This window comes from Mastigoproctus giganteus, chromosome 1 (assembly GCF_048544385.1).
Source record: "Mastigoproctus giganteus isolate SK-2022 chromosome 1, ASM4854438v1, whole genome shotgun sequence".
Taxonomy (NCBI): domain Eukaryota; kingdom Metazoa; phylum Arthropoda; class Arachnida; order Uropygi; family Thelyphonidae; genus Mastigoproctus; species Mastigoproctus giganteus.
This window is the reverse complement of record NC_143575.1, coordinates 170,453,642-170,703,800: the sequence shown is the minus strand read 5'-3', so window position 1 is coordinate 170,703,800 and position 250,159 is coordinate 170,453,642. Positions and strand designations below refer to the sequence as shown.

The 250,159-nt window shown below is 36.8% G+C and overlaps 3 protein-coding genes across 14 annotated transcripts in view; 1 reads left to right on the top strand and 2 right to left on the bottom strand.

Annotated features, from left to right (window-relative positions):
- Nucleotides 1-8,467: 8,467 nt before the first annotated feature.
- Nucleotides 8,468-50,242, bottom strand: LOC150091251 (BET1 homolog). 2 transcript variants are annotated; one of them, XM_090382991.1, is made up of 4 exons: nucleotides 49,954-50,242; nucleotides 38,271-38,362; nucleotides 17,103-17,159; nucleotides 8,468-8,623 (listed from the first exon to the last, which is right to left on the bottom strand). In XM_090382991.1, the coding sequence occupies exons 1-4, from the start codon at nucleotides 49,973-49,975 to the stop codon at nucleotides 8,468-8,470; spliced, it is 327 nt and encodes a 108-aa protein (XP_090239117.1). In that variant the 5' UTR covers nucleotides 49,976-50,242. The 2 variants fall into 2 exon arrangements, 1 of the variants encoding a protein (XP_090239117.1); XR_016547539.1 differs by lacking the exon at nucleotides 8,468-8,623 and adding an exon at nucleotides 40,132-40,198 and having other exon boundaries at nucleotides 17,143-17,159.
- Nucleotides 50,243-50,429: 187 nt separating this feature from the next.
- Nucleotides 50,430-131,538, top strand: LOC150091250 (pleckstrin homology domain-containing family J member 1-like). Its single transcript, XM_090382986.1, has 7 exons — nucleotides 50,430-50,692; nucleotides 63,381-63,466; nucleotides 84,701-84,779; nucleotides 100,275-100,365; nucleotides 104,368-104,431; nucleotides 115,764-115,857; nucleotides 131,473-131,538. Exons 1-7 carry the CDS (start codon nucleotides 50,557-50,559, stop codon nucleotides 131,529-131,531), a joined length of 609 nt encoding a protein of 202 aa, XP_090239112.1. The 5' UTR covers nucleotides 50,430-50,556; the 3' UTR covers nucleotides 131,532-131,538.
- Nucleotides 131,539-163,670: 32,132 nt separating this feature from the next.
- Nucleotides 163,671-250,159, bottom strand: part of LOC150091249 (tyrosine-protein phosphatase Lar-like) — a 1,641,114-nt gene continuing 1,554,625 nt past the window's right edge. For all 11 annotated transcript variants that reach the window (XM_090374921.1, XM_090374965.1, XM_090374991.1 and 8 more), the window contains 5 exons: nucleotides 222,572-222,706; nucleotides 209,640-209,765; nucleotides 193,671-193,825; nucleotides 178,712-178,847; nucleotides 163,671-164,787 (listed from right to left, as the gene is read on the bottom strand). In XM_090374921.1, coding sequence (XP_090231047.1) covers nucleotides 164,719-164,787; nucleotides 178,712-178,847; nucleotides 193,671-193,825; nucleotides 209,640-209,765; nucleotides 222,572-222,706 — 621 coding nt within the window. In that variant the 3' untranslated portion in view covers nucleotides 163,671-164,718. The remainder of the gene's footprint in view (nucleotides 164,788-178,711; nucleotides 178,848-193,670; nucleotides 193,826-209,639; nucleotides 209,766-222,571; nucleotides 222,707-250,159) is intronic.

Genomic DNA, 250,159 nt, shown 5'->3' with positions numbered 1-250,159 from the left:
TGTGAACCACTGTTGCCTTCAATTCTGTGGCATTTTTTGGGGTCACGTTATACATTACATAAAGTTAATCAAGAAATGCTTTAAATCTAGCAATACTTGCAATGGATTTCACAGTTCAAAAAAAAAAAAAAAAACAAAAATTTCAAATTATTATATTAGGGGCACTGTTAATTTCTTACATTTGTATACCCATTTATATTTTGTTTGTAAATTGCACGTTCTCTGGTCGATTTGCCTGTTTTGCTGGACGAAAAAAACCTTTCTATCTATACTTAAGACAGACTAACCACGGAGTTAAAAATGCCCATTACAGTTCCTCATGTCATCGACGGGATTTGAACCCGGGCCTTTCCCACCCGGTGACAATACCGCTGTGCTATTGCAGACTTATGGATCCAGGGGCTCACATCTGGTGATTATGCGCTTGACACACCCAGGGTCCTCAGCTGGATATCATCATTCTTCTTTTTCTTGGTGATTCCCTTTTACTTCTCTCTCGGGGTGGGGTAATTCAGAAAAAAATTTTTTTTTTTGGCTGGTGCAGCATAAGCCTCGGGCTTCCTTGCACCATATGGCTAATGATAATAATTTCATGGTATCAACAACTGATAGTTCTGATCAGTGATTAGTGCAATGCCATACTATTAAAGAAGGCTGTCAACAACTTTTGGATCTATCGTGCTGACACCTTTTTCATAGCAGGAACTTGTTACGTGATGGGCACGTTCAGATGAAATGCCCAAGATGCTGTCAGTGTAATGAACTGTCATTCGTAGATCACTCATCCCCAGATGCACACTATCAACAACTTCTGGAGTGATTGGCACTGCATATCTTCCACAGTTTAGATCTTTCTCCAGGTTCCCCTTCCCTCATTTCAATTCTGCTGCCCTCTTCTTAACCATGGAATGGGAAGGGACATCCCCCAAATGTTGTAAGCATATCCTCATTAATTGCTTTACTGAGATCCGTTAATCAGTGTTACTCTTGTTCTTCAAATGGGAAAGACAGCAGACTTAAGCGAGTTTGACAAAGGCCAAACTGTAACGGCCAGACTGGGTTGGAGCATATCCGAAACGACACAGCTGATCGGATGCTCACAGTCAGCACCTACTGAAAGTGCTGACTGTGAGCAGGTCCGAGGAGGGGGAATCCACGAACTGCCGGCAAGGTGTTGAACGACCACGGCTCATCGATGGTTGAGGTGAGTGAATGCTTTCCCGGATGGTACGTGGCAACAGAAGGGAGACTGTGGTGTAACTTGCTGGTAATTGGAATGCTGGTGGCGGGAGTAATGTCACAACACACAGTACATCGAACCCTGCTGAAAATGGGGCTGCTTAGGCGCAGGTCACTCCGAGTGCCCATGCTAACCATGGTTTACTGGCAATAGCGCCTACAATGGGCATGCAAGCATCGAAACTGGACCTTGATTGATTGGAAGGTTGTCTGGTCCGATGAATCACGTTTCCTGTTGCACGTGGACGGCCGGGTACGTGTGCATCGTTTACCTGGGGAAATAATGTCACCTGGATGCACCGTGGGGTGAAAACAAGCCGGTGTCATGCTTTGGGTGATGTTCTGCTGGGATACCCTGGGTCCAATCATCTATGTGCCAGGCACTCTGACATCTACCATGTACCTAAACATCATTGCTGACCAGGTACACCCATTTATGGCAAGTCTTCCCCTTTGGCAGTGCCATCTTTCAGCAGGATAATGCATCATGCCACACAGCCCATATTGTTTGAGACTGGTTCGAGGAACACTTCCAGGTATTGCCCTGGCCTCCAAATTCCCCAGACATCAATCCCATCAAGCATCTGTGGTTGGTGTTGGAACAGCAACTGTGATCTGCAGCATCTCAACCACAGACCTTACAAGAGTTAAAGGATCTGCTGGTTACATGTTGGTACCAGATGCCACAAAACACATTTAGAAATTTTGTAGCATCCATGCCTCGCTGGGTACGAGCTGTTTTGGCTGCACGTGGAGGATCAACATCATATTAGGTAGGTGGTCATAACGTTTTGGCTCATCGGTGTATGTGTGTGAATGTAGGAAATAAATCAGAGCTTCGTAGAGAAGTATCAAATTTCTTTGTCCATACAGAGGTGATGACGGCAATAACAGGAAAAAAAAAGTGGAATTAAAAAAAAAAATTGAGGAATGTTCCTTTTTGCGTAGGTAGGGGAGGATTTAATCTCCTTATTTAAAAATTGGATTAAATGTTAATGTGAAATAAATTTTAAATCGTAGCATTCCTCTGTCCCTCCCTCCCTCCCCTGGAATTCAAGAGAATGAAGGATGTTGCTCCAGAAGGCAGTGAATTGCACACAAAAGCTCATGTGGCCTGTTTCTCACTTGTGAATAGCACACACCAAGAAGACTAGGGAAGGGCTTCTTTCTTACTGATGAATTGTACACGACATAGATTAGTTTCTCTTTACCATTATCTCGAAGTATTAAGTAATTTGCAAGTAATCAATTATGTATTCTAGACGAGATGTAGTTTATGTGAGCTATATTATGGATGTTATGTGTGGCCTGCTAGTCAAAAAGGCTGTCCAGAGGCAAATAAATTGAAAGGAATAAATAAAACTAAAATATTATTTTGAAATTCAACTCTGCTAAGTGGTTAAGGCATTATTTTTTGTAATAATGCTCTCAACACTAATAAAGGGAAGGGAGGTTGATGTAGCATTTTTTCTTTCTTAAATATCTCTGGTCTTGACCATGGATATTTCTTTTATTTTTTTCCAGGTATGCAGTAGCACCAGTCAGCAATCTGTTTTCAGTTTAGTTTTGTTTTCTAATCACTTCTGGTTTATGTGTTTTCTGGTTTACAAGTGTTTTGTATCCCAATGATCGATTTTTAGCTCACCATGTAGGTAGTTCCAACTTTTTATTTTTTTTATTTTTTTAAGGATCAAGTGAGCACTAATAAAGCAAAGAATATGAAAATACATTGGAAGAGCTTGTCATTAGAAACTAAATTGAAAATTTGTAAGACTGAATTTGAGAGTACACCATTAGAATTTTAATAAAGAATATCGATAAAATCTTTAAAATCGATAAAAGTAGCAAATAAAAATTAAATCAATCTAAATATTCAATCATGATTCAGATGGAAATATTGTCAAATTTGTTCACAGAGCACAATGTGCAACATAGAATTTCCTTTAATTTTAGAGTAATGAAGAGAAGGCAAGTAGTTGTATATGAAGATTTAATAAAAATTTGTGTGAAGGATCCAATGCTGAACCTTTTAATGCTAGGTTTTGTAAGCTTTGTAATGCATAACATTGATATGCAAAAGGAGAGGGAGGAGTGTCCAGTGCTGATATGGAGTGGCAAAAAATTTAAGAAGGCACTTCTGGATATATTTCCCAGCAGGTGTTTAGGTGTGGCTTATTTGGAAGAAAATGCCAAAAAAAATTTATTTCCAGGGAAGAAAAATACATTCCAGAATTTGTCCAAAGATAAATTAGCTAGGTGGGAATACTGCTAGCAACATTGAAGCTCCTCTAAGTCTACCACTCAGAAAACTCAAAGGGTTCTTAAGGGATTTATTAAATCATCAGATTTAACTTAGGTGTTATTGAGTAAAAACACCTAAGTTTTTTTCATCTTGAACCATTTTTAGCTCTTTGTGTCCTAGATTATGTCACGCTAGGTTTACTGTTCCCCAAATGCACAACCTTATGTCTAGAAGCATTAAACATTAAACTTTAGTTGCATTTTTTGCACCATATATGCAAATGATCCATATCCTTTTGAAGTAACATGGCCTGACTTGGATTGTTAACCACCCTTCCCACCTTCAAATCATCAGCAAACTTTGACAAACCTTGGATGCCCTTGTCAACATCCTTTATGAAAATTAAAAATAGAGGTAAACCCAAAGCTGATCTGCAGTACCCTACTTGTTACACTGGTCACTCTGAAGACTGCCCATTTATGACAACCATTTGTCTCATCCTTCAGCCAGCCTGCAATCCAGTGTAGAAAGTTACCAGTAACTAACTTAATCCAGTTTATATAGCAGCCTTCCATGAGGGACTGTATTGCAAGCTTTACCAAAGTCTAGATAGTTCCAGTTAAAATGCCAATAACAATGGCTATCTGAATATTAAGCTGCAACTTTCGAAATACAAAAATAACCTATGTGACTATGGCAATTCAAACTATTTATTATCTCCAATTTATAAAGTTAAGTAAAAATCTCAAAATTATTTCAAAAACTAATTTGCTATGAACAGCTTCTGAAATTGGCCTTGCCTAGGTTTTATGTAATTACCATATGAAGATGAGGAAACTCCCTAGAAGGGAGTTTATATGGTTAGGGAAGGACCATTTAAATTATTATAATATATCTAAATTACCACTCTTATACCATGTGGAGTTGTAATATATTTTATTTAGGTGTTACCTAAACTAATATACACTGAGTAAAGTTTCAGGTATCTTGCCGATATCAATCATCAGACCTTGCTGTCGGGAGACAAAAATAACTTATATTTTACATTGAGTAGATCTCAGCTTTACAAAAATTCTTTGAAGCTCTCAACTCACCACCAAAAAATCAACTTCAAAATGGAAATTGAGAAAAACGGCCAAATTCCGTTCCTGGACATCATTTTTTCAAGAAAGGTCAAAAAACTACATATGGAAGTTTTCAGAAAACCCACAGATACCGGCATCATACTAAACTATAAATACTGACAAACTTTCTGTACAAAAATAGGCATTCTAAAGTCTTTCATCTGGAGTGCCTACAGAACTTGCATTGAAGATAATATACAACAGGAACTAAATACAATAATCAGGTTGTCTTAAAGGATGGATATACGATTCATGTCATCAATAAAGCCATCACAGACATCTCCAAGTCCATTACACAACCACAACCTAGCATCGATAGAAGAAGCACCTCCATATGTATACTGTACATGCCTTCAATCAGCTCTAAAATAGACAAAGTCAAGAAATTTGGGGTCTTCACCTTTTACAAAAGTTCAGCCTCCATCAAACAGATCAGAAAGCTACAGTCCAACTACGCAGATAATCCCAGAAGTCCTATATATAAGATTATATATAAGATATAAGTGCAGATATGGTAGTGTACATATATATATAGGGGGCCGACCTGGCTAGTCGGGTGGGTAAAGTGCCTACCCGGCAACCCAAAGGTCGCGGATTCGAATCCCGCCTCAGGCTTGGATCAAAGTACTGCAAAAACCTTGGGAGGTGCATTATGGCCACAGAAGCCGATGCGCCAACAACTACCAAAAAAAAAAAAAAAAAAATATATATATATAGGGGAATCATACAGATGCTTACAGTGAAGAATAAAAGAGCACAAAAAAGATGTAGAATATGGCAGAATTCAACAATCTGATACAGCTCTCCATCCCTACCAGTATGGTGACACCTGGAATTTCCGTAACATAACATCCTTTCCACAGATAGACAGTATAACAGAAGAAATTTTAAAGCCTTTCTTATCAAATTATGTGGATTCTCAGCAATCAATAGAAAACAGGGCATTGATTTTAACCCACAGTTTATTCATCTCTTTAAAGAAAAAATAAGTGAAGAAATAAGGTTCCAGGAAATAAAAAGAAACGAATCAACCAGAGGAGCAGATAGCATACACCCTCTTCCAGACCACAGAAACAGCCTACACGCCTGATGAGCAAAGGTCAACTCAGGTGTCCTCTACACTGCAACCTGGAACCAAAGCAAGAGAACAAAGGTCGTCACACAAGCACCCTGAATTCAGGATAGGCAAATGGCACTATTCTTCTTGGCTAACTATATGAATACCTTACCTATAAATGTATTGCTGACTGAGCCTCTTGCTTATATAGGTCTGAGCGTCCGGCAGGAGGTTTCGGTCAGCAGGTAAGAAGTTTATTTACTTAATTAAAAATAGGTTAACCGTAATGCAACTGAAAATAGCTCATTGTAACCTAACTGTAACATAGAATTGTTCCTTTAGATCATAATCATAACTTAGATATGCTAGCTAATTTGTTATCATAACCTAGAACTTTTCATCTATTTTCTGTAAATTAGAATTGATCATATGCAAATACATTTTAGTTGATTGTTATTTAGATCTGCTCAATGTAAAATATAAATTATTTTTGTCTCCCAACAGCAAGGTCTGATGATGGGTATCTGCAAGGTACTTGAAATGTTAATTAATGTATACACCGATGAGCCAAAACATTATGACCACTTACCTAATATGATGTTGGTCCTCCTCGTGCAGCCAAAACAGCTGCGAGGCACGGATGCTACAAGATTTCTAAATGTGTCTTGTGGTATCTGGTACCAACACATAACAAGCAGATCCTTTAACTCCTGTGGTTGAGAAGCCGCAGATCGGAGTTGCTGTTCCAACACAACCCACAGATGCTCAATGGGATTAGTGTCTGGGGAATTTTGAGCCCACGGCAATACCTAGAAGTCTTCATGTTCCTCGAACCAGTCTCGAACAATATGGGCAGCGTGGCATGGTGCATTTTCCTGCTGAAAGACGACACTGCCAGAGGGCAAGACTTGCCATGAAAGGGTGTGCCTGGTCAGCAATGTTTAGGTAGGTGGTAGATGTCAGAGTGCCCGGTACATGGATGACTGGACCCAGGGTATCCCAGCAGAACATCGCCCAAAGCATGACACCACTGCCACTGGTGTGTTTTTGTCCCACGGTGCATCCAGGCACCATCACTTCCCCAGGTAAACGATGCACACGTACCCGGCCATCCACATGGTGCAACAGAAAACATGATTCATTGGACCAGATGACCTTCTTCCAACCACCGAAGGTCCAGTTTCGATGTTCGCATGCCCATTGTAGGCGTTGTCGCCGGTGAACCTTGGTTAGCATGGGCACTCGGAGTGGCCTGTGGCTAAGCAGGCCCATTTTCACCAGGGTTCGATGTACTCTGTGTTGTGACACTTTACTCCTTCCAGCAGCATTCCAATTACCGGCGAGTTGCACCACAGTCACCCTTCTGTCGCCACGTACCACCCGGGAGAGCCTTCGCTCACCTCGAGCATCGATGAACCGTGGTCGTTGAACACCTTGCCGGCGGTTCGTGGGTTCCCCCTCCTCGGACCACTTTTGGTAGGTACTAACCATGGCTGACCGTGAGCACCCCACCAGCCATGTCATTTCGGATATGCTCTGACGTAGTTGTCTGGGCATTACAATTTGGCATTTGTCAAACTCGCTTAAGTCCGCTGCTTTTCCCATCTGAAGAACAAGAGTAACACTGATTAATGGAGCTCAGTATGAGGTGTTTTTTATACCGTGTCCTGACCCGCGGCATAGTTCACCTGCAGTTGCTTCGATTTGCATAACGACTCGCTGGTCATAATGTTTTGGGTCATCGGTAACAAAAAAGATACAAATTTTCATGCTGGGAATTAAAACTCCATGTGATATAAGAATGGTAATTTAGATATATTATAATTTAAATCCCTAGCAGGAAGTTACCAATATGGAAATTTGTATCTTTTGGTTATGCAGATTTTGTTTGCCGTGTGATGTGAGTGCAGTAGAAGGTTGGAGGACTGTATTAATGAGCACGAGGTTATTTGCACTGCCAGCTTTGCTCATTGTGCCCTTACTAAGCATTATTGGAATGAACAACTTGATAAACTGAACCCCCAGAATAATGTTAAAGTAACTGATTGGTCATACATCTTGTTTTCACCCATGGCTCGAAGTTCTCCATATTCAAACATTATCCCCCCCACCTTTGGCATCATCGTGTTCTGATTTCTCTGTTATAATGATAGCTTACTATTTATACTCAATCTAATCACTACCAACCTGATTGAGATGCTTTGCCTTAAAATCTTCATACAGCTTTCAAGACAAAGCATCTCTTTGCTTATTGCTCTTAGTATTGTTATAATCTATTCAGTCTGTTTTTATTTGCAACATACGTACATACATTTATTTTAATAAATGTTTAGTCAGCTGATGCAAGTAATTTTACTGATACAATTCCTGGTGCACAAGGCCTTTTCTCCAGCTTTCCATATTAAGCATTTAATAAACTGTCTTTTAAAATATGAAGTAATGCACCTAATTATAAAAAGAAAAAATACTGACAAAATGACAGCAATATTTAACTATTCCCTTATTTAAATGAATCATCTTATTAAATTAATAGATGTATCTTATATGTATGTGATGATAAATGCACAGAGTTTTGAGAAATTTATAATGATAAAGTCAATATTACTCCCCCAACTCCACAAAGTTTTATAAATTTGAGGTAATACAAATGCAAGTGTAGAAAATAGATTTCCCCAAAATGTAGCATCTATCACAGTTTTATTTTTTTTTTGAACACAGCCATCAGATTTTATAAATTAGTTCATCAGTATTTATGTTTTATTTCTATTGAAGAAGAGGATTCAAAGTAAAAAAAAAAATAAATATTTATTTGAATTTTAATATAAGATAAATAACAAAGAATACAAATAAGGAAAACAGTAAAAGATAAAATATATATCGGTTATGGCCAGCTTTTGACATTTTCCTCAATCTTCCCATTGTAGAGGAAAGAAAACCTCCTGATGCATCAAAGTCATCATCCTAGAATAGATGCAATGAAAAGAAAAATTAGCATTATTTTCCAATTGTTTTGGTTTAATGCATTTACAAAAACAAATATCTCATCCATTTCAAATCCATGTCAATAATTCAAAGATATGAATTACTGATACAAAGATGGATATGTGTTCCCTGTCTAGGCAAGTATGAAGGTAGTACCATCACAATCTACCAATGTGCCTTTGTGATGTTGGCATCTCTGCACAGCCACTTGTCTGTTGTATCGGTTCTGTATTTAATGTATTGTGCATATGTCCTCTTAGTAGTGTTTCTGCACGACTGGCTCCCATACCTAGCACTAAGGGCCATACTGTATAGTGTCCTACTATACAGCATGGCCCTAGCATTTGGTACTTTTTATATCGCCTCCTGTTTGTTTGTGTTTAAGGATTTTATGATGCATCAGTGTCTGAGGCTATAATGTGCCAAGTCAATCCCCTCCTGTAAAGAATTTCTCATGTATGAATGTACATGCAAAATATTCAATTTTTCTGCAACCTGAGCAGGGTCATCTGCAGTTAACCCATAGACATCAAGTGGCAATATATGATTCAACCTCTTCCTTCTACTGTTAATATAAGAATAGAAGACTTTGCTGCTTTTCTTGGCATTCACCAGACTTCTCATAACAATTTATAACTACGAGGGGGCATTCAAAAAATAAGTTACACCTGCTGCCATCTCTTGGTATAATTGTGCAACAAATATGGTGCCTGCACGGAAAGGAGTCATATTGTGCCCCATTGGTGGTCACAGGCTCGAACCCCAGTATAATCAAGAAGCGTGTGCTATGCACTGCTGCTCCTGCCCACCTGGCTATGGAGGCGCCACCGATGATATTAAGAGCAGATCTATGGACTTATTTAACAAGTAATTAAATGTAACAATGTAGTAATTAAATTAAATGATCAATATTGAAAAAAAGTTGCAAGTTAGGGTTAAATTTTAAAGGGTTTGCAATTCTGCCCAGACACGATAGGAGGGATAATATAATGAGAGCCTTTACAACCAATTCAGCCTGGACTGATTGTGAAAGGATCATTGGGTACAATTTTTCTCAGCGTGGTCTGTACTTGTTAACAGGAGAGACTGCTTCTACAGGGATGTGATACACTTAAATAGAAAAGGTGCAAGAATATTTGCTGATGCTATTGAGGCAGTGTTAGGTGTGTCAGAAAACTGCCAGCTTGGGAGGGATTCACAGACTAATAGATTAAAAGTATCTGCAGGCAGAGGTGAAAGTGGTTCTTGTACTGCTTCTATTGGAATGAGCAGAGGCCTGGAAAGAAAGGTGCTGAGGATTTCAAGGACTGCTGGGAGTCATCATGGAACAAGTAAATACATGGGCTAAGAGTAAGAACAGGTGCATATATACTTGCATGTACACCAATGCTAGGAGTTTAGTAAATAATTAAATGAATTTGAAGTGCTGGTCAAGACATCAAAGGTATATATTGTTGGGATATCACAGATATGGTATCACACAGATATTAGAAATGCAGAATAGGAATTTGGTGAGTACAATGAGTACAGAAAGTATAGACAGGATAGGAAGGGAGCAGGGGTTATGCTGTTAGTTATGAAACAAAATCTAATGAAGTGCATCCAGTTGATATGGGTAGACAGTGCAATGATGAGGCAGTTTAGTGTGACATAAGCACTGGAAAAGCAAAAATAAGAGTTAGAAGTAAGTGTTATAGGCATAATGATTCTGATGAGTACAATAAACAACTGTACAGAGAAATAGTGTGCGAGTAAATCAGAATGCCTTATAATGGAGGATTTTAACTTCCCAGATATTGCCTGGAACTTGTGGGTTAGTCACTCACACACTAGCAAGACTTCTGTGGATTTATTGGATGATTGTTTTCTACAGCAGCATGTTCAATAGGCAACCAGAGGGAATAATACTCTTTATCTGATTATTAGCAGTGATTATTCATGCATTAAGAATCTGCAGATAAAGGATCCACTAGGTGACAGTGATCATAGTGTACTGATGTGGGATTTACTCAAAGATGCAACTACCATCAAGGGCAAAGGAAAGGGTTTTTGCTTTCGTAAATGTGACTACAGTGGTCTCGCACCGTTTTTAAATTCAATACAGTTGGACCAAATGATGTTAACAACTGCAAATTCTAAATGGGAAGCATTAAAGAAATTAATCTTGGAAGCTACTAGACTTCTCATACCAACTAAGAAATACTGTTCAAGGTTTAGGCCTAAATGGATGTCAAATGAACTGAGACTCGTGTCAAAGAAGAAAAATGCATGGGATGCATATAAATTATCAAGTGACACAAAAGCCTATGATAGATATAAGCTAGTCTGTAATCAAGTCACAAAGGAAGTTACGCAAGCTAAGGCAGATTAAGAAGAAATCTTTATTGCAATAATAATAATAATAATAATATAATTCGATAGATTGCAATGTTGCCCTTCACGGCCACCAGGCCAGGGGTTAATATACAATATAACTAGGAAGCATTGATATATAAAACATAGGAAATGCATATGTGGAAGTACAACTCAAAACTCCAAGTATCATACAGTTATTTACAATACAATATATAAAGAAGATATCGGCGGAAACAAATAATTTTATATACATATAGTAGTATAAACAGGTAACGTTCTTTGCACTGAACAGAAGTAGTTAGTCCATCATTACTAACTGTCATACTGAAAAGTTAGTATGTCGTCTTCACATCAGGTGGTATTGACGGCTTTCAGCATTAAGATGAGCTTCGAGGAGAAGGATCAGGGACAGGGAAGTACAATTCAAGGATGCGACGTCTGTATTCCCTGTCAGAAGCAAACTTATTAAGGTCAGCATCCAAGGACTGGGCACACGAAAGTAGCTGAAAAGACAAGAACCTATCGGATAGGTGGAGACGGCTGAGATGTGGGCATAGAGTTGGAGTCGCTCTGAGGGACTCTCCACGAGCACAGGTGCCAGAATGATGGTGCCAAAATCTCGCCAACCATCATTTTGATAGTCGTGGTAAGACATTTCATCCTAATCAGCGTTGGGAGCCTGTGAATTTGAATCAAGCTGGCCATTTCAGTTGTCCTTAGCTGTGGAGGAAGTTTATGTTTGTTTATGGCCCATTTTAAGAGCCAAAACTCAGCAGAAAAAAGTGGCCTGATTGTGCTAGTGGCAGCTGATGCCCATACCTCTGCAGCATATAAAAGCGGAGAGTATACAGTGGTTTTTATATATTTTCTAGTAGTTGTGACTTCATTGATATAATGTAGATGCTGTTTGGCAATCCATTGGAGTCGAGCTACCAGGGTGAGGAGCTTATCTATGTGGTAACTGAAGCAGAGCTTAGGATCAAACACAATCCCAAGATCAGTATGCTTATTGACGATGGGAATTGGAGAATTACACAGAATGGGCTGAATATAAGAAGGCTTTTTTTTCTTTAAAGAGAATATCATAAATTCGGATTTTTCTGGGTTTATTTTTAATCCGAACTGGTTGATTACAAGAAATATATACAAGAAATTATTTAGTCTGTAATCAAGTCACAAAGGAGGTTAGGGAAGCGAAGGCAGATTATGAGAAATCTTTGTTAAAGGATGCAAAGAAAAACAGCAAAGACTTATTTAATTATATAAACTCTAAAAGGAAGGGAATGAATCAGATTGGTCCACTTAACATAGATAGTTCGACTATTGATGATCCTGCTCAAGTAGCTGATAAACTGAATGAGTAATTTGCATCTAAATTCACACATGAAGAATTCTGTAGAGAAGTGGAGAACAGAAGCTTATCAAACTCTAACAGGGAGTTAAATGATTTTCTAATAACTGAGGACAAAGTGGAGGAGAAATTTGTTAAAGTTAAACATAAGAAAGGCAACCCGAGGTGGATGGCATCTATCCAGTTATATTAAAGGAGGCAGCAAAGGAAGTAACCAAACCCTTAGCCATAATTATTAGAGAATCCTTGGACTCAGGGGATCAAAGGGTGACATGAGTAATTACAGGCCTGTTAGTTTAACTTTTGTTCCAAGGAAAATAATGGAGTCACTAGTTAAAGAAGCATTGCAGGATCATCTAGACAAGATTGGAGTAATAATTCAGACACAGCATGGGTTTGTTAAGTTTGTTAAGGGGAAGTCTTGTCTGACCAATTTGACTGGATACTATGATATGGTCACAAAGGAACTGGATGCAAAAAAATAATTTTCATATCATATACAGTATAATGTCGGTTATCCAGAAGTCAGTTATTTGGAATAATTAGAAAGGCTATCGTTCTTCTTTTTTTTTTATTAACGGTAAGCTCTGGTTATAGTGATCACGTTTGCAAATTGAATTTTGATTATAATAAGTGAAAGATCGAGTTTACTACCTGTTTATAACATATTGTACAAACAAAACACCCAATAAACCGAAAACTGCAAATTGTTTTTATTGCTTTATGATTGTGACCTCTAGAATTCTATGTGACCTTCAGAAATATGATTTAGAAAAATATCGCAGACAATACTGGGTTTTCTTGGAAACCACAAGCGAATTTCAGATTAGTTTAGCTCCAGATTCGGTATGAATAATATTGGCCCGAAATTGTTCGATTTATTATTTTTCTCAAAATTTGTTACGGTAAAATGTGGGGACTTCAACAATTTATGACATCAAGAAACATTCCAATGCTATAACAGAATTTGGGTCAATTACAGATAGTGAAGGAGGATCTAGCAGGAAAAAGATGAAGTCGAAACCTGAAAATGCCACTTTAGAGAGTGCACTCACTTGATATTTTTGTTTTCTTCAGAGCGAAGTCTTGGTGAACCAGTGTCTGGCCCAATGTTGTGTGAAAAAACATTGGATTTTAATCAAAAATTAATAGGTAATGAAGATTTAAAAAATTTTTCTAATTTTCCTGTTTTGTACAAAAATCACAAAAATGCCTGGATGGATGTTTCTGTTTTCCGAGATTGGTTTGCAATTTTTTTATTTAATTAATCTTATTTATTATTTATTAATTTATTCACCAGAAAAATTATCTGGAAAATTTGGCTATCCGGAAGAGGTCTGGCACCAATTATTCCGGATAACTGATGCTCTACTGTACTTGGATTTCAGGAAAACTTTTGATACTGTTGCACATGGAAGACTTGTACAAATTGGAGCAGTGTGGCATTAAGGGCAAGTTTCTGGTATGGATAAAGGGATGGTTGAGTGGGAGAAGACAGAGTGGTAATCAATGGACACTGCTCTTTGTGGACAAATATTATTAGTGGAGTGCCCCAGGGTTCAGTGTTGGGTCCATTGTTGTTTTCTGTATTTATTAATGATATTGATGAAGGTATGTTAGGCTTAATGTCTAAGTTTGCAGATGATACGAAGGTTGGCAGGGTTGTTAATCACACTAATGATATTACGCTACTGCAACAGGATGTAGAAAAATTGAGCAGATGGGCTCAGAGGCAGCAACTTAAGTTTAACATTGACAAATGTAAAGTACAGGCAACCCCCATATAACACGGTACTTCAACATGGTTTCGCTCTAACAAGATTGATAAATTGTAACATGGTTTCACTCTAACATGGTTGGAGAATTTTGGAAAACCTCGCATAACAGAGTATTCTTGAGTTTTTGTGTGGAGGAAACCCTGCTATTAACTTGGATGTAATTTTTCAACATTTCCACTCTTTTTTAAATCCTCACTGTTGACTCGCTAGTAAAAAAAAAAAAAAAAAAAAAACACATTGAGAAATCCCTGTATTTCATTTTGTTAGGAAATCCCAGTGTTATGTTCTGTGCTATTGAACTTGTGGAAAAATCTAGATTTCAGAGTTTTATTACTATTGAATAGCACACCAGGCCATCCAAAAGAGTTAAGTCATCCAAACGTTGAAGTTATGTTTCTAGCACCACAGTTGTACTAGGTTAAACTTCTTTCATTCAACCATTCGATCAAGGCATTGTATCTACCTTTAAATCTCATTACATCAGAAAATCGTTACAATGGATTTTGGAAAAAAAATTGATTCCGAATCTATTGAAGTATTAGAGGCATGGAACCATTTCTCAATTGTGGACTATATCAGACTCATAGCTTTATTGCTCAAAGAAGTAAAATTGTCAACATTAAATGCGTGTGGAAAAATGTATGGCCAGGTCAGTTCATTAAGGAAATATGGTCGAAACGGCAGAAAATGGAATCGGTGCGATAGTAGAACTTCCTACATCAGTAGGAGGGGAAGGTTTTGATGATACGACTATTGAAGCTGTCGTGGGTGGCACAGTTGATAGAATTGCCCTCCTCCCCGCACCAGGTGGAAAAGACCTGAGTTCAAATCCTGTCGATAATGGGAGGAATTTTTATGGGTCTTTATCCCAATTTGGCTGAGTTAGTCAGGCTCAGGTAAGGGTAGCATGGCTTTTCCTCCCAGAAACTTGGGTTTTTCGTTCATTAAAACAGAAAATTTACCTTAGAACACACAATTTATAGACAATATAAGGAGAGCAACATGGCCTTAGTCACCTATGCTCCTAAAAAAATAAAAAAGATATGATTATTGAAGACGTTCAAGAATTACTGGTAGAAAAAGAGGTTGGTGAAGCGGATTTGGTGGAAATGGCATTGGAGGTAAATCAAATCAATTCAGAGGATGATAGTGCAGATGAAAATTCTAAACTTTCAAATTTTACTCTAAAGAAGCATACGGGGAGGCATAAAGTTAGCCGAGCAATTAGAATCTTACTTTTCGAATGCAGATTTTTGAATGAAATATGCCCAAAGTTCAAACGGGAGCTTCAAAAATGCTTAGTTCCATACGATGCAATTCACAAAGATTTATCAAGCAAAAGCAAATTACTGATTTTTTTAAAGAGAGTAGAATATACATAAAATCTAGAATGGTGTATTTTTGTTAGCTTTTGGAACATAATCCCCCTTTTTGAACTTTTTCTTAACTGGTTTTGCACAACATGATATTTTATAGGAACCTAACTACCGTTTTATACAAGGTTGCATAACCTTGTATAAAAGGTACCCTGTACTGCATGTGGGTAGCAGTAATCCCAGAGAAATGTACCAGCTGTGTGGTGTTATACTCAAGGTAGTGGAGAATGAAAGAGACCTGGAGGAAATTGTGCAGTCAGATATGAAGTTTTTCTGAGCAATGCAGATGGTCTGCAAGAATAGCTCATGGTGTCTTGTCAATGATATACAGCAATTTTTCTAGCAGGGATAAGGAGGTGATTATCACCTTGTATAGCAATGGTTAGACCACACCTTGAGTACTATATACAGGTCTGGAGGCCTCATTTTAGGAACGATGTAGAGCTGTTTGAACGAGTACAGAGAAGGGCAACAAGATTAGTGAATGGAACAAAGGTTGCTCTTACAAAGAAAGGTTTAAGTTATGCAAATTAGTGTTTGGAGACTAGGCACCTGCGAGGTGATCTGATTGAGGTGTATAACATCTTGAATGGTTTGAGCAAGCTCAATGCTAATGGGATGCTTCCTCTTGCCCAGGTTAATTGTCTGAGGAGACAAATTCAAATTGAGGAAAGACAGTTGTAGAATAGATGTGTGGAAATTTGCCTTTAGCCAGTGGGTAGTTGATTGCTGGAACAAACTTCTGTCTGTCGTTGTAGGAGTTGACAGCTTAAATAAATTCAAGGCAGAACCAGATAAACATTTGGAGCAAATAGATGGGTAGAATGGGAAGGTTTTTTTTTTTTTTTTTTTTGGCTGGTGCTGTATAAGCTTGCTTTCTTGTATCATATGCTTCTACTAATGCCAAATAAGTTTTCATTACATAAAAAATCTGTCACAACTTGTATAGTCTTACTGTAAAAACCATAAATGTGAAAACAGTTTTTGTGTAATTGATTGTTAATTTATGCCAAACTAGGGAATTAGCTTTAGCATTAGTACAGGCATATGATGCAAGAAAGCAAGCTTATACAGCATCAGCAGAAAAAATAATAATAATAACAAGATAATAAAAAACCTACCCATTTCACCCATCCATTCGCTCCAAATGTTGTCTTGTTCTGCCTTGAATTTATTTAAGCTGTCCGCTTCTAGAATGACAGATTGAAGTTTGTTCTAGAAATCAATTTATGTCCCCTCAGGAGATTAATCTGGGCAAGAGGAAGAATCCCATCAGCATTGAGCTTGCTCAAACCATTCAAGGACTTATACACCTCAATCAGATCACCTTGCAGGTGCCTAATCTCCAGACACTAATTTGTAAAATTTAAGCCTTTCTTCGTGAGAGCAACCCTTTGTTCCATTCATTAATCTTGTTGCCCTTCTCTGTACTCGTTCCAGCAACTGTACATCCTTCCTAAAATTCTCTATATTTATCTAAATTCTAAATATAGGTGAGCTAACATCTTTAAAGTAATAAATATTGGAAAAAACCAGTCTCACAAATTAAGTCTATTTAATATCGGCATACAAAATAATATTTATATTCAATTTCTTACCATTTCTTTGAGCATTTTGTTCTGGTTTCGAACTTCATGACCAATATCAATTGTTAACTGAAAAAAAATATTAAAAAAAAATAATAAAAAAATATATTTATAATTCTGTAAAAACAGTTTTGCTTTTAAGAATTAAGAAAGTTTAAAGAACAAGAAGAAATTCTAAATTACTTGCCAAGTCTCTCAATTAAGAAACCAGACAATTTTTTATTCATGGGGATATGCAAACATTTATAATCTTAGAATACACAAAACATGCAAAGACATTTTGTATAGATATCTATTGTAATAGGAATCATTGGGTAACTATAGTTTCTTCCAGTGTTGATGGCTATATATCTCTATATATCTGTGCAATACACGCAGTTTCAGAGAACTGAAAAACTTAGAAAGATTTCTTCTGGACTTGTGCAAGGTATCTAAGGTTTCCTTGATTCTAATTACACAATACACCACAAAAAGATTACTTTATTGATCACATGCAGAAATTCTCAACTGGTACAAAAGATAAACTGAACAGTAACTGTAGCTTGTATGCAGGGTGATTCATGACTTATATCTTACCTTCAGAAACTTATTTCTGAAGTCATTTCCAGTGAAAAATGTCATAAAACACAAGTCAAATTCTCAGCAGTGATGGAAATACCATTACCTGAATATTAAAAAGAAGAATAAGCAAACAAGTAGGAAATAAATGTTAAAAATGACCACCAGCTTGAATACATATTCCAATCATTTGTGAATTCCACTGATTATGAGGCTATGGGTACCTGAAGTTCAAGGATGATCTGAATAATAAGTTATAATAAGTCACTGGCATGTGCATTTGTGACTGAGCAAAACCTATCAGAACTGGCAGTTAGTAAACCAGAAGGTTGTAAGTGCACAGCTCATGTTTTGCACATTAAGTATGTCTTTTACATTTTCAAATGCTGAATATGCAGTTATAGTGTACATTTATGGTTCTGTAATGGGAATACATATGTGCTGAATATCAACAATGATCTCCAAATCAAAGAATTCCTGATTGACAAGCAATTAGCAACATCTTCAAGAGACTATAAGAGAACATTGCATTTCCTTGTCATAAATGCACATGACAGCATGTGTTGTTGAGTGTCCATTACAACAAAATGTGGCTGAAGAACAATAAATCATTCAAATGGTATGGGGATCATACCCAGTGGCTGGAATTCAGTAATTTGCACAGTGCTGATCAACGACTGCATTGATACATTTTATTTGGTGATCAGGGCCAATTTACCTGACAGAGGCTTGGTCAGCAACACTTGCAACTTACATTTGTGGAAGAATGTTGAATCTATGTAAATATAGTGTGCCATTCTTGATAACCAGAAAATTGGCCTTATCTTCAAAGTCATCTCACAAGTGATTCTGTTTTACAATTTCTGTAGAACAAACTGATGGATCTGTCAGAAGAGATACTTCTGGAAACATGATTATGTACTTCTAGTAGGATAGAGTTCCCTCCTTGTTTTATCTATGAAGTGAAAATTTATCTTGATCATTGCTTTCCTGGTCGATTGATTTGTTATGATGGTTCACAAAATCAGCCACTCAGATCTGTAAACCTCACACCCTCCAGACTTTTAGCTGGGGCAGGTGAATGAAAGATCTAGTATATTAGCAAAAAAGTTGAAACTGTACATTGGTTCTTTGTATTTTGGGTGCTGCAAGCTTTATGAAGGACAATCATCATGAAGTGATGCAAACTACATGCTTGATTCACAAATAAGCCAGGATGTATAATAATGAGGCTAAGGAGTCATTTTTAACATTTATTTATTGTAAATTATTAACAGTTATCAACAATACTGTAAATTCAACAATAAAAATTAAATGTAAGCACTTGTTTCCTTATTCATATTTTTAGCATTCAAGTAATAACGACTCCATAACCATTCAAAATTAGATGTAAAACATATAAACTGATCTAATCAGCAGAAGAGCCAACAGGTATAAAAGAATTGATATAACTAATTTTTGCCAAATAGATTATAAACAGCCACCAACTGACTACAAGTGATAAACTACAGTATTTTTTGGTATTTCACCTCAGGGGCTCACATCTGGTGAGTATGGGCTTGGCATACCCAGGGCCCTGAGCTGGATATCATCATTCTTCTCCTTCTTGATCATCCTTCCCCTTCTATTTCTGACCTTTGCTCTCTCTCTCTCTCAGGGTAACTCAAATTTTTTTTGGCTGGTGCAGCAAAAGCTTGAGGCTTCCTTGTATCATATGGCTAATAATAATACTGTTGCTACACTGTTATGTTAGACTGATGAGAGGATTCAAAAATGAATGTAATTTATGAATTCAAAAACAAATCCAGTGGGAAGGAGCAACAGTGCGTAGCACACGCACTGTAAACATTTCTCTGAATTCCACAATACAACATTTTTGGATTGTATACAATTCCCTGTCTCCCACGAGTTCCTAACAACTGCCAGATTCAAGGTTCAATTGACATGTCAATGTTAAGAGTAATTAAAAATAATGATATGACAAAGTAATAAAAACTTTAAAAATAAGAATTTTAATCATTTTGGAGGAAAGAGTGATGAACCTTTGATAGTTTATCACCCTTTTGATGGTTACCCTTCCGATTGAGTTAATGTAAGAAACAAGTGCCTCAAGAAATGGGTCACTTTTCAACTAAGTAATCAAACGAGGCTGACTCTTGGTATAAATATTCTTCATTCATGTTGAACACTTCTATTTGTTTATCAGCTTAGCAAGACACACATATCTTCATCTAAACTGCATGTCTTAGGAGGCTCAGGAATTGGCATGCCATCAGAATGAACTACTGGCTGCAATGCAGAAGGCAGTACAAAATCTTCTTAATCTTACACAAAAAAAAACTAACAGACTCGGTTAAGGATAAGTAGCAGTTCATAAAATCATCTTTTTGTTCCTGCTATATCATTGGTACTTCAAATGGCACAAATTTAATTTTTCCATTCAAACATCCTCAAAGTGTCAGAGCACAACATGTACAACAAATATGTGGAGCTCAGGGTTTATCTTGATCATAGAAGAAACTGTTCTGTGCTGTTAAATTACATACTCACCAAAAACATAACAAATAATCTGATCATTCAAAATATTTGTACAGCCAGTCTGATTCAACCTGGTTGATATTTCAAACAGGGGACCCACTTTATAATAGTTACAATATCCCTAAAACTTTAGTGATTTATCATAAGCTTGCACGACACCTTGTAAGCAGTCTGGATGAAATGCCTTATCACTTCTTCTGTGAACCCATGTCTGGCATCGTCTGAGTACAGTAAAAAGTTCATTCATCAGACCACATCATTGCTCTCTAATCAATCAAATTTTTATTTCTATTACTCCACATTAGCAGGTCTTTTTTATGCATAGCTGTTAACGTTCGTCTATTTTTTTATAGATATCTGGGGACCCTACTCCAACTATCTATGTTATGCAATGCAGACTGCCTCCACAAAATTCAAAGTTCAGACAATACACTAACAGGAAGTGCTTGCAAAGCAGACAACTTCTACTCATGCACATCACACAGAATGAAACATTGAACAGCAAGGCTATACAATGTTTTATACAATTCTTCACTTCAATGCACCTTCTGCCACTGTTCCAGAGTCCATAAATGTTGGGAGGAATGCCATTTCACTAAAGACTATGCAGCATCCCAAGGATGGCTGATGTATTAATAATGTTCTTATTGATTCTTTGACTTGTACAATGATGTTTTTCACAGATGATATTTACTCACTGAACATTTTTCATGAATTCATAAAGCTGTCCAGACCTCCCCCCAAATTGTGGTCTCATCAACAGTCTTCCAAATTTGAAGAATACCTGACAGTGAATTTTGGGAAGTTCAGATGTCACAGCAATTGCAAGAAATTAATGATATGGCATCCAACCACTATCTCACATTCAATGTCCATAAGTTCCAATGCATAACCCAACTGGTTTATAATATCCAGCTACCATGTATTGCTTTGGGCACATTCCATGAATATTATGTATTGTGCCAGAACTCACCTGTCTAATACATTTGGTCATTGTTGTTCACGCTATTCAGTTAATAGAGCCCAATTAGTACTTCAATCTGCTACAGTTGCTCCTGAAATTGAAGGCCATCATACTTTCCTTTGATCATGAAATTTCTTTGCACATTACCCATTTTATGATGGTCAGTTGCTACCTGTTGTATTATTATTATTAGTAGTAATACTGGCAAATGATGCAAGGAATCAAACTTTTACAGCTTCATCAACAAAACAACAACACTACTCACCTCATCTGTCCATGCCATCTAATAATGTCTAATTCTTCCTTAAATTTATTCAAACTACCCACATCCACAACAACAGATGTTAGCTTGTTCCAACAATTATTCTCTGTTAAAAGCAAATTTTTTCATATCTATTATGCAGCCATCCTTTTTCAATTTCAGTTTATGTCCCCTTTAGTTTACTCAATCCATTTGAAGCCACAAAAAAATCAATCACCTCTCCTTACAAGGGCCTAGGTTCCACGAGATGCAATTTGCAGAACCAAGGACAAAAGTGGTAAGGTTCCCCCCCCTTTTGTGTTCTTGACTAATTTTGCTACTATTCTCTGCACCCATTCCAAGAGATTATCTTTCTTTAAATTCCAGACCTGTATGTAGTACTCAAGATGTTGCCTAACCATCATATTATACAACAGAATAATCACCTCTGTCCCTACATACAAAGTTCCTGCATATCATAGGCAGAACCACATGAGCTTTTCTGATGGCCTGTCAGCAATGACCAGAGAATTTAATGTTGGACTGTACAATTAACCCTAGGCCTCTTTCATGCTCCACCACCTAATTGGTTTGTTATTCTGGGATTACCGTTGCCCATATGCAACACCTTTCATTTACCCATGTTAAATCCCAGTTGCTTCTCAGCCAATCAACCTAATTAACGCAGATCTTGTTGCAGTAGTAACACCTTGATTCCTCTCATTAGCTAACCTATCAAACTTTGTATCATCTGCAATCTTAGACAATAAGCTTGATATGTCTTCATCAATAATGCTAATAAATACTGCAAACAGTAAGGGAACTCAGCACTGAACTGTGAGGGATTTCACTAATAATATTAGTCCAAGAACAGCAGTGCCCATTTATAACCACCCACTTTCTTCTGCCACGGAACCATCCCTTTATCCATAGCAGTAACTTGACCTGAATGCTCCATATGCAGTACAGTAGTGTTTCGTGTGGACTGTGACAGAAGCTTCATTGAAATCTAAATATATGATGTCAAAATCATTATTTGTATCCAGTTCCTTGCATCCTCTTACTGGATCATATTAGCTAATCAACAGGGTTGGCTTGAAGTGAGTGCGACCGCACTTGGCTTGGAAAAGTTCCAAGTGCGGGGCCTTTTCCTTAAAAAAATACCGTGATGCACGTCTGCACAATAAGTGCCTTCGGCTAATTCTACACTTTTTTTTACAATGTTTTTTTTTTATCATTAATATATATTTTTAAATTCTTTACCATGTATGTATGTGTATTAAGAATACTAAATAAATATCAATATTTTTATTTAAAATTATACTGAGGAAACATCATGACAAGCTGAAAGTGAGATCGAAACAGAAAATATTTTAAATGAAATGAAAAAATAAAAAGAAAATTGCATAAAGAGCAGACTGCAAGATAACAATAAGATGCTCTTTTTAAATATATAAAAAGTGATATCAATCCTACTGGCCCCCCTTCAAATTCGAATAAAACAAAGTTACCAGAGAAGGAAGATGAAGAAGTTTTCTGTGAATGCAATAAAAGCAATGAGTATTCCAATGGAAAAAACATTGTGGAAATGAATGAAGAGCAGGAGGATTATGAAAATTTATTAATTTATCCACCGATTGAGAGAGCATCTGCTGCAGATGGAAAAGGAACCTCTTCAGCCTTGAAGCAAATCAACAAAAGTGCTGATTTCAATATTGAGGATCCAGCTACCTGGCCGTAATATTTAAATGTTAAGATGAGAACATTAATAGTTGAGTATGGTCCAGTACAAGTGAACACCGATCACTTTCCTACTGATCAGAAGAAAAGGTCCTTGTCAACACAATATTATGTCAGGAAAATGGTAAATGGAGATAAACAAATTAGAAGATGGCTGAAAATTCATGAAGTTCCAATAACATCTGGTGTTTTCCTTGCAAATTATTTTAAATTCTGACATTCTCTGAGGTATCCAATCCACGTGTTGGACAAGATTTTGCAGCTACAGCAAATGCTAAGTTTTTAATTATATTTAGCTGTTTTATTGACTTCATTGTTATATTAAATTATTTTCAATAAGTAGCTTATAGACCTAGTCAAGCTTCTTGGTTTATTTTGAACTTAGTTATTTTTAAAGTTAATTAATACTTAGTGTCCGCAGATTTACCATCCATAACTTGCCACCATTGTTATACAATACAACGTAATGCCGAACTAGATAGCAAAACACACAGTACTGTAATAGAAATCTGTTAGCTTAGTATAGTATAGTATAGTATTATCAATTAATCAGCAAAATTTATTAATCTTATTAAATTTCATTGTCAATTAAATTGCACTTTTTTAAATAAATACATACGACCTAGATTTTACAAATGTAACATTATAAATTAATACATATAACTTGAAAGGAGAGACAAAATTCATATAATGTAACTCGGAGATAATACTCGATACTGAAATATATATATACAGTGGGGCCTCATATGGCAAACGCCCCATACAACGAACTTTTCGTGTCAAAAAAATACTAATTTTTTAAATAACGATTTTTATTGCTTTTATGCCGTGTAATACAGTGCTTGATTATGGAACAAATTGAAGTATTCAATGTTGTATATTCCTAGAATTATTATCCCGATCAGAACTGCAATATTCTTCAGTCATTATCCACAATTAATTCTTGAAAACGAAACAGACAACCTCGTGCAGCAAAATGCTCAGAAAAGAACACCAGGCGACAACAATATGCAAGGTATCAGCAGGCATCATCTGACGCTTGTCTCAGATAAAAATATTCCAAGAAATGCGCCCACTGGTGAATGGCCACAAGAGTCATATTCCGATGAATGCACTACTTTACCACGTGCCGATGGCTTCGCTCGGGTGACCCTTCACTGCTTCTGATGGCTTCACTCGGGTAAGTATTGAAAGAACACAAATTCGTACACGACCACGAGATATCTCGGGATAATCAGGGAAGTGGTTAATACAAACACAACACACATTCTGTTTTATTCACCATGTCTTTCTTTTGTTTTAGGAAAGTTCGAAATTTGTTTTTTGAAAGTTTCTTTTGAAAAGAGTTTAAAAAAGATTTTGAAAAGATTCAAAAAATGAGTCCTAAGAAAAGTGTCAGTGTAAGTCAGTCCAAGGAAACACCTCAAGAAAATCACTATTGAAACCAAGAAAGACATCATTGCCAAGCATGAAAAAGGAGCTAGGGTAGTTTATCTGGCAATTGAATATGGAGTCAAATCCACGATTGGAACTATCTTGAAGAACAAGGAGACCATCAAGAATGTTGAGGTTGCAAAGGGAGTGACCAGATTAAGTACCCTAAGAAACCCCATCATTGAAGAAATGGAGAACTTGCTGCTATTGTGGATCCACCAAAGGCAAATGGCAGGAGATACCATCAGCAAAGAGTCATCTGTCTGAAAGCCAAGCACATCTATGCTGACCTGAAGGAAAAAACTCCAGGGCAAAGCTCTGAATAATCTGAATTTAAAGCAATCAAGGGGTGGTTTGAGAAGTTTAAGGGGAGGACTGGCATTCACAGTGTCATAAGGCATGAGGAGGCAGCAAGTGCTGATAAAGAAGACACTGATAAATTTGCCAAGAAATTTCAGAAGCTCATGAAAGAGATCTACCACAACAGGTCTTCAATGTGATCAAACTGGGCTTTTCTGGAAAAAAATGCCCAGTAAAAACACAAGGGAAGAACAATCTCTGCCAGGCCACAAGCCTATGAAGGACAGGCTGGCTCTCCTCTTTGCTGCCAATGCTAGTGGAGACCTGAAGGTCAAGCCTCTCTTGGTGTATCATTCTGAAACACCAAGAGCATTTAAGAAGCACTCAATTGTCAAAGGTAAACTTGGAGTCTATTGGAAATCTAACCCAAAAGCTTGGGTTACTAAGCTTATTTCCAAGGACTGGGTGCTTGAAGTCTTTGCACCTACAGTGAAGAAATACCTGGAGGAAAAGAACTTGCCACTAAAGGCTGTCCTCACCATGGATAATGCACCTGGCCACCCACTTGATTTAGAAGATGCCCTGGAATTGGAGTTCAGCTTCCTGAAGATTGTTTTCTTACCTCCCAACACTACACCTCTAATTCAGCCAATGGACCAGAATGTCATAGCAAACTTCAAGAAGCTCTACACCAAAGCACTTTTCACCAGGTGCTTTGAAGTTTGCCATGCTTACAGCTTCATGACATTGAGGAAATTTTGGAAGGAAGAATTTCACATTGTGCACGCCATTAGACTCATAGAAAAAGCTTAGCGTGAAGTGTCAGTCAGGAACATGAACTCTGCCAAGAGAAACCTGTGGCCAGCCTGTGTTCAAGGAGAAGAACCTGACAATGGAGCCCAAGTCATGAAGGACATTGTGGCAGCAGCTAAGGACCTGGACTTGGAAGTGGAAGAAGATGTGGAGGAGTTAATAGAGGAGCATGAAGTGCAGCTGACCACGGAAGAACTGAAGGAGCTGCATAAACATCAGGTTGGGGAAAGGGAAAAAAATGTTTCCTCAGAGGAGGAGAACATCACCAAAGGTCCAATGCCTTCAGCTACTATCAAGGAGATTCTTCAGGACTGGAAGAAGCTTCACAACAGAAGCTTCAGCTGTGTTGGAGTGCCACTTCAACACAGCTGAAGTGAACAGAGTGGGGAACCTCTACAATGACAAAGCACTTCACTACTTCAGGAACCTCCTTAAAAAGAGAGAAAAGCAATCAGCACTCAATAGATTCTTCAATGCTAAAAAGCAGAAAGAGGCAGAAGAACTTGAAGAAACTGAAGCTTCTGAACATGAAGAACCTGTAAGCATGAACCTGAAACCACAAAGAAGAATAAATAGTGTATATAGTATACACTATTTATTCAAAAAAAAAAAAAAAGGCCACCATGTAAATGGTGGCCTTTTTTTTGTGGAGGGTCTGGTACCAATTAATTTATTTCCTATAGGATACTATGGGATATCATGTTTTGTACCACAAATTTTTCATACCATGAACCAGTTCGTGGAACGAATTAAGTTGGTGGTACGAGGCCCACTCTATATATATATATATATACAGTAGATTCTCGATTTTCTGGGATAGATGGTAAAAAAATATTCCCAGATAATCGATTTCCCGGTTAATCCAAAATACAGTAAGTCCTCGACATACGTAAAAGGACTTCTTACATAAGTCGAGTTTCACTTAACTCGGGAATGACTAATAAAATATTGCTGCTATATCATCAGAAGAATGAAGAAAAAATAGTTATATATTTTTAATTAGTTCAATTTAAAACTTTATCTGGGGACAGTGGTGAAGTAGCACAAGTGGCACATAAGAAAAGAAAACACAAAAGGAAGAAAAAACGCATGTTATTGTACTGTAAAAACTGGTATGTATTTCGTAGCCTTGATTATTATAGTTGACCTTCATTGGTGCCGACCGCTTCTCGTATTCTGTCTTTCTCCTTTATTGTGTTCACTGTTGCCACTCTTAGTGTATCAAGAGCGCGGAATTCAGATTTATCAAGATAAATCTGAATTCCGCGTGACACTTGTAAAGTAGTGTAAAGTAAGATACTTGTAAAGTGTGGTAAAGTAGTGCATTCATCACAATATGGCTCTTGTGGCCATTCGTCAGTGGGCGCATTTCTTGGAATATTTTTATCTGAGACAAGCGTCGGATGATGCCTGCTGATACCTTGCATATTGTTGTCGATTGATGTTTGCCCATTTTCGTACATCGTTATTATTTTAATTTTCTGATCCAACTCGATCGCTTTCCTTTTCTTGGTAGATTTACTAGTAGCGCTGTCACTTATGCTCTTAGTCGGCACTATGATAATAGTCAAAATTAAGTTTTCTGAAAAGAACTTCACAAGGTTAAGGCGAAAACTCACTATTATCACTCCACCCTAGCTCACATTTTACTAAAGCACATTTCTGGAGGTCACTGCCATAAAACAATAAAAACAATTTGCACTTTCCGGTTTATTGGACTTTTTTGTTAGTGCAATTAATTATAAATCGGTAGTAAACTCGATCATATTGCATTTGCGATAATACCGATAGCTGGAATTCTGTGAAGGATTCCATTTTCATTTTTTCCATTATGGTGAAATGTGTGTCCCCTTCACTTGAAATCTTCAGTCATAAAAAAAAATATAAATAATGTAACGTAAGTCGGGACTTACTGTATTGAAAAATGTTCAGCAACCTACGTGAACAGTACGGCGATAGATAAAAAACAAAAAACTCACCACACACTACTCGCATGTCCAATACGATGCGTCTGTTTATTTTTTACGATGTCAATTTTAAATCTAATAACTTCCCTTTATTTTTTTCAATGTCACGTACAGTCTGGTCACCAACATTATAATGGTTCATTAGGGATTTAATGGATGCATCATTTTCAAACTTTTGAATAACTTCAAGTTTTTGTTTAATTGAAAACACAACTCTTGTGTTTGGCCATCATTTTCGCAATTTCTAAACAAAAAAAAAATCCAACATTCCTGACATAAATAATGAAACAAAATTTGTCCTTTTGTGATGTGACAGGACACATCAATCAATGCGACGCACTAAATCAAACTAAACATTTGGTCTCACTTTATTTATTTTTTTTGATTGATGGGGATTGCAAGATAATAGGTATACTAATCTCCCAATGACGACTTATAATGCTGCTTCTTGTCACTTATTTATGACTTGCAAAACATTTGTTTATACCTATTCTAGTTATTACTTGAATTTTATGATTTCTGGTTCATTTTTTTTTTTTTTTAAATTTGGAATCTTGAAGTGTCCCGGTTAATCCAATCCCGGTAAATAGTGTATATTATATATATATATATATATACACACACACACATAGGCCGCCGTAGCCTAGTGGTCAGGTGCGGGGGTGCATAAGTACACGTGCCTTGAGTGACCGGAGTTCAAGCCCGTGACTACTGAATACGGTGCTGTTTCTTGTAATCTATCTATCTTGTGAACTCCTCTGACCGTTTGGTCGTCCCGGAGTATAAACAGAAAATTTATTTATTTTTTTTTTATATGTTAGTAGTCATGAAAGGCAATGTGCTAATGTTATAGTACTAGTATCGCTAAGTATGGAAAACAAAGGGTGAATGAAACAGAAACTGCTATCATGGAGAACAAAGAAGGGTGCTAAGATAAAGGAGAAGTAATATATACCGTATTTCCCCATGTATAAGACGCACCTTAATTTTGGGGCCCGAAATTTGAAAAAAAAAAAATGTATTACATAAAGTTATTGAACTCAAGTTTTATTCATCATAAAATTCATACAACTCCTCATAACTTTAATTCAGCACTGTACGAAAATCTTTTCTGAGTCATTTCTGGGAAGAACGTGGCAAAACGTAACTTAATATACCGGTAACAAGTGCAAAAACAATGAGCGAAAAGACAACAAGCGCGAAAAAGCAGGAAATGCAAGTAAAAAAATCTACAACCACTGTATAATACGCACCCAGTTTTTTGACCCCAAATGGTGTGTATATATATATATTATTCTTTTGTAATATGATAATTCATGTTGTATTTTTATTTTTAATATGCTTTTATAGTAGTTTTACTTAATTTATTTCTATCTCTAGCTTTTACTGTTGTCCCAGTAGCTGTTTTAGCAATGCATGGGTACGAACAGAGTACATATTGTTATTTCTTTTTGTATTATCATTCTATTGTGGTTTATTCCGTCTTTGTTCATTTTCTTAATTACAGGTATTTTCTACACATAGGTATTATAGTTAATACATTACAGGTCTTTAAGCTAGCCTAATCTCGGTTATCTTAATTTCCCATGGCCTATACATTCAGGATTTTTCAACTTGTTACGCATTGCTAAAAGTTATATCAATTATTGATGAAAAACTGTAGCAATACTATTTTAAAACAATATTATATAATATTAAACATATTTATACATTTTTGTATTACATCTTTATACATTTTTGTATTACATCACATGGACGTCAATCCCCTACTTCATCGGGGGCTTTGAGCGGATTGACGGTCCATTCGATGTAATGTATTTCTTACTTACCCGTTTCTGTTTGCATCTATCACAGCTTTGCTATTTTTTTCAAATTACTAAATTCTAAGTTTCTATTTAAAATTTTTTGGTCCCAGGTTTATCTTAATTGTTATTAGTTAAATATATATATATAGATATATATAATGTTATAACTCCATTGGGATATAAGTTTAAGGTTATATTTTTGTATTTAAATTGAAATTTTATTTAAATTTGAATCGAATAATGACTCAGACCACAGCAGCAAAGCAAAAGGCTCAAGCTAATGAGAGTGCTGTAGTTCAGGGGAGAACTGAGAAGAGCAGTTGTCCTCTGAATCACAGCCTTTTCGAAATGCACTGCTTGTTTGATGTTTGTAGAGCAATCAAGAACAACAGGACATGATGTTGCCAAGGGGAAGGTCTTTGTGTGTGCACGATGTAAGGAGTGTGAGGAAATCAGGCATCAACTCAGTGTTGTTAGGAACCTATACGAGAGCTTGAAGAACAGGGTGGATGCCCTCAAAGAATTTAAATTGAGGGGACCCATCAAGCTCTCCGCTGCCCACATCAATGCCAGAGCTTGCACTTGAACATCACACAATACAGCGGCAACACCCGAGGCAGAATGCACTAGTCCCAAAGGAACTAGTTGTCAGTGGCTCTATTGTCAGGAAAACAGGGAACATATTGTGCAAAAAGGATAGGAGCAAGAGGACTAGAGTATGTCTGCCAGGGGTAAAGGTTAATGACGTTGAAACTGCGCTATGCGAGGTATTCCCGTACTTCTTTAAACTGCCAACCCCATTAGTTTCCCTAGAATAGAAGTCAAGTTTATAAGTCTATGATTGTTTATGTCACTCTAGTTTCTCCTTTGTGAAAAGGGGACACACACTGGACACTTACAATCTATTAGAACCTTCCGTAAATTCAAATATGCTCTCATAATTATGGCCAAAAGTTTGCTTACCTTTTGTTGCTTCTCTTAGTATAGCTGAATAGATCCTGTCAGTCCCAGGTGCCTTAATTACTTTTAGCTTTAGCAATTTCTCTTCCAGTTTATTCTCAGTTTTAACAAAATCATTTGGCTCTCAATTTTAACTTGGTGTATTTCTGGTGTTTCCATCCCTAAAACCTTCTTCATGCATGAATATAGATGCAAACTATTTAGTTTGTCAGCAACCCGAACAGAATCATTTATAGTTATGCCATTCATATCTTGTGGGCCAATATAACTTCCTTCCTTTTCCTCCAATCCTTTTAGTGTTTACATAAGTAAAGAAATCTTAGCATTAGTAGAGGCACATGATGCAAGAAAACAAGCTTATACAGCATCAGTCAAAAAAAAAAAAAAAAAAAAAGGAAAAAAAAAAAAAACCCTTCACATTTCACTAATCCATTCATTCCAAATGTTTGTCTAGTTCTGCCTTGAATTTATTTAAGCTATCATCTTCCACAATAACAGATGGAACTTTGTTCCAGCTAACTACCCGCTGACTAAAGACAAACTTCCGCACATCTATTCTACAAATGTCTTTCCTCGTTTTGAATCTATGCCCCCTCAGGTTTGAAATCTGAGCAAGAAGAAGAATCCCATCAGCATTGAGCCTGCTCAACCCATTCAAGGCTTTATAGACCTCAATCAGATCACATCGCAGGTGCCTAGTCTACAGAAGCTGCAATGTGCAGAACTTCACAAAGCCTTTCTTCATAAGAGCACCCCTTTGTTCCCTTCACCAGTCTTGTTGCCCTTCTCTGTACTCACTCTAGCAATAGAATGAGCCTACATCCTTCCTAAAACAAGGTTTCCAGACCTGTACGCAGTACTCAAGGTGTGACCTGACCATTGTCTTATATAAGGGGATAATCACCTCCTTATCCATGTTCACAAAATTCCTGTATATTAATGACAAGACCTCATGACCTACTCTGGCAGCCTGTCTGCACTGCTCAGAAAACTTCATATCTGACTGCACAATTACCCCCAGATCTCTTTCATTCTCCACTACCCTGAGTGTAACACTACCCAGTTGGTACATTTCTATGGCATTACTGCTACCCATATGCAGTATTTTGCATTTGTCAATGTTAAACTTCAGTTGCCACTTCTCAGCTCATCTGCCCGGCCTTTTCAGATCCTGTTGTAGAAGCATACTGTCATTAATGTCATTAACAACTATGCCGACCTGCATATCGTCTGCAAACTTAGACATTAAGCTTGATATATTATCATCAATATCATTAATAAATACAGAAAACAACAATGGACCCAACACTGAACCCTGGGGGACTCCACTAATAACATTACTCCACGAAGAGCAATGTCCATTGATTACCACTCTCTGTCTTCTCCCACTCAACCATCCCTTTATCCATAGCGCAATTTGACCTCCAATGCAACGCTGCTCCAATTTGTGCAACATTATCAAAAGCCTTCCTAAGATCGAAATATATGATACCAAAATTATTCTTTGTGACCACATCATGGTTATATGTTATTATTTGGTTTTTATGAGCATTAGCAATTAAGGCCATATTGCTCTGGGGATATGCGGTGGTCATTCCCTGACCTTTCCGCATCCTCCGTATTTGGTGCTCACGGGCTTGAACCTCGATCTAATCAAGAAGCATGTGCTACGCATTGTTGCTCCTGCCCACCTGGCTACCGAGGCGCCCCACATCATGGTATCCAATCAAACTGGTCAGACAAGACTTCCCCTTAACAAACCCATGCAGGGTCTGGGCTATAACTGAAATTTTGTCTAGATGATCCTGCAATGCTTCTTTAATCAGTGCCTCCATTACCCTTTCCTGGAACAGAAGTTAAACAAATAGGTCTGCAATTACTTGTGTTGCCTTTGATCCTCCTTTGTGAATTGGGGTCACATTTGCACATCTCCAGTCAATGGGTACCTCCCCTGAGTCCAAGGAAGCTCTCATAATTATGGCTAAGGGTTTGTTTACTTCCTTTGCTGCCACCATCAATATAACTGGATAGATCCCATCCACCCCAGGTGCTTTTTTTACATTTATCTTCAACAATTTCTCCTCCACCTTGCTCTCAGTTATTACAAAATCATCTAGCTCATTGCCAGAGTTTAATTCTCCTCTGGCATTCCCCTCCCTGAATAACTCCTCATGTGTGAATGTAGAAGCAAAATACTCATTTAGTTTTTTAGCTACCTGAGCAGGATCAACAGTTGAACCATCGATATCAAGTGGACCAATCTGATTCATCCCCTTCCTTCTAGGGATTACATAAGTAAAGAACTCTTTGCTGTTTTTCGTTCCATCCTTTGCCAAAGATTTTTCGTAATCTGCATTTGCCTGCCTAACCTCCTTTGTGACTTGGTTACAGACCAGCTTATATCTATCTTAGGCTTCCGTGTCACCTGTTAATTTATATGTATCCCATGCATTTTTCTTTTCTGTCACATGTCTCATTAGTTCATCTGACATCCATTTAGGACTAAATCTTGAACAATATTTCTTAGTTGGTATGAAAAGCCTTGTAGTTTCCAAGATTAATTCTTTGGATGCTTCCCATTTTGAATTTGTTGTTGGTAGCATCATCAGTTGGTCCCAATGTATAGAATTTAAATACCGTCTCAGACTATTGTAGTCACCTTTATGAAAGCAAAAATCCTTCCCTTTACCCCTGATGGTAGTTCCTCTTTGAGTAAATCCCACTTCAGCACACTGTGACCACTGCCACTTAGTGGTTCCTTTATCTGCAGATTCTTAATGCATGAAGAATCACTACTGATAATCAGATCAAGAGTATTACTCCCTCTAGTTGCCTCCCAAACATGCTGCTATAGAAAACAATCATCCAATAAATCCACAAAAGCCTTGCTAGTGTGTGAGTGACCAACCCACAAATTCCAGTCAATATCTTGGAAATCAAAATCCTCCATTATAAGACACTGATTTACTGGCCCACTCCATTTCTCTGTACAGTTGTTTTTTTATACTCATCAGAGTCATTAGGCCTATAACACACTCCTACTCTCAAGTTTGCTTTCTCAGTGCTTATGTTACACGAAACAACTCAACACTGCACTGTCCAGCCATGTCGGCTGGCTGTACTTCCTTGGATTTTATGTGTTTTTAAATAATAGCATAACCCCTGCTCCCTTCTTATCCTGTCTATCCTTCCTGTATACATTGTGCTCCCCAATTACAGTTCTGCATTCCTTTTATCTGTGTGACACCACGTCTCTGATATCCCAATGATATCTGCCTTCTATGTTTGACCAACACTTCAAATTCATCAAATTTATTTACCGAACTCCTAGAATGGGTGTACATGCAAGTATACATGCAATGGTTAGCTAAGAATAGTTCCTATTCTTAGCTAACCTAACACAGCCCATGTATTTACTTGTTCTGCAATGACTCCCATCAGTGTCTGAAATCCTCTGCACCTTGCTTTCTTGGCTGCTGTTCATTCCAATAGATGCAGTGCAAGAACCACTTTCACCTCTACCAGTGGCTACTGTTAATCTAATAGTCCATGTATCTCCCCCCCCAAGCTAGCAGTTTTCCGACCCACCTAACGCTGCCTCGATAGCATCAGCAAATATTCTTGCACCCTTTCTATTTAAGTGTATCCCATCCCTTTAGAAGGAGTCTCTCCTGTTAACAAGCACAGATCAGGCTGAGAAAGATTCCACCCCTTGAGCCTTGCACAATCTCTTCAGGGCTGAACTGATCGACAAGTCTCTCATCATATACTCACTCCTCTCACATTTGCGCAAAATTGCAGACAGACACTTTGAAATTCAACCCTAACTCACAGCTTTTTTTCAACATTGACCTGTACTTGTTAAGTAATTCCACCAGTCTTCTACTCTTAATATCATTAGTGCCAACATGTACAACAATATCACTTTTTGTGCCCTTAAAAGATGATATCTGCTCTACAATGTCATCACCCTTTGCCAATGGCAGACATACACTAGTCCTGTTCCATCTATCCTTTATGCACAATATGTTCCCCGTTTCCCTGACAATAGAGTCACCGACAACTACTAGTTCCTTTGGGACTAGTGCATTCTGCCTTGGGGGTTGCCGCAGTGTTGCGTGATGTTCAAGGGCAAGCTCTGGCATTGATGTGGGCAGTTGAGAGCTTGATGGGCTCATCAGTTTAAATACTTCGAGGGCATTCACCCTGTCTTTCAAGCTCTCATATAGGCTCAAAACAATGCTGAGTTGGCATCTGATTTTGTCACACTCCTTATATCGTGCACACACAAAGAATTTCCCTTAGTAATATCATGTCCCGTTCCTGATTGCTCCACAAACATCAAACAAGCAGTACATTTCAAAAGTCTGTGATTCCGAGGACAACTGCTCCTCTCAGTTTTCCCCTGAGCCACAGCACTCCCATTAGCTTGAGCCTTTTGCTTTGCTGCTCTCGTCTGAGTCACGATTTTGATTCAATGTCAAATAAAATTTCAATTTTAATACAAAAATATAACCATAAACTTATATCCCAATGCAGTTATAACACTATATATATATATTTCAGTATCGAGTATTATCTCCGAGTTATGTTATATGACTTTCGTGTCTCCTATCAAGTTATATGTATTAATTTATAATGTTACGTTTGTAAAATCTAGGTCATTATATGTACTTAGTTAAAAAAGTACAATTTAATTGAGCCGACCGGGCTAGCCGAGTGGGTAAAGTACCTGCCCGGCAACCCAAAGGTCGCGGGTTCGATTCCCGCCTCGGGCTTGGATCAAAGTACTGCAAAAACCTTGGGAGGTGCAATATGGCCACTGAAGCCGATGCGCCAACAACTACCAAATCAAAAAAAAAAAAAAAAAAAAAAAAAAAAATCAAAAAAAAAAACAATTTAATTGACAATGAAATTCAATAAGATTAATAAATTTTACTGTTTAATTGATAATACTATACTAAACTAACAGATTTGTAATACAGTGCTATATGTTCCGCTATCTAGTTTTACGTTAAACCTTACACTATCTAGTTCGGGATATACGTTGCATTGTATAACAATGGCGGCAAGTTATGAACGGTAAATCTACAGACACTAAGTATTAATTAACTTTCAAATTGCTATCTAAATTCAAAATAAACCAAGGAGCTTGACTAGGTCTATAAGCTACTTATAGAAAACCAAGTAGCTTGGTTAGGTCTATAAGCTACTTATAAAAAATAATTTAATATAACAATTAAATCAATAAAACGGCTAAATATAATTAAAAACTTAACGTTCGCTGGAGCTGCAAAATCTTGTCCAACACGTGGATTGGATACCCTTACCAATAATCTATTAGTCTGTGAATCTGATCCACCTAACATTGCCTCGATAGTATCAGCAAATATTCTTGCACCCTTTCTATTTAAGTGTATTCCATCCCTGTAGAAACAATCTTTCCTTTTAACATCTTGATGTTTTTCTCTGCATTCTTAGCCAAAGACTCTTCAAAATCTACCTTAGGTTACTTAAACTCCTTAATGACTTGATTGCACACTCGATTATGTTTGTTGTAGGTTTCTGTCCTCAAAATTTGAATCATCTCAGAAAGAACAGTGCAGCACTCATTTAAAAATGTTGCATCACCAATGCTCTTGATGGCTCAGAAGATGATATATCATGGGATAATGAAGATAACAACAGCTCAGAAGAATCAGATATTGATTCAGATGCAGATATTGACGGCTCAGAAGGAAGTGATGAATAACATACCTACTGATAAATAATATTGTTAGTAAATTGAATTGTATTATAATAAAAATATCTGGTAGATTTATTTTAGCTTTTTATTTATATATATATATATTTTTTTTTTTTCTTAGAATCAAAGCTTTTTTTCTGTTGGTGGTACTGAAATTAATGTGCGTCTTGCAATTGATGGCGTCTTAGAATCGAAGAAATACGGTACTATATAGAGGTTGAATAATGCATTTCATGGACTTTATATTACCATGATATATCCGTTGTAGCTATCTGTGTAGCTACATTTTACTACCACAAAGAAGAAGATCCTTGCTGCCATCTGCCACTCAAGACAGGAATTAATTGGGGTCCATAATTATTATTATTAGCCATATGGTGCAAGGAAGCTGGTGCAGCCATATGTGCTGCACTAGGCAAAAAAAAAAAAAAAAAAAATTCCCACATTTACCCTAAGAGAGAGAGAGAGAGAGAGAGAGAGAGAGAGAGAGAGAGAGAGAGAGAGAGAGAGAGTAGGAGGGAATCACCAAGAAAGCAAGAAATAGAAGAATGATGATATCCAGCTCAGGACCCTAGGTTTGCCAAGCCCATACTCACCAGATGTGAGCCCCTGGGGTGATGCTCAACTGGTGAAAGAATATATTGTTAGGTGCATTGCTCCAGTTGCCTCATATGCTTCGCTCATCAGCTTCAGAAACATATGTTAAAACTAAGCATTGAATATTGGCTTCTTTGGATGTTAAACCGGATCTTCCAATTTTCCTTCACTGTATCAAGAGGCATTCTATATGCAAATATGAAGTGGACACCCTGGATGTTTATTGTTATCAGGACAAATATACATATCCTGGTGAAGTTATTGGCAGGTAGATATAACATGCCAGTCCTATCCAGTATCATCTCGTACCCACAAAGTCTGAGGCAATCATGCAGTCTCCAAAACAAGCCATTTTGCTCCAAACTAATCTCCATGAAAAGTATAAACAGAATATTCCCACTTAATACAACAGAAATTCTGAACCAGTTTCAAGCAAACTGTGAAAAATTATGCTTCAGTAAGATCTACAGAACAACTATCTTTCAACAAACAACTGAATCACATCAGTACTAACTGGAACATGATGTGGAGACACCCAGCACAATGGATTTTTTTTTTTACTAAACTGTCAATATTTATGTAAATTTATTCTGTGTTGTAAATTTTTTTTATCCCCTCTGGCTTGCGTGCTGTACAAGGGGAGACTGTAACTAGCAACACAGAAAAGAATGCTTTTGGGTGTTAAGGGTAGGATAACATTGGCTAATGTCACTAACCTTACCTATCTGCACCATAATTTGCAGTTTTCTTTAACTAATTTAAGGCCTCCTCTGTGATGCTATCAGTTAACCAACTGAAAGGCACATAAGAGTTAATTTCAAGTTTTAATGACAAGTGCTTAAATTTTTAACAGAAAAGTTAAAGAAAAACTCCTCTTAAAAGATACTGTGACTTGAAAGGTAACATACAGGTTTTTAGGAAGCAAAAAAGTTGGGAGGGTGGAGTGACCCTCATTTGTCTACCAGCAGACAAACTTTGAAGCTTTTCTTTATTCTTTTTCAAATGACAATCATTTGAAGTTACAAGAATAAGTGACACTGGACAATATATATAATTCACAGTTGGTACTGTTATTTTTATCATGTTTTACCTATTTTTGTTTTTGGCATGATTTTCTCCTTAACTCTGTTCTTTGCTTTAGAAGCTGATTTCTATTTCCATTATTGTTTTCAAGCTGCTTATCTCTCTCCTATATCAGCTTTTGTGCAAATTGACCTTCTGCCAGCCTTCACTTGCATGTGTTAAAATTATCCTCTCTTCCCAAGTTTGTCCACTAACCTGGAAAAAATCAACTTGCCTGGAAATTCCAGCATATAGGATATAGGATATAGGATATTATGACACACACACACACACACACACACACACACACACACACACACACACACACACACACACACACACACACACACACACACACACACACACACAAGTGTAAACAAAATCAAATATAAAACATCTTTAGTCAGGAAAATTTATAACAAAAGTATCTGTTAATTTCTGATCCAGATACTTACATATTTTAGAGTAGAAATTTTATTTTGAAGACCATCCACGAGGTGCTCGCTATCATCCTCAACTGCTTCTCTAGAACCAGTATGGGTCCCATCTAAAGTTTGTTTCATTACAATTAAAAATTATATATCAGCAATATATTTAAATCAAAATAAATTATTGGAAAAGACGAAAGCTAAAATTAAAATCAAACTCAGGCTCATTATGACATTAACATTTCATTGAGAAGTAAAATTTGGATGAAGCTATTTAATATTTGTAAAATAATAAGAGGAGTTTACCTCAATATTTAATGGAATTTTTGAATTCCATAAACTGAAAAAAAAAAAAAAAATAATAAAATAAATAAATAATAAAATAAAAAAAAAAATAAATAAAACAATGTTCTAACTTTTTAAAACCCTCTAGGGAGGAGTTGTAACATTCTCATACACATGTAACATTCTTCAGTGGGATGATAAGATAATGTATACTACTAAAATTACACATGTAAAAACATCTGAAAATTGGTTTCCAGACAAGTCATTTTTTGGTTAATAAATTTAAAAAAAGCATGACATGTCAAACAAAATGTCAAAATCTGAGTACAGTAGAGCATTGAAAATCTGAACATCAATAATCCAAACGAGCCAGCATTTATTTATTTTTTATTCTGGTGTCATAAAATAATTATAGTAAGTGGCAGTTATTGTGATGATGTTTGCAAATTTAATTTTGATTCTATTAAATGGCCATTCTAATAAGCAAAAATTGGAGGAATATCATCCACAGGCTATAAAAATGAAGATATAAAGCTCAAACTTATACATTTATTACTTACACATTGATAGGAGTAAGCGGCGGTTATTGTGATGATGTTTGCAAATTTAATTTTGATTCTATTAAATGGCAATTCTAATAACAAAAATTGGAGGAATATTATCCACAGTCTACAAAAATGAAGATATAAAGCACAAACTTATACATTTATTACTTACACATTGATAGGATTCTTCCTCTTCTCAGATTATGCATCTGAGGGGGCATCAATTCAAACTGAAGAAAGATAGTTATAGAATAGATGTGCAGAAATTTGCCTTTAGCCAGCAGATGGTTGATTGCTGGAACAAACTTCCATCCATCAGTCTTTCTGGAACTTGATAGCTTAAAAAAATTCAACGAAGAACTAGACAAACTTTTGGGGCGAATGGATAGATAAAATGGGAAATTTTTTTTTTTTTTTTTTTTTGGTTGATGCTGTATTAGATTGCTTTCTTACATCATATGCCTCTGCTAATGCTTTCCAAAATATGGCACAATAGCTGAGACATAACCTGTTTCTGAGTCAGCTAAATCATATACATGAAGATCTCACTTTTTTTAGCTTCAAGAATATTGTTGATTATCAAGATAATCAACAATATTCTTCACTTTTGATCTGCGACTTTGAATTTCTTTCGTTTTCCCTTTTGCTGGTAGGCAAAGATGTAGCAACCCAAATATCTGCAAAATCTCTTCCTCCTAAAAACATTTTTAAAAAACAGGATTTTACCTGTTTATCCTTCAGACCAGTATTCCTTTATAGAAGTTTTTTAATTTAGTCCTATGTTAATAATCACACACAAAAAAAATAAATAAATAAAAAGCTTTAGCTCATTTATTGAAACCAACCCAGTTGCACCATATGGAATAATCAAGAAGTAATGTAGTGAAAGAGTTTCATTGGAATAATTATTTTTTCATTGAAAATTTTTTCAAACAAAGAATCAGTAAAAAAACAAAGCCGAAAATATTGAAGTTCAGTTTTTGGAATACTTGAATTACTCAAACAATATCACAATTTGAAACAGAAAAGGGAAAATGTTTGAATGAAACATCGTTTACCTTTCTTGGTCTCCAATTTTCCACACCAGCACTGGTTGACAAGTCGTCATCAATTTATTCATCACTGCTGCAAGATATATCATCCTCTCTATTAGACAATAGTAAATCAAATTCTGAATCAGAAAGTACTAATAATTTCTCAATTTCTTCATCACAAATGCCTTTATGAGATATTGATGCCATGACTAAACATTTTGTTTTTGTCAGAGAGTAAATACACAGTGAACACTAAAAATTAAGAAAAACTATAGCCACAAGCTGCTAACAATTGAATGCAAAAAAATTCAAGTAATTTGTCATATTGTTTACATGAAGCACAAATAGAAGGCAGTTCAATAATTACACCAAAAGAGGGGGAAAACAAGCTATATAAGTGACAAAACAGAACAGTGTGTCTGACATGACATTGAACCGAAAGGGTTAAGGGACCCAGCACTGAAACTCTAAGGTCTACACTAATAACATTAATTCAAGAGGAGCAGTATCCATTTAAAATTACTCTAAGCTTTTCTGAAATCTAAATATAGTATGTAAATTAATGCACGATTTGCAATAAACAAATTGTGTCAGTCATATTCATGATAACTTTAGAATGATACATTTCGTTACCCACCAGTGGGTAACAAAATCTCCATCTAATTAAGTTATGTTATGGATTAAATTAAGTTATTTTCCTTCTGCACTTCTTGCATAAACTACAGCTTGTCTGTAAGGTGGGAAATGTGATTAAAAAATTTTTTTTTCTGACACCAGTAAAGAAGGTAAAAGAAAAGGAATACATTGTAGCACTTGTCACTCCACTGGTGAGTCGCACAGTCTGCAGAATTAGACATTTGACAATCCACTGGTGGGTTGCCTCAGAGTGAATTTGTTAATGAGCATAAACATTGCTGGAATAAGCAGAGGTGGAAATGATTCTTGCATTGATTCTATTGAGACATTTTCAATATCCGGTTAGTCACCCATTTGATCAATGCGGTAGCCACTAAAAGTGGGGTAAGCCAGTAATTTGTCTGAAAACACTGTTGGGGGGGGGGGTTGAGATGGGAGAAGCAATAAAATGGGCTTTGTTAGTATTATTAAAAACAAACAGCATATCACACACTAATTCTGATAGTATAGTAAATAAATTTAATGTATTGGTTAAGTCAGCAAATGCTGATATTACAGATATAATAGATGTGTCATTCTGATATTGGAGAATTTGAATATAGTAATTATAATGTGTATAGAAAGGATATACCAAAGAGGGAGGATAGTTATATGCTTCTGGTTTAGAAGCACATAGATTCTAAAACAGTTCAATTACTAGACACAGGATTATTGAGTCAGTCTAGTATGACTTAAACACTGGGAAAGTAAAAATGGGATTGGAGAATGTTATAGGTCAAATGACTGTGTGAGTATAATTAACTATAGCAATATATAGAGCAGACCAGAAATCAGAATGTCTTATAGGTGATTTCAACTTTTCATATGCCTAGTGGAACACATGCATTGGCAGCTCACCCAGTAGCAAAACATTTCTGGATCTGCTAGGTCACTGCTTCAACACCAACGTGTTAGAGGGGTAACAGGACAATGCATAAATTCTTTATCTGATTAAACTTCAGAGATTTTGATGTTTCTAAAAATCTAAACTGTTTTTACCTATCGCATACAGCTTTTTTACAAACAGTAAGAACTGTTCTCCTTGTATATGCAATATGTGTACTATGTCCCTTATGACTAACAGGCATAGATGTGCCCAGATGTGTTTAAACATGTAAAAACCTGCAAGTCAGGTAGCTATATAAACTTGCAAAGTGTCTCTTCCACATTCAGTTTTGCTTTCTGGTGCAATCATGCTAACTAGTATGGTTCTAATATTATTTTCATATTCTGTCTCTGACGATGGCAACTCTTAGTTGTGTGAACAATCCAAATATATTTTGTTATATTTTCCGTCACTACATCATGATGAAACAAAGGCAGGATATAACTTCATTTGCAAAAAAAGAATATGCCACATATTTTAGAATTAAATTAAGTAACCATGATAAAATTTGTGCCTACCACAAAGTGTGCCATACAAAGTTTAGAGGGCTTACAATTATGAAAATGTAGTAAAAAGAAAGCCATGATATTTGCCATGATAAGAAGAATAAAGCGACTTTATCAGAGACTTGGGCTTACCCAAAGAGAAGGCTGGATTACTCGGATCCAGACTACAACAGTGGAACTTACTTGCCAAAGTACAAACATTACAATATACCGTAAGCGAAATGAAGAGTTTTCAAGTTATTTGGCAATGGAAAACAACATGTGTCTGCAAAGACATCATTGGTCTTATGCATGAACTGAACATTGATCACAATACCTCTGAATGGCGTTTGTTCATTGATGCGTGAAAGCTAAGTTTGAAAGCAGTATTGCTTCATAATGGAAATACTTTACCATCAATTCCTCTTGTTCATGCTGTTGGCCTGAAAAAAACTTACGATAGCATATCCCAGATTCTTGCTGCTATACGTTACAATGACTATGGTTGGAATATTTGTGGTGATCTCAAAGTGACTGGACTGCTTGTTGGGTTGCAAGGTAACTAAATACTGTTATTTCCTGTGTTTGTGGGATAGTCGTGCAACAGCCAAACACTACGTCATAAAACACTGGGACAAGAGAGATGAATATATTAACGGCAAAAGCAATGTAAAGTATGTTCCACTGGTTGATCCACAAAAGGTTTTTCTTCCCCCTTTACACATCAAGCTTGGACTAATTAAGAATTTCACTAAAGCACTGGATAAAGAAAGCAGAGGAAATGCATTTTATTGCATTAAAAAATATTCATTTTTTTTTTTTTTTGTATTTTTTTTTTTTTTATGTAAACCCCAAACATGAGAGGTATTAGAACCTATAGTACTTAGCACTGTACCGTGCTTGGGTCGGAGGCTGAGAAGATGAAAGAAAATATTTGTTGATATTGGACATGAACTTCTGTAGACTGTAATTTTCAGAAAATACGTACGAAGAAAGGTTGTTCCAGAAAATGGCAGTTGAATGAATAAACGAGGAAGATGAAAAGTTGGTTCTGTGAGTTTGAAGTTGGACAGTAAATGGATGTTGGCTGGGGGCTGCACGTGTTCGGACTGTGTTGAAAGAGAGAGCAGGAATTATAGAAGCCAATTCAGAAGAAACAGTACTTCTATGAGACAGTGAGTGGAGAGAGACTGTTAGAGATGAATCATTAATTAACCTAACTGCCCTTTTCTGAATGGAATCAAGAAACCTGAGAGAGATTTTGGGGGCACCACCCCAGATGTGAGAACAATATTCCATGGTAGGGCAGATTTGCAATTTGTACAGAGTGAACAGCTGTTTGGAAGAAAAGTAACGGCGAGAGCGAAAGAGAAAACAAAGTTTTTTAGATGCAGAGGAAGCAATATTTGTAATGTGCTTGTGCAAAGAGAGATTAGAAGTCAGGGTAATCCCCAAAAGAGATATATAATTTTGCCTAGAAATTGGAGTGTCAACAAAGATAAGCATAGGAGAAAAAGAATCCTTTTTGCGAGATATAAGACAAGACTGAGTTTTAGAAGGATTGAAATCAACTAAGTTGTCTTTGCCCCACTGGAGAATTACCTGAAGATCTACATTTAAGGAATTGGTAGCAGATTTTCGAGAAGTTCAACTTATTGAGCAAGGCAAGTTTTCTCAAAATGGAAAGTGGAATGCAATATGCTATCATCAGCAAAACTATGGATAGGATTTCCAGTCAATGGAAGAAGGTCATTAATATACAAAAGGAAAAGAGTGGGGGAAAGAACTGAACCTTGGGGGACACTGACTTTAGTGGAGAAGTTAGAAGACAGAGAGCCATCTACCATCACCCTCAGTGAGCGATCAGAGAGAAAACTGGATAACCAATTACAAAAAACAGATGGCAAACCATAAGATGAAAGTTTGTTTAGAAGACCTTTATGCCAAACACGATCGAAAGTCTTTGAGATATCAAGAGCAACTACTTGTGTTTCACCGAACCTTTCCATTGAATTAGTCCATAAATGGGTAACATAAGCCAGAATGTCACCAGTGGATCGAAACTGAAGGAATCGATACTGGTGATCGCTGATCAGACGATCAGACTAAAGGTTTCTAGGTAGTTTAAGAGTTGGCAGTTAATGGATTTCTCCATTACTTTAGAAAGAGTAGAAGTAATTGCAATGGGACGATAATTGGATGGGAGGGATTTGTCACCCTTTTTAGGAACTGGTTGGATATGAGCAAATTTCCAAGCAGAAAAAGAAAGACACCTTTGGAATAAGAAAGTGAAAAAAGCGGCAAAGAATAGGAGTAAGTTCAGGAGCACAGGTTTTGAGAACAAGTGGAGAAATACCATTGGGACCTGGAGCTTTCTGAGCATCAAGTTTAGTCAAACATCCTTTTGACAGAAGACCACAGGAGGCATTGAATGGAGTGTGTTGGGAATGGAGGGAGGTGTTTTAGCAAGATCATTAATACATGAGTTAGAAGAAAAATGGGATGCTAGCAGGTCAGCTTTATCCTTGGCTGAAGTGACAACAGAACCATCTGGTTTGGACAGAGGTGGGAGCAGAGATGGGCAAAAGTTGCGGCAATAGCTTTGGCAAGAGACCAGAATGCTCGGCTACCATTAGGGCAAGAAGCAAGTTTTCTACTCTTAGCTTGTTCAAACTCTAGTTTGGACTGATTAATAACTGCTTTACAATTGTTGCGAGCTTTGGTGTAGGCAAAAAATGAAGCTGAAGAATTAGAAACAAGCCAATTACGATATACAACATTCTTCTCTTGAACAGCCTTAGCACATTTATTGGAAAACCAAGATTTAGATAAAGGACGATATTTTAAAGAGGAGTGTGGGATAAAGGATTCCATTCCTGCAAGAATAATTTCACTGACACGATCTGAGCAAACGTTGACATCAGAAGTTTTGAAACAGTAATCTGACCAAGGAAAAGAAGAAAAGAAATCTTGCAGGTCATCCCATTTTGCATTCTTGTATTGCCAAACAACACGAGGTTGGGAATAGCCATGAGATAAAGGCTCCATTGGAGAAGAGACAATCACTAAGTTATGATCTGAAGTGCCTAAAGGACCTCTCACTTCAACTATGTACTTAGAAGGGTTGTTTGTGAGAAAAAGATCAAGCGTGTTGGCTGTATGATTAGGATTGTCCAGTATTCTTGTAGGTAAATGAACAATCTGTGCAAGGTCATTAGTAATTGCAAAAGCCTCAGCATCTCAACCAGCTGGGTCGGTGTGACTAGAAAACGGAAGCCAGCTGGAGTTATGAACATTAAAATCACCAAGGAAAATTACCTCACTGTTAGGAAAGTTGGACTGGAGAGAGTCAAGTTGCAAAGAGAGGAAGTCAAAGAGCTCCAAGTGATTAGTGGAGTTGGGAGAACAATAAAGTCAACAGATGAATTTGACACAATGAGGTAGAGAGATTTTAAGCCGGAGAAGATTGAAGAGAGGAGATTCCAAATTACCAAGTCTCTGACAGGAAACATCAGAAAGGACATATGCACAAGTACCACCTTTGAGGCGAAAGGAATCATACAGCGAATAATTTGGGCATCTGAGATGAGCAATAGTTGAATCAACCGATAACTGAGATTCTGTCAGAAAAAGTACATGCGGTTTGGCAGACTGCAAGTGGAAATGGACATCGTTGAGATTAGAATTGAGACCACGTATATTTGTGAAATGAATTAGCAAGTGTTTGGAAGGTTTAGATCTTTTTGCAGATAAGCTTGCTCTATTAGTTTGACAATTCATGGTGTATTCAATAGTAAGAAAAAGTGGGTGGGACAAGCTGTATGAAGTAATGAAATTTTTGGATATGATGTAGACATGGTAAAAATATACCCAGATCCTTGACATAACGTGGTCTCGACAATTGGCCCCCCCCCGCACAAACACTACTTGGATTCCCTCCAGTCACTATCTGGCAGAGTAGAGGAAGCAAGATTATACACTAGCTGATCCGGAAGCCAGCTAGAGAGTTACCAATAGGTTCGGCCCGGTGTACTAACTAGCGGCCGGCCTGCGAACACCGTTTTAGAGCTGTACCCTCAAAATGTAAGGAATAATGGATCTCGCCACGATGTTCATCATAACCTGAAAAGTCATCAATCACACCGCATGATGGAAGAGATGGGGAAGGGTTAACCGGAACTTAGCTCTAGAGACTAAACATGGGTTCTACCACTTCAAGCCTCCAATAAGCAAAGTGGTGGTATTGCACTGGTTGATGAGTCATCTACCACCTAGTACTGTCTGGTAACACAGAGGGGTGGCATTCCTCCATGTGGTGTGGGTGCCACACCTCGACCCCTGCTTACATTGGTTCACACCTGAGTGGTCACCCACCATGTACTTGTGCATGGAGGTTATACCCAGGATTACTAACAGTCCCACCATCGTGAAGGTGCAAGCAGGGGATTTGGCTGTCACAGACCGTCCTGACTTCGCTGAAATTGGGTCCACTTGACTTGAGTGTCACCCGAATATCAGTTCCACAAGCGTTTTAGACTCCCAGGTAGCAAGGACAGCTTGTCTGGCATATCTGAGAGAATGTCTGTGACAACCTCAAGGACCATTTGTTCATCCCTTCCAATAATTATTGGAAGGGATGAATAAATGAATATATTTTTTGGTTGAAGCTATGTGAGCTTTGTTTCCTTGCATCATATTGTCAATATTAATATTAAATTTCAGTAAAACCTTTGATTCTATATCACATGAATAATTAATGTATAAATTGGAATAATGTGGGATTAGGAGCAGGTTACTGCTATGGATAAAGGGATGGTTAAGTGGTAGAAGGCACAGCTCTTAATAGACTAATGTGATGATTGGAATACTACAGCAGTTGGTATAGGCACCCTTACTGTTTTTAATATGCATTAATAGTATTGATGTCTTTAATTCAAATTTAATGTCCAAGTCTGGTGCTAATACAAAGGTGGGCAAAGTGGAAAATGACAGTAATCAGTTTATGCTACTTCAAGATTTAGATAAACTAGGCAGATAAGCTGAAAAATAACAAGTGAAGTTTAACAATGATAAATGCATGATGCTTCACCTAGATGGCATAAAATTCAAAGTGGTCAATAAGAAAAATGATCTGGGGAGGGGTCAAACATTGATGGACCTGATCCCAAATTTATGGTGGTGGAAACTCATGTTCTGTATCACATCTGAAGTTTATTAAGTTTATTTCTAAGGGTTTATTGGGGCTTGTCAATCTTCCCCTCCCCTACAGTCTCTGGAAATTATCCTATTTTTCTTTATTATAGTTGGAACCTTGTCTTGATATATATTATCGGCTATATGCAGTCACAAAAGAACTGGATGCAGGGAATAACTTTGATATTATATACTTGGATCTTAGAAAGGCTTTTGATACTGTTGCACATGGAAGACTGCTACACAAATTGGAGCAGTGTGACATTGGAGGCAAATTGCTGCTATGGATAAAGGGGTGGTTGAGGGGGAGAAGACAGAGAGTGGTAATCAATGGACACTGCTCATCGTGGACTGATGTTATTAGTGGAGTCCCTCAGGGCTCAGTGTTGGGTCCATTATTGTTTTCTGTATTTATAAATAATATTGATGATGGTATATCGGGCTTAATGTCCAAGTTTGCAGACGATACAAAGGTTGGCAGGGTTGTCAAGGACACTACTGACACTATGCTGCTGCAACAGGATCTGGAAAGGTTGAGCAGATGGGCTGAGAGGTGGCAAATGAAGTTTAACATTGACAAATGTAAAGTACTACACATGGGAAACAGCAACCCCAGAGCAACGTATCAACTCTGTGGTACTACACTGACAGTGGTAGAGAATGAAAGGGACTTGGGGGTGGTTGTGCAGGCAGATATGAAGTTCTCTGAGCAGTGCAGACGGGCTGCAAGAGTAGCTCATGGAGTATTGTCAATGATATACAGGAATTTTTCCAGCAGGGATAAGGAGGTGATTATTCCATTGTATAAGGCGATGGTCATGCCACACCTAGAGTAGTGTATACAGGTCTGGAGGCCTCATTTCAAGAAGGATGTAGAGCTGCTGGAACGAGTACAGAGAAGGGCAACAAGATTAGTGAATGGAACAAAGGGGTGCTCTTACAAAGAAAGGCTTAAGTTTTGCAAATTACAGTGTCTGGAGACTAGGCACCAGCGAGGTGATCTGATAGAGGTGTATAAAGCCTTGAATGGTTTAAGCATGCTCAATGCTGATGGGATTCTTCCTCTAGCTCAGAAAAATCACCCGAGAGGGCATAAATTCAAATTGAGGAAAGACAGATGTAGGATAGACGTGCGGAAATTTGCCTTTAGCCAGCGGGTGGTTGGTTGATGGAACAGACTTCCATCCCTTGTGGTGGAGGTTGATAGCCTAAATAAGTTTAAGACTCAGCTGGACAGGTATTTTGAACGAACAGGGGGGTGAAGTGGAAGTGGTTTTTTTTTTTTTTTTTTTTTTGGCTGATGCTGCATAAGCTTGCTTTCTTGCATCAAATGCCTCTACTAATGCTAATGCTAATATACAGCATCAGCTCAAGATAAAATGGAGCCCCATGTAAATAAATAGATAGATAAATAAATAAATAAATAGGATGCTTATTGTAAGGTTCACTGGTACACGCAGGTACCACAACTTTACAATACCCTTCACGGCACCATGCCAGGGGTTAACGAGCAACAGAGATAACCCCGCCGGAAGTATAAACATTAAATTATAGGCAGATTATATAGATATATATAAAAAACATTCTTATAGCAGATAATATGAACTTGGTTATTGTTGTTATTTGGTTTTTAGGAGCATTAGCAACTAAGGCCATATTGCTCCGGGGATATGCGGTGGTCCTTCCCTGACCCTTCCGCATCCTCCGTATTTGGTGGTCACGGGCTTGAACCCCGGTCTAATCAAGGAGCGTGTGCTACTCACTGCTGCTCCTGCCCACCTGGCTACGGAGGTGCCGTACAATATGAACTTGGAAGGAAAACTAGTACAAAAAATAAATAACTAAAATAATAAAAATTGTGATAACAAAACGTAGTTTCCTTGGGTTCGGTTTTCTGTGAGATTCTTGCCCAGCCGTAATGATCTGAAATCAGTTGATAGTTGTAGAAACAGCATGCACATCTAGGATGAGCTGTCTGTACTTTTTATCATCTATGATTTTAAACAAGTCAGCATCCAGGGATTGAACTAGATGGAGCTTCTGATAAGGGAGGAACTGATCTTTAAAATATAGCCTCAAAAGGAAGAGCAAGATGCTTGGGAGTGGAGTGGAGAGCTGGTTGGGGGATTCGCCAGCAGGCGGTGTCCCAAATTCTGGGTGCTGAGACTATCCCAGTAATCATTTTTATGGTGAAGATGAGTCTTCTCTCATGCATTAATACTGAAAACCCGGTTAACTTTATCACTTTGGCCATCGGTGTTATGTGCTGCTGTTGTGGGAGATGACATTTCCAGGTTGCCCACCTGAAGTGGGCAACCTGGAAGTGTCATTTTGTATTAACTTGTACTAAACATAAGGTTTTTTTTTAAATAATGAAGCTTTGAAATACATTACAAGCAGATCTTTTAAAGCTTTAAAACAACTTTTGATACCCGAAGCTAGTGTTTAAAGATTTAAACACTCGCTTCGGGTATAATAATTAGGGGGGGGGGATAAGCAGCAGCTTATGCATAAATCCAACAATGGCAATGAAGCAAGTGAACATTTTTTGTTCTACAGATGAACAGAAAATGTTCTCATATAATATGTAATATAAAAAATGCATACTTATGTGATAAGTTCGTCTCATATTCCTTGACGTCAACAAAACAGAAAATAGAAAGAATTAATATAGATTCAGTCGAGAATTTACAGAACCCTCGAACTTCGGAATGTTTGATAACTGAATTACGACACGGTGTTTGCAATACTTCTGGAGAATCAAAAAACACTCAGTGGACGTAACAACACAGAAAACCGTAGGCTGTCTTCTGAAAGTGCTAAATCATTAAGGAGTAATAACTAATTATACCATTTGGAGATCACATATGTTGACATCACGAGCTTACAACTTACTACTCTGTGAACAGAACAAACATGATTCATCATTACTAAAGCGACCTCTTTATTGATTTAACATTTCGCTACTAGATGTCGTCCTTTATAAAGCATAACTTTTGGTTTTCGTAAAGTCGAGTTCAGTTCTGACATTTTTTGGTAGCGGGTGTTTTAATATTATGTAACTCCATTTAGGTGCTAAATTTGTATGTATAGTCCAATATTCCATAATGGGAATGGATTACGTATGTTTTTACAGTAGGTGTACCCAAAGGATGTGTCTAATATGTCTAGAAGTTACGCTTATCAGAAGGCTTTTTAAAATCAATATGCATGTTTTGGCTGCCTAGTTGTAAAGAAACAGTCGAGAGAGAAATGAGATTTAATGATAAAGAACTACTTCCTTTGGCTCTTAGCAAAGCAGATAAAGAAGGCAGAATGAATCATAAAACACCCGGCTTTAGAGAAGGTATATGTTTTTATATACACTCAAAATAAGATATTTGCGAAATAAATGCAAGAGTTTTTAACAAACTAAAAAGAGCTGCTATTGCATGCTCTATCAACTCCAAAATCAAGAACAATGTAACCCATAACCAGTTGTGCAAAGAATTGTTGCTCTTTTTTTTGGGGGGGGGGGTTAATTGACCTTGTACGTGAAATTTTAAAAATTGTTCACTTTTTAAGGCCGCCTTAATTTTATTTCATAGCAGATATTTGTAAATATTTCCGTAGCCAGGTGGGAAGGAGCAGCAGTGCGTAGCACACGCTTCTTGATTAGACCCGGGTTCGAGCCCATCACCACCAAATACGGAGGATGCGGAAAGGTCAAGGAATGACCACCGCATATCCCGGAGCAATATGGCCCTAGTTGCTAATGCTCCTAAAAACCAAACAACTGAAATAACTACAAATATATTTTATAATTATTTCACAACTGCGAAATTATTTTATGATCATAATAATAATTATCTAATTATTATTATGATCTAATATCATATCTAATTATGAAATATCTCATAATGAGATATTTTATAATTAGATCATAAACTAATTATGAAATAACACTGAGAACACCATTTTTTAAATATTAAAAATGTATTTTTAATTATTTTTTGAAAATAATGCATTAAAGTGCCTGGCTGGTGTCCAATATTTCAACCATTCGACACTAGCCAGACACTTCAGTGTCACAAAGCCAGAGAGCATAAGTATCGGAGGTGCTGCGATCTATTGTAAAACCAAGAAAGCCAACCGTGCTTTATTAATTGCACATGAGATGCCCTTCAACCCATGAATATTGTTAGGCTTAAGTTGATCCTTCATTTTTACTGTTTGCACAATAACTTACAAAGATTTATTTAATTTTAAATGGAGAAATCAAGAAAACACTTTTTTTTGACAGCTATTGGAAGTTTCAGTTGTGTGGCCTGAGCAGATGAACACGCTGTTGCCGAAATTATGTTGTATCAACCTGGATGTGACTCCACACAGCCAGCTTAGTGTTAAGAATCTATCATAAGTCTCAAAACTCACATCTGTTAAAGTTGAACTTTGAAAACTGGCTTGCATGTTTAACTCAGGAGTAGGGACACTGTTTTGACCAATGTTAATGATGGTGTGGGAGAGAAAGTGGCCTACACATTATTTTATATCGAAGCACAAATGATGAAAAAATGGTAAAACAATTATTGTGAGATAAAAGAATATGCTGGGGCATGTTACAGACATTCTTTTGTGTTTGAAAAGATAGGGCTTGTTACCTGGGAGTCTAAAATGATTGAACTGATATTCAGATGATACTCACTGGTCAAGTGGATCAAATTTCAGTGAAGTCTGGTTATTGTCAGAAACAAATTCTCTACTTGCTACTTCATGATGGTGGCAATGCTAATTACCCTAGATGTATCCTGCATGTGTAATTCCTGAGAAAATGCACCTAGTATGCTGAAGGTGACTGCCCAGATGCGATCCAATGTAAGCTGGGGTTGAGGTGTGTTCTCCACACCAGAGAAATGTACTAACTGTTGTTACTACACTTAGGATGGTAGAAAATGTAAAAGATTTGGGAGTAATTTTTTTTTTATTTATTTATTTTTTTTTTTATGTGAACCCCAAACACAAGAGGTATTAGAACCCTATAGTACTTAGTACCGTGCTTGGGTTGGAGGTTGAGAAGACGAAAGAAGATATTTGTTGACATTGGACTTGAACTTCTGCAGATTGTAATTTTCAGGAAATACATATGAAGGAAGGTTGTTCCAGAAAACGGCAGTTGAATGAATAAATGAGGAAGATGGAAAGTTGGTTCTGTGGGTTTGAAGTTGGACAGTAAATGGATGTTGGTGTCACTTGTTCCGACTGTTTTGAAAGAGAGAGCAAGAATTATAGAAGCCAATTCAGAAGAACAGTGCCCATGGAAGTATCTGTAGAAGAAGCATGCAGCAGAAACAGTACAACTATGAGAAAGCGAGTGGAGAGACTGTTAGAGATGAATCATTAATTAACCTAACTGCCCTCTTCTGAATGGAATCAAGAAGCCTGAGAGAGGTTTTGGGGGCACCACCCCAGATGTGGGAACAATATTCCTTGGTAGGGTGGATTTGTGATTTATACAGAGTGAGCAGCTGTTTGGAAGAAAAGTAACACCGAGAGCAAAAGAGAAAACCAAGTTTTTTAGATGCAGAGGAAGCAATATTTGTAATGTGCTTGTGCCAAGAGAGATTAGAAGTCAGGGTAATCCCCAAAAGAGATATATCATTTTGCCTAGAAATCGGAGTGTCACTAAAGATAAGCATAGGAGCAGAAGAATCCTTTTTGCGAGATATAAGACAAGACTGAGTTTTAGAAGGGTTGAAATCAACTAAGTTGTCTTTGCCCCACTGGAGAATTACCTGAAGATCGGCATTTAAGGAATTGGTAGCAGATTTTCGAGAAGTTGAAGCTGATTGAGCAGGGCAAGGTTTCTCAAAATGGAAAGTGGAATGCAATGTGCTATCATCGGCAAAACTATGGATAGGATTTCCAGTCAATGGAAGAAGGTCATTAATATACAAGAGGAAAAGAGTGGGGGACACCATCATTAGTGGAGAAGTTAGAAGACAGAGAGCCATCTACCATCACCCTCAGTGAGTGATCAGAGAGAAAACTGGATAACCAATTACTAAAAACAGTTGGCAAACCATAAGATGGAAGCTTGTTTAGAAGACCTTTATGCCAAACATGATCAAAAGCCTTTGAGATGTCAAGAGCAACTACTTGTGTTTCACCGAACCTTTCTACTTGTGTTTCACCGAACCTTTCCATTGAATTAGTCCATAAATGGGTAACATAAGCCAGAATATCACCAGTGGATCGACACAGACAGAATCCATACCAGCGATCATTGATCAGACGGAAGGTTTCTAGGTAGTTTAAGAGTTGGTGATTAATTGATTTCTCCATTACTTTGGAAAGAGTAGAAGTAATTGCAATGGGACGATAATTGGATGGGAGGGATTTGTCACCCTTTTTTTCAAATGTGGAGGGATTTGTCACCACATTTGTCACACTGGCTGGATATGAGCGAATTTCCAAGCAGAAGGAAAAACACCTTTGGAATAAGAAAGTGAAAAAAGGCGGCAAAGAATAGGATTAAGTTCAGGAGCACAGGTTTTGAGAACAAGTGGAGAAATACCATCAGGACCTCGAACTTTCTTAGCATCAAGATTCATCGAAATCCTTCTGATATCCTTTTGACGGAAGACCATAAGCGGGATTGAATGAAGCGTGTTGGGAATGGTGGGAGGTGTTTTACCAAGATCATTAATACATGAGCTGGAAGAAAAATGGGATGTTAGCAGGTCAGCATTATCCTTGGCTGAAGTAACAACAGAACCATCTGGTTTGGACAGAGGTGGGAGCAGAGATGGGCAAAAGTTGCGGCTAATAGCCAATAGCTTGGCTACCATTAGGGCAAGAAGCAAGTTTTCTACTCTTAGCCTGTTCAAACTTTAGTTTGGACTGATTAATAACTGCTTTACAATTGTTGCGAGCTTTGGTGTAGGCAGAAAATGAAACTGAAGAATTAGAAACAAGCCAATTACAATATGCAACATTCTTCTCTTGAACAGCCTTAGCACATTTAGTGGAAAGCCAAGGTTTAGATAAAGGACGAGATTTTGAAGTGGAGTGTGGGATAAAGGATTCCATTCCTGCAAGAATAATTTCACTGACACGATCTGAGCAAACATTGACATCAGAAGTTTTTAAACAGTAATCTGACCAAGGAAAAGAAGTCTCGCAGGTCATCCCATTTTGCATTCTTGTAATGCCAAACAACACGAGGTTGGGAATAGCCATGAGATAAAGGTTCCATTGGAGAAGAGACAATCACCAAGTTGTGATCTGAAGTACCTAAAGGACCTCTCACTTCGACCGTGTACTTAGAAGGGTTGTTTGTGAGAAAAAGATCAAGCGTATTGGCTGTACGATTAGGATTGTCCGGTATTCTTGTAGGTAAATCAACAATCTGTGCTAGGTCATTAGTAATTGCAAAAGCCTCAGCATCTCAACCTGCTGGGTCGGTGTGACTAGAAAACGGAAGCCAGCTGGAGTTGTGAACATTAAAATCACCAAGGAAAATTACCTCACTGTTAGGAAAGTTGGACTGGAGAAAGTCAAGTTGCAAAGAGAGGAAGTCAAAGAGCTCCAAGTGATTAGTGGAGTTGGGAGAATGGTAGAGACAACAGATGAATTTGACACAATGAGGTAGAGAGATTTTAAGCCAGAGAAGATGAAAGAGAGGAGATTCCAAATTTCCAAGTCTCTGACAGGGAATATCAGAAAGGACATATGCACAAGTACCACCTTTGAGGCAAAAGGAATCATACAGCGAATAATTTGGACAACTGAGATGAGCAGTAGTTGAATCAACTGATAACTGAGATTCTGTCAGAAAAAGTACATGGGGTTTGGCAGACTGCAAGTTTAAATGGACATTGTTGAGATTAGAATTGAGACCATGTATATTTGTGAAATGAATTAGTAAGTGCTGGGGAGGTTTAGATCTTTTCGCAGATAAGCTTGCTCTATTAGTTTGACAATTCATAGTGTATTCAATAGTAAGAAAAAGTGGGTGGGACATGCTGTATGAAGTAATGAAATTTTTGGATATGGCGAGATCTGGGTAAGAATATACCCAGATCCTTGACATAACGTGGCCTCGACAATGCTCCCCGCGTACACACTACTCGGATTCCCTCCATTCACTATCTGGCAGAGTAGAGGTATCAAGATTATACACTAGCTGATCAGGAAGCCTCCTAGAGAGTTACCAATAGGTTCGGTTCAGTGTACTAACTAGCGGCCGGCCTGCGAACACCGTTTTAGAGCTGTACCCTCGAAATGTAAGGAATATTGGATCTCGCCACGACGTTCATCATAACCTCAAAAGTCATCAATCATACTGCATGATGGAAGAGATAGGGAAGGGTTAACCGGAACTTAGCTCTAGAGACTAAACATGGGTTCCACCACTGCAAGCCTCCAATAAGCAAAGTGGTGGTATTTCACCGGTTGATGAGAGTCATCTACCACCTAGTACTGCTTGGTAATATAGAGGGGCGGCATTCCTCCATGTGGTGTGGGCGCCACACCTCAACCCCTGCTTACGTTGGTTCACACCTGGGTGGTCACCCACCATGTACTTGTGCATGGAGGTTATACCCAGGATTACTAACAGTCCCACCATTGTGAAGGTGCAAGCAGAGGATTTGGCTGTCACAGACCGTTCGGACTTTGCCAAAATTGGGTCCACTTGACTTGAGTGTCACCTGAATATCAGTTCCATCAGCGTTTTAGACTCCCAGGTAGCAAGTACAGCTTGTCTGGGCATATCCGAGAGAATGTCTATGACAACCTCGAGGATCATTGTGTAGTCAGATATGAAGTTTCTGAGCAATGCAGACAAGCTGCCAGAGCAGGTCGTGGAGTATTTCAATGATAAACAGGGAAAAGGAGGGATAAATGAGTAGGGAAAAGGAGGTGATTATCCCTTTGTATAAGGCAATGGTCAGGCTATGCCTTGGGTACTGCATACAGGTCTGGCTGCCTCATTTTAGGAAGGATGTAGAGTTACTTGAGCATGTACAGAGAACAGCAACAAGATTAATGAGGGGAACGAAGGGGTCCTCTTACCAAGAAGGGCTTAAGTTCTGCAAATTGCAGCTGTTGGAGACTAGGCACCTGCGAGGTGATCTGATTGAGGTGTATAAGGCCTTGAATGGGTTGAGCATGCTGAATTCTGATGGGATTCTTCCGCTTGCTCCGATTCGAACCTGAGGGGGCATAAATTCGAATTGAGGAAAGACGGTTGTAGAATAGATGTGTGGAAATTTGCCTTTAGCCAGTGGGTGGTTAATTTCTGGAACAAACATCCATCTGTCATTGTGGAAGTCGATAGCTTAAATAAATTCAAGGAGGAGCTGGATAAACCTTTAAAGGGAATGAATGTGTGAAATTAATTTTTTTTTTTTGCTGATGCTACATAAGCTCGTATGCTTGCTTTCTTGCATCATATGCCTCCATTACTACTATCACCATGCAGGTAGCTAGTCTCCAGACATGCAACTTGCAGAACTTGCCTTCTTGGTAAGACCACCCTTTTACCCCCCTCACCAAGCTTGTTGCTCTTCTCTGCACCAGTTCCAGCAGATCTACATCATGACTAAGATTCTAACATCCTAAAGTTATTTAGCTCCTTGTTAGATTTGATTAAATTCTGATATCCCTTTCCCTAAAGAATTAGTTGTGTCAATGTAGATGCAAATTACTTATTTAGTTTGTTGGCAAGAGCAGATCATCAACAGGTAAACCATCGACATCAAGTGGACCAACATGATTCAGCTAATTCCTTCTACTCTTAATATAAGTAAAGAAGTCTTTGCTGCTTTACTCTGCATTCTTTGCCAAAGACATCTCGTAACATAGCTGCCAAACCTTCATTACCCACTTTGTAACTTGATTACATACTATGGATAGTTTACATCCATTGTAGGCTTTTGTATCACCTGGTAATTTATTTGCATCCCATGCATTTTATTTTCTTTGCCACAAGTCTCATCAGTTCATCTGATATCCATTTAGGTCTGAGCCTTGAACATCAATTCTTAGTTGGTATGTAAAGTTTTAGTAGCTTCTACGGTTGGTTCTCATTTAGATCTTTCTGTAGGAAAGATTATTGGTTGGTTCCACTGTATAGAATTTAAAAACTGTCTGAGATTATTATTGTCACCATTATGAAAGCAGAAGCCCTTCCCTTTGCCCTTCATAATAGTTACATCTTGAAGTAAATCCCACATCAGTATATATCACTGCCACCTGGTGGTTCCTTTATGCAGATTATATTAGCCATATTATTATTATTAGCCATATAGTACAAGGAAGCCTAAGGCTTATGCTATACCAGGTGAGAGAGAGAGAGAAAGAGAGATGGTGCAAAGAAGTCCGAGGCTTTTTCTGCACCAACCAAAAAAAATTTCTAAGTTACCCTGTAAGAGAGAGACATAGAAGAGAATTGCCAAGGAAGAGAATAATGATGATATCCAGCTCAGGACCCTGGGTGTGCCAAGCCCACCCAGGGTCCTGAGCTCACCAGATGTGAGCCCCTGGGGTTGATTCTTAATGGATGAAGAATATTGCTTTCTCTTGTTGCCTCTCTAATATGCTGCTGTAGAAAACAGTCATCCAGTAAATGCTCATAAGTCTTGCTAGTGTGTTAATGATCAACCCAGAAAGTTCCATTCAGTATCTATAAAAGTAAAATCCCCCATTATAAGACATTCTGATTTACTGTCCCACTCCATTTCCCTGTATATTTGTAATACTCATCAGAGTCACTAGTCCTATAACACATGCCTACGTTCATTTTCATTAAGATTATTACTACATATATTTAATACCACTCATATACCACATGAAATTAATAATATAGTTCATTAAGCTGTTCACCTAAACTACTCTTCATTAAGGTGACGTATCTCAGGTGTGATGTGCATACCACATCACACCTGAGGTAATAATCTTAATGGAAAGCAACCACGTAATGTTCTTCCCCAAATATACTCCAATTTTTCATTTTTCCAGTACTTGTGTCACTGGAAAAATAGAAAATAAACCAGACTGACTCAGAGAATGGAACTATTTTCCAAGTGGTAACAGCTCTAATTTTCTTGTTGTTGATTTCATAATTGACTAATTTGCACATAATTGTTGATTATTAATCATTTGATTGTGCCCATCAGCACTTCACATCACAATCTAGTGATGGTCTCTAATGGCCATTCACATTCTTGTCATTTGTCATTTTAAGAATGCAGAATAGGACAATCTGCATGATTTCTGTTAATTTTTTCCTGGTTGGATTATTATTTTAAATTCTAATCTTTGCTCAGATCAAGTCAGTAAAATTATTCTTCTAGGGATGAACTCCTTTACTTTTCATTTCATCCTAAAGCCTTGTCTTTAATCTAAACCTTGTTTCAATAAATATTATTATTATTAGGCATATGGTGCAAGGAAGCCTGAGGCTTATGCTGCACCAGCCAAAAAAAAAAAAAAAAAAAATCCAAGTTACTCAGAGAGAGAGAGTAAATAGGAATCATTGAGCTCACCAGATGTGAGCAACTGCGGTCAAATATGCCAAGGCTGTTCAAGATTAGAACGTTACATGTCTCAATTGGCATTATAGAAATTGATGGCAATTTAATGATTTACTTTTGAACTCCTTATCTGACTTTCTATGTACATGAACTTTTATAGAACTGAAAAATTTGTTACCTTTAGAAAATATAAATCTTTGTTGAAACCATTACTGTCTAAAATGTATCATTGCTATTTATCTTCTTACGATACTGTTTATTTAATTCACAGTCATTCTTGTGTTTTAGTCTTAATTTTATTCCATTTATGTTTAAGCATAGTTTTTGCAGACAGTTTATTTCACATGTATAAAATTGTGATACACATGCAGTCATGTGGTATCACAATTTTAGTATCGAAAGGGAATGTTTGAATTGCTCAGTATATCTGCAGAAGATATGTTCACTTTTGATATGAATAGATTCTAGGATCATTGAGTAAGTATTGTTTTAAAAAAAAAAAAAAAAAAAAAAACATCCTTTTTAAACATAAATTTCATTCTCTTTCATACCAAGCAAAATAAAAATGGAACACATCAGAAGCTCATTACTGTCATAAATTCAGTATCTTAGGTAAGAGAGAATAAAATCTTCTCCTGATCTGAAAGAAACTGTCAATACTTGGAAATTCCTTCTGAACCAATGATAAAATATTATGGCCTATGAAGGAACTATATAAATAAATACCATTATATTAACTGTGTTTCCAAATGTAAACAAAGAAAAATGGTTTAAATGAGTTTCAACTGTTTGTAAAAAAAAAAGTTTATGAGCTTAGCACTTGACTTGGTGGCCACCAATTGACTACAGAAATTTAGTTTCTTTTAGAAGTTATAATGTCTGTATACTTTGCATGTGATGTTTTCAAAATCTTATCTTGTAATTATTATGCACAGAAATGTATCTTCAAATTTTGCAAAGATTCAATTTATGAGTACAAGAAAACACAGCACAGAAGTTTATTTAGCATAATCCTTTTCAGAGGAAAATCATATTCCCTGAGTTGTGCAGTAATTGAGGGAATCCAAACTTGGTGATACTTGACAATTTTCTAGTTTTTTTATTTTTAAAATACTCTTTCTTTAATATAAGGTTAAAGGGGATGCAGATGTGGGGGGAGTGAAAATTGTCAAACCTTGGATAAACAACTCTCCTATTTTTTTTGGTTCCTCATTTAGTGTTTGCTCAGGAATATTTTAAGTTTGTGCAAGTTGAAAACCAGTAGAGTCTACAACAGTTATTAATCAGTCCAACATCTTGAACAGGCTAAGAATAGAAAACTTGCTTCTTGTCTAGACAGTAAATAAGCATTCTGGGCTCCTGGCAAAGCTATTTGCTGAAACTTATGTCTATCTATACTCCTACCTCTATTACAATTTTATGGTGCTCTTGGATTTTCAGCTCAACATAAAGCTGACTTAACTGGCATCCCACTTTTCTTTTAACCCGTATATTAATGAACTTGGTAAGCCACTACTTACCATACACAATGCACTTCACTCAATGCCATCTCTGAATTTTTGACAGAAAGATGTTAGAAGAATTCTGAACAATCTTGATGCCAAGGAAGTTCCAGGTCCTGATGGTATTCCTCCACTTGTTCTCAAAATGTGTGCTCCTGACCTTGTTCTTGTCTCATTTTTTACACTTTATTTCACTGGTGCTTGAAAATTTGTTTATATTCAGACTTTATTTGTTTTTTTTTTATTTCCTTCTGCTTGGAAATTTGCTTATATTCAGACTGATCCTAAAAAAGGTGACAGATCCCTTCCATCCAAATATTGTCCCATTGTTCTTACCTATACTCTTTCCAAAGTAATGGAGGAATCCATTAACAGCCAACTCCTAAACTAAACTGTCTTGACACCTTCTACCTGATCGATGATCGCAAATATAGATTCTGTCAATATTGATCCACTGGTGATATATTGGCTTATGTTACTCATCTATGGATAGATTCAGTGGAAAAGGTTGGTCAAACTCAAGCAGTTGCTCTTGACATTTCTAAGGTTTTGTATGTTTGTCATAAAAGTCTTCTAAACTAGCTTCCATCTTATGGATTGCCAAACTGTTTTTCGCATTTGGATATCCAGTTTTCTGTCTGACCTCTTGCTGCAGATAATGGTAGAGGGTACTTTGCCACTGATGCCGATGACCCTAAAGTTTAGTTCTTTCTCCCACTCTTTTCCTCTTGTTTATTAATGACCTTCCACTGACTGGAAATCCTATTCATAGTTTTGCTGATGATAGCACATTGCATTCCACCTTCCAGTTTAAGAAACCTTTCCTTGCACAAACAGTTTCAACTTCTCAAATATCCATTACTGATTCGTTAAATGGTAATCTCCATGTACTTTTCCAATGGGGCAAAGATATCTTAGTTAATTTCAATCCCTCTGAAACTTGGTCCTCTCCTATATCTTGCAAAGTAGACTGTGCTCTTCTTCGACGACACTCAGATTTCTAGACCAGATCATATAACTGTATTTGGAATTACCCTGACTTAATCTCTCCTGGAATATACATGTTACAAGTATTGCTTCCTCTGCATTAAAAAAAAGCTAGTTTTTTTTTTTTTCTTCTTTTTTTTTTTTCACTATCTGCATTACTTTACTTATAAATAACTACTCACCCTGTACAAATCTCAAACCTGTTTGGTTTGAGATTTGTACAGGGTGAGTAGTTATAAGTAAATTATAAATTATTTATAAGTAGTTATTTATACAGGGTGAGTAGTTATTTATAAGTAAAGTAATGCAGTAAATTTAAGTTATTTATAAGTAAAGTAAAACTAGCATGAAATATTGTTCCCAGGTCTGGGGTGGTGCACCCAAAACCTCTCCTAGGCTTCTAGACTTCACTCAGAAGAGGGCAGTCAGGTTAATTAGTGACCCATTTCTTACAAAGTCTCTCCACTTTCTGTGTCATAGATGTTCCGTTTCTGCTGTGCTGCATGATTTTCTATGGATACTTCCATGAGCATTGTCCTTCTGAATTGGCATCTGTGTTTCACCCATTTTCTTCCAAACTATGGCACAAGCAATCAGGCAGGCAGCTATGGCACAAGCAGTCAGCATCCATTTTTTGTACAACTCAACTCACAAAATCAACTTTTCTCTTCCTCTTTTGTCCCTTCTACTTTTGTTTTGGATTAACCTTCCTTCATATGTATTTCCCAAAAATTGCAATCTATAGAAATTGAAGTGTAACATTGAGAAGTATCTTCTGTCTTTTCAGCCTCCAACTCATGGATAGTGCTATGCAGTATAGGTTCTAATACTTTTTGTGTTTTTAGTTTTCATTAAAAAATATCCTGTAATTGTGGACTAAGTTTGGCACTTCTATTCATCTGTTCTGTCGGGAATTGCCAAGGCCAGAGCATGTTTAGTTCTTTCAGTTGAAAGTCTGCTGGTTATACACAGAATTCAGAATAATAAGTTGCCAGCTAAGTTTTTGGAAGTGTGAAGTTAAATATTATTTACCAAAGTTAACCATGTTTGGTTTGCTGTCAGGGCTACAGAAGGGAGTTTGAAACTGTGAATACACAATTAAAACATTGTTTGGTTTACTGTCACAGCTGCGGAAGGGAGCCATGTTTGGTTTGCTGTTGCAGCTGCAGAAGGGAGTTTGCAATGTAACAAATTATCCCAACTCATGCTCTGCAGTATAGCAATTTCTAATAGTAATGCTGATTATGAGAGAATATTTGGTGAACAAATTGATTTCAAGTCTTCTCTTAATGGCAAGGTTTTAGAAATGCTTTTGACAGCCAAGTCTAAACCACTGTGCTATCGTTATATACAAAACTTTGAATGAACATTTATAAAGAGGGCAAATTCTGCGAAAGTGTCTTTTTTGTATCAATCATGACCAGTTGATGTTTAACACACAATCCAAACAGAAATCAGCAGACAGAAAATTCCTAGGCAAACTAATGTTCAATGTTTACTGCATAAGTAAACAGCCATATGACTGTTTTTTTTTTTTTTTTATATTATAGAATGCATATGTTATCAGTTTAGATTAATATCCAGTAGTATGTGGACTTTTAAAAAATTCCTGCTCTTTCCAAAAAATCTCCTGTGTTTCTATTGCTTATGCAACTTCCAGATTTTTGATATTCAAAAGTTGGCAGCTATGCTATTAGTGCTTATTGTCACAGAAAGAACCAAAGCGATGATATGATAATCAATACTGTGATTGGTTGTTTTTGCGACATAATTGCAAAATTTGACAGATTTCAGTAGCATGTGCATGGAACTTGTAATTTGTATACAAATAATCCGTTTCAAGTCATATCACAGAGATGCCACTCTGACCTGCAGCCTTTCCAGTGGAGTGTATATCCATTGCTCACCATTAGGTCCAGAGTGTTTACAGAAATTATTTATTACATGGTTTTTCTCTTATTATTGCAGTTACTTGAATACATGAAGGGTGTGCATTTTTTTACATAAAGCTTTAATTTTTTATTTTTAGTTTACAAGCAAAGATGGTTTAAACTTAAAGGAAACCTTTTGTTTTATTTTCGCTTGAATGAATATGGAGCTGTATATGAAAATGAAGTAAGTAATTTGCATTTTTAATTACCATAACATATTTGTTTCATATTCAATATTATCCAAATAATTCAGTAAACTGCAAAAATTAGAAAATTTTAATTATATACTGTTTTGTGATTGGCCTTTAAAAAATTATGAAAAATGCTGTGTCTAAAAATCTTGTAAAGATTTTTAGACATAGCACTTTTCTGTGTAAAAGGATGACTGTTTTTATATCTGCATATTTGAATTAACTGTAATCCATGTATAAGGGAAGATGAACTTAAAGAACAAGCTACAAAAAAACTATCTGTAAGTACCAGAACTGTATCAGCAATCTGCTTTCCATTAACTGCTGATTGATCTGAATCATTACATCAGTCAGTCAGTTAAACATATGATGCTATGGTCTGTTATGCCAACGTTCTAATCAGTATATTGTCTTTACTCATTCTATTAGAATTAGCAGCAGCATGGAAAGCACAGCAATGGAGATTTCCAGGACTGTTGGGAGTCATAGTGGAACAAATAAATACATGGGCTGTGTTAGGGTAACTAAGGGTAGAAACAGGTGCATGTACAGCAATGCTCGGAGTATAGTTAATAAATTTGATGAGCTTGAAGTGCTACTCATGACATCAAAGGCAGATATTGTTGGGATATCAGAGACGTGGTGTCACACAGATATAAGCAGTGCAGAATTGGAATTTGGGGAGGTACAATATGTACAGAAAGTATAGACAGGACAGGAAGGGAGGAGGAGTTATTTATTTATTTATTTATTTATTTATTACTCCAAAACAGCTGAAGCCTTACAGAGGAGGAATTTTACAGTAGCAATACAGTAATCATTCTATTTACAATCTGTATACAATTTCAAATATACAAGGTCAATTTACAACATATACAATGCATATCATACGTTACAAGCGATTTGCATTTGAGCAAAGCTGTGGTAACAGAGAAATTTGTATTTCTAAGCGTTTTGTTGTTTTCTTTTCTTGATAGTTCACATTAAGTAGTTGCATTGATTGATTTGTGTTATGATAATCTTATTGTTATCCCTATTTTTTTTTTTTTTTCCCCCCTAATTGTTATTTCTTATCTTTGTTCATTGGGAAAAAAAAAAAAATTTTTTTTGTTAAAGCTAAGTATACCTATCTTTATAGTATTATTATTATTGTTATTATTAAATTAGTCATTTATTTTCATTCTCTATTAGTTTGATTGTAAAACCTTTGTAGCTATTTTTTGATATTAATGTTTTCATTTAGGATATCAATGTTGGATTCATTCAGCAATTTTGTAGTTCTGTTGAAGTAATGGAATCTGAGTTGATCAGTTCTGAATGGCTCTTGTGCCAGCATATTTTGTCTTCTCAAGACTCTTGGAGGACAGCTGAAGTTGATGAGGTAGAGCAGCTCGGGGCCATCCAACTTTCCAGCCATGAGATGCATTAGGAATTTGCAGTCTGCCGCAGCTCTTCTTTGGTAGAGTGGTACAATCCCAAAGTGAATGCACCATTCATTGTAGGATTTTGTGTTCAATTCCAACCTAGATTTGTACACCAGGAATCTGACTATGGATTTCTGAATACGCTCCAGTTGTTTTATAAGAATTTTGGTGTGAGGATTCCAGATTTGTGAGGCATATTCTAGAATTGGGTTGATTATCATTATGCAAGCTGTTTTTATGAGCTGTACGTTGGTGAAATCGAAGCAGATTCTTTTAACCAGTCCAAGGGATTTGGAGGCCTTAGCTGTAGTTTTATTTACATGTTTGTTGAAGTTTCCCTTCTCAGAAAACCATACTCCCAAATCTGAAACCTCATGTATTCTCAATAGCTCATGATTATTAGCTTTATAGAGTTATGCTGTTAGTTAAGAAACACATCAAATCTAAGGAAGTGCATCCAATTGATGTTAGTGAACAATGCAATGTTGAGTCTGTTTGGTGTGACATAAGCACTAGGAAAGGAAAAATGAGAGTAGGTGTGTGTTATAGGCCTAATGAATCTGATGAGTATAATGAGCAATTGTGCAGAGAAATAGTGGACCAGTAAATCAGAATGTCTTATAATGGGGGACGTTAACTTTCTAGATATTGATTGGAACTTGTGGTTGGTCACTCGCACACTAGCAAGACTTTTTTGGATTTATTGGATGACTGTTTTCTACAGCAGCATGTTCGAGAGGCAACCATAGGGAGTAATACTCTTGATCTAATTATCAGCAGTGATTATTCATGCATTAAGAATTTTCAATTAAAGGAACCACTGGGTGACAGAGATTGCAATGTGCTGATATGAGAATTACTTAAAGATGGAACTAACATCAAGGCTAAAGGGAAGGGAATGGGTTTTGCTTTCGTAAAGGTGACTACAGGGGTCTCAGATAGTTTTTAAATTCTGTACTGTGAGATCAATTGATGATGTTACCAACATTGAATTCTAAATGGGAAGCCTTCAGGGACTTAATCTTGGAGGCTACTAGGCTTTTCATTCCAACTAAGAAATACTGTTCGAGGTTCAGGCCTAAATGGATGTCAGATGAATTAATGAGAGTCGTGACAGAGAATAAAAATGTATGGGATGCATATAAATTATCAGGTGACACAGAAGCCTATAGCAGATATAAGTTTGCCTGTAATCAAGTCACAAAGGAGGTTAGACAGGTGAAGGCAGATTACGAGAAATCTTTGGCAAAGGATGCAAAGAAAAACAGCAAAGAGTTCTTTACTTATAAACTCTAGAAGGAAAGGGATCAGTCAGATTGGACCACTTAACATAGATGGGTTTACTATTGTTGGTCATGCTCGGGTAGCTGATAAACTGAATGAGTATTTTGCATCTACATTCACGTATGAGGAGTTATTCAATGAGGGGAATGCCAGAAGTTTATGAAATTGTAACAGGGAGCTAAGTGATTTTGTAATAACTGAGAGCAAAGTAGAGGAGAAATTGTTTAAGTTAAATGTAAGGAAGGCACCTGGGGTGGATGGGATCTATCCAGTTATATTAAAGGAGGCAGAAAAGGAAGTAAGCAAACCCTTAGCCATAATTATGAGAGCTTCCTTGGACTCAGAGGAGGTCACTATGGACGGGAGGTGTGCAAATGTATCACCAATTTGCAAAGGGGATTCAAAAGGTGACACAAGTAAATATAGACCTGTTAGTTTAATTTGTATTCCAGAGAAAATAATGGTGTTGCTGGTTAAAGAAGCATTGCAGGACCATCTAGACAAGACTGCAGTAATAGTTGAGACGTAGAATGGGTTGATTAAAGGGAGCTCTTGTCTGACCAATTTGATTGGATACTATGATGTGGTCAGAAAGGAACTGAATGTAAAAAAAGACTGCTGTACAAATTGGAGAGGTATGGCATTAAGGGTAAGTGGCTACAATGGATAAAGGGATGATTGAGTGGGAAACGACAGAGTGGTAATTAATGGACACTGTTCTTCGTAGACAAATATTATTAGTGGAGTTCCCCAGGGTTTGGTGCTGGGCCCATTGTTGTTTTATGTATTCATCAATGATATTGATGAAGGTATATCAGGATTAATGTCCAAGTTTGCAGATGATGCAAAGGTTGGCAGAGTTGTTAATGACAGTAAAGACAGTATGCTACTCCAACTGGATCTAGATAAGTTGGGCAAATGGGCTAAGAAGTGGCAACTGAAGTTTGACATTGACAAATGCAAAGTACTGCATATGGGTAGCTGTAACCCAAGAGAAACATACCAACTCTGTGGTACTACACTCAGGGAGGTGGAGAATGAAAAAAGACTTGTGCAGTCAGATATGAAGTTCTCTGAGCAGTGCAGACTGGCTACCAGAGCAGGTCATGGAGTTTTGTCAATGATATATAGGAATTTTGCTAGCAGGGCAGGGAGGTGATTATCCCCTACAATGCAATGGTCAGGCCACACCTAGAGTACTGTATACAGGTCTGGATGCTTCATTTTAGGAAGGATGTAGAGTTGCTAGAATGAGTACAAAGAAGGGCAACAAGATTGGTGTGGGGAACAAATTGGTGTTCTTACCAAAAAGGCTTAAGTTCTGCAAATTGCAGCACCTGGAGAGTAGGCACCTGGAGAGTAGGCAAGGTGATCTGATTGAAGTGTACAAGGCCTTGAATGAGTTGAGCAAGCTGAATGCTGATGGGATTCTTCCTCTTGCTCATATTAAGAACCTGATGGGGTATAGATTCAAATTGAAGAAAGACAGTTGTAGAATAGATTTGCGGAAATTTTCCTTTAGCCAGCGGGTGGTTGATTGGCGGAACAGGCTTCCATCTTTTGTTGTGGAAGTTGATAGCTATAAACTATTTAGGGGAAAGGCCGCATGCTACAAGGTAGAATGACTAATATGTAGGTTAGTGCAAGTGCATCATTTTAACATAGCTATCTACCAAAGTAGTTAAATTAATTAATTAATTTGGCATTGTTTTGGTTATATCTCATATTGTGACTGCCTTCACAACGAGTTGCCATGGTATTGTACTACCTCAAATAAATAACACTTCACCCACCAGTGGCAACTCGTGTAGGCAGTCACAATATGAGATATAACCAAAACGATGCCAATTTAATTAATTAATTTAACTACTTTGGTAGATAGCTATGTTAAAATGATGGAAGTTGATAGCCTAAATAAATTTAAGGCTGAGCTGGACAGGCATTTGGAATGAATGGAGGGGTGAAATGGGAGGGTTTTTTTTTGGCTGATAAGAGCTTCAGCTCTCAACAGCCAAAAAGCTTGCTGCATAAGCTTGCTTTCTTGTATTGTATGCCTCTACTAATTCTAATGTCTCTTGTTTAGCATTAGCATTAGTAGAGACATATGATGCAAGAAAGCAAGCTTATTCAGCATAAGCCAAAAAAACTGCTCCCATTTCATCCCTCCGTTCGTTTTAAAATACCTGTCCAGCTCAGCCTTAAATTTATTTAGGCTATCAACTTCCACAACAGATGCAAGTCTGTTCCACCAACCAACTACCCCTGGCTAAAGGCAAATTTCTGCACATCTATCCTACAACTGTCTTTTCTCAATTTGAATTTATACCCTCTCAGGTGATTATTCTGAGCAAGAGGAAGATTTTCGTCAGCATTGAGCATGCTCAAACCATTCAAGGCTTTACACACCTCAATCAGATCACCTCGCAGGTGCCTAGTCTCCAAACACTGTAATCTGCAAAGCTTAAGCCTTTCTTCATAAGAGCAACCCATTGTTCCATTCACTAATCTTGTTGCCCTTCTCTGTACTCTTTTCAACAGCTCCACAACCTTCTTGAAATGAGGCCGCCAGACCTGTATACAGTACTCAAGGTGTGGCCTGACCATTGCTTTATACAAGGGGATAATCACCCCCTTATCCCTAGAAAAATTCCTGTATATCATTAACAAGACACCATGAGCTACTCTTGGAAACCATCTGCACTGCTCAGAAAACTTCATATCTGCCTGCACAATTACCCCCAGGTCCTTTTCTTTCTCTACAATGGTCAGTGTAGTACCACAGAGTTGATATGTTACTCTGGAGTTACTGCTTCCCATATGTAGTACTTTACATTTGTCAATGTTAAACTTCATTTGCCACCTCTCAGCCCATCTGCTCAACTTTTAAAGATTCTGTTGCAGCAGCATACTGTCATTAGTGTCATTAACAACTCTGCCAACCTTCGTATCGTCTGCAAACTTGGACATTAAGCCTGATATGCCATCATCAATATCATTTATAAATAGAGCATTAGCATTATTAGGGCATATGCTGCAAGAAGCAAGCTTATGCAGCATCAGCCAAAAAAAAACCAAAAAAAACCCACTCCCATTTCACCCCTCCGTTCGTTCGAAATACCTGTCCAGCTGAGCCATAAATTTATTTAGGCTATCAACTTCCACAACAAGGGATGGAAGTCTGTTCCACCAACCAACTACCCGCTGGCTGAAGGCAAATTTCGCACATCTATCCTACATCTGTCTTTCCTCAATTTGAATTTATGCCCTCTCAGGTGATTATTCTGAGCAAGAGGAAGAATCCCATCAGCATTGAGCATGCTCGAACCATTCAAGGCTTTATACACCTCTATCAGATCACCTCGCTGGTGCCTAGTCCCCAGACACTGTAATTTGCAAAACTTAAGCCTTTCTTCGTAAGAGCAACCCATTGTTCCATTCACTAATCTTGTTGCCCTTCTCTGTACTCGTTCCAGCAGCTCTACATCCTTCTTGAAACAAGGCCTCTAGACCTGTATACAGTACTCAAGGTGTGGCCTGACCATTGCCGTATACAAGGGAATAATCACCTCCTTATCCCTGCTTTGTGAATTGGGGTCACATTTGCACAACTCCAGTCTATGGGTACTTCCCCTGAGTCCAAGGAAGCTCTCATAATTATGGTTAAGGTTTTGCTTACTTCCTTTGCTGCCTCCTTTAATATAACTGGATAGATCCCATCCACCCCAGGTGCCTTTCTTGTGTTTATATTCAACAATTTCTCCTCCACTTAACTCTCAGTTATTACAAGATTACCTAGCTTACTACCAGAGTTGAATACACCTCTGGCATTCCCTCTCGCTGAATAACTCCTCATGTGTGAATGTCGATGCAAAATATTCATTTAGTTTGTTAGCTACCTGAGCAGGATCATCAACAGTTGAACCATCGATATCAAGTGGACCAATCTGATTCATCCCCTTCCTTCTAGAGTTTACATAAGTAAAGAACTCTTTGCTGATTTTCTTTGCATCCTTTGCCAAAGATTTCTCGTAATCTGCTTTCGCCTGCCTAACCTCCTTTGTAACTTGGTTACAGATCAACTTATATCTATCATAGGCTTCTGTGTTACATGTTAATTTATATGTATCCCAAGCATTTTGCTTCTCTGCCATTGTTTCATTAGTTCATCTGACATCCATTTAGGCCTAAACCTTGAACAATATTTCTTAGTTGGTATGTAAAGCCTAGTAGCTTCCAAGATAAGTTCTTTGAATGCTTCCCATTTTGAATTTGCTGTTGGTAACATCATCAGTTGGTTCCACTGTATAGAATTTAAATACTGTCTCAGACCATCGTAGTCGCCTTTACGAAAGCAATAACCGTTCCCTTTACCCCTGATGGTAGTTACCTCATTGAGTAAATCTCACTTCAGCACACTGTGATCACTGCCACCTAGTGGTTCCTCTATCTGCAGATTCTTAATAAATGAAGAATCAGTACTGATAATCAAATCAAGAGTATTACTCCCTCTAGTTGCCTCCCAAACATGCTGATGTAGAAAACAATCATACAATAAATCCACAAAAGCCTTGCTAGTGTGTGAGTGACCAACCCACAAATTCCAGTCAATATCTGGGAAATTAAAATCTCCCATTATAAGACTCTCTGATGTACTGGCCCACTCTATTTCCCTGTACAGTTTCTTATTATACTCATCAGAGTCATTAGACCTATAGCACACTCCTACTCAATTTTGATCTCCCAGTGCTTATGTCAAACCAAACTGACTCGACACTGCACTGTCCAGCGATGTCGACTGGCTTCACTTCCTTGTATTTTGTGTGTTTCTTAACTAATAGCATAACCCCTCCTCCCTTCCTATCTTGTCTATCCTTTCTGTAGATGTACTCCCCAAATTCCAGTTCTGCATTCCTTATATCTGTGTGACACCACATCTCTGATATCCCAACAATATCCGCCTTTGATGCTTTGAGCAATACCTCAAATTCATCAATTTATTTACCAAACTCCTAGCATTGGTGTACACGCAAGTATACATGCACCTGTTCTTTTTCTTAGCTACCCTAACACAACCCATGTGTTTACTTGTACCGCAATGACTCCCAGCAGTCTCTGAAATATCCTGCATCTTGTTTTCCAGGTTTCTGCTCATTCCAATAGAAGCAGTGCAAGAATCACTTTCACCTCTGCCAGTGGCTGCTGTTAATCTATTAGTCCTTGTATCCCCCCAAGCTAGCAGTTTTCCGACCCACCTAACACTGCCTTGATAGCATCGGCAAATATTCTTGCACCCTTTCTATTTAAGTGTATCCCATCCCTGTAGAAGCAGTCCCTTCTTTTAACAAGTACAGACCAGGCTGAAAAAAATTCTATGCCTTGAGCCTTGCACAATATTTCCACGGCCGAATTGATCAACAAGGCTCTCATCATATACTCCCTCCTATCGTGTCTGGGCAGAATTGCAGACACTTTCAAATTCAACCCTAATTCACTGCTTTTTTTCAACAGTGACCTGTGCTTGTTAAGTAATTCTGCCGGTCTCCTACTCTTAATATCATTAGTGCCAATGTGTACAACTATATCACCTTTTGTGCCCTTAAAAGATGATATCCGCTCTACGACGTCATCAACCTTTGCCCCTGGCAGACATACCCTGGTTCTGTTTCATCTATCCTTTTTACAAAGCATGTTCCCCGTTTCCCTGACAATAGAGTCACCAACAACTACTAGTTCCTGTGGGACCAGCGCGTTCTGCCTTGGGTTGTTGCCGCTGTGTTGCGTGATGACCAAGTGCAAGCTCTGGCGTTTATGTGGGCAGCTGAGATCTTGATGGGTCCCTCACTTTAAATCCTTCGAGGGCATCCACCCTGTTCTTCAAGCTCTCATATAGGCCCATAACAACACTGAGTTGTCACCTGATTTCGTTACACTCCTTGCGTCGCTCACATACAAAGACATCCCCCATGGCAATATCATGTCCCATTCTCGATTGCTCCACAAACATAATGCATGCAGTGCATTTTAAAAGGTTGTGATTCAGAGGGCAACTGCCCCCCCTGAGTTCTCCTCTGAGCCACAGCACTCCCATTAGCTTGAGCCTTTTGCTTTGCTGCTCTGGTTTGAGTCATGATTTCAATTTAATTTCAATAAAATTTCAATTTCTGTACAAAATTATAACCCTAAACTTGTATCCCAACACAGTTATAATGCTATATAATTTTTCAGTATCAAATATTATCTACGAGTTCTGTTTATATAACTTCCGTATCAAGTTATGTATTAATTAATTGTTTCGTTTGTAATCTAAGTCGTTATATGTATTTAGTTAAAAGTACAATTTAATTGACAACGAAGTTTAACAGAATTAGTAGATTTTGCTGATTAATTGACTATATTATATACTATACTAATGCTATCTAGTTCGGGATATAACGTATCGTATAACAATGGGGCAAGTTACGAACGGTAAATCTACGGACACTTAAGTATTAATTAACTTCCAAATCTCGCTGTCTCAATTCAGAATAAACTAATGATGCTGACTAGGCCTATAAGCTACTTATAGAAAATAATTTTATGTATCAATTGGTCAATAAAGCGGCTAAATATGGCTAAAAAACTTCTCGTTCAGCGGAGTGCAACTCGTAACACGTGGATATGATACCCTTACCGATACTTTTATGCAATTACAAGGCCGAGTAAAGAATAAATACACCAAATTAATCAGAAAGACACAAAATAATGCTATACTACTAAATTTAAATCAAAAGTTTTAGAAAAACAATAATTTCAAATCAATAAATAAGAAAATCCACTTAGCAGCTTTGAACACATCTGGCTCCCACTAGCCTCATCAGCAGACCAAAATATTTCACACTATTAAATTCAAAAACAGGATATTTTTGCGAATGATCTTGCAGATTTGCAAAATGATTGAATTTTTTTTCTTTGAGATCCTTAGCCATTGCCAAAAATTGATATTTATATGCAGAAATACTACTAATCATGTCACCCACATTTTTATTTTTTCCTTGTAATTCCAAATTCATATCACTTAATTTACTGGTAAAACCTGCCAAAATATCCAGATCACACAACCACGCCGTATCTTGTAGCTGCTGATAATCATCTCCCCTTTGATCAACAAAGTTTTTTATTTCATTCAGCAAATTTCGAAATCTCTGTAGAAACTTACTCCGACTCAGCCACTTCACATCTCTGTGTAAAATCAGATCTGGTTCATTTTCATCGAGTTGCATTTTGAAAAGTGTCCTTTGAACAGATTGTCTTCTGATGGGATTCACGATTTTAAAAGCTATGTCAATAACACTTTTAGTATTTAATCTTTTTTTGCTGGCTAACACTTCTTGGTGAATGATACAGTGGTAACTCAAAAAATCTGGGAATTCATCATCCTTTTGGCACAATGCGATGAATCCATTAAGATGCCCCGTCATTGCTTTGGCTCCATCTGTTGTTATTGATACGAGCTTAAATAATTTTTTTTGAATGCATTAAAAATATGAAGGCCTCCTTTCTTTTAACGAAACCATACCCAGCATTTCTCTAGTGGTAGAAAAATCGAAATCCATACGAATAAAAATGAGCAATTGAGCTGTATCACTGACGCCTGTGGATTCATCCAGTTGTAAAGAAAAGGGGACACAATTAGCAACAAGCATGCAATTGTTCACTCACATTTTTACGTTGCATTGCAGTATTTTGAGATAATTGCAGATCTTGAAGAGCACTTTTAATTTCATTTGTGTTTTTAAAATTTTCAAAAAGAGAATCTGTTATTTCTAAAAATGTGTCTTTGATGAATTGGCCATCAGAAAACGGTTTGCATGTTTTTTTTGCAAGATGATTCAATTTAAATGATGCTACAGTTTCTGCTATGGATTGTAGGTGTCACGAAGAAATTTTGTTGTGCAAATAATCTGGATTTAAATTCTTTTAATTTATTTTTTCTAAGGTCACTATTAGGTGGAAAATCCAATTGGTATTTACCATGGAGTGCATTGAAGTGCCTTTCTAAATTTCCTTTTTTGGGTATAGCGATGAAAACGTTGCAGATCAAACAACATTTTTCTTTTATCATTACAAAAAAAGTATTCAAGTTTCCACTCTTGACGAAAATGACACATTTTGCTCTTTTTTTGTAGTATTCATTTTAAATCGAAGGGTATTAAATTAACATATAAGTACTGTCCAGTTATTAATATAAAGTAAGCTAAATAAGAGTTTGACACACACTATGCTCTCCACAACGTAATTACTTGAATTTTCACATGATTCAACAGATTTGTAATAATAATATTTGTATTATTATGCAACAGTAACATTTAGATTTTAACTAATCTATTTTTTATATAAATTTAAAATTTGTTGTGATTGACAGAAATTAAAGCCACAATAGACTTATTGGCCACCCCTGATGTATATAATAGGTTTTCTTTTTAATTTTTAGCAGAATTAATATTTTGTTTTTTTTAAATAAAAGGTGTGAAAAAGAGCATTTTTTAAAATATTTATTTTATTTATTGAAAACAAAAGTACAATAAGTACTACAGTCCATTAAAAAAAGACAAAACTGTAAGCAGAATTTAAAAAAAAAAAAAAAAAAAAATGAACCTTTTCCAGAAATTAAAGGAAGTTTACACCTGACAGTTGTTGCATCATCATTTTTGTAACATTTAGGGACACCACAACTGCAGGCTGAAGGAATTGGTGCTGGATATTTGAGAAGTTGAAGCAGGACAGCATTTGTGTCCTGCCCTACCTTAAAAATGGATATTGCTTGAGTTTTACCAGAAATGAGTAACATTAGCCAAAATTTCACCAGTGAATCAACACTGTTGAATCCATACTGTGATCATTAATCTGATCTAAGGTGTCAAAATAGTTTTAGAGTTGACAGTTGGATTTCTCCATTACTTTGGAAAGAGTAGAGGTAAGTGCAATTGGGTAATAACTGGAAGAAAAGGATTTATCACTCTTTATAGGGACTGGCTAGATATGACAAATTTATAAGCAGCAGGAAAAATCCAGTCGAATAAGAAAGTGTAAAAAGGCAACAGAGAAAAGAAACCAAGCTTAGGAACGTAGGAGTTGAGAACAAGTGGAGAAATACTATCAAGATTGTTCACAATTCTTCTAACATACTTTTGTCGGAAGACCACTGGAGGCATTGAGTGGAGTTAATCAGTATTACAGTAGATGGTTTACCAAGATCATTGATACATGAGTTGAAGAGAAATGGGATGCTCATAAGTTAGCTTTGTCCTTTAGAGGAGGCGCCTCCGTAGCCAGGTGGGAAGGAGCAGCAGTGCGTAGCACACGCTTCTTGATTAGACCGGGGTTCGAGCCCGTCACCACTAAATACGGAGGATGCGGAAAGGTCAAGGAATGACCACCGCATATCCCCAATATGGCCTTAGTTGCTAATGCTCCTAAACTAACTAACATCCTTTAGAGGAGGGTGCAATAGAACTGTAACATAGATGGGAGTATTGATGGACAGAAGTTGTGGCCAATAGTTTTGTCAACAGGCCAGCATGCTAGGCTATCATTTGGAAAAGAAACAAGTTTTCTGTTCTTAGCTTGTTCAAAATTAAGTCTGGATTGATTAATAAGTGTTTTGCAATTGTTGCAAGCTTTATTGTAGGCTGGAAATGAGGCATATATTTGGATGCAAGCCAATTGCGATATGCTATGCTCTTACCTTGAATACTATTAGCACATTTATTGGAAAACTACATGGGATTTTAGGGCAGAATAAAGGAATTTCATCCCTACCAGAATAATTTCTGTGACACTACCTTAGCATATATTGAGATTGGATTTGTGATCTGAAATTCTTAGTGGACTGTTAATGTTGGGCATGTAATTTGCTGAATTATTGCAGTGAAAAAGATCAAGGGTGTTGGTGCATCATCATCTTGACCTGCTGGATCCATGTAAATATAAAATTGAAGCCAACTGAAATTGTGAACATTAAAATCAAGGAAAATTGTGATGCATTTCTCCAGCCTAACTTTCCTAATAATTCTGTTAGGAAAGTTACGCTGGAGAAAGCTGGTTTTCAAAGAAAGGAAGCCAGTACTCCAAATGATCAGTTGAGTTGGGCAGATAATAAAGGAAACAGATGAATTCGACAGAATGGGATAGAGAGATTTTATGCCAGAGGAGATCAAAGAGAAGAGATTCCCAATTAGGTCTTTGACAAGGTTGTTGTTGTTGTTGTTGTGATGGGGGTTTAATGGCACACGAGCTGCTGGGGTTATAGTGCACCTATTCATAGGAAAATAATAAAAATCAAATTTCAGATAGAATCAATTTATGGTTTAATAGAGTGAAGTTTTAAAATTTATGATACAATCCAATTTTTTTCAAAAAAGAGAAGAATTCGTTGATGTTTGCGTCGTCACCTATAATATTTTTTAATGTCTTCGGTTCCGAAAGATTTTTTAGGGAAAGGAGAATGGATATTCTGTCCTGATCATAGTGAGGGCAGTCAACAAGAATATGTTTGACTGATAAGTGCGAGGAACAGTGTGGACAATGAGGAGGATCCTCTCCTGTAAGTAGGTGAAGGTGAGTCAGATATGTATGTCCTATCCGTGCTTGTGCAAGCACTACTTCTTCTCTTCGTACTGTTTTGGTGCTAGAGCGCCAAAGCTGTGGATCCTGTTTCAACTGATAAAGTTTATTATTGCTTTGGGTGTGCCATAACTCTTTCCACATCGCAAGACATGTTGTTTGTATGATATGATTATAGTCATAGATTGGAATAGGAGCAAAGGTTAAATCATAAGTTGTTGGATTTTTGTCAGTTTTGTCAGCGAGTTCATTCCCTTTTATCCCCGCATGGGCTGGGATCCAGCAAAAGGTCACTGATTGATGACGTTCCTCAATTTTTAATAATAGGCTTCTGATTTGGTTTAATATAGGATGAACCTTATAAGAAAAGTTTTGTATTGCTGTAATTGAGCTTAGAGAGTCAGTGTATACAATGTATTTTAGAGATGGGTAGAGATTCAGGTTTTCTAAAGCTAACTTTATTGCATGAAGTTCTGCAGAGAAGCTGCTATACTCAGGTGGAAGGGAAGCAGAAATGATTGTAGAGGGAAATACTGCTGCTGCTCCAACAGCTGAGTGTGATTTGGAGCCATCAGTATATATTGGCAATAAACTAGCATATTTCTGAATATGGCTTGCATGGAGTTGTTGCATGGTGAGTGACGGTAGATTCTTTCCCCATTTTTTAAGATAAGTATCACAAGTTAATTGTGGTTGGTTGGTTGGTTGGTTGAGTTTTATTGGCGCATCAGCAACTATGGCTATAATGCGCCAAGTTAATTGTGGACGAGGTGTCCAAGGTGGGTGAAGGTATTTCACTACGTCTAGCCTGTTGACATTAGGAATATTCCAACTCTGTGTTATTTCAATTAGGCGTAAGCCTGCCGGTCTTATTTTACTGGGTTTGTTTCTATAAAGGTTTTGCAGTGGTGGATTAAAGAGATATGGCCCAATAGGATGCTGGCAGCAGTTTTGTATTCGGGCTGCATACTTAAGAAGTAGTGTTTTCCTGCGGAGATAAAGAGGGGGCTCATGTGCTTCAATATATAAACTTTGGGTAGGGGATGTCCTGAATGCGCCAAGGGCAATCCGCAGTGCACTGTGCTGTATAGGGTCTAACCAGCGTAGTGTACTCTTTCGGGCAGGATCGTAGATTGGAGCACCATAATCCAAACGGGATCTGATCAATGCTCTATATAGCAGAAGCAAAGATGTACGGTCTGCTCCCCAAGACATTGCAGATAAAGCTCTCAGTATGTTCAGTTTTTTAAGGCAGGAAGTACGTAGCGATTTAATGTGCTCAAAGAAATTTAATTTTCTGTCAAGGATTAATCCCAAGAATCTGATATTGTTGGTCACTGGAATGGTAAAATTTGACATCTGAAGTTCAGGATCTGTATGCATTTTTCGTTGATTACAAAAGTGGACTGCAACAGTTTTCTGCTGAGATAGACGATAGCCATTGAGTCCTGCCCACCTTTGCACCTTATTCAAGGATAACTGCAGTTGCCGTTCAATGGATTTCATATTCTGAGAATGGCAAGAAATGGATAGATCATCCGCATAAAGATAGGTCTCAACTGTATTTGGGAGTTCTTTTGTTATAGAATCAATTCTAAGAGCGAAGAGGGTTGCACTCAATACAGAACCTTGTGGCACTCCTTCTTCCTGTAAAAATGTCATAGAAAGCGAGTTGTGGTATCGAACTTGGAACGAACGATTCTGGAGAAAGTTTCTGATAAATATAGGAAGGTTGCCTCGTAGACCAAGGGCATGGAGGTCGCTGAGTATGCCATGACGCCAGGTAGTGTCAAATGCCTTCTCTATGTCAATGGAAACCAAAACGAGATGTTCATTTTTTAAGAAGGCATTGCGAATTGCAGACTCTGCCTTAATCATGAGATCTAAGGAGGACCTGTTCTTACGAAAGCCATGCTGATTATTACTCATTAGGTGTTGTGTTTCGATGGTCCAAACAAGTCGATTATGAATAATTTTTTCAAGTAATTTACCGAGGCAACTGGAGAGGGAAATTGGTCGGTAATTGTATGGCCTTGTAGGGTCTTTTCCAGGTTTCAAAAAGGCAAGAACTGTGGCATGATGCCAAGAGATGGGATAAATGTTTTTCATAAATATTCTGTTATAGTAGACCAGTAGTATTTGTAAATTTTTGTCTCCAAGGTTTTGTAACATGATATAAGATATTCCATCTGGCCCAGCAGCACCGTTGTGGGTCGTTTTCATGGCATGTAGAAGTTCGTGATATTGAAGAGGCTGGTTATACGGAAGGAAAACTGAGGTTCGATAGTTTATGGCTCGTTCTTCGGTCTTGGTCTTTATTTTCTGAAAATCCGCAGAATAATTTGAGGCCGCTGAAACTTTAGCAAACATTTTGCCCAAAGCATTTGCTATGTCCTCAGGAGCAGAGAGTTCCTGCCCATTCCATGAAAGAATTGGTGAAGGGGTTGTTGGGAATTTTCCAGAAATCTGTCTGATTTTCTTCCATATTAACCTGGAGTTAGTGTTTCTGTTTATGGTAGATGCAAAATGAATCCAAGAATTCTTCTTGGCTTGCCTTTGAATGAGACGTGCTTTCGCTCTTAGCTTCTTGTAATTGATTAGATTAGTCGTGGTTGGTGATCTGCGAAATAGATTCCATGCTTTATTTTTTAACTTCTTTGCTTTAGTGCAGTCTTCATTCCACCAATAGTTATGGTGCCGTTGGGAATGAGGATTCGACAATGGAATTGAACACTTAGCTGCAGATAGTATGTGTGAAGTGATACAATCTGTGGCTTCATCTATCGACTGTGTACGTATATATTGCTCATCCAGGGTGACAAAAGATTGAAATTTGACCCAGTTGGCTTGAGAGAACTTCCATTTCCTGCAGGGATTGACTAATGGTGGTTGTGCAGTGAGCAGATCACAAATAATGGGAAAATGATCACTGCCCAATGGGTCATCTAAAACAGACCATTCTATGATTGGAAACAGAATCGGGGAACATACTGATAGATCGATTGCAGAAGTTTGTCCAGTTGTAATTGTATGTGAGTGGGTGCACCAGTATTAAGAACAGTAAGGTTTTGTTTGTCTAGAAAAGTTTCAATTAGTCGGCCATGTGTATCTACTTTTGTTGATCCCCATAAGGGATGGTGGCTATTGAAATCACCCAACATACAGACCAGGGGTGGCAATTGCATTAGCAGGTTTTCAAGATCTTGGTAAGAGAAAGTATGACTTGGTGGGAGATAGACTGATGCTAGTGTTAACGCAATCTGGGTTATCAAACGTACAGCAACAACTTCAATATCAGTTTGCAAAACAATTTGTTTGGTCGGGATCTTTGAGCTGATGAAGATGGCCACACCTCCACGGGCAGAATTTGAAATATTACGATCTTGTCGATAGATGACATAGTTCTTTATGTTGGTGGAAATTTGTGGAGTTAGGTAGGTTTCCTGTAGACAGAAACCAACTGGAGAATAGCGGTGAATTAGGACTTGAATATCATTAAGGTTGCTACGATATCCTCTGCAATTCCATTGTAGAATATAAGGCATTATTGGTGTTTAGTAGAAGGAGCTGTATCTGACTGCTTTTTTAATGTGGTTGGCTTGTGACGTTCAGGCTTTGGTTTGTCTTTTTTGGAGAAGAATGGTCTACCGGTGTCCATTTCTTCTTCCGCATGTAATTCTAGTATAGTTTCTTGTCTAGATGGGTCGAATGTATCCATAGATGTTTCTTGGATATTCTTTTTTAAATGTGAGCTCCGATTATTTGATGTAGAAGTAATCACTGTGGGAGGAGAAGGAGATGTTGCTGGTACTGTAATTGCAGTATTATTTGCCTGGTTCATCTGCTTAGGTGTATTGGACTGTTGCTGGGAGAGAACAGCCTGAGCCCAGTCAGAGATTGAAGTGTTTGTAGGTACTGTAACATCGGTTTGGGTGCCCACTGATTGATACTTTTGTGCAATTCTGGCGTATGTACGCTTAGTCATACTGGGAGCAATTACTTTCCTTGCTTCTTGAAAACTTATTTTATTTTCAATCTTATATGTCACAATTTTCTTTTCAGTTTTCCATTTCTCGCATGACCTGGAATAAGCAGGATGGTTGCCTTTACAGTTGGGGCAGGCCATTTCTTTTGCTGAGCAATCACTTTGAGTGTGTTCGGAGGACCCACAATTGGGGCAAACTTGATTTCCTCTGCATGCCATTTGAGAGTGGCCATACTTTTGGCACTTAAAACATCTCAAAGGATAAGATGTAGGGCCTAATGCGACAATGTAGATAGCCTGCTTTTATCGATGTTGGTAGATTTGGCGTATTGAAAGTGAGGATAATGTTCCTTGTAGGTGCAAGTATATTGTCTTTTTTAGTCATAATCCTTTTGACTGCAATGACATTTTGGTCTTGAAGTTCTTGCATTATCTCCTCCTCCGTGACATTCAAAAGATCCCAGCTGGATATAATCCCTTTGGATGTATTTAAGGTAGCATGGGGAGAAACCTTTACTGGAATTCCAGCAAAGTTGGCAAGGTTTAGTAGTTTCTGCGAATGTCCATGGTTTATTGTCTCCACTAGTAGGTCGCCTGATTGCAGTCTCTTGACTGTCTTAGGCGATCCTGCCAGACTTTCCAGGTGTTTTTGGATAACAAACGGAGAGAGCTTACTGAGAGGCTGATTTCCAAGAGAGTGCATTATTAGAAATGCAGGACAATTTGTCGCTGAGGAAGTGGTTTTCATCCTCTTGGGTTGCGACGTGTTATGCTCGTTGTCTAACTCTGGCCGAGAGCTTGTCGGCTCGAGAGGCGGAAAGGCATGTTGATCCATGTTTGCTCCTTTTAGCCCTTGGCAGATTAGCTTTTCTGCCAAGACTTCCGGCCCTGCCACGGGGAGGCAGGAGCAGTGCCCGGTGTGACCAAGCTTAGGGTATTAAGTGTTAGTAAAAGAAGTATGAAAAATAAAGAAAGGTGGCTTTTCTTTCTTGCTCTGTACAAGTAGCTGATATAAAAAATAAATTTCTTAAGGACAGTAACTTAATATAACTTTAAATCGCTTTTTGATAATCACTTTTTAAGCACAGAGAAAACGCTCGATCACATTCGTTTGGCACCCGGAGCCTCTTTGACAAGGAATATCAGAACAGACATATGTACAAGTACCACCTTATAGCAAATGGTTAAGGTAACTAAGATGACTAGTGGTAGAAGCAACTGATAATTTGAGGTCCTATCAGAAAAAGTGAGATTTGGTAGATTATAGGTGGAATTGGACAATGAGGCCATGTATATTTGAGAAATGAACAAGAAAGTTTTTTTGGAGGTTTACATCTTTTCTGAGAGAAGTAAATCCCTTTGACCCAGTGGTTATGCTGGAGTGCTTTTTTTTTTTTTTTTTTATGAAAACTCCAGCATGAGAGGTATTAGAACCTATAGTACTTAGTACTGTGCATAGGTTGAAGGTTGAGAAGATACTTATTGACATTAGACTTGAATTTCTGTAGATTATAATTTTCAGGAAATACATAGGAAGGAAGGTTGTACCAGAGAATGGAAGTTGAATGAATAAATGAGGAAGAAGAAAAGTTGGTTCTGCGAGTTTGAGGTTGGACAGTAAAAGGAAGTTGACTGGTGGCAAGTGCTGACTTCTTTGGAAGAGAGAGTGGAAATTATAGAAGCCAATTCAGAAGAACAGTACCCATGGAAGTATCTACAGAAAAGGCATGCAGCAGAAACAATGCCATTGAGACAGAGAGTGGGGGACTCTGTTAGAGATAACTGCCCTCTTTTAAATAGAATCTAGCAGCCTGAGAGAGGTTTTGGGGACACCACCTCAGATGTGGGAACAATATTCCACGTTAGAGTGGATTTGCAATTTGTACAGAGTGAACAGCTGTTTGGAAGAAAAGTAACACTGAGAGCAAAAGAGAAAACAAAATTTGTGATGTGCTTATGCCAAGAGAGATTGAAGTCAGGGAAATAATTGATTAACGGAGCTTAGTATTGTTTGTTTGTTATTTGGTTTTTAGACGCATTAGCAACTAAGGCCATATTGCTCCCGGATATGCGGTGGTCATTCCATGACCTTTCTGCATCCTCCATATTTGGTGGTCACGGGCTCGAATCCCAGTCTAATCAAGAAGCGTGTACTATGCACTGCTGCTCCTGCCCACCCGGCTACGGAGGCACTGCTCAGTATCGGGTGTTTTTTATACCATGGCCCAACCTGCAGTTGCTTCGATTTGCATAACGACTCGCTGATCATAATGTTTTGACTCATCGGTGTATATGCTAATGCCAAAAAAAAAACTTTTTGATTCCATAAAGATCAAATAGTCATTAAATATAATGTCAAGAATAATAATTAAAGTATATTATTGTGGTTGTGCTTATATTGAATGTTTTTGGCAGAGCTGCAATTTTTATATTGAATATTACACACACTGGCCAAAAAAAAATAAGAACCATTATATTATGACAGTCACAGACAGGAGAAATGCAAATAGATGCAAAGAAGCCTGACTTCAGGTGATGTGTTACCTTGTTGAGTATAAAGACTACAGGCTGTTCGACTACAGTAATCTGAACCCAGAATGGGAAAATGCACGATCTATCAAACTTCAAAAGAGATTCCTATTGTGGCTGCACATTTAGCAGCAGCCACAATTCAAGAAACAAAAAGACATAACTGGTTTCTCAAAAGAAACCATCTCAAAAGAATCCATCTCAAGCATCCATTATGTGTGGTTTGTGTCAGTGTAGTATGGAGTTATGCTGTTCTGGCCATTTAGACACGGGGCCTCCTTGGGACTCCACTTTGCACTACATGGAGGTAGGCCAGACTTCCTGATTGGACAAGTGTTAGTTGTCAAAGGGGCCCCAGGGGTTTCCTATCTCTGCTTCCTGATTGGACAGTGGAACAATGAAAGAAAGTCATGTGATCAGATGAATCATGGTACACTTTGTTTTGCTTGGTGGTAGGCAGAGGGTGTGACGATAACCTAACGAACTGATGAATCAACCCAAGCATCTGGAGGTGGTATCATGGTATGGGAAATGTTTTGTTGAATGAACTGGGTCCATCGATACCGGTGGAAGGTCAAATGTCATCCACGGAGTACCTGAATTTTGTATCAGATTTAGTGTACCCTGCAATGTTACACTTTTGTCCCGAAGTTGAAGGCCACTTTTTGGACGACAATGCAACATCACATGTCAGAATCGTGCAAGAATGGGTCAGAGAACATGTCACAGATTTACACCATCTTCCTCGGCCCCTTCATTCACCTGATCCAAGTCTTATTGAGATGTGTGGGATATGCTGGAGAGAGCTATTTGGCAACGAAGTCCTCTTTCCTGAACTTTGTTGCAGCTGGAAGAATTGTTACAATTATACCAAAACACACTAAAATATTTTATAGAAATCATTCTGTGCTTTATTTGGAACAAAGATGGTCCAATTTGATACTAAATAAAGCTTTCGTATTTTTTAGTATGTGTATAATGAACCATTCTTCATTTTTATGAATTAAATGAAAAGTGAATTCAATGCTTTTGAGGGCAGACTGCTTTATATGTCTCATTTTTAAAAGAATGTAGTTAGTGTTGTAATTAATTGATTTACTTTTTTTACAACAAAGTTAATTTATGTTATTTTATTTGTTCTTCATTTAGAGTAGTATTGTTTTTTTTTTTTTTGTTTTTTTTTTCATGCACAATTTCATTGAGACTAACTTTGGCGCCCCATCAAAGTTATTGTTATTTCACTTTTAATAACTTGCCATATTTGTTATTTGTTGAAGGAAAGAGAAAGTTGTGTGGAGTTTTACAAGAACTCTGTAGATTCTTAACACAGATGTAAAAAGCAAATATAAATAGAATTATTTTTATTTTACTACCTTTAACAATGTTTTTTTATTTTATTTTAGCCTGTAGGACTAATTGTCATTGAACAATGTAGAATTCAGCAGGAAAATTACACAGAACTGCCTTTTGCATTCTCTATCAGTAAGTTTGCTTTTTAAAAAAATTCTGTATATTTTAACAATTGTTAGATAATCTTTTGGGAAGTTAGAGGGTAAAATGTATGCCGACAAGAATTCCAACATGTGATGTTGGAATTGTCCAGCTGTCTGTATTTAGGAGTACAGTCAGTCCTCGTATAACACGTGTTTACACTACATGAATTCAATCATACATAATTTATAAATAGGGGAACGATATCGTATATAACACGAACTGAATTCGCTTATGCACGATTCGCCTTTGTGTTTACAAGAAATGGCAGTCGAATGCGGAATCACCCCAACTGAATGCAACACAATAAGAATGAAGAGAAGATTCTGAAAATGTATTTTTGTTTTTTTATATCAGTGAAGGGGAAACACATTTCACCATAATAACGTAAAAACCCACACAATTCCAGCTATCGGTATTATCGCAAATGCAATTAGATTGACTTTATTACCAGTTTATAACAGATTCCACTTACAGGAATGCAACTGGAAATTGTTTTTATTGTTTTATGGTAGTAAACCCCCAGAAATGTGCTTTAGTAAAATGCGAGCTAGCGAGGTAGAGTTGTCTTTGCCTTTACGGTGTTGTTTATTCAGTTGCTACATGCATGCAGCTTTGTTTATGTGTGTCAAGCATGCCTCCTCATTTTGTAATTGTGCTTTATTCCCAAAAAATGAGTAAAATACTTAGTGTGAAAAGGAAGCGTCCTGGTGAAGACACTACAGATTCAGAGAGAAAAAGAAAAGCAATATCAATAGACTGAGGTGGACTGGATCAAAAATTCTTACCCAGGAAAATTTGTAGCGGCCTCATACTAGCATTTATGGCCAAAATCACATCAGCCTCCATCGTTTTCTGGCTTCCGGCCCACCAGGGTTTCCCCAGTAAGGCTTATGGCCAGTCCACCTGTGTCTATAGAGAAAAAATATGAAATTGTGAAACACTTTGAGCAAAACGAAAGACCATGTGATATTGCACGTGCTACAGGCCTGTTTGAGGCAACGCCGAGAATTAGAAAGAATGCTGAGAAAATAAAAACTTTCATAGCAGGAACAACTCAGTGTAACAAAATCCATTAGATCAAGACACAGAATTGGAAGAGATGGAACGGCTGTCATCTGTTTGGATAGAAGATCAAACAAAGAACAAGTTTGCTTACGATAGAAGCAAAAGCATTAGCAATATTTTATTATGCAATCACAATAAAATACGCAAGTATTTTTTTATTACGATTATTTATTGTGTTTGATAATGTTTTGGTTACAAATGTCTGTTCAACCTTGGATGGTCAGCACCTAACCCTATTTTTCCCATAGGGCCTGTTATTTATATTGCATGATTTTGCATTGAACGAGAGTTTCTAGGAACACAACTATCATGCTATACGAGGACTGACTATAATATTTCATTTAACTTGCCATTGTCAGTGTGGGAATGAAAACTATCTCCTACCCCAGAGCAAAAAAAAAGTATGTTAAACTGCTCATTATTGAAATTACCCTATCTAAACAGAGGGCATACTATGAGTTCAAAATAAGTGAAGTAATAGATTGATGTAGAAAAGAAACAAAATTTTTAGTAATTCAGTGGTATTTTCTCAGTGCTTTTTTTGTAAAAAAATAGGTGCCGGTACTCATTCTTTGCTATCGGGAAAAATTGAAAATTAAAAGGATATGAAATGTACTCTAACCCCCCCCCCCCCCGATATTGTTACTTTAGTAGTAATTTTTTTTTTTTTGTTTTTTACAATAAGAACAAGAAATTGAGTATATTAACATAATTTATTAAGCATAAATTTATTATTCAAGTATATAAAAAAAAATGAGTAAAATAAGTAAAAATAATTTCATAATAAAGTTTTTGTAGAATATTCCAAATTTTTATTAAGTTCTCATCCGACACCCTATGCTGACTTCTTTTCCTGATTTTTGTATCGGTTGCTGAATGACGTTTCCGAAGCAGCCACGAATTGACATATTTTGCTGGATCGCAGCAGGTCAGCGGATGGCCCACAATTTTAAGAAACAGTAGTGAAGAAACTGTTTTTGTCATCAACGAAGTGCTGGTTGGCGATCAGATTTATTTCTGAAAATCCTTGTTCACATTCACTCGGTGAAATTGATATCGTACTCAGAGCGTTCATCAAATGCTTCAATTGTTCGGAAACCTTCTTATCAATTAGGTATCCACGAATTGCATTTAACTCTAATTGACAATTTTCTAACTTCATTTGCACCAAATTCCAACAGTTCATGTTTTGAAGGTTTAATACCTTCATTGTCCTCATTTTCCTTCTCTCATCATCGGTATTGTCACTAGTTCTTAAATTAAAATTTTTTTTTCTGTCCAAAATATCGGTATCATTTGGATATTCAGGTAAAGTGTAAACAGAGATAGGGAAAATTTTCGGAAAAATGTGGATAACGCACTTCCGCGAAATAACAGATGATTATTTATGGGGTAAAAGAAAATCACTTTTCTAATTCTCGAATGAGGCGCTTACAGTTGATTCACAGAGTTGTCCAACCTATGACCCACAAGGAAAGTGAACTGAAACAGCATTTTAAATTTATTATCAAAAAATTTTTCTCATTAAATGTTTTGTTCAGTAAATGTAATTGTGTATTGTACTTAATTAAATTTTTTAATATTTTCAATTTTACTTTTACATGCAACAAGATATCGAAAATGTAACACACTAAAGAAACTTTGAATTTTTTTTAATATGGCCCCAGTACTGGAAAAGGTTGAACACCACTGCAGTAGAAGGTGGGCCAGAGCCCATTGGGAATACCCCTTGATCTGCTCACCGTTGACCAGCGCGACTTCTCCGTATGTGGGACAGGTGGTCGGATAGGTTTTACCAGGTACTGCTAAGATTATACAATACTAATCACTTTAGCTCTCGTAATTCGCGCAGCAGCACTAATTGCCTGAAGGCCAGAAATGCAAACAGGCCGTACCAAGTTAATTCTCTCCTAATCTGTTCGCTATATGAAAATTTTCTTCCCTCAACCGAAACTATTTTAAATGTAACTTCCGAGGGGAATTCAAAATAATTAAACAGAGGTCCGACTGAGTAATTTAGAATTATAAAAATGGTTATACAGTTTTATATAGAAAATATCTTAACAATAGACAGTAAAAAATGCAAAGTTAGCTTAAATCATTTTAAGCTTATTTGAATAGTAGGTAAACATGTGAAAAAATTTACGGAATATTATAAATTTTGAAGTGCATTGCATCCAAATGTCACACGTCACTGTTCATAAAGGTGCCGGTACACCGTATCGTTGCGTATCGTCACAAAAAAAGCACTGTATTTTCTTATAAAATTGCTATCCCCATCAGTACGAAATATGGCCTCCAGGAACAGCTAAAATTTGCAGATGATATCATGATTGGGAGAGTAGTTAATTAGTGTCAAATGGCACATTCTTCAAGACAACTCAGACTTCAGTGATGATTACAGAAGTGGAAGCTAAAAAACGGGGCTAATATAGCAAAATGCAAGGTCTTGCTCTTGGGGAATAGCAAGTCAGTTAACTAATATAATCAATGAAATTGAATTAAAATAGTACATAAAGAGAGGGATTAAGCGGTTATAATAGAGCAGACATAAAGTTCTTTGTGCAGGGCAGACAGGTGGCAAGGAAGGCCTTGGTGTGTTATTTATGTTTTATTAAGCATTTATAGACAGGGAGGTCATACTTCCGCTGTACAATACAATTGTAATATTGCACTTAGAATACTATGGACTACATAGTATTCTAAGACTACACTTAAGAAAAGCCATCATATTGCATGACTGGCCAGAAATAGGCAATACACTTTGATATTGGCAAAAGGGGGCCTCAATGTGAGAAAAGATTTCAAATATGCTACAGACTTGGTAACTAGACATCTTAGACAGGATATGGTACTGAAGGCTCTTAAAGGAGCAAGATAAAATGAATGAATGCAAGATTTTTTTCTGTTTTAAATAATTCCAGAGCTATTGGCCATAAATTCAAATTACAATGGAAGAGGTTTAGAATGGATTGTAGGAAGTTTTCTTTCACCCAGCGAGTTTCCAATTACTGGAATAAGTTGCCTCCAAGTGTGGTTGAGGCTTGCAGTTTGGGCAAATTCAGAGGTCATCTTAATTGGTACCTATGTGGAAAATGAATCACACAGACCCCAATGAACGTGGGAAGAAGGCGAGGACAAAGAAGAAGAAGATTATTTTTTCAGTTAGTGCACCATATGACTAATGCTATTGATTTCAAGTGGTTGAACTATAAGAACTAATTCTCTGCTACTTGTAGGTAACAAACAAGTGGGTTCTCAAAATGGCTAAATTGGAAAGTTTGTCAAGAGGGAGGAGGCCGACCGGGCTAGCCGAGTGGGTAAAGTACCTGCCCGGCAACCCAAAGGTCGCGGGTTCGATTCCCGCCTCGGGCTTGGATCAAAGTACTGCAAGAACCTTGGGAGGTGCAATATGGCCACAGAAGCCGATGCGCCAACAACTACCAAATCAAAAAAAAAAAAAAAAAAAAGAGGGAGGAGGCACTGATATTTTAAAATATTAACTCTAATGTATTTCTGTGGTAAATACTATGTTATCAGTGGCAGGAACAACTCAAATGGCAGTCTGAGTGATAATCATCATCATCATCAGCTATTTTCAATCCACTGCAGGATGAAGGCCTCTCCAGCAACTTTCCAGTTCCTTCTGTTTTGTGCAATGGCCATCCATTTACTACCCACAAACTCTTGAATTTCATCTGTCCATCTCCCCGTTGTTGTCATCCAGGTTTTCTTCTAGCTCCTCTTGGTACCATTCTGTTATCTTCTTAGTCCATCTGTCATCATGCCTTCGAGCTGTGTGTCCTGCCCAAGACCATTTTAGTTCTTTAGTTTTGATAAGAATGTTCTTTACTTGAGTTTGCTGCCTAATCAACGTGTTTCTCTTCGTATCTAACAGTCTGATTCCCAATATAATTAGTTCCATTCTTCTCTGTGTAGTTCTCAGTTTCTCTTCCATTCTTTTGGTGAGCGCCTAAGTTTCACTTCCATAAGTCATGGTGGGGAGTATACATTAGTTCATTATTTTACATTTTAGACAAATTGGGATATTGTTCCTCAGTATGTGACTATATTTCCTGAATGCTATCCATCCAAAATTTATTCTCTTGACTTCCAGCCATTTATCATTATTACAGCTAATTACTTGTCCCAGATAAATATATGACTCCACTGTTTGAATTACTGCTCCTTCAATCATTATTTCCCTTTCTGTGGCATACTTGTTCATCATTAATTTTGTTTTAGCCATATTCATCTTTAGTCCAAAATCCTTACTAACTCTGCATAACTGATTTAAGATTTTCCTCTAATTTTTTGGGATTGTGGCTTATGACCACAATGTCATCTGCAAATTGTAAATGGTTTAGGTACTCTCCATTCACATTGACTCTTTTCTTCTAATCTTCTGAAAGCTTCCTCAAGGGCAGCAGTAAACAACTTGGGAGATATTGTCTCCTTGTCGAACTCCTTTCTCAATTTTAAATTTACTACTGTCTTTGTCTAGTCTAATAAAGGAGGTAGCATTCTCATATATTTTCTTCAAAATCATAATATGTGGAGTATCATGCCTTGTCTTTCCAGTGCCCGAAACATTGCCTTATGCTGTATGGAGTCAAATGCCTTTTCATAATCCACAAATGCCAGGCATAATGGTGTTTTATATTCATTTGCTTTCTCCATTAGCTGTGACATTACATGAAGGTGATCCATAGTTGAGAATCCTGTCCTAAAACCAGCTTGCTCTTTCGGTTGATTCTCATCAAGTAATCTTTCTAATCTGTTAGTAATGACCCTTGTGAACAACTTGTAGATGTGGGATAACAAGCTAATTGGGCTATAATTTTGAATTTCTGATTTATCTCCTTTCTTATACAGCAAAACTATGATTGCATTATTCCACTCCTTAGTCTTCACACCTTTTCTAATGCATTTTGTGAAGAGTCTTGCCAGCTTTTGTGTCATGTCTTTCCTCCCAATTTTAACAACTCTACAGTAACTTCATTTTCCCCGGGGTTTTCTGATTCTTCATTTTCTTCAACGCATGTTCTACCTCATCAGGAAGGATATCGGGTATGTTGTATGTGTAACTAATTTGCGATCCATCTTCCCCACTTCTGGCATCATTCCCTCGCTCCTTGTATAATTCTCTATAGTAGTCTTCTGCTATTTGAATTATGCCTTCTCTGCTGTTTATAAGTACACCATCGCTATTCTTCAGTTTCAGTATCATTTGTCTTTCTGTATTACTGCTCATGGCTGCTAATTTAAATCCTTTGTTTTCCCTTAATGCTTGTTCTACTTTTCTTCTGTTAAATTTTCTTATTTCCTCTTTGAGTCTCTTTCTAATAGCTTTGCATAACTCAGTATACTCACTTTTCTACTTGTCAGTGTTTTTCTTGCTCTTCATTTGTCGTCTTCAATTCATCATGACAAGTGTTTCTTGACTAATTTTTTCTTCTTTAGATTTCTTTTTACGTATAGGTTTCTTGGGCTTTATCATTTTCAGAAAGTTGTAATATTCCTCGTCGATATCTTGGTCATGAGCAGGCTGCAGAAGTTCAAACTTGTTCTTAAGTTCCAGTACATACTGCTTTTTCTCCTCTTTTGTTATCTCAAAGACCTTTGAATTATTTACTCGAGTCAGTTTTTTCCTTTCTTTTCTTACATCTATATCAGGCGTGCATCTTACCATTCTGTGATCACTTCCAACATTTACCTTGTTCAGGACAGTAACATCTTTCACAATATATCTTCTGTTAGTGAGAATGAAGTTGATTTCATTAGTTGTTAATCCATTTGGGCTCTTCCATATCCACTTTCTGTTCACCCTTTTCTTGAAAAAAGTGTTCATTACTGACATTCTTTGAGATTATGCAAATTCCACAAGTCTTTCACCTCTTTCATTTCTTTCACCAATTCCAAAATTTCCTATAGGTCCCCTTTCTGCGCTGTTTTGTCTTTTTCCAACCTTAGCATTGAAGTCCCTTATAATGATAGTGTAGTGAGTTTTCTGTTCATCTAGAAGGCTCTCAGTTTCGGTGTACATTTCTTCAACCTCTTCATCATCATGGCTCGATGTTGGTGCATAAATCATTATAACCTTTAGCTTATACCTCTTAGAAATCCCGAGTTGTAGTCTTGACACCCTTGGTGATGTACTTTTGAATTCCAAAATGTTGTTTTTTATATCTTTATGGACCAGAAAGTAATCTCCACCTTCATTTCTTTCACTGTTTCCATTGGTGTACAGAAGATTTCCACTTGATAAACTTATAAGTGATTTATTTCTTCTTCTTGTTTCAGCCAAACCGATGATATTCCAATTCATATTTTCTAATTCCTTTTCCAGCTCTAATATCCTGTTTTCACCGATGAGTGATCTTACGTTGTAACAGGCCATATTCAGTTTTTTCGTGCATGACAGCCTGGTCGTACCCATAGACAAGACTGAGTTTTAGAAGGATTGAATCAACTAAGTTGTCTTTGCCCCACTGGAGAATTACCTAGAGATCGGAATTTAAGGAATTGGTAGCGGATATTCGAGAAGTTGAAGCTGATTGAGCAGGGCAAGGTTTCACAAACTGGAAAGTGGAATGCAAGGTGCTATCATCGGCAAAACTACGGATAGGATTTCCAGTCAATGGAAGAAGGTCGTTAATATACAAATGGAAAAGAGTGGGGGAAAGAACTGAAACTTGGGGGACACCAGCATTAGTGGAAAAGTTAGAAGACAGAGAGCCATCTACCGTTACCCTCAGTCAGCGATCAGAGAGGAAACTGGATAACCAGTTACAAAAAATGGTTGGCAAACCATAAGATGGAAGCTTGTTTAGAAGACCTTTATGCCAAACACGATCGAAAGCCTTTGAGATGTCAAGAGCAACTGCTTGTGTTTCACCGAACTTTTCCATTGAATTTGTACATAAATGGTTAACATAAGCCAGAATATCACCAGTGGATTGACATTGATGGAATCCATACTGGCTATCGTTAATCAGATGGAAAGTTTCTAGGTAGTTTAAAAGTTGGTGGTTAATTGATTTCTCCGTTACTTTAGAAAGAGTAGAAGTAATTGCAATGGGACGATAATTTGATGGGAGGGATTTGTCACCCTTTTTAGGAACTGGCTGGATATGAGCAAATTTCCAAGCAGAAGGAAAAAGACCTTTGGAATAAGAAAGCAAAAAAAGGCTGCAAAGAACAGGAGTAAGTTCAGGAGCACAGGTTTTGAGAACAAGTGGAGAAATACCATTGGGACCTGGAGCTTTCTTAGCATCAAGTTTAGTCAAAATCCTTCTGACATCCTTTTGACAGAAGACCACAGGAGGCATTGAATGAAGCGTTTTGGGAATGGTGGGAGGTGTTTTACCAAGATCATTAATGCATGAGTTGAAAGAAAAATGGGATGCCAGCAGGTCAGCTTTATCCTTGGCAGAAGTGACAACAGAACCATCTGGTTTTGACAGAGGTGGGCAAAAGTTGTGGCCAATAGCTTTAGCAAGAGACCAGAATGCTCGGCTACCATTAGGGCAAGAAGCAAGTTTTCTACTCTTAGCCTGTCCAAATTTTGTTTGGACTGATTAATAACTGCTTTACAATTGTTGTGAACTTTGGTGTAGGCAGAAAATGAAACTGAAGAATTGGAAACAAGCCAATTACAATATGCAACATTCTTCTCTTGAACAGCCTTAGCACATTTATTGGAAAACCAAGGTTTAGATAAAGAACGAGATTTTAAAGTGGAGTGTGGAATAAAGGATTCCAAGAATAATTTCACCAACGCGATCAGAGCAAATGTTGACATCAGAAGTTTTGAAACAGTAATCCGACCAAGGAAAAGAAGAAAAGAAATCTCGCAGGTCATCCCATTTTGCATTCTTGTAATGCCAAACAACATGAGGTTGGGAATAGCCATGAGATAAAAGCTCCATTGGAGAATAGACAATCACCAAATTGTGATCTGAGCTGCCTAAAGGACCACTCACTTTGACCGTATACTTAGAAGGGTTGTTTGTGAGAAAAAGATCAAACGTGTTGGCTGTATGGTTAGGATTGTCCAGTATTCTGGTAGGTAAATGAATAATATGTGTGAGGTCATTAGTAATTGCAAAAGCCTCAGCATCACAACCAGCTGGGTCGGTGCGACTAGAAAATAGAAGCCAGCTGGAGTTGTGAACATTAAAATCGCCAAGGAAAATTACCTCACTGTTAGGAAAGTTGGAGTGGAGAAAGTCGAGTTGCAAACAGAGGAAGTCAAAGAGCTCCAAGTGATTAGTGGAGTTGGGAGAACGGTAGAGACAACAGATAAATTTGAGAGAATGAGGTAGAGAGATTTTAAGCCAGAGAAGATTGAAAAGAGGAGATTTCAAATTACGAAGTCTCTGACAGGGAATACCAGAACGGACATATGCACAAGTACCACCTTTGAGGCAAAAAGAATCATACCGTGAATAATTTGGACAACTGAGATGAGCAGTAGTTGAATCAACCAATAACTGAGATTCTGTCAGAAAAAGTACATGGGGTTTCGTAGACTGCAAGTGGAAATGGACATTGTTGAGATTAGTACTGAGACTACGTATATAAAAATTGGGGGGGGGGGACATGCTGTAAGAAGTAATGAAATTTTTGAATATGCCGTACACATGGTAAGAATGTACTCAGATCTCGGACTCCTGCCAGTCACTATCTGGCAGAGTAGAGGTAGCAAGATTATAAACTAGCTGATCCTGTAGCATCCTGGAGAGTTACCAAAAGGTTCAGTCTGGTGTACTAACTAGCAGCCGATCTGCGAACACCTACCGTTTTAGAGCTGTATCCTCGAAATGTAAGGAAGATTGGATCTTGCCATGATGTCCATCATAATCTCAAAAGTCATCAGTCATACTGTATGATGGAAGAGATGGGAAGGGTTGACCATAACATAGCTCTGGAGACTAAACATGGGTTCCACCACTTTAAGCTTCAAATAAGCAAAGTGGTGGTATTGCACCGGTTGATGAGAGTCATCTATGATCTGTAATAGAGCCAAAGGCAGTTTATGAGAAATCGCTAGCAAATAGAGCAAAGAGGGGGGGGGGGATAAGGAATTCTTCACATATATAAATGCTAAGAGCAGGACAAACCAGATCGGACCTTTATGTAAGTGAAAGGGGATAGTATTAAATACACAAGCTGCTGTTGCAGATGGACTCAACAGTTATTTTGTATTGATATTTACAGAAGAAAAATTTTTTGTGGCAATGGGAAATTGTGGGAGCGAAGTTGAAAAATATGTAATTAATGATATTATTGAAATTTCGCAAGATTATTTAATGAAAAAACTTTAGAGTCTACAGGCCAGTAAGGCTCCTGGAGTTGATGGAATATACCCTATAATCTTAAGGGAGGTGGCAAGTGAGTGCATTGAACCATTGAGGCTAATTATACGAGTATTACTTGACTCTGAGGAGATTCCGTTGGATTGGAAAAGTGCCAATGTATTTCCCATACATAAGGGTGGTTCTAAGAGTGAAGTGGGAAATTATCGACCTGTCAGTCTGACTTCAGTGGTAGGGAAAATCATGGAGGCAATGATCAAGATTGGAATTCATGATCATTTGGATAGAATTGAAATTCTGAAGGATACTCAGCATGGTTTTGTAAAGGGAAAAATCATGTTCAACAAATCTGGTTCGCTATTTTGAAAGGGTCACTCATGAGCTGGATTTAGAGAATAATTTCGACATTATTTAGATTTCAGCAAAGCTTTTGACTCAGTCCCACATGAGTGGTTGCTTTATAAGTTGGAACAGGTTGGAGTTACTGGGAAAATCCTTAAATAGATATCAGGATGGCTCCAGGGCAGGAGGCAGAGGGTTGTGATAAATGGCTATTCCTCAGATTGGGTTGATATAAGATGTGGGGTTCCCCAAGGATTAGGTTCAGTATTAGGACCACTTTTTTTTTTTAAATTTTCATAAACGACATTGATGAAGGGATAGAGGGCGTGATGTCTAAATTTGCAGATGTTAAAATTGGTAGAGTAGTTAATGATCACTGTCAAGCTGAGCTTCTTCAAAGAGACCTATATAAACTTCAGGAATGGTCAGAAAAATGGCAGCTATGCTTTAATCCAACAAAGTGTAAGGTATTACACCTGGGTAACAGTAATCCCAAGGTAACTTATTCACTTGGTGGAGTTCAATTAAACCCAGTACTGGAGGAAAGGGACTTGGGTATTACGATACGGTCAGACATGGAATTCTCTGAGCATTGTAAACAGGTTTCAAGGAAGGCCCATGGTGTCCTATCGATGATCTATCGAACTTTTGCAAGTAGAGATAGGGACATGATAATCCCATTATATAAGGCTTTTGTTAGACCACACTTGGAATACTGTGTTCAAGTATGGAGACCGCATCTAAAGAAAGACACCGAGCTTCTTCAAAGGGTGCAAAGACAGGTAACTCGCCTGGTGAGATCGGCACAAGGGCGTCCTTATGAAGAAAGACTTTGAATATGTGGGTTGCAGAGTTTGGAAACTAGCCACCTTAGAGGAGATTTGATTGATGTGTTTAAGGCTCTGTGAGGCATCAGTAAAATGAATGAGCACGAAATTTTCAAGGTTATAAATGATTCTAGAACTAGGGGACATAAATTCAAGTTACAGGGGGAGATGTTTAGATTGGACTGCAGGAAGCTTTATTTTAGCCAAGAGTTATAAATTACTGGAATAAGTTGCCTACATGGGTGGTGGAGGCTGACAGTTTGGGGAAATTCAAAGGTGATCTGGATAGTACTTTCGGGTGAGGAAAACACATAGGATGATAGATTAATTTCCTTTTCTTTTATTAATTATTAGTTTTTTTTCCCTTTATCATTGTTTTATTCGGGGTTTTTTTTTTTTTTTTTTCCTGGTACAGCATAAGCCATAGGCTTTCTTGCACCATGTGGCTAATACTATCTACCACCTAGTATTGCCTGGTAACACAGAGGGGTGTCATGCATCCATGTGGTGTGGGTGCCACACCTCGACCCCTGCTTATGTTGGTTCACACCTGGGTGGTCACCCACAGTGTGCTTGCACATGGGGGTTATACCCAGGATTACTAACAGTCCCACCATTGTGAAGGTGCAAGCAGAGGATTTGGCTGTCACGGATCGTCCGGACTTTGCCGAAATTGGCTCCACTTGATTTGAGTGTCACCCGAATATCAGTTCCATCAGTGTTTTAGACTCCCAGGTAGACTCTGAGAGAATGTGTGTGACAACTTGAAGGACCAATAAATGTCTGATAACAGTTATGATAAAGTTAAGATCCATCCAGTGTTGGAATTTGGCGTGACAAATAAGCTGTGGCTTGGGGCCTTGCTATTTTATGAGGCTTGTTCATTTGCTTTTGTGAAGATAAAAATTTATAATTACATTTGTTGAGCCTCTTCACATGATTTGGTTTAGAACCTCATGTATAAATCCAGCCCTATGCCTTATAAATGAAAGGTAGACAGATCATTGTAATGATTTTTAGATACTTCAACGCATTTTTGATACATAACAGGATTAATGATTTTTATATTTCAAAGAAAATAGTTCTGTCAGTGTAAAAGCTGCTACCTATATTGAAGAATAGAAAAGAAGAAAACATTGTATGCCTTATTTTTGAATAAACTTTCTTTACATATCACACCACACCTATTATTCTAACAAATTTTACTACTGTGTGCATTACTTTGAACTTGAGAGTGGTATGGCTTATCTTTTTTGGGCATAGATTTCTGATAAAAAATAGTAAAACTGTTTAGATTTAGAACAAACCTTACAAAAGCAAAGAAAAAATAATGACAATGTCATAAAAGCGCGTAAAGGGGAAAAAAAAAAAAAAAAAATTTTAACAGATGTCCGGTAAAGGCCATTGAGTAGGGGTAGAATAAGGGATGAGAACAAAATTGTTATTTATTTCGAAAGGCTTTTTGTTAAATATATAAATTTATCATGCAATAAATGCATAGTGTGGCATTTTGTAAACAAGACTGACACTAGAAAAAAATAACGATCCCATGTAGGAGTAAACTAACCTTGGTTTATTCAAAGTAACTTCCTCCCATATCCACACAGTGCATGCAACGATCATGAAGTGACTGGAATGACTGGTGGAAGGCTGTGACTGGTATGCTGATCAATGTTCTCATCACAGCTCTTCGAATGGTGCCAATGTCATGAAAATAACAACCTTTCAGTTTCACCTTGAGCTTTGGGAACAAAAAGAAGTCACGCGGGGCTAAGTCTGGTGAATATGGTGGGTATACAGTACCAGCCTTTTTTGATAGCCAAAAAACTCCTGAACAATGAGCCTTATGGGTCGGTGTATTGTCATGCAAGAGGAAACGACTGCTATCTTCTCCATACTGAGGCTGCACATGATGGATTCTCTGCAACAAACATTTCAAAACATCCAGATCGTAGGTAGAAGATACACTTTGGCTATTAGGAATGAACTCTTTGTACATAGTTCCCTTGCTATCTTAGAAAGTGATGAGCATGGTTTTGATTTTTGAACTTTTTTGGCTTGGGGAGAGTTGGCTGATTTCCACTTTGCACTCTGTTGTGGATTTGTACTAAAAGCACCATGTCTCGTCATCTGTGACTATTGAATTCAGGAAGTTGGGCTTGGTTTCAGTAGCCTCAGTGAGTTCTCTACAGTGTTCAACTTGTGCATGTTGTTGACAGTCTGTTAACAAATGTGGAACAAACTGTGCACAGACCTTTGTTTTCTTCAAATCCTGGGTTATTATTTGTCAAATGATTTCCTTTATCAATGCACAGATCTTCTGAAATCATTTGGAGCGTTGCACATTGGTCGTAGATAATGATTTCCCCATTATCTATGACCAATAATCAACTCTTGACATTCATATCATTTTTTTCTGGGCTTGGATGTTCATCATGTTCCAGTGATTCGCTCCTGTGGGCAAAATGTTTATGCCACTCAAACATACGTGCATGAGACAGACATTCTTTCTGTATACTTGCTTCATCATTTGAGACATTTCCGTGGCATTTTTGCCCTGTCGAATAAAAAACTTGGTTTGTTCTTTGTGTCATTGTCCCTCCACAACACAGGCACAGGACAGACATGTAGTTCAGCTCACACTGTTCTGAAATGGTGGTAATTTCCACTGACCTTGACTGCTGTTCTGAAAGAACAATCGCTCTTTAATTTCATGTTTACTTCTAGTAGTTAGCAGTGCCATCACTCATCACATAACATCAGTCTTGTTCTCCAATTGCTGCACGGTATAAGTGAACAGTACCATAAATTTTTATGTTGTTTCGTATATTAACACTAATACTACTGTAAATTTGTGGTGAGAATATGCTTCTCTTATATGGATATAACATAAAGTCTTGGATTGAAAGTGTAGAATCAAAGTTAGCATTTCATTTTACATCAGGAAAAATATTTTGTTTCTGATTTTGGTCATCTGTAGTTAAGCTTCATAAAAATTTCATAATTTCATCCATCTAGTATCCTGTGTAATTTTAAGCTTGTTGAAATTATGATCATAATTTTTTTACTCCACTGCTGTTTAATATTTCATCTAATATCATATATAATAAAATTATATCCTACCTAATGAAGTTCTCCAAGCAGTGTAGCAGGCCACCAGGACAGCTCATGGGGTTTTCTCAATGATATATAGGAATTTTTCCAGCAGGAATAAGGAGGTGATTATCCCATTGTATAAGACAGTGGTTTGTTCTGAAATGGGTGCAGAGACGGCAATGCAATTAATGAGGAGAACAAAGGGTGCTCTTACCAAGAAAGGCTTCAGTTCTGTAAATTGCACCATCTGGAAACTAAGACTTTGAATGGATTGAGCAAGCTCAGTGCCGATGGCTTTCTTCCTCTTGCTCAGACTACACATATCAAGGGGCATAAATTCAAATAGGAAGGTTAGTTTCAGGACAGATGTGCAGAAGTTTGCCTTCAGCCAACAGGTAGTTTATTGTCGGAAAATCTTCCATCTGTTGATGTGGAAGTTGGTAATTTAAATAAATTCAAGAGAGAACTGGACAAACTAATAAGAGAATGGAAGAATGGATAGGTGATGGAACTTTCTTTTTTTTTGGCTGATGCTGTATAAGTATAAGCTTGCTTTCATGCATTTTATTAATACTAATGTCATCACTTTCAGTTTTAAATGAATTACATTGAATAATTATTGACTACATTATGTTATAAGACATGTATTAAATAATGATTGCATTAAGAAAGAAGTGGAACAGTTTTCCCAGTGGTTAGTTTGTTGATTCTTTGTGGTTTAAATAATAAAAGTAGCAGAAATTGGTTACACATTGTACATTAAATGCTATCTACTTTCTGATATGCAAAATATTTTGGGTAGTTCTTAATTTTTTGCATTTCTTTCGTTATAGCATTTGAAGATGATCGAGAGAGAAGGCACTATTTTAGTTGTACCACACAAAATCATTGTGATGAATGGGTTAGTCATTTGAAGGAGGCAAGGTAAGAATGCTCATAGTGATATGTTAAGTTGTAAATATGATAAACTAGATCTTTAAATATACATATAAGGATTTGAATACAAAATTGCATAGTCAAATGACTTTGAAACAAGATGTTTGGAGTTTTGCTTTTATTAATATGAAAAATGTGGTGAAACGTTACTGCAATTTTTCTACCTAATAAATACACAAAGGATAGATTTTTCATATTGACTTGAAAAGAGTTATATTTATAAAATGCATAATGTTTTTATATCATTTAAGAAAAGCTATCAATCATATCAGTATACAATTATGAAATAAAATGCTTTTTTTGCATGATTATTGACTTACAGATAACAATGACTGCTATAAAGCGATATTAACTCTTTTTTTTTTGTATATTTATTTGAAATGATAATGTGTATGGGAAACTGATTAATAATCTTTCATAGTTTTCTATGAGAGTGCATTATGAAAGATTGTGTTGCTAAACATCATCTTATATAACTATGAGAAGAACATTTTAACACCAAACAGAAAATTAACAGAAATCAGCGTGTGTTCTGTATATATATATATACACAATGAGAACCTTATATATATATATATATATATATATATATATATATATATATATATATATATATATTTTATTGTAGCTTTAGTAAAATAGGTACGTGCTATTTAATAGTATATTATGTTAGATATGTTGGTGGAGGCCGAAAATATAAAACTGATTCTATATAAATATAAGAACATAATGTATTTTAACAAGCTGACCAAAATATACCCGTAGATCAAAACACCAAGTAACTCTATAATAGCCGATACCGGGCCCCCATGGCCAAACATAGTAAAGAATAATCATTAGCAAAACAAAGTAATAATATAATACCAATTGTTAATTATAGGTAATAGGATACATTGAAAGGGACTATTGAGGGCTAACCCTCTCAATATATCCCACTCATAATTAACAGAGCTATGTTTCTGTTGTCATCTGCCTGTATAACATGGTCAAATATGTAATATTAAAAGTTTGTACCTATTTATATGATTTATTTATATTGTACAAATTATTTATTTATATTGTACAAATTATTTATTTATATTGTACAAAATATTACAAATATTTATATTTGTACCTCTATTGTACCTATTTATATGAAAATTATAGATTGATATTGGTTTGCTTTTTCTCTTCGTTCTAAATAATTGCTTCTTCAAGTAACACTTCTACATATGTGTTTTAGCTATCGGTTGGGCTAAATGTCATCCTGCCTGTTAACAACTAAATTACTTCCTAACTATTTATCTATTTAACCACTAAACTTTTAATATTACATATTTGACCATGTTATACAGGCAGATGACAACAGAAACAGATAGCTCTGTTAATTATGAGTGGGATATATTGAGAGGGTTAGCCCTCGATAAAGTCCCTTTCAATGTATCCTATTACCTATAATTAACAGTTGGTATTATATTATTATTACTTTGTTTTGCTAATGATTATTCTTTACTATGTTTGGCCACGGGGGCCTGTATCGGCTATTATAGAGTTACTTGGTGTTTTGATCTACAGGTATATTTTGGTCAGCTTGTTAAAATACATATGTTCTTATATTTATATAGAATCAGTTTTATATTTTCGGCCTCCACCAACATATCTAACATAATATACTATTAAATAGCACTTACCTGTTTTACTAAAGCTATAATAAAATATATTATGACGGATGTAATGTACTATCTAATATAGATGGCATTAATTCGATCTGGATTATATTGCATAAGATATTTATAAATTGTACCTATTATTGACACACACACACACACACACACACACACACACAGTGTATAAATTTATATATAAATACAATAAAAATATAAGTAAAAGGAGGTCAAAAAAACAGAAAGAAAGAGATAATATTCATAGGCTAGAGCTACTGATAACCAGAAAAAGCCCAATGACCGTGACAAGTATTTCGAAATTAGTTTAGAGAAAAAGAAAAGGGAAAAAAAAAAAAAAAGAGATTGAAAGATTTATATATCAAAGTCATAAAGAAAGCATAAAATTAGTTTAACAATAAAACTAATAAAAGTAGGAGAGAAATTGAAAAGAGAATAAAGGAGAAAAAAAAAATGATAAAATGCTAAGGAAATACTGTGACATAACACACAACCTTGGTGTTACTGAACACAGTAACATAAATCATCAAAATTGCAAGGAAAAACTACAATATTGAGTCTGTAGTAGTAGTAATGGAGGCATGTGATGCAAGAAAGCAAGTGTATGAGCTTATGTAGCATTAGCCAAAAAAAAAAACCCAATTTCATACATCCATTCCCTCTAAACGTCTGTCCAGTTCCTCCTTGAATTTACTTAAACTATCAATGACAGATGAAAGTTTGTTCCAACAATTAACTACCTGCTGACTAATGGCAAATTTCCGCACATCTATTCTACAACTGTCTTTCCTCAATTTGAATTTACGTCCCCTCAGGTTCGTAATCTGAGCAAGCAGAAGAATCCCATCAGAATTCAGAACAATGATGTGAGGAAAATTTTACAGGCCTTTTTGACAATGTGGCTGAGCTAGTTGGCCTGAGGTGAAGGTGGAATGGTTTTTTCCCTCCTGGAAACTTGGATATTTTGTCCAGCAAACAGAAAATTGGCCTTGGAAATACATGTAATACACAACAATGTACACTGACCAATATGGCCTTAGTCATTGATGCTCCTAAAACCCCTACAACCTTCTCCCTTAAAATTGGTGTGTGTTGCAGCAATGTGGTTGCTATATTTGAATTCAGCAACATCAAATCTTCAAGAATCACTCTGAATTTTAACAGGGAGCAAAAAAAATATTTTTTTTGCCGACCAGTGTTAAACATATATAGTTTTAACCTCAACCTCTTTGGGCATGTATTTAGACTCGATATTGTCGTTTTTTCTTGCAATTTTGGTGATTGACCCATGATCAGTAACACCAAGGTTGCGTATTATGTGACATCTCTTTTTTTAGTATTTTATTATTTTAGCATTTTCTTTATTTTTAGTCTCTTCTTTTTTCTGTTTCTCTCTTAATTGTATTACTTTTCTCTAAACATAATTTCAAAACTATGTATATGTAAATTTAAGGCACGAGCAGTGCATCAATGTTAGTACCATAATAATGCCATTAGTTAGTGTGGTTGCATCATTACTTACTAAGTTGAATTTTTTAGACAAACCGAAGTTTGTATATTGGCATCATTATTATAACCTCTCATATTATGTGAAATCCATCAGAACAATTTGCCGTCCTTATTATAAAATTCAACTATGTAGTAACGATGCATAGTTTGAAGATTTCTGCCCTAAAATATTATTAGTCTAAGAAGCTTACCTTTTGACATCTCTCATTGTGTAAATAAGTCAAACTGGGTTGTCAACCATTATACCTCTGGATATTTACTCGCTCACTGATGAGAAGTCAGATAGCTTCGAAACAGTATAGTCTGAGTGGTGGCACTCAACTGAAAATAAGTAAGTTTTTTTTTTTTTTTTTTTTAATGGGGAAGCATTACTTATTTGAAGTATGAGGGTAACTCCTGATGGATTTCACAAAATGAGATGTTACAATAATGATGAGGCTTTCTGCCCTAAAATATGATTACTATAATAATGTAATAGTACTATAAGTTCTTGTATGCCTGAAACTTTCAGCTCTTAATTTACTTGAGTTTGACACTTATTATTTAAAATAAAATTTTCTACTTTAAAGTCTTTAAAACTTTGTTAAAATTAAAAAAAAGGATAAAAACAAATCAGATAAAAAATAAAATATCATAATACCTCCAAATGTGCACATTTGGAGATATTTTACTTTTATTTATGCCTTTTTGAATTGGGTAAGTGCCATTGTACTGTTTTTATACTTAAGAATATGTCAAGAATTGCTTTAGCTAGTCATATGTTGGCTAGTAATGTGTATTTTTATCTTATTGACTTTCTGATAAAGTTCCACTTTCACAGCTATGAATACCAGAGGAGTAAACTTTTGCTAATGCAAGCAAAAATTTTGAAGTTAACTGGAAAAGTAAGTAATGGTTTTGCTTTCTTATAAGTTTCATTTTATATGGATTTTGTAGCATTTTTATCACATCTGTTATCTGTTTTAAGTCTTATTCCTTTTTTTTTATTATTAAAATCAACTATGTAATAAAATTTTTTATTACATCGTTGATACAACTGTAAAGTGTATCAACGATGAGAATAATGTATAAATATTAGAACTAATGAATATACAAGGAATATTTATCCTTGTGGATGAATATTAACTGTTTTTATGGATAAATAAATATATCTTATAATCTCATATCTAGACATAACATTAAATTTAATGGCCAGTGTTTTGCTTATCATACTCAAGACCTATGTGTATATTCTATTTTCGAGTTAGCAAAAAAAAATTGCTTCTAAGTATTGTAGGGTCTGCAGTATGAACAAATTTCCAGGCAGAAGGGAAAATACTGGTGGAACAAGAAAGTGTAAAAAGGCAACACAGAACAGGAGTAAGCTTGGGAGCACGGATTTTGACAAGTGGAGAAATACCATCAGGACTGTTCAAAATTTTTCTGATATTCTTTTGACAGAAGACTGCAGGAGGCAGTGAATGGAGTGCACTGGGAATGGCAGGGGTGGTTTACCAAAATCTTCAATTTCAAAATCTTGAAATAAAACAGAATCCACAGCTGTGGAGATCCAGTTTTCAATTAAACAGGCACGAAGAGGTCGTGCTTGTGAGAGCACGAATTGGCCATATTGCATCTAACACCTCTTTTTACTGCTAGGAAAGGATCCTCCATTTTGCTTGCACTGCAGTTCCCTACTTACTGTTAAGCATATTCTCATTGAGTGTTCACATTGCCATTCAGCTAGAATTGCATGTTTCAGATCACTGTTAACTTACAAAAACCTCTACAACTAAACCAACTACTTGGAGATTTTGCCAATTAATCGGAACATTTCACTTACCTAAAAATGATCAACATATACACTCACTTCTAGACCTATTTCTTTTCATATATTGATCAACACTCCAAAGTAACTCCAAAGTAACAAAGTGCAATTTGGCCATAGTAGCCCTTGCACCATTAAATCCCACTACAACAACAACAGTGAAACCTCCCATTGTGATTCATAGTGTTGCCCACAATAAAAATATGGAGTGCTTCAAGCCATGAGTGCTGGTATTTTATTTTAATGGTGTGTCAATTGTAGTAAGAAAATTTTCTACACCTTGTAATTGTTTAACAACAACATCTTGTAGTTGTTTTTCTGTTCTTCGAAATACCATATTTTTGTACTACGTGATATGTTTAATGGATAGCCTCCATAGGGATATTATAGGTTCTAGCTTTGATATGTGGTTGTTGTTGTTTTTTTGTTATTTGGTTTTTAGGAGCATTAGCAACTAAGGCCATATTGCTCCGGAATATATGCGGTGGTGCCCTGACCTTTCTGCATCCTCTGTATTTGGTGGTGACCGGCTTGAACCCCGGTCTAATCAAGAAGCGTGTGCTACATACTGCTGCTCCTTCCCACCTGGCTATGGAGGTGCCTTGATATGAAGTAGATCCTGCTATAATGTGTGACATACATTCTGAAAAAAATGGCTCATGGTAGGCATGCTGTAGCATGCACATTTTGGATGTAACAGTCAGGAATAGGTTCCACAAATTTAGCTATAAATTATTCCATTTTCAAACTTATTTTTATCAATATGTATTATACTGTGATTAGTAATTTTACTCTTATGATTTGATAATATATTATATATTATTAACCCTTCCAGTTTTATTTCGATATTTAACCCTTTACGGTCCATTGTCATGTCAGGTGTGACATAAAATTCCACTTCCAGTCCAATGTGGCATCCATCAGCATTTCCAATTACGGAATTTGTTTTCCAGCTGTACTGGCACAGTCATTGTACCACCATCTATTCACATTTCATATAAACAATCTGAAAGCTAAATCCTTGTTTACTGATGTTTATGCTCAGTTATTAAGCAGATGTTGTTGGTGTTAAGAGCATCAGCATTTCTTTTCCTGCTGTACTGATTCAGTAATTGCACTGCAATCTATTTATATTTCATACAAAGAATCTGAAAAACTAAATTATGTTTATATTCAATTGGTAACAGCAGACAGTGTGGAAACTGTTGCAACTGTCAGTGTTTCCAATTATAAAATCTGTTTTCCTGCTGTGCTATCACTCATTTATACTTCTTTACTTCATATAAACAGTGTGAAAAGCTGAGTAGATGTTTATATTCAATTGTTAATGGCAGGCAGCATTATTTTTTCAGTGTGAGTTGTAAATTAATGTGTTAGAGAAGTATTTAGACATTCAAGTCTAGTAAAGGTCCTTTCTGAAGGAAAAATTGAGAAATATTATTAGACCTTCCTGAAAAAAATTGAATGGAAAGAAAGGAAACTTACAAGTAAGATAGTTTCTGATGTTCCATATGGTATAACTGGGTTTAGGTTGTACTAAAGGAGATTTTTGGAGTTATTATCAACATGGTACTAAATGAAAAAATTGGTGTGAAGAATGGACAGATGGAATTAAATTTTTCAAGATTGTATTTAGCAGGAAGAGATTTCTGCAGATATTTTGGATGTTGCATCATCTACCCATCCACAAAAGGATAGATGAGGAATTTAAAGTAGGCTAAAAAGTAAGAAACGTTGTCAGTTATATGGATGGAAGGTTTTGTGAATATTTTCTTTTAGGAAGAAATATTGCATTAGAGCTTTTAAACTATTTTGTCATGCTGTTTTACATATTAGCTCATATAAACCTTCAAAATGAAATAAATTTTGAATATCACATTTCAACTAGTCATTTGTTTGTTTTATAGAACTGGACTGCATGGGGAAGACAGTGAAAATAATGCTGGGCTGCAAAGGGTTAATGCTTTGTGTTTTTTTAAGCACTCATTTGTTTACAGTACCGATAGTAAGAATGTGTGCTCATACATATATATATATATATATACTTTTCTACTAATTTTTCTTATTTATTTTTAATATATATTAATTTCTATCTCTCTATTTAATTTTTGGATTAATTTGATTATATATATATATATATATATATATATATATAATACAGTCGATTCTGGTTATTTGGGACACATCGGGACTAGTGCATTTTGGCCCGATTAAACGGCTGCTCCAATTATCCGAAGTTTCACGTAAATAGCTAAAAATACAATGTTCCCCTGCTTTACAATTGGCTCACTTTCAAATTTCAAAATACAATCAAATCACGTTATGATGGACTCACCATAGTAAAGTACCGTTCACTATATGTGTGTAGTAAGCGCTGTTCATGGTGATCATGTTTGTGAATTGAATTTTAATTCTATTAAACAGCGATTCTAATTAGCAAAAATAGGAGGAATATTATCCGCAGGCTATAAAAGTAAAGATATATTAAGCACAAATATGCCCTCTATTACCTTACTAATTAAAAAATACAAAAATGATAAGTGAAAATCGAAAGAATATACATGATAATTGGAATAATTAATACGTACTGTAATATGTACATACTAACTAGTTGACATTTGTGGGCAGTGGTTTAAATTTAAAACAGTAAAAATTTAAAACAGTAAAAAGATAAGCAATCAATAACAAAGAACACGGCACACACAAATGGCAAGTAACATGATACGTGCAAGTGAGAACGGAGTAACAAGTTATGAAGCTTTAAAAATAGGAATGAAGAGAAGATTCTGAAAGTTAATTTTTTTATATAATTGAAGATTCAATGGAAGTGTAAACACATTTCACCATAATAACCCACAGAATTCCAGTGGTCGGTATTATCGCAAATTCAATAAGATTGAGTTTACTATCCATTTATGATAGATTGCACTAACAGAAAATCCCAATAAACAGTTGACTGCTGATTGTTTTTATTGTTATGACCTCCAGAAATCTGACCGAACCACATGGTACGGTCAGAGACAATCGTAGGGTAATCTCCAGTGCTTTGGTCTCCTGCCCCGATTAAACGGCATGTTGTCCCAATTAAGCGAAGTAAACCCTGGCTATTTTCTCGATTGGATTCTGTTTTTTAAGATTTGCCCCAAATTAACAGTTGGCCCAAATAACCAGAATCCACTGTATATATAATCGTTAATTTGATCTTATATGTTCTATAAAGGAATAAACTTTTGTATAGTAGTTGCAGAAATGTGGCGTTAATGCTGTTGTAAAAATTAACAATTAAACATTATATACACATTAATATATTTAGGGTATGATCCTATTTTATTTTAATGTGTGCGTTTGAATTTATATTTGAGTGGGAGGCATTTCAGGCATTAGGGCCTAACCGTTTTTAGGTGAACCAGCACCTGCTAGCACACCAAAGTGCTAGACAGTACGGTTAGGCCCTAATGCCTCCCACTCAAAATATAAATTTATATATATTATATATATGAACTGTATATAAACTTTTGCACAGAAATTTTATAACAAATCAAAATGCAACATGTGCCCATGGATAACCATGAACTGAAATGACACATGAAAACAAGTTAGTTAATGTACGTAGTGTGTTGCATTTCAGGCACATTAGCAAATAGTAATAATTAATGGTTTATAACTGAAACAAAAAAAAAAAGCAAAACGCAAACTTTTATGCATAAACTGAGAACATTTCATTTCTGTACATCTGCCACATTACCCATTTGTTTCTCTAACCAGTGCATGGCAACAAACATTATATCCAGTGCTTCAGTTTTGGTATATGGATAGCCTATATGATATGTATAAAAAAATAAATAAAAATTGCCAGATTTCCATTAGTCCAACTTTAATGAAATTTTGGAAGGCTCAACAAATCGTTACTGAGCGAAATATAAAATTTCACAAAAATCCATCCATTGGAAGTCAAGTTATTACATGCTAACAGATGGACAAAAAAAAACAATTGCCAGTTTGTTTGTTTGATTTTATTGAAATTAGGGATGGCAAGACAAATCTTTCTACAAGTATCGAATATAAAATTTCATGAAAGTCCTTCCACTAGAAGTTGAGTTATTACAGGAAGATGAGGGGGTGGGGGAAGATAATAATAATAATTAACTTGTTAACAGGAGAGATTGCTTCTAGAGGGATGGGATATACTTAAATAGAAAGGGTGCAAGAATGCACCCTTTCTATTTAAGTATATCCTACTGCCTTAATAGCATCAGTGTTAGTTGGATTGGAAAACTGCTAGCTTAGGGGAATATAGCATTAAAATTAGTAGAGGCATATGATGCAAGAAAGCAAGCTTATACAGCATCAGCCAAAAAAAAAAAAAAAACCAAAAAACCCTTCCCATTTCACCCATCCATTCATTCCAAATGTTTGTTTAGTTCTGCCTTGAATTTATTTAAGCTATCAACTTCCACAACGACAGATGAATCAACTACCCACTGGCTAAAGGCAAATTTCCACACATCTATTCGACAACTGTCTTTCCCCAATTTCAGTATATGCCCCCTCAGGTTTGTGATCTGAGCAAGAGGAAGAATCACATCAGCATTTAGCCTGCACAATCCATTCAAGGCCTTATACAGCTCAATCAGATCGCCTTGCAGGTGCCTAGTTTCCAGACGCTGCAATTTTCAGAACTTAAGCCTTTCTTCGTAAGAGCACCCCTTTGTTCTCCTCACTAGTCTTGTTGCCCTTCTCTGTATTCGTTCTAGCAACTCTACATCCTTCCTAAAACAAGACTTTCAGACCTGTATGCAGTACTTAAGGTGTGGCCTGACCATCTATACAGACTAATAGATTACCAATGGCTGCAGGCAGAGGTGAAAATGATTCTTGCACTGCTTTTATTGCAATGAGCAGCAGCCTGGAAAACAAAGTGCTGGGAATTTCTAGAACTGATGAGAGTCATCATGGAACAAGTAAATAAATGGGCTGTGTTTGGGTAACTAAGAGTAAGAACAGGTACATGTATACTTGTATGTACACCAACGATAGGAGTATAGAAAATAAATGTGATGAATTTGAAGTTCTGGTCAAGACACCAAAGGCAGTTGTTGTTGGGATGTCAGAGACGTGGTGTCACAAGGTTATAAGGAATGCAGCATTTGAATTTGGGGAGTATAATGTGTACAGAAAGGACAGACAGGATGGGAAGAGAGGAGGGGTATGCCGTTAGTTAGAAAAACATAAAATCTGAGGCAGCGCATCCAGTTGACATGGGTGGCCAGTGCAATGTTGAGTCAGTTTGGTCTGACATAAGCACATGGAAAGCAAAAATGAAAGTAGGAGTGTGTTATAGGCTTAATGATTCTGATGATTACAACAGACATTTCTTCTTTTCTGATTTCTTTTCCTTGGTCCGATTACTGTTTCAAAACTTCTGATATCAATGTTTGCTCAGATCGTGTCAGTGAAATTATTCTTGTAGGAATGGAATCCTTTATCCCACACTCCACTTTAAAATCTTGTCCTTTATCTAAACCTTGGTTTTCCAATAAATGTGCTAAGGCTGTTCAAGAGAAGAATGTTGCATATCGTAATTGGCTTGTTTCCAATTCTTCATTTCTAAGGTGAAATCTTGTCTGACCAATTTGACGGGATACTATGATGTGGTCACAAAGGAACTGAATGCAAAAACTAATTTTGATATCATGTATTTGGATTTCAGAAAGGTTTTGATATTGTTGCACATAAAAGGCTGCTGTACAAATTGGTGTAATATGGCATTAAGTGTAAGTTGCTGCTATGGATAAAGGGATGGTTGACTGAGAGAAGACAGAGTGATAATCAGTGGACACTGCTCCTTGTGGACTAATGTTATTAAGCGGAGTCCCCCAGGGCTCAGTGTTGAGCCCATTGTTGTTTTTTGTTTTTATCAGTGATATGGATAAAGGTATATCAGGCTTAATGTCCAGTTGTAGTAGTAGTGGCATGTGATGCAAGAAAGCAAGTGTATGAGCTTATGCAGCATCAGCCAAAAAAAAAAAAAAATCACACTATTCCCTCCAAATGCCTGTCCAGTTCCTCCTTAAATTTATTCAACCTATCAACTTCCACAACGACAGATGGAAGTTTGTTCCAGCAATTAACCACCCACTGGCTAAAGGCAAATTTCCGCACATCTATTCTACATCTGTCTTTTCTTAATTTGAATTTATGCTCCCTTAGGTTCGTAATCTGAACAAGTGGAAGGATCCCACCAGAATTCAGCGTGCTCAACCCATTCAAGGCCTTATACACCTCAATCAGATCACCGCGCAGGTGCCTAGTCTCCAGCCACTGCAATTTGCAGAACTTAAGCCTCTCTTGGTAAGAGGATCCCTTCATTCCCCTCACCAACCTTGTTGCCCTTCTCTGTACACACTCAAGTAAATCTACATCCTTCCTAAAATGAGGCCTCCAGACCTGTACGCAGTACTCAAGGTGTGGGCTGACCATTGCCTTATACAGAGGGACAATCACCTCCTTCTCCCTGCTAGCAAAATTCCTATATATCATTGACAAGATCCCATGACCTGCCCTGGCAGCCTGTCTGCATTGCTCAGAAAACTTCATATCTGACTGCACAATTACTCCCAGGTCTTTTTCATTTTCTACCACCTTAAGTGTAGTACCACACAGTTGGTACATTTCTCTGGGGTTACTTCTACCCATATGCAGTACTTTGCATTTGTCAAGGTTAAACTTCAGTTGCCACTTCTTAGCACATCTGTCCAAATTATCTAGATCCTGTTGCAGTAGCACACTGCCATTACTGTCATTAACAACCCTGCCAACCATTGTATCATCTGCAAACTTCGACATTAAGCCTGATATACCTTCATCAATATCATTGATAAATATACAAAACAACAGTGGATCTATCACCGAACCCTGTGGGACTCCACTAATAACATTAGTCCACGAAGAGCAACACCCATCGATTACCACCCTCTGTCTTCTCCCACTTAACCATCCTTTTATCCATTTTAGCAACTTACCCTTAATAACATTCTACTCCAATTTGTACAATAGTCTTCAATGCGCAACAGTGTCAAAAGCTTTCCTGAAATCCAAATATATGATATCAAAATTATTTTTTGCATCCAGTTCCTTTGTAACCACATCATAATATCCTATCAAATTTGTCAGACAAGACTTTCCCTTAACAAACCCATGCTGTGTCTGAATTATTGCTGCAGTCTTGTCTAGATGATCCTTCAATGCATCTTTAACCAGTGACTCCATTATTTTACCTGGAACAGAAGTTAAACTGACTGGTCTGTAATTACTCGTGTCACCTTTCGATCCCCCTTTGTGAATTGGGGATACATTTGCACATCTCCAGTCCTTGGGAACCTCCCCTGAGTCCAAGGATGCTCTCAACTAAGCAAACCCTTAATTATGGCTAAGGGTTTGCTTAGTTGCTTTGCCGCCTCCTTTAATATAACTGGATAGATCCCACCCACCCACCCCAGGTGCTTTTCTTATGTTTAACTTCAACAATTTCTCCTCCACTTTGCTTTCAGTTATTACAAAATTATTAAGTATCCTCCTACAATTTGATAACCTTCTGCCATTTTCAATCTTTAATAATTCCTCATGTGTGAATGTAGATGCAAAATACTCATTCAGTTTGTTTGCTATCTGAGCAGGATCATCAACAGTCGAACCATCGATGTCAAGTGGACCAATCAGATTCATCCCCTTCCTTTTAGAGTTTATATAAATAAAGAAATCCTTGCTGTTTTTCTTAGCATCTTTTGCCAAGGATTTCTCGTAATCTGCCTTCGCCTGCCTAACCTCCTTTGTGACCTGATTACAGACTAGCTTATATCTGCCATAGGCTTCTGAGTCGCTTGATAATTTATATGCATCCCATGCATTTTTCTTCTCTGTTACGAGTCTCATTAGTTCATTAGATAACCATTTAGGCCTAAACCTTGAACAATATTTCTTAATAGGTATGGAACTTTTAGTAGCATCCACGATTAATTCCTTGAATGCTTCCCACTTAGAATTTACTGTTGGTAACATCGTCAGTTGATCCCACTGTACACACCTTTACAGAAGCAAAAACCCTTTCCTTTACCCCTGATGGTAATTAAATCTTTAAGTAAATCCCACATCAGTACACTGTGATCACTGCCACCTAGTGGTTCCTTTATCTGCAAATTCTTAATTCACGAATGATCACTGCTGATAACCAGATCAAGAGTATTACTTTCTCTGGTTGCCTCTCGAACATGCTGCTGCAGAAAACAATCATCCAATAAATCCACAAAAGTCTGCCTAGTGTGTGAGTGAGCAACCCACAAGTTCCAGTCAATATCCGGGAAGTTAAAATCCCAGATTTGTGCTGACAATACAAATTTTGGCAGGGTTGTAAATGACAGTACACTACTGCAACTGGATCTAGAAATATTGGGTAGATGGGCTGAGAAGTGGTGACTGAAGTTTAACATTAACAAATGCAAAGTACTGCATATGGGTAACCTCAGAGTAATGTACCAACTGTGCAGTACTACAGTCAGGGTGGTGGAGAATGAAAAAAGATCTGGGGGTAATTTTGCAGTCAGATATGCAGACAGGCTGCCATAGCAGCTCATGGGGTCTTGTCAATGATATACAGGAACTTTGTTAGCATAGATAAGGAGGTGATTATCTCTTTGTATAAGGTAATGGTCAGGCCACACCTTGAGTACTGCATACAGGTCTGGAGGCCTCATTTTAAGAAAGATGTAGAGCTGCTGGGACAAGTACACAGAAGGGCAACGAGATTGGTGAGGGGAACAAAGGGTTGCTCTTGCCAAGAAAGTCTGAAGTTCTGCAAATTGCAGTGTCTGCAGACTAGGCACCTGCGAGGTGATCTGATTGAGGTGTATAAGGCCTTGAATGGTTTGAGCAAGCTCAATGGTGATGGGATTCGATTCATCCTCTTGCTTGGATTACACACTTGACGGGGCATGAATTCAAATTGAGGTAAGACAGTTAAAGAATAAATGTGCCTGAAATTTGCCTTTAGAGTGGGTGGTTGATTGCTGGAGCAAACTTTCGTCTGTCATTGTGATAGTTGATAGTTTAAATAAATTTAAGATAGAATTGGATAAACGTTTGGAGTGAATGGATAGGTGAAATGGGAAGGTTTTTTTGTTTTGGCCAATCTGTATAAGCTTGCTTTCTTGCATCACACACCAGTGCATTCAGGGCTTTCATCACCATGCACTGAGGATCTTCCACGTTTGAATTGTTTATACCAACATGAAACCACTGTAACCTGGGCAGTCTTCTCCACAGTAATTTCTTTGTGGATTGTTTGTTTCAGAAAGAGGAACTGAATCACGGATCTGTATTCAGCTTTATCCATTGTGACACTTCACTTCATTCAGCATTGCAAAGAAAAAAAAAATGAATTTTTAGATTTAAATCAAAATTTGTGTAGTTGCTATAGAGATTTCAAGGTGTCAAACGAAAAAATTTCATCTTTCTATCACAAATACTGGGTGCATAAAAATTTTTTTTGAAACCCCCCTCCCCATTTATATAATTTTAAATGGTTTCTGCTGCTGAAGTAGAAGTTAGACAAAAGGCTTAGCCTATTTTCTACCAAAAAATCAAACCCAGTATAATAAATAATATTTGTTGTTGTTGATGTTTCAGTTCCAATTTTTAGATTTTTTTTTTATAAAGACAAAGTTGAATTCAGATGCAAACTTAGAAGAAATCTCTTAGCTGTCTAGAAAACAGATGCCCAAAGTTCAATCTGAGGCATCAATGAGAATGCAATATTGCTTAATATATTGGGATTGCTTTTTGGTGGGAAATATGTTATTTAAGTCTAATTTCTACTGCAAGGACTCACTAAATTATTTAAAATTATATAAATAACGTGGAAGTAAAGTGTATAATTTTTTAAAAAATTGTGTATTCATTCACCATAACTTCCACACAGTATATTCATAGAAGTTAATTTTTCATTTGGAAGTTTTTCTTCTCCACACCACTTACAAGTAGCTACTTGTTTTTATTTGATATTTCTAATGATGAGCCATATAGCTCTGAAATTGGCAGGAAAGTGTCTTAAGTTTTTAAGAAATAATGGATTTGCCTTCTTAATTATCCAATTAAAAACAGTATTACTAACTATAGGTTAACTTGTGGATAATGATGTTATTTTTTAAAGTGAGCATAGCCCAGGCTCTGTCACTCTTGTGGGGTGAGACAATAGTGTTTCTGCACAATAAAGACAGAAAAACATAATGCAAGATAGCATTCATTCCCAAACTAGAACTGTGCTCTTTCTTAACTCAGGGTTTTCTGTTTTTAAAATATGATGATAATGATATTGTATAACAGAATCTGACTACAGTGTACAATAATGTTTTCAGGATCCCTTAGCAGCACTTCCTGAAAGGTGGCATGCTAAATCTGAGAATGTAGTTACACAGAAGAATGAGAAAAAGCAATTTAAGCTATATTCAGGTAAAATGTTTAGTTAGTGCTTCTTACTTTTAATGACCTCAGTGGTGTCTATGTTATATACTAATATAACAACTTTAAAAATAGGGAGTGGCTTTCCAGTCACCTTGTATAAGGCTTAGAATACACTGGGTGGCTACTTTATTAGATACACAACTTTAGCAAAAAGAAAAGCCTCTTGCATTGGGCATATCCGCATAAATTTATCAAATACATTGATACATGAATCTGCTAGGATAGTTAGTATATGATTTGGAATTGTTTGTAATAAATTGAGTGCTATTAGGGATGCAAAATGATCCCTTTTAGCTATATTTTCTACCAGAGTGTCTACGCTTATGTTTGGTTTGATTGTACAATACTAATAGTCTAGGAATTGTGGATTTCTGAAGCATATAATGATTTGTTGCAGGAAGATTAGGATAATGAGATTATTATTAGTACAGGAAGAGACTAATTACAGGTCTGGTGATTGGAAAGCTAGATTCTGTGTATAACCTGCGTAGTTGGCAGTTAGCCAATGATCAAGTTTGATGTTTTAGTTATAGATACAGACTTTTTTTTTCTCTCTAAACCCCCATCCACCCAATTACTGTGATAGCTATGGGGAGGCAGAATCTGCATTAAGAAAGTTGCTTAAGGATATCATTAAAGATATGTTATAGGACTAGGGGAATATTGAATTGGACAGGCAGTTCCCGCTTTGAGTTCCCGGGTTCACGAGTTTTTTTTTTTTTTTTTTTCTTTCAAGTATCAGCAAAATTGAAATCGAAAATATGAACATTAATTGGAAAAAAAAAAAAAAAAGTTAAACATTCATAAATAACGCATTTCAAACCATGCCCATAGCTATACAATACAGTGTTTTCCACTTTGCGATATTAATCCGTTCCAGAGACATCATTGTATTGTGAAAATATCGTAATGTGAACCCAATAATACATTGTTTTTTGGTAATTTGTTCCACAACCTCGGAAGTTGAAATTTTTGCTATATAACTCTCTCAATGGTTGTTTTTATAGTGTAATTTGTATTAGTTACCAATTGAAATCATTAAAATACACTGTACTTTCATCGTTATCATATTTTCTGTTATAAGAACCAATTTTGAACGCCTTTGTGATATTTTTCTAAAGCACGTTTCTGGAGGTCACAACCATAAAATGATAAAAACAATTTGCACTTTCCGGTTTATTGGGCTTTTCTGTTAGTGCATCTAATTATAAACAAGTAGTAAACTCGATGTTATTACATTTGCAAAAATACCGATAGCCAGAACTGTGTGGTTTTTTTTACGTTTTTATGGTGAAATGTGTTTCCCCTTTACTGAGATCTTCAGTCGTACAAAAAAAAAATAAATTTTCAGAATCTTCTCTTCATTCCTTTTTTGTAAAGCTTTGTAAACTCGTTACTCCATGCAAATCTTGTTAGTTGCAATTTGTGCATTCCATTAAAAAATGCTTATGCATGCTATTGAAATTTATAAAGGAAAGAGAAGATTATCTTGGAAACAAACACCTCTTGAAGCATTTCTGAAGAAAATTCCTTGCGCAACAAACCAATGAGTGCCGAGTCAATACTGTAATGAGTGATCGAGTGTGCATTTAGTTGATGATGATGAAGAATAAACATTCTTTAACATTTGTAAGTCATAAATAATTGCTTTGTTATTATAATTTGCTTGATTTTACAGGCTGTTTTAATTTATTTGGATAATTCAATCATTTTTTAAACAAACTAATTAGCTAACTAATTTTATTATTGAGAACATAACCCCTATTTTTAACATTGTCTGTGGTAAATAAATTCCCGCTTTACGAGTTTTTGCTTTATGAGCACTCCCTAGGAACGAATTAACTCGTAAAGTTGGGAACTACCTGTACATCCAAATTTAATATCTCAGCAGTGGAGGGTATTATGGGATCTGAGAGGGGAACAGGATTTGGTAGTTTTACCTGTAGACAAGGGTAGACAAATTGTGGTTATGGACAAACGATTATAACAGCAAAGCATTATCTTCACTACAGGATCATAAGGACTAGTAAGGTGGAATCCACTTTGATTTGTAGAGTTAACATTAATAAATTGCTTCATGGATGGGCATATGATGAAAAGATTGATATGTATTGGTCACCACATGCTGCAGGTTGCCAGCATCCCTGTTTTTATGGATTACCAAAGATGCATAAACCAGATTTACCATTATTATTATTATAATTAGCCATAGGGTGCAAGGAAGCCTGAGGCTTGTGCTGCACTGGCCAAAAAAAAATTTCCGAGTTACCCAGAGAGAGAGAGAGAGAGAGAGAGAGAGAGAGAGATAGCAGTAGAAAGGAATCACCAAGAAAGAGAAGAATGATGATATCCAACTCAGGACCCTGGGTGTGCCAAGCCCATACTCACCAGATATAAGCCCCTGGGGGTTATGATTGATAGTGTCATTTATTGGATCACTAAAACACACAAGTTGAGGTTTGTGGCAAAATTAATAATATAGGCCATATTACCCTATTTGTGGGTAATACGGTTTATACTATTAAGAACAGTAGGAGTTTTTTTAGGAATTGTGCAACAAATGGAGATAGGGGAAGAGGAAGCTTTTTTTTTTTTTTTAAAAAAAACCTTAACACTGAAGGGTATTAGAATCTGTAGTACTTGGTACCATGCTCAGGTTGAGATGATGAAAGAAGATACTTGCTGATATCAGACCTGAATTTCTATAGATTATAATTTCCAGGAAATGTGTGAAGGAAGGTGGTTCCAGAAAACAGAAGTTGAAAGAATAAATTAGGAAGAAGAAAAGTTGGTTCTGTAAATTTGAAGTTGGACAGTAAAGAGGTGCTGACTAGTTATGGCATATGTTCAGACTGGTTTGAAAGAGCAAAGAGGAATTATAAAGCCAATTCAGAAGAACAGGGTCTATTGCAGTAGTATCTACAGAAAAGGCATGCAGCAGAAACAGAATATCTATGAGACAGAGTGGAGAGAGTTTGCAGGAAATGGGTCGTTAATTAATCTAACTGCTTTCTTTTAAATGTTGTCTAGAAGCCTGTTAGAGGTTATTGAATCAACACACCAGCCGTGGGAACAATATTCAATGGTAGGACAGATTTGAAATTTGTACAAAGTGAGTAGCTATTTAGAAGAAGAAGAGTAATGCTGAAAGAGAGAACCCAGCTTTTTAGATGCAGAGGAAGCAATATTTGTGATGTGACATCACAAATTAAAAGTCAGGATCATCCCTAATAGAGATATGCGATCTTGCCTAGAAATGTGGGTGTGTCATTGAAGATAAGCATAGGAGCAGAAGAATCCTTTTTGCAAAATATAAGAATCAGTTTTAGAAGGATTGAAATTAACTAAATTTACTTTTGCCCCAGTGGAAAATTACCTGGAGATTAGCATTTAAGGAATTAGCAGCGGATATTTGAGCAGTTGAAGATATTGTGCTGGACAAGGGTTCTCAAATTGGAAGGTGGAATGCAAGGTGCTATCATCAGCAGAACTATGAATAGGATTTCCAGTCAGTGGAAGAAGGTCATTAATATACAAGAGGAAGAGAGTTGGAGAAAGAACTGAACCTTAGAGAATACCAGCTTTAGTGGAGAAGTTAGTACACAGAGCTGTCTACCATCACCCACAGTGAGCAGCAAGAGAGACAACTGGATACCTAATTACAAAAAACAGTTGTCAAACCATAAGATGGAGGGTTATTTAGAAGACTTTTATGCCAAATGCAATCAAAGCCTCTGAAATGTCAAGAATGACTGCTTGAGTTTCGGAGCAATATGGCCTTAGTTGCTAATGCTCTTAAAAACTAAATAACAAACAAACAAACAAACAACAGCTTGAGTTTCACCAAACATTTCCATTGAATTTGTACATTGATGAGTAACATAAGCCAGTATATATCACCAGTGGATCAACACTGACACAATCCACTGGTGATTATTGATCAGATGGAAGGTTTCTATATATTTTAGGAGTTGGCAGTTACTGGATTTCTCCATTACTTTAGAAAGGGTAGAAATAATACAATGGGATGATAACTGAATGGGAGGTATTTGTCACCCTTTGTAGGAACTGGCTGAATTTGAGTAAATTTCCAAACAGAAGAGAAAACACCTTTGGAATAAGAAAAAGGGCAACGCAGAACAGGAGTAAGTTCAGGAGCACACAGGTTTTGAGAACATGTGGAGAAATGCCATCAAGAACTGACACTTACTTGGCATCTAAACTGTTCAAAATTCTTCTGACATCTTTTAGATGGAAGACCACAGGAGGCATTGGAGTATATGGGTGTGAGGCATGGGATAATGGTGAGATAGGTTGTTGTATAAATGGTAGTACGAAGGAGCACAAAGATGCTATTTAGGGAAGCTGATTTTGATCAATTGACAATTAGGTGCATGTGTGGGAGGATGGCCACCAGATCTGTCCTGGGGATATGGTAATTTGACAGTACACACAGGTTTTATTACCTACAGTGGCAGACAAAAAAACTCACCACCTTAAAAAAAAGTAACATTTGTAGTGAAACATATAAGATATTGTTTGATTAGTCATTTTGTTTGTCTCAAAGCAAAGGTATTGCATCAGATAATGCTTCTATTGCATCAGACAGTAATTGAAAGGTATTGCATCAGCCATTTCTATAAATACAGTGTTGTAAGGGTAACACACTCATTAGTATCCTGTTTTGTGGAGGTGTAAACATGGCTCCATATTTTCAGTTGACACCAAGAAAAAAAGTGTAGGTGTCGCTCTGTCCCAAGGAGGGCTTTCTACGAGTGCTATCGCTGATAAAATAGGCTGCCACTAGTAAACAGCATCCCGGGTGCTGTTAAAGGGTGAAACCGGTGATGTGAAGAGAAGACCTAGATCGGGCCATAACAGAGCGACTACACCTTCCCAAGGTCAATATTTGAAACAGCTATGCCTTTGTCATTAGCATTAGTAGAGGCATATGATGCAAGAAAGCAAGCTTATGCAGCATCAGCCAAAAAAAAAAAAAAAAAACCCACTTCCATTTCACCCCTCCATTTGTTCGAAATACCAGTCCAGCTGAGCCTTAAATTTATTTAGGCTATCAACTTCCACAACAAGGGATGGAAGTCTGTTCCACCAACCAACTACATGCTGGCTGAAGGCAAATTTCCACACATCTATCCTACATCTGTCTTTCCTCAATTTGAATTTATGCCCTCTCAGGTGATTATTCTGAGCAAGAGGCAGAATCCCATCAGCATTGAGCATGCTCAAACCATTCAAGGTTTTATACACCTCTATCAGATCACCTCGCCGGTGCCTAGTCTCCAGACACTGTAATTTGCAAAACTTAAGCCTTTCTTTGTAAGAGCAACCCTTTGTTCCATCCATTAATCTTGTTTCCCTTCTCTGTACTTGTTCCAGCAGCTCTACATCCTTCTTGAAACGAGACCTCTAGACCTGTATACAGTACTCAAGGTGTGGCCTGACCATTGCCATATACAAGGGAATAATCACCTCCTTATCCCTGCTAGAAAAATTCCTGTATATCATTGACAAGACACCATGAGCTACTCTTGTAGCCCATCTGCACTGCTCAGAGAACTTCATATCTGCCTGCACAATTACCGCCAGGTCCTTTTCATTCTCTACCACTGTCAGTGTAGTACCACAGAGTTGATACGTTGCTCTGGGGTTGCTGTTTCCCATATGTAGTACTTTACATTTGTCAATGTTAAACTTCATTTGCCACCTCTCAGCCCATCTGCCTAACCTTTCCAGATCCTGTTGCAGCAGCATAGCATCAGTAGTGTCCTTAACAACCCTGCCAACCTTTGTATCGTCTGCAAACTTGGACATTAAGCTTGATATACCATCATCAATATCATTTATAAATACAGAAAACAATAATGAATCCAACACTGAACCTTGAAGGACTTCGCTAATAACATTAGTCCACGATGAGCAGTGTCCATTGATTACCACTCTGTCTTCTCCCAGTCAACCATCCGCTTATCCATAGTAGCAATTTGCCTCCAGTGCCACACTGCTCCAATTTGTGCAGCAGTCCTTCATGTGCAACAGTATCAAAAGCCTTTCTAAGATCCAAATATATGATATCAAAGTTATTCCCTGCAACCAGTTCAATTGTGACCACATCATAGTATCCAATCAAATTGGTCAGACAAGACTTCCCCTTAAAGAAACCATGCTGTATCCGAGCTATAACTGAAGTCTTGTCTAGATGATCCTGGAGGGCTTCTTCAACCAGTGCCTCCATTAATTTCCCTGGAACAGAAGTTAAAGTAACAGGTCTGTAATTACTTGTCGCCCTTTGGTCCTCCTTTGTGAATTGGGGTCACATTTGCACATCTCTAGTTCATGGGTTACCTCCCCTGAGTCAAAGGAAGCTCTCATAATTATGGCTAAGGGTTTGCTTACATCCTTTGCTGCCTCCTTTAACTGGATAGATCCCATCCACCCCAGGTGCCTTTCTTATGTTTATATTCAACAATTTCTCTAATGTGCTCTCAGTTATTACAAAATCATCTATTTCACTGCCAGAGTTTAATTCACCTCTGGCATTCCCCACCCTGAATAACTTCTCATGTTTGAATGTAGATGCAAAATACTCATTTAGTTTGTTAGCTACTTGAGCAGGATCATCAACAATTGAACCATCAATATCCAGTGGTCCAATCTGAATCATCTCTTCCTTCTAGAGTTTACATAAGTAAAGAACTCTTTGCATCCTTTGCCAAAGATTTGTCATAATCTGCCTTACCTCCTTTGTGACTTGGTTACAGACCAGCTTATATCTATCGTAGGCTTCCGTGCCATCCATTAATTTATATGTATCTCACACATTTTCTTCTTTGTCACATGTCTCTAATTCTTTGAATACTTCCCATTTTGAATTTGCTGTTGGTAACATCATCAGTTGGTCCTATTGTATAGAATTTAAATACTGTTTCAGATCTCCGTAGTTGCCTTCATGAAAGCAAAAACCTGTCCCTTTACCCCTGATGGTAGTTACCTCTGAGTAAATCCCACTTCAGCACACTGTGATCGCTGCCACCTAATGGGTTCTTTATCTGCAGATTCTTAATGCATGAAGGATCACTACTGATAATCAGATCAAAAATATTACTCCCTCTAGTTGCCTCCTGAACATGCTGCTGTAGAAAACAATCATCCAATAAATCCACAAAAGCCTTGTTAGTGTGCGAGTGACCAACCCACAAATTCCAGTCACTATCCGGGAAAATATATTACAACGGAATTGAAAGCCTAGGCTTTCGATTCTGCTGCATGTCGAATTTATTAATTTTTAGTTACATTTGGAGAGCATTGACTGGAAGCATTCTACTCAAAAGATTGAGGTAATCTCTTACTCTTTTAAATATAAGTAATTTTATTTTAAATGTACAGATGCGTTAAATACCAGTTTAGTTTTGTATAAATTTTGTTTTTTTATGATTTTTTTTTATTACAAAAGTAACGGTGTATCTGGATTTATTATGGAATGAACTCAGTGAGGTGTCAAAAGCCTAACACAGGAATGCATCCATGTTGACCCAGTTTCTTCCCACAGTTGTTACAAATTGGGTGATTGCAAATCTCTGCTCTGAAGAACTTGTTCCATCTTATCCCACAGGTGTTCAGTAGGTTAGATCTGGTAACTAGGGAAGCCATTGCAGTAGACTGAATCCACTCATGTTTCTGGAACCAGTTCTGTACAGTTTTCCAGCCATGTAACTTGGCATATTATCCTGTTGGAAGAACCCATTTTTCCAACGAATACACTGTAGCCATGAAGGGATGCACTTGGTTGGAAGCAGTTTCCAGATAAACCATGACATCCAAACTGTTATCAAGGGATTCAGTGTATGTGATAAAAAAAGACTCCCTACATCATTGCAATGCTACCACGTGCCTGCATTGTTGACACCTGGAAGGATGGGTCTGTGGCTGCTTGCCGTTTTCACTGTATTCTTCCCTCCCATCAGTGTTAAGAGCAGGAGCCAGGATTCATTAAGGCAGCATTTTTTCAATGCTGCACTGTTCCTGAGCCCACTGTAACCCTGCCTTCTTGTTTTTTTCTGAAAGGAGTGGAACTCAGTTCTGTTTCTGCTACAGTACCGCATCTTTAACTGTATATGATCTGCTGTGTAGTCCAAAAATGTCTCTTTGGTTAACACTGTTGTACTGTATTGTTATTTGACTGACAGCCTTTCTATTACCTTCATAAGTCACAGTCTCCATCGGCCACTCATATCACAAGATGTTTCCAACCACAGGATTGTCATTAGCTTGATGTTATTTGGTGTTATTGTGCATTCCTGCATTACTTCTTTAACCAGAGACTCCATTATTTTTCCCAGAATAGAATTTAGGCTAACAAGTTTGTAATTAGTCATGTCACCCTTTCATTCCCCTTTATGAATTGGGGATACATTCGCATATCTCCAATCCATAGTGAAGGTTCTCTCATAATTATGGCTAAGGGCTTGCTTACTTCCTTTTGCTGCTTCTCTTAATATAATTGGATCGATACCATCCATCTCAGGTGTCTTTTATGTTCGACTTCAATCTTCCACTTATCCCATAGTTTTCACAAAACCATTTAGCTCCCTGTTAGATTCTGATGGATTTCTGGAATTCTCTACAATAAAGCACTCTCCATGAGTGAGTGTAGATGCAAAATGCCTATTCAGTTTGTCAGCCAACTAGGCAGGATCATTAACATTTAAACTATTGTTGTCAAGTGGACCAATGTGACAGGGATGTGCCCTCTGGGTAGGCAGTGCCTAGCCAGACTAAAATTATTAAATATAAAAATTAAATGATTTCCAATTCATTATAAAAATATTAATTTAATGCATGAAATATAATGTATTATTTCATAAATAGGTATATTTTGAGGTTAGACAGGCACAATTTCTCTGTGCCTTTCAACCTCAATATATATACTAACACGTTACTGTTAAACCACATGCCGTGTTAAGCAGCTCCAGATGCATTAAATACATTAAAGGCAACATAATTCCTGCCTTCACTTCCTTTGTGCCATCGGTCTTTGCAGAGTTGAGAGTGTACGCATGTGTGTTGTTGCATTGTTTGCCTCTAGTAATAGAGCTGATACTTCATTACTTTACAAATACTTTATTTCAAAATTTATTCCTTTTCAAATATGGACAGTGAGTCTCTTAATTTTTTTTAATCTGTCTAATGAAGAAAAGTGTAATGTGATTAAAAGAGGAAGACCAACACCAGAACTGAAACAACTTCAACAGTGTAAAGGGACAAAAATAATAAGAATATTTTGAACTGTGTGGTACAGCAAGAAAGATTGGTTTTGTGGCTATATTACAACAAATAGACTCTTTTGTTTCCCATGCTTCTTATTTTCCATATCCAGTGAAAGTTTGTGGGTAAGAACCGGATATTGTGATTTAAATAATTTGCCTAATGCTTTAAATAAATACGAAAGATCTGCTGCGCATTATGAAAGCCAAATATCATTGAAAACATTTGGATCTACACGAATCGACTTGAGCATAGATAAGCTGAAAAAAACCTTAGCGTTGAAATTCACAATAAAAAGGTGAAGGAGAACAGAGACATACTGCAAAAATTAATATCTGCTACTTGCTTTTTGATTAAAGAAGAACTTGCTTTTCGTGGTAATAATGAAGGCAAATCTTCTTTGAATTGTGGAAACTATATTGAGTTACTGAACTCCACAACAAAATTTGATGAAAAATTGAAACAACATTTACAGAGATAATCAGTTTTTTCTGGTGTTTCTAACAAGATCCAAAATGGCTTGATCGAAGCAGTAGGAAATAATATTAAAGAAGAGATCGCAAGACCCCCATTCATTGCTATAGAAGTGGATGAAACGACTGATATTTAGCATTAGCATTAGCATTAGCAGAGGCATATGATGCAAGAAAGCAAGCTTATTCAGCATCAGCCAAAAAAAAAAAAAAAAAAAACACCCACTCCCATTTCACCCCTCCGTTCGTTCGAAATACCTGTCCAGTTGAGCTTTAAATTTGTTTAGGCTATCAACTTCAACAACAAGTGATGGAAGTCGGTTCCACCAACCAACCACCCGCTGGCCAAAGGCAAATTTCCGCACATCTATCCGACATCCGTCCTTCCTCAATTTGAATTTATGCCCTCTGAGGTGATTATTCTGAGAAAGATGAAGAATCCCATTGGCATTGAGCATGCTCAAACCATTCAAAGCCTTATACACCTCTATCAGATCACCTCGCCGGTGCCTAGTCTCCAGACTCTGTAATTTGCAAAACTTAAGCCTTTCTTCGTAAGAGCAACCCTTTGTTCCATTTACTAATCTTGTTGCCCTTCTCTGTACCCGTTCCAGCAGCTCTACATCCTTCTTGAAATGAGGCCTCCAGACCTGTATACAGTACTCAAGATGTGGCCTTACCATTGCCTTATACAAGGGAATAATCACCTCCTTATCCCTGCTAGAAAAATTCCTGTATATCATTGACAAGACACCATGCGCTACTCTTGCAGCTCGTCTGCACTGCTCAGAGAACTTCATATCTGCCTGCACAATTACCCCCAGGTCCTTTTCATTCTCCACCACTGTCAGTGTAGTACCGCAGAGTTGATACGTTGCTCTGGGGTTACTGTTTCCCATATGCAGCACTTTACATTTGTCGATGTTAAACCTCATTTGCCACCTCTCAGCCCATCTGTTCAACCTTTCCAGATCCTGTTGCAGCAGCATAGCGTCAGTATTGTCCTTAACGACCCTGCCAACCTTTGTATCATCTGCAAACTTGGACATTAAACTTGATATCCCATCATCAATATCATTCATAAACACCGAAAACAACAACGGACCCAACACTGAACCTTGAGGAACTCCACTAATAACATTAGTCCACGTTGAGCAGTGTCCATTGATTACCACTCTCTGTCTTCTGCCACTCAACCATCCCCTTATCCATAGCAGCAATTTGCCTCCAATGCCACACTGCTCCAATTTGTGCAGCAGTCTTCCATGTGCAACAGTATCAAAAGCCTTTCTAAGATCCAAATATATAATATCAAAGTTATTCCCTGCATCCAGTTCTTTTGTGACTACATCATAGTATCCAATCAAATTGGTCAGGCAAGACCTGCCCTTAACAAAACCATGCTGCGTCTGAGCTATAACTGAATTCTTGTCTAGATGATCCTGCAGTGCTTCTTTAACCAGTGCCTCCATTAATTTACCTGGAACAGAAGTTAAACTAACAGGTCTATAATTACTTGTGTCAGCCTTTGATCCTCCTTTGTGAATTGGGGTTACATTTGCACATCTCCAGTCTATGGGCACCTCCCCTGAGTCCAAAGAAGCTCTCATAATTATGGCTAGGGGTTTGCATACTTCCTTTGCTGCCTCCTTTAATATAACTGGATAGATCCCATCCACCCCAGGTGCCTTTTTTATGTTTATCCTCAACAATCTCTCCTCCACTTTCCTCTCAGTTATTACAAAATCATCCAGCTCACTGCCAATGTTTACTTTACCTACATCATTCTCCTTCCTGAATAACTCCTCATGCGTGAATGTAGATGCAAAATACTCGTTTAGATTGTTAGCCACCTGAGCAGGATCCTCAACTGTTGAACCATCAATATCCAGTGGACCAATCTGATTCATCCCTTTCCTTTTCGAGTTCAAGTATGTAAAAAACTCTTTTCTGTTTTTCTTTGCATCCTTTGCCAAGGATTTTTCATAGTCTGCCTTTGCCTGCCTAATCTCCTTTGTGACTTGGTTACAGACCAACTTATATCTATCATAGGCTTCCATGTCACCCATTAATTTGTATGTATCCCATGCATTTTTCTTCTCTGCCACATGTCTCATTAGCTCATCTGACAACCATTTAGGCCTAAACCTTGAACAATATTTCTTAGTTGGTATGTAAAGCCTGGTAGCCTCCAAGATTAGTTCCTTGAATGCTTCCCATTTTGAGTTTGCTGTTGGTAACATCATCAGTTGGTCCCACTGTATAGAATTTAAATACTGTCTCAGACCATCATAGTCGCCTTTACGAAAACAAAAACCCTTCCCTTTACCTCTGATGGTAGTTACCTCCTTGAGTAAATCCCACTTCAACACACTGTGATCACTGCCACCTAGTGGTTCATTTATCTGCAGGTTCTTAATGCATGAAGAATCACTACTGATAATCAGATCAAGAGTATTGCTCCCTCTTGTTGCCTCACGAACATGCTGATGTAGAAAACAATCATCCAATAAATCCACAAAAGCCTTGCTAGTGTGCGAGTGACCAACCCACAAATTCCAGTCAATATCTGGGAAATTAAAGTCCCCCATTATAAGACTCTCAGATTTACTGGCCCACTCTATTTCCCTGTACAATATCTTATTATACTCATCAGAGTCATTAGGCCTATAGCACACTCCTATTTCAAATACAGCTCAGTGTTCCACAGTTTTAAGATATGTATTGCATTCTGAAATTAAAGAAGCCTTCATTGGATTTGATGAACTTAAAGACAGAACAGCTACTGGTGTAACAGAATGCATATTTAAAAATTTAGAAAAATACATCTGTGCTGATAAACTTATAGCACAGGCACATGATGGAGCATCGTTAATGGCATCACATTTAAATGCATTCAAGCTAAAGTAAGAGGAAAATGCACCATCAGCATTATTTACTCATTGCTATGCTCACGAGTTGAATCTTGTTCTGTCTCAGCGAAATTCATATCTGAATGCACAATATTTTTCAAGACCATTGAGGGTCTCACCTTATTTTTCAGTCACTCTACAAAATGAATGCAATTCCTGAATGATATAGTGCAGAAACACATTCCAAAGGCTGCACTGATGTGATGGAGTTCTAACTCAAAACTAGTATAAACTATTTTACACTACCATAGTGACCTTTGTGAACTTTTCAACAGCATTAATAGCAATCCTTTATTGTGGGATTCAAGATACCTTAGTGAAGCGCAATGGATTTTATAATTGGTTAACGCAAGATTCAACATACTTTTTTCTTCATACGGTTTATGATAAAATTTTCATTAAAACTGACACACTTCAATATCTTACAAACTAAAATTATAGATATTCCATATTGCATTGAAAGAATCAATGAAACAGTATTTTTGCTCGAAGATCTGTGTAGACATTTTGATGATATATATGAGAAGTTTGAAGAATGTTGCAAAGAAAATAACTTGATTGAATCAAAATGTTGTACAAAATGTTGAATTAAAGAAGAAAGAAAAAGAATATTCTATCTAATATTCAATGATATCTTGAAGCATATGGCAAAATTTAAAAATTTACAATTTATTTCATTAGTCAATAGTAAAAAGTTTCAAAAACTAGCTAGTCAAATTGATAAGGATGCATTAGAAAGTTTAGAAAAGAATTAAGGTGACATCGAAGATGTCACAAGACTCAAAACTGATCTAGCTGGAATTTATAATGCACAAGTTTTCCGAGATAAATCAATTCAAAATTTGCTTGCTTTCGTGTTTCAAAATGGACTCGAACAAACGTTCCCTGAAGCAGTGAAGCTGCTGCAATTGATTTTAACAATTCCAGCTACAACAGTTTCTATTGAGAGGTCGTTTTCAGCTTTTAAAAGAATCAAAAGCTTCACCAGAAATAGAATGAAAAATGAAAGGCTTTCGTCACTTGCTTTAATTTCAATTGAAAAGGAAAGATTAATTAAAATGGAGCAAAATCCAACTTACAATTTCTATGAAAAAGTGACCGATATTTTTAGTACTAGCAAAGGGAGAAGAATGGAGTTCATCTACAAATAAAACTGTGAGTAAATATTTTTTGTTTAAAATATTTTTACATATTGTTTTATAGCAAAAAGGCCTTTTGCTTACAATTTACTTTATAAATGCCTACTCTGAGTATTTATTCATGGTACGTGCTTGCAATGTGATTCAACCACTTCCTTATACTGGTAATATAAGCAAAGAAGTCTCTGCTGCATTTCTTGGCATTTTTTGCAGAGAATTCTCGTAATTTGCCTTAGCTTTCCTAACCTCCTTTGTGACTTGATTATAGACTAGTTTATATCTAACATAGGCTTCTGTATCACTAGATAATTTATATGCATCCCATGCATTTTTCTTCTCAGCCACAATCTCATCAGTTCATCTGACATCTATTTAGGCCCAAGCCTGGAATGGTATTTCTTGGTATGAAAAGCCTATAGAGCTTCTACAATTATTTCCTTGAATGCTTCCCATTTAACATATGTTGCTGGCAAGATCATCAGACGGTCCCATTCTATAGAATTTAAAAACTGTCAGAGACCACCGTACTCACCCTTACGGGAGCAAAACCCTTCCGTTTACCCTTTACAGTAGTTCCACATCAGCATACTGTGGTCACTGACACCCAGAGCATCTTTTACCTCCAGCTTCTTAATGCATGAAGAATCACTGCTGATAATCAGATAAACTGTATTGTTTCCTCTTGTTGCCTCTCTAACATGCTGCTGTAGAAAATAGCCATCCAATAAATCCACAAAAGCCTTGCAAGTGTGTGAGTGACTTACCCACTGGTTCCAGTCAATATCTGGAAATCTCCTGTTAATAAGACATTCCGATTTCCTGGCCCACTATTTCTTTGTATAGATGTTTGTTATACTCATCACTGTCATTCACCTTGTAACACATTCCTACTCTCATTTTTATTTTCTCATTGCTTATGTCACACCAAACTGACTCAGCATTGCACTGGCGAAACTTGACTAGATCCACAGCCTTTGATTTAATATGCTTCTTAAATAAGAGCATAACCTGTCCTGTTGTTCTTTCTGTATACATTTTTACTCTCCATAATCAACTTCTGCATCCCTCATGTCTGAGTGATACTCAACTCTGATATTCCCACAATGTCTGCATTTGATGACTTAATCATTACTTCAGATTCATCAAATTTATTGCTTCTAGGATTAGTGTATATGCAAGTATACATGCAGCTGTTCTCCTTACTCAGTCCACGTATTTTCTTGTTTCACGATGAACCATAGCAAGGCTTGAAATCTCTGACACATTGCTTTGCTGCATGTTTCAATAGAAGTAGTGCAAGATTTGCTTTCATCTCTGCCTGTGGCTCTAGTTAACGTATTAGTCTGTGTAACCCTCCCCAAAGCTATCACTTTTCTGACATCCACCTAGCACTGCCTTGATAGCATCAGCAAATATTCTTGCACCCCTAAGTGTATCCCATTCCTATAAAAGCAGTCTCTTCTGTTAAAAAGCACAGACCATTCTGACAAAAATTTTGTCCCATGTGCCTTGTCCAGTCTGTCCAGGGCCAAATTGATTGACAAGGCTTTCAACAGGTACTCTCTATCTGAATTTGACTTTTTCCCAACGTTGCCCTGTACTTCTTAAGGAACTCCTCAGATATCCTGCTCTTGATAGTAATGAATATATTGTTAATATTTAGATATAATGAATATATTGTTAATATTTAGATATAATGAATATATTGTTAATATTTAGATATAATGAATATATTTTTAATATTTAGTAATAGTAATGAATATATTGTTAATATTTAGAATTTTTTTTATTTTTTAGTCCCTCAAGATGATTCCCTTATTAGTTTTGAGAGTGATGAAGGGGATGATAAGCACTGAAGTTTAGAAAGGTGTTGGCTGTTTTTTTATTGAAGAAATAGTGTATAACAATATACTTTAAATTGCATCAGACTAGTTTTCTCAGGAATTTTTTTTTTATATATACGAAATGTATATACCTGTGTATGTCCTCTTGCTTATGTATATTGAAAAGGAATGCAGTATGTAGCAAAAGGCAGTTTAAAATTAGAAGCTTGTCATTTATATAAATCACACTGGAGTAGATGCATTTTGCAATGTGTAGAAAGAGTCTAATCTTCTGTATTGTAAAATAGCTTGCTTGATGTAAATGAGATTTATCTTCTTATAGACTTATGAGTCTTAGTTCTTAAGTTTGCCTAAAATGTTTCAGTACTACAGCAGTATCTCTCATAACATTCCATTACTGGACCACTTTTTATTGCATTCACAGAATCAAAAATTGTAGTAAAGCTTACAGGTCACGTGGATAGTCATAGCGTGATGTGATAAAACACAATAGATGTCGCTGTTGCTTCATAGGTTTCAGAGTATATTTGTCGAGAGGGGGGGTCAAATATTTTAATTTCTAGTACTTCAGTGCCAGAAATTAAAAGTATTTTTGAAAGAAAGAACTGCTCACTATAAATTAACTACTTTGTTCAGTTTCTTTTTTGTTACTAATTAATTCTAGTTAAAATCATCTACTTATTTATATTTCATAAAGATTGGTTGATGATGTGTGTTTAATATTGTATTATTATATAAACAAATCTTAGCACAACAAATGCAATGTCTGCTATCAGCATTGAGAAAATTTTTTGCAGTGCTAACAATAAACATTCGGCAGTTGTATTTGATAGTGAGCTTTGCTGTCCCAAATGTAGTTTTATCTTGACCATGTATTTAATTTGTGTTGCCCCTTCAGAAGTTTTTGAAGCTGCTGTCTGTGCCTCTTTAGTACTGTAATGTTTAACAGCAGTGCGTAGCACACGCTTCTTGATTAGACCGGGGTTCGAGCCCGTCACCACCAAATACGGAGGATGCGGAAAGGTCAGGGAATGACCACCGCATATTCCCGGAGCAATATGGCCTTAGTTGCTAATGCTCCTAAAAAACCAAATAACAAACAAACAACTGTAATGTTTAATATATATATATATATATATATATATATATATATATATATATATATATATATATATTTGAACAAAATATTTAAATATTTGAACAAAAAATTATTATTTTTTTCCAATTGTAATGTGATTGATTTATTATGTGAGTATACTACACTTACAGCTTAATAAATTGGTATACTCTCATAACAGCTCTACAGTGCCTCAAAGTAATACCACCTTTCTTCTAGTGGTAAAAGTTTAGGGTAATGGTACCAACTGCGGATAAACTAGTTACTTGAAATGCTAATATAACTTAATCTCCATACAAAAAGTAAAGTGCAGCCATTATCAACCCACTGCAGGGTGGAAGCCTCCTCAACAATTCATGCTGAGGGAAATGGACCATAATCTGCCACGCTGGTCCAGTGCGGGTTGGCAGATCGACCGTATTCAGCAGTCAGGGGCTTGAACCCCGGTCTACTCAAAGAGCGTGTGCTACTGCACTCCCGCTCCTGCCCACTCGGCTACGGAGGCATATACAAGAGAGTGGTTAATTATAAAGGAATTTCCTTTGTTGATCGGCCCCTAGACCCAAGTTTAAATTAAATTATATCATCATATTAGAGAAACAGATGTTCTTCATACAAACTTAGTTTGCCATTAATAGGTATAGCAACTGCCAAAAACTAGAAAGGTGAGCTCTCCATCTCTGTCTTTGAAATATTGCAGAGTTTTGTTATAATTGAAGTTTTATTAAACAATTGGACTTCTGTCATTTTGATCTTGTTCAACTGCTTTTTTGAATTTTGCCAGAATCTGAGGGTGCTAAAACGAAAGGTAGTCAAATGATTCCTTAGGTAACTGCCAGAGGTTAAATGTTATTGTGGTGTGTGATAGTGCTTTTAACAAGTTAAGTAAAATTGTATGTTTTTATTTTCAATTTAATATGAAAAAATGACCTTATTTATATTTAGATTTATTTTTTTTGTTTGTTTTTAAGAGATTTATCTGTATACTTTAAAGGTATACAGATAAATTTCTGTCTGTCATTTTTCTGGAAAACTGCAAAAACAAACAGTAATGGAAACCTGTCTCACTGCAAATTGAATGAGCATGTCGAAGCTAGGGAAAGGTTTAAGGTCAACTGCTGTACCCTTGTTTCACAGGTACTACTTAGTGTGCAGTGGCTGCACGTGCAGTCTTGTTATTTAATAGCCACACCTTGTATCAATGTTAAATCTCAATTGCCATTTCTCAGCCAATGTATCTAATTTCTCTAGGTCTTACTGCAGTAGCATACCTCAATTCCTGCTGTTAACCACCCTGTCAACCTGTGTATCATCAGCAGACTTCAACATAAACTTGATATGCCTTCATCAATATTGAAAACAGTAAGGAGGCCAGTGCTGAATCCTAAGGGTCTCCATTAAAAACATTAGCCCACGAAGAGCAGTAGCTGTTAACAAAGTGTTCTTTCACATGGAAAGCTTTATTGAAATCTAGGTATATGGTGTCAGAGTTATTTTTCGCATTCAGTTCCTTTGCAACTGTGCCACAGCAGCTGATAAGATTAGTCAGACAAGATCTCACATTAACAAATTTGTGCTGTTATTACCTTATAATTGCATTCCTGTCAAGCTGATCCTGCATTATTTCTCTAACCACTGACTCCATTATTTTCTTTTGCACAGAAGTAAAGCTTACAGGTCTGTAATTACTTCATCCTTTGATCCTCTTTGTGAATAGGAGAGACATTAGCACATCTCCAGTCTGTAAGGGATCTCTTCTGAATCCACTGATACTCTCATAATTATGGCTGATGGTTTGCTTACCCCCCCATGTTTCTTTCAATATGATGGGATAGATTCTGTCAGCTCTAAGTGCTTTATTTCTTTTTAGCTTCAACAATTTCTCTTATTCTTTCTTTTTCTGATATCCTCATTCATAAAAATCTTCACATGTGACTGCAGATTCTAAGTATTTATTTAGTTTGTCAGCAGTTTGAATAGGATCATCAATAGTTATGCCATCCATTTCTGGTGCACCATAATGGTTCATCCCATTCCTTTTTAGTGTTAATGTAAGCAAAAAATTCTTCTCTACTTTTTTTTATTTTTCACATTCTCAGGAAAAAAAACTTCTCATACTCTACCTTCCCTTAATGATTTGATTGCAGAATAGATTATACTTATTGTTTGCATTGGCTATGAATTTCTTTTCGTGGAAAGTTGGCTTGAGGGAGGCTGGTGTGGAGTGATCCTTCATCCCTGAGAGAATATTTAGAGATGGTGATGAGAATGATTACCAGATCAGCAGATGGATGGTCTGCAGTTGACTTGTATATGAGACTGTCCTTAGTTCTTATCAAGTGATTCTCTGTGAACTTTCATTTCATCACTACAGCTACCTTGGTCTCCCTCATATTCTCTTTCCAAGAGCTAGGTTCCACATAATAGCTAACTTAGTCCATCTGTTTTAAGTTTTGCAATCAATGAGCCAACCCATTGCAGTTTCATTTAGTGCTTATCTGTTGAACTTTATTTTTAATTCTGTTTGACCCTTAGGCCTGTTTCTTTCTGATTGCATTCTACTTCATTTGCATCTTGTTCAATTATGATGCTGCCCTCTATTCTATCCCCATAACTTACAGAAGTAAGTTATGGGAATGTCAGATCATGGAAACTTAGGCAACTCACAATTTTGCCACTTATGCCTTTCTTCATCTAGTTCAGTTTTCAGAACATAGTTCCACAAAATAGTTGTATAAGATGTACACATGGGTTATAACTGGGAGCATCTGTAACTGAGAAGAAAGTGGAAGAGAAATTGTTGAAGCAAATAAATAAGGCACCTGGAGCTGAAGGATCTATCCAATTATATTAAAAGAAGCTGCAAAGCAAGAAAGCAAACATGTCGTATTCATAATTACGAGAGTGTCTCTGGATTCAGGGAGGGGCCCTGTGGATTGCAGATGGGAAAATGTCTCCCCAGTTCACAAAAGGATATCAAATGGTGAAGTGAGTATTTACAGACCTGTAAGCTTAACTTCTGGTTGAGGGAAAATAATGGCATCACTGGATAAAAAAGTAATGCATGACCATCTAGATAGAATAGATATGCAGCAGTCACAGCATGGATTTGTCAAGGGATAGTTTTGTTGGACCAATCATTGTATACTTTGATGGAGTAGCAAAAGCACTGGATGTAAAATATAATTTTAACATCATACTTAGATTTCAGAAAAGCTTTTGATACTGTTCCACATGAAAAGCTGCTGTATAAATTAGATCACTGTGGTATTAGGGCAAGTTACTGCTATGGACAAATGGATGTTGATTGGGAGAAGACATGAGTGATTATCAATGTCTAATGCCCTTCTTGGACTATGTTAGTAGTGGAGTGCCTTAGGGTTCATGCTGGGCCATTGTTGTTTTCAGTATTTATTAATGATATTGATGAAGGTATATCGGCTTAATTAATGTCATAAGTTTGCAGATGATATAAAAGTTGGCAGGGTGAATAATGATGGTAATCAGGGTATGCTACTACAACCAGATTTGGGAAAATTAGTCAGATGAGGTGTGAAGTAGCAATTGCAGTTTTGCATTACCACACTAAAAGTAGTCAAGAAGAAAAAAAAAAAAACATGAAATTCTTTGAGCAGTGTGGATGGGCTGCTAGGACTGCTCATGGGTTTTTGTCAATGATATAAGGAATTTTTTCAGCAGAAATAAGAATACCTTCTTATCTCTGCTGGTAAAATTATCCTGCTGTATAAGGCAGTGGTAAGGTGGTATCTTGAATATGGCACACAGGTATGGAAGACTCATTTTAGGAAGGATGTGAATCTTTTGGAATGGGTATGGAGAAGAACAGTAAGATTAGTGAGGGAAACAAAAGGGTACTGTTACCAAGAAAGACCAGAAAATTGCAGCATCTGGAAACTAGGTACCTGTGGGGAAATCTGATTAAGGTGTTTGAATCTCTGAATGGATTAAGTAAGGTAAATTTTGATGGCACCCTTCCTCTAACTCAGACAACACACACAAAGTACACAAATTTAAATCAAGGAAAGATTGTTGCAGGATAGATATATGGGAATTTAATTTCAGCCAGAGGGTAGTTGGAATAAGCTTTGATCCGTTGTGAAAGTGGATAATCTGAATAAGTTTAAAGAATTAGATAAATGGACAGATGAAGTGAGATGTGTTTTTTTTTTTTTTTTTTCCCCTTTGCTCATTAACTTTCTTCCTTGTATCATTTGCCAGTATTACTACTAAATTTTGAATGCTTATTAGTCAAGGAGACATTTTATCTCCTTGACTAATGTCATTGTTCATGTGAAATAGTCATCCTGATGATTATTTCTGTCCTCCAAAAACAAATCACAGGATGACAAGTTCTAATCTGGTGAGGAGGATCAGTAACTTCCCAGTGCAGTTTCTCACTGGTTACATTGCATATGGTCATTCATTGCCATGTAGCAAAATGATTCTGTAAGTTAACATTGAAGATTTGTGTATAATTTTGTGAGTTGATTGTTTCACCTATACAGATGGATTGGAACATCAGCAGATCCAGTAAGAGTGACATGAATGTAACTTTCCCAGTCTTTGAAAAGTTATTATTATTTTGGTTTTTAGGAGCATTATCAACTAAGGCCATATTGCTCCGGGGATATGCAGTGGTCATTCCCTGACCTTTCCGCATCCTCCGTATTTGGTGGTGACGGGCTCGAACCCCGGTCTAATCAAGAAGCGTGTTCTACACACTGCTGCTCCTTCCCACTTGGCTACGGAGGTGCCTCTTTTAAAAGTCTGGGAAAGAAAGACTTGGAAATTTCACAGCCAAAGAAATTTCTTTGGATGTGATGATACTTGATGTTTCTTCTGCATGCATTGCCTGCTGTCTGGTTCAAAGCTTATACCATGTTTCATCCATAGTCACTGTGATCCAAGAAGTCATTTCCTTTCTTTTTTTTATTGCATTAGCTACTGCAGACACAAATCCATTTAGAAACATTTCTATTTCTTATTGAGGCACTTAGTAATCCACTTTGTACAGAACTTCCTGTTCTGCAGCCTTATGTTTGCACAAATTTCGATTTTTAATTGAAATTCATCTCAAAATCAGAGCAAGTTTTGATTATACTTCTTTATGCTTACCTGGCACCTTGAAAGAGCCACTTCCTGCATTTACTAATCCTTGAGTGGTGAGCTGTGAACATTTTAATAATGGACACTCACATTTTTTCCAACTTATTCCTTTTTTGTTATTTAATTTTTTAAATATATTCTTAATATTTCCAATAAAAAAATTTGCAATAAGGTTTTGTTTAATAAAGAATATTACATCCAATCAAAAATAACAAGAAAAATTATCAAAAACTTATTCTAGACTGGAATACATAAATTCACCAATTTAAAAAAAAAGCACAAAATTGTTATAGAATAATTTTTTTCGTTTTTGATTTGCTACAGATCTGCTTGTCTCAGTAGCTGAGTGAGGAAAGATTTGGCATAAGATTCCAGATCAAATTGCGGCAATGGTTTTCCATTTAAATAAACGTCATTAAATCTGCAATATATTCGATTGTTAAGGAAATTCTTTTAATTGTAATAATATTATTCATTATACCGAAAGCTCTCAGCTTCAGCACTGCTAATTTGAAATTGATCCAAGAATATTTCTCACTTTTTTTTTTTTTTTTATTGAATTTGGAAACTTGTTTGATTTTAAAGATAAACTGTTATATACCAAATCTCTAAAATCATTAATATTTATTTCATATTTTATAAGAAAACTTAAATTTCTTAGTTTCTTTTCACGTTCTGGCCATGGAGACAAATTCTTCCATTTTCCCCATTTCTGGGTAACATACGTTTAAAATATCTATAAATTCCTGATCATCAGTGATTTTATTATTCTCATTTTTTAATATAAAATGACTTGGTTGCATTAATAATTTATCCTTTAGCGCTAAAACAATGCAGGTTAATAGCTTCTCATGAGGTAATTTTTTAAATTTGTTGTTACTTTCAATTTTGATTCCTTCAAATTATTTCAACTTCAACATGTTCTTAATTTTAGCTTCATAATTTCCTTCAGAATTTTTATTGTTAATAGCATTTGTTGTTCATATAATTAATTTGTTTGCTTTTACCTTATTGATACTGCAACTTTTTAATGCCTCCGAAAGATAAACGAACACCTGCATGACATCAATCATTAGGGCTTAAATCTCTAATAAATTCTAAATTTAAAAGTCTATTTAATAACCCTGAAAATTTCACAACTGATTTAAAATGTTTGCACAAAGTGGCATAATTCCTCCAAACTCCAAATATTTTTTTACATCCAGTACCTTGGTCACTGCATCATAATAACCTCTCAAATTGGTTTGACAAGATTGCTGCTTAAAAAATTCATGCTCTGCCTGCAGTAAAATTGCATTGCTTCTTTAACAAGTAACTCCATTATTTTCTCTGGAATAGACATTAAACTAATAGGTCTGTAATTACTCATGTCAGCTTTTGATTCCCCTTTATGAATTGGGGATACATTCGCACACCTCCCCTCCATGCAGACCTCCCTTGAATTCAAAGATGCCCTCATAATTATGGCTCAGGATTTACTTACTTCCTTTGCTGCCTCCATTAATATGATTGGATAGATCCCATCTACCTTTTTATATTCAGCTGCAGCAATTTCTCTTCCACTCTCCTTTCAGTTATTTAGCTCCCCATTAGTCTGAAAAACTTCTGGCATCCCTTCCCCTAAAGAATTCAAGTGTGCAGATGCAAAACACCTATCCAATTTGTCAGCAACCTGAGCAGGGTCATCAACAGTTAACCTATTGACGCCAAGTGGCCCAATGTGATTCAATCCCTTCCTTCTTCTATTAATATAAGCATAGAAGTCTTTGCTGGTTTTTCTTTTTCAGAGACTTCTTGTAATCTGCCTTAGCTTGCCTACCATCCTTTGTGATTTGATTACAGACAAATTTATATCTACCCTAGGCTTCTGTATTATCTGATAATTTATATGCACTTTTCTTCTCTGCCACGTGTCTTAAGAGTTCATCTGACCTCCATTTAGGTCTAACCCATGAACTCTGTTTCTTCATTGGTATGAAAAGCCTAGTAGCTTCTATGATTACTTCTTTGAATGGTACACATTTTGAAGTTGGAAACATCATCAGTTGGTCCTACTTAATATATAATATAAAAACTGTGAAACCAACGAAGTCACCCTTATGAAAGCAAAAACCTGTCTCTTTACCCTTGACATTAGTTATGTCTTTAATTAAATTCCACATTAGTACACTGTAATTACTGTCACCCAGTGGGTCTTTTACCTGCACATTCTTAATACATGAAGAATTACTGCTGATAACCAGATTGAGAGTATTGCTTTCACATTGCCTGTCTAACATGCTGCTGTAGAAAACATTCATCCAAGAAGTCTACAAAAGTCTTGCTAGCTTGTAACTAACCCACAAGTTCTAGTTAATATCTGTAAAGTTAAAATCTCCCATTATAAGACATTCTGATTTATTGGTCCGCTGTTTTTCTGTATAGCTGTTTGGTATACTCATCAGAGTCATTAAGCCTATGACACTCCTACTCTAAATTTTGGAGTAGGAAACTAAGAAATTTTCCTGGTGCTTATATCACCCTTGTTGCACTGGTCACCCAAATTGAATGGAAGTGCTGTACTGCCTTAGATTTAATATGCAAAAAAGAAAGTGAATAGTGCTCTTACTTCTTCATTGGGGTTTAGAAATAACACTTTTGTAAACATATCAACTGTGGAAATTTCCTCTTGTCAGTGTTATACAAATAAAAACATTTGCTGTGGGTTACCCATACTTAGCCCTTTCTTTGGAGGGAGGTGTCCTGGAAATAGACTTTTTCAGCTGTGAGATCAATCAGATTAGAAATATCTTCTGTGGAGAGTGGTGCAGGGTTGGCCACTATGTGAAGTTTATGTCCCAGCTTTAGCAAGGGGAATGTTGATCCTAACAATTGCCTTGTGCGAAAATTTGTTTTGGCCTCCAGGCGATCTTGAATTTTTGAGAGTGGGGGTCGGGGACAGTATTTTTAAATGGGACAGATAATCAACCTTTGAGTGTTCTTCCCTGGATAATGTTAACCACTTACTAAAGGGCATGTTGGGAAACTTGCTGTGTCTGCTTTAACATTCTTGAAAAAGATTGGATTTTTTGAATTGTTGGGGTTTAGATGTCTGCTATGGATATGAAAATAGTATATATCTAGTTTATGCTCCAGTGTGACCATCACACTGTGTCAGAGCAGTTTACAATAAATCATGATTACAACCATTAATCATATGTAATGTGTGCTCCGACCACTAGGATTCATCAGGCTTCCTCTGTAATCTGCTGAAGTGACAGAAAAACTTGTAATGACCTTCCCATATCATCATCTGGGTATTGGTGATGAAGTAACTAGATTATGGAAAATGCAGTGTCAAAGATATATAACATAGAATTTTAAAAAAAATCCTCAGAGTGCTCTTCCCCTCTGCACCCCACTAGTATGGGAAAAGTTATATAAGGCAGTTGTACCATAATCTGTGTATATATAACTATACTTCTAAATTGTTGTATTGAGGGACCACTGCAGAAATATTTCCAGGGTCCCTGTTTGCCATTTAGCCTACCAACTAACATTGTACCTCTGCTGTAAGGATGCCTAAAATGTTAATTTTAGACTACCAGTGTTCATCTGACTGCAGGTTCAGCCGGTCTCTCAGGATTGGTGCAAAACAGAAACAAACTAACCAACCTATAAGAGTATGAAAGCTACTGAATGAGAGGTCTGCATTCCCACCAGGTGTCACAGTCACTAGTTTCCACTTAAGAGAATGTGTACAATTAATTGTTCTGCCTTAGCAAAGATGTAGAAACACTGTATTCTTGTGCTGACAAATGAGATGTCTTTTAATTTTCTGCAAAATTGAATGGCCTCATTATGCAGAGAAGGGTCTTTCTTTCTACAGTCTACTCAAATCCAAAAAAAAAGGTGATAGTTTATTTAGAAACTTAGTAATCAAAGCTTGGGATCATTCAGCTTCAGACATCTTGTGCATGTCCCATATGAAGTAAATGGGGCAGTACAAAAAGGATTGTGGAAAGTATATTTTTTTTATCTATTGTAAGTTATGCATAGTTTAGAATAACAATTAAAATTAGTTTGTATTAAAGGAATAAAGAAGCCTAATTAAGCAAATCAAAATTTAAGTATACTGATATTGCATGTGGCTGAAACACTGGCACAACTCAAAAAATGTCATGTTTGGTAACATCTGAAATCAGTCCAAGCTAAAATTGTCAGATTATTTTATGATTGAATGGGATACCTGCCAGATTCAAAATTGGTTAAACCAGCCTCTTAATTATCATAAGAACAATCACTGAAAATATTTCATTCCACCCCCCCAAGGAAACTCGTTGCATTTAATTAAAATTAAATATGCCTTTTGACTTGTGTAATTTTTACTGCATTTGGTAGATAATTTTGATTTATTCCAATTAGTTTGTTCCAAAAAGGACAAGCATTTTTTTTCCCAGTTGGTTTAATTCAAATTAAAGTGTGAAGAAATGAACATAATGCTTTATTTAAAAAACAGAATATGAAAATTACAAAATGTAAATTGTTGATATGTACTACAAAAAATCTGTCTTATAAAAATTGAAGGAAGCTATAAAAACCAGCACGACATTTAGGAATATAAGTTTGCAGCAAACTTATGAGTTCTTGATACTAGCATTTTGCAATTGGTTTTGAAGCCTTATAAGCATTTTTCAATTTGATATCCTTTCCAAAGATGTCCAAAAATTTTCTCGTTCTTGTTTCCTTTATGATAATATTTACTTCATTTTAATATAAAATTTGTTTGGTTGCTCTTTTCAATCTGGACAATTGTAGTATCATTGAATTTGGATGTCTCTCCCCCCCCCCACTTATATTCTTATTAAAATTTCCTTGTAACTGTGCTTTTAAATCAAAGAAATCTTGCTGGCTTAACTCAAAGACATTGTATGATTTGCATTTTCTTCACTGTTCTTACCAAGCTTGTATACTGTGAGCGTACATATAGTGGCCTAGATATCAGTTGACTTTTTTTTCTATTCGTGCCAGTGCTAATGCATAACCTGCCTCCAAAATACCCCATTTTACACTTCTCTCACTAGTGGTGTTTGTCTAGTTTTTACTAGCAGTTTGTAGGTCATATTAGCTCAAAAATCATATTTTTTGCAATGTGTCAGTATTTTGTAGCCCACATGCAGTAAAATTGATTTTTCATTTTCTATGACCCTTCTAAGAAATATCTTGAGTTTTTGGAATTAATATCTACTGACATGCATATGTTACATTCATTGATTATTGTTTAAAATAGATACTTTTATGGCAAAAATATTTATATTTTACTTAAGCTACTAATTCTTAAAAATGCACATGCACTTGCACACACACATTATATAGAACTACTTTTTTACATATTTTAATAACATATTATTGACATACAGCATATTACTTTCAATAGTATAAATAGGCCATTATTTTTGAAATGAGTACTATTTTGGAATTTTTATAAATGTTTTAGAGACAGTTTTTTTCATAATAGTTGTCAAACTCTGTAAATGTCAATTATGATGAGAGAATTATGCTCATCAAATTTATGGCTAATGTAAAATGCTAGGTGGCATAACTTTTCCTAAATGGTTGCTATTCTGGAATTCCAACTAGAAGCCGTCCATTATGCAATTTATGCTTATCTTTCACTAGATCCAAATGGTGTCTATTTAGCGTAGCCATATAGATTTTATACTGGTCATTATTTGTAAGTTAGTTTTAACTTTGCCATGTGATAGGGGAAAAAAAACATTGGTTTTGAGATTAATTTTTAGCAACCATCTTAAAATTGTTATGAATTAAATATAAACATAGTGCAGGATTCGGTAAATTTATGAAAATGGGCCCAAAGACCCACTTCCCCCCCCACTTCTTAATATAGCCATTTAACATTTTTGCTTAATTTAAAAATACTGAGATTCCAGATGTATAAGTTATTTTTATAAATTGCTATCTGCATTTGTGCTAACAGTAAACTTCCAAGTATTGTAATTGGTTTATATTTTTTCTAGTCACTTGGTTTAGGTAGACTATCTTCACTCAACCATAATATATTTATGTACTTTTTTTGGAATCCTGCAGAGCTGGAGGAAGAATTTTATTCTCAAAACTGAAGTATTAAAGTACACTAAAATATAACAATGTACTGCATATGTTTGGCTGCCAAATTGATAAAGTACATTATTTTAGAGAAGTTAGTCTGTTTGCTCTTTTGTTAATTAGGATATACTTGAGTAAAGCTGGCAAAACCTTCCATCTTTCTTTATGAGGCTTTAAGGTTCAACACCATAAAAACATGCCTTGGAGTGTGACCTTTCAGAATGGTGTTTTATACAGATCAGAAGGTTTACCTGTACATAGAATATCTAGAAATTAAAGAACATTTTAGTTGTGTTATTTTTGTACAGTAAAAACTAGTATTTTATATATTGCTGATGCAGCTGTAGTAATTTCACACATTTTTGCTTAATTTAAAAATAAATACTGAGATTCCAGATGTATAAGTTATTTTTAAAAATTACTGTTTGCACTAAAAGTGAACCTTTGTAATTGTAAAGTTTTGTAATTGGTTTATATTTTTTCTAGTCACTTAAATTTTGGTTAAGGTAGACTATCTTCACTTGTGTTAAAGTGGAAATGAAATTGTAGTGATTTAAAATGAAGCTTGTGTGTATATATATCTCACTGTAAGCCATATCTTTTTATACACTATCAGTTTCCTTAGCAACTGCTACCATGTGTATCTTGAATAATCTGTAGTCTGAATTTTTTTCATAGGGGGGAGGGAGAGGAGCCCATTTATAAAGAGCAGTGGGTGGATACTTTTTTTGGAATACCAGTGGAATGGCAACATTGTTAATGCACACAGTATATAATAGGCTGTGTGCCTATTGTAATGTTAGGATTAGTTCTTTATTTCATTAATTTTTTATATCACATATTTTAGAAGTTGCTTATGGTAGAAACATAAGTTTGAAGTGTCTTGTAGTATAATATAATATTATTATGAGATGAAAATCATGAACAGCATTTGCTACTTAGTATATAATTAAATGTTAAAGTATGTTTGTATTAGTATCTGAGTTGCTCACAGATATTCAGTTTTTCTGTTAATTATTCCAAATTGCTTTTTAGGTAAGCAGTGATTAAACTGTTTAATTGTGTACTCATTTTTGAATAAATGCAGTTTTTTAATTTGATGTTGAAGTTGTCAAGAATCTATATACTATGCTTGAATAAGATTAAATTGAGCAATAAATTATATAATAAAACTGTCATTTACATGATTTTAACTTAGCAGCAAGCAGGTGGGGAAATAATTCCATTGGTCTAAAACCATACTCAAACAAGTAATTAAAGTACTTTGGGTGTTGAATGGTTGATTAGGGAGGGGGACAATGGTGCTTGAGTAAGTGAGGTCATAGTATGCGGATGTTTATTTCTGCCCTGATTAGTAAGTCAAGAGTGGATCTGCCTTCACAGAAACTGCATTGTACTGGGTTAAGAAGGTTGTTTTGAACTAGAAACCAGGGTAGGTGGGCATTGATAATTTTTTCCAGGACCTTGCTCAAAAAGCTGGTGAGTGAAATAGGTTGGTAGTGCTGTGGATTTGTAGGATCTTTTCCTGGTTTTGGAAATGCCCAGACATAAGTGTGATGCTATTTGTCTGGGAAGGTATTCTGTTTGAAAGTTCTGTTATATAAAACTAACTATGTCTTAGGGCTGGTTCAGTAAGTTGTGCTATCATGATGAAGTGTATTCCATCTGGTCCTGCTGCAATGAGTTTGGTGGTGGCTAAAGCATGGTGCAATACATGATCACTTAAAATGCATGATCCTTTTTAAGTGATCTAAAAGCCTTGATGGTTTCATAGTCTCATTTGAAAAAGAACACATAAGACACAGACTGTCTTGAGTTGAATGGGCTTTCAATAAAACCAAAAGCTAGATATTCATCCAGATACTGTGGTGGACACTTTCTTTTCAGCACTTGACATGATTGATGATGGGTTGAATAACTACAAAGAAATATATAATAAAATATAAACTTTTTATTTAACTCTCATAGCCCATGTCACTCACAAAAGCACTGTGGATCAAAAATAACTTCCACAAGGAAACAATAAATCAATAATTGTTGCTTAGAAAGTAGAAACAATAGATTAAAAGTAGAAACAATAGATCCCATCCATGCCTCATATATATTAACCAATGAAACAAAAGAAAACCACACCTACCATGCCACTGCCAAGGTCACAGTTGGCAGAAATGTACAAATGCCAAAGGTTTCGGAGACATTACCTCTAAAAGCATTTAGGCATTTAATGCCTATGAAAAGCAAAGGTGGTTGAATTAAATCATGCCCACTATCTTCCTTTTATCAAAATTTTTCACTCACTACTACTATAATATCTATATGTTAAAAATCAGTTGTCTCTAGGGTAAAGAAAACCCAATGAGAGAAATTAAATATTAAGGAATAAGATGTCGTTGGGTAGGGATGAATTTTGGAGGGCAACAAACCATTGTAATACCCTGATTTTTGTCCCCCTCAAAACAATTTTTCCCCCATTGAGAATCCTTGTGTTAAAGTGACTGCATGCTTTGGAATTCTTTAAAAGTACAGAATATCATAACTTGATTACAGCCATCCACTTTCTTGTGTTTATAAGAAAGCATCAAACATTCCTAGCATATCTGGTTAGAGATGTGATGGATGAACTTGACATAAACTGTATCAGAAGCTGTTGTATTTTGATGTAATTAAAAACTTTTCATTGTTATGAGTAATTCTGTTTTGTATAAAATTTTCTTGTAATTGGAAAATACATAGAATAGAAAACCTTAAATGATTTTAAGTGGCATAGTTACATTTGGTCATACTACGCTAAATTAGTTGCCTTGTTTTCCATAAGTAACTTTATGTTCAACTTTGTTTTAATTTATGCTTTTGTTAAGTAGGGTGGTCACCAAATATCTCAGTGGATTGGAGACCACTGGTACAACTTAAAACACTGCATTAAAGGTGCTGTTGGGACAAAGGTGGTGGCATAAATAACCTGCTTTCACTGACATGTATAAATCAGTACTACTAGTGGCAAGCTTATATAGTATCAGCCTAAAAAACCACTGTCCATCTTACCTAATAGTTTGTCAAATTCTTTTTTGAATTATTAAAACTATCGACTTCCACACCGGATGGAAGTTTGTTTTCCACTAATCATCTGGCTGAAGGTATATTTCCACACATCTACCTGTAACCATCCTTGATTTGAATTTATGCCCCCCTTGTGAGTGTAGTCTGAGGAGGAGGAGGAGAGATGCCATCTGCATTGGGCTTACTCAATCCATTGAAAACCTTAAAGCATCTTGATCAGATCTCTTTACAGGTGCCTTTCTTGGTAAGAGTGCCCTATTGTTTCTTTTTTTTTCTTTCTCTTCTCTCCAGCTGCTTTAATGGATCCACATCCTTCCTGAACTGCAGCTTCCAGACCTGTATGCCGTACTCAAGATGTTGCCTAACCATTGCCTTATACAACAGGATAATCAACTCCTTATCCCTGTGGCAAAATACCTGTATATCATTGACAAAATCCCATAAGCTGTCATAGCTACACTGCTCAGAGAACTTCATATCTGACTGTGTAATTACCCCCAGATTTTTTTTTTTTTTTTTTAATTCTCTACTACCGTGGCTGGTAGTACTATGCAGTTGGTATGTTAATCTGGGATTACTGCTATCCATATGCAGTGAATTCTTTTTGGTCTGTATTATGTTTCGTTTATGAAGGCATTGATTGATTATTATTTATTTTTTGATCTGAAAACATCTATGGCTGCACTAGAGTAAAATTGATTGGTAACGAAAAGTTCTTGTAATGGAAATGAGATCATTGATTGGTAAATTTTTAAAGGATGCAAATTATGTTACTTCCTATTATGTGGCTGTTAGATTTTAAATGACATGACTTCCTATACGTGGTGCTAACAATGCTAACTCAGTCACCAGCATTGATTTGATAGGGTAAGTAGTTGTTGATTCAGTATAGTAAGTTCATACTATGATACGGAAATGATGTCACTTCCTAAAGGCCACTAGCTCAGCCACTAACGTTGGTAGAGGAAACAACGGGTAGTAATATTATGCAAGAATAAAAGCTTCAAAGCCACCCGTGTTGAAAAGGAACAATTTCAAAAACATGGAGAACGAAATTCTTTAATAAAATCTGCAGATTTTATTAAAGAATATTTTTCCAAGTATATTCTTTCACACAAGACCATTTCATTGCTTAAAATTTAAACAGCTTCAACCAACAACTTCTTGCAGCAGTTTTTGGTTATGATGTCACTAGTCTACAAATGGATTTTGCTAACTATCGAACTGTAAAAATACCTATAAAAGTACTTCCTAAAGGCCACTAGCTCAGCCACTAACGTTGGTAGAGGAAACAACAGGTAGTAATATTATGCAAGAATAAAAGCTTCAAAGCAACCCGTGTTGAAAAGGAACAATTTCAAAAACATGGAGAACGAAATTCTTTAATAAAATCTGCAGATTTTATTAAAGAATATTTTTCCAAGTATATTCTTTCACACAAGACCGTTTCATTGCTTAAAATTTAAACGGCTTCAACCAACAACTTCTTGCAGCAGTTTTTGGTTATGATGTCACTAGTCTACAAATGGATTTTGCTAACTATCAAACTGTAAAAATACCTATAAAAGTATTTTGAAGATTCCAGCTGAGGGAAATTGAGAGAAGTATGCAAGAATAAAAGCTTCAAAACCACCAAAGAAGCTTCCCATGTCAACAAAAGAACAAGTTGAAAAACAGAGAACAAAAAAATATGCAGAGTTTAATAAAATCTGCTTCTCAAGATTTATCTACATCAACTTCTCATCAAGAAGCTGGACCGTCGACATCACGAAATTATATTCAAGAACTTCCTGAAGATTTAGAACCAGAAGATTTGAGTTCAAATGAATTACTAAGGATTTTCACTTGATCTAAACTGGCTAGACAGAGTATACTGCAATAACCAGCTTCGACTTTGAGGGACCTGCTAGAACAAAGGCTCAGAGGTTTGCTGTGGCTAGAGAAATCTATTTAGAAGCTGTACCGATTGCAACAAGAAGTGCAAGTGTTTTGTTGAATAACAACAGAACGATCTCGGCTAAATGAAATCATTTTCCATTAATACTGGCTTGCGCTATTACCATCCATAAATCTCAAGGAGGCAATTTCGATTCTGTAGTTTATGAATACGAGAAATGTCATGAACAACTAGTTTATGTTGCATTATCTCGAGTTACTGATATCAGTGATCTTTACATTATTGCTGCAAATGGAGAAAAGAAATTTTATCATGGACTGAGAAATGCTATATCCACTCTTGCACTTCAAGCTGAAATGACCAGATTGTCGAGTAATCCTCTATTTACCATGCAAGATACTTTATACGAGCTCATCTGTAAACAACAAGATCTTTCCATTCTAATGTTAAATTGTCAATGTTTACATGCTTACAGTGACGATCTCACTGATGCAGTCACACAACAATCCAATTTACTTCTACTTTTTAAAACGTGGCTAAATAACAAAGAAGTAAGCATACCTAACTTAGATTGTGTCATTCAATTCAAACGAGAAGATTGACAAGCCGGTGGTGTAGCAGTTTATCATAAGAGAGAAAATCATACTCATGTTGTTATTTCTCATATGGAAGTAATTTATTGACAAATCCATGAGTGTTAGACCTGTTGGAGACATTTGTGCAGCTGATTGCCTTCTTCCTGATGGTCAAACGATGTTGTCGGTAGTCATTTACATTTCACCTAACCAAAAGATTGAACACATCATTGAATTCTTTTTGTTTTACTTCCTTATGCGATTGAAGGAGCTACATTGCTACAACAATTTTCACACAAGAAATGCGACCGAATACCAGTGATAGTGGAGATTTCAACATTAATTTTGCAGATACTCTATCCAAACCTTTGACTGATTTCTTGGAAAATAAATTTGCACTAATGTTAAATACTTCAAGATCTGTATTGACCACTAATCGTGGAACTATAATTGATTCTTATTTCAGAGACATTTATACTCTTTACAATCTCAAGTGTATGTATCATATTTTAGCTATCACAAACCCAATGTAAGTAAATTACCTATTGAACTTGTATTGCAACTTCAAATTCATGAAACTGTTGGGAAAAAAAAAATGCTTTAAAATGCTAAACGTGTTCCGATTCTTTTCATACTAACCCCTTTAGCCTCATCCAAGCCAAGGATGCTTTCACATAAAATTTGATTGATTGATTTGGTAGTTGTTGGCGCATCAGCTTCTGTGGCCATATTGCACCTCCCAAGGTTTTTGCAGTACTTTGATCCAAGCCCGAGGCGGGAATCGAACCCGCGACCTTTGGGTTGCCGGGCAGGTACTTTACCCACTCGGCTAGCCCGGTCGGCTCACATAAAATAAAACACCTTTTGTGCATACAGAGTACACGGTGTTTTTTCTATACCTGATAATCAGCAGAGATAGCACCCTTAAAAGTGTTTAGGATTGCATAGGAGACAGTAACAAGAATTCCAGCAAAGTTTGAAAGTTGGGGTTTCTCATAGTTTCCATTGGTAAGGTCCCTGATTGCAGTCATTTTACCATCTTAGGAGATTTGTGCATCAGGTTGGGAACCCATGGATTACTGGAATGCAGGTTTGGTTTCAGTTAAGATGTTTGAATGACATTTTGCAGAGATTATTGTAATAAAATTACAGTACTTTATCTGAAAGCATTTTCCCTGTGTAGGATTTAGATTCTATTTATTACTGATAGAGTCTAAAAATCAATGTTTTGTGGATGCATTCTCCTCTGCTTCTTCAGTAATTGCAATCATGCAGTTATTAAGTAACATTTGGTTAATTAGCAGGTATGTATGTGTGTGTGTGTGTGTGTGTGCACCATATTTTTGTGTAATTTGAACTACCCACAACACTACTCCACTGCTGATATTTTTATAAATAAATATCTGCATATATTCACCTGAACAGTATGATTAGTTTTCTAGATTTAACCTGGCCATAATATCTCGTGGTCTGACTATGGGAAAACATTTATTGCTGGTGACCGGATCGTTACTTTTTACCTTATTGGAATTCTTGGTTTTATGTGCTGCTGTCTGGACTAATTTATATTGTTATTCAATTTGTATAAACTGAAAGGCCATGCAATGTCATGTACATTGCTACACTGTTTCTGGTTGCAGCCAGTTTGGCTAGTGGAACTCTTTTGTGCATTAGTGGTATGTTTTAATTATTATATAAAAATGATTTTTGTATTATTATAATAATGATTATTATTAATCATGTGTTACTGGCAAAGTGTAGACAAAAAAATTCACGCAAACATAGGTCTGATTTTGGCTTGTTTCTGAGCTACAGCCATTTTTGTGTTCCATCAACTATCTATTTATATTTACAGGAAATGCTCCAAATGACTACCATGCCTGAATATTAGCCTTTAAATGCCTCATCATAGACCACCTCAAAAGTTCCAGGTGTCTGTCAAGTTTTCTGGTTCCCCCAGTTAAAAACCAAGTAGATTCAGGTCTGTAGAGCATGCAGACCAGGTGGTGTCCTGCATGACCTAACCATTTATTAGGTGTGTAACCTAACCATTTATTTGGCTCCAAACATTTCTAGCATCATCATCATCATTGTAAGGGCCAAGCCCTGTCACCATAGAGATCTTTTTTCTCCACTCAACCCGAATTTTGGCTTTTTATTTAGCTTCCGTGTAATTCATTCTTGAGAGCCCGAGCACATCAAATGGTGTGATTCTTAGTCATCCTCTGCTTCTTTTCCCTTCAAGCTGTCCTTCTAGTATGTTTACTATCCAATCATTGTCTCTCCAGAGATGTCCTAGGAACCTCATCTTCCTCTTTATCATGGTTTTCTTGATTCTTTGTTCCTCAGCTATGCTGAGGACTTCTTCATCCATCTTTTTGTCCTCTCCAATTGATTTTCATTAGTGTTCTCCAGCAAAACATCTTAAATGCTTCAGTTCTCCTCCAGTCTGTTGCTGTTATTGACCTCTTGAATTATCTCTTCTTCAGAGATGGAGGACAAGTCCCATTCGCTGATAACACCTTTTTTTTAGATGTTCAGTGTTATGGGGCGTAACTGACACTGGAATACTGTTAAATGATGTTAGTTTTAACAGCTTCTCTGAATGAGTTGCCTTAGAAATTTCAATTAGGTCTCCAGATTGGAGACGTTTAACCATTTTAGGAGATCCACAAATGGATTCTAAATATTTCTGAATTAGAAAAGGTGATAGTTTGCCAACAAGTTGCATGGATAATGAGTGCATTATAAGAAATGCTTGAAGTGCATTATAAGAAATGCTTGAAGTGCATTATAAGAATCAGTAGTTGCTTCGGGTGATTGGAGTCATGGCCGATGTCAGGAATTTCTGATCTTGAGCTCGAGGACTCTAAAGATGGATAATTGCCTATATCCATGATGGCTCCTTTTTTGCTCTGGGGGTTTGTTTTTACCACCCTGGTTACTGGCCCCACCACAGGGAGGCAGGAGCAGTGCCTGGTATCACCAAGCATAAAGTAGTAGGGGTTAGTAACAGAACTATCAGAAAAAGAAACGTGGCTTTCCTTTCTTGCCGTGTACAAGTACTTTTGTAATAAGAGCTGTTATTAAATAAATATATTGTTTAATGAAAGGAATGTAAAAGAACTATAGATCACTTTTAGGAAATCGCACTTAAAGCACAGAGAAATTGCTTAGTCACAATTGCTTGGCACCCGGGGCCTCTTTCCTTGTTTTGTCTCCTGCTTTTTTTTTTTAGCAATTCAGCTGGAATTTTAGTGGTCCTTACTGCTTTTCCATTGGGGAGAGCTCTTCTATATTCTAATAGGGCTTAGTACACGTGCCTTGAGTGACCCGGGTCAGTGGTGGTTTCTGCACAGACGCACACCTGGGGCCTCTTAAATCAAGGGGGCCTCAAATCTCAGGTCTCAAAAAAAAATTAAATTGTTTCACTCATCTTTATTACCGTTACTGAATAAACTTATCTTTATTACTGTTACTGCAAAACAAAATTTTGTGATAAACATACATAACGTTATTTGTGATGTACTTATATCTGAAACATCTCAGAGAAGCGCCATTTACAGTGACATACTAAAGGATTTTGAATTATTTTTCAATTTTAAAATGCCTGATGTCCAATTTAATGAATGTGTGGAAAGCATATCTACAGAATGTCAAAATGATATTGACATTAGGTATTTTAAAGCTGAAATTGTTCATTTTATTGCATTCATAAAAGGAGAAAATGTCGCCAATCCTGTTGACATGTACAAATTATTAATTACATGTACAAATTGCAATCTACATTTCCGAATGTAGAAACAATTCTAAAAATATTTTTGACAATTCCTATTTGCAACGCGAGTGGTGAAGTTCATTTTCAGTTCTTAAAAGAGTTAAAAATTACTTACAAAATTCCTTATCTCAGTTGTATTTTTAAAGTCAATTGTCAATGATGTTTATAGAAAACAATGTTGTTTAGTTATTAGATTACGAATCTCTAATTGATAAATTTGCTAAAGCTAAAGCGAGAAAAGTTCCTATTTAGTTTAATTTGTTTCATTTTTATATTTATTTAAGTGCATAACAATCGGGACGTTTTCAGGATAGCCAGTGCTACCTTTGTGTCAATGACAAAAACAAATTGAAAAATTAAACTTATCATTGGCTATGCTGAAAAAATCCCCATTGACATTGGTACACTTACCATCTAATTAATACAATAACAAACATGTTATTTTATATTCGAATATATTTTTAATGTTTAATAAACAGAACTGATAACTGTTGTTTCATTGTATTTTTTTTATTAATAAAAGGCGTCATAAAATCAATTTATGCGCTTTTATAAAAAAAAAATCCATCTCTACCAGTAATGATGAATAAAAGAGTAAATATAGAGACAAATTTCAGTTATATAATCTAAAATTTTTGCTACCTCTTCTTGCAACTTGCAAGATAGGTAGGGAAGGTCACAAATAAAATATGGTGCTACTATAGCCTGCATTCTGCCATGATATCATGCAATTTACAGGCAGGGACTGCTATGAAGGCCCATGTGACGTACTTTCTGTTCTGCATGCCTGCCTGTAGGTTACAGTGGGACCATGAATTCATATCATATCGGCATGCCGTACGATTTAACTATTTTATCACTTTGGTTTGGAGATTTGTTGTTTTCATGTATTAATGTTAGATTTGGGAGGATGCTAGTTGTGTCATTTTTTCATTTAAACATTAGTTAAAATATGTATGAAAGAATTGCGCAACCAAAATGATTAAAACCGCAACACCAAATCTAGAGTGCATGCTATAGTAAAAATGTGCGCATAGAATGCACACTGTAGTGGTACCAAAAATATTTAGAAGGGGGCCTCAAAATTGAATTGCGCCTGGGGCCTTTCAAGTGCTAAATCCGCCACTGACCTGGGTTCAAGCCCATGACTGCTGAATATGGTGCCGTTTCTTGTATTCTCTCTACCTTGTGAACTCCTCTGACCGTGTGGTTGTCCCAGAGTATAAACAGAAAATTTATTATTTTGGTTTTAGGGTCTCAAGTATATGTGGCAATCATTTTATATGCTACATCAGTTTTTCCATTGTTTAAATTATCTTCAACTTCCTTGCATATTTCATCCATCCACTTTTCCTTTGCCCTTCTGCATTTCTCGGTCACTTTATTTCTTAGTCTTCTGTACTGTTCTTGTCTTACAGCTGTATTCCTCCTTCTGGCTTTGTTTCTTTCTACAATAAGGTTGAGAATTTCACTTGTTATCCATAGCTTTCTTGGTTGTAGTCTCACATGTCCAATTACTTTGTTTGCTGTATCTTCCAGTCTCTCTCTCTCTCTCTCTCTCAATATCTTCCATTCGATCTGGTCTTGTTTTGTTTCAAGTATTGCATCTGTTTCATTCTTAAACTCTTCTCCCACTTTGTGTTCTGGTAATAGTCTCACATTCCACCTTTTATTCTTTGTATTTTCTTATGCTTTATTTCGTATATTTTTTTAATAACTAGCCAGTGATCGCTTTCCATATCTGCTCCTGGATGACTGAAACAAGCTTTTAGTTGGTTCTATATCTCTTCTTCACTGGAACATAATCAATCTAATATCGTTGTAGGTCTTCTGGGGCCTTCCAAGTGTAGTATTTTCTTTTTGGTTCTTCAAAAAGTGTTGCCAATGATTAATCCACGTTGTTTACAAAACTCTAACAGTCTTTCTCCCCCTTCCAAATGGTTCTGCTTCTTCACACACCCCTCCTTGTCCTACCACTGCATCGAAATCGCCCATTATGATTAGATTATCTTTTACTATCCCCATTAGTTCATACATGGTTTCTATTTCATCATCATCACAGTTGCTTGTTGGCATATAGACTTGTATTGTATTTAAATTTGCACTGGGTTTGCTGCCACTTTTGCCATCTCACTAAGTACTCTCACTAAGGTGATAGGTGTTTGTTACTTTTTTTCCCCTATTCTTTTGTCAGCAGAAGTCCAACACCGTTTCTTCCACTCTGTCCACTACTGTATATAAATCTGTAGTCACTGCTCCATATGTCACCATTTCCCTGCCACCACACTTAACTGACTCCCATTATTCCAATGTCCTTTTTCTTTAAGTTTCTCCAATTTTCCTATTTTCATCAATTTCTTATATTTCAAATTCCAATTCTTATGGAAGTTTTCTCTTTCTCTTGTTTCTTCTTGGTATTATTAATGTTGCCCACTATTTTGAGTCTGGAGATTCTTCGCACCCCTGTCCCATCTAAGGGACGCCAGTTACTCGGAGCCTTTGTAATTTTTCTCTCCATGGTAGTTTTTCTTGGGAAAGTTAGTGCAGTAGTATCCCGTTTCTTTCTGGCCCGCAGTTTTACAACTGTTTCTGTCACTATGACTGCGCTTGTAAATTATGGTGGTCACTACTGACAGATCTGTCCAATCAACACTAGTGCCACCTATTAGCAAGACTACTGCCCCTTGCTAACATTTGCCATATCTGGCTACCCTCACTTATTTAGCCTGCAGGCCAATGCAGTTGGTTCCATAAAATTCTCCACACAGTCATATCTTCCACATTATTTGCTGCTACCATCATTTTCTTCAACATGATTGAGGATCTGTTCTTCCAAGCAAGGCCCTGTAAGAAATATCAAGCATTGTTTGTAAACAGTTAAATGGAGCCAGCTATACCAACTCAGTTTGTGGAAAGAATTGCTGGAACACAAAAATAGATGTAATTCAGAAATAAGGTGAAATTAGCCATGTGTTTACATGAACTTTTGTTTGTTTTTAGGTCCCAAATCCATCCCAGAAGAGGGGGGGTCTCACATAATGTGATACACCCTGTATATATACACTGAGTGATCACTGAATTATGACCACCCCTATGAAAACTGAATGCGACCCGTTGACCACGTGAGGTATGAGAGTGTGGGGTTAGTCAACCTACGTAGCATAGATAAGGTGTCAGTGGTTCAGTAGGTAGTAAAATTCCGAGCATGATGGGTAAAAGGAAGGATTTATTGGACTTTGATAAAGGACAGATTGTGGGTGCTTGACGAGCTGGTGCCTCGATCTCCCAAACGGCTGAATTGATGGGGTATTTGACAGCCGCCATAGTTAAAGTGTACTAGGACTGGTGTCAAAATGGTCAAACAATGACCCGACAGCAAAATGGCAAGGGTCAGCGAAAGGTTGATGTTAGAGGTGAGCACCGAGTCCAACAACTCGAACAGGCGCAGCACTGTTGAAGAGTTGACTACCCAATACAACATGGCCAACCCGGAACAATATCTTATGACCGTGCGTCACACACTTGCACATATGGGCTATACCCACAGACGACCACTACGGTATCCTCTCCTATCAAGGTTCATCGGCGTAAAAGGCTTACCGTGGTGCAAAGAGCATGGAAGTTGGACATTAGAAGACTGGAAGAAGGTGTGCTGGTCGGATGAGTCATGTTATTTTCTCCACACCGTGGATGGTTGTGTATGGATTTGGCGTCAACAACATGAGGCTTTTGATCCATCATGCATGGCATCAAAAGTGTAGGCCTGTGGAGGCAGTTGTATGGTGTGGGGCATGTTTTACTGGCAGGAACTTGGACCCCTGGTGCATGTGACAATGTATCAGTGGTCTCTGCTATCGTCAACTGCTTGCTGACTGTTACACCCCGCTATCTCTTTTCCTCGAATGGTGATGATGCCTTCCGAGATGACAACTCGCCGAGCCATCAGACACTTGTTGTGCAGGAATGGTTTGAGGAACACAGTTCTAACTTCCAGCATATCAATTGGCCTCCGAACTCCACCGATATCAATCCCATAGAGCATTTGTAGGACACTATGGAAAGCCATATTAGGCGTCTAGATACACCAATCACCTCCATACCTGCATTGCTGACCACATTACACACAGCTTGGTTGGCCATACCTCCCAAACACTTCCACCATCTTGTTGAATCAATGCCAAGTTGGATAGCTGCTGCTGTACCGAGGGCAAAAGGAGGACCTACGAAGTATTAGGTAGGTGATCATAATTCAGTGATCACTCAGTATATATCTCCTGGCATTGGAAACTTTGTGACATTTTTCTAGGTATGGAAACCTGATTGAAAAATCAGGTTTCCATACCTAGAAAACTATTTGAAGAATTAGAGAGATGGATGTATGATGTTGGTTAATTTTTTTTTTTGGCTGATGCTATTTAAGCTTGCTTTCTTGCATAATTAATTTTCCACTAATACTGCAACCCATCCCATATGTCCATGTGTAAAATCAAACTGATTCACTGAGGTTAGCATTTTATATCCTTTATTTACAGTGAGATATTGAAGGTATTTCTTCCTGTATGTCCTTGTATGAAAGTTGAGAACTGTGATTCACTTACATAACAGTATCATAGGGCATTAAAAAAAAAATTTATATGGCGAAGAATTATACAATGCCTGGGTTCTACACTTTGCTAGTGTAGTCATTTAATGTTATTTTTTCATTGAAAACTTAATTTCAAAGTGTTTTCTCAAATATTGTATAAATCTGTTGGCTTAATAGTTTCATATTTCTATTTTATGGAGTTTTCATAAAATAAAATAATAATTTTGTAATAACTGATAAAAAAGTGGAGGAGAAATTGCTGGAGCCAAAGTAAATAAGACATTAGGGGCTGATGAGATATATCCAAATATATATTAAAAAAAGTAACGAAAGAGGAAGCAAACCTTTGTCCATAATTATGAGAAAATTTTTGGATTCAGGGTGGTTCCTGCAGAGATATGCAAATGTCTTCCCAATTCAGAAAGGCGGATCATTGGTTTATAGCAAAAAAATTTGTTTATATTATCACTAGAAGGAAAGGGCCAACTGACATTGGCTCAATAGATTTTGAATGGCATAACTAGCGATGATCCTGTTAAGGATCAAAAATTTGTGGTTAAAGAAGTAAAGCAGTTATATATCTGAAAAAAGACAGCTTCTTGAAAGGGTCCAAAGACAGAACAACTCGAATGGTGAGATTGACAGATGGGCAAACTATATGAGGAAAGATTCTGATTATGTGAGCTATAGAACTTGGCAACGAGGCATCTCAGAGGTGACCTGATAGAGGTTTATAAGGCTCTGAGAGGAATTAGTAAAATGAATGAAGGTGGAATTCTCACTGTTCTAAAGAATTCCAGAACTAGGAGTCATGAATTCAAATTACAGGGGTTGAGGTTTAGATTAGATTGTAGGAAGTTTTCTTTTAGCCAGCGAGTCATTTATTGTTGGAACAAATTTCCCTTGCAGGTAGTTGAGGATGACAGTTTTAATAAATTCAAAGGTCAACTGGATACTTACCTTTATGAGGAGGGAAGCATATACAGCCACTCCCTGACTTACGGAAATTCAACTTTAAGTTTTTGCTGGCTGGTTCAAACTTAAAATTGTGGAAATGTATTTTGCATCCCATAGGAATTAATGGAGGTATCATTAAAATATCGTAATGTGAACCCAATAACACATTGTTTTTTTTTTTGGTAATTAGTTCCAAGACCTTGGAAGTTGAAATTTTTGCTATATAAATAAGCTATTTATCTCTCTAAAGGGTCATTTTTATAATGGAAATTACACTACACATATCATTATCATATGTTCCGTTATAACAATCAATTTTCGAATGTCTTTGTGACATTTTTCTAAAACACATTTCTGGAGGTCACTACCATAAAACAAAAACAATTTGCACTTTCTAGTTTATTGAGCTTTTCTGTTAGCACAATCTATTATAAATGGGTAGTAAACTCGATCTTGTTGCATTTTCGATAATACTGATAACTGGAATTCTGTGGGATTTTACGTTAGGGTATTATGGTGAAATGAGTTCCCCTTCACTGAAATCTTCAATCGTATAAAAAACATAAATTTTCAGAATCTTCTCTTCATTCCTATTTACTTATTACAATGGTGAAGGGAAAGGGACGAATGGAAAGTGCAAGTGCTGGCAGTGCTAGGAAAAAAAAAAAATTGATTTAGAAATGAAGGTGATTAATTAAGAATTACGAAGCAAGACAAAGTTTGTCATCTATTGTACAGAATTAGGTCTCGCTGCTTCAACAGCGAATACTATTTTAAGGGACAGTGCACGTATAAAACAACATGTTAAAGGATCAACACATTTAAGATCAGCAGTGATCACAAAACAGCATTCAGGTGCTATATCGAAGATGGAAAAGCTATTGATAATATGAATGGAAAATCAGATTCAGAAACAAGAGCCCCTGAGTCCAATGGCCATTCAAACAAAGGCAAGAAGTATTTATGAAGATATTAAGGATAAGTACGGCAAACCCCAAGCAAAGTTCATGGCAAGCAATGGGTGGTTTAATAGATTCAAGCATCGTGCTGGTTTCCAAAACATTAAACTATGCGGTGAAGTTGCCAGTGCCAATTCTGCAGCTGCAGAGAAATTTTGTAATGTGTTGGAAAAAACCCCTTCTAAATCTCCACAATCCTCAACTACCGCAGTGGCATGCTTATCAGCTGGACAGTTAATTCTGGCAACGATGCTCGAAAGGTAAAATTTGCTGGCATTACACCTGTCTCCTCTTTTTGTAATTTTATAATTTTGAAATTTTTATAATTTTTTCTGCACAAGATAAAAAAATTGAATAAATAATTCTATTTACATGTTTGTCAAACATTTCTTTTTTGTTTCAATCAAATTCAGCACGCATAGTTGCAAATGCTGTATAAGCATTTAGGGAAATTCCGACTTACGTAGAGTTCCGCAAAATGCAACCCTTACATAAGTCATGGAGTGGCTGTAATTTGTGTTTTTTGGTTGATATTTTTTTTTTTTTTTGCCAGTGCAGCAAAAACCTGTGGCTTCCTTGCATTGTATGGTGAATACTATTACTATTTCTATTACATTTTGTAAAATTTTAAGCATAACTAATAAACTTTTTTTTTTCATTAAAACTAATGTGTTTTAATGAAATGGGCAATTAGTGAAATTGAGTTATTAAAAAATTAAACATAATTATTGGAATTTTCTGGTAAAAGACCAATTGTATAATGCAAGCACAATTTAAAATGGGGAATTACTTTTTTTAAAATATCTGGCTATGCAATACCACAAATTAAGTCTGTACCTAGTGCTCTAGATGTAGAAATAAAATAAACATTCAAAGTTTCCTAAAAATTGCAGCTTAAACACTAACTTTTTTAGGATAACATTCATTACAGGTAATTCAAAGTTTTAGTAGCTTATTACATGTATTTTAATTTTTACTGTTTATTAAAATTATATTTAAGAAGTGTATATGCATATAATTAAGAAAATATAATGATCAAATTTTGGGGGAGAGGAATTGAAGCAGTCTCTGATTAGTTATAAAGCTGTTGAGAATGGCAATTGTGGTTTTGTCTGGGTCAAGATGGCAGGTGACATTTTAGTGTATATAGTTTTGTCTGGTTTTGTCAAGTGCATTCCTTCCCTATGTGGAAAAACAAGAGAGAGAATTCATGCTATGCCTTGCCAACAATGCAGCAAGCAAAAGTTTGCTGCACTGTTGGTAAGAATGTTCCTAAAGGTCTAATAAAAAAAAGAAGAATACAGCTGAATGCATGAAAGATTTAGTTCATGATTGATCTGTTTCCGCGCAGCAGCTTTACCAAAACATTTTAAAAATTTGTTATATTATGAATATATTCTTCCCCTTCTTTTCAATTGGTTTTTCTGTTAAATTTGAGTATTATATACAGTAAAAAATATTATATATTAATTTAAATCTAGCTATATTCATTATTGTGTCAAACATCTAAAACTTTAAATCAAATTTTCTCAATGTTATTTCTTTTTTGGGGGGAGGAGATAAATTTTTCAGGTCAGGTTCAGATGTAAGACCAAGAAAGGTGGCAAGGATCACTCTACACAGTCGGTCTTCAGTCATTTCAGTAAGATAATCCATCAAGCACTGGGGGGGGGGATGCTTTCATACAATCTGGAACCAGGAGTTCTGCCATTGATCAAGAAAGCAGAGAAGGAGATAAATAGTATGTTTCAAAAAAAAAAAAAAAAAAAGGGCAATGGGAACTCCTTATTGGCACACTAGAAATTACTCAATCACAACTGCATGCATTGGGGTTGCCCCATTTTGTAAGGGTTTGTGTTATTTTGCAGGATTATAGGCATATTCATTTTGGTTCGCATTGTTAGAAAAAGATATAGTGAATTCTCGGGCAAAATTCTCAAGCTATGAAAGCTACATAAAGTCAGTATCATGGTATTAAATACAAGGCATTGCACCACTGGTGCTCCAAAGTGTACACTATCCATTACCAGGTTTTAACTCTGGCTGTAATTTCATCACTGGGCAGATAGGCATTATGAAGAACTGACCAACACACAGTGATGAGATATATTTACAATATGTGAGATGGTGCAGTAAGTGAAGTAGGCATAACTAATTCTAGTGCAATAGTTTCAAGCTGTGAAAGCTATATAAAATCATTGTACATATCAGGTTATATTTACTGCATCGTCATCTCACATACTGTGGATATATCTTGTTATTGGGTTTGCTTAAGACTCATGGTGAGGTGCTTCCACAATATGAGATTGACGAACTAAGTAGCAGACCCAGTTTGCTCCTAGCTGTCTATAGAACGAGGATATGTAAAATATGTACACTTGTTAGAATAAATACTTTGAAGGCACAAAACATGTGACTCTACTGTGTAAGGCACTTTCTCCATTCATTTTGATATCAATAACCTTATTAAAAGTCCTCTTAAATATTATCTCTTAAATTTCTCTTTTATTGTGTTGTTAATGTGAGTGCCTTTTTCCTACATTAATGGTTGTTTAAGAATGTGCAATTTTCATGGAATATCCATCATGATGTAGAAATTTAATTTACTCATCCTGAAACTCACTGGCACATTATTGCATTGGCTTCTTTGCCACCACTTCAATATTCTGTTTGGTATCTTCCAACTGCCTCACAAGCATTTGCTTGGTGGGCATTTAGTTCATGATTGATAAAATCCAAACCTCACTTCTGCATGTATGACACAGTTCCAGTACAGTTGAAAATGTGAACAATCCTCATCACCACCAAAACAACCTCTCTACATTGACAAGTTAGCTGTTAGGTGTAACAACAGTTTTAAAACTCAATAAAAATTTAGGGCTAAAAGCCTCAGACTATGAAAAACTTACTAGACATACAAGTTAATGCATTCCATCAAGTCTATATGTAGTAAGTCAACTGAAGTTAATTACATGGCATTTTATTTACATCTCATATTGTGATACCTTCACAATTAGTTTCCTATACATTATACTTCAAATAAGTAATGCTTTCCCAATAGAGAAGACTACTGTTACTTATTCTCAGTGGATATCACCACCCAGACAGCCGTTTCGTTGGTGAGTGGGTAGATAGGTACCTGCTTGTATAATGACTGACAACCCAGTTGTAAAATTAACTCCACAACACGAAAGATGCAAAATGGTGCACAGTTCTCACCGCAAAGGCATTCACAATATGAGAATATGTATAATCATGCTTCATTAAGGCAGTCTGGGTGGTAGTATCCACTGATAGTAACAATAGCCTTCTCTATCGGAGAAGCATTACTTATTTGAAGTATGATGTATAGGCATTCACAATGAGATGTAAATAAAATGATACCATGTAATTAACATTGGTTGACTTACTATTTATAGATTTCATGTAAGGTACCAACTTGTATGTGTAACAACAGTTTCTGTGGGCTTTCAAATGCTGAGGCCCAACATTAATTTTTTTCCCCTCTTTTATGGGTGTAAGATTTTTCCGCACATTCTATATTGGAACTTATTTTCAAATTCTCATAGAAAATAGCTGATTTAAATTCTTAAATTTTTAAAATTTAACTAATTTCATTTATATGGATTTGATTACTAATGAAAGCAGTATGAGAAAATACTACATCTGGTGCAATAAGGATTCATTGTCAACTGAAAATGATGATCAAGAACTTCAATTATTATGAAAAACTTTAAGGTAAGAACAAGATGGTAGAAACCTGTTTCATTTCAGAAAGTGAGTACTGTAAAAGGAAATAGGTTTTTACCATTATTCCTTGAGATCCTTTAATAAAATTAAAACAAGTAAAAGGAAGAAACACATTCACTTTCTTATTAGAAGAAAATACAGTTTGTTTAAAACTAGATAGATTTATTTCTTTAAAGTTTTTTTTTTTTTTTTTTTATCAAGGGTTTGCGCAGAAACCCTATTTTCTTGTTTTTAAAAAGCTTTAACATGCAACAAATAGAAGGGAGGTGGAGAACAGTATAGAGAGTAAACAAACATGACAGATGAAACATGTGACCTGATCAAAGTTTAGGAATATGTCTACCTGGCAGTGTTAGGTGCCTCGAACTACAGTCACAGACTTATGCTTAACAAAATGGATCTGTACACAAATTCACAATAACATTGCTTGCAAATGTAAGAGGTAAAAAGGTTTATATCTCTCTAATGTCCTCGGTGTAGAGGATGTAGAAAAGATGGTTAATAACAATATAGAAAACCTGATTTACCCTTTATAGGCTTTATCTGTAAGCCTGATGATAAGATGGCCTGCTTACAATTTCAAGTAGGACCATTATGGTATGCCACAAGGCCAGATAGGCATAAATTAGTCTTTTATCAAGTCCATATAGCTATTTTATGATTGTTCTCAAGACAGCTGTAGACTGTTATTGCGCTCCTTGAATAATCAAGAGCTTTTGAGCTTCACAGCAAGGTGAGGATAATGATTTCATGTAGTATCAACTGCAACAGGATTTCACATTTGGCTGGTTTTTAATGGTTTTGTGAATAGCAGTTCTGGGTCAGAATCACTCTACTAACTTTTTACATCTCCTCTTGCTACGTTATATCCCTTGCAGCATTGTTGGTTTTATTTTCTTCCTTTCTTTCTCCAACCCTCAGAATCAGTGTAATTGTGCTTGTATTAGTAATATCTGAAGGAACTTGACAAGGCCTAAAAGAATGTGGCTTCCTGCCACTTGGAGGGAACAGGAATAGCCATCCCCCTCAGGACCAGGGAAAGGAGGAGGCCGGACAGCACCATATACCCAATTCAACAGGCTCCAGCCTCCTCACATATGGCACAGGGCAAGTCTTGGGGCTTCTGCAGTCTGTATAATTATGCTTCATCACGTAGTCTCTACAAGGCAGAAGGACATTAAGCCCTAACTTGATGCTATCGTTTGAATGACTATACCCTGGTTTTAATCCCATCCAAGGATGAGAACGAACAGCACTGGACACAGTCCTTGAAGCACCATGTGTGGAAGGGGTCAATTTGCATAGTGGTCAAAGGATCCCAGATATTCCAGAGCTGCTCTGTAACAGAACTGGTACTGATCCTGAAAAAAATAAAACAAATAAAATAAATAATAGAATAATAAATTAATTGAATTCAAAATGAAGAAGAAATTAAAATCTATAACCTAAGCTTAGATAAAAACAAGAATGTAAAATGATTAACTGAAATGGAGGCTCTACTGCACTTACATTTCATATGCTAGCTCTGAGAGTCACAAACTGAAAGTCTACATCCAGTTTTCTTTTCAAAGGTTGATTAAAAATTGGTAACACATAAGTAATGTTTATTTTGCCTGTTGTAATGTTTATTATTATTATTAGCTATATGGTGCAAGGAAGCCTGAGGCTTTTGCTGCACCAGCAAAAAAAAAAATATTCCCAATTTAACCAGAGAGAGAGAGAAGTAGAAGGGAATCACCAATAAAGAGAAGAATGATGATATTCAGCTTAGGACCCTGGGTGTGCCAAGCCCATACTCACCAGATGTGAGCCCTTGGGGTTTAGACAAGCATCCTTTTCATAATTAAATGATCAAGTGGCAACTGCTTATATATGTATACATTGTATTTGTCTTTTTTTTTTTTTTTTTTTGTTTGTTTGTTAAAAACAGTTTACAGTTGTATTTTGGCCTAGCAAAAGATGCTGGCAGGAACTCACCCCTTTTATAATTCTAACTGTTTTAGCATAAAGAGTTATTTGGATTGTGCTTTGATTGCCTCTATATTTTTATAATTTTAATTGCCACATATTTTCTCCCTTTCATCTTAACATTAATAAGGATTACAGTATTTGTAATTCTACATCAATACATAATCTTCAGCTATGTTTTGAGATTCACCTAAATCTCATCATCATGAGTAAGTGTGCCTTGTATCAAACCAATCAATGATGGGCATCTGTCAAAGACTTTTTGGGCTGGAGCACTTCCACAAAAATAATGACATGCAACTCTGTATGTTGTGGCAGTTCACAGCTCAAACTCAGATTTTCTACTACATGATATATATATACGTATGTCCAGTGTGCCTAATGCTATCTAAAGATGTGCTAGCTCCTGTCACCTGTGGACTTTGACACACTGCCAACAGCACACATGACAATGTTTAATTGTTGAGTAGTAGCATGCACAGACATTTGAAATGAAATCTAAGCTAACCTAACCACGGTCTAAGAATTAACAAAGCATAAGTGCTGAGAGAACCAACAGGTCTCCTGGGCCCTTACCTAACTGATAAAATAGTTTTCATAAATATAGAAAGAACCCTATATCAGATAATACAGTGCAATCTTGATATAACACAAGTATCTGGCCAATTTTAATACCTGTGTTAAAACACAAAGTATTAAAGATTATATCATTCCCTTTGCATGCATCCATTCTGAAATTGTCATGTCATTTAGTTTGCTGGAACTGATGACAGCAATTTTTTCAGTACATAATTCTTAATAGTGGTCAGATGCAATAAAAGAAGATATTCACTATCACTGATGTAACCACACCATCTCATTAATGCTTTCAAGCACTTCAATTTCTAGTGCTTTTGCCTTACACGAGTCATTCACATTATCTTCTGAGTCACTCCCTATGCCACTGGCCTTCTGTTTTGACTGGCTTCCTACTGTTCACAGATACTGCAATTTCTTCCTCACTCAGGTAATGCATAACTGGAGCTTCCGAATCCATCTCAATCCAAGCAGCCAGGTCATTTGTTCTAAGACTGCCACCAAGTACATTACAGCAGCCTTTGCTTCTTGTTCTGAAAACGCTGCTAATTCAAGGTTGTGATTAGTGATCTCATCTTTTCCAATAACATTTTTTCCAGGAGTTTTCAATTGCTGTTGACCTTCCTTTCTTCCATGCTAATTCAATATTGTATGCAACATCTTTCAGTGTTAATTTTCAGAAATTCTAGAATTAAATTTCTGAGTTCACAATACAAGCAAGTAGTTCACACCACAATAGTAAGCTGCAAAGGCTTGAATAATGACCTGATCCATGGGCTGAATCAGTGCAGTTGTATTCCTTGGCAGAAACGTGACTCCAATCTTGCCATCTTTTGAAGGATGTGCTGGGCAGTGATCCAACAGTAACAGAGCCTTTTCTTCATATTTTTTGGAAAGCAAGTGCTCTCTTACCAATGGTACAAACTCACTTTTAAACCATGATGCAAAAATATCGCTCGTCATCCAACCGTTGGAGCTATTTTTATAAATCACAGGTAGAGATTTCATGATGATATGCTTAAAACATCTGGGATTCAACTTTTACCAATGCACAGTGCTTTAGCTTTCGATTTCCTGTCTTGTTTGCACATGGTAACACAATAATTCTCTCTTTGTTGGGTGCCTTTTTAATATCCAGTGACTTGTCGGCGAGAAGTTTATAGTACAGAGCTGTGCTGTTTTGTTGCAGTTATATGACTGTTCATTTGTGAATTCATCCTGAATCACATTACATAGAAATTCAGGAAATGCTTCTGATGCTGTAATGTCACCAAATGCAGATTCATATACAAGACTAACTTGGGATATCCCATTACGAGCCTTCCATCTCCAAATCCTTCAGAAGCTTTAAATGTGTTGTCTTGACGAAGTAGCCTGTGCTTTCAAAATTATCCCATTTATCAGTAATCCTTCACTATGCTTCTGTAGAAACCATTTTAATAGGCATTGGTCCACGTCACTGTTTTCACAAAGTCTAGTTTTCTTTCTTTGCAGATCTATTTCATTTTCTATGGAGTACTACATTTTGTTTTGGCGTTCAACTCTTTCGATAATCTTTAACTTTTCTTCTTTAACGGCATAATTTTTCCTTTGGTAGCCATTACTTCAGTCCTACTGATTTACTAATTTTGCTGTGTATTTATTTCTGATACCCTAGAATTTACAGTGTTTTGTGAAAACTAAATCAAAACCAAGCTGTCTGGCCTATCATAATGCTGAAGTGAAGTTACATGATTTATCCATAAATCATTTGCCATTTCATGTATATTTTTGTTTAGTTTAGCCCTTGACAATTTTTGCTATTCTGAGTGTAACTTCTAGTCAAAGAATGGATGTCATGTGCTGTTGCTTACAAAAATTTACTTTGTAATTAATGTAATGCATTCGACAAATTATAGCTGTATTTCCCTTCAGAGGTAGCTGTTTGCAATTAGCTTTCCACTGATATACACTTTTATTTCATCTCTAGCTGAGGGGAGAAACTGGGTGTCTAAAGTAATTAGTCTCTGATGATTCCTGTTGTTTACAAAAATACTCTGCAGCTGAATATATCAAAGTGAAATATATATATTTAATTAATTTTCCATCTTGGAAATATGGCAGTAGGATGTACAGTAGATACAAATATATAATATTCACTTTTCCAGTTTCCAGTTTTGTTCATAATTCATTTTGGCAGACATGATCATACCCACATATAATAGAGGAATGTTATATTGAGGTTGCACTGTATATTATTATTATATAATATACAGAATTATGTTTTTTCTTATGTGTCTAGTAAGAATGGTTAGTGTCGAAAGGTCATTTAGTATATTAAAAATAACGAAGACAACACTATACAAACCCCGGGGGCTCACATCTGGTGAGTTATGGGCTTGGCACACCCAGGGTCCTGAGCTGGATATCATCATTCTTCTCTTTCTTGGTGATTCCCTTCTACTTTTGACACTCTCTCTCTCTCTCTCTCTCTCTCTCTCTCTCTCTCTCTCTCTCTCTCTCTCTCTCTCTCTCTCTCTCTCAGGGTTACTTGGGAACTTTTTTTTTTTTTTCCTGGTGCAGCATAAGCCTCAGGCTTCCTTGCATCACATGGATAATAATAATCTGTTGAATGCAAAAGCAGCAGCAAAATGAACTTTAAAGAACTAATTGTAATTTTGCAAGCAGGAAGGTAAGGAAGATGAATTTTTAAATAAATCTAATTAAAATGTTATATATTATTAAATTTACCATTTTTATGCACCAACTTTTCAAAAGTTCATATTGTTTCAATATTAATTAAACTATACATTATAAATAATATTTTTACAAGTAAGGCATTAGCATTTCATGCTAATAAAAATAGATGGAGTCCTACACATTGGGGCCAAAAATTCTAGCTATGCCACTACTGGTCAAAATATTTGCATATTTTGTAGTGACAATTTTCAATCAGAGGAGTATTAACTATAGGTGTATGTGAGAAAATGTAATGGAATATAAGCAAAACAAACTAAGTATACTTAGGACTACTAATAGAGTAAGCTTATCTGCAAAAAGATCTAAAGCTCCCAAACACTTCCTAGTTCATTTCACAAATATACGTGGTCTCAATTCTAATCTCAACGATGTCCATTTCCACTTGCAGTCTGCCAAACTCCATGTACTTTTTCTGACAGAATCTCAGTTGATTCAACTAATGTTCATCTCAGTTGCCCAAATTATTCGCTGCACGATTCCTTTCACTTCAAAGGATGTACTTGTGCATATGTCCGTTCTGATATTCCCTGTCAGAGGCTTGGTAATTTGGAATCTCCACTTTTCGATCTTCTCTGGCTTAAATACTCTCTACCTCATTCTGTCAAATTTATCTGTTGTCTCTACTGTTCTCCCAACTCCACTAATCACGTGCAGCTCTTTGACTTCCTCCAGTCCAACTTTCCTAACAGTGAGGTAATTTTCCTTGGTGACTTTAATGTTCACAACTCCAGCTGGCTTTGTTTTCTAGTCACACCGACCCAGCTGGTTGCGATGCTGAGGCTTTTGCAATTACTAATGACCTCACACAGACTGTTCATTTATCTACCAGAATACTGGACAATCCTAACGCTTGATCTCTTTCTCAAAAACAATCCTTCTAAGTACACGGTCAAAGTGAGTGGTCCTTTAGGCACCTCAGATCACAACTTGGTAATTGTCTCTTCACCAATGGAGCCTTTATCTCATGGCTATTCCCAACCTCGTGTTGTTTGGCATTACAAGAATGCAAAATGGGATGACCTGCGAGATTTCTTTTCTTCTTTTCCTTGGTCAGATTACTGTTTCAAAACTTCTGTCAACATTTGCTCAGATTGTGTCAGTGAAATTATTCTTATAGGAATGGAATCCTTTATTCCACACTCCACTTTAAAATCTCGTCCTTTATCTAAACCTTGGTATTCCAAAAAATGTGCTAAGGTCATTCAGGAGAAGAATGTTGAATATCGTAATTGGCTTGTTTCCAATTCTTCAGTTTCATTTTCCACCTACACCAAAGCTCGGAACAATTGTAAAGCAGTTATTAATCAGTCCAAACTAGATTTTGAACAGGCTAAGAGTAGAAAACTTGCTTCTTGCCCTAATGGTAGCCGAGCATTCTGGTTTCGTGCCAAAGCTATTGGCCGCAACTTTTGCCCATCTCTGCTCCCACCTCTGTCAAAACCAGATAGTTCTGTTGTCACCTCGGCCAAGGATAAAGCTGACCTATTGTGATTTTAAATGTTTCTCACCAACCACGTATTAAAATAAGACACGGAAACTGGAATTGTAAAAAACTATGTATTACTATATATTTACAATTAAAAATAACTTTACAACTAAAAAGGATAAAATACATAAAATATATATATACATCGAATAAAATACATTAAAATACCAGGTTAAGAGCGATAAAACCGACCGTAGCTTTCGAAGGCCCTACCTTCTTCAGCGGTAGCTTCGCTGCACTGCGGTACATCTTAAGTACCAGCAGGTTCACAGTCTAAATCATGTGTTTCATCGCCACGTGTTCTATTCTCCTGTATACTGGGACCGGAAGCGGCTCGGGAGCGCGTCATATGAAATCGTTCATCCCTTCTGAGGATCGTAGCCTCAAAGAGGGGATGAATCCACAAACCTTTGTCTCTATTGGTGTTCTCTGTTGAATTAATCTGCAAACTTTTGAGCCACTTGCGGTCCCAGAACCTATGCGCCCGATCAGTGATGATAGCTTTGTCCGGGAAGATCTGGTGTTGCTTCTCCCAAAAATGCTCGGCCACGGCGGACTTACCATAATCTGCATTCCTTATTGCCTTAGTGTGCTCCCCCAGACGTTCTTTGAGATGGCACTTTGTTTCCCCTACATAACATTCCCCACAAGCCGGGCATTTAATACTATAAACGACCACACTAGCATTCTCTTTTTGAATGGGGTCTTTTACTTGTGACACGATTGTGTGCAGCTTCTGGCCTGGAATCTGCACACAATGCGTCTGATAATTTCTTAGTACCCTAGTTATATGCTCAGTTAAGCCCGGTTAGTAGGGAATGTATGCAGTGGCTATTGGAGTGAAGGGTTCGCCTTTCCTCTGATTTTCTCCAATATACTTTTGTATAATCCTCTGGGGGTAGCCACACTTTGTAAGATCCGCCGTGACACATTCATATTCTTCCTTCCTATCCTCGGAGGTACTACAGTGAGATTTTGCCCTGTCTATTAACGCTCTGACCACACTGTTCCTATGATGATTGGTCTGGGCAGAATTATAGTGTGAGTACTGGCGTTTACACATCGGTTTCCTACAGACTTTAGTTTTTAGTTGTTGGCCTTCTCTACATACCAATACATCTAGGAACTCCAAAATTCCTTCTTCCTCTACCTCCAAGGTAAATTGTATGAATGGGGAGAAGCCATTTAAAAAATTTATGGATGATACATTCTCAATTATTCAAAAGGGGAGTGAAAATGAAGTGTTGAATTTTTTAAATGGCTTCTCCCCATTCATACAATTTACCTTGGAGGTAGAGGAAGAAGGAATTTTGCCATTCCTAGATGTATTGGTCTGTAGAGAAGGCCAGCAACTAAAAACTAAATCTATAGGAAACCGATGTGTAAAGGCCAGTACTCACACTATAATTCTGCCCAATCATCATAAGAACAGTGTGGTCAGAGCGTTAATAGACAGGGCAAAATCTCACTGTAGTACCTCCGCGGATAGGAAGGAAGAATATGAACGTGTCACGGCGGATCTTACGAAGTGTGGCTACCCCCAGAGGATTATACAAAGTATATTGGAGAAAATCAGAGGAAAGGTGAACCCTTCACTCCAATAGCCACTGCATACATTCCCTACTATCCAGGCTTAACTGAGCATATAACTAGGGTACTAAGAAATTATCAGATGCGTTGTGTGCAGATTCCAGGCCAGAAGCTGCACACAATCGTGTCACAAGTAAAAGACCCCATTCAAAAAGAGAATGCTAGTGGGGTCATTTATAGTATTAAATGCCCGGCTTGTGGGGAATGTTATTTAGGGGAAACAAAGCGCCATCTCAAAGAACGTCTGGGGGAGCACACTAAGGCAATAAGGAATGCAGATTATGGTAAGTCCGCCGTGGCCGAGCATTTTTGGGAGAAGCAACACCAGATCTCCCCGGACGAAGCTATCATCACTGATTGGGCGCATAGGTTCTGGGACCGCAAGTGGCTCGAGAGTTTGCGAATTCATCCCCTCTTTGAGGCTATGATCCTCAGAAGGGATGAACGATTTCATATGACGCGCTCCTGAACCGCTTCCGGTCCCAGTACACAGGAGAATAGAACACGTGGCGATGAAACACGTGATTTAGACCGTGAACGTGCTGGTACTTAAGATGCACCACAGTGCAAGGAAGCTACCGCTGAAGAAGGCGGCAAGAGCCTTCGAAAGCTACGGTCGGTTTTATCGCTCTTAACTCGGTATTTTAATGTATTTTATTCGATGTATATATATATTTTATGTATTTTATCCTTTTTAGTTGTAAAGGTATTTTAATTGTAAATATATAGTAACACACAGTTTTTTTAAAATTCCAGTTTCCGTGTCTTATTTTAATACGTGATTGGTGAGAAACATTTAAAATCACAATATGAATTTACCCAACCCCTGAGGCCTGTTTGAAGAAATAAGGCTGACCTGCTAGCATCCCATTTTTCTTCCAACTCATGTATAATGATCTTGGTAAAACACCTCCCACCATTCCCAACATGCTTCATTCAATCCCGCTTGTGGTCTTCCGCCAAAAGAATATCAGAAGGATTTTGATGAATCTTGATGCTAAGAAAGCTCCAGGTCCTGATAGAATTTCTCCACTTGTTCTCGAAACCTGTGCTCCTGAACTTACTCCGAACTTACTCCTGTTCTTTGCTGCCTTTTTTCACTTTCTTATTCCAACGGTCTTTTTCCTTCTGCTTGGAAATTTGCTCATATCCAGCCAGTTCCCAAAAAGGGTGACAAATCTCTTACATCCAATTATTGTCCCATTGCAATTACTTCTACTCTTTCTGAAGTAATGGAGAAATCAATTAACCGCCAACTCTTAAACCACCTAGAAACCTTCCATCTGATCAACGATCATCAGTAGTATTCCGTTAGTGTCGATCCACTGGTGATATTCTGGTTTATGTTACCCATTTATGGACAAATTCAATGGAAGAGTTCAGTGAAACACAGGCAGTTGCTCTAGACATCTCAAAGGCTTTCGATCGTGTTTGGCATAAAGGTCTTCTAAACGAGCTTCCATCTTATGGTTTGCCAACTGTTTTTTGTAATTAGTTATCCAGTTTTCTCTCTGATCGCTCATTGAGGGTGATGGTAGATGGTTCTCTGTCTTCTAAGTTCTCCACTAATGCTGGTGTCCCCCAAGGTTCAGTTCTTTCCCCCACTCTTTTCCTCTTTTATATTAATGACCTTCTTCCATTGACTGGAAATCCTATCCATAGTTTTGCTGATGATAGCACATTGCATTCCACTTTCCATTCTGAGAAACCTTGCCCTGCTCAATCAGCTTTAACTTTTTGAATATCCGCTACCAATTCCTTAAATGCAGATTTTCAGGTAATTCTCCAGTGGGGCAAAGACAACTTAGTTGATTTCAACCCTTCTAAAATTCAGTCTTGCCTTATCTTGCAAAAAGGGTTCTTCTGCTCCTATCTTATCTTTGGTGACACTCTGATCTCTAGGCAAGTTGATATAGCTCTTTTGGGGATTATCTTTACTTCTAATCTCTTGGCACAAGCACATTACAAATATTGCTCCCTCTGCATCCAAAAAAACTTGGTTTTCTCGTTCGCTCTCGGCGTTACTTTTCTTCCAAACAGCTGTTCACTCTGTACAAATCGCAAATTCGCCCTACCCTGGAATATTGTTCCCACATCTGGGGCGGTGTCCCCAAAACCTCTCTTAGGCTTCTAGATTCCATTCAAAAGAGGGCAGTTAGGTTAATTAATGACTCATCTCTAAGAGAGTCTCTCCACTCGCTGTCTCATAAATGTACTGTTTCTGCTGCATGCCTTTTCTACAGATACTTTCATGGGCACTGTTCTTCTGAATTGTCTTTATAATTCCCGCTCTCTTTTTCAAAACTCTCTGAACATGTGCTGCCACCAGACAAAATTCATTTACTGTCCAACTTTAAACTCACAGAACCAACTTTTCATCATTCAACTGCTGTTTTCTGGAACAACTTTCCTTCATATGTCTTTCCTGAAAATTACAGTCTGCAGAAGTTCAAGACTAATATCAACAAATGTCTTCTCAACCTCCAACCCAAGCACGGTACTAAGTACTATAGGTTCTGATACCTCTCTTGTTTGGGGTGTTCACATAAAAAAAAAAAAAAAAAAAAAAAAAAAAAAAGTAGCAGCCAGCAAAAAAAAATACAAAAAAAAACAAATAAAAATAAAAAAACGTTCTTGTTCATACTCTGGCACTACCAACAGGTCAGAGGAGTTTACAATAAATTACAAATACAATTATTAATATTAATCATAACTGCTTAATATGATTAATTATTAATCATATTAAGCAGTTATGCAGGCTTGAACCATCGTCCACTCAAAAAAGCATTTACTACTACACTCTTCCTTGTGACTATTCAGCTATGTCAAGCCTAATGGGTACACATAAAAATCTTTGTTTGGAAAATATGTCATGTTAAAAATAGGAAGTTAGAAAATGAAAAGAAATATACATAAACATATGTAATTTATGCTCTATTTTATCAAAAAAATACAAAATGGCAGAAAATCATGGATACACTAAGCATTCCAGTGCCAGGATGTCAAATTAAATGCAAGAAAATACTAATTGATAAAGCAGCAATTGAACTGAGTGATAGCTTAATAAGTTACTACAACATACATAGCCCAAGCCTTGATGTGTGAACCTGGAGACCACACATCATATTGTTATTAGTATTGGCAAATAATTCAAGAAAGCAAGCTAAAATATCATCAGCTAAAAAAATACTTCCCATTTCACCTATCCATCCTCTTAACTCCAATAGTTTATCTAGTACCTCTTTGAATTTATTCAAGATATCCACTTCCACAATAAAAGTTTGTGCCAGCAGTCAACCACCCACTGGCTAAAGGCAAACTTCTGTACATCTGTTCTAACCACATCCTCAATTTGAATTTATGCCCCATGTGTGTAGTGTGCAAAAAGAAGAATCCAATCAGCACTGAGCTTGCTCAATCCATTTAAGTCTTAAACACTGCAATCAGATCACCTTGTAGGTATGCCTAGTCTCCAGATACTGCGTTTCAGAACTGAAGCCTTTCTTGATACACATTTTTGTTTCCCTCACCAATTTCTTTGCCCTTCTCTGTACCTGTTATGGCAGCTCTACATACTTCCAAAATTGAGGCTTCCAGAACTGTGTGCAGCACTCATGATGTGGCCTGACCATTGCCTTATACAAAGGGATAATCATCACCTCCTTAACCCTGCTATCAAAATTACTGTATATCACTGACAAAACTGCATGAGCTGTCCTGCAGCTTGTGTGCACTGCTCAGAGAACTTCATATCTGACTGCACAATTATCCCCACATCTTTTTCATTTTCTACTACCCTGGGTGTAGTACCACAGTTGGTACATTACTCTGAGATTAGTGCTATTCATGTGTAGTACTCTGTATTTGTCAGTGTTAAACTTCAATTACCATTTCTCAGCTCATCATGCTACGAGGTAGAATGACTAACATATAGGTTAGTGCAAAAGCATCATTTTAATGTAGCCATCTAACAAAGTAGTTTAAACTATGTATATAAAGTGCTTAGCATCATAATACACAGCCATTTCTGAATAAACAGAAAATTTTTAAGGTGGCATCGTTTTAGGTTATATCTCATATTGTGAATACCTTCACAACGAGTTGCCATGATATTGCACTACTTCGAATAAGTAACGCTTCACCTAAGGAGAAGACTAGTGTTACTTATTCTCAGATAGGTACCACCACCCAGACAGCACTGTTTCAGGGCTATTTGGCCCTTCGTCAGTGTGTGGCCCACTCACTAACAATGTGGCCCACAAACCAATGTTGTGGAGGTCATTCAGAATGCTGTATCTCCAGGTAGTGTCGAAGGATTTTTCTATGTGAAGATTAATCATAATTAGATGTGCTTCCTTAGAAAAGCTTTGCGAATATTTCCCTCTGCTTTTGTCATGAGATCCAGTGTTGATCTATTTTTACGAAAGCCGTATTGATTTATGTTTAGTATTTTATATGTTTCCAAGAACCAGGTTAGTCGGTTGTTCACCATTTTCTCCAGGGTTTTCCCAAGGCAACATGTTAGAGATATTGGTCGATAATTTGTGGGAATCTTATGATCTTTGCCAGATTTGGGGAAGGCAATTACTATAGAGTGATGCCAGGAGTTTGGATAATAGTTTTCTATATAAATTCCATTGTATAGTATAAGTAATGTATTTAGAGATTTTTGACTAAGTTGTTTTATCATTCGATAACAAATGCCATCAGGTCGTGCAGCATTCTTCTCGACTTAGCCAGAGCATTTTGCAATTCTTCTATGTTAAAAGGTTGGTTATATGGGAGATGTAGGCTGGTATTAAAGTTCAGTTTGTATTTTTCAGCTACAGATTTGGTTTTCTGAAAGGATGGAATGTATGCTGATAAGGCTGGCACACATTTGCAAAAGTAGTTACAAGAATGTTTGCAATTAGAGTTAGTGATATCCTGTTCATTCCAGCTTATTAGTGGAATAAATTTCCCATTAAGTTTTTTGATTTTGTTCCATGTAATGGGTATCTGTATTTTTGTTAAAATTGTGGAGGTGAAACATCCATGATTCCTTCCTACTCCTATGCTGGATATATCTGGCTCTAGCTTTTTTAAAATTTATGAGATTGATGGAGGCGGGATACTTTCGGAAGAGATTACAAGCCTTATTCTTCTCTCTTTTTGCTCTACTGCATTCATAATGCCATTGTGGCATATTTATGATAATTTTCCAGAAGACCGAGGTACTGTAGCTTCAGCTGTAATTAAATTTGATTTGTGACATGAGTTACAGCATTGTCTATAGGCTGAGTGGTGTTTGTTCATCTATTGTCGCGAGTGTTCCATATTTTGTCCAGTCAGCTTTATGGAATCTCCATCTTTTTTGACCATTGTGATGTGAAACATCATTCATTAATATTTTGCAGACCACAGGAAAATGGTTGCTATTCAGGGGATTATTCAAGTTCGTCCACTCAATAAGTGGGTATAAGGCTGGTGAACATATGGAAATGTCAATTGCAGAGGTTGTTCCGGTGGGAAAATGGATGTATGTCTCGACTCCAGTATTCAGGAGCGAGAGATTTTGCTCTTCCAATAATTTTTCAATCAATTTTCCCTGTTTGTCTTGGTGGTGAGATTCCCACAGGGGATGATATCCATTAATATCACCCATGATAACGACCAGGAGTGGTAGCTGGGTTACTAATGCTTCAAGATCTGCATATGCATACTCTTGATTTGAGGGAAGGAGAATGTAAAGTGGATTGAGACTTGTACTGCAAATGTTTCCAAAGATGTTTGTAGTTGGAGGCATTTACACAGAATTCTGGAGGCAATTAAAATAGCCACTCCACCATGAGCTCCACTGGAAGGAAATTGGTCTTGTCTATAGGTACTGTGACGGTTCACTGTATGTTTACCTGTGGAGTTAGGTTAGTTTCTCTAAGGCAGACACCTACCAGATGACATTTATCAATTAAGTCACGAATGTCATTGATGTTACTGCTTGACAATTCCACATTATTATATTATTATTATATGCATTATATTGGCTTTGTATTTGTTTGTCTTTTTGGGAATGGTGGTCTGCTTAGATTGTTCAGGCTTTTTCTCTTTTCTGGGGAAAAATGGACGAATGTCCATCTCTTCCTCGGCATGTATCTCTAAGATTGGTTCCTCTGAAACTTCTATTTCATATGTATCCATATGATCATGGACAGAGGGTTTGTTTCTGTATCCATGTCTTTAAGATTTGTGGTTAGCTGCGACGTGGAAGACACATTTGCCAGAATTATAACTGGTGTATTAATGGCTTGATTTGAAATTGGCGTTGAGAATGACTTTACTGATGAAGCTAAGATTGAGCCAGCTGAATCAGCTATAGAGATATTGGGAGGAACCGTAACATTAGTTTGAACCGCAGTAGTAGTGGTGGTGGTAACAGCAGTTATCTGTTTATGCTGTTGGACAGTTGCTGCATATGAGCATGTTACCGTAATTGGTGATATTTGTTTCTTTGCTTCAAGATAGGTAACTTTATGCTCAGTTTTGTACTTCTGAATCATTTTTTCTCTTTTCCATGTTTCACAGTCTTTGGAATAAGCCGATTGATTACCTCTACAGTTTGGACACTGTAAAGACTGTGCAGAACATTCAGTATGGATATTATCTTTAGACCCATACGAAACACACACAGCAATCCCAGGGCCGGATTTAAACTTGTTGTGGCCTTAAGCTATAACATGTATGAGGCCCTTCTCTCTCTTACAGTTCACCTGTGACAATATTAAAAAAGGATTTTTTAAGATGGAGTGAGGCCCATCTTAAAAAAGGCAATACTACTAAAAATTTTGCTCAGGTGCCCAAAATTTTGGATACCTGAGACCAAACGGAAATAATAAAAATGGTAAAGAATGTAATTTCTCTTTTATGATTAAATGACTGTCACCACTTACCTCTGCCTGTACCATTCCAGGCCGTTGTGTGCGCAGTGTTCTGACTGTCTGGAATAAATCTACTACTCCTTCATATTGCATCCTTTCCAAGACTATGCTAAGAGTGATAAATACACCAGTCCTTCCAACACCAGCACTAAGGTGAAAAATATGCAAATAATTGAAGTATTAGAAAGGAGATGCATTGCTGCTCGTGACTAATTAAATATATCATTTACTATAGCAAGATTACATCCTTCAATCCAGAAACACCTCACTCAAAAGTAGTTTTGACGGAGGTGACAACCAGTGATTTATGGTATTACTAATTAATGAAAGCTAATTAAAATAAAAAAATAAAGTAAACCCTTGATTTTACAGACAAAAAAAAATAACTGGCACCAGAGTAGTTTGAATATGATTATGAGAAATGGGAAAACTGGGAATGAACTCACAAGTCACAGTAGTCTGCAATAAGCATCTCAGCCCATTTATAAATATGATTGCTATCATATCATTAAGTGGTAATCTGTGTCCTGTTTTTTTTTTTTTTTTTATAATTATAACTTCCCTTACGGTGTACCATCATGGCCCCTAATAAAATTAGTGAAAAGCATGTTAAACTAGTGTGTCTGTTTCTGTTGTCATTGAGAGTATGACATGAAAAGAAGCTGTGTCAGATTCAGTTTTAAGGAGTCTGAATAAAGTTCTTCCAGGCACCACTATACAGTCATGGTAAATTACCTTCTACAATTATGTACTGTCTAGAGCAGGGCTTCTTAAACTTTTTTCATTCACGACCCCATTTATGATTGCGAGTTTCTTGGCGACCCCATATAAATATAAAAGAAAGATAAATTAATATTTTTTGATGATTTATTTATTAGGTAACAATATACATATACATATGAAAATATATAGTTTTAGAATTCATTTTGAAACATACAAAAATCTAAAATTAAAAATTGCACAAAAAATTGTATTTATTATAGTTACAAAAATTATATGCCCTATTTTTCATCAAAATTGCATTTTTTGCAATAACATAAATAAAAGGGGATTCTGACCGTTTTAGTTCGCTCGAATATATTCGAACGCAGTCGTTGAGTGGTAAGTATTAAATTAAAATTAAAGTAAAAAATTTAATGAGATGGATGTGCCTGTTTTTTATTGCATAACAAATTAAATCTTGGTGGAATGTTTGACACTGCTGGACGTAAGACCTCTTCAACATTTTTTAGCGCTGAACGATACTGGGATTTAATATGTGTTAAAGCTGAGAAAGTAACTTCACATAAATATGTGGTGTTGAATGGCAGAAGTACATTTAACGCCATATCAGCGATTGTGGGAAATTCAGTTCTAGTTCCGATCCAGAATTCAGTCAAGGACTTTTTTTGAAATTGTAGTTTTAAGTTTGAGTCACTCGAAAGCTCAGCAAATTCCTCTTGAGCTTTAAGTGGCAGGTGATCAATCTCACTTAAGCCAATCCAAAACGGCTTTTGAATCCAAACTATTTTTTGGAAATCAATATTTAATATAAAATATGTACGGAACTGTGTTTCTAGCGCCTTTAAGTGATCTACAATAATTTTTGCAATAAAAGTTTTACAATGAATTTTCTCGATTATAAAATTGTCGACACTGGAAAACATTTCGAACGAATTTTTTTCTACCCTACTTTTCCAAATGTTGATCTTTTTGATAAAACTTTCAATTTTATCATTCGAAGTAAATATATCGCAATTTTTTCCTTGGAGAGACAAGTTGAGATCGTTTAATTTCGCAAAAATATCTGACAAATAACACAGCTTGGATAGCCATAAGTCATTTTGAAAAAAAGCAGCAAGTTCACATTTTCGTTCGGTTAAAAATATTTCGATCTCGTCCTTTAATAGCAATAATCTTCTTAAACTTTGACCTCTTGACAACCATCTTACTTCTGCATGTAATAATAAAGTTGTGTAGTTGGAATCCGTATCCTTACAGAGATTTGAAAATAAGCGGCTGTTAAGGGCATGGCTCTTAATAAAATTTATAATCTTAACAGCATCCTGAAGCACATCGTTCAATTCTGGTGCTAATTTTTTTGCTGCAAGGGCCTCTCGGTGAATAAGGCAGTGAGTAAAAGTTATATGATCATAATGAGCAGCTTGAAAAAATGATTTAAAACTAAAATTTTTGCCGGTCATCGCTCTTGCACCATCTGTGCATATTCCACAGCAATTTTTCCATTCTAAACCTTCAGTTTTTAAAAATTCGTCAACTTTACAATATGTCTTTCCCTGTAGTATGGTCTTCCATAGGACGACAAAATAACAATTCTTCCTCCACGCTTTCTTTATAAACGTACCTGACATATACTAACAACTGAGCCAATTTAGTAATATCAGTTGTTTCGTCCAACTGAATTGAAAATTTTGGGCTTTCTTTAATTCTTGTAATAAGTTGCACTAATTGGTCCTTGTTAATATCAGAAATTCTATTCGAGACAGTGTCGTTCGACAAAGGAATTTTTCGAATATCATCGCCATATTTACTTCCATGTAGTATTTCTACCATTTTAATAGCAGCAGGTAATACAAGATCTTCTCCAATGGTGAACGGCTTTTTATTTTTAGCAATACAGTATGAAACTTCATATGACGCTAGTAAACATTTTTCACTAATGGTTATAAATTTTTTAAAGGATTTTTTTTCTTTATTTAAAGATTTATACAGTCTTTCAAAATATTCTTTTGGTTTATTGACATACGAAACATGCTTTGATTCAAGATGTCTTTTTAATTTTGATGGTTTCATACTCTCCGGAGCCAATAATTCATTGCAGATCAAACAAAGGTTGTTCATTACCCTTACAATTTTGAAATGTAAAGCCAAATTGAAGAAAAGACTCATCATATTTTCTTTTTCGCACATAAGATGCCTGTTTTTCAATATTTTGTCCTGCCTGAGAAGAGTTTGTAGCATTATTATCTGCATCATTGCTATTCTTATTTAAGTTTAGCCATTTATCCATGGCCAAAAATTATTTTGATCCTAAAATACAATAAATATATAAAAATAACATATTGCATATAATAATTGATTTATTAATTACCGAAAAATAAAAAAAACTAAAATCTCGTTACGGCGGAACACTGACAATTGACTACACTAGAAGAGCGTCAATACTACACTAGTTCACATTACAGTCAGTGTTATTGAATCATAGTCTCGCTGCACGTGTGCGCGCGCATTCCTCCCTTTGTTTGTGTGCAGGTGTGTGAGTGTGACTCTGCACAAATACACATCTAGATGTTATAAAATCGTGTATTTAAATATTTGACATTAAAATCTCTCGCGACCCCAGAATTTTGCTACGCGACCCATAGTTTAAGAAGGCCTGGTCTAGAGTTATCAACCAAAGTCAAGTTTTTATTAACTTATTTCAGTGTTTCCAATAAACACACATATACCTGTATGTTTAAGTTGCTCAATTATTTGGGGTACACTTGGTCATAGAAAAAAGAAAAACAATAACAGGTAATAATGGACACACCCCTTCCCCATTAGTCCATAAAATTTAGAGTTTGCTATAATTGGAAATTACAGTGAATGGCAGTAGTTCATTACACAATTTGTACAGACAATGAAAGATAAAGAAACCTCAGTCCAGAATAGTGGCCCAAGGAATGACAACAGTAAAAGTTTCAGAGATTTTGTCATACTGCTCAACAAAGATATCAAAGTCAGCATAAAAACGGTTGGAATGTTTTTTTTTTCTTTTTTTGCAAAGTCACTTTCAATCCTTTTTCCCAAAATTTGGGGTGGTAGGGAGGGCTGCAGTGTTCTTATGTAATACTGAAAATTAGTTATTCCCATGTCTTTCTCTTAAGAAATTAGAAATAATATACCTAATTTGGCAAGCTTGTAGCTTTTTTGGCTGTTAAATGACAAAGAATGTAGTAGTAGTGGCAAGTGATGCAAGAAAGTAAACATATAACATCAGCCAAAAAAAAAAATTAAAAAAACTACACAAATCTGTTGAGTTCTTTCTTGAATTTATTCAAACCACTAACTTTTGCAACAGATGGAAGTAGTAGTAGTAGTAGTAGCCAGTGGCATGTGATACAAGAAAGCAAGTGTATGAGATTATGCAGCTTCAGCCAAAAAAAAAAAAAAAAAATCCACACCATTCCCTCCAAATCCTGTCCAGTTCCTCCTTAAATTTATTCAACCTATCAACTTCCACAACGACAGATGGAAGTTTGTTCCAGCAATTAACCACCCGTCCTTTGTCTTCTCGCACTTAACCATGCTTTTATCCATTGTAGCAACTTACCCTTAATACCATTCTGCTCCAATTTGTACAATAGTCTTCCATGCGCAACAGTGTCAAAAGCTTTCCTGAAGTCCAAATACATCTGTCCTTTCTTAATTTGAATTTATGCCCCCTTAGGTTCGTAATCTGAACAAGTGGAAGGATCCCATCAGAATTCAGCGTGCTCAACCCATTCAAGGCCTTATATACCTCAATAATCAGATCACCGCACAGGTGCCTAGTCTCCAGCCACTGCAATTTGCAGAACTTAAGCCTCTCTTGGTAAGAGGACCCCTTCATTCCCCTCACCAATCTTGTTGCCCTTCTCTGTACACGCTCAAGTAAATCTACATCCTTCCTAAAATGAGGCCTCCAGACCTGTACGCAGTACTCAAGGCGTGGCCTGACCACTGCCTTATACAGAGGAACAATCACCTCCTTCTCCTTGCTAGCAAAATTCCTATATATCATTGACAAAACCTCATGACCTGCCCTGGCAGCCTGTCTGCATTGCTCAGAAAACTTCATATCTGACTGCACAATTACTCCCAGGTCTTTTTCATTTTCTACCACCTAAAGCGTAGTACCACACAGTTGGTACGTTTCTCTGGGGTTACTTCTACCCATATGCAGTACTTTGCATTTGTCAAGGTTAAACTTCAGTTGCCACTTCTTAGCCCATCTGCCCAAATTATCTAGATCCTGTTGCAGTAGCACACTGCCATTACTGTCATTAAAAACCCTGCCAACCTTTGTATCATCTGCAAACTTCGACATTAAGCCTGATATACCTTCATAAATATCATTGATAAATATACAAAACAACAGTGGACCCTGTGGGACACCACTAATAACATTAGTCCCCGAAGAGCAGCACCCATTGATTACCACCCTCTGTCTTCTCGCACTTAACCATGCTTTTATCCATTGTAGCAACTTACCCTTAATACCATTCTGCTCCAATTTGTACAATAGTCTTCCATGCGCAACAGTGTCAAAAGCTTTCCTGAAGTCCAAATATATGATATCAAAATTATTTTTTGCATCCAGTTCCTTTGTAACCACATCATAATATCCTATCAAATTTGTCAGACAAGACTTTCCCTTAACAAACCCATGCTGTGTCTGAATTATTGCTGCAGTCTTGTCTAGATGATCCTTCAATGCATCTTTAACCAGTGACTCCATTATTTTACCTGGAACAGAAGTTAAAATAACTGGTCTGTAATTACTCGTGTCACCCTTCGATCCCCTTTGTGAATTGGGGATACATTTGCACATCTCCAGTCCGTGGGAACCTCCCCTGAGTCCAAGGATGCTCTCAGAATTGTGGCTAAGGGTTTGCTTAGTTGCTTTGCAGCCTCCTTTAATATAACTGGATAGATCCCATCCACCCCAGGTGCTTTTCTTATGTTTAACTTCAACAATTTCTCCTCCACTTTGCTTTCAGTTATTACAAAATCATTAAGTATCCTGCTACAATTTGATAACCTGCCATTTTCAAACCTTAAAAATTCCTCATGTGTGAATGTAGATGCAAAATACTCATTCAGTTTGTTTGCTATCTGAGCAGGATCATCAACAGTCGAACCATCGATGTCAAGTGGACCAATCAGATTCAAGTGGACCAATCAATTTAGAATTTATATAAGTAAAGAAATCCTTGCTGTTTTTCTTAGCATCTTTTGCCAGGGATTTCTCGTAATCTGCCTTCGCCTGCCTAACCTCCTTTGTGACCTGATTACAGACTAGCTTATATCTGCCATAGGCTTCTGAGTCGCTTGATAATTTATATGCATCCCATGCATTTTTCTTCTCTGTTACAAGTCTCATTAGTTCATTAGATAACCATTTAGGCCTAAACCTTGAACAATATTTCTTAATAGGTATGAAACTTTTAGTAGCATCCACGATTAATTCCTTGAATGCTTCCCACTTAGAATTTACTGTTGGTAACATCGTTAGTTGATCCCACTGTATAGAATTTAAAAACTGTCTGAGACTACTGTACTCACCTTTACGGAAGCAAAAAACCCTTTCCTTTACCCCTAATGGTAATTAAATCTTTAAGTAAATCCCACATCAATACACTGTGATCACTGCCACCTAGTGGTTCCTTTATGTGCAAATTCTTAATGCACGAATGATCACTGCTGATAACCAGATCAAGAGTATTACTTTCTCTGGTTGCCTCTCGAACATGCTGCTGCAGAAAACAATCATCCAATAAATCCACAAAAGTCTGACTAGTGTGTGAGTGACCAACCCACAAGTTCCAGTCAATATCTGGGAAGTTAAAATCCCCCATTATAAGACATTCCGATTTACTAGCCCACTCTATTTCTCTGTACAATTGTTCATTGTACTCATTCGAGTCATTAGGCCTATAACACACTCCTACTCTTATTTTTGCTTTCGCAGTGCTTATGTCACACCAAACTGACTCAACAGTGCACTGTTCATCTATATCAACTGGATGCACTTCTTTTGATTTTATGTTGTTCTTAATTAACAGCATAACACCTCCCTTTCTATCCTGTCTATCCTTTCTGTACACATTGTACTCCCCAAGTTTGTTCCAACAATTAACCACCTGCTGGCTGACAATAAACTTCCACATATCTATCCTGCAATCATCCTTCCTCAACTTGGATTTATGCCCTGTCATGTGTGTGTAGATGAGCAGTGTATCCCCTTTGCTTTTTATCTTAATACTGTAGCAATGCCCTTTGCAGTGGCTGTGGCCTGCCATAACAGCAGTATTGTGCATTCTGTGTCTGCACAGAAAATTACAATACTCTGATTTGTTATGCCTTCAGATTAGTATAATAAAAATGATGCAAGTTTATGTAGCATCAGAGATAAAGAAAAGAGAGAAGAGCAATCAATGTTATCTTCTTCACTTCCATTCATCCATCTATTCTTTCAAGTACTAGTCCAGTCTCTCTGTAAATTTAGATAAACTTCCAACAGCATCTGAGAAAACCTGGAACATTCAACAACTTAACAAATCAGGTCTTTTAAATCATTTATTTAATAACAACCATTCTGTTGGTTTCAGTTGTATTCCTGATCATGCTGACATGCCACAGAATCCAGGAAGAATGAGCATGCAGACCAAGGAGTTGCAACCACAGCATTCCAGCTTTATATAAAATAGATAATAAGAGGTAGTGTTGGCAAGGGCACAAATAGGACATAATCATCTAACTCACTTGTTTCTACTTGCAGGGGATGATCATCCTCTATATATGCAAAGTTCATCACAGCTACAGTTAAACATATTCTAGTAGACTTACATTCACAGTATTCTCTTAAGAAATACTGCTCACATCTGGTGAGTATGGGCTTGGCACACATTAGGGTCCTGAGCTCGATATCATCATTCTTCTCTTTCTTGGTGATTCCCTTCTACTTTTGTCTCTCTCTCTCTCTCTCTCTCTCTCTCTCTCTCTCTCTCTCTCTCTCTCTCTCTCTCTCTCTTAGGGTGACTCTGGAATTTTTTTTTTTAGCTGGTGCAGCATTAGCCTCAGGCTTCCTTGCGCCATATAGCTAATAATAATAATAACAACCTTTATCACTTTCCCAAAATAATTTATAAAAATGCTAACAAGATCAAATTTTCTATACATAGATTTTTTATACAAGCTCTACAATAGACCAAACAGAGAATGCTAGAGTTGACAGGGATCATTTATAATGTTTAAGAGTTAGAATTTGGCTAAATTTATAGGACAAAGAGCTACAGTTTAATCAGTTTTCTGACATGTACAGCGGTTTCATAATTGTGGAGGCCACAGAAAACACCCATGCTTTTTCTGCATAGTTTCTCAAGGTGATGAGCATCTAAATGATTGTGAAAACTTACCTTAGTGTCAAAACGATTCAAAAAGATCAGTGTGATCAAACACATCTGACTGCATTATGCATCCATGGAATTAAGGGAAGTTATTTAAGCTTAGTTTATTGGATTGAGACTTCCATTGGAAGGAGAGAAAAGCAGTAAAGACTTCTTTATTTATGTAAACACAGGAGGGATGAATCACATTGATCCACTAGATATGGTTTAACCGTTGATTATTCTGAGAAACTGAACAATTATTTTGCATCTACATTCATACATGAAGTTTTTAGGAAAAGGGATGCCAGAAGTGTGTCAATTCTAACACGGAGTTGAATGATTTTATGATAGCTGAGAGGAAAGCGGAGGAGAAATTGTTGAAGCTAAATGTAAAAAGGGCACTGGTGGATGGGATCTATCCAGTTACATTAGGGGAGGCAGCAAAAGAGGTAAGCTAACTTTAACCATGATTATCAGAGCATCTTTCTATTCAGAGGAGGCCCTGTGGACTGGAGATATGTGAAGTTAGACTGACTTCTATTCCAGGTAAAAATAATGGAGTCAGTAGTTAAAGAAGTAAGGCAGTTATACTGCAGGCACAGCATAGATTTGTTAAGGGGTGATCTTGTCTGACCAATCTGACTGGATACTATGACACAATGACAAAGGTACAGAATGCAAAATATAATTTTGATTTCAGAAAAGCTTTTGATATTATCACACATAAAAGGCTACTTTACAAATTGGAGCAGTTTGGCATTAAGGACAAGTCACTGCTATGGATAAAGGAGTAGTTGAATGGGAGAAGACAGGGTGGTTATCAACAGACCCTGCTCTTGGACTAATGTTATTAGTGAAGTCCCCAGGGTTTTGTACTGGGCCCACTGTTCTTTTCAATATTCAATAATGATATTTATTAAGGTATATCATGCTTAATGTTTAAGTTTGCAGATAATACAAAGGTTGGCAGGGTGGATAATAATAATCAGGATGAGCTACTACAGGATCTCTGAAAATTAGTTCGATGGGCTGATAAATGGAAATTGAAGTCTAATATCAACCAATGCAAGATATTTCATATGGGTAACAGTAATCCCAGATTAATGTACCAACTGTGTAGTACACACTCAGAGACAGAGAATGAAAAAGACCTGGGATAATTGTGCAGTCAGATATGAAGTCCTCTGAGCAGTGCAGACAGGTTGCCAGGAGGGCTCATGGGGTTTTGTCAATGACAAGAATTTTGCCAGCAGGGATAAGGAGGTAATTATCCCATTGTATAAGGCAGTGATCAGACCACAACTAGAGTATTGCATACAGCTCTGGAGGCCCAATTTTAGGAAGAATGTGGATCATTCTTCCTAAAATTGGAATGGTGCAGAGAGGAACAATAAGATTAGTGAAAGCAACAAAAGAGTACTGTTACTAGGAGAGCCTTTAGTTCTGAAAACTGCTGCACATGAAGACTAGGCAGTTGATTGTGGTGTTTAAAGCTTTGAATTGATTAGTTAAGTTCAATATGGATGGAATCCTTTATCTTGTTGGATTACACATGTGGGTGGGGGTCACAAATTCAAAGTGAAGAAGGATGGTTGCAGGGTGTGCAGAAATTTGCCTTTAGCCAGCAGGGGGCTGATTGTTGGAATGATCTCCCATCTGGTGTTGTAGAAGTGGGTACTTTGAATAAATTCAAGGAAAACTAGAAAAACTGTTAGAAGTAATAGACAAGTGATATGGGAAGTGTTGTCTTTTTCCTTTTTTAGGCAGATGCTATATATGCCTGCATTCTTCAATCAGCTCTGTATTAATACTAAATGCTGAAACATTTAGTTTGGCAGAAACTGCAGTAGAACTAATACATGTAATTGGCTTGATATAATCTGCTATAGAGTATCCATTCACAGAGAAAAGGCTGCGAGAATGAGAGAATATACCCAAAAATATAATAGTAGGATCACTGATATGTCAACAGAATGAAAAGATTTGAGATTCAGATAGGTGACAGCAATTTCAGCATTGTCTTGAAATGCACTGAGAATTAGTCAATTACTATTGATCCTACCTAGCCAATTGGTCAGGAGTGGGAGTGCAGTAGCACATGCACTATCAGTGGACCAGGATTTAAGTTCCTAACTGCTAAATACAGTCAATCTGCCAAGCTGCATAGGATCAGCGTGGCAGATTATGGTCCATTTCCCTCAACATGAATCACTGAGGAAGCTTCCATCCTGCAGTGGACTGATGATGGCTGCAGTTTAACTTTTTTTTTTTTTTTAAACTATTGATCCATTGAGATAAATGAGAGCATGTTGGTCATAACAGAATGATTTTTATTTCAGAGTGGATTTGCAGAGGCCTATCTGATAGTTTTTTTTTTTTCAGAATAGGTAGTGAGGCTTTCTCTAGAACCTTAAACAGGTTTGAGGCACATAAAATAAGTCAAAAAGTAATTGACATTGGTAGAGAATGAACCTTAGGTATGGGCTTCACACTATACAGGGACATCAAAAAAATATCAAAGTAGAAACCTCCGCTGACAAATTTTTAAGTATAGAACAGGCACAATATTGCATTCAGCTCATCAAAGTTATTTTAAGTTTGTGCAGTAGTAGCAGTAGCAAATGATGCAAAAAAAAAAAGCAAGCTTATATAGCATCAGCCAAAAAAAAAAAAAAAAAGAAAGAAAAACATACTTTACCCAACCACATCCTCCAAGAATTTGTCTAGTTCTTAGAATTCAAACCATCCACTTCCACAAAAATAGATGAAAGCTTATTCCAAAAATCAACAACATGCTGCTGGAGGCAGATTTCCACACATCTATCCTGCAACCATCTTTACTCTACTAAAATTTATGACCCCTTGTGTGTGTATTCTCAGCAAGAGGAAGAATGTCATTAATATTTAGTTTATTGAATCTATTAAATGCCTAAAACACCTCAGTAGATCTCCCCACAGGTCCCAGTAATGCAATTTGCAGAACTGAAGCATTTTTAGGTAGGAGCACCCTTCTGTTCCCTTCGTCACTCTCGCCATTCTTTGCATCCATTCCAGCATATCTATATACTTTCTAAAGCGATGCCTCCAGATCTGTATACAGTACTCAAGATGCAGGCTAACCATGACATTGTACAAGGAGATAGTCATCTCCTTACCCCTGCTAGCAAAGTTTCTGTATCTCATTGACAAAACCCCATGAGCTGTCCTGGCAGAATGTCTGCACTGTTCAGGGAATTTTATATCTGACTGCACAATTAATCCCCAGGTTTTTCTTTCATTTTCCACTACCCTGAGTGCAGTACCACTCAATTGATAAGTTATTCTGGGATTACTGCTACCCATATGCAGTACCTTACCTTGCATTTGTCAATGGTTCTCAGCTCATCGACCTAATTTTCCTAGATCTTGTTGCAGTAGCTCAACCCTGCCAACCTGATCACTGTCATTTACCTCCAGGGGCTCACATCTGGTGAGTATGGGCTTGGCACACCCAGGGTCCTGAGCTGGATATCATCATTCTTTTCTTTCTTGGTGATTCCTTTCTACTTCTCTCTGTCTCTCAAGGTAATAGGGAATTTTTTTTTTGGCCGGTGCAGCATAAGCCTCAGGCTTCCTTGTACCATATGGCTAATAATAATAATAATAATTAACCACCCTGCCAACCTTTGTATTACTGCAAACTTAGACATTAAGCCTGATATACCTTCATCAATATCATTGATAAATATTGAAAACAACAATGGACCCAGCACCGAACCCTAGAGAACTCCACTAATAACATCAATCCACAAAGAGAAGTGCCCATTGATAACCACTGTCTTCCATTTAAACGTCCCTTTATCCATAGCAGTAACTTGCCCTTAATGCCACATTGCTCCAGTTTGTACAGAGTTTTATGTGCAACAGTATCTAAAGCCTTCCTGAAATCCAGGTATATGATGTCAAAATTATTTTTTGCATCCAGTTAACTTTAGTTCCAGTTCAGATTGATCACTACATCATAGTAACCCATCAGGTTCGTTAAACAAGACCACCCTTTAACAAATCCATGCTGTGAATGCAGTAGAATTGAATTCCTGTTCAGATGGTCCTGCATTACTTCTTTAACCAATTACTCTATTATTTTCCATCGAAGGGACATTAAGCATACAGCTCTGTAATTACTCATGTCACCTTTTGATCCCCCTTTATGAATTGGGAATACATTCTAACATCTCCAGTCCATAGGGACCTTCCCTGAATCTAAAATAATTATGGCTAAGGGTTTGCTTACCTCCTGTCTGCCTTCCTTAATATAATTGGATAATTTTAATCTATCCCAGGCACCTTTTTTTTTTAAAGTTCAGCTTGCGCAATATTTCTTTCACTTTCCTTTCAGTTATCTAAGGTTATTTAGCTCCCCATTAGAGTTCGGTAAACTTCTGGCATTACCTCCTTTAAAGAATTCTTCATCTGTGAATATAGATGCAGAATTCCTATTCAATTTGTCAACAACCCAAGCAGGGTTATCAACAGTTCACCCATTGATATCAAACAGCCTAATGTGATTCAATCCCTTCCTTCTACTGTTAATATAAGCATAGAAGTCTTTACTGCTTTTCTTTGCAGAGACTTTCCAATAAGCTTGCCTAACTTCCTTTGTGACTTGAGTACAGACTAATTTATATATACCATAGGCTTCTGTATCACTTGATAATTTATATGCATCCATACACTTTTCTTCTCTGCCAATTTGTTCATCTGACATCCATTTAGGTCTAAGCTTTGAACAGTATTTCTTCATGGTATGAAAAGCCTAGTACCTTCTATGATTACTTCCCTAAATGCTTTCCATTTAGATTTTGCTGTTGGTAACATCATCAGTTGGTCCCACTGCATAGAATTTAAAAACTGAGTCCACTGTAGTCACCATTACGAAAGCAAAAGCCTTTGCCTTTACAGTAGTTGTGCCTTTAATTAAATTCCATGTTAGTACATTGTGATCGCTGCTACTCAGTGGGTCTCTTACCTGCAGATTCTTAATGCAGGAAAAATTATTGCTGATAACCAAATCAAGAGTATTGCTTCCTGTTGATGCCTCTCTAACATGCTGCTGTAGAAAAGAGTCATCAAATAAATCCACAAATGTCTTGCTATTGCATAAGTGACCAACTGCTAAATTTCAGTCAACATCTGGAATCACCCATTATAAGACATTCTGATTTACTGGTCAATTTTATTTATATAGCTTATCAAGATCATTAGGCCTATAATACACGCCTACTCTCAATTTTGTTTTCCCAGTGTGCGTATATTACACCAAACTGATTCAATGTTGGACTGGTCACTCAAGTCGACTGGATGTGCTGCCTTAATATACTTCTCAACTAAGAACATAACCACATGTTTAGTGGTACCGATCTAAAAAACAATAAATAAGAATTATGAAATGCTGCAGGTTATATTTATATGAACTATATACTCATAATTATATTCACACGGATTATTATTATTACTAGACATCCAATAGTGCAAGGAAGCCTGAGACATATGCTGCACCAGCCAAAAAAAATTTCCAAGTTACCCTGAGAGAGAAAGAGTCAGAAGTAGAAGGGAATCACCAAGAAAGAGAAAAATGATGATATCCAGCTCAGAACCCTGGGTGTGCCAAACCCATACTCACCAGAGGTGAGCCCCTGGGGTACCTTAGACTACTGACGAGATTCATTGACATGGAGGATAATTCATACATCAGTGTGTTAATATTATTAAACTTAAAAATGACATATTTATGCTTTCATTTTTTTATGACTTACATATTGTTGCATATAAAAGACTGCTGTATAAACTGTAGCAATGTGGCATTAAGGGCAAGTAACTGCTGTAGATAAAGGGATGGTTAAGTGGAAGAAGACAGAGTGGTTATCAATGGTCACTGCTCTTCATGGACTAATGTTATCAGTGGAATTCTCCAGGGTTCAGTGCTTGGTCCATTGTTGTTTTCAATATTTGTTAATGAAGGTATATCAGACTTAATGTCAAAGTTTGCAGATGATAAAAAGGTTGGCAAGGTGGCTAATGACAGTAATCAGGGTGAGCTACTGCAACAAGATCTTGGAAAACTGGGTTGATGGGGGGGTGCTATATGTGGATAGCAGTAATCGCAGAGCAACTTGCCAACTGTGCGGTACTACACTCAGGGTAATGGAAAATGAAAAAGAACTGAGGGTAATTGTGCAGTCAGATATGAATAATCTGAGCAGTGCAGATATTCTGCCAGAAACTCTCATGGGGTTTTTTCAATGATATACAAAAACTTGCTAGTTGGGATAAGGAGGTGATTATCTGTTTGTACAAATCACATCTTGAGTATTGTATACAGGTCTGGATGCCTCACTTTGGGAAGGATGTAGATCTGTGGGAATGGGTACAGAAAAGGGCAACCAGATTGGTGAAAGGGAACAAAATTGTGCTCTTACTTAGAAAGGCTTTAGTTCTGCAAATTGTAGCTTTTAGAGACGGGATGTTCTGATTGAGGTGTTTAAGGCTTTGAATGGATTGAGTAAGCTGAATGTGAATGGCATTCTCTCTCTTGCTGAGACTACACAGAGGGAGCATAAATTTAAGTTGAGGAAGGATGGTTGCAGGATAGATGTCTGGAAGTTTGCCTTCAGTGAGCAGGTGGTTTAAAAAAAATCCAAGGAAGAACTAGACAAATTCTTGGTGGGTATGGATGGGAGAAATGTGTAGAGTTTTTTTTTTTGGTGGATGCTATATAAGCTTGCATTCTTGCATCATTTGTCATTACTACTGCTGCATTCAAATAAGAGGCACACCTCTATCAAATGTTAACATACCTACAATGAACCGTGATTGGACCTTCCTGGCCAAATTGCTCTTTTGTTTTATGAACCTGACCTATGAACTCTATAAAGCCCTCTCCAGATTTTGGCACACCTTGTTCAGGCCAGTCTATGAAATGAAATTGCCGAATTGTCTTGGACTGCCCATCCTAAAAAGAAATATTAAAATTATTGAAAATGAGCACAAAGAGAATTTTCAAAATCCTATTAACATTAATAATCAAAATAGTTTTAATTAATATTTAATTTAATTCGATAATTGTAGATTTCTTAAAATACCATTTATAATTGACTCAATATGATAGCATGGCTTAATTTATTATGGTACTTAACTTTTTATATAATCTGCAATTGATGTTTGAATAAGGTGGGTGATAATTTTTAATTTAAGTTGGAGTAAGTAAGTTTAGAATTTTAAAAACAGAATTTTAAAATATGCGCAAGGAAGTAAAAGTGCACGTCTTCGTCCTTGGTTGTCAATATTAAAGTTGAAATAATAGGAGTTATGTGGTTAACACTTAAGGCCAATAGCCGTAACAAGTGGCTTTCGTTATTCACGTCTTCAGTTGGCAATGATGGGATAAGAGTGAACGCATATTTAAGAAAGCTAAGTTTCCGTGATGCTCCTGAATACATGTGGAAATCTCTGGTGCATGAGATTCCAAGCCAGTGCAATGTTGTAGGGTAGTTTGGTGTTTAATACTTGAAGATTAGAATGGTGGCGGAACCATTCTATGACTAGAGCTTCATATTTGAAAATTTTAAAACTGGATTTTAATTTGATAATGGGAATGGCTGAGTCTACTAAGGGGGTGTGGTTGTGAGATTGGACATGTGATGCTAGTTCTGTATTGGTTTGGCCTGTCCTAAAGCTGTTGTAATGATAGTAGGCGCGTGTATTTGATGTTTTAGTAGAACTGTATTTTGAGGTTGTGCTACCAAAGTAACATGGATTGCAATTAGGTTGGCATTTAATTAGATAAATATTATTCTTCATATTGCTGATATGATATTTTTGTGTATCTTGGTATGAATTAAATAATGAGCCGAGTTTATTATAAGTTGAAAATGTGAGGGTGATATCGGTATCTTTGAATATACGGCGGAATTTAATTTAATTAAAAATTAATTTCAATTAAACAAAATCAAAAGTTGCTTCATGCATTTGATGCCACATAAAATTTATTGTTTACATAGACATAGAAGAAACATTATGCAGGAAGAAAATTAGTATAAATCCAAATTGCAGTCGAAGTACAATATTTCATTATGACTTCCAGCAATAATGTGCTCACCTGCCAATGGTAATAACTCTCTTTGCCAGATGTGCTATTAAACTGCTGCTGAAATTGTGTCTGTTCTTCAAGTTATTTTTATCGGTTGGGGTGGGAGAACATGCCCTGCCCATTGATCTGGAAATTCCAAGCACCCTACAATATCCTTATGCAAAAAAGGGGGGGGGGGTGTTGCTGCTGTGTTGGAAGAACACATTGCTGGGATTATATACTTTGCCAGCATGTCCAAATACACAGCACCAGTCACTGTTCTTTCTGTGAAGAAGAATAGATCACTTTTCTGTAGCTTTCAGCACAAAATGCATTAACTTTGGGAGATTTAGATTCAAAAACTGTGCTGGGCTTTTCACTTCCCACATTCTCACACTGTATACCCTCTGGATTTTTTTTTTTAGGTGAACAGCACATACCTTCTGGTTTTTGAAAGACTTGAAAAAACAAATATGTTTACTGAAAATTAAAAAATTAATTTATTAGAATTTGATTCTTAGCCAATACTTAGTTTTATTATTTTTAATATATATGCTGTATAAGTAAATATGCCATGTGTGTATATATACAGGGTGATTCACTACCAGTGCGACAAACTTGCAGGAGGTGTAGGGGGCACAAAGATGAATCGGAATCACATAGCATTTCAGAGTCCAAAATGCCTTTGTCATGCAATAGAGGACGTTGAACAGGAGGTCGCGTGAACAGCGATCCCGCTGGAAGTCAGCATTTGCAAACCAGTTCCCGAGGCAGTAGGATGGATGAGTATTCAAACGTTGAACTGGCCGACATGCACCTCGCGTATGGAGCTGCGGACTGTAACAGGCGCGCCGCTCTGTGCTCGTACCAGGAACGTTTCCTGCACAGGCGTGCTCCTCATCATATGATTTTCGCACGTGTGCACAGAAGGTTACGTGAGATTGGTTGTTTCACAAGAGGTACCATGAATCGAGAGCGAACGACGAGGATGCCAGACAATGAAGAGAATGTCCTATGTCTTGCAGAAGGAAATCCGAGTACAGGCCAACGATTGGGTATTTCCCAATCCACTGTATGGAGGATACTGTCAACAAACCAAATGAGTTCATACCATCTGCAATGCATCCAATCATTGGAGCCTGTGGATTATCCACTCCAGAGGACTTTTGCTACTTGGTTTCTTCAACAGAAACAGTTCGCAAATGCTGACTTCCAGCGGGATCGCTGTTCATGCGACCTCCCGTTCAACGTCCTCTACCGCATGACGAAGGCATTTTGGACCCTGCAATGCTATGTGATTCCGATTCGTCTTTGTGCCCCCTACACCTCCTGCAAGTTTGTCGCACTGGTAGTGAATCACCCTGTATATTGTAATTTTGTCTAAAGACAATTTGATTTTAATATTAAATAGTGTAAATGAGGGTAATGGCTGCTACGTTAATGCTATTGTCCTGTGACAATTATATATTATATGCATTTGGGTTATATACGTACTTAACTTATTTATACATTATTACTTATTAAATTATGGTACTACTGGGAGCATAGGTTTGTAGTGACCCCAACCAACCTGCTAGGTATATATAAATCTAGCCCTGGTATGGATAGCGTTATATATAAAAATATATACCTTAGATATATTTAAAAACAACAAATTAATGTAATTTTAAGAAAATGGAGAAAATTAGCAAAAGTTAGTGAAAATTAACATTCTCCCTCCTGGCCATACCTCTGCTACTTCCTCAGGGGCTTTGAGCAGACATATAGCCATACTAGAGGAATGATTATACATACCCATTTCTGTAATCTCTATACCAGTTTTGCTAGGTTAACTTTAAGTAATTTCTCAGCGAATAATTTGGAATAATGAGGGTCAATTTTTATATATGTACTTAATTTTAAATAAACAGGGTGGTTTATGTACTTGACAGCAAACTGTGATAGGAGATTCAAAGCCCTATGGGTATGTATCAGATTGAAATATCATAGTATCTCACCTCCATATCCTGTGGTGGTCAGTCTGAAAATGTTCAATTTTCCCACCTTAATTAGGTTTTACTATTTGTTGTGCAGACGTACCAGGTTTTATCCATGGCATGATAGTTTACCTTGCTGTAGGCAAAATCTAATTCTTTGCATTCCTGAGAGTGGGCTGGATGTTGATTGTAATTGAAAGCTTGGGGAATTGTATATTTTTGCTTGTATTATTGTGGGAAGCAGATACAATATGATATCAATTTCATCCAAAAGTGAAAAATAATAGAAATAAATTGACTTGGTAGTATTAAATTTAACTAAAATGATAGATCTTAAAATTAAAAATGTTATCCGTAGGGGGTGGACTTGGCAACACTTTTCTAAGGCATGACGGCCCTGTATGTGCCCTTGGGGATAACTATTTACAAATATATACAGCCTCTTTCATTGTGAATATTAACCCTGCTGTTTCTCGTTATATTCCGTGCTTGTAAATAAATCTCGTTTTAGTGGAATGCAATATACGTACGTGGTGATGATGACGTATGTATTTACATTCATGGTGTTAATAAATCTGCTGGTGGGGAATTTGGTTTTGGACATGCAGGTACCATACAGATAGGTGACGAGCCTCGCCTATGCGCAATTAACCTAGGGTTCAAATGGGGGCCATTTTACCTAGATTTTGCCTATGGCAAGGTAAACTATCATTCCACGATAAAACCTGGTATGTCTGAGCAACAAATAGTAAAACATAATGAATATGGGAAAATTGAACATTTTCAGACTGACCACCACAGGATATGGAGGTGAGATACTATGATATTTCAATCTGATACATACCCGTGGGGCTTTGAATCTCCTATCACAGTTTACTGTCATATACGTAAACCACCCTGTTTATTTAAAATTAAGTACACACATAAAAATTGACCCTCATTATTCCAAATTATTCACCGAGAAATTACCTAAAGTTAATCTAGCAAAACTGGTATAGAGTTTACAGAAACGGGCATGTATAATACATTCCTCTAGTATGGATATATGTCTGCTCAAAGTCCCTGAGGAAGTAGCAGAGGTATGGCCATGAGGGAGAATGTTAATTTTCATAACTTTTGCTAATTTTCTCCATTTTCTTAAAATTACATTAATTTGTTGTTTTTAAACGTATCTAAGGTATATATTTTTATATGTAATGCTATCCATACCTGGGCTAAATTTATATATAACTAGCGGGTTGGTTGGGGTCACTACAAACCTATGCTCCCAGTAGTACCATAAATTAATAAGTAATAATGTATAAATAAGTTAAGTACGTGTGTATATATATATATATATATATATATACACACACAGGGTGATTCACTACCAGTGCGACAAACTTGCAGGAGGTGTAGGGGGCACAAAGACGAATTGGAATCACATAGCATTGCAGGGTCCGAAATGCCTTTGTCATGCGGGAGGTCGCGTGAACAAAGCAGCAAAGAAAAAGAACAGAAACAGCAACTCGTTAGTGTAACAGAAATCATTTTAATGACAAGTTTTACATTGGCAAAAACCATGCTACAGAAGGTGTTCGAAAGTTCGACCAGAAGCAGTCACACAGGCTTCACAGCGCCGCCGCATGGAATCCCTAATGTTCTGGAAGATTCCTGGTGTGTCTCGAATCTCCCCGGCAGCTACAGAGATGCGAGCGACGAGGTCTTCAACTGAATCAACGGGGGTCTCGTACACCAATGTTTTCATTTGACCCCAGCAGAAGTCCAGGCATGATAGGTCCGGCGATCTAGCAGGCCAATGAACCAGACCACCACGACCTATCCAATGCTGTCCAAATGTAATGTTTAGGTGTTGGCGGACGTCATTGGTGTAATGTGGGGGAGCCCCCATCATGCTGGAAACACATTGAGCGGCGCAATGACTGAGGAACATGTGCTTCTTCAATAAGTTCGGGCAGGACTTGCTGTAGAAAGATCAAGTATGCCCTACCGTCCAGAGGAGGGGGCAGAAGGTACGGTCCAATGAGGTGGTCTCCAATAATGCCGGCCCAAACATTGACGGAGAAATGGCATTGAGTTGCATGTGTTCGCGTACCATGGGGGTTCTCCAATGCCCACGAATGGGCGTTATGTTGATTGAAGGTTCCCTCTCTTGTGAAACTTGCCTCATCCGTGAACAATACGGATGCAGCAAATGCGCTGTCTGCCGCACTCTGTTGAAGAAACCAAGTAGCAAATGTCCTCCGGAGTGGATAATCTGCAGGCTCCAATGATTGGACGCGTTGCAGATGGTATGAACTCATTTGGTTTGTTGACAGTATCCTCCATACAGTGGATTGGGAAATACCCAATTGTTGGCCTATCGCTCGAGTACTCGTACTCTGATTGCCTTCTGCAAGACGTAGGACATTCTCCTCATTGTCTGGCATCCTCGTCGTTCGCTCTCGATTCATGGTACCTCTCGTGAAACAATCAGTCTCACGTAACCTTCTGTGCACACGTGCGAAAATCGTATGATGAGGAGCACGCCTGTACGGGAAACGTTCCTGGTACAAGCGCAGAGCGGCGCACCCATTACAGTCCGCAGCTCCATATGCGAGGTGCATGTCGGCCAGTTCAACGTTTGAATACTCTTCCATCCTACTGCCTCGGGAACCAGTTCGCAAATGCTGACTTCCAGCGGGATTGCTGTTCACGCGACCTCCCGTTCAACGTCCTCTACCGCATGACGAAGGCATTTCGGAACCTGCAATGCTATGTGATTCCGATTTGTCTTTGTGCCCCCTACATCTCCTGCAAGTTTGTCGCACTGGTAGTGAATCACCCTGTATACATATATACACAGGTATACAATGTATATCCTCTTGAATATGCTTGATATGTGCAGCATACTCCCTTTTCATAACATTCACAGAGTATACCTTCTGCTAATTTTATGACTACAGCACTGTTTGTTACTAAACACAAAATGTTTAAGTAACTCTTTATCTTATGTCACTATAGTAGATATGTCCACCCACACAAAATGTTTGACATCTCATCTTGTCAGCTATAATGACTTATACCAAACCTCTTGTGATACTCTATACACTGTTTTTTTAGGGCTGTGAATGAAATGTCTTCTTACCATAGCACACAAAAGATTGGACAGTTAAAAAAAAGTCTTATACCAAATGAAAATCAAATGTCTGTTCAGTGCAGTTTTGCTAACCTTGTACAAAGCTTACAACTAATTTGTACTGTACTCTTTCTGCACCTCCATAGATAGTTACTTTAGCAATCAATAACAAATGGATTTACTGCATTGAACACATTTAAATTTTTTTACAGGAATGCTATGAAATACTGCATTATACTTATTTCCTTAGGTCTTTGGTTGTCATGAATGGGAACATTATAACATCAGTTAGAAAGCTCTCTGATTTGGGGCAAAAATCAGTTCATACAGTAACCTATTCAGACAGGCAGATGAAACTTCTCTTTGGCCAAAAATTGTGTGATTGATTAAAGGCTATCTCATATGCTTGCACCTTCACTTTGGTAACTGTTAGTTAGTAACAATGTTAGTGACCCTGGGTGTAACCCCCATGAGCAAGTCCTGAAATACAGTCCTTATACAGGAGGCGACAACCGAGGTGGAAACCAACGTAAGCAGGGACTGAGGTGTGGCATCCCACACCATATGGAGAAATGGTATCCTGTCTCTCTGTTACCAGGCAATACTAGGTGGTAGATTACTATCAACTGGTGCACTTTGCTTATTGGAGGCTTGAAGTGGTGGAACTCAAGTTTAGTCTCCAGAGCAAAGTTCCAGAAACCCCTCATCTCTTCCACCAATACGATTGATGTCTATTGAGGTTATGATGGACACCATGTTGATAGCGAATCTTCTTTATATTTTGAGGGTACAGCTCTAAAACGGTGTTTGCAGTCTGGCCACTAGATATTCCACAGGACAAAACCTATTGAAAACTCTCTAAGAGGCTTCAAAACATTCGCTAGTCTATAATCTTGCTGCCAGATAGTGACTGGAGGGAGTCAGAGTAGTGTGTATGCAGGGGACATTGTCGAGGCCACATTAGTGGAGCTGGGTATATTCTTGCCACGTATATGCCACATCCAAAAATTTAATTACGTCATAACAACATGCCCCCCAACTTTTCTTACTACTGAATACATCATGAATTGTCAAATATAAATAATAGAACAAACTTATGTGCAAAAATATCTAAATCTCCCAAACACTTCCTCATTCATTTCATAAATACAAGAGCTCCAATCACAGTCTGCCAAATCTCATGTACTTTTTCTGACAGAATCCCAATTACAGGTTGATTCAACCATTGCTCATTTCATTGTCCTAATTATTCACTGTATGATTCCTTTTTCATCAAAGGTGGTACTTGTGCATATGTCCACTCTGATATTTCCTGTCATTAGTAATTTGGGATCTCCTTTTTTCAGTCTTCTCTAGCTTAAAATCTCTCTACCACATTCTGTCAAATTCATCTGTTGTCTTTATCATTCTCCCACAACTAATCACTTGGAACTTTTTGACTCCCTCTCTTTGAAACTTGATTTTCTCCAGTCCAACTTTTCTGAGGTAATTTTCCTTTGTGATTTTACTGAAAAAAACTCCAGCTGGCTGCTGTCCTCTAGTCACATGGACCCAGCTGGTCAAGATGCAAGTTAAGTAGTAATTGCAAAATTACTAATTTTGTATTGTACTATTGCTGACTGTACTACTGCTAACCTCACACAGACTGTTCATTAACCAACCAGAATACCAGACAATACTAATCAAATAGCCAATATGTTTGATCTTTTTCTCACAAGCAACCATTCTAAGTACACAACTGAGGTGAATGGTCCTCTGTGCAACTCAGATCACAACTAGCATTTTCTCTCGCAGCCATTCTCAATTTTGTGTTGTTTGGCATTAAAAGAATACAAAACGGGATGATCTTCCAGATTCTTTTCCTTTGTTGGATTACTGTTTCAAATCTGATGTTAACATTTGTTCAGATTGTGTCAGTGAAATTATTCTTGTAGAGATGAAATCTTCTATTACACACTCCACCTTAAAATCTCATCCTTTTATTTAAACCTTCCTTGGTTTTCCAATAAATGTGCTAAGGCTATTCAAGATAATGTTGCCTATCATAATTGGCTTACATCCAAATTACCACATTCATTTTCTGCCTACACTAAAGCAACAATTGTAAAGCAGTTATTAATCAGTCCAAAATAAATTTTGAACAGGCTAAGAGTAGAAAACTTGCTTCGTGTCCAAATGGTAGTCGAGCATTCTGGTCTCTTGTCAAAGCTATTGGCCAAAACTTTTGCCCATCTCTCTTTCCACCTCTGTCAAAATCAGATGGTTCTATTGCCACTTCAGCCAAAGATAAAGCTGACCTGATAGCATCCTACTTTTCTTCTAACTTGTGTATTGATGATCTTGATAAACCTCCTTCTACCATTCCCAATACATTCCATTCAATGCCTCCTATGGTCTTCTGTAAAAAGGATGTAAGAAGAATTTTGAACAGTCCTGATGCCAAGAAAGCACCAGAGTCCTGATGATATTTCTTCTCAAAAACTGTGCTCCTGAGCATACTTCTATTCTGTGTTGCCTTTTTTTCACTTTCTTATTCCAGAGGTGTTTCCTTCTGCGTGGAAATTTGTGCATATCCAGTCAGTTACTAAAAAGGGTGACAAATCCCTCCTTTCCAATTATCGTCCCATTACACTTCTACTCTTTCTAAAGTAATGGAGAAATCTATTAACCACCAACTCTTAAACTATCTAGAAACCTTCCATCTGATCAATGATCGCCAGTATGGATTCTGTCAGTGTCAATCCACTGGCGATATACTGACTTATGTTACTCATCTGTGCACAAATTCAGCAGAAAGGTTTGGTGAAACTCAAGCAGTAGCTCTTGACATTTCAAAGGTTTTTGATCATGATTGCATAAAGGATTTCAGAATAAGCTTCCATCTTATGGTTTACTAACTGTATTTTATAATTGGGTATCCAGTTTTCTACTATCTCACTGTGGATGATAATAGACAGCTGTCTCCTAACTTGTCACATCACAAATATTGCTTCCTCTGCATCTAAAAAAACTCTGTACAAATCACAAATCCACTCTACTGTGGAATATTGTTCCCACATCTGAGGCAGTGACTCAATAACTTCTCACAATCTTCTAGACAGCAATTAAAAGAAGGCAGTTAGATTAATTAATGCCTCATCTACCAAGTCTCTCCATTCTCTGTCTCATAGACGTTCTGTTTCTGCTGCATGCCTTTTCTATAGATACTTCAATGGACACTGTTCTTCTGAATTGGCTTCTATAATTCCCCCTTGCTCTACCAAACCAGTCTGAACACATGCCACAATCAGTCAGCACCCCTTTACTGTCCAACTTCAAACTCATAGAACGAACTTTTCTACTTCCTCATTTATTCTTTCAACTTCCGTTTTCTGGAACCACCTCCCTTCACAAGTATATCCTGAAAATTATAATCAGTGGTGTGCTGGAGCCAGCTTGCACAAGCTGATTTTTAAAATTCAAAGAATTTTGCAAGCTGGTTGTGAAACTGACAATGGCTATAAACTGTAGAACGGCATGCACTTCAATCCACAATGGCTAGTGGCATTTGGGTGATAAGCTTGTATATGGTAACACTGAAAATCCAGCCAGGGCATGCTTATTTCAGTACCCTTTGTTCTTTCCTTTTCCCACTCCCCTTCCCTATGCAACAACCTGTGTAGGGATTATCTCCGATAATAATTTTATAGGAATATTATTTCCAACAAACATCCACTTAATTTTTCCTGGACCACTTCTTAAGGTACAAGGGCATGTACAAAAGTAATGCCTTCTAATTTGGCACCGTAGATCATTTTGCGTGTCACTTAGTGGTCACTAGGTCTATAGTTTCACCATATTGAGTAGTGCTGTGATTGGTCTTGTAAGTGTAGCACACAGTTCAAAATGGCATATGCTGCAGATATACGTATCATGCGAAGAGTAGTGATTGAATTTCTTACCAATGAAGAAGTAACACCTTTCGAAATCCATACAAGTCTCAAAAATGTTTATGGTGACAATACTGCAGAAGGGTACAGTTAGACATTGGGTAAGGCACTTTAAGAATGGGCAAAGTGACACTGTTGACAAGCCCTGAAATAGCTGGTCAGTGACAACAGACAACAAGAGATGGATCAACACTATGATCAAAGAGGAACACGCATCACAACACATAAATTTCACAATGGAGTAGGTATAGGGGAACCTACTGTGATAACCATCAAAAAGTAACCAGGCTTCAACAAAGTTTGCACCTGGTGGGTCCTTTGTGCTCGTGTTAGCGAGCACAAAGAAGCCTGGAAAGTCATCTGTATGGAACTTATCCAGCACTATGAGAGTGAATGAGAGATTTTTCTTTCACACATAGTCACAGGTAACAAAAACCTGGGTCCACCATTATGACCCTAAAACGAAGAGACAATTGAAGTAGCACCATCAAAATTCACCATGCAAGAAGAAGTTCAAAAGACAGTCTTCTGTTGGTAAAGTTGTGGTGACAGTGTTTTGGGACAAAGATGAGGTCTTGCTTGTGGATTGCTTGGAGTGTGGCACCACAATCAACCCAAATTGATATGTAGAAATAGTGAAAAAGTTGAAGGACCGCATCTGTAGAGTTCGACCGGACAAAAACCTTAACGAGGTTCTTCTCTATGACAGTGCATGACTCCACACCAGTCTGCACACGATGGAGGCCATTGCAAAATTGAGGTGCAGTTCTCTCTCACTCCTCTCATAGTCCGGATCTTGCACTTTCCGACTATCACCTCTTCGGCCCACTGAAGAATGCACTCCATGGAACCCATTTTGTGGACGATGACCAGCTCAAGAACAGTGTTCATGAAGCCTGCTGGAGAAAGATTTAAGGACTTTACAGGGTTGGAATATATCATCTGGCTTAGAGATGGCAGAGAAGTGCATAGAAAATGAATTATGGTGACTTTGTGGAAAAATAACAGTGTGTGTATAAATGACAGAATTAATTTATGTTGTTGTTGTTATTTGGTTTTTAGGAGCATTAGCAACTAAGGCCATATTGCTCCGGGATATGCGGTGGTCATTCCCTGACCTTTCTGTATCCTCTGTATTTGGTGGTGACGGGCTCGAACCCCGGTCTAATCAAGAAGCGTGTGAACAGGACCAGGGTATGTCTGCCAGGGGCAAAGGTTGATGACGTTGTAGAGCGAATATCATCTTTTAAGGGCACAAAAGGTGATATAGTTGTACACGTTGGCACTAACGATATTAAGAGTAGGAGACCGGCAGAATTACTTAACAAGTACAGGTCACTGTTGAACAAAAGCCGAGAATTAGGGTTGAATTTGAAAGTGTCTGCAATTCTGCCCAGACACGATAGGAGGGAGTATATGATGAGAGCCTTGTCGATCAATTTGGCCCTGGAAAGATTGTGCAAGGCTCAAGGGGTAGAATTTTTTTCAGCCTGGACTGTACTTGTTAACAGGAGAGATTGCTTCTACAGGGATGGGATACACTTAAATAGAAAGGGTGCAAGAATATTTGCTGATGCTATCGAGGCAGTGTTAGGTGGGTCGGAAAACTGCTAGCTTGGGGGGAGACAAAGACCAATAGATTGACAGTAGCCACTGGCAGAGGTGAAAGAGATTCTTGCACTGCTTCTATTAGAATGAGCAGAAGCCTGAAAAACAAGATGCATGGTATTTCAGAGACTGCTGGGAGCCATTGCGGTACAAGTAAACACATGGGTTGTGTTAGGGTAGCTAAGAATAGAAACAGGTGCAGGTATACTTGCGTGTACACCAATGCTAGGAGTTTAGTAAATAAATTTGATGAATTTGAGGTATTGCTCAAAACATCAAAGGCAGATATTGTTGGGATATCAGAGACGTGGTGTCACACAGATATAAGGGATGCAGAAATGCAATTTGGGGAGTACAACGTCTACAGAAAGGATAGACAGGATAGGAAGGGGGGAGGGGTTATGCTATTAGTTAAGAAACACATAAAAACCAAGGAAGTGAAGCCAGTCGACATCGCTGGACAGTGCAGTGTTGAGTCAGTTTGGTGTGACATAAGCATTGGGTTTTGTTTTGTTTGGTTTTTAGGAGCATTAGCAACTAAGGCCATATTGCTCCAGGATATGCGGTGGTCATTCCCTGACCTTTCCGCATCCTCCATATTTGGTGGTGACGGGCTCGAACCCCGGTCTAATCAAGAAGCGTGTGCTACGCACTGCTGCTCCTTCCCACCTGGCTACGGAGGCGCCTACATAAGCATTGGGAGATCAAAATTGAGAGTAGGAGTGTGCTATAGGCCTAATGACTCTGATGAGTATAATAAGGAACTGTACAGGGAAATAGAGTGGGCCAGTAAATCAGAGAGTCTTATAATGGGAGATTTTAATTTCCCAGATATTGACTGGAATTTGGGGGCTGGTTACTCACACACTAGCAGGGCTTTTGTGGATTTATTGGATGGGCTGAGAGGTGGCAAATGAAGTTTAACATTGACAAATGTAAAGTACTACACATGGGAAAAAGCAACCCCAGAGCAACGTATCAACTCTGTGGTACTACACTGACAGTGGTAGAGAATGAAAGGGACTTGGGGGTGATTGTGCAGGCAGATATGAAGTTCTCTGAGCAGTGCAGACGGGCTGCAAGAGTAGCTCATGGAGTATTGTCAATGATATACAGGAATTTTTCCAGCAGGGATAAGGAGGTGATTATTCCATTGTATAAGGCAATGGTCAGGCCACACCTAGAGTACTGTATACAGGTCTGGAGGCCTCATTTCAAGAAGGATGTAGAGCTGCTGGAACGAGTACAGAGAAGGGCAACAAGATTAGTGAATGGAACAAAGGGGTGCTCTTACGAAGAAAGGCTTAAGTTTTGCAAGTTACAGTGTCTGGAGACTAGGCACCAGCGAGGTGATCTGATAGAGGTGTATAAAGCCTTGAATGGTTTAAGCATGCTCAATGCTGATGGGATTCTTCCTCTAGCTCAGAAAAATCACCTGAGAGGGCATAAATTCAAATTGAGGAAAGACAGATGTAGGATAGACGTGCGGAAATTTGCCTTTAGCCAGCGGGTGGTTGGTTGGTGGAACAGACTGCCATCCCTTGTGGTGGAGGTTGATAGCCTAAATAAGTTTAAGGCTCAGCTGGACAGGTATTTTGAACGAACAGAGGGGTGAAGTGGAAGTGGGTTTTTTTTTTTTTTTTTTTTGGCTGATGCTGCATAAGCTTGCTTTCTTGCATCAAATGCCTCTACTAATGCTAATGCTAATGCTATGCACTGCTGCTCCTTCCCACCTGGCTACGGAGGCGCAATTAATTTATGTAAAAGGCATAGTCGTAGGAATTAAATTTTCTGAGGGAAAAAAAAATAGGAGGCATTACTTTCATACCGCTCCTCGTAATGACATTCCCAAGCTTGACATCAGGAAAAGATCTTGCGTTTCTAAAATTATGATATTTTCATATGTTGGATTTAATGACAATAAATTTATTGGGAAAAATAGAGAATTGGGATGCAACTCCATTTGTCAAATCATGGTTGAATCACAACCGTAGTTTGGCTATGGATACAAGAGCTTGGAAAAATACAATGAAAAGGTTTTGTACGAAACAATTGGCTATATGGGAATTACAATAAAAAAAAAAATGAATATTTTATTATTGTTTAAATTTTTGTATTCTAAATTGTAAATCAGTAAAACTTACAATAAATATATGCACACATTCGTGGTCTTGTTTTTTTTGGCGAACCAGTTAAAAATTTATCAGCATGTCACTGATTACAATCTACAGAAATTCAAGTCTGACCTCAACAAGTATCTTCTTTCTTTTTCTCAACTATGAACCCATGTATGGTACTAAGTATTATAGGTTCTGATATTTTTTGTTCTGGGGATTTTCATTAAAAAAAAAATATATATATATATATTATTATTATTAAAAAGTATTCAATTTTTATTCAATTATACAACACACAATTTACTATACAGTCAAGCATGTACTTATTTATTGACTATATATAATTGTTATGATCATGAGTCTACACTTCTAGATATGTTATTTTTCATAATCAGTCAGTTATTAACATGCAAGCTGAAAAATTTAATGGTTCAGTTTTTAAAATCATCCAGTTAAATTCACCTAATTTATCTTTTATATTTTAAACTTTGCTTCTATCCCTATAGCTTTTTGCCAGTTTTAACATTACACTATTTAATAATGCACTGATGTATTTTTTTGCTATTTATATTAACCCATATGCGAGTGGATTTCTCAATGTGATCTAGAATGAATTTTTTCAAGGAATTTAGAAGTTTGTAGTGAAAATGGAAAAAAAAAGTACATAAATGCCTTTAAATATTAATATTTTCCTATTTTGACTTCATAGCTGAACATTAATGTGGGATTACTGTCAAAAATAAAATCATTAATCCCTCAATTAACAATCATAAACCAAAACTGAAGTAAATATGAAATACACGTGAAAGCCTTAATTTGTTCCAAAACCACTTGAAATCTTTCAAAAAAATTGTATTTTATAATAGTGCTGTACAGTATTTGAACTGTTTCATTTTAGTAAATGAATATTTACTAAAATTAAATGTTTATATTTAACAATATAAACAGCCGACCGGGCTAGCCAGGTGGGTCAAGTGCCTGCCTGGCAACCCAAAGGTCGTGGGTTCGAATCCTGCCTCGGGCTTAGATCACAGTAAAATGCAAAAACCTTGGGAGGTGCATTATGGCCAAAGAAGCTGATGTGCCAACAACTAACAAAAGGAAGGAACAATATAAACATTAATAATAACCTCATATATACTGCAATATAGTGTAGTATGCATATACAGTAGAGCGTCAAAAACCTGAATTCAATAATTCAAAAAGTCAATAATCCAAACAAGCCAGCATTTATTTTTTTTTATGCTGGTGCCATAAAATAATTACAGTAAGCACAGACTATTGTGATCACATTTGTGAATTGAATTTTGATTCTATTAAATGGCAATTCTAACAAGCAAAAATCAGAAAAATATCCACAGGCTATAAAAATGAAGATATAAACCACCAATTCACACTTTAATTACCTCACCAATTAACAAAATTAAATGATACATCAAAATCGACATACAAACTGAATGATGAATCGACAAACAAACAATGCTGTCCAACTCAACTACTCTTGCTGAAAAGAGTGAGAGATCTGGCAATAAAGAAACAAAGTTTGAAAATGGTGCAGCAAAATATAAGTAATTATTTTTGTTAAAGGCCTATAGATATGTGTTACTGGCTTAAAGTTCCATTTGTTTTGTTATGTATGAATAAAAATGCATAAGTACAACTTAGTGTTTTTATTTCTAAACTTACTAAACCTTTTTTTTAGCTTCGAGAATAGTATTTTTTGATAAGTTTGAAAATCCGGACAAATCGGAAGTCCGAACTACCCCTGGTCCCAATTAGTTCAGATAATCGACGATCTACTGTATATTCTATATATTTTTTTTTTTTTTTTTTTTAACTGATATTTCCATTAGTGAGACTACCTTATTTGTGTATTTATTACAGATACTAGTTAGTGCCAAAAATAATTCGCTGAAATTTCTTTTAAACAATTAGACAGAAAATATATACCCTTGCATCTGTAACTTTAAATTCTCTTAAGATATACTGGGGCATATTGTATTCTGTGATGGGATCCACCACATAATAGAGGTAGCGTTGTGAGCGTTCACTAGGCCAGTACTGGTGACACTTTTCCTGAAATGTGAAAAAAAAAAAATAAATAAATAAATAAAAAATGATGGAAATATGAATGCTTAAATTAACCAATTAATACATTTCATCAAAGAAATAATTTAAGAAATAACTTCTGATAGAGCACATGATCTTTTGGCAATGTATGAACTTTTTTTTAATTAATACACTACGGATATGCTACATGGTACAGTTAAAGGGTTCCTGGACTTGCATATTAAATGTAACTAAATCTAAACACAGCCAACTATCAAAGTACTTTCCTCAAGCAGTAATGTACTTTTGCCACTGTTGGTACAATTACTGTTAGTAGTTCTGGAACTATTTTTGTTGGATAGTAGAAAGCACCTTGAGTTACATCAATAAACACTTGTTCAATGCAGAAGCAATGGCTTCGTAAACAACACTGTTTAATCTTCAGGAAAATAAAAAAAATTGTACAGTGAGAAATCAGGTGAGTAAGGAAAAGTGGTCATGCAACAGGTATGGGATGTGCTGTAGTGCAACAGGTTTCTGTCTTTCACTATCCACTGTTCTGGAGTTCTGCTAAATTGCCTCTTGCAGTCAGCAAAGCTATTACTGGCTGCAATTACCGCATACTACAAATTCATAGTACACAATACCATAATTGTTAAAAAAAAAATAAAAACGCAGCACACACATTCTAACATCACATTCCCTTTCAATGTTTTCTAAAATTTTTTTGATTGCAAGATTTCCAGGTTGATGATTCATGCTTTGTTTATGGGTCATAGAGAAAACACTAAGTCTTGTCATCATTTTTTACCTTACAATGCATAGAAAAGTAAGATAAAATTACATTTTACAATAGTTCACAAAAAATAACAGCGAGTGATCAAATATTAATTAATACATCTAAAGCTGCTGCTACTACATTAGTGACATGCAGCATATACATTTTCATTTGAGAAAATAATATATGACAATGGTTAAATGATTAAAAGCAAACTATTATTGCTGGTTTGTAGATAAAACTAGTTTCATTTTCAGTAATGATAGAGTGTAGGAACAGTGGATTATCATCAGATGCCCAAGATCACTGCATATTACTACCCACCTTTCATTTAAGGACAGCTTGAAGAACTAAAGTAATGTCTGAAATTGTTAGTAACCAACTTAAGTGATTCTGAAATTTGTTAATTATACTATTAAAAAGCAGTACTAGTGAGTACTTAGAAATTAAAACGTATTGTGAAAGAATAATATATTTAATGGCATGTTGCTTCATTTGTGTTTAAAAGCATTTAATACCAATACCCTGAAAATCATGTTTGGGATGTTTTCTTTTTCACCTCTTTATAACTGCAAAATTAAAAAAAATGGTTTATCTATTAATTACCTTTATTATATTTTTACTTTTTTTTATCATTTTTATCCTTTAATTTTAATCTAAACAAGGTTGTTAATACCTTAATTTTTAATATTTTATTTAATCTTAAAATAAAGTTGTGAAATATTTAATAGAACTACTACTAGAATACTAAGGCCACTTACTTGCTATCCTGCCGTTACACTGTCACAAAAGAAAAATTTAAAAAAATTGACAAACTATTTCTTATGCATGGTTACGGTTGTATGTGTTTGGTTAGATGCGTGGACCCAGGTGTCACTGTTATTTGATGGGCTATATTTAAATAGGCTTTATTGTTATTGCCTGAGCTTTACCTTTTTGTAAGACTATTTTTACAGAGCTCCTTTTGTAATTAATTCAAGACTCAATGTGGACAGGTATTTCCCCTTACTGTTAGCTGCTGTGCTGTTGGGACTGTTCATGTTTGAGGAAAAGTTGACTTCTTTATTGCGACCACAATTCCTGGTTTAAACGTCTACTTCCTGGATTGGACTTGTACTCACTTTGAATCTTCATTATTATGATGTACAAGTGTCAATTGGATCCTTGGAGAACATCACAACCTTGTGTTGGGACTTTATAGTGTCAGATACCTTCATGGTATTGTAATGTGATAAGGGCATTACACTGAGAATGAATTAACCTTCTACGAGGGAATCTGAGATAACTGTACATCAATATTGTTCAGTGGTACAGCATTGTAAATAGGTTGCAGGGAAAGCTGGCTGGGACCACATAGTACAATAAATTAAAGCAAAAAAATAAATATAAAAGAACTGAATATTTCGATCTGGTTCTTAGCTATGCGTATTCCTTCCTTCCTTTGTTTTCCCAAAGATACTATTCAGCTGGTAAATTATTCTTAGTCCTAATTATTCCTTCTAGTTATAATATAGTTATTCTATCCTTTCTTTGTTTGCTTGTCCAAAGCTACTATTTACAAATTACGGTGTGGGGGTTGTAATATGGATCCTACGTTGGACAGAGCAAATGGAGATTGTTTGTTGAGCATCAAAGAACACAAGTCTGATCTAGACAATAGCAGATTAACAATCAGATACTGACTTCCACTTGTTGATAGAAGGACACAGTTATAAGTTTTGCAGACCTCAGTTTTAATTAGAGATAGGCTTAATAACAGGAGATTATTTAAAGAAATGTTTGTGATTTGGGAAACAGAAAACACGATAAAACCAAAACAAATGCATACTGATAGATAAGAAAAAGATCGACGTATTCAAAACCAGTCTTGAATCAATTAAGAAATAAACCCAGCAGAAACAATACAAAACAGACAAAAACCTGAGATGGCCCTAAAGAATAGCTTTGAAAAATCAAGATCATTAGGCTGGAGCCTGGAGATTTGTACCCAGTCCTGCTCAATCTTAGCCAAACAATAACACCTGGTTTTGAAATACCTAGCCAAACATATATAAATAAATGTTCTGTTTAGACTCTAGGTCAGAGGAGTTTACAAATAATCATTTTGACAGTTAATAAAATTGCATTTAGCAGTTACATGAACTTCAACCATGATGAATTCAAACTCACTCCTGCATTTTAACACTTGGCAGACAGCTGTAACTATGCATAAAAATTGTCAATCGTTTGGTGTTTTTTTTTGTGATGGTGTAACAGCAAGATTACTTGTAATCTTGCTGTTACACCATTTACATTAGTGCCTTAATATTAGTTACACGTTGGTATTTTTCCCATCGAAGTAGTCCTCCCCCCAGAGTTTACACTTCGATCCCAGTACTTCTTTTACTGTTTGAAGAATTTCTGTAGCTCCTGTTTCGAGATGCTGTCAAACAATTTCTGCAATTTAAATCTGCGATGCCTTTGAATCTTTATCCTTTTAATTGGATTTTCCTTTTGGAGAACAGGAAGAAGTTGCACATATATATAAATATGCTGACTAGCAATGGTACAACCTCTCTATTTTCCTAACAAGATCAGCAAAATAGGGAGCGTGTGGGACCATCAGCATATTGTTCTTAGCTAACAACTGCTGAACCAACAAAGCCATGTGGTTCAGCAGTTTTTAGCCAGTAGCACACATTGTAGTTATACAGAAGCCAATCCAGAGTGCACCATTTGTCTAGGCATTTCTTTCTGACATCCTCTTGTTGTTGTTTGTAGTTTTGTGGCGTAAAAGCTGCTTCGGCCGTAGTGTGCCTGTTCAAGTTTTATTTTCAGTTATGTTAACACTAATTTTGGAATATTAGATGCGATTGGTAAGGTTTATTAGACTGAGGTATGTAAAGAGTTCCTTTACTTCTGAATTTTCTTCTATAATGAGTTCAAGGCTTAATGGTTCATTTGCATGAAATTTGAAAGCTGATTGACAGGCAATTTGGTTATGTGGACATTCTATGATGACGTGCTTCACTGTTAGTATGGTTAGACACTGAGGGCATTGTGGCAGATCATCTTTCATTAGGAGATAAGAGTGTGTTAAATGTGTATGTCCAATGCGAAGCCAGGCAAGGATAACCTTTTTGTTCTTGTTTGACTGAAAACTTGATTTCCAGGATTTCGGCTGCTGTTTGATTTGGTATAGTTTGTTGTTTTCTCGAGATTTCCAGGTCTGTGTCCATATGTTTTCAGAGGCTTTTCGAATGACATTTTTAAAGTCGTGTGGAATTTTATGTGGGTGAGAATTTTTATTTGATGGATGTTTGGCAGCTTGATCAGCACGTTCATTACCCAGTATTCCAGAATGTCCAAGAATCCAAGTGAATCTGACTTTTTGGTTTTTAATCTTAAGAAGCAATAAGCAGGAAAGAATTTTTCTTAGATATGGGTGATATGGTTGATTTTGTAGCTGTAAAGCATATATTGCACTTAATGAGTCTGTAAAAATTATACTTTTTACGAGGGAAGTTTTAGCAATGTGATCTAGTGTGAGACTTATTGCAAACAGTTCAGCATACAGATACTACACTCTATTGGAAGTGACTGAGAACTTATGTTATTTGGTAGGACCACAGCAGCACCAACATGTGTATCTGTTTTGGAGCCATCAGTGTACAGATGTGAGTAATCAGAGAATTGGATTAATAAGAGGAATGCAGCTGTTTCACGTACCGATTTGGGATGTTATTTTGTTTCCATTTTATGAGGTCCATGTCACAGTCGGCTGAAATGATTTCCCACGGGGGAAGATATGTGGGGATATCTTGGTAGATTTTATCCATTTTTAAGTTCCATTGTGAAAGTATTTCTTTTAGTCGTATGCCAGTAGGTTTGCATATGTTAGGTTTTTCTCATAAAAAGTTTCCCGTTTTGGAGTATACAGATATTGCCAAGTTGGATGTTCGGGAAGGCTTTGAATTTTTGTAGCATAGTTCAGAAGAAGAATTGTCTATGAAGGCTGAGTGGGAGTTCATAAATCTCTGTGTATAGACTGTACACAGGTAACGTACGAAACACTCCAGAAACAACACGTAATGCACTGTGATGGATAGGATCTAACCATTTTAGAACACTTTTCCTCGCTGAGGAGTAGATGGGAGAACCATAATCTAATCTAGATCTTTTCATTGCTCAATATATGTGCAATAGTGAATAAACAATCAGCTCCCCATGTCATAGCAGATATTGCTAATAAAATTAATTTGTTTGCACACTGTGCATAGATATTTTATGTTCTAGGAAATTTAATTTGTGATCCATGATTACACCTAGTAGTCGGATACTATGCTTCTGAGGGATTGGTTGATTCTTATTCTTAGTTCTGGGTCAGGATGCATCTTTCATTTTCTGCAGAAGTGTATTGCCACTGTCTTTTGTACTGAGAGTCGATAACCATTATAGGTGGACCAGGACTCTATTTTGTTTATAGCACATTGAAGTTGTCTCTCGACTGTCCACATAATCTGCAGGTGACATGAAATAGTGAGATCGTCTGCATATAGATATGTTTCTACTGTTTCTGGAATGACTTCTGTGATAGGATTTATTTTATTGCAAAAAGGGTTGCACTAAGGACTGAGCCTTGGGGAACCTCCTGTTCTTGATTGTATATTTGAGACAAAATATGATAGCAGACTTGGAAAGTTCTTTTATGCATGAAATTTTGGAGGAACTTTGGTAGTTGGCCTCGAATTTCTAATTTGTGCAATTCCTGTAGGATACCATATCTCTAGGTAGTATCAAAAGCCTTTTCAATGTCGAGACATATCAAAACAAGATGTTCGTTTCGGAGAAAGGCAATGCGGATGTTTGCTTCGACTTCTGTCAATATATCCAGTGTTGATCTGTTTTTCTGAAAACCATATTGGCTTGGACTAAGGAGATTGTGAGTCAAGAAACCGTGTTAACCGATCATTCACCATTCTTTCTAAAGATTTACTACGACAGCTAGTGAGGGAAATAGGGAGATAATTATTTGGATTTGAGTGGTCCTTCCCAGGTTTTGGAAAGGCCAACACAAACAAATGCCGCCAAGGGTCTGGATATGTGTGCTCAAGGTACATCCTATTGTAAAGCAATAGAATCATGCATAATGAATTTTCAGTGAGATGCTTATTCATTTGATGGTGGATTCCATCCGGACCTGCTGCACTTTGTTTTGATTTGGCTAAGGCTTTATGTAACTCATTTATAGTGAAGGGTTGATTGTATGGAATCTCATGAGTTGTGCGGAAATTTTGTATTTTTTGATTTGAGATTTATATTTTTGAAAGCCTGATCTATATGATGATGTAGTTGATAATTCCTCAATGGTTTCTCCTAGTAAATTTGCAATTTTTTCTGGATCAGTTATGTCATGGCCTTTCCAACTCGTTATCGGTTTAGATGCTGTTGAATATTTACCTGAGATTTGTCTAATTTTATTCCATATAATTCTAGTGTTGGTATTTCTATTAATTTTGTTAGCAAAAGATATCCAGGACTCAGATTTCTGGCATATGTAATGTGCTTTTGCTCTGGTTTTCTTATATTTTATGAGATTAGTAGTGGTGTTGGGGAACTTTCTGAATTGATTCCAAGCTTTATTTTTCTCTTTCTTTGCTTCCAGGCATTCTTCATTCCACCATTGCTTGTAATGTTTGTGACACTGATTAGTGGTCTTTGATATTGAAATATTTGCTACAGAGATGATTTGGTTTGTAACATAAGTAACAGCACTATTGATATCACATTGCCTTATAGTTTGCTCATCTAAAGAAGCAGCACATTGGTATTTTTCCCAGTTTGCTTTGTGAAATTTCCACTTTTTACCTCTTATTAATTGTGGTACATCATTTGTTAATAGGTGGCAAACAACTGTGTAGTGATCACTGTTATAAGGATCATTTGAAACAGACCAGTCAAGAATAGGATAGAGAGTCGGGGAACAGATGGTGAGAGCGATTGCAGAAGTACTCTGTTGGTAAATAGACATGGGTGTGAGTACCTGTGTTTAAGAGTGTTAAGTTCCTGCTATCTAGAAGCTTTTCTATCATCTGCCTTCTTTTGTTTATATGAAGACAGTCCCAAATGGTATGATGCCAATTAAAGTCTCCCATCAAACAGAACGGAGATGGTAATTGGTTAACTAAGTCCGCGAAGTCTTGCAATGTATACGCATGGTTAAGTGGAAGATAGAGTGAAACCATGGTAAAGGTAATTCCAATAACAATGCGGACCGTGACTGCTTCAAGTGATGTTTGCAGCTGAATATGGCTGGATGGAATATTAGAGTCAACCAAAATGGCGACTCCTCCATGGGCAGTTGTAGTTTTACGATCTTTCCTATATATATTGTAGTGCTTGATTGAAATATTTATGTGCGGAGTTAGGTTTGTTTCTTGTAAACAAACACTTGCAGGATTATAGACGGAAATCAGATCTTTGATATTGGTAAAGTTACTCCGAATCCCACGACAATTCCACTGAAGAAGTGTACGCATTATTTGGACTTAGTTATTGATTCAGATGATTTACGATGTGCTGCCTGTTTCAACTGATCTATTTTGACTTTTCCTTTGCTAGGGAAATTTGGTCTGCCACCACTGTCCATATCATTTGTGTAAAGTTCTAGAACTGGTTCGTCTTCTTGCTCTTTTTTATCAATTTCCATAGTGTCAGTATTTTTTTGTGTTTTTTCAACAGATTTGGTGGGATTTGCTTATTGGTGTTGGATCTTCAGCATCTGGTGAGATTATAATGGGTGTATTAATTGTCTGGTCAACTTTTGGTTTTGTTTGTAAAAGGGGATTACGTGCCCAGTCCGCTATTGAGATGTTAGGTGGAACGGAGATGTCAGTCTGTGTTGCAGTTACTTTTGTTTTCTGCACTGCAGTTGCTGCTGCATATGATCTCACTGCTGGAAGTAATGGTATCTGCTTTTTGGCTTCTTGGTATGTGACCTTATGTTCAGTTTTATATTTCTGAACTTGCTGCTTTCTCTCTTCCATATACCGCAATCTTTGGAATAGGCAGGGTGGTCCCCTTTGCCGTTTGGACAGCGAGGAGACTCTGTATGGCATTCTTTATCATTATGATCTTTTGAGCCACAAGTGGCACAAATAGTTTGTCCTCTGCATACTCTTTGGGAATGGCCATACTTTTGACATTTGAAGCATCTTATGGGATTGGGGATGTATGGCTTTACCTGATGTTGGTAGAGTAGGAGTATTGAAAGTAAGTATGATAGTGTGGGTTGGTATCAGGTTTCCATCCTTTTTGCACGTATAACATTCTGGTTTTGTAACTCTTGTACAATTTCTTCTTCTTCAGAGCTGTTTAAGAGGTCCCATTCCATGATAACCCTCTTTTGATGAATTTAAGATGGCATGTGGAGTGATCTTGATGGGAATCCTGCCAAAATCTGTGGTTTTAAGAAGAAGCTCTGAATATTGATGATTTGTTGTTTCTATTAGTAGGTCACCAGATTTTAAGTGGTGAACTGTTTTCAGTGGACCAGCTATATGTTCTAAGCACCTTTGTATTACAAAGGGAGAAAGTTTACTAACAGGCTGGTCTGTTAGGGAGTGGAAAATTAGAAAGAGTGGAGAGATGGTTTGGGTCACATCTTTCTTTTGTCTTTTGGCAGTAGACGGATTAGGATCATCTTGCTGGTGGCCGATTATGATCAGTTAGATCTATAGTTCCAGGTGAAGCTTGGTTTGTCGAGTCTATTGTTGCTCCTTTGAGCCCTGAAAGGATTATTTTTCCTTTCAGGTTTCTGATTGATGGACAACTGATTAACATTATTAAGGCAATTTACAGGAATAATAGATGCAGAATTAAAGTGGGATCAGCTTTGTCACCTGAATTCCACACTTCAAAAGGCTTATTACAAGGTTTTTGTATGTCACCAACACTTTTCAAAATTTATATTGACATCTGCCTAAGATCCTGGTCAAAAAAATGTAATAAAATGGGATTGCCGATTAATAAAAACACCTATATTCACAATTTACTTTTTGCAGATGATCAGATGGTGATAGCACAAGACTTAGAAGATGCAAAGTATGCATGTCATCAATTGTTTGAGGAATATAAACAATGGGGTCTAAAAATCAATTTTAGCAAGACTGAAATGTCTTCAGGGCCAGGACACGTTCTAAATATTGCAGGTTTTAAAATCAAACAAGTCGATAAATTCAAATATTTGGGATCAATCTTACAAAGTGATGGATCATCCCAAGCAGAGATCAATAAGAGAATTACAGATGGCAGAAAGGCTATCGGCATGTTAAACTGTTCTGTGGAGCAAAAATATCCTAAATAAAACAAAGAAACATATATTTCAAACGATTGTACAAAGTCTTCTATTGTATGGAGCGGAAACCTGGACATTGAATAGGCGAGCGGAAAACAAATTGCTCTCCACAGAAATGGATTTTTGGAGACGCTCAGCAGGAACTTCTAGAAGAGACAGAAAACGGAATGAAGACATAAGGGAAAAAATGGAAGTGAAAAAGACTATTATTGACACCATCAAAGAAAAGCGTCTAACATGGTATGGACATGTAAAACGGATGCAAGAAAACAGATATCCAAAGGCTATCCTGGAATGGATACCTCCTGGAAGAAGGAGAAGAGGAAGACCTAGGAGGACATGGATGGATGGAGTACGGGAGTGCATGACAGCCTGAGGCTTAACCGACCAAGACACCTTGAACCGCACTTTATGGCAGGAAAAAATTCCTAACAAGAAATAACTTGTAGGCTGAGGGCTGAGGAAACCCATTGTAAATGGAAATGTATTGTAGCTATGTATTGTAGCTGAAACACTGGATATTACATTTGTTGCCTTGCACTCACTGGAGGAACAAATGGCAGATGTGTGGAAAAGAAATGTTCTGAGTTCATGCATGTGAAACTTAAGGTTTTTTTTTTTATTATTATTATCAGTTTACCAAATATATAAATCCTGAATATAGTCTTATACAGGGGCTCACGTAGTCTCATAAACATCACAGAAAATGAGACACCTTAAAAATGTCATGTAATCCATCTTTATTGATATTGGAAATAGCTCTAATGGTTCCACTTCAAAATGATTTTTATTTCATATTCATCCATTTTGCCCATAACAATTGGCCTGTGCTCCCAGATTACTGACCCCCCCCCCCTCCCGCTGCCATCAAGATGTTGTTATTTGGTTTTTTAGAAGCATTAGCAACTAAGGCTATATTGCTCTGGGGATATGCGGTGGTCATTTCCTGACCTTTCCACATCCTCCGTATTTGGTGGTCACGGGCTCGAACCCCAGTCTAATCAAGAAGCGTGTGCTATGCACTGCTGCTCCTGCCCACCTGACTATGGAAGCGCCCCTGCCATCAAGAGAGAGCAGTATACCTGCTTGATCAAGCAGGTATACTTATACCATGATGAACTTATGATTTAAAACTAAATAGAACTATTTACTTTTTGTAAAAGCTTTAGCAAAAATACAGAGAATCAATTGGCATCCAGGCAATAATGTGAAGCTTATAGTAATAAAATGGCTTAAAGAGCAATGAAATACTAAGAAGAATTATAGCAAATCTTTTAGATGATGATTAAATGATTCAGCTATGCATATTTATTAGTAACCTACCTCAGTATTTTGTTTAATTTAAATGAAGTACAAGAGAAAGGAATAAAATAAAAAATAAATATAAGACATCTATTGAGACATGCAAATCTGAAAAATTATAATTGTGAAGCAGCAGCAGCACTAATTCACAATTTAATTTTTTTTGCATATAATTTCTGTAACCCTTCAAACAATTTTTTTTTTTTTAACAATTCTTATAAGATGAACAAAATGTCTTAAGTGAAGTCCTGTCTTTATTTTTTTACCCATGTAATTCATTTAAACTCAGCAGAATATACTGAAGTAGGTTATTAATAAACAAGCATAGCTGAATCATTTAATCAAGAGCAATCAAATTTTATATCAGGGAAGGGGAATTGCCTTTATATGTCCAAAAAAAATATCCAAAATTAAACATCTAAAACATATGATTTTGTATAATCTTTTGTAATGAAAAGCAAATATATACATTTCTGAAATGAAAAGTAAATACATTACTTTACATTTCATTACATTTTTGTAATGAAAAGTAAATATATACATTACTGAAAATGTAAATATATTCATCAGTTAAGCTGTTTTATATTTTATGAAAGTACAATAAATAATTAAAAATAAATTATTATGACAAAGTCATAAAACTCTTGGATGCAAGAAACAGCTGTGGCATTATTTGCCTTGGCTTTAGTGAAGCTTTTGGCATAGTTTCTCATAAAAGGCTATTATATAAATTGGAGAAAAATTGGATTAATGATAAGATCCTTCACTGGATCAAGGGCTGGTTATAAGATAAGAGACAGAGTAGCCATATATGGGCATTCCTCAGGGTGGACCACTGTAGCAAGTGGAGTCTGTCAGGAATCAGTACTGGGGCTACTTCTGGTTATCATCACCCCTAACGACACTGATGAGTGGGTACAGAAGAAGTTGTCAAAGTTTGCTGATGATTTATAGGTAGGAAGGGTGGTTAATGATCATAATAAGGCCTTGTTTTAAAATTACTAAGATCAGTTCCACAAATGGTTTGAAAAATGGCATCCGAACTTTAATGCTTTTAAATGTAAGGTTTTGCATTCTAGAGAACAGAAATTCAGACAATACTTACAAAATAGGGGGAAATGGAGGTTAAAAGTGGTTCAGGAGGAAAAAGACTTAATTCAATTTGGTCAGACATGAAATTTACCACATAGTGTAAACATGTAGCTATGAAGGCACATGGTGTCCTGTGTATGATATATAATAGTGAAATTGTATTTAGGATATTGTGTTCAGGTCCAGGAGCCACACTTGAAGAAAGGCACAGAGCTTCTAGAAAGGGTTCTGAAGGACAAGCAGACTAGTGGGAGGGGAGCCAAATTGATGACCATATGAAGAATGGCTTAGAAGATGTGGACTGCAAAGTTTGGTAACTAAACATCTTAGAGGTGAGTGACCTGATAGAGGTATATAAGGCCTCAAAGGTAATCAATAAGGGAGTTATATTTTCAATGGTGGTGGGGGGGGGGGGGTGGAGAGGAGAGGCATTAGGCAGCACAAATACAAAATTTTGAGGAGTAATACAAGTTTGGACTCAAATGTTTACTTTTGGGCAGCATGTGGTATATAACCGGAATGAACTGTCTGCTACAGTGAGTTTGGTAAAGCTCAAAGCAAAATTGGATAGCTACTTTTTTTGGTGATGGGAAAGTTTGAATAATAGAAAAATTTTTTTTCGATTTTTTTTTTTTTTCTGGCATCTGCCACAAAAAAAAAAAAAAAAATCTGCTTCTTTGCATCATTTAACTATTAGCATCATTTAGCAATACTAATATTGCTAATACTAATGAAAACAAATGGTACAACAGATAGGGAAATAAAACCTCTGTGCATTGTGCATGTAGAGCCAGAATGTAATAAGAATAGTAGTCCTGTTAATGAAGATGAAAATAATGAGGTATAGAGATGGGCATTATGAAGTTAAAGGAAGTATGGTGTGGGAATTAAGTGGAATACATTACGGTTAAGCAAAAATATGACATTTCAAAAAAAAAACAAATTAAGGGTAAGAGGGTGGAGGTGAAGGAATGAGTACTGAAAAATAATAAATTAAAAAACTGAATAATATAAGTCTGGAATTGAGAGGGGGGAAAATATAAATAAATAATTTGAGAAAAAATTGGCAGGTTTTTTATTTTGAGTGGCAGATATCCATTAGTATAATGTTAATAAAAAATTCAAATGCATGAATATCAGGAATCTGAATATTTTATTTACTTTATTTAATTATATACCAAACAGAGGCTTCAATGATCTGTTTTTTTACTGTTTTTAAATAACACAGAAATTTTCTAAAAGATCAGAAAGTTTCATGCATGACTTTTCTGGGGTTTAAGAGACAATTCTGCCTAAAAATTATGAATTATTTGTAAAAATGCTTACCCGAGCCATTTCTTTTAGCTTTGTTAACATAACTACAATATTAGAATTGTGTTCCCATAGCATTCTCCAGAAGTCTTCTGTTGTTTCTGCTAAGGGACCCTGGGTGGCAATGTAGGCATTTCGATACCTGTAACCCTAAATTAAAAAATCAAGAAAGCAGAGAAAATTGCAAAAATTCTACTTAAAATATAAGAATTCTAATAAATTGAATTGAACTTTGATAATAAAATAAATGGCATATGAATCTACAGTTAATGATTGAATGTGAACTAATCCCAGATAGTGAAACAGTGATGCAAGAAAGATTTCAACATTGTATCACCGTTTTTATGGGCCTCCAATGTTAATGCTAGTTAGAATGCATAACAAACAAAAATTAGAACAAACTTAACATACACAAAACTTTAACAATAAATTCCAACATAATTTCTTCCCCTTTCCCCTCTCCCCCCCAAACTGAAAAACACAAAAGACTGTTAAAAGAATCCAACAGATCTGCTCTCAGGATGAGGAACTTCGATATTGAATTAATGTCCAACAACAGCAACATCCCTCATTCAAATACCCTCATAAATATGAGGGTATCATTTACCCATTACAGCTAACCAACCTCAGCTCCTCAAGGATAATAACATGAAAGAAGCCCTGAAGCTTTCTGCAGGACCAGCTTATTTAAAATTTTGAGAACCAAGAACCAATTCTTTATCCAGAATAAGGGGCTTCTCCATCTCAACTGGCACACTCTATGGGTCAGATTTTGAATAGTGATAAAAGTAGTTTATTCACCTACTCAATGCTATGGCATTTTTTTGGTTTGGGAGCATGAAGGGGAGGCCCTGTCTAATTTCTGTAACTGTATAATCACTGAAATTAATACTGAAGTGTCCTTGGAAATGGTCATTAATAGCAAAACTCTTCACTTCTTGGATGCCAACAACAAAATATTTCATACTTTGGTATACAGCAAACCTTTAATAAATTAAATTAATTACAGATTTGCTGTATACCAAAGTAGATACTAGAGCCTATAGGATGCACATATGGCACCCAAGTGATGCATATATGCATACTGACTGAACTCAGTGCTTGTTTTTATATTTGGTATGATTTTTAATTTACTTTTTGCTTGTGTTGAGGTTAGTTAATGTATATGGAATAAACTTTTAATAAATTTTGAGGTTTGTGGTGATTTACAGCTCAGCCCAAAAGTAGGTGTTTACTTTTAGCTATTATTTATTTATTTTTAGGGGAGTATTAGTGGAGCTGCTCCTCAACATTCCGAAAATTATAGCACACTAAATGCACCCTCCTAAATATAGACAGCAGCAAATATGTTAAGAGGGTAATAGAATTCTCCACTCTTCCAACTCCCTTTCCCCAATAGACATAGTTTACTATCTTTGCTATAAGTTCGGAGAGCACTACATAGGCTAGACATTTTGAAACCACAGAAGAGGATAAATGAACATGTCCACCACTTGCGGTGTAGTGAACATGTTCGTTGTATGCCCTCCCCTGCACTTATAATGTACACTATAATGGGGAGGGATGCAAGTGAAATGGCTACTCCATCACTGAGAACCATGGGTGGAACATTAGAGAGCCTAGGATTCTCAATGTGGCCACTACTTCACATTCAGGGAAACTTCGTAAATTTCATCAAAGAATCAATGGAAGAATGACTGTTCCCAGAGCTCAGCTCATTCTATGGGTCTTTGATTATCTGTTTCAAAACAAGAAATGGAATGCCAATTAACATTTAACTTATTTAGTAACTCTCTTTCTCTCGGTCATGTAGAGGACAATTGTCCCGCAATTTCTGCACTTGCAGATTGGTTTTTTCTTTGTAATCTCTTAATAGTCATTTTTGGTAATCTATTCAGAGATAATAATATGAATAGATTAACCAGAAATTTTTCTCCCAGACACAAAAGTTTCTGGTATTAAAAGCACTGACATAATAAATGAGCCATCTGACACACAACCTGATACAAAATGTGTATTTTGTTGAACAAGAAAAAGATTTGTTTCCAGCATCTTTATTTCTAAAGATGGCTATTTGTTTTGAAGGAATATTTCTTTTGAAAAATAAAAACTAAGTTGTTTTTTTAGTGTCATGATGTGCAGGTAAATTTAAATCTGTTTTTAATTTCTTTAAGTTATATAGATAATTTTAAGATGTTTTATGGTACTTCCTGAGTCAGTGAATGAATGAATCGTTGTCCTCCTTACCATGAAAGGCTTCAGTTCAGTAAATTGCAGCTTTGGAAGTAGGAACCTGCAAAGAGACCCGATTGAATTGTTTAAGGCTTTAAAATAGATTGAGTAAAATAAAATGCTGATGGCATATGGCACCCCTTGCTGCTCTTTCTCAGCTGGTACACATTGGGGACAAATTTAAATTGAAAAAGGATACCTGCATGACAGATGTATGAAAATTTGTTTTCAGTGAGAGAGAGTGAATAATTATTGGAACAAGCTACCACTGGTGTTGCAGAAGTTAAAAGTCTGAATAAATTTAAGGAAGACTTATACAAATTATTAGAGGGGATAGCAAGTCAAAGAGGAAACTTAGGAAGAAGCTAATTTTTGTTCAAGTGCTACATTATCAGTATTAGTAATGGCAAATAATGCAAGGGAGTAAGCTTATAAAGCATCAGCAAAAAAAAAAAAAAATAAAAATAACACTACTTCTCATATCACCTGTCCAGCCCATACAAAAATTTGTTCAGTTTTTCCTTAAAATTAATCAAATTACCTACTTCCACAACACTGGATGGAAAGTCATTCCAATAATCGACTACCCGCTTGCTGAAGGCTAATTTCTGCACATCTATCCTGCAACCCATATTTGAATTTATGTCCCCTCATGTGTGTTATCTAAGCAAATGGAAGGATGCCATTTGCAATTGGCTTACTCAATCCATTCAAAGCCTTAAATACTTTAATCATATTCTACAGGCGTCTGGTTTCCAGATGCTGCAATTTGAAAAACTGAAGTCTTCTTTGGCAAGAGTACTCTTTTGTATTCCTTACTACTATAGATGTTGTGATGAAATTTAACAACACGTAGGCTGCTAGGGCCATATTGTGTCTTTCTATTGGTTAACAGGAAATATTAACTTTATTGTAATACTTGTTATATTTTATGGTATAATCCTATGTTATTTAGGAAGGCAAACAGTTCTGTTTTATTAGGGTCATTTCCAAGAATATGCATTAATGTTAGTGAAGACTGTGCATTAGCACATGATTTAAAGCTGTTTGAGCGGATGTTGAGAAGGTGAGGACAGTCCACTAATAAATGATGAATAGTCAATTACACGACATGTGCATTGAGGAGTGCTGTCATTCATTAATAGATAGAGATGTGAGGCGAGTATGCCCAATTCTTAGCCTTTCTAGAATTACTTCTTCTTGTCTGCTTTTCCGAAAGCCGGAGAGCCACAGCTTTGGATCTGGTTTTATTCGGTAAAGTTTGTTCCCTGGATAATCTCTCCAGATTACTGACCAGCTGTTGTAACATGCTTTACAGATGATTGGTTTGAAATTGATATATGGAACTTAAAAAGTCTTTAAAATAGATGTATCTGGTTGTTTGGTGGCAAGATCTGCTTTTTCATTTTCTGCTATCCCAGAATGACCTGGGGTCCAGCAGAATGTCACAGTTTGGTTTGACTCATTACATGCAAGTAATTTAGAATGTATTTCTTTTATTACAGGGTAAGAGGAGCTGGTATTATTTCTTATGGCAGAGACAGCACTGAGCGAGTCAGTGTATATTAAAACAGATGGAATTAGAAGTTCAATAATGTGATCCAGAGCTAAGTTTATAGCATAAAGCTCAGCAGTGAAGATACTGCACTCTACTGGTAATGAAACAGAAGTGATGAATGATGGGAAGATTGCTGCAGCACCTACTTGGGTCTCAGTTTTTGATCCATCTGTATAGATTTCACATGCCTTTGAATTAGAAAGAGTAAGTTGCATGTAACTGTATGATATTGGAAGGAGACAGGGTGTTCTTTCCCCACTGTTGAAAATAGTCATCATATATTGCACAGATATTTGTCCAGGGTGGATCTGATGGTGTCATGTCCTGAAATAAATTACCGATTTCTATATTCCATGATTGAGCCAGTTCTTTAAATCTAAGTGGAGCGGGTCAGTTTTCATTTGGTTTACTGTTGTAAAATGACTCACATTTGGTATTGTACATACATCTCCAACAAGGGTGAGAAGGAAGACTGCAGATTTTTGTTATGTTTTTCTGCGAAGATGTAAGGGAGGTTCATGGGCTTTGATGTAAAGGCTCTGAACTGGAGAGGTTCTGAAAGCCCCCCCTAGAGCAACCTCTCAGAGCACTGTGCTGCATGGTGTTTAATCACTCTAGAGTACTTTTCCTTGCAGAATCATACAATGGAGAGCCATAGTCCAAGCGAAACCTGATGAGAGCTCTATAAAGATGGATAAGGGTATGTCGATTAGTGCTCCATGATAAAGATGACACACACCGGAGGATATTCAACTTCTTCAAACAGATAGTTCAAAGATAAGCCACATGTACTTGAAGGTTCAGTTTCCTATCTAGTATCCAAGAAATTGGACAGTGTGAGCAAGAGGACTGGCACATTATTTATTTTTAGGTGTGGATCAGAATAAGCCTCAGGCTTCCTTTCACCATATGGCTAATAATAATAAGTGACTGAAGTTTGCAGAAATGAGTGCTAGTGGATTTCTGTTCAGCAAGATGGTATCCATTGCATAAGGTCCAGGATTGAATTCTGTTTAAAGCAATTGGTAGCTGTCTTTTGATAGTATTCATACTTTGCAATTGGCAGGATATGGTGAGGTCGTTGGCATACATGTATACTTCAATCGTTTTTGGAAGAGTTTCCAAAATATTGTTGACCCTAATCGCAAATAGGGTTGGACTTAATATGGAACCCTGTGGAACACCCTCTTCTTGAATGTGAGATGCTGACAGCATATTTTTATATCACTTGAAATGTGTGTAATTTGAAAAAGTTCTAAATTCAAGGGAGGTAGCCTCTCAGCTCCAACTGATGCATATCTTTAATGATGCCATGTGGTGTCAAATGCTTTATGAATATCACTAGATGTCTCCTGATGAAGGCATTATGAATGTTGGATTCAATATTTACGAGTAAATCTAGGGTGGACCTGTTTTCACAGAAGCCATACTGGTGATTAGAAAGTAGATTTTGGGAGTCTAGAATCCAGGTGAGCCTCTTATGCATCATCCTTTCAAAGATTCTGACTAAATAGCTTGTCAATGATATTGGTCTGTAATTCTGAACTAGAGAAGGATCTTTGCCTGGTTTTGGAATAGCTCAAATATATGAATTATGCCATGACAGAGGATATGTATTTTCTTAGAAGATCCTGTTATAAAAGAGTATGTAGAGATCGGCTTCACATATATGCTTCAGCATACAGTAGTTTTGGAGATTTCCTCAGATTCTTTGAGCTCAGCTACAGTAAATGGCTGGTTATACAAAGTGAGAGTCTAGTTATAAAATTAAATTTATGATGTTCTTCATCAGTGTTAATGCATTGAAAGGAGGTCACATAAGAGGTGGAAATGTTATAAAAAGATTCTGCTAAAGCATTTGCAATGTCAGTAGGAGAGGATAAGTCCCACCCATTGCATTGTATTATCAGAGATTGGAGCAGTAGAAATTTCCCATTGAGAGCTTCTATTTTTTTTTCCAAAAAATTCGAGTTTCAGTATTTTTGTTAATAGTTGAGGCGAAGTTAAACCAGGAGTCACGTTTTGCTTTCTTCCTAATTTATCTTGCTTTGGCTCTGAGTTTTTTGTAAATAATTAGGTTGGCAGTAGTTGGAAATTTGTGAAACTAGTTTGGTTTTTTTGGTTTTTTCCAGGCACAGTTTTTTTCTCATTTCGCTCTGGAGCATTCTTCATTCCACCACTGATTTTGGTGTACAAGCTTGTGCTGATCAGATTTTAGAATGGAAATTTCTGCTGCAGATAATGTATGGCTGGTAATGTGATCAGTTATGTCATCAATATGTTTTTGCCGACATATAGGTTGTCAAGTAGGCCACAAGTTGAATAATTTTCCCAGTCTGCTTTATGAAAATTCCACCGTTTGTGATTGAATTGAACTGATGATAGGAAAATGGTCACTGTGGAATGGATCACTTAGCACTAACCATTCCATGCTTGGAAAAAGATGCTGAACATATGGATAAGTTTATGACTGATGTAGTAGCTGTAGTTAGTTGGATATGAGTTGGAAAGCCAGAATTTAACAGAGTCAGGTTATGGTTATCCAGGAATGTTTCAATTAATTGGCCTCTCCTATCCATGGTGGAAGATCCCCACAATGGTTGGTGACCATTGAAATCGCTGAAAGTTGTGTGATAAGATTATCAAGTTCAGTCTGGGAGTAATGATAATTCAGTGGGATATAAATGGATGCAAGGTTAACGGTTAAGGGTTAACGATATTCCCATTGCTATCTGAACCACTACAACTTCAAAGGAGGTTTGCAGCTGGAGATGTCTTGATGGTATGGTAGTTTTGACAAGAATAGCCACCCCCACCACAAGCAGGAGTGTCAGAATCCCTGTCTCACCTAAACATAGTACAATTTTTAAATTTTCAGAGAAACTTGTGGTGATAAAAAGATGTGCTGTAAACATACACTTACTGCATTTATGGATTTATTTGAGGAAGATTGATCTGACTGTTTTTTCTGAGAAGGTTCTGTCTGCTTAGTTTTGATTTTTAATTTCTGGGAAAGGTTGGGCATTTTGTATTCCTGGTGTCATTAGCATGTAACTCTAGTACTGTGTCATCATCTGATTGAACTTCCATTTCCATGTTGATATTTTGTTGTTTCACTTTCTTCTGATTTTCAACAGTTGCTGATTTTGTTGTTTCAAGCAATGTTGATATAGCATCAGTTGGGATACTGATCAGTGTGTTGCTGGTTTCATTGATTATAGGTTTCTTATTGTATGTTAGCACAGTTTTTGCCCAGGTGGCAAAGAAAATATTTGGTTCTATGGAAACATCTGCTTGGGTTGCAGCTGAGCAACTGTTTTTGGTGACCAATGTATATGATTAGCTAGGCATGGTTAGCAGTATTTGCTTTCTTGCTTCAGGGTATGTAACTTTATGCTCCACTTTATACTTCTGGATTTTTTTTCCCTGTTTTTCAAAGGTCACACACTTCAGAAAATGCAGGTCTCCTTGGAGCCACAAATAGGGTACACAGCATCGCCTCAGCATGCCGTCTGAGAATGGCAGTACTTCTGGTGCTTAAAGCAGTGAATGGTATTTGGAATGTAAGGTCAAATCTTGTAGTTTAAGTAACCTGCTTTAACAGAAGATGGGAGATTTGGAGTACTGAATGTCAAAATAATGGACCTGTTTGGTAGTAGGCTGCCATCTTTTTTTGTCATAATTCTCTGTGCATGGGTCACTTTTTGTTCACTAAGCCCTTGTATTATCTCTTCTTCAGACATATTTAGTAAGTCCCATTCACTGATAACTCCTTTGGAGGTGTTGAGTGGTATGGGCATGTTGACACTAGAATATTGTTAAAAAGTTGTTAATTTTAACAATTTTTCTGAGTGACTTGGCTTAGAAGCTTCAATTAGAAGGTCTCCAAAATTGGAGATGTTTAACCATTTTAGGATATCCAACAATCAATTCTAAACATTTCTGTATTAGTAAAGACAATAGTTTGCCAACAGGTTGTGTGGATAGTGAATGCATTATGAGAAATGCTGGCATGTCTGCAGTTTGTTTTTCTGTCCATAGTCTCTTTGAATGATTCGTCATGCTCTGAGTCAGTGTTAACAGGTCTGGAGCCTGTGGGCTCTAGTGGTGGATATGTATTGCCAGGGGCGGATTTAAACTTGTCGCGGCCCTAAGCTAACACGTATAAGGCCCTTCTCTCTTATAGTTTACCTATGACAATATTAAAAAAGAATTTTTTTAGATGGAGTGAGGCCCTAAGCTGTAGCTTGTTTAGCTTATATGTAAATTCGGCCCTGTGCATCACAAACCATCGCTGCTCTTTTTAGCCCTGGAAGAGGGAATTCCTTCTCCCAGGTTACCGGCTACACCATGTGGAGGCAGGAGCAGTGATTTGGGAAATGATGAAGCTCACCAGCTATTCAATATCAGGCGTATGTGTTTGAAGTAATTTCTCTGACACTGTGTGCATGTATGCACATGCACACAATTCTAATACTTCTTCAGCTTCTGGAAACATTCCTGATAGGTTTCTTTTGGAATTGCTAATAATTCCTGTGAAGCATTCAAAATAATTTCCTGAGTCACAGAATAAATAAGAAAGGCAAAAAATAACAGCATTTGAAATGAGATGCCTAAGAAAAATTTTAAAAAAAAATAATAAAATAAAACTAATGAACAAGCAAGAAAGGATCTAAATTTTGATTGCAGCATAATACAACTAATCTACAAAAAACAACTTCAGTGGTTTGGACTTGCACCAGATGAAACAACAAAGGCCGCCTATTAGCACTGACAGGAAGAACTGGAGATAAGAGACCACCAGGAAGACCCAAAAGAGAATGGCTCCAATGTCTAAAGGAGAACACAGGCTTTCAGAGTTATTCAGGAGACCGGCAACAATGGAGGTCGATATCCAAATAGGGACAATTTGTGCCAAATGGGAGAATAGAATGATTAGCATTAGCATTAGTAGAGGCATTTGATGCAAGAAAGCAAGCTTATGCAGCATCAGCCAAAAAAAAAAAAAAAAAACCCACTTCCACTTCACCCCTCTGTTCGTTCAAAATACCTGTCCAGCTGAGCCTTAAACTTATTTAGGCTATCAACCTCCAACACAAGGGATGGAAGTCTGTTCCACCAACCAACCAACCACCCGCTGGCTAAAGGCAAATTTCCGCACGTCTATCCTACATCTGTCTTTCCTCAATTTGAATTTATGCCCTCTCAGGTGATTTTTCTGGGCTAGAGGAAGAATCCCATCAGCATTGAGCATGCTTAAACCATTCAAGGCTTTATACACCTCTATCAGATCACCTCGCTGGTGCCTAGTCTCCAGACACTGTAATTTGCAAAACTTAAGCCTTTCTTCGTAAGAGCACCCCTTTGTTCCATTCACTAATCTAATTCACTGTACTCGTTCCAGCAGCTCTACATCCTTCTTGAAATGAGGTCTCCAGACCTGTATACAGTACTCTAGGTGTGGCCTGACCATCGCCTTATACAATGGAATAATCACCTCCTTATCCCTGCTGGAAAAATTCCTGTATATCATTGACAATACTCCATGAGCTACTCTTGCAGCCCATCTGCACTGCTCAGAGAACTTCATATCTGCCTGCACAACCACCCCCAAGTCCCTTTCATTCTCTACCACTGTCAGTGTAGTACCACAGAGTTGATACGTTGCTCTGGGGTTGCTGTTTCCCATGTGTAGTACTTTACATTTGTCAATGTTAAACTTCATTTGCCACCTCTCAGCCCATCTGCTCAACCTTTCCAGATCCTGTTGCAGCAGCATAGTGTCAGTAGTGTCCTTGACAACCCTGCCAACCTTTGTATCATCTGATGATGAATGGAAGATAAAATTAACTTATAGGAAGTAATGAGAGGGGTTAGTAAAATGAATGAAGGTGGAATTTTTGCTATTATAAAGAAATCCAGAACTGGGCAGGGGATACATTCAAATTACAAGAAAAGAGGTTTAGACTAAGTTTAGTTTCAGCCAGCAAATCATTGATTGTTGGAACAGATTGCCTTCACAGGTAGTTGAGGCTGACAGTTTGAATAAATTCCAAAGTCAACTGGATAGTTACCTATGTGAAGAGAAAAGCAAATAATTTGTATTTTTCTTGTATTTGTATTCTACTCATGTTTGTTTTTGTTTTTTTTTTCCCCAGTCAGTGCAGAAAAAGCCTGTGGCTTTCTTGCACTATATGGCTATTATTAACCTGACATTTCTTCTCCAACCCCCTAGGGGTTCATATTTGATGAGCATGGACTTGGCACACCCAGGATCCTGAGCTGGATATCATCATTCTTCTCTTTCTTGGTAACTCAGGAAATTTTTTGGCTGGTGCAGCAAAAGCCTCAGGCTTCCTTGCACTATGTGGCTAGTAATAATAATAATAAATAATAATAACACTGAACTGATATATTATTCTGGGATTACTGCTACCATCGTGCAGTACCTTTAGTTTATCAATGCTAAACCCAAATTGGTTTAACCCATAACTGATAAATTCAAGATTTATCAATGTTAAATCTCAGTTGGGCAGTAATAAATGTTAAATCCACTTACATCTGTCCAATTTTTTCTGAGTATGTCTTAATTCCTGTCATTAATCACTCGGCCGACTTTTGTATTATCGGAAAACTTGGATATTTAGCCTGATATGTCTTCATCAATAGCATTAATAAATACTGAAAACAATACAGGGTCCTGCATTGAACCCTGAAGGACTTCACTAATAACATTAGTCGATGAGGAGCAGTGCCCATTTCTGACCTCGCCGTCTCTCTCTCTCTCTCTCTCTCTCTCTCTCTCTCTCTCTCTCTCTCTCTCTCTCTCTCTCTTTCTGCTGCTCAACCATCCCTTTATCCATAGCAGTAACTTACTCCCAATGTAAGTTACTGCTTACCCCATGCCACATTACTCCAATTTGTACAGGAGATTTTCATGCAGACAGTGCCAAATGCCTTACTGAAATCTAAACATGTGATGTCTCAAAAAAAAATTTTTTTTTTCCAGTTATATGTTACTTTGTCATAGTAGTTAATTGGATTGGTCAGACAAGATCTCCCCTTAACAAATCCATGCTATGATTTCCATATAACCACAATCCTGTCAAGATGATCCTGCAATACTTCTTTAACCACTGAGTCCATTATTTTTCCAGAAAGAAAAGTCAGGCTTACAGGTTTGTAATTACTCAATTTGCCCTTAGATCCTCCTTTGTGAACAGGGATAACATTTGCACATTTCCAATCTATAGGACGTCTCCAAAATCCAAGGATACTCTCATAAATATGGCCAAAGGTTTGCTTACCTCTCTTCCTTCTTATTTTTAATATAATGTTATAGATTCCTCCACCCCACAGGTGCTTTATTTACTTTTATCTTCAACAGTTGTTCTTCCACTTTCCAAATATCAACAGCAATTGATATTTCTGGTAATTTGAGCCTTTTTCTTTGTTACTCTAGTCTAAATTATGATTAATTTAAAACTGCCACATGAAATTATGAGATTTGAGTATAATAATGTTACTCTGTAAGCAGCTTATGTAACAGTAGTATGCTATTTTAAGTCACATTATGTAATACAGTTATGTTATAAAACAATGTTTGTATTATTAAAAGTTTATAAATGTATACAAATTTATAAAATTTTATAAATGTATTATGAAAATTTATTTTCACTATAAAACATTGATATTTATATCATTAATATCTCCTCTGATGAAAACATCCATAAGAGGAGAAAAACAGTGTGATACTTTACTACCTTTCACAAAAAAGGCAGTTGCAGAGATATAGGAAGTTCATGCATTGTGGGTCCATAGTATATTTTTATAAATACAAATATATAAACAATATAATCTATTGTTTTATCCTTTACAGCAAGCTAACATTTGCTTATCTGCTAGATTCTACAAAAAATAAAAAATAAATAAAATAAATAATGTATATTGTGAAGGAAAAACTTTAAATATATAAAAAAAGCCCTGTATGGATAATCTAGGGCATCGTTGATCAAGACATGGATAATCAGGTTCCACTATACTACACTATACAGGCAAGCTGAAGATCCATCACTATTATGAATACCCAAAGACGTCTTCAGAATATACAACAGAGAAAAACATCTGTAAAAAACAATGATGGACAACACTATGTAGCCAACAGTGCAGCAAAACCATTGTTTCCCCAGGATCTTCTATCTCCCCCCACAAATGATTGGTGTAGTTGACAGCTAACCAAGGGTTGTTAAATATTGTTAATATTGTTCCTCGGGTATCACTCATTAAGAACAATGCAACTGAAAGAAAAATAGAACTTTGAAGAGGCCTGAATGAAGTGTTTAAGGCTTTAAATGGATTGAGTGAACTAAGTGCTGATGGCATTCTGTTCTTTCTTGGACAACATACATGACGGTACATAAACTTAAAAAGAATGGCTATAGGATAGATGTGCAAATTTTTGCTTTCAACCAGAGAGTAATTGATCGTTGGGATAAACTACCATCTCGAGTCCTGTAAGGGGTAATTTGAATAAATTTAGGATAAATTTAATTAGCATTAGCTGAGATATATGATGAAAGAAAGCAAGCTTATATAGCATCAGCAAAAAAAAAAAATCCCATTTCACCCATATGGTCACTCCAAATGTTTCTCTAGTGGAGTCTTAAATTTATTTAAGCTATCATCAACTTCCACACCAACAGATAGAAGTCCACTCCAGTAATCAACTACTCACTAGCTAAAGGCAAACTTCTGCACATCTATTTTACAACTTCTTTCCTCAATTGGAATCTATGCCCCCTCAGGTTCTTAATCTGAGCAAGCAGAAGTATCCCATCAGCATTGAGCCTGCTCAAACCATTCGAGGCCTTATATACACTTCAATCAGATCACCTCGCAGGTGGCTACTCTCCAGATGCTACAACTCGTAGAACTTAAGCCTCTCTTAGTAAGAGCGCTCCTTTGTTCCTCTCACCAATCTTGTTGCCCTTCTCTGTACTCGCTCAAGCAACTCTACATCCTTCCTCAAATGAGGCCTCCAGACCTGTACACAGTACAGTTCTGGAAGCCTCACTGCTCAGAGAACTTCGGATCTGACTGTACAATTACTCCTAGGTCTTTTTCATTCTCCACCTCCCTGAGTGTAGTACCAAACAGTTGGTATGTTTCTCTTAGGTTACTGCTACCCATATGCAGTACTTTACATTTGTCAATGTTGCCACTTCTTAGCCCATCTGCCTAACTTTTCTAAATCCTGTTGCAGTAGCATACTGTCTTTACTGTCATTAACAACCCTGCCAACTTTTCTATCATCTGCAAACTTAAACATTAAGCCTGATATGCCTTCATCGATATCACTGATAAAAAAACAAAACAACAATGGGTCCAGCACCTAATCCTGGGGGACTCGACTTATAACATTAGTCCACGTAGAGCAGCGTCCATTTATTACCACTCTCTACATACCTCTCCAATTTTTACAGCAGTCTTCCATGTGCAACAGTATCAAAAGCTTTCCTGAAATCCAAGTATATGATATCAAAATTATTTTTTGCATCCAGTTCTTTTGTGACCATATCGTGGTATCCAATGAAATTGGTCAGAGAAGACTTCCCCTTAACAAACCCATGCTGTGTCTGAACTATTACTGCAGTCTTCTCTAGGTGGTCCTGCATCACTTCTTTAAACAGTGACTCCATTATTTTCCACGGAACAGAAGTTAAACTAACAGGTCTATAATTATTTGTGTCACCCTTTGATTCCCTTTGTGAATTGGGGATACATTTACATATCTACAGTCCACGGGGACCTCCCCTGAATCTAAGGATACTCATTATTATGGCTAAGGGTTTGCTAACTTCCCTCACTGCCTCCTTCAATATCACTGGATAGATTCCATCTGTCCCAGTTGCTTTTTATATTTAACTTCAATAATTTCACCTCCACTTTGCTCTCTGTTATTACAAAATCATTTAGTTCCCTGTTAGAGTTTTGTAAACTTCTGTCCTTCCCTTCCTTACAGAATTCCTTATGGGTGAATGTAGATGCAAAATACTCATTCAGTTTGTCATCTGAGCAGGATCATCAACAGTCGAACCGCCAACATCAAGGGGGCCAATCTGAATTCGTCCTCTTCCTTCTAGAGTTTACATAAGTAAAGAAGTCTGTTGTTTTTCTTTGCATCCGATGCCAAGGATTTCTTGTAATCAGCCTTCACTTGCCTAACCTCCTTTCTGACTTTATTACAGACTAGCTTATATCTGCCATAGGCTTCTGTGTCAACTGATAATTTATATGCATCCCACACATTTTTCTTCTCTGCCACGAGCTTCATAAGTTCATTTGATATCCATTGAACAGTATTTCTTAGTTGGTATGAAAAGCCTAGTAGCTTCCAAAATTAATTCCTTGAAGGATTCCCATTTAGAATTTGCTGTTTTTAACATCATCAGTTCATCCCACTTTATAGAATTTAAAAACTGTCTGAGGCCACTGTAGGCACCTTTACGAAAACAAAAACTCTTCCCTTTACCCTTGATGATAGTTACATCTTTAAGTAAATCCCACAATCAGTACACTGTAATTACTATCATCTAGTGGTTCCTTTATCTGCAAATTCTTAATGCATGAATAATCACTGCTGATAATCAGATCAAGAGTATTACTCCCTCTGGTTGCCCCTCGAACATGTTACTGTAGAAAACAATCCACATGTTGCTGTAGAAAACAATCCACGTTGCTGTAGAAAACAATAAATCCACAAAAGTCTTGCTGGAATGTGAGAGACCAACCCCTTGAAGCAGGGGTTGGCAACCTATGGCTCTTTGAATGTGTAACTATGGCTCTTTTATCCCACATGACAAGAGGAGCGGCCATGGGCGGCAACATGAATATAATATTAGTGTCAGTGCAAGCAGCAAACACTTCTCAGTTTAGTTTGCCTGTGCATCATGAGCATTAATAAATAATATTTATTATTTATTAATAAATAATCATTCATAAATATAATATTTCAAAAAATATATATTTTCTAATAAAACACCTTCCTACTATTCTCTTTCTTAAAAAACTGTCCCTCCCCCAGTTTGAGCTGAGGTGTGGCTCTTTGGATTCTTTTTTTTTAAAAAATAGATCAAAAATGGCTCTTCACTCAAAAAAGTTGCCCACCCATGCCTTGAAGGTTGGTCACTCACACACTTCAGTGACTAGAAGGAAGGGGATGTTGTGGAAGTTGATAGCTTAAATAAATTTAAGGCTGAACTAAACAAACATTTGGAGTGACCAGATGGGTAAAAAGGGAAGGGTTTTTTTTTTTTTTTTTTTTTTTTTGCTGATGCTCTATGAGCTTGCTTTCTTGCATAATATGCCTGAACTAATGCTAAATCCACAAGTTCCAGTCAATATCTGGAAAGTTAAAATTCCCCATTACAACACATTCTGATTTACTGGCCCATTCTATTTCTCTGCATAACTGTTTGTTGTACTTATCAGAGTCATTAGGCCTATAACACACTGCTTCTCTAATTTTTCCTTTCCCAGTGCTTATGTCACACCAAACTGACTCAACATTGCACTGTCCACCCATATCAACTGGCTGCACTTTCTTATATTTTCTGTGTTTCTTAACTAATAGCACATAACCCCTCCTTACTTCCTATCTTGTCTGTACACATTGTACTCCCCAAATTCTAGTTTTGCATTCCTTATATTTATGCGACACCACGTCTCTGATATCCCAACAATATCTGCCTTTGATATTTTGACTAACACCTCAAATTTACTTACCAAACTCCTAGCATTGGAGTTTGGTAAGTACTAGAATCGTTTAAAAGTACTAGAACACTCCTAGAATTGTTTCTAATTCTTCAGTTTCATTTTCTGCCTACGCCAAAGCTCGCAACAATTGTAAAGCAGTTATTAATCAGTCCAAACTAGAGTTTGAACAGGCTAAGAGTAGAAAACTTGCTTCTTGCCCTAATGGTAGCCGGGCATTCTGGTCTCTTGCCAAAGCTATTGGCCGCAACTTTTGCCCATCTCTGCTCCCACCTCTGTCCAAACCAGATGGTTCTGTTGTCACTTCAGCCAAGGATAAAGCTGACCTGCTAGCACCCATTTTTCTTCCAGCTCATGTATTAATGATCTTGGTAAAACACCTCCCACCATTCCCAACACGCTCCATTCAATGCCTCCTGTGGTTTTCCGTCAAAAGGATATCAGAAGGATTTTGATGAATCTCGATGCTAAGAAAGCTCCAGGTCCTGATGGTATTTCTCCACTTGTTCTCAAAACCTGTGCTCCTGAACTTACTCCTATTCTTTGCCGCCTTTTTTCACTTTCTTATTCTAAAGGTGTTTTTCCTTCTGCTTGGAAATTTGCTCATATCCAGCCAGTTCCTAAAAAGGGTGACAAATCCCTCCCATCCAATTATCGTCCCATTGCAATTACTTCTACTCTTTCTAAAGTAATGGAGAAATCAATTAACCGCCAACTCTTAAACTACCTAGAAATCTTCCGTCTGATCAACGATCACCAGTATGGATTCCGTCAGTGTCGATCCACTGGTGATATTCTGGCTTATGTTACCCATTTATGGACTAATTCAATGGAAAGGTTCGGTGAAACACAAGTAGTTGCTCTTGACATCTCAAAGGCTTTTGATCGTGTTTGGCATAAAGGTCTTCTAAACAAGCTTCCATCTTATGGTTTGCCAACTGTTTTTAGTAATTGGTTATCCAGTTTTCTCTCTGATCGCTCACTGAGGGTGATGGTTGATGGCTCTCTGTCTTCTAACTTCTCCACTAATGCCGGTGTCCCCCAAGGTTCAGTTCTTTCCCCCACTCTTTTCCTCTTGTATATCAATGACCTTCTTCCATTGACTGGAAATCCTATCCATAGTTTTGCCGATGATAGCACATTGCATTCAACTTTCCATTTTGAGAAACCTTGTCCTGCTCAATTAGCCTCAACTTCTCGAAAATCTGCTACCAATTCCTTAAATGCCGATCTTCAGGTAATTCTCCAGTGGGGCAAAGACAACTTAGTTGATTTCAACCCTTCTAAAACTCAGTCTTGTCTTATATCTCGCAAAAAGGATTCTTCTGCTCCTATGCTTATCTTTAGTGACACTCCAATTTCTAGGCAAAAGAATATATCTCTTTTGGGGATTACCCTGACTTCTAATCTCTCTTGGCACAAGCACATTACAAATATTGCTTCCTCTGCATCTAAAAAACTTGGTTTTCTCTTTCGCTCTCGGCGTTACTTTTCTTCCAAACAGCTGCTCACTCTGTATAAATTGCAAATCCGCCCTGCCATGGAATATTGTTCCCACATCTGGGGTTGTGCCCCCAAAACCTCTCTCAGGCTTCTTGATTCCATTCAGAAGAGGGCAGTTAGGTTAATTAATGATTCATCTCTAACAGAGTCTCTCCACTCGCTGTCTCATAGACGCACTGTTTCTGCTGCATGCCTCTTCTACAGATACTTCCATGGGCACTGTTCTTCTGAATTGGCTTCTATAATTCCCGCTCTCTCTTTCAAAACAGTCCGAACACGTGCCGCCACCAGCCAACATCCATTTACTGTCCAACTTCAAACCCACAGAACCAACTTTTCATCTTCCTCATTTATTCATTCAACTGCCGTTTTCTGGAACAACCTTCCTTCATACGTATTTCCTGAAAATTACAATCTACAGAAGTTCAAGTCCAATGTCAACAAATATCTTCTTTCGTCTTCTCAATCTCCAACCCAAGCACGGTACTAAGTACTATAGGTTCTAATACCTCTCGTGTTTGGGGTTCACATAAAAAAAAAAAAAAAAAAAAAAATACATGCACCTGTTCTTATTCTTAGCTACCCTAACACAGCCCATGTATTTACTTGTTCTGCGATGACTCCCAGCAGTCTCTGAAATCCCCCGTGCCTTGTTTTCCAGGCTGCTGCTCATTCCAATGGAAGCAGTGCAAGAATCATTTTCACCTCTTTCAGCGGCTACTGTTAATCTATTAGTCCATGTATCCCCCCAAAGCTAGCAGTTTTCCGACCCACCTAACACTGCCTCAATAGCATCGGAAAATATTCTTGCACCTTTCTATTTAAATGTATCGTATCCCTGTAGAAGCAGTCTCTCCTGTTAACAAGCACAGACCATGCTGAAAAAAATTCTATCTCATGCGCCTTGCACGGCTTCTCCAGGGCCGAATTGATTAACAAGGCTCTCATCATATACTCCCTCTTATTGTGTGTCTGGGCAGAATTGCAGACACTTTCAATTTTAGCCCTAAGTCGTGGCTTTTTTCAACATTGACCTGTACTTGTTATAAGTAATTCTGCCATTCTCCTACTCTTAATATCATTAATGCCAATGTGTACAACAGTATCACCTTTTGTGCCCTTAAAAGATATCTGCTCTACGTCATCAACTTATGCCCCTGGCAGACATACCTTGGTCCTGTTCCAACTATCCTTTTTGCACAATATATTCCCCGTTTCCGTAACAATAGAGCCACTGACAACAACTAGTTCTGTGGGACCAGCACATTCTGCCTTGGGGATTGCCACTGTGTTGACTGATGTTCAAGTGCAAGCTCTGGCGTTGATGTGGGCAGCTTGATTTAAATCCTTCGAGGGCATCTCTACCCTGTTCTTCAAACTCTCATAAAGGCCCATAATAATGCTGAGTTGGTGCCTTATTTCCTCACACTCCTTAACATCGAGCACACAAAGACATTCCTCTTGGCAATATGTCCCATTCCTGATAGCTCCACCAACATCATACAAGCAGTACATTTCAAAAGGCTGTGATTCAAAAGACAACTCCACCCCCCTCAGTTCTCCCCTTGAGCCTTTTGCTTTACTGCTCTGAGGCATGATTTTGATTCACTTTCAATACAATTAAAAATATAACACTAAACTTATATCCCAATGCGGTTATAAACTATATATATATATTTCAGTATTGAGTTTTATCTCCTACTGTGGGAATTCATCCCATATAAGAGTAGAACTCGTGCACAAGAATTTTTTTTAATTCTGCTCTAGTATTAACTTACAATGCTTTAATCCATTCACTCTTATCAAAAGAAGTGCAGGGTTAAATTTTGTGTCTGTATTTTTCTTATTCAAATTGGAATTTAAGGAAGAGGTTTAGAAAAACAACCATGCAAGTGTTTCTGATAAATTTAAGTTAATTGAAAAGATGAAGTGTGGTGATTTTTTAGCTTGTGTGTGTGTGTGTGTGTGTGTGTGTGTGTGTGTGTGTGTGTGTGTGTGTGTGTGTGTGTGTGTGAAGAATACAGGTAAAAAGACAGGTTTTTGATATTCATAAGAGCAAGAAGTTCAAGAAGTTTGCTTTAAAGGTTAATACTAAAATTAGTAGTGAAAAATGATGCAAACTTCAAGCATTAGTCTAATGCTTCCTTAAATTTATTGAAACTATCTACTTTCACAACACCAGACAGAAGTTTCTTCCAACAATCAGTTACTTCTACTGAAAGCAAATTTTTCAAGCAGCTATCCAGCAGTCATCCTTTTTCAGTTTATATCCCATTATGTGAGTTGTCCAAGGAAGAGTAAGGATACTATCAGCATTTAGTTTACTCAATCAGTTTAAGGCCTTAAACCAATGATGAGCAATCATTTTGGCACTAGGGACAATTCAGAAGGAAAAAATAAAGTTTATGGGCTGCACTATAAATGATATTTATTTATTATATTTTAATCATTCATGACATTGCAAACTGACCAATGCCATTGACTATGCAAGTGCCTGTATTGGTAGTCACTAATTATTAGAGTCAGATTATATGCACAAAAATGCTAATATATGCACTACAATTTTTACATTTATTACTTGTTTATTACAATTAATTTAACCAATTTGTATTCAACATGTTAAACCAATAAAACGGTTTATGAAAAGTTTCCCCTTTACTGGCCCACTCTATTTCCCTGTACAGGGAAATAGAGTGGGCCAGTAAATCACAGAGTCTTATAATGGGGGATTTTAATTTCCCAGATATTGCCTGGAATTTGTGGGTTGGTCACTCACACACTAGCAGGGCTTTTGTGGATTTATTAGATGATTGTTTTCTACATCAGCATGTTCAGGAGGCCACTAGCGGGAGTAATACTCTTGATCTGATTATCAGTAGTGATTCTTCATGCATTAAGAATCTGCAGATAAAGGAACCACTAGGTGGTAGTGATCACAGTGTTCTGAAGTTGGATTTACTCAGAGAGGTAACCACCATCAGGGGTAAAGGGAAGGTTTTTTGCTTTCGTAAAGGCAACTACGGTGGTCTGAGACAGTATTTAAATTCTATACAGTGGGACCAACTAATGATGTTACCAACAGCAAATTTAAAATGGGAAGCATTCAAAGAATTTATCTTGGAAGCTACTACGCTTTACATACCAACTAAGAAATATTGTTCAAGGTTTAGGCCTAAATGGATGTCAGATGAATTAATGAGACATATGGCAGAGAAGAAAAATGCATGGGATACATATAAATTAATGGGTGACATGGAAGCCAATGATAGATATAAGCTGGTCTGTAACCAAGTCACAAAGGAGATTAGGCAGGCAAAGGCAGATTATGAGAAATCTTTGGCAAAGAATGCAAAGAAAAACAACAGAGTTCTTTACCTATGTAAACTCTAGAAGGAAAGGGATGAATCAGATTGGTCCACTGGATATTGATGGTTCAACTTTTGATGATCCTGCTTAGGTGGATAACAAACTAAATGAGTATTTTGCATCTACATTCACCCATGAGGAGTTATTCAGGGAGGGGAATGCCAGAGGTGAGTTAAACTCTGGCAGTGAGCTAGATGATTTTGTAATAACAGAGGAAAGTGGAGGAGAAATTGTTGAAGATAAACGTAAAAAAGGCACCCGGGGTGGATGGGATCTATCCAGTTATATTAAAGGAGGCAGCAAAGGAAGTAAGCAAACCCTTAGCCATAATTATGAGAGCTTCTTTGAACTCAGGGACCCATGGACTGGAGGTGTGCAAATGTGACCCCAATTCACAAAGGAGAGGCGCCTCCGTAGCCAGGTGGGAAGGAGCAGCAGTGCGTAGCACACGCTTCTTGATTAGACCGGGGTTCGAGCCCGTCACCACCAAATACGGAGGATGCGGAAAGGTCAGGGAATGATCACCGCATATCCCGGAGCAATATGGCCTTAGTTGCTAATGCTCCTAAAAACCAACAACAACAACATCACAAAGGAGAATCAAAGGGCAACACAAGTAATTATAGACCTGTTAGTTTAACTTCTGTTCCAGGAAAATTAATGGAGGCACTGGTTAAAGAAGCACTGCAGGATCATCTAGACAAGACTTCAGTTATAGCTCGAACACAGCATGGTTTTGTTAAGGGAAAGTCTTGCCTGACCAATTAGATTGGGTACTATGATGTGGTTACAAAGAAACTGAATGTAGGGAATAACTCTTTGATATCATATATTTGTATCTTAGAAAGGCTTTTGATACTGTTGCACATGGAAAACTGCTGAACAAATTGGAGCAGTGTGGCATTGGAGGCAAATTGCTGCTATGGATAAAGGTATGGTTGAGTGGGAGAAGACAGAGAATGGTAATCAATGGACACTGCTCATCGTGGAGTCCCTCGGGGTTCAGTGTTGGGTCCATTGTTGTTTTCTGTATTTATAAATGATATTGATGATGGTATATCAAGCTTAATGTCCAAGTTTGCAGACGATAAGAAGGTTGGCAGGGTTGTTAAGGACACTACTGATGCTATGCTGCTGCAACAGGATCTGGAAAGGTTTGAGCAGATGGGCTGAGAGGTGGCAAATGAAGTTTAACACTGACAAATGTAAAGTACTACTTATGGGAAGCAGCAACCCCAGAGTGACGTATCAACTCTGTGGTACTACACTGACAGTGGTAGAAAACGAAAAGGACCTGGGGGTAATTGTGCAGGCAGATATGAAGTTTTCTGAGCAGTGCAGATGGTCTGCAAGAGTAGCTCATAGTGTCTTGTCAATGATATACAAGAATTTTTCTAGCAGGGATAAGGAGGTGATTATCCCCTTGTATAAGGCAATGGTCAGGCCACACCTTGAGTACTGTATACAGGTCTGGAGGCCTCATTTTAAGAAGAATGTAGAGATGTTGGAATGAGTACAGAGAAGGGCAACAATATTAGTGAATGGAACAAAGGTTGCTCTTACGAAGAAAGGCTTAAGTTTTGCAAATTACAGTGTCTGGAGACTAGGCACCTGTGAGGTGATCTGATTGAGGTGTATAAAGCCTTGAATGGTTTGAGCATGCTCAATGCTGAATGGATTCTTCCTCTTGCTCAGAATTATCACCTGAGAGGGCATAAATTCAAATTGAGAAAAGACAGATGTAGGATAGATGTGCAGAAGTTTGCCTTTAGCCAGTGGGTTGGTGGAACAGACTTCCATCCTTTTCTGTGGAAGTTGATAGCCTAAATAAATTTAAGGCTGAGCTGGACAGGTATTCGGAAAGAAGTGAGGGGTGAAAGGTGAAATGGGAGCTTTTTTTTTTTTTTTTTGGTTGATGCTGCATAAGCTTGCTTTCTTGCTTCATATGCCTCTACTAATGCTAATGCTTTCAAACTCACATTTGGAATAATTTTTGTTACCATACACAATATATTTTTCAAAGTGGTCCATTGTAAATTTGTGTAATTTATTGTCCAAGATCATTTTATATGGAGAGATCCAAGAAATGACCTTTTACTTCTATGGAAGTGACCAGTCCATATTTAAAAATGTGAAAAAGCCTCTACTTGAAACAAAAGTTCATTCTTTTCCCATTTACAAATTCATGTATTTTCTTTAAAGTGAAATCCTGAGTGCTTTTCTGAAACATTATTGTATTTTTTTCTTATTTTCTCCTATGCCTTCAGGCATGGCTTAAAGTTGCAATTCAACTTTTCCATCTTTCCAATTGCACTACTCAAAGAAAGTCTCCGCATTTCAAGTTTGGTTATACAACTGGGTAACTAGCTGAAATGGGTTGGATGAACAATGAATGTTTCCTAGCTAAGGAATCAGAAAGCATTGCCTTAGCACTACTAATAGTCCAGGGGTCGGCAACCTTTTTGAGTGAAGAGCCATTTTTTATCTAATTAAAAAAAAAAGAGAGAATCCGAAGAGCTGCACTTCAGCTCAAGCTGGGAGGGGAGTTTTTAAGAAATGGAATAGTGGGAAGGCGTTTTATTAAAAATATATATTTTTTGAAATATTATTTATTAATAATATTTCTAATTAATGTGACTTTTGCTGCTGAACTTCTTGAGCAAGTCTCTCAACATCAGGGAAGTATGCTGTAATTTTGATCTTTAATCATGCTGAGAGACTTGCATTGTTCAGACGGTTTCTTGATATATTTTTAATATAGTTCAGGTTTGAAAATATTTGCCCGCAGAAATTCGTCGAACCAAAAACTGAGTGAAGTCCAAATGAAAATATTTTCAAATGTACTTGTGTCCGGTAAGCTACACTACACATCGAACACAATTTGGTCTTGCTTTTTCAAACTCATCTGTTGGCATCCATTTATGTAGAATTGCAAGGGCAGCCTTTTGCCTCTCCACATCCTCAATTTCAATTTTAAGGCATTTTAGTCTTGCACTCCACATGTCCTTGATTTTTAAGTCTTCTGGCTCCATTTCAAACTTTGCGTCATGTGGGCTAGAAGTTAAAGAATGGCACTTACATGCTCAAAGAGCCAAGCTCGCAAGCCACAGGTTGTCAACCCATGCAATAGTCGCTAAATGCATACTATTGCTGCTTGGCCAGGGAGAGACACTTTGCCTGGGATATTGCTGCTTGCCAGGGAGAGACACAAATTCTTTGAAAAAATCACTTTTCTCTTCTTTGGAAGCAACTGCTCCAAAAATATTTCTTTGCTTGTCACAATGTGCAATTCTCTTTTTACATATTGGTCAATCTACATTTTTTCTTGCATGGAATCTTCTTTTCACAAACACCGAACACAATGATGGCATCCATAGTAAAATCTTTTCTGTGATTGGCAATCCATGATTCCATAAGAAATTTTGTAATAGATTTAATATTTGGTATGTTTAATGAAAAAGTTTTATTTGATGTAGTTGATAGCACGAGAACGAATAGCAAAATAGCATTAAAATGTTTCGTACACTGATTTCAGAAATTTTCCTATGCTGAGTGAAATAGTAATCCACACTAATTTAATTGCAGTACAGTGACTTGTTACTAAGATCAACATTTGAAAAATGATCAAGTTAGAAACATGCAGCATTGCTTGTAATATTTGTGTTATGTGCAGTAACAACTAAAATGGCACAATATGCATCTGAATATGCACATAAGCAACTGCATATAATCTGAAGTCTAATAATTATAATAAAAGATATAAAATATTAAAAAAATAATAAAAATAAGATTTAAAATAAAATATGAAAATGTTGAAAGTGCTCATAGTTATTCTGCTGTTTTGTTGTGATCCTAACCCAAAGCAACAAAAAACAAATAATATGATAGTTTATTTTTATGAGAGAAGAAACTTTTGTTTGATTTATATTTTTGTATTAAAATTTTAGTTATATTATCAGTAATATAATGTAAAATTGTTTAATAAACAATATAAAATTTTATAAGAATTTAATAACTATTCATTGACTTTATTGTTATTTTTTTTTTTTATTTCTTGTTCTTGGAATCAGATCTAATACTAATGTAATAATCACCTCCTTAATCCTGCTAGCAAAATTCTTGTATATCATTGACAAAACTCCATGTACTGTGTTGGCAGGCATGTTTGCATTTGCTCTAAGAATGTCATGTCTTACTGCTAATTACCCCCCCAGGTCTTTTCCATTTTCCACTAACCTGAGTATAGTGCCACAGAGTTGGCACGCTAACTACTACTACTCATGTTCAGTACTTTGCATTTGTCAAAGTTAAACCTCAAATGCTATTTTCTCAACCCAACTGCTTAATTTCCTAGATCTGGTTGCAGTAGCATACTGCATTGCTATCAGTTAACCACCCTGCCATCCTTCGTATCATTTGCAACTTAAGTGTGATTTGCAACTTATCACACTTAATGTGATATACCTTCATCAATATTACTAATAAATAATAGAGAAAACAAAAATGGGCCCAGCTCTGAACCATGGGGGGGCTCCACTGATAACGTTAGTCTATGAAGAGCAGTGTCCATTGATAACTCTGTCTTCTCCCACTCAACCCTCCCTTTATCCACAGCAGTAACTTGCTCTTAATGCCACACCGCTCCAAATTGTACATGATGTAATATTTACGTGCAACAATAAAGCGTTCCTGAAATCCAAATATATGATATCAAAATTATTTTTTGCATCCAGTTACCTTTATTCTGCATCATAATATCCAATAAAATTGATCAAACAAGATCACCCCCTTGAAAAACCCATGCTGTGACTGAAGTATAACTTCACTCCTGTCTAGATGGGTCCTGCATTACTTCTTTAACAAGTGACTCTAAATTTTCTGTAATTCATTATGTACAAACATGACGCTAATGCACTAACTTGTTATATTTAGTGAATTTCCTATAAGTTGAGGCTTTAGCCCTAATATCTTTTCAGTCTATATTGTTATACACTATCTGGCATCTCTCATATTGTGAACTTATACTTCTTAACCGAGTTGTCACTTATTGCAACACCAGGATACCTGCCCACCCACCAACAAGAGGCCAAACAGCCTTGAAACGACCGTCTGTGTGGTGGTATCCACTGAGAATAAGTAACAATAGTCTTCTCCACTGGAGAAGTGTTACTTATTCGAAGCATTAACTTGCACCCTACCCTTATTCAAAGTAGTGCAATATAAGGAAACTCGTTGCCTGGTATTCCACTACCTCGAATAAGGGTAGGGTATTCACAATATGAGATATGATAAAAACAATGCCATTTTACCCTTTTCCATAATTCACTATGTACAAACATGATGTTAATGCCCCAGCCTGTTATGTCAAGTGACTCCATTATTTTTCCTGGAACAGAAGGTAAGTTAACAGGTCTGTAATTACTCATGTCACCCTTTGATCCCCTTGAGAATTGGAAAAAATGTTCACACATTTCCAGACCATGGGGATTTCCCTGAATCCAAGGATGCTTTCATAATTTTGGCTAAGAGTTTGCATACCTCTCTTTGCTGCCTCCCTTACCATGAATGAATATATCCCATCCACCCCAGGTGAATTTCTTAAATTTAACTTCAGAAATTTCTCTCCCACTTTCCTCTCAGTAATCACAAAGTCATTTAGTTCTTTGGGAGAGTTTAATAAACCTCTGGCATCCATTCATCTAAAGAATTCCCCATGAGTGAATATAGATGCAAAATACTTATTCAACTTGCAGCAAAGCAGGATCATCAATAGTTAAACCATTGATATCAAGTGGACCTATATCATTCATCCCCTTCCTTCCAATGTTTACATAAGAAAAGAAGTCTGCTTTTTTTTTATTTGCATCCTTTGCCAAAGATTTCTCATAATCTACTTTAGCTTGCCTAAGATCCTTTGTAACTTGAGTGCAAACTACTTTACCTTTAACTCAGGCTTCTGTGTTGCCTGATAATTTATGTCCCATGCATTTTTCTTCTCTGCAACGAGTCTCATCAGTTCATCTGACATCCATTTAGGTCTAAATCCTCAGTATTTCTTAGTTGGTATGAAAAGCCTAATAGCTTCTATGATTATTTCCTCGAATGCTTCCCATTTAGAATTTGCTGATGGTAACATCATCAGTTGATCTCACTGCACGTTCTAAGTACATTCCAAATCATTCCACTGTGATCACTGCCACCTGTTATTTGGTTTTTAGGAGCATTAGCAACTAAAGCCATATTGCTCCGGGGATATGCAGTAGTCATTCCCTTACCTTTTCGCATCCTCCGTATTTGGTGGTCCACTGCCACCTAGTGGTTCATTTATCTGCAGATTCTTAGTGCATGAATAATCACTGCTGATAATCGGATCAAGGGTATTGCTCACTCTTGTTGCCTCTCTAACATGCTGATGCAGAAAACAGTTGTCCAATGAAGGCACAAAAGTCTTTATATTATATTACTTTAGATTTTAAATTTCCATTCAATATCTGGAAATATAAAATTGTCCATTATAAGACATTCTTATTTACTAGCCCATAATATTTCATAATTTATTATGCCCATTATTTCTCTGTACAGCTGATTGTTGTATTCATTAAACCTATACCACATTCCTACTAACATTTTTGCTTTCCCATTGTTTATGTCCCACCAAACTGACTAAAATTTGCACTGGACATCTATGTTAACTGAATGCAGTGCCTTAGATTTTATGTGCTTCTTAACTACGAGCATACCCCCCATTTCTGTCCTGTCTGTCCTTTCTACACACATTGTACTCTCAATATTCAAATACTGCATCTCTTATATCTGAGTGACACAATTTCTTTGATATCTCCACAATGTCTGCATTTGATGACGTGACTAGCACTTCAACCTCGTTAAATTTATTAACTATGCTCCTATCATTGGTGTACATGCAAGTATACATGCACATGTTCTTACTCTTAGTTACCCTAATACAGCCCATGTATTTACCTGTTCCATGATGACTCACAGCAGGCCTTCGAAAAGCAAGATTCTAACAGAAACATTGCAAGAATCACTTTCACCTCTGTGGCTATTGTTAATCTATTAGTCTGGGTGGGTATTCTCCACAAGCTAGAGTTTTCTGACCCACCTAATGCTGCATCGATAGCATCAGCAAATATTCTTGAACCCTTTCTATT

Coding starts and splice junctions, on each gene's coding strand:
- LOC150091251 (XM_090382991.1), bottom strand. CDS start 49,975: ATGAGACGAACTTATCACATAA. Junction 38,363..49,953: donor GAGACGAACTTATCACATAA/GTATGCATTTTT, acceptor AACAAACTTTAG/ATGGGACCCATACTGGTTCT. Junction 8,624..17,102: donor ACAAAATGCTCAAAGAAATG/GTAAGAAATTGA, acceptor CATCTATTCTAG/GATGATGACTTTGATGCATC.
- LOC150091250 (XM_090382986.1), top strand. CDS start 50,557: ATGTTTTGGCTGCCTAGTTGTAAAGAAACAGTCGAGAGAGAAATGAGA. Junction 63,467..84,700: donor GAGCTGTATATGAAAATGAA/GTAAGTAATTTG, acceptor ATTTTATTTTAG/CCTGTAGGACTAATTGTCAT. Junction 100,366..104,367: donor AGTCATTTGAAGGAGGCAAG/GTAAGAATGCTC, acceptor CCACTTTCACAG/CTATGAATACCAGAGGAGTA.